Genomic DNA, 288358 nt, shown 5'->3' with positions numbered 1-288358 from the left:
ATAAATTTAAGATACAAAAGACCTTTTGTGATATTGTTGCTATTATTTTTCATTTAAGACAATGAATGAATGATTAATAATTGTATGTGTCAAATATATCTTTCGAAGCGTACGCATTACGCAAGCATTCATTCCCTGTGAAGATAAGAATAGCACACGAGGATGTAAACATGTTTTCTGAGACTGTTAAGATCTGTTACAGCGTCTCTTTCCTCTTTGCCATGGTGACTATACAGCTTTTGTATTTTGGTCTCTGTAGTAACCGAATCAAAGGCAGGCGCAGAGAACAGCAACACTTAAAACCAGTATCAAGAAATGTTGTGCTCAAAGGTACTTCATGGTCATAACAAACAACGTTACATATTAGATTTGCCTTTTTAAACATTTATTAAAGCCAAGTCATAACCCCTAATGCATAAACCAGAACTATGCCTTTGTCTGATTATTGGAAGCCACTGGGGGGCAGAGCTCCTCCTGGACAAAGAGATTATTTTCTAATTTAATAAATCTAATTTAAGTTAAAAAAATAAAGAAATCAATATATGAATTGATATACTGTATATTCATAACAGTAATAAACTGTCAGTGTGTCTGATTTCTACAGACTATGACCCAATGTTAATATTTTTTATTCATAAATATTAAGAGTTTAAAAGATTTGAGGTTTAATGTTTTTCATTTAATGTTTTACAAATCTAATTTTCCCCTTTATTACAAAATAATGCATTAGAATTAAAGGCACATAGATTTAGAATTTATATAAAAATACTTGTTTTATCAACTAAAACATATTTTAATATTTGTTCTTTTTTTCAGTTGGTTTAAGCGTGATTTATTTTCATGCACATTATTGGATATGTTGTCTTGTAAGGGGTTTTGTGTAGTGGGTAAAGAAATGTTACAAGTCCTTTAATCCTTGCTTTGAATAAATCATCTGTTAAATAAATCATACGGATAACAGAATAAAGATACGGTAAGAGAAAGAAACCAATAAATTACAAGATAAATACAAATGGCTACAAAAAATCTATTAAACACATATGGAGGAACTAAAACTCACTTAAAATATAAAAAGTTGAGGAATTCATGTAATGAATCTAGATAAAAAGGCGACTTTGTGTAGAAAATACAACTAGAAAAATGGACATATGGATTCGCAAGCTTTTCACGTTCCTCACTTGTTAAAGATCAGAGATCTCTGAGAATAAAGACATAATGGTATACACTGCAAGTGCATATACTCTCTCACAAATCAAGTTTTTTTTTCAGAACAAATTGAGACGCATCGCAACGGCCACTCAAGTGTGATGTGAAATAAATGAAAGAGGCAGGACACACACAGACGGACAAATACACACATTTTATAAATCAACTCTGACAGCAGCAATAGAGCAGAGCTGACAGTGGCCAGTTAGCCCAAACCGCATCTACCGTCGTTATTGATCCATAATCCACCTTCACATAAAACACCCAATTTCATCTAATGCCTATAATAACGCTGCATTCAGACTCAAGTAGCCGTCCGAAAATAGGGGCGTTGTGTCTGATGTCGAGAGAGAGAGACTCGCATCAGAGAAAGGAAAATGGCAAATGCATGTTTTTTATTTTGCTTTTTGAGCACCATGCAGGGCTAGAGAATGTATTTATTTGATAAATAAACGTTTTATTATTCTCGACAATTAAACAATAATCCCCTTCATGTATCTAAAAACTACATTTAAAGTAAGGACATTTAAAGTGATCATACTATTTGAAATACTCATAAGTTTTTTGCTTTAAATCTAATAACGTCAGCAGGCTTAGGTTTGGACGTTGGGTTTGGGAGTATAGTAAATATTATATTAGCAATATGCTGTGTCTTTGAGAGATCCTCACTAAATACAACTTCAAAGGTCCGCGTGTGTGTATTTAGTGGGGAACGACACGCAATTCAAATTACCTTGGAGGTATGGTTGTGTTTCCATAGCACACACACACACAGCATTGTCTCTACTAGATCGCTGCGTGTCTCTTATCATAGCCAAACAAGCGTGCTCATTAATAGAGGTCCACACTACAGGCCTCTATACATCATTGCCTCGATTGGGACGATGAATCATTCAGGTGCTGTGTAAGAAAAAGCAGCAGTTTAGTCACACAATTCAAGAATGATGTGATATCAGGGTATTGGTTTTTAATTTTTAACCAAAACTAATTTTCTTATAATTTTCTTAAAGGTCCAGTATGTCATTTTTTGCAGGATCTATTGAAAGTAATGCAGTATAATATACATAACTATGTCTTCAGAGGTGTATAAAGACCTTACATAATGATGCGTTATGGTTTTATTACCTTAGAATGAGATATTTCTATCTACATACACCGCGGGTCCCCTTACATGGAATTCAACATGTTGTTTCTACAGTAGCTACAGAGCTTGTTTCGTAAATATGTTATCTCCTTTGACAAAGAAAACGTGACAACATCTTTGTCCTGTGTCAGCCACCGTAGTGCTTCGAAAGAGAGGGGGAAGGGGTGGAGTGAGCCGTTGGTTGCAATCCGCAACCTCACCGCTAGATGCCGCTAAAATCTCCACATTGCTCCTTCAATTTCTCATTTTCAAACATTCTCTGCATGTTACTGTATGTTGTTTTAATGTTTTAGGGATAATGCATGAACTTATAATTTATCTTTTTTATTGCAAAATGTTTCAAATGACAATGAAATGGAACCGTTTCCATTTAGCGATAGGTTGGCTCTCAAATTGTCATTTGCAACATCGTACAGTATCCGCTCGAAATACCGTCTGTATTAGTAAAATTTTTGTGAACGTTTTTCCAAACGTTTTCTCGCCATATTTTAAACGATAAAACCGCTTTTCCAACCAGAAACACATCAAATGTCTCTATATTGCGTTGTTTGAAGTGGATTCAAGTGGATTTACACTGAAAAAGAAAACTTAATTTGACAGAATTTCCAACCAGAATCACATCAAATGTCTCTATATTGCCTTGTTTAAAATATAAAGGAATTCATACTACTAACTGCATGTACCGTACTGTAAAAATAACATAATTTTACAGATTTTTCTGTTATTTTTTTACAAATTTTCCATGTAAAATAAAAGATTACAGATCTTATGTAATTACAGTTTTTTATGTATTTTTAAATTACGGTAAAAAAACGTAAAATGACTGAAAAGACCGCAAATTCACAAGAAAAACAGGAAAACCATGTAATTTTACAGGGAATTTTTTTTTCAGTTTATTTCTGGTTCCCCAGCTGCCAGAAAATTTGTTTTTTTAACAAGATTTTATTTTTTACACTTTATTTTTGAAATACAGTAAAAAAAGACTAAAAATGGGGAAAACAGTTGATTAAATGTCCTTATATCCTGTAATTTTACAAGAAAAACAAAAATGTCTTATTTTTTACAGTGTACGCCTAACCCTTTGCTTTTAGGCTGTGGTCTTGTTCGAATTCAGTTCATAGGCCTACCGAGAATCATCTCACATACAGTATTGTTAACACTTTAATGGTTTGCGTATCCTGAGAGATTCATTAATGAGTGAAATTAATCCAAATAAAACAAAAAATCAGTAGAAAGTAGAAAAATTCTGAAATTCACAATGACACAACTGCGTTTCAGCCAAACAATGGCAAACTTTTACAAGCACAGGAAGAGAGAAGTTCTGTAGGTTCTTGGCTATTAAGTTGGATGCGTCAGAGTGTTGTCGTAAGGAAAGATTTTGCCTCGATCCTTTTTATAAAAACACAGAAAATGCCAGAGATGCTGTCTTCCGCACTGCTGCATGCTCAGCTAACTCTGCCTGACGCCAAGCTCCGGTCTCCACGCACAGCACTGTCAAAACTGTGTGAGGAAATGTAATTGATGGTGCAGTGTATTTTTTGCATGATAATGGGATGTTAAATCGTTTAAAAAAGATTAAAACTATTAACAAGTTAAAAATGAATGAAAAGTGCACCCGATGTCGGCAGCCTTATACAAAATCTTTATTTTATAACATGGATCATTTATAAATGAATCATGGCTTGATGGAAATAGTGCGTTTTTACTTTTTACAATGGCATTGATACATGTACATTAGACATTTTGGCATTTAGCAGATGCTTTTATATCCAAAGCAACTTACAAAAGTGAGGAAAACAACAAAGCAATAATGACAAGTGATAGGATACAAAAATGATTATAGATACTGTATATGTGTGAGAAGGAAGAGGGAAAAAGGAGATTTTACTATGAATAAATACAGAGTGTGTATTCATTATTGTAAACTGAAGGCTATTTTTGGCTTTTCACTGTTGATTTCACTTTTTCATATGACATGATCACAATTCCATTAAGATAAACATTTTATGCACCATGCATATGTTTGTTTAATCAAATTTTCATACAATCCAGCTGAATGAATACAAAATCGATAGCTTGTGAAATAGTTATGCATTCCATTTGGTCCAATTTTATTTTTATCATCCAGCACAACGAACAAAAACACCCGTGCACTTTTCAGATTTATAAACGGAGGGATTAAAACGCGGATGATCAGTATGTTTACTATACAATTTTTGCCTTTTTCTTTTGTTTTCTGACACGGTTCCATTTCTAACACAGGTGTAAACTGGCATAACACCTCAAACACAGTTTGTTCGGAAGAGCAGATAATGTAGGACATCCCTACCTCACGTAATCTCCCTCTCATAAAGAGGAAAAATCAGCACTCAGAACGAGAAATACACTACCGCCAGCCATACAATTACTGGATTAATCATGTTATTCTATTGCTGAAGCCCTAGAGAGAGAGAGAGAGAGATGAGGGGGTGATATATTTTGTTAAAGATCTGCTTTTTCAGAGCATTTTCCAAATGGCTTGTTAAAACCGAGAGGTCACGGGGTCAGGACTCTTAATTACACTCGAACGCGCTAGAAACGGCCAGAAGAGAAGCGGCGCAGAAAGACTGAAAAAGAGGACGCGTGCAAAATGATATTGCAGGAAATTACAGCTTTGGTAATATCGCAGAATCCCCCCTATTTCTCTATACAATGCAGATGAGGCCCACAATCAGGCCCGCCGAAGGTGTCGATGCAGGTCCTTATTAATAACAATACACCAGAAATGGCCTCTCATGCAAAATCACTTTGTTTTTTTTCTCTCCATGCAGAGAGAAAAAAACAAGGGACGTGTTTCATAAATGTATTCTTTTTTACCTTAAACACTAAAAGCACATCCCTTTTTCTAATAAAGGATGTAAACACTTAGAAGATGCATGCATGTACATCACATCACCATAATCCAGTACAGACATAAAAGTGGCGGCAGCTAGCCTTTTTTTTGCATCAAAGGAAAGACACGATTTAATTCTAAAATAAAACCCAGTATCACCTTAACCCTTTCACCAATTGCTGAACACGAGGAGCAAAAGAGAGAGAATCTTGTTTAATAAAAGAAAACATAAGAATAAAGTAAGTTTATGTTTGAAAAAACTGCCAATGTGGTAAGAAAACACTTGAATAAGGTACTTAAGAAAAAGGTATATTTGAGTTAATTGTAGTTTATTTTTCTTACCCCGTTCGCAGTTTTTTTTGCTTGTTTTAAGCATAAATTTACTTAATTCTTATATTTCCTTTAGACTAAATATCTTGACTTTCCTTCTCAAGCAAATGTATCTTGATTAAAGACATTTTTGGATATTTGTACTAGAAAACAAGGTAGAATTGCTATTTTTTTGCAGTGTAGTTCAGATTTTTACCTGTTGAATTATTATGGAGAGATTATAGATTTTCTGTTTATTGTAAAGAGTAAATATTTTGACATTTTTAAGGTCCTGCTTTGGTTTATGGAGTGTCCAACAACAAGTTTACGTACATACAAGGTGTAAAAACCTTCATTTTCTAATAATAGGCGGTTATTATTACCTTACTTCTTGACTGACTCTCAAATGATTCGTTCGGCGATTCATCTGTCTAATCCCCTCCTTTCTGTCAGCCTACTCTGATCTGATTGGTCAGATGGTCTAGTCTGCTGTGATTGGTTGCAGTGTCGCAAATGGAACGTAGGCGGGCATTGCACCGAGTGACGCAAATCTAACACAGAACTGAAATTAAAACGGCAGACGACTCGTTCGCATGATTCAGAGTCGACTCCTTTTTTTCCCAAGCTAATAACTTTGTTATTCGTTCACTTTATTTCACTTTATTTCATTACTTGCAATTAATCTGAATTTGTTAAAAAGGCAGAAATAAATGTATTTCTTTTATAAGCGTTGGGAACAACATGAATAATGTCAAGGGATAATTTTACTAGCCGTCATATTTCGAATCCATTTGCTTTAAATTTCTAAGCAATTTTAGGAGAAACTTTTAAGATGAAGACACTAAAATAAAACAATTGAAAAACATTATACAAATCCCTAGAGCAACGAAGGAGCAACCTCTGAGAAATAAAACTTTCCTCTGGGAAATTTTGAAGAATTTGAATTCCCTGTACAATAAAAATAAATGGTGACTGAGAGTTTTAGTCTGCCTAACATCAGGTCATGTAGATTTGGAATAACACGAGGGTGAGTAAATAATGTCAGAGCGTCTATTTTTGGGGTGACCACATTGGGATTGCCCAAACTTTCCAACCTCACCACTTCCTGCCATAGTCTCACCGTGATCCCCAAAACAGACCGTCATCTTAAAACAAGCAAACAAGTCTTTTTTAAACCTCATCCTTGAGCTTCTCCGTCCAAATCAGCACGTGAGCTCGGCCGCCTCTGTGACATTTTAACGCGAGTGTAGCCGGCCTGCGCGCACCGCCGCCCCCCTGCCCCCCCCCGACGACATGATACGTGCCGTCTGATTTCACATTCATACCGCGCATATTAATCAAGTCGCCCTGGCGTTGGCCGGTTTCGTCCCTCCATTCCGTCTGCCAATCTGCATATCCGCATATTACAGGCGGAGGGCCCCGTATTTAATTTCCTACAGGAGCTGATAATGATCGGCTTGTTCATGCAGAGGGGGGCCTTTGTCACGAGAGGTCTGATATTTCGCATGGAGTAGGAGCGCTCTGATTAATGCCGCGCCAGGCAGATTTCACCCACCCGGCGTTTCATTACAGGCGAGGTGATGAAACGACTGGCGGCGGATCGGAATCGAGGGCTATCATACAGATTTACAGATGCTGTTTTAATATGTCTGAAAACATCTGTGAAGGAGTGCTAGCGGTGGTGGGGTGCGGGGGACGTATTAGTCGGGCGATAGGACACCCGCTTTTGGACCCTGTTAGACACTTTTAGAAGTATTTAATAATTGAGCTCGGACAACTTCAGCATAACAATTTCGTTTATAAAGTCATTTCTTTATAAAATACATTGAGGAAAGCAATTAATTTCCTGTAATTCATGTTCAGATGCATATATTTCTCAGAGGCCTGACAAACAGGCACCGCGGTGGGGATCACACGAGAGCACAGAGGTACAGCTGCCGTGCCACTGTTTGACTAAATGAAATTGATTTAAAAGCATCGTAGTCCTGCTAGATTTACACAGCTTTACATCCAGAGAGCCCTCGCCTAATTAAAATGTTCTGCAAAACGAGAGAAGTGTTTGTCAGCGGATTGCACCCGCAGGAGAAAGTTTTGATGCTTCCAAAAAGCAGCCAAAATTTGGTTCGCCTGTGTTAGTTTAGTGTGCGAAATCTCTGTGTTATGTCGAATTAAGATGCTTATTTTCACGAATTCTTTGAATTCTGTTGATGTTTTCATATCAAAATTTTAAGGACATTTTTCTGGAATGGTTTCAAGTGTCAGTGAACACCGTACCGATGAATGTTTTGGAGGCACTTGCTCAATCTTGAGTAGAAGCATTGAAAAATAAATCAAAAGTATTCTTTAAAGTAGCCACCTTTTGGACTACAATGCAAAATCGTTCTCTTTGGCCTTTTATAAGCCATCTTTAAAGTTCTCATCCTGTTTTTTATTTCTTTTTAAAGAGTACTGAAAGAGTTCCCATCTATTCTGGGCTCTTATTGGCTGCTTTTTCTTCATTATTTGGTCTAAATCATCCGTCTACAAAAGGAATTTCAGACACTTAAGCATACACCTTAAGATTAAAACATTTTAAAGATCATTTCCAAACGTTTGACTGGTACTGTACTTTGTTGGTTCTACTGTTTGGTGCATGAAGTTTTTGATGGAAGCGCTTTCGAATTTTCTTCCAAAAACCGTGGCGATCTTAAAGTTTCTGTTTATCTTTGTACTAGTTTGAAATACTTGTTATGTTATGTAAGATGCTGTATAGATGGTTTCATCAGATGCACGTGCCTGGCCCAAAGTTAACTTCCGGTCTGTGTTTGATTATAATATACAATTTATTATATTTTATATTTAATTTATATTAATATTTAATTGTATTGAATTATTAAATTAAAACTACTCAATAGTTATTGATTCTTTGCGGAGGTCTACCGGAAGATAAGTTTGGGCCACATAACGTTTATTTATGTTGTTGCTGCTGAAACCGTCTATACTTATAAATATGCACTCTGCTTTCTTGAGCTAACATTTATTTATGATAGACTACGAGAAATATTGTACTAATTCATGGGTTACACAGCAAGACAAATGAACTAGTTGAAGCAAAAATTGGATTATAATACTGGCAAAATCAAATAGTGTATATCGGTAGTTGACAAACAGTAAACATGTCAGTGTGACAGCAAAAAATTAGGTTGAAGATAAAATCTATCTTATGCTATTTTATCTAAGGGGTAATGTACAGGCAGCCGGTTGTTATTGCAGAAATAAGCCCAGAATGTGTGATCCGGACCTGACACGAAGCGGAGAGTCTTGTGTCACACTGAAGGGGCTTATTTCGCAATAACAGCCGGCTGTCTGTACATTATCCCGCTTATTACACGGCTACTTGCCACATGAGAAAAAAACTGGTCATTTTTACTGAATGCAGACCTTCCGCGAGGAAAAGCCGTTTACTTTCGGTTTTAAGGTAAGAAACGACGTTCAAATGTCACGAACAGGCAATTTGGTTGAATCATTTGAAAATATAATGTCATATATGTTATTAAAAGACATATTTATATTTCATTTGTCAAAAAAAACCTGTCAAAATGATTTGCTGCGTCCGGGTTACCGTGCGTTATTAGTTTTGAGAGGTTGTTATCTGGGAATAACGAACCTGCCAATGTCGCGACTGGCCAATCAGAATCAAGCATTCCAACGAGCCGTGTAATAAATTGTAAATATTAATGATAATAATATTAAGTAATATATAATTAACAGTTAGTTATTTTTGCGGTGTCACACCACACGACACATGTACGGTATATTTGTCAAACTACCCATATCTATACAGTCACAGGATTTCAGTCACTTTATTTGAGACACAAATGCTTCTGGAATATTTATAATCTCCCCTCACGGTGACATGACCAGCAGGTCCAGTCCACCAGATTAAATCTGGCAATGTCACTCTATTCCGTTGTTGTTCAGTTTGACCTGACATGAAACAACTATAGATGTCTGGAAAAGTGAACAAACAATCGTTGAGCCAAACAACGGAATTTTCTGGAGTCACAGCTGTTGGACATTTGTGTGAATGCTAACTGGTTTATAGTATCGATCGTACTGAAGCCTCTTCTGATACAGTAGGAATAAACATTGTAAACAGACGGATAAACAAACAGGATCATCTGAATTCTGTATATTCTGCAAACGGGTTTATTCAATGTTGTGTCCGCACTGTAAAAAAAGTTTATGCTTGTGTTGTTTAGTTTAGATTTTTGAAAGCAGTACCAACATATGAACCATCATTGTGACATATGGAAAAAAACAGACTTTATTGCTTAACGTGCTGATTTTGAGCTAATGTCCAGATAACGGAGGACTAACTGAATCAGTTACAGACACAAATTGGTCCACAGAGAGCGACCACATAACTCCGTTTGCCCATCAATTCTCCATCTGTCATAGTTTAGGTCAAACTGTCATCCAGTTTGCGATGCCATTGTCACAGGCTGTCGCGTTTACGAGTGTGATGCGCCGTGCCGTATCTGCCCTCACAAAAGGAAGTCCAATTTTCCCCTCTGTGTTACTTATCTGATGGTCCCAGAAATTTCATTCGATTCTAATTTTGATATGCGGAGTGCTTTTTTTGTTGCTTTTACAGACTTCGGAGCTGGGATTAGACCGGTCGGCCTCCAGTAATGGAGGTCTTGGCGAGTCCGCTTGACAGAATCCCTTTTACATCAAATCCCTTGAATGGGTTTACACACATCTGGATGGATAATACGGGAGCTCGCAAGGCCGGGACATTATTAAAGATGAATGACTAGCATTTGCGCGCTAATTGTGAAGGTTGTAATTAGCCTTGTGTAGCAAGGTTAGCGGCCTGGAGAAGTGGCGCTCGTCTTCTCGCGCAATGTCACACGCACGTCTGGGAGAAAATGCAAATCTGATGTTTGGCTATTGTGCTAGCGGACCTTGGACTAGATGAGGGGGAACCTGAAGAGGCAAAGGGTAAGAGAGAAGCAATGATCTGTGATCTGTGCCATAGAAAATGGTGAAAGTAGGAGATTGAGGGTAGGATGGTACAATGACGAGGCATGGAAAAAAAATGGCATTTGCAATGCTGGATTGTGTTAGAGGAATCATTCACCGTCAAAATGAAAATTCCGTCATAATTTGCTCACCTTGTTATCATTTCAAACCTGTGTGATTCTTTCTTTTGCAGAAAACAAAAGAAGATATTTTGAAAAGTGTTGGGAACCGAAAACCGTTGGTCCCCATTGACTTCTATTGTATGGACACAAAACCAATGCAAGTTAATGTGGACCAACATTTTTCAAAATATCTTCTTTTGTGTTCTGCAAAAGAAAGAAAGTCAGACAGGTATGAAATGACAAGAGGGTGTGTAAATAATGACTGGAATGGAATAATCATTTTGAAGGTGAACTATTCCTTTAAACCGTTGGGTTTAAGTTAACTCTTATTAAGAAAATGTCAATATTTGACCCAATCGACCCAGCATTTTTTAATGTACGCACAAATTTTAGAAAGGGATGAGAAGCAAAGGGAACGAGAAATGCTTAAATATTTAAAGAATCTAAATAAAACCACGCAAGCCCCTTTTCTGAGCTGCGTTTCAAAGTCTGTCTTTCTTTGTTTGCACATATCTGTCCCTCACAACTTCTGAACGGTGTACATGATGAAACGCTGGCCGCTGCACAATAGACTACATCTCCTTCCAATGTCATGGAACGTGAAAGAATTCTTTGTTTCCACTTTTCTCGCTTTCCATCTACAGAATGCAGCAGCGGTAGTGATAAATTGTGTTGAAGGAGATACTGCAAGGTTTTTTTTAGTACCAAGGAGTACCATTATCTCATGGTCTCTGTGATACTGGATGAAATCAAGGACAGTAAATATGTCTGAAACTGGATTCAAGTCAAGACATTTGTGTGTAATGTTACATATTTTGTATTGGTGTTTTATAGATGCATGGTTTTTATTACATTTATACATATTTTTTTCAGTGGTTCCTGGGATTGAACCCGTAATCTTTGCATTCCTAACAGAATGCTCCACCAATTGAGCTACAGGAACATTTTTATAATTTCGCTTTTTTTAAAGTATTTTTATAGTTCTGTTTATTTCATTCACTGAGCACTCTCTCTGACTCTGTTGTTCTTGTGAAACTTCAGCAGACCTCATGTGATAGTGTGACAATAGCAGAGGTCCACGTCCACAAAAACATGTCAGACTCAATCCAATTCAAGCATCATGTGTCATTTACCCATCAACCTGTCTGATTCCCTCCAGTTTACGTTGAAATCTTCCAGAAATACCAGCAGACTGAAGATCGATGCACCTGTCTGTGATGCTCAATTCATCACTGTCTGTGTGATTTTAGACTGATGTATCAATCCATCTGTACATAACAGAAAAATCATCTGGCGTGTAGTACCCTTATAGATTTTACCACTGTATGAAATGAAAAAAAGAAATGAGATAAAATAAAATAATAAAAAGTAAAGTAAAGAAAAAGTAGTTTATTATTAATGCAATTATGTACAAGATCTTTATTCTGCGTGCCTGCACACCCAGCAAAATGAAATGAAATGAGAAAAAAATACAATAAAAATGAAATGAAATAAAAAATAGTTTGTACAACTATATACAAGATCATTACACTGCATGCCTGCACACCCACGCATACACACGTCTATTGCTGTTTTCTCTTGTGATTATGGAAGAGACCGCTCAAGGACGTCTTTTCACAATCTGCATGCCTACCTCAGACGTTTTAATGCCAATGTAAAGTTTTAAAAGCACCCACAGAACTGTCTTTGCGCATTGCTCTAAGTATCCGTGCTGCTTTCTTAGTCTGTCAATTACCAATGAAGAAAACTGAAAAGACATTAACCTAAAGAGCTAATAACTCCTGAGTGGAGCTGACTGAGTCCACATATTTGTTTTTGTCTCATTTTATATCATTTCGTAGCCAAAGCTGGTGAAAGCCAGCTAGCATCTTAAAGGGAAAATGAGAGAATTTCTTTAGTTATTTATTCAGCCTCGTGTCAAACCTGTATAACTTTCTTTCTTCTGCAGAACACTAATGATGATATTTTAGAGAACGTTGGTAACCAAACAACACTGAATCCCATTGACTTCCATTGTATGAACACAAGACATTTCTCAAAATATCTTTTGTGTTTCACAGAAGAAAGAGTCATATGCAGGATTTGAATGACATGAGAATGAATCAATTATGGTATCTTAAGTTCATTTTTTTCTGATATATAAACAAATATCTGAATGTTCTGCATCTTGTGGGTTTAACAGAAACAGGTAGATCGGACTCTTATAAATACAACGCTACACTGTGCTCATTTGATTTGATTAAACATTTACAATTTTGATTTAATTTGAATTGAATGATTTTACATTGTAACCTTTCTTCACATTTTTTTTTAAATCTTGAAATGAGATTTTTGAAATGATGCTGGATGCGGATTGGTCCATAGTCACGTTTTAATCGCAGCTGTGGTCTCTTCAGGTACAGTACATCATGCATCGGTGTACCTTTTTGTTTAATTACTACATTCTTTCGGCCTCATGCGCTCACATGAAACTGAACATCAAGTGTGTTATGCATACTGTACATTGGAGAAAAATCCAATATGCATAATGGCATTCAAACTGTATGAAACTTATGTCATAACACAAGATGTTCATAGTAATCAGTGTGTCAAGACCTTTCAAAACCATTTTAATTTTTACTTCACACCTTCGTTTCACCTTCATGTTCTATATGGCGGAGTTTCATAATTTAATTAGATGCCACGACGTGCGCTGAAGTATTAATCTATTTCTGTGAGCATGGAAGCATTTTTTGTGGAATTGAAATTCATTTTAGTAATGTAAAAGGTGGATGAATGGACGCAGTGCAAACATGTAAAAATCAAGTAGTTCGCCAGGTGTCTGTTTGCACTATAGGTCATATATCAAAGAAATATAATACGCAGGGCATCCTCGAAAAAGACTACGCCCCACACACACACACACACATTGTGGAACGACATCAGATCATTTGATTGTCAAAAATGATGAATTGAGAGCAGTTTCAGATTTATTTTGGAACTGTGATACACGAGGTGATATGCACAACTATGTTGGAATTTGAACATGTCTCTAAGCTGTCACTGAGAGATATCGTACAGCTTTGATATGTTTCTTATATCTGTTGCAAAGTCCTTCATTATCCATTTCTGTTGGTGTCATTTTAAGAAAGCATACGTCCACTTTGGTACAGTAAATGCTAGTCATGACCAGACTGGTGAAACTGGCACCTTTTAGTTGAAAAAGGAGTGAGCAGGTGACTGTATTTAAGTGTGAGTCTGGGTGAGAGCAGTCAGTAATTGTAGTGATTATAGCCTTTGCCTTCCCTTTAGCCTCTGATGCAGTAACCGAGCCATTACAACCCTATCCTCTCTACATTATGTATGTGACACATACACACTTTCAGTCTCTATACTTCTGCTTTGTAAGTCGTACATGAATTAAATAGGCACATTGTCTAATCGAACCGCTCATTACTTCGGCAGACGTAGAGATTAAGTTCAAACCAGTGTTATTTCTCATTTTTTGCAGATTGTAATTATGCTTTATTTGTTAAAGTCTCTCTTGCCAACTCTTTGCATGGCATCTACAGTAAGTAGGCTTTGCATTGGAGCGCAATTCATTAAACTGAACAAAGTTTCCTACGGCAACTCCCCAAAATCGTGTTCATGTGCATGTTAAACCATGATCTGGTTTTCATTTCCAAAATGGAGCGACTTTTGTGCATGTCATGCAACTCATACGACTATGTTTATCAGTTCTCTTAACGTATACGTTCCCTATAGGAGAATCTTTCGGCTCAGTGCATTGTGGGCTAGATAGTTTGGAATTTACACAGGAATAGTTTGTAAACCTAAGTATTATATTTCTGTTGTATATTGTTCCAGCTGCCTTAACTGTGTTAAATAAACTGTAGGATGGTGGATTTTAAGTATGTAGCATGTGATTGTTGTTGTTCATGTTTTTGAAATTGTATGTCAAGATGGATGTCAATGTCTCTATGTTTACTGCGAGACAAATTTACCTGCGGGTATAAATAAAGTAACCTAACCTAATTTACTATAGGAATTATGCATCTGTGTTTAAGAAGACCACACCAGCATTAAAGTTTTTGCTGTAATATAAATTGAAAATTATGAAAGGTGCACTTAAGGGACCGTGTAAAAATTCCACACATCGTGATCAAATGAACCCGCACTTTGATTGGTAATGACGGTCATGCATCATTTCATAAAGTAACATACAACATACGGATGAGGTTGTTATTTTAAAGTCCCAGTGAAAAAAAAATGACAATGCTTATTTCCATGAAAAATGGCAGCGTTTATAGTAAATAGCGTAACAGTGTGAGTAATTCTCTTTTTAAAATTCATGTGTCCTCATAATCTTCAGTTAAAATCTGAAAATACACTTCCATCCTGTAGTGACTATCCGTCTTAAATGACGTATGTTTGACGGCTTGGGCGGGGCATCTGTTAACTCCTCCCCTTCAACCGTCTGTCTGCAGCCAGTTCCATTTCAAAATGCAACGGCTGTTTTTATACATCCAATCAAATCGCAGCAAAAAACACAAGCCACGGCCACTATTTTTCTCATTCGGAAATTCCATTTCACTCGGAAATGAGTCAAAATACGGAAGTAAAAACGATCGCAACTTCCGGTTCACGGGGACTTTAAAAAATTTAACTATAGATCATAATAGACAGCTTGCACAAATTATCTACACAGGAAAAAAATATTTTTAGTATTTTTGTTTTGATACAATTATCAATAATTCCTAAATCGAGATATATTAGTTGAGAAGCACACTGTAAACCCGAATAAGTTGGGAAAACTCAAAAAATTTGAGGTAATCAGTTATGTTGTTCCCAATTTTAAGTAAGCAAAACTAGTAAGTTTTGAGTTTGTTGTGCTGTTGTTGACTCCTTTTAATTTTGAACAATTTTAAGTAAGCAAAACTAGTCAGTTTTGAGTTTGTTGTACTGTTGTTGACTCCTTCTAATTTTGAACATTTAGCAAAGTAACTTTTTTTATTTACAGCTAAATAAATGAAAGGTCTTAAGACAACCTAAACAGTTCAGCTGCATCAACAATTAACAAACAGCCTTCACAGAGAGTGATGCAACACACACACACACACGCACGCACGCACGCACACATACACACACGACTGCACACGACTGCTATTGCACCTCCCACAACCTAAGCATAAGCACCACTCTTCTGAACGATGGTAACCCCAAAAGTCAAAAACACAACAAACTCTTCTAAATATCCAAGATAAATGAACATTCATCATTAACAAGGCTTTTTCCTTTCTAAAAACTCATAAAATAACACTTCATTTCAAAATTTACTTTCCTAATGCAGTCTCACGCAAAGCATGCTGGGAACTGAATTTCATTCTCAACAAATCATCTTGAATTAACTCAAAAGTAAGAATTAGTTACAGGAACTCAAAACATTTAAGTTAGGAATTTTTTTATATAAAATTAAGTTTACACTACTTAAACTGTTTAATTTCTTTGAACATTCGGGTTTACAGTGCAAAATGACTTAATATTAAATGTAATTTTTAAAAACGATCAAAATTAATTGAGTTCTTGAAACAAGAAATAAATATCTGCCAATGGGGCAAGAAACTTGAAAGAAGTTTAATGAATTAACTTTTTTCATACCTCATTGGCAGATATTTTTCTTGTTTCAAGCATAAACGCAATAAATTTTGACTTTTTTCCAGGAACAAGATCTAATCTCATTTTGCTTCTGAAATAAATGTATCTCAATTTAAGATTTTTTATATAATAACATGTTTTGCAGTGCAGCTGTACAACAGCCTCGAAACGCATGTTGAAGGGGAGAAAAATTGTTTAAAATATTTTTTATGAAAAGGCTTTGCTTCTGAAGACGCTATGCAGTTTTAATAAAATACTGGCATATTTGAATATATTATGAATTCAGCTGTGTCACTCCTGTACCAGACTCAGTGTGTGCAGAACAGGAGAGAAGATCTTGTTCATCTGCCGTCTGTATGTGGATTGTCTTTCCAATTAAATCTGCCTTTGCTTCCTTAATTTCAACATGCTGTTCAGACTATTTATCTTACTGCCCTTTTGTCTTTCTGTCAAAGCTGTGATCTTTTCATCATTCTGCAGTCTTTACCTTTTCTTTATTAGTTGGGTCTGATTCTATCACTCATATGGTTAGTCCGGTGCTCTCGCGAGCTGTTTAACAGGAGGGACAGCGAGCGAATCACAAGTGTCTCCAGTTAATTACTCGCGCCTTCAAGTTAATTAACAGCGAGTGTGGAGCAGCGGGGAGGGGACAAATTAAAATAGCGCTTAAAAACAACAGGATGAAACATTTCGACCTGACTTGAGCTGAAATTGTTTTGTCACAGATGAGAATGCTATAAAAAATAACAGTGTCTCAGAAAACGTTTTGAGAAAATGAAACCCTAAAGTTTCAAGATGTTTTACATGTACCATGCTAAATGTTTTTACACTGAAAATGGACACATGGTTGGTGTTGCGATGACCACAGCGTTGACAAAGGTCTTTTTCTCTGGCTCTCTCTGTTTGTCTCTGTGTGCTTTGACAGCACTGTGACACGCATTATGTTTTGTTCAGGCTCTGGTTGTTGGTAACCTGTATAGAACTGCCTACGTAATCCATTCTGTTAGAGGAAAACATCCTGGCTATTCTCCGATGAGTGACCTCTTCCCCTTTGTTCACCGGCATTGCTTTAAAGCTTTTTCAGCAGAAAGATCAAGCTATTGTGCTAAAGCAACACACAGTAACAACACTGTAAAAAACCCGCAATTTTACTTAATTTTTCTGTTCATTTTTTTTTACAGATTTTCCAGGTATAACTGTAAAACTGTAATTTTACAGAATTTTACTGTTTTTCACAGATTTCTTTAATTTCGAATTTAAAATACGGTCAAAAAACGTAAAATTACAGAAAAAGACAGAAAATGTGCATTTATTGTGTGCAAAGCGCTGTACTTTGTACTTTACTTTCTCTGTACTTTGATGATTTGAAAATGCGTATTTTCAAGAATGTTTCTTACACATTTTCAAATCATCAATTTTGTTCTTTTCGGACAACATAAATACATAAATAAACCAGGCCTCAACTCGAAAATTTCTAGTGACTAGTTTGGCACAAAAATGATCAATTATCATTATACATTTTCAGTTTGTAAAATTATTAATTTGACACAAATTATTGACCGTTCCTTAAATTTACTCACTGCTCCTCAGACTCACCCCATTTTAAAAATGAGATGTAACCCATCACTAGAACATTTTTAATTAAATTTAAGCCTGACTAAAACTTTCTTGCCTGAATTTTAATCCAGGTTTTACTTCATTTCATTGTTTTATAATGTTAAAAAAGTTTCAAAATTGTACATGATTATACATTATTTAATAACATTAGCCTCATTGAACGGGCCTTGTCTAAAAACCACAAACCACATTAATTTCTTATTGAATCATGCAAAATAAAGCGCTTCAAAAGATGAAATACTGCACTTCCATTTATCCACACCTCGACACACCTAAAACACCCAGCCTCTTCCGTCAGGTATTTACCCTCCATAATATCAGCATTTTAAATCTTTTTCAATAAAAGCATCTCTCCATCTCAACAGAAGCTGTAATTTTTGTCTATGTAAACATCCTGCTGTTGTACACGGCGTTTTGATTGACGTTCCAGACAGACAGACTTCTGATTTTCAAGGCCCGTCTCTATTATGCGGCATTACGATATGTCTGCTCCTCTATGTGCACAGGGACTGTTTGTTCAGCGCTCGCAATGGCCGATCCGGTGTGTTTGTATATGTGTTGAGCATGGGGAATATAATCTTGTGTAAACACCCAGCGCGTCTCTCAGGTGGAGTCGTATGAATGAGACAAGAGGCCTCGGCACACGTGAATAAGAGCGTTCTATCTGCAGGAACAGGTTGAAATGGACAGCCTTTGAGGAAACACAAAACAGCTGACGTATCTGTGACATTTTTTGTTTAATGCATTTTCTGACTTCCGTTTGCCCAGAATCCTCAATGACGATCGTCTTTTTGCCCTTGACATAAGGTTTAAAAACCTCGGTTTCGGCCATTAACATTCTCTTTTACGTGATTCAGTTGGTAGAGCATTGTGCTGGCAGAGCCAAGGTCATTGGTTTGAATACCAGGAATCACACACTGATAAAACAAACTGTAGGTCACTTTGAATCGAAGTGTCGGCCAAATGCATAAATGTAAACTTAAATGGAGCTTTTTGTGTACACGTATGAATCCCTTCAGGAAAGCAAAACTACAGCTGGGATCTCTTTAATGTCTCAAGTGTTTCTCCTAAACCGCAACTAGATTACATGGAGTTTACTTAAAGGGACAGTTCACCCAAAAATGAAAATTCTGTCATCATTTACTCACCCTCGAGTTGTTCCAAATCTGTGTGAATGTCTTTGTTTTGATGAACACAGAGAAAGATATTTAGAAGAATGCTTGTAATTATTTTATTCTGTTGAACACAAAAGAAGATATTTTGAAGAATGTAGGAAAGCAAACCGTTCTGGGGCACTTTTGAATACCACTGTCATTTTTCCTACTATGGTAGTCAATGGTGGCCAACAACTGTTTGGTAACAAGCATTCTTCTAAATATCTTTCTCTGTGTTCATCAGAACAAAGAAATTCACACAGATTTGGAACAACTCGAGGGTGAGTAAATGATGACAGAATGTTTATTTTTGGGTGAACTGTCTCTTTAAGTTTGGGCCACATAACATTTGTTTATGTTGTTGTCGCTAAAACTGTATATATAAACCATCTTCTCACATACTGTATCATTTATAATCTATATCTAAATGATATTAGCATTTATAATCCAAATAAACCATTCCAATCCCACTATTTCCCCACCTGAAACATTTCTCTCCTGTAACTCGGCTCTGTTTAAATACTCGACCTGTCCCTGCAATCTGATGCTGCTGTAACAAGGGGTCTAACCCTTTACCAGACAAAGCCAACACGCTCTAACCCCACAATAATGCCGGACCTCTGGGGAATAAAGCTGCTCTCTTTTTCCCACATCCCACTGTGCTCCGGGGCGCCTTTTTGTTTACTTTGCCCTCACAATGAGCGCTATAGTACCCAGCGAACACGCTTGTATGGGAGTGTTCTGGGCCTGAATGTGCAACCAGCCACCGGCCTGCCCTGAATAAGCCCCCTTTGAATATTGCCAAGACCCCCGCTTGCATTGTCCCGCATTATTCCCCGTACAATAGATATCACACTTTGGAAGTAAGTTTTTAAAAAAAGGGTTGGGTGAATCAAAATAGTGCTAGCTTTTAGCTTTTGTTTTCTCTCTCTCTCTCTCTCTCTCTCTCGTTCGTTTCGCACCTCTCGCTCTCTTTCCCGTTTGCTTCGCGCCCGCCCCGCATTCTCTCGGCGTTTTTTGCGTCCCCAGTGCCTCATTCAGAGTTCTCCATTATAGCGGCAAATTAAATAAACCACTCCATTGCCTAAAGAGGCTGGGGCCCGGACTGAAGCATCCTAGTTCGAGTGAGGCGGGCGGGCGAGCGAGATGGGAGAGAACACACCTCGCCGGGTTACCGCACTTCCTTCAAGCAGAACGAACGAAACACTTTGAGACGGAGCGGAGGATGAGGAGCAGATGGGGTGGGGGGACGAAGAGAGGGTCCCCACCCCTCTGTCTCCAATGGAGATCGGGAGAAGCACAAAGGATCTCGCTCTCCTTCCTCTAGCCCCCCTCCTCAAAGGCCAGCAGGTACGGGGCATGGACTTTTTCTGAGGTGGGTCACGGGATGCTGGGGAAGTTGTGGGGGACAAAGGGGGTTTATCAGAAGACCTCTTCTGGGGAAAGGTTAATTGTGGAATGGCTTCACAGAAGGACGGAGGGAAAAGAAATGTCAGGGGGAAGACGGCAGCCATGACCGAGGAGAGAAACTGTCTGATATCAGTTTGATCTATGTTGGGATAGATTTCAGTCTGCAGTGTGTAGTTTTTTACTTTTTGTGAAGAGATTTGGTTAGATGTGGGCTTTAAAGGGATAGTTCACCCGGAAAAAAAAAATTAGGTGACCATTTGTTCACCCATTTTGTTCGATACTTGCATGACTCTTTCTTCTGTGAAACACAAGAGAAGATGTTTTGAGAAATGTCACCGTGGTTTTGTGTCCATACAGTGGAAGTCAATGGGGGTCAATGTTGTTTGGTAATCAACGTTCTTCAAAATATTTTCTTTTGTGTTTTGCAGAAGAAAGAGAGTCAAACACAACATTTTGGAACTACATTTTAATTAAAATGTTTTTAATTGATTTTAAATAATTAATTTTAAAACTTTAAATGTTTTGTTATATATTATTATTTGGTGAATATAACTTTAGAAGCAACAGGTGATGATCCAAACGATTCTTATGGGCAGTTATGATGTCATGATTTCAGGTTCCAGTATGCATAGCGCTAATGTTTTTATGTCCAAAATTAGATTTCAAATGACAATTTATTTCTTAAATACTTTTTCATGCTCTTGTTTTTCTAAATATAGCTTTATTTTTCTCACTCCTCGATTTCTTGTGCAAGATTAAGTCATTCCACATTTTTCCTGAGAAATCCTGAGAAACATCTCCAAGCCATTTGTGGTACCTTAGAAAATCATTTATGAAGAGAGAGCGAGAGAGAGAGGGGGGGGGGGGCGGAGAGAAACAGAGAGAGCAATAAAGAGACAAAACAAAGAGAAGGAAAGGCCAGGTAGCGGGAGGTTGACTTTGAGCGCTCCTGGGCATCGGCCTGGATGACCTCATTTAGAAACTAAAGGAGGAAAAAGAAGAGGAGGGCAGTTTGAAGAGGGGCCGTCCCGCTGAGCGGCTCACACTTAGCCCCGCTGTGATCCGATCAGGGCCCAAACTACTGTCAGACTGGGGGTCTGGTCATCTCCTCCCTGTCCTTTCTGCCAGAGGAGTAAAGAAAGAGGTCCAGTGAAAGTTCCACTCTAACTGATGGAGAAGAATAGAGAGCGGATGGGTGGGAGGGGAAGAGAGGGGGACTAATGCGGCCCGTGGGAGGATTTTGGGTTAAGTGCTTGAGATGTAGTGAGGAAGGGTGAAAATTGATGCAGGAAGGGAAATGTAAAAAAATGTTTGATAGATTTAGGGAATGTGACTGACAGAGAGAGAGAGAGAGAGAGAGAGAGAGAGAGAGAGCAGGGGTTAGGGGCTCCCCCTGAGGTCTGACATTTGAGGCTAAACATTGTTTTATGAGTGTGGTTAGCATGTCAGGTCGAATTCGTTGGCTTTACAGGGCAAGGTTAAATGAGATTAGCAGCTTTACACACGTTCACCCGATTCCATCGCACTGCGTGCTCACAGTCAGCTTTTTCTGTTTTCTCTCGGAAGGGGCACGTGAAAAAATAGTGTCGTTTTCTAAATGGTTTTATATATAGGGGGGTCCAAAGTCTGAGACCACTTGTGACAATGGTTCACTTTGAAATGTAATAAAGTAGCTACATAAAACGACACTTGAAATTGGTTTTGGAATAAGATGACATGTGCAAAACCTGATGTTATGACCGCATGACATCTTGGATGTTTCAATGAAAGTTCTTCATGAATGAACTTTCGGATGGTGTTAAAATGGATGTTGTTACCAGTTTTGTTTCATTTGGATTAGTGCAGAATCATAAAGATTTCATATTAATTTTTATACACTGTAAAATTTCCTTTTATTTTTTTTCCAGAACTTTGTTTATTGCCATGTTCAAATTAAGATTTTAAATCCCATATTCCCATAATGTGCTCTCAAGCTTTTAGATTCTCAAACTTTCTTGTGTGATATGAGTGCAAATATATTATTTTCTTTCACTACGAAGTAAAATGTAAAAAGTAAAAAAAAAAAAGGAAATGGATGACTTGGTCTGAATAATAAAGAAAAAGTCACAAAAACACTTAAAAAGGGCTACAAAATGTTCTTCACAGTGATGCCATTGGAGAAGAATTTTTGGTTCCCCAAACAACCATTTGGTCAAAGGCTCTTATGAGAACTATTTCTTTCTTACTTTTTTATTAAGACCATTTTCACACTGCTTCGGATGTTAAAGGTTCTTTATGGAACCGTTCAGGCAAAATTGTTCTTCTATGGAATTCTAAAGCATATAGTCGCTGTCCTTCCAAAACCTTGTATGTCCAAATGTGTTGTTTTTTTGGGAAATGGAAAAACACTGTACTTTTTAAATGATTAAATACTGTGTTGTCAAAGTTGACAAGCACTTTGTAGTTATTTTTTATTGCTTAGATATTTTCAAAATCCAGTGACAAACATCAAGGGTGACCAATAATAATGATTTATGGCAAAAATAACAAAATATGGAGATACAAGGTTTCAGAAGGACGGCAGCGATATTTTTAGGCTATAAGAGTGTAAGAACCCGGAATAGATGGGAATCCCTTCAATACAGGGGTGAGACCTCAAGAAGTTTGTTTTTATTTGCAAATTCTGCAGGAATTGCTATAATATAACAAGTTTTGATTTATTTTTATAATTCTCATAGTTCCACATTTGTGTTAATCCATAGTTTTGAAGAGTTGACTATTTTTCCAAAATGCGAAAAAAAGTATTAATAAGTATACGAGTAAGTGACCCTTAACCTTGTAGTGGACAATTTACATTTAGGCCACATAGTATACTGTATTTGCATAAACACTAACTAGACTACTGTAACTCTCACATCTCCAAATGTGTAAGTGTCTGTTGTAGCACATCTCCCTCCTCCCCGCTCTGCTCCAGTGCTCATTATTGCTCTGGCTCATTTCTCTCTCGCTGAGCACCGCAGTGCCAGGGCAGCATCGCATTTAATTTAATTAGCCCAGCTGCAGAGGCGCTCGCGCCATTGGCTGGTATTGTCAGCACGTTTGGTACCGTGGCGCACACAATCACTGATTGCTTTCAGATAGGGAGAAATATAATTAGGGTTTGGGAACGACGGAGAGCGAAGGAGGGGCCGCGAGGGGTATATTAGAGCCTTATTAGTTTCATTTGAAATCTGTAGATAAATAGGAAAGTTTTATTTGAGGCGTAATGAGATTGTAGCTATTTGGACAAGGACGGGTGACCCTTGTACATGGATTACGGAGGGATTATGGGTAATAACACGCTACGGCTGTCAGAAGTGGGATATCGATATTAGGGTACTTTACTGAACGTTTCTTCACACCTACGTTTTCATCTCTCTGATGACGTGCGTGCACATCCAGCCGAGACTTTTACTCGCACATCTTATATGTATTCCAGCAAAAACGTGACCTGTCTGAAAGCAACGATACATCAAAAGTACATCGACTAACAAGGCCCAGCTGCTAAGTGGTTAAGTAGAGATACCTCTTTTTCTCCTTACTGGTGCATAGCAACAGTACAGAGACCCAAAGGCCCATCTTACAGCACGCCAAATATCGCCATCATACACATGCAATGAACCAGTTAGGTAACCTGTGTGACTTTCTTTCTTCTGCAAAACACAAAAGAAGATATTTTGAAGAACGCTGGTAACCACACAACATTGGCCCCCATTGACTTCCATCGCATTGACAAGCACCCAGAGACATGTCTCAAAATATCTTCTTTTGTGTTCCACAGAAAACAGACTTGTATACTGGTTTTAAATGACGAGTGTGAGTAAATGATGGCCGAAATTTTTTGGGGAGTGAACTATTCCTTTAAGACTCTTTAAGAAAGTAATAATGCTTTACATTCCTACCAGTCAACTCCTCGTGTTTTTACATTTTTGCATCCTACACCATGCAAAGAACTATTAACTGTATTTGATGCGTTTGGATTTTACAGTATACCTTATGCCCATACAGTAGCTGACGGGCGCTGTGACGGGCAGTTTAAGCAAGCCATCTGCTGTAAAAAGAATGCCTTTGATACCAATAGTCCCTGCGGCGCGCTAACATGTTGTTTCTAGAAGCTTCAGCTGATCCTGTGAAGCCGACTGCGGTGGGAGACGACTGCGGGCTTAGAGATTCCTGTGCTAACAGCGGGGAGATGTGCACATGCAGGCAGAAAAAAAACATACAGGCGTCATAACTCCAGTGTGTGTGTGTGTGAGGAACCTTTGGTCCTCTGATGAGCTGCTAATTTGGCCTGTTTACGTTTTTTAACACATTTCGGGTATCTATCGCTTATGACATCCAAATCTCAGTTGCTTTCAGTTGCTTTTTTGCTTAATAATCTTTTTTAATATAGAAAATAAAGTCCCAGACAGGGATCTCTGCACCCTAAGATAACTGGCACAGTATAGCTGAACATGCAACTGATGATTTGTGTCTTGATAAACGGCGGGTTGGGTAAATGGCGGAAGGGGGTATTATGTGTTTGTGTGCTTTGTCACTCCACACAGTTTAGCGTGAACAGCCCTCACCCCCTTCAGCTCCCCGTGGCTTCCGCTACAGGGGCATATTTCTGTGTCAAAACAAGTGCGAACACCTTTATTTCAGAGACATCATTTCTGAAGCTCTGACGCTTCACAGCATCTGTTTAGTGATGTAAAACAACGTTTCGTGTTTGTTTCATGTCAACGCTTTCTTTAGGAAATGCAGACAATTTGCTATTTTAAAGTCTGACACGCTATAGCAAAACGAATTCATGAATTTTTCGTTTGTCGAGTCATGTTACCTTGATCCTTGTATAGGAAGTTACCGTACTAAAAACGTCACCGTTTTGTTTGCTGCTGCCCAAAACATTTTGTATCAGAACTTGGTGGTGTCTGTTGTGTTTTCAAAGCAAATTCCTTTGAGCATCTCACCGCATATTAAACCCTTCTACATCTATCCTTCATGAGTTCATGTGCTATAGTTAAAAGCACATAATTATCAATTGTGTGCTGATGTGCTCTATAGTCGTGTTAGGTGACCGTGTGGAAAGCTGATAAAGCTGGGTTCAAACCCTACCATTTTCTTGTTTTTAATTGTAGTATCAAATCTCCTGAAGTGCATGAACGCTGCTGTTTGTGGCTTGTGTTAACTTATTGGTGCTTTAAAATTGGTGCCCCGTTCCTGCCTCAGTAGCTTTGAAATGCTGAGATTACATTGTGTGTTAAATTGTCTCACGCTTTCAAGATTGTTGATGTGGTTGAGGGTCATGTATAGGTGGACAAACTCTGTTCTGAAGCACAAGCCCATCATCACCCCCTCCCCATCTCTTCACACTGCTCTTGTTGTGCATTCAGAGTGTCAGTGTCAACGTGTAAATTATACGGAAATAAGTCTGAAAATTGAAAACGGGGCCGAAAATGTATGAGAGCGCGAGAGGCCCTTCTCCCCCCCTCCCTCACCGTCCAATTATGTTGAAAAGCCGGTGGAGAGCGAGAACAGGCGCACCTGACAGATGTTGACCGTGTTTAAACCCCGCGCGCTCTCACAAGTTCAAGAGACTCTCTAATTCACTTTGCAGTCGGAACATAACGGAGTGACGCCACTCACAGATCGACGCGCGAGGATTTCAGCGCTTAAATCAGCTGTTAAACTGCACAGACTTCTTTCCTTGCACTAATTTTGTTTTGATCTAAATGGACATGCTGTTCCTATTGCGTAAGACGCGCAAAGGTCGGTTTGATTCCAGAGATATTTGAAAAAAAAAACATAAGATAAAAGAGTTGTTCAGCTTCGTATAAAAGCTTCAAATGCATAATACATGTATACTGTTGCGTATTTAAATATTAATTGTTTATGAAAATTAAATCATATTTTGGATAATAAATATTAACCTATTTACAGTAAGTGAAATTATTAAGTATAATTGCAGGTCTTTTCCAAATACATAATTTATTGATTGATTTTATTAACAGTATCTATATCTATGTAGGCTATAATAATCTTATAATCGACACCCCCTTTTTATAAATGTTTTGTGTGTTATTTTACCCATAAAATGGACTGAATTAAGGCATTCTCCATCCCAGCCCTCAGCCAGAAAAAAACGTATTTTTTCTTCACCCTCAAAGGATTGACTTAAATTATCCGGAGACTATTGTTAAACCAGTTGTGCAATCCAACAATAACGCATAATTGCATAATGGCAGCGCCTTTTCCACTTCCACGGATGGGTATGATGATTAAGACATTAACCGCGCGATATTTATTATTCGCCTCAGTTAACAATTAATGGAGATATTCTGAGCAAGTCTTCTGTGAAATCTGAGCGATGTGTCTGCAACTCCCTCACAACGCCTCCGTTTCACTGGCATGCGCAAAAACGTTTGGGAAGCATACTTCGTACTGTGCAGACGTTCATTTCATTCTGCTTTATCCCATTTCAGCCTGTGGACCTTAATTCTTTCTGTGTAAATAGTAAATATTTTTCTCTCGGGTTGCTCGTTTGCGTATACATCTGAGTTTTGTTTAACGAGTTAGTAAAGTAGTCAAGAAAATGTAGGAGATGTATTTAAGATGTGAGCCAAACAAGTTATATGTGTGTGGGTTTGCTTTCAAAATCGGCTTTGAAAACGGCCTCTTATATGTTTTGTGTGATCTTGTTGCTTTGTATTTTTCTAGGAACTTTTGTATATAGGGGTGTTTTAATTCGTGTATTGCGCAGCTATTTTTTTTTCAATTTTTAGAAACAATTTTTGCAGTATTTTAGTTTATGTCCACGTCCCAGATGTTATCTGGAAAAAAAGCTTTTTTTGATATTGCAACGTTGGGTAATAACAACATTTTACACCAATTATTCGCATTTACGCACATTTATTTGTTGCCTATCTACTTGATGACAAAGGGACTCATGCGCACGTGGCACGTGCACTGGGCGTGAGTCACCTGTTTCTTAGCAACCACCACAACAGGAAAACACCTAGGTGGCATATCGATTTATTGGAAGGGACTTTTAAGAAAGAAAAAAGAAAACGCCAGAAACGTTTATGAGTGCACAAAAATATTTATAGGACTGTTTACACAGGTTTTTTGTATTGAGATTTACAGATTGTGTTTTTTAAGGACTTTTAAAGGACCGTCGTCGTCTTATACATTTACATTTACATTTAGTCATTTAGCAGACGCTTTTATCCAAAGCGACTTACAGTTGAGGGAAACAATGGAAGCAATTGGAACAACATAAGGACAACAAAAAGCATAAGTGCAATAAAATTAAAAGTAGTTAAAATACTTATCAGACTATAATTATTGTGATTTTACAAAACGAGATTTTCGACGAGATGATTATCCATATACTTAAATATTAAAAACTCGTTGCTTTACCTTGTGTTGAAGCTTATGCTTTCTAAAAGGGAAATGTTAAGTCAATTTTAAGAGCAATGATGTAAGTAGTGGATTACTTTAGCTGTTATTCCAGTGAAAACATCATTTGGAGATCATTTTCCCCAAATAACATTTGTCAACTGCGGTTTGTAGCCAACTGTTTACCTTCCGCGCTCTGGAGAAAAACCTTCAGCTGAGCCCGCAGCGCGCTCGCGCTCGCCCGTGCACGTGCACGTCACCTGACCGTGAGCCATATGCAAATCAGTCTCATCCTCCAACGCCATTGGCTCCCTCTCACTCATTTATTCCCTGTCAAAGCGCATCATATGGCCGCTCTCCCACTAACTTTTCTACTCCGCCGCCGAAAGTAGCTCAAAGACTGGATGTGAAAATCAACGCAAGAGGAAGTGTGAAGAAAACTTAAGGGAGACGAGCATCTTGAAATTGATCATCCTTAATCTGTTTGGATTGTACCTCAGTTGCTTTTTAGGAGGTTTTACGCACGAGGGAACGGGGACGCCGAAGCTGTACTGAGTGAATGTTTCTGTGTCTGAGCTGAGTGTAAGTGAAAGCCAAGTGAATGTATAGCATGATGATGGAAACGGACTTACATTCTCCTGTGCCCCAGACCAACACGAACACGGGATACACGGGACCCAACAGCGGGAGCAAAGTTAACCAAGACCGCGTAAAGAGACCCATGAACGCGTTTATGGTCTGGTCCCGGGGTCAGCGCAGAAAGATGGCTCAGGAGAACCCCAAAATGCACAACTCGGAGATCAGCAAGCGCCTCGGAGCCGAGTGGAAAGTAATGACCGAGGCGGAAAAGCGACCCTTCATTGACGAGGCGAAAAGATTGCGCGCCATGCACATGAAGGAGCACCCGGATTACAAGTACCGACCCCGAAGAAAGACCAAGACGCTGCTCAAAAAAGACAAATACTCGTTGGCCGGTGGCCTGCTCGCTGGATCCGGTGGCGGAGGCGGCATGGGTATGGGAATGGGTGCAGTAGGGGTCGGGCAGAGGTTAGAGAGTCCAGTGGGTCATGTTGGTAGCGCCGCGGCGAGCTACGCGCACATGAACGGATGGACCAACGGTGCGTACTCGGGCCAGGTGGCCGCAGCCGCGGCTGCCGCGGCGATGATGCAAGAGGCTCAGCTCGCCTACGGTCAGCACCCGGGCAGCGGTGCGCATCACCACCACGGGCACCACCACCACCCCCACAACCCGCAGCATATGCACCGCTACGAAATGACTGCTCTCCAGTACAGCCCCATCTCAAACTCTCAGAGTTACATGAGCGCATCGCCGTCGGGATATGGGGGAATATCCTACACGCAACACCAAAACTCCAGCGTGGCTTCGTCGGGGGCCATCGGCACACTGGGATCTCTGGTGAAATCGGAACCGAGCGTGAGCCCTCCCGTTACAACTCACTCTAGAGCGCCGTGTTCCGGAGATTTGCGAGAGATGATAAGCATGTACTTACCGACGGCGGAGACAGGTGACCCGTCCGTTCAGAGCAGACTTCACGCTGTGCCACAGCACTATCAAAGTTCCACGACAGGCGTGAACGGAACCGTTCCTCTGACGCACATGTGAAACGATACAAAACTCAGACTTAAATAACCAAATATGTACCTCTTTTAGAGCATCACTACCTTTTTTGTACAAAATGTTTGCTCTTGTAAATTTGAAGGTGATATTATTTAAATATAAAACTAAAAACTGAAGGGTGTCGTTGGGATGTCGTCTGAAAAACGCATTTCAACAAAATGACATGGGTGAGATTTCAACGTTTGCTAAACGCGAGGGTTTGATTCAGATTTATTTGGTGTGCAAGTTTAAAACAGGAAAGTGGGTGTTTTTAAAGTTTTCTAAAGGGTTTTCTCTATCCCACTTTGATTCGTCAATACGTGAGTTGCTGTATTTGATTCCATATTTGTTTGTTGTATTTTTTCTTGTACATTGTGAAAATATTCCATAGAAAATGTAAATATAATTTGGTTTCGCAAGCAAACAAGGAAACGTTTTGCATTGATGTGAGAAGAATAAATTTCACAGCTTTGGCTCCGATTGTGGAAAAAATCGTTTCTCTGTTGTTTTGCTTGCTCTGTTGTTTGCCAGAAATCAGAAAAGCGATGACTCGTTATAAGCCATCAAACAGTTATTTAGTCAAATGTGATCTTATCTCCGTTGACCTTTCAAAGAAACTCCTGAACGAAACATCATACGAACAAAAACTGATATTAAATGTGAAATATTCTGAGCACAGATTTTTCAAAACATCGTACGAACAAAAAAAGATATTAAACGTGAAATATTCTGAGCACAGATTTTGTATTATATGTACAAATTTTTGCGTATTCATATTGTGACAAATAAAAGTTTAGGTCTCAGTACAGAATAATAAGACAAAAAATAAATATAGGGCAAATATCAGATATGTGTTTACTCCAAAATCGTGTTAAATATTCGCCATAATTGTTTAAATTTTTAGTGCCATTTATATGCTTTGAAATGTACAAAGAATTAGTATAATTGTTAATATTTATTTAAATTAGAACACATTTTTCTTGTTCATATGAAATTAACTGCATTGCCGTAATTGGAAAAAAAACTTGAAAAGCTATTTACACCTGTTAAATATATTGGGCTTGCTGTTATCAGAGGATTTAATGTGTTTCAGACAGCTCTGTCCAACAAAAGATCGTCCTCTTCAAATATATCAAGCTGTGTACAAATGAAACCACTTGGATTGCTGAATAATTATTATTTGTTTGTTGATCAGAAAGGATAAAGGAAAGGTTCTGTATAGAAAGGATTGTATAACCTGACATCACAATGAATAATTATTATCAGCAGAATGCCTCATGCCTTTAAAGCATTATTAACTATATTTCTGAGACTCCATCTAGTGAGAACTGACAGTTTTTAAATCTATTAAAAAGGTTTGTGTATAGGAGTGTACTCTTAAAGTAATTCTTGTGTACTGTCATGCATATGAAAATGATTTAAATTATTTGACAATAGTTGAGCCCTGTGATTGTTGCCAGTTAGGTAAAATGGTAAATTGCAGCCAGCTGACAAATCTATTGGGGAAACCTTCTGTAATTTGCTTCCTATATAAGCCTTGATGCTACTGTGTCTGGTTGTGTGGGACGGGAGGTCAAAGTTCAAGACCTCTTAAAATAAAGAGTGTCCAATGAAAAACGAAGAATGGTAAATAGAGAGCAAACTACATTATTCATTGTTGAATGGATCAACCCCTGTTTTTACCCCGTGAGCCCCGAATTGTTCAGACATATGCTTTAAATCCGTTCCACTTCAATTAAAGCCGTCTGGGTAGCCCGCGAGCCCCTCATGAACAATATTTACCGGATGCGGAATAATTACGTCTTAAACCTCTCAATGGAATACATTTTCTACTATATTTCCACTTTTGATACGCACTTTAAACACAATTCTAATTCGTTTGCCTCCTGGCTTACTTTCTGTCACGAAAATTGACAACCTTATTTTATTATAATTGAATCACCGATGGGCCGTCAAGCAAGCGTTGCTCGTACCCTCCGTGGGGTGTCGGTGGGATTAAGATGAATGCGGAGTGCGTGCGAGTGTTTTGTGTCAGGGAGAGGGAGGATTAGACAGCCCTAAAAGATGAACCCCCGGGTCAGCAACGAGTCACATTCTTATTACAATGACACCCACCGGAAGAATGACGTTACGCGGGAGCTTTCCGGCAACAAGTGGCAGGATTCAGGGAGGTCTTTCAACCTGTTTTTTTCGTGGACGACCGTGAGAATATATGTTGGAATAATTCATCTTTTAACTGCGTTTTTTTTCTCAAATAATTTATCTTGGACGAATTAATTCATATTCATTTATATTTGAGCGCAGAGGCTCACTTTAGCCTAAAATATTTATTTACAAACAACAACAACAACGTCACAATTATTTTAAATGGTCACTGTGCCGACAAAAAGACCTTTATTGTAGATCTATTTTAGATGGATAGCACCAAAACAAAGTGCTGTCAAATATAAAATCTGCACGTTTCATCGCCTTGACTTAGTTTACAAGTTATTTAAAATAGCCATACATTTTTTTCTACACATGTTCTTCTATTTAAAGATCACTGAAATATGATGGTGTGTCGCTACACAGGGCAACACAAACAACACAGCTGCTGTTAGCAACAAGGATTTGCATCCAGACACACAAAGCGCGCGCCCAGCATGGGCACCAGTCCAGCAGACTGAGAAACCTTTTCACCATCACCATTTCCTTCACTGTTAGAACGAAAACAACTGCAACATTTCACCGGTAAATGTAGAGACACCTTTTAAAAGACACCACGAGTTTCAGCCCAGTGAAATTGTGGAAACGCGCTTGTTAAAACGCCGATCCCTTGCACCCGCTGTCCTAAATGTTCCTAATTAGCATGGGGTTTATCGTACCCCTGCATATTTTCTTGCCTCCTCACAAAAAGCTGGTTACCGTTCTGCCACAGAACATTACGGAGACAGATTGCAGAGAACGAATGTGCGGCGGCAGATTAGGGTCGAATAGAAACGGCAAACCGGGCCAATAAATTCCTAGCGCGCGCCTTATCGTGCAATTACACGTTGACGCGTTTAACAATCTAGCGGTCTTTCCCCTTAATCCACGAACCCTCCAAGAGGCGAGAAACGTTTTGTGGTGTAGTCGTTTCAGCATCAAGACGCGTGGTTAATTATTTGCAGGATAAAGCTTTAAAACGGTGCTAACATGTAATATTAGGTGACAACTGTTCGCGTTACCAAAAAACTTTTCCTCCACCGTGCACCTTCAACTAAAAAAAGTGCATTTTATGCTTTCTCAGCTTGTTCTGTCAAAATAAATGTATTTATTTTAGGAACCTTAGAGGTTCTTTGTAGAACCACCAAGGATTCTTATATGGTATCACTGCTAAGAACGCTTTTAGCACCTTACTTTTTAAGAGTGTACAGTTTTGCTCTAAATCACAAACAAGTTAGGGAGTTCTCTCCCTCTCTCTTTCCCCTGTTACCAGTGTCCGCCTGTGCAGGGTCCTGCTGCGAAGCGATTGTGAGAGACTCTGTTGGAATTTGGCAGCGTGGCGGCTTTGGAACGGCGCCCCACGCTGACTGTCATTCAGCGGGCCTGCGCGACTCACTGTGCCGTTGGGAAGTGTCGCTCATCCGTGCACTCATTGGCCTTACAAAGCTGATTACAAGCATCAGCGAATTCCTGAAGGCAATGAGAGGCGATGCAGGTGCACGAGAGAGAAGTTCCTGGTTGGAACTTGCAGGGATGTAGCTTAAGTTGTGAACATTACCCAATCAAACTATGAAATGTCCCCGAATTCGTAAAGTAATAACTCTTATGCAAAGAAACATTGTAATAAAGATGATAAAGCTTACGATCTCTTTAAGAAAAAAAATCTGGTGGAGTGCACATTTGTACAAGGTCACTGCTAAATGCCAAGAAGTCTCAACGAAACAGTAAAGGCAGAGCATTGCATCACTCACAGAATTCTCTATGCTCAAAAATGTTCTTGGCATCACTCTGTCAAATATTTTTAAAGCCATATGCGTTTCAAACCATTAGAATAATTAAGAATGAGCTTTATCGTCAAGTATGCCTGCACGAAAATGTGGGTGTTTTGAGAGAAATATATTTAAAAGAAATTTAAGTAAATACCGATGATAAAATAATAATTAAAAATAATAGTAGGCCTGTACATTTTTATAATTTATTAATGTATAGGTTTAAAAATACAGATATAGGCTACAAATATACAGTAGACTACATGTATGGGGAAAGGAATGCTGTCTGCAGAAGAGTCTAAGTATATAACATTTGAGCAAATAATTATAAATTATAGTTTAAATCGAATTAAAAAATCGTTTTAAAGATCGATTAACTCCCAGTGCCCCACAGGAGTATAGACTTCTACCAGAAACCAAACCCAAACCTGAAAAGTTAAAATTACAATATTATTTTAAACGGCCACCAACGCGTTATGTAAAGCAACCTCTATCAAAGTGACATAACAGTTTGATTTTTTATGTGATTTTAAAATCATAACGATCTCACACATCTAAGATATAGCTATAGCCTCTCTACCCTGTTTTGTATCTGACCCACTTCAAGGCTAACAGCAAAATTGTTTCAATAATTTCAATTATATGATTATTTACATACTAGAACATTTCGAAACGTTCCAGAATCGAATTAAACAGTGTCACGCAAGTGTTCATTAAAACCAAGAGCAGAGCGATCACTACATCATCGGAATCTCTAGCATCTCTCTCTCCATCACGATCCTCAAAGGGAGATCCGTCACCTGAAGGCTGTCACCCCGCTGTCACTTGGTGATTATCGGACAAAAGAGCTCTCCCGGACGGTCCATGGCACTCAGTCAGCCACAACGGACTATGCAAATGCCCGGAGAAGGCGAGAAGATGGCGAACAGTGCGCTCAATTGTTCGCTGGATTTCACAGTTTTCCTGCGCAGCTGCGCCTCTGCAGTTACCCGGGACACTAGTTTGCATTCGCCAGCACAATCTTAAAAAGTCAAAGCTAAATATCTAAACTTGTTTTTACCGCAGAGAAAGGGGAAATATGTTTTTTATATATTTTATTTAGTCTTACATGCCTTTTTGTATTAAATTACTGTAGAGTAAAATCTAACCTGCTGTCATGAACTGCGCACATGGAGCTGTCCAGGTGCTGAAACCCAGTAGTGACTTTCCCATATATTCCACTTTAAAAGTGATATCCAGAGTATTGTATGTTACCGTTTATGTTTCTGTACTATGAAAAAATAGAATTCTCAATAATCAGAACAAATGATGTTTTGCTTTTTCAGGATGGACTGTACGTGTCCAAAAAGTTGAACAGTTCGGTATACAGTACTATGATAATTTATAGTGCAATTTGTTGTGCGCTATAGTGCGTAAAACCTCACCTCTCCTCTGGCTCTTGGCTTTGGTTGGTCAAAACTGCCAAAAAATAAATTAGTCCCATTCGTGATGCCTACCGTGTTATTGTGTCCAATGAGGTGCCAGTGGGTGAGGCCACAGAGAAACAACTGGAACATTTTGTTGCCCCGTGGGGCAGTTCATTAGCACATAATGACCTCTTGATCAGGGAGTGAAGTCAAAGTCTTCCTCTTACGAGTGAGCACCATTTGGTCCAATCTTGGTTCGAATGGAGTGGCACATACCCTACTGATACCAACGGGCATGCCGCCCATTTACCAGTGTGCTGGTATGTCCTCAGCATGGAATTCAGATTTGTCTTTTAAGACAAACTAAACATACGTTTTCTAAACTTACATGCTGTGGCCTTACAATTAAGCGTAGCTTTAGTTCTGGCAGGTCACGTGAGAGTCTAGCTTGCATCAGCTGATCACATCAGGTGCAGCTAATCAACGTTAACCAATAGTCATACAACACACACTAGACTGCGTCCTAATTAAGTTGCATTTCTTTGCTCCTTATCAGCTGCTTAATCGTGTTGCACTTAAAACCCACCTCCATCCCCATCTCCTCCATATCTGCCTGTATCTGTCGGATCATTTAATTTAATCCTGTTACGCACAAACTGGTTCCCCAGGTGAGGGGACATGTATTGCTGCTCTCCCGCTATGTCCATGCAAGGCTGGACGGGCGGAGAGTTTGCCCAGAACAGTTTCATTCCGCCAACCTTAATTATATGCTATTGTTAAATATTTGACGACAGAATGTCCTGACAGAATATAGGTTTTGCTAATATGGACTACTTAGGTTTATGAACTGCTTGTTATTTAGTATAAAAGCATGTACTACAAATCAAAGAAAGTAAAATAAATAATTAAACAGAATAACTGATGTAGTATTAGAGGAGACGCACACAATGTTTAGGTCTCAGTGTGGTTCTACCTTTTATCGTTTTTTTGTTACAGTTCGAGTGTGTATTGTAAACATGCTAAATGGTTCGGATGGGATTAAGCCAGGCTGGAGCAGATGAGGAAAGCATGAAGAATGAGTATAAATAGCTGTTATCTCTGATGACAAGGTTCATCCTCAATGCGTCAAACCTTGAGAGATCCGACAGAACTCATCTCTACACAAACACACTCTGTAAACTCTTCCTTTGTTGTTTCCTTTTTCCATTTTATTTTTACGTGCATCCCTTCTTTCACGCTTTTACAATGACAGCCAACGTTTAAAGCCTATTTTTTATTTCAACTGATCAAGTAACAATGAGCCAACGAATCGGTATTGTTAGCATCATAAAACGCAGAGGCTTTGTGATTGTTCTATGTTATATTATATGGGACGGATTTCTATGGATGTTCTGTGATTATTACACACAGATCACACGCACAAAACACAGTTTATCCCTGATTTGGGGTCAAGTCTCAATCTGGAACCTCTTTGAGGCTTTAAACTCCAAACCAGGGGTCTTGTTTCAGAGCCATATCTTTGCTGCTTGACACAATGAACTTGACAGACAACCAGATTTTCCTGCCGAGGGTCTGGTTAGGGTTACCCTGATCTCATTATGCCATCTGAAAGAGAACATGTAATGGAGTCCGAGGTGAGGTGGAGGGCCGCAGACTGCGCCCTTTATTCTGGATTACTACCTGAAACTCGGGTAATTGCCACGGCTCTATTTCAGACGGCGTTTACCTCTTCAGAAATAATCGTGCGATCGGTCTGCCCTCACCTGGGGCAAAAAGTGCACAGAGCTATCTGACAGTTTTTCGTTGACTTGCATGGCTTAGTTCTCTGCGAAAACCATTTCGACAAAGTTGCGGTCACTAACCTCTGTATAATGACAAGCTTTAGTCACCAGAACAACGGATTACTGTACAATTTAGTGTACAATCAGTAGTTTGCCCTGAGACTACGTGTTGTTACAGTACGCTTTATCTGATCAGAGAGTTAAAAAGCAGGAAAAGAGGGAGGCGTGGAGCACGAAAAAGAAAAACCGTTTTCTAGCCCATGGCGATAGCAGACCTCTTGTATTCCTGATCGGTACGCCTCTATTTGACTGTAGCTATTTCCAGAGCTCCTGCCTGCTTGCTTTGCCTATAGTGCGAGCCGAGCCACAATAGCGTCCCGCCGCGCTGCTCCGGCTGCCTCCGTTCTTTCAGGCAGAGCAGAGCCTTGCTGCCGTGGTGATTCATTATTCCGTTGCCCCCGGTGACCGGGAGCAGGCCAAGCCCCCTCCTGGCAAATAGACCACTAAGTGGCAAGAGACGAAATGAGTGACATTTCCTAAAAGTTCTGACCTTTGTTTTCCCATTGAGTCCGAGCTGGAGGAAAAGTAGAGCGCACTGCAAGTATTGCACACACACTTTAAAAGCACATAATTTTGCTTTGAACTGCCTTTGTAAGTAGGCATACGATTCGTCTTTGTAGATGTGAAGGAAACTCACCTGGAGGTTTGAGGGCCACACTCTTCATTATTTAGAAATCTGAGGCGTGGTGAATCTCTTGAGGTCATGATTGGATAATCCTAAAAGAAAACTATTAGAAAACAACCCTTATTAAGCTGTTCATTGTCTTTACTGAGTGAAAACAAATCTATTTTTAACCATTATTGAGTGTACTGACAATTTATGGCTATTAAAACTACATAATAATTGAAATGAAACATGAAAAAAACACTTTGTAGCTCAATTGGTAAAAGATTGTGGTTTCGAGTCCCACATATTAAAAAGAAAAAATGTATAAGCTGCCAAAAGCGTAAATGTAAATTACTGTAATAAAACCTGTTTAGGGTTGCGTGTGCTTAATGTGTAAAAGAAAAAAACATACGATATAACGATATGATCTCGATATGTTTTCGTAAGGGCCCACGTAAAGATTTCATTATCTTAAAAACCATGCTGATTTTATAAAAGGGTCTGTGCTAATCGGCTTTAAAAAGAAGCGCATGACGGGAATCTGAAATGCACTTTTGACACGTGCTTTTGTGCGCAGAGCTCGCGCTGCAGTGGTCCCACACCTGCGTTTAAGAGAGTCCGGAATTGCGGCACGTTATAAATGGCGCTGATCTCGCTCTCTCCGTAGCCGTACGCTGCGTGCGTCTCGAGTGTGAACCGCGGTCGCCACTTTAAGCCGCTGACTCCAGACCTCGATAATTAACGTCCTGACTGCCCACCGAAGCCCCAGAAATCAACCTGGCCATGGACGCTTCGGCTGTAAGGGCGAGTGTCACACGGAGGCGCGCACCCGCCGCGCTCGGACCGGCGCTAATTGGTCGACTAATTGAACTCTGCGTGAGGCTGCGCTACGCTCGCGCGCAATCAACATGTGTTTCAGATGGTGGAGGATGGCGAAACGTTATGTATTCTTTTTAAATGCATATTTCCTGTTTGCCCCTCCCACTTCAACCTTTAAAACTCAGAATATTCGGATTGAATTAAAATTTTACAGCTTGTACCTTGATAACATACATGCATCTGTCTTTTACATCTGCAAGACATATTTTGTTGATGTTTGCTCATCTACAATAAGTTTCCGAGATGTCTGCAGTCAGATAGACATCTAGAAGATGCCTGTAAGAGGTTTATGATTTAGAATGGATGTAAAACACAGCAGATGTTTTCCAGATCTGCAGATCTTAAGCAGACATCTTACAGACGTACCTGTGCTATCTGGGTTTTGTGCTTTCCCTTGACTTCACAGAAAATCACACATTTCTGGTATCCTACTGATCTACAATTTAAAACCGAACATCAAGAATGACTCTTGTTTAGTCAACATCTTTGAAACAAAACAACCCTTTAAGGTAAGGAGGTGATGTTAAGAGAAGAACACTACTTTTCAGAAAGTTTAGGTTGACTTTTTCATTCATATATTTTTCACATTTGAGAATAGTAGTACATCAAAACTATGGAATAACACAAATACTACTGGAATGCGATTAAAAAAATAAAATAATAGCATTAAGGTTTCACCCTCTGATGCTATTTTAACAGCAGAAGTTCATTAGAGGCTCTTCATTGTTCAATCCAAGTCGTGCATGTCAAAAAGTTTTAAATAAAGTTTTGTTTTGTAATAAAAAAAATATACCTGTTTGTACAAATTCGAACATTCAGACATGTGCCTTCAGATCAAAAGGTTTTCAAGATCATAAAAAACATTTCAGTCACGTGACGTGAGCCTAAACTTTTGAGTACATTTACATTTACATTTAGTCATTTAGCAGACGCTTTCATCCAAAGCGACTTACAAAGAGTTTAAGGAGCAATAAGCGATATGTCACAGGGGCAATAATGCAATATAGAGTAGTTGTCTATATCTGTAATGCTGAAATGAGGAAATTGCGCTTCCTTGCTGATGGAGCTCTATCACCACATTAATCTCCATCTTAAAAAAAAGACCTGTTGACCCATGAGAAAATGAAAGAGATGGTCACATAAATAATAATCCCCACTATACATTAGATACAAGGTTTTCTCATTTGTGATACACGTTTCGTCAAAGACCTGTCAGTTTAAATGTTCGATTTAAAAAAAAAAGTAAACGTCCATTAGTCTAATGAGAAAGCTGGACTTTTCATAAGACATTTCATAAGAAAAATCCAGAATTTAGACACCGATGGACTTTTGTTATATTCAAGTACCTGGTAGGAAGCCAATTACCTTTACAGCAATAGAAACTAACTAATGGACTCACTCAAGTTCAAAGCAAAGACAATGACCTGACCCTCCTAGTCTATAGCAACATCCGGCCGTATACATTCGCCGAGATGTGTGAGATACTCCAACCACACAGCCAATCAGATGAGAGCAATCAGCTTCCGAAACCTCCTGCTCTATTGGGCTCATTTCGTACCTTTTAACCTCTCCTCGCTCCCCAGGCTTGGCTTTTAGTATGACAGACAAAGTGTGTAGGCAGTATGTAATGGAGTGTACCCAGCGGGGTGCTGGCTGCTTTTGGGAGTCTGGGTCTAATGTCAGATGAAGGGGAATATGCAGGGAGCTGATGTGCAGCGGCCCCGGGGGACTGCCTCAAAAATGAAGGTGTCCTCTTTTTAAACGAACATTTGCGCTACTTCTGCCACTCTCCTTTCTTTTCTTTCCTTACTCTGTTTTACTATGGTTTTCATGCGTATATTTAACAGCCCATTGTAAAAGTGTAGAACAATGCCTTATTTTTTTATTTGTTTGTTTCATACAGGTGCGTTATGTCAGACGCATTACAAGCTCTGAAAAGCCGAACTGCAAAACACAAAAAGAAGCTTCTGGGGTATCAAGCATCCTGGAACAGGTTGTATTATTGTTGACTAATTGATATACAGAAATTGTTATGTCTCACTTTTAATCCAGTATGTATTTCTCAGGGTGGGTTTAAAAGTCAGTTTTATACTCTCTAAAAATGCTGGGTTATTTTGTCAAAAGAGGATGAACCCGCAGCTGTTGGGTTAAACTAACTCTGTATTAATATTTGTCACAACAATGGGTTAAAACAATCAAGCAAATAAGCCCACGGCTGGGTTTGTCCCTTTTTGACCCAATGCTGATTTGAAATAACCCATCATTTTATAGAGTGGGAACATACCTTACTTTTTTGTTGCAAAGTATACAGCGGGGCATGTTGTCACAGCCAAAGCTGTTTAATTGCATTTAAAGGGATAGCTCACCCAAAAATGAAAATCACCCTATGTTGTTCCAAGCCTGTATAAACACAAAGGAAGGTATTTGGAAGAATGTCAGTAACCAAACGGATTTCATCCCCATTTACTGCCAAGGGAAAATAAATACTATGGGAGTCAATGGGGGATGAGACATTCTTCCAAATATCTTCCTTTGTGTTTAGCAGAACAAAGATGTTTGAACAATCTGAGGGTGATTGAACGATGACAGAATTTTCAAATTTAGGTAAACTATCCCTTTAAGTTATATTTAAACAGTAGAACAATTTGTGAAAGGTAAAATGCAAAAATAGCCTACCTGGAAAGCGGAAAAAAAGCTGAAAAGTGAAACGTTTCCAGGTTTCCACCAGACAACAACGATGATATGTTATGTTAGTTAGACTATACAACAACAACGTTCCCCAATAAAACGTATAATTTCACTTGCACACTTCACAACGTATAAAACTTGTTTTTGTCATTATGCATTTCTTACAGAACTCGCTGACTGCTTTTGTTGACTCTTCTCACAGATCAGCGGTCTGTCAGGAAGTCCTTCACATATGTGGACACATCTACCTGCACAAGTGCCACATGAAATATTCTCATCATTTCAGCATAATTCAAATGACAGCAAAACCAGGAGGATGAGACCAGCAGTCCTCATTTACTTACCAAAATGTACCACATGGCTCTGGAATCATTTTTTAACTGCTGAAGTGATTGACCTGCTATTAGAAATCATGTTGATGCATGAATGTGAATAGAAGTGAGGTTAATTTGTAATTCAGTTCATCTGTAATGCAGTAACAGTGCCCCCTTTTGAGTGGATACACCCTTGATCTATAATCCTAAATATGTTATATCCACGGCTCTGTGTGTGTTCTCATGTTGTCTGTAAGTGAATATGTTAAAAATATACAGTGTATTTGTATTTTATACATAATATAGCCTACATTTATACGACACTCTTATAAATCCAAACAAGGTTTGCTGTTCAAACCGCACGTAACATTTAAAGGGATAGTTCAACCCAAGATAAAATTGTCATCATTTATTCACACTTATTTCGTTCAAAACCTGTATATGATTATTTCTTCTGTGGAACACAAAAGAAGATATTTTGAGAAATGTCTCAGTGGTTTTGTGTCCATACAATAGAAGTCATTGGGGGTTAGTGTTGTTTGGTTACCAACATTCTTTAAAATACCGTCTTTTGTGTTCTGCAGAGTAAAAAAGTCATACGAGTTTGAAATGACACAAGGGTGAGTAAAAATAGATGAACTATCCCTTGAGGGTGAACTATCCCTTTAAGATATGGGGTACCAACGAAAGCCTTTATCATAATCCTCAGCAAGAGAGAGCAACAGCAACATTTAACGTCTTCATCTACGGATTACGATTTTATAATGCATCGTAACACTGTACTTTAAAGCTTTTTGTAAAGCTTGCTTATCTTTTCCTGTTAGCCAATCGGCTGAGAGGACAGAAACCGACAGGTGCTACTATAGCAGGCTGGTTATAATTAGAAAGTTACTTCACAATAGAACATTAAACCCAGTTATTACTAACTTCTTATATTTCAGATAAGCACCAAGCATTCCTAAAAAACAGACACTAAAATTCAGGAATCCAAAATACCTTGTGGATACAGGTCATTCATTTGGGATGCTGTAGCCCAAGCATCCCACAGCTCCTTAGATCTTGGGAGGCAGCCAGGAGATGTCAATCATCTGTAAACCAATCCAACATGAGAGTGGGAGGGTTGCAGGGATCACGTTCCGGTTGGTTTGGGATCTATGGATCTGCGCGGCACCAGGCGTCCTTCAGCGTTAACTGAAGTCAAACATCAACCGTCTCACGTTAACCTGCCTCTGATGGAAACGATAAAACCTCTCAGGGGGCAATAATGAAAAAGTCAAAGCGTTTGCGTTTTACAATCCTGCCTGCGTTGACGGCTCTGACGTATTTCAAATGCTCAGCTGCTTTTTTTTATTGATGCACATCTTTATTAAGTCGCTAATCGTGAAGCGTGCACGGTTGAGTACTGTACATCGTTCCAAATCATCAGTCAAAACCTAATGATTTCAAATGTTGACATCATGTATTATTAATACCCAATTACAGCAGCAATGGAAATGATCTGTCCGCAGGTTGCCGAGCATCTGATTGAAGTCTTCTCAGTCTTTTGAGTGTATATCTGATGTGATATGATGTAGCTCAGGGACGGTACTTGAAGAGAGAGTCTTCGGAAGATCAGAGATACAACTGATCCCATAATAATCCCATGATAATCCTACTGTGAGACAGCACTTCATCATCCAGTTTGTAATGTGATATGGATTAGGCCATTAGCAAGCAGCATGGGCACAACACTGATACGCCATAGGTGCTAATACAACGGGTCGCAGTCAGACTCCCATTCACTCCCAACACTCAACAAGGTCACATCTGTAGCAAAACATGCAAATTACAAAATGTTTCATAGTAAATAATTAATAAAATGATATACATAAACTTTGGTAAAGTTACTAGTTACACTAAAAACCAATGGTTCTCAATATCCGATATCTAAAAAAGAAGAGTGGCCACTTTAAAGAGATTTTTTAACATTATTTATTCATCCTCATGTCATTCCAAACCCGTATGACTTTTTTGTCCAGCAAAAAAAAGATACTTTGAACAATACTGGTTACCAAACAACACTGACCCCATTGACTTCGATTGTATAGTTTTTAAAACGACTACCATAAAAAAACATTAAAATACCTTATTTTGCATTCCACAGTCATAAACAGGTTTTAAACAACATGAGGGTAAAAAATTACGACAACTATCGCTTTAAATGCTGATATTCACATAATACAATTTATCAAATGAGATTGATTTACACAATATTAGTATAACCTTAAAACACACTTTAAACATATTAAAATGTTTTGTCTATTAGCACGGCTGTTTTTAGATTTAGAAACTGTTGGAACAAACAACAACATGGACAATAATCTCAATAATCTGGCCTGGTTGGTGTACAGACACTATATATGCTGTAAATCAAAGCACTCTCTATAAATCCTCCTTTCACATGTTTAGGATACCCAATAACCAGATTTTTGTGTTTGTGTGTGTGTGACTCCCACCGTAAAAGCATTTCATTTTTTGGTGTATTTTTCTGTTTATTCACAATACCCATCACTCCTGAGTGTCCCTTTCTGTCATGCAGCCAAAGAGCAACTTTCATCTCATATCAGGTGACCGAGCGAAGCTTGATCAAGTCTATGTTGTCTACTACAACCAGAAAGATTCGCCACACGCACACATACTGTACAAACACATCAACATTAAGAATCCATGTTTGTTCAACAGAACTAAAAGATGAAATATCCGATATAAACCTCTCCGTGATGCTGAAATGCATGCTTTTTACAAGTCGTGCTGGACCGCCATACAGACCACCTCAGGTCCTTCAAAAAAAGTTCTGTCTTTATTATGTGGTACAGGATCGCATCAATGAAGTCCTCCATGAAAAAAAGTGTTTGTGTCCTAATGACTTTGGCCTATGGGTGACCTCCGTCAGCAAAGCTCAAATACATCAGTTCTGAATGTCGTGTTGATGAATTGAGTTCGCCTCTGAACAGCAAACTCGGTGGATAGCGCACGGCCTGAATGCCGCTCAAGGCCGTGTGCCCCCGCTCCGAATGTTACGACGTTGATTGGGTCAATGCGCGCATACGAAGCACATCTTTATGTATGTTGCACTGTAAAACTTTGCTGTAGTTTTTGCAGCAGGTTTGCCAGTAACTTACTGTGGATTTAACTACTACTTAATATACTTTCCAATTAGTACTGTTTTCCATTACTTTAATCAAAATTAAAACACTTGTGAGCAAGAAGAGACTGGCATTAGCACAGCAACACGGCAAAAAATGACATTCTTCCTTAGCATTTTCTCTTGTTTTCTGTAAAAATATTTAAAACTTCTTAAATTATGATATTTACATAACAAGAAAAGTGACCCAAGATATTTAGTCTTGTTTTATGAAAGAAAAATATATAAACTAGGTAGGCTAAGTTTATGCATAAAACAAAATTGTACATTAAATCTACAGTAAATTACTGGCAATCCTGCTGCGAAATTACAGTAAAGATTTACAGTGTGTGTTAGAAATGTGTGTGTGAGATGGTACCTTTCATATAAAAAGCCAACTCAGCCTTGGACGGCGCTTCGCCCGTCACCTATTTTGTGCGCTCGCGGTAAAAAACCCGGCGTTGAGTTTGCCTGGATTGCGTTCACCGCCGTCTTTTTTGAGAAAGATGCGCGTTTTGACAAGCTGTCAATAAGCTCGGGGAGAGTAGGCTAAATATAAAAATCTCACCAATAAATGCTTCTTTACAGTGACGTCATATAGTAAAAACAAACGGGTCTGTAGAGAAAGGTTTCTTGGACGTTAAAGGTTCTTCATGAAACCCCAGTCTGACATGAAACCTATATTTTAATGGGCGATTTTTAGAGATTTTCTGGGAGAGTTGACACACTTTCAGACGGGACCCAGGGCACCTGGTCATTCAAATGTCTAATCCTCCCCAATTAGCCATCCGCGCTCTCAGAGGCCTCTCGCCCACTCTAGAAGTGTGCTAGTCATCTTTTCATTAGCGTTCTGTAGAACGAGCGACTCCCGTGGCAGTTCTGTCCCGACAAAAGAGGCACGAACATCTGCTGGAGGTCGTCCGACGTTGCCAAGACCACCACGCCAGGTGCAGATTTTACTGAGAGAGCGCGTTCCAGTCACCATCACCTGTTTCTTTGTGCGGCACTGCAGCTGAGCGTCCAGGAACCACAGCTGCCTCGATCTTGTGTTTGTTTTTCCTCCAAAACCAACAAGTCACCTGTTTTAGTCTGTTTGCCTCGGGCTTGATTGTAATCGAAACCTTTATTCGACGCCTTGGGCACATGCATACTTCATATTTTAGTTGAGCGAATTGGTTGGTTTTAATGACTGAAAGCAAGGAGGTTAGCAAAGGTGGGGGTGTGGAAAACAATCGACCCCGCTGTTTTGCTCAGGTTCGAGCCCGTTGAACGCACTTAATTGGCCGTGTAATAACGTCGACCTGAGGAGGGCTTACGTCAAAGGGCTCTGCCGTTTCCCACAAACCCTGGGGCCAGCGCCAATCTCGCCCCGTGTTGAAAGACCGGCGGGAAGAAAAGCGACACCGTACAATGTCTCGCTCGAGCGCCCGATGGGTGAAGGATTTCACCGTCTAATTAGGCGCGCCCTCGTTTCCACGGCCGCGCACGGCCCAGCGGGCCTGGTGAGAGCGCGCATTGCGCAGCACCGCGTGTAGCTGCTCCCTGATTACCACATTGTTCTAGTGTTTATTATCGGTGATGGTAATTACTTGTACGAATAATCTCTATTAATGTATTACAATTGGAAGTTGTTTAACTCGTATTGTGTTTACATGCGTGAAAACGAAGGTGCGACATTTCGAAAGGATTTTGTTTTTAGAAGTATGGGCTAATTAGAGGACAGGTTCACACTCACAACAAACACGAGGAGAAATACACATATTTATGAATTAAAAATGGTTATTTGGTTAAAAAACAACATGCCACTTTTTAATTTAATTTTAACTGATTAATAAATAACATTTGAATATTTTAAGTGATAATCCATTTTTAAAAAGGAGGAAATGCCCTTACAAAACAACTGCCAAGGCTTTATTACAAACATAATGTTTTAAATTATATATTAGGGTAGCTAGTAAAACCATAATAACCAGAATTTTACTGTAGTCTCACCGCAAAAAAAAGAATAAATAAATCGTAAGGGCATGTCTACTGTCATCAGCATGGACAATTATGTATAGGCCTAATTATGAAACATTTTGTTTTAGGTCTATTTTCAGGCATGGTTGTTGGATAGTTATCTTAAAGATAAAACCCAGATTGTTATTGTGCATTTTTAAACTTTATTTATAAACTTTTTTCAATCTTTAACAAAACATTTTATACATTTAACCCATTACCGCCAAAATAATGAAACAGACAAAACAAATCTTCAACAAATGTTATACACATTTACATATACAATATTGGAAAAGGCGAAACGTTCAGTCTGTCAATAGAACAGCGCCCTCCTCTGGCAATGCAAGAGCCTGTTTGTCCAGCAGCAGAGAAACCCGTTCACTTGAATTTGTAAAATCCTCAGTACTGGATTTAATTTTCTATATTGGCCTTTAAAGCCACTTACGTGTTTTGACTCCGTCCTTAATATGATCAAAATAATATATAACGCATATTCTTCTTTTGATTTTCAATCTTCTAATGTCTCTTCATGCAAATCATGGCTTTCAAATCAAAACGCCTTTCGACCCTATCCATCCTCTCTTTTGAAGGTCTGTATAATCTCCTGATATCGTTTGTTATAAAACATGCATGTCTTTCCCTGTTCTCTTCATCAGAGGATTACACTCAGGCATTAGATCAATGCACACATGACCAGATGACAAAATTAGTTGTTACTGTAGATCATACAGTTGTTTTATTTCATAAACATATAGCGACTCATCTCCATCAGTGCACTTCTGAACCAAAACACCATCAAAAGAAATTTCAGTGCAATTTGTTTTCTTTTAACACATGGTTAAAAGGGGACGGTATGTCAACTCACTCGCTCGCTTTTCTCTTTCTCTTTCTCTCTCTTTTGCTTTGCTCAAATCTGCATTCATTGCTAAGGGTCAGTGTTTGAGGCACTGGCGAGGTTACGACTGTGAAGGCAAGGTCAGAATCTTCTCTGTCGTTTGACACGTGTTCTGCCAAGTAGATGTAGAGGTGAATAGGGGTCTGTAGAATGTGCCGGCTGTATATAACCTGACAATTTTAAATAGATAAGAAGCCTTTGAATTTAATGACTCTTAATGGAGAACTTTACCAAGGCCCCCTTATTCTGCATTTGTGTGTGAATTCACGATTGGATGTTTATGGAGTAGTAATACTTTCACTGTTATTTGGTACTTGATGTGAGTGTTTGTGGGATATTTTCTGCAAAAAAACCTTGCCATTTATATCACCAACAAGGATGAATGCCATTGCATTTAGAAAATTCCTACAGACTGCAATTTCGAGGGGGCACTATGGTCAATAAAAAGTAACTCTTGTGCCCTGCCATAGAGAGAGAGAGACCAAAAAGTTAAATGACTCATAAAATATCTCTGCAAATAACAGCAATTTCAGATCTAATAGAGATTTCACAAGTCAACGAGCACACACACACACGCACACAACAACACAAACGTACCCACCATTAAACATTTTAAATAATGATATGGTGAGATAATCTTAAAATCTGGCTGTGCCACTGGACTTATTAATGCTTATACATTTTAATTAAATTTAATTGTCAGTGATTATATTATATTTTGAGACTTACCTGTATCATATGTTGTATGACAAGAGAACTGAAAAAAACCTCACAGCAGTATGATGTAATGACCAACAACAATCATAAACAATAGCCAATAACACCTATTCCTTCCGATCAATCATTTCTAATATATTGCAAATATTTCAAAATTATGACAACATCATGAACATTCAGTCATTATGACCTTATTAAAGGTTTAAATTAAAATATCATTGTGAACCTAATTGGGTTTAGTAACTGTGACTTCATGAGGGAATCTTATTAAAACCTTATGACCTCACATTCCACTAACTAGTGTACTTAAAACAAACTGTGTCAAGATAGTTGTAAGATATAAATAACCATCAAAACGTGTCCGTCTTTTAAAAATGTTCAAAAATCTTTTTTTTATTATGTTTTACTGTGCTAAATAAGTTATTATTACTTAATCAAAACAACCCAACTGCAGTTTGATTGATATTACTTGGAATGCACAATAAAAACATGTTTTTGCAAATTAACTCTTCATATGTTATAATTATTACAACTGTTTCTATGGTAACAGCAACCTCAGTTCAATACCTCTTTAGACACTAAATATAAATCAGTTACTACTTTCCAATATAATATATGTGCTTTAAAATACAATAAACTCTTGTTAAAATGATTATTTTTTATTTATAGTAGTTTTATTTGAATTTTATTTTTATTTGGTTGAACACAGAGAAAGAAATGTGGAAGAATGCTTGTAACCAAACAGTTATTGGACCCCATTGACCACCATAGTAATAAAAATACAATGGTAGTTAAAAGTGCCTCAGAACTGTTTGCTGTCCTACATTCTTCAAAATATCTTCTTTTGTGTTCAACAGAACAAAAAAAGTATAAAGTAATTCTTCCTGTGGTAGTCAATGGTGTCCAATAACTCTTTGGTTTTCATCAGAACAAATACATTTATATAGATTTGGAAGTCGAATGCGAGTAAATGATGACATTGTTTTTATTTTGGGGTGAACTATCCCTTTAACACACACAAGCCTAAGTTGATGGCAAACAAACTTGGTCAATTTTCTTCTTTGAAAGTAAGTGAAATGTTTGGAGGTGGAAAAGTAGAAACTGTATTTACATTTTAATTACATATGCATTTACATATATGCATTAAACACAAACATACAAAAAGTTGTTGTTGTACCATAACAAACATTTGGTCTGTGCCAATTTCCAAAATGGATCTACTTTTTAATTACTAACTATTGTTTAATCAGAAAATGGTTAAATAGGCCTACATAAGGTGGTGGTTGAGTTTAATTGTTGCTGAAATGTTAAAGTTTGCTGCCACCTTCTGGTCATAAAATAGAATTACACGGAAAGTGGGAATACATTTCCACAATTATTTAACAGTAAATCAGAATCAATGACTTTTACTAATGTTTCACATGATTAGCAAAATGAAGTTCCTCTAGTGTGTTGGTCATATCTACGTCACAAGGAAAGTGGCAAAAGGCGCTAGGCTTTCTAAAACATGTTCATGTCTTTCTTTATTACAAGCAAATGTACTGTTTGTTGCTGTTAATAGCTACCAAAAAACAGGCGAAAATCCACATATCTACAGATATCAACCTTTTAAAAACTTTATACAAAAGAAGCCCAAACTGTACATGAATATTACATATAGTATACATATATTTATATATATATAATAAGTTTATGAGCAATTTCACGCTTTGTGCAGATGAAACAACGAAAAGCAACAGACAATGTGTTAATCTAAACAGGCTGGCACAGATTAAAGCTCCGCTAGTGGTCATAAAGCCTTCAGTTATAGCATCTAGTTAATTTAAAACAAAGACTATTTCATGTCTTTCCAGTGTCCGTATGAGCAATGACCATGCACGTCGTCTCAAAAACATATTTCATATCAGCCAGACAAATAACAAACACTTAAAGCTATTGTCTTGAACCTTCACCTTTACTCAAGTCAATTTCTCCCATTTGGTTGTTCAAAAACTCAACAGTAACATTCGGATTCTGTAACAGTACATAGTTCTCTTCATCGTCTAGATACAAAAGTAGCAAAAAAGACATTTTTCACAAGATATACAAAATACCTATTTCATACAGCCTTTTCTTTAAAGATACAGATTAGAATAGTGTTTCTGAAAGCACACATGAGGCAGCCAGCGTTCAGTGTTCAAATGACTCCTGCGTTACAAAAACAAATAGTTCAGAAATAAAAGGAAACATTTGTGAAGGGGACATTTGTTCTTGAACCACCCGCGATGGTAGTTTTTAAATGGTCGCTTCCCGAATTAACTGCGTACGGTGCACAAAAGAGGCCTTTTTCACTTTGTGTTACATTCAGAAAGCCACAGAACTACAGTGATAGCGAACAAATATGGAGAATACAGTAGAACGCGAAACAAACATATAAATACAGTAGAGCAATCTCTTTTATATCACAGTCTACCTAAACAACATAACATGAATCAATCTAAATATAAGCACATTCTATTTTTGTTTTAGATTTGCCAGCATTGGTTAGCATTTTTATCTTATTTGTGCGTCATATGACTTGGACAAAAATGATAAGGGGCAGTAAAACAGTGCTTTAAAAATGACAATACGCCCTTTTCACATGACGTCACGCATCCTCCGTTCCGCCGCGAAGCAGTGTATCGTTACTTCCGCTAGCGCTCCAGTTCATAAGGTGGAGGTAATGCACCTATAAGCTGGTTTGCCAACCGCCAGTAAAAGTCAAGAAGAAGAAGTTACTTCCGCTAGCGCCTCAGAATGGAGTTTACCAAGTCCCTTGCACATCTGCCACAAATACGGCTAGATGATGTACAACGTTGTGACAAGCAGAGCGGGACGAGAGAGATGCGAGACCGGTGCAACGCGCAGCTGCCTCACGGCCCTCGTCCCGCTCTGCTTGTCACAAACGTCTTGCAGACAAATTTTCGCTAACGACAAAATCAAAGCTAGAGAAAGGATACAAATTCTTCGTTCAACAGTACCTGTTTGATTATGAAGGAAAGTGTTTTGTTTTCTTTTTGTGTTAGCGAAGGTGCTAGGGTAAGTAGTTGAATACGTATTGTTAAATTCCAGCGCGACGGCAAAACGGAAGTTCTTATTGTTTGTTGCAAGACGGATGTTATGATACACTGCTTTGCAAAAAGGCAGAAGTTAAGTGACGTCATTGTGAAAAGGGCCTATAGCTGTGCGTCTCAATTCGAAGGATGCGACCTCTGAAGGTCGCATTTGTCGGGCACATTTACATCATCGAGTTAACAAAGCAACCGTTGCATTTCAAGGTAAGAATGGAACTTGCTAACGTCTTAATATAAATCAATTTTAATTTGATAATGTTTTTTAACTGAAATGAGACAACCCCGGTGATATACACGGTCCATGCGACCTCCGGAGGGCGCAGCCTTCGAATTACGACACAGCTAATATGACGTAAGTCAAGGCTTGATAAAGCTCAGTGGTTGGTCCATTACTACAACATCACAGGACATGCACATTTCAGACCAGAGTAACTAATCAAACAGTGATCTTTGTACATTCAATGAGTAATACACGTTTGGACCAGAAATGAAGTTGTTTAGTCGAAATGTTCATCTTGTTGTTCGTTCGTCCACTCTGCCTTTGTAAACCTTAACATCAATATACTCATCGATACAATTTCGATAAAACGAGTAGTAAAAGGACATTCTGTATTGTTCTGACTACATACAGTATATGAACATGACATCGTAAATTACACTTCCACCCCTGATCAAAGTACAGTAACTACACCCATTACGTCATCCTTTAACACATATGCGTATGCTGGAGCGTCCCAGAATTCTGAACGCATACGCTGAGGTTACGAAGCACCGGAAGGCACCTGCTCACGCTTGGAGTACCTATCAAAACAGCGGTTCTGATAGTCTTTGACATCACAAGCCTCCTCTCTCTCTTTTTCATTGCGACTCTGCCATGGATGATGATTAAAACATTGAAAAGGACGACTGGCCACGTGAGAACCGAATGATGGATTGAGTGGAGGAGATGAAGATGAAATGAACGGCTCCGGGAAAGCAAAAAAAGAGAGACGGAGAGAAAAAACATGCATGGAATGTGAAGGACAGCAGCGATAGAGTCAAGCAGACAAACTCCTGAGTGTTTTTTTTGTTTTGTTTGATTTAGGTCCATGTCAGTATTACAACGCAACAGCGAACAGTTTTGGATTTGAATTCAATTCGAATCGAATGCGAACGTGAATTTACAGGACAAATGGAACTGAATCAAAGATTCTGTGTATGAAATGAAAATCATATTCAAGTCATCGGGTCGTGAGGCACTAAGATCAAATCCTGCATCCCGCACGCTAGAAATGAGACATTTCTCCAAAACAACGTGCTGGGGATAGTACAGACAGGCCATCTGTGATGCTGACCTTGCCGAGGCTGTTAGTTTAATGAGTTGTAGCACGGGGCTAATCGGGCTAATCGCATCGGACTTCATCAGATGATGATGAATTAATAATGCGCTGAAAGATACCATACTAACAACTCAGCGCAGGGCTCCAACGAGAATACAGGCAACATGCTTTGACAACAGTCAAATAGGACGGTACAATCATGAAAATACACACATACAGATTTTATTGGGCACACAAAGGCAATGAATTTAAAAACATCATCGTCCGACAACTTTGTCAGCGAATTCGTCCGGAGCCCTGGGCTGCGCTGCGCTGCTGGCACTGGAAGATGTTGAACGCTGTTGAACGCTGTTGAACATTTAACCCTTTTCATTCTCCGCTGGTGCGACGTCAACTTAAGGCAGTGTGGTGGGATTCGTCTACTAATGCCAGACACGTTTTCTACATTTCTCGAAGCGTAAGGCAACAAGCGCACATTATTATACTCCGTATTTCACCTTTGGTTCCAAATTGTGACGTACAGGATGGGAGGCATCAAGCAGCATTAAGGCAGAACAGTCACGCTTTGCTATCTTGCATCGCGTTTCTCGTTCTATACTAAAAACTAAAGCGATATTCGATTGGGGGGGGAGAGTACAATTGTAAAGCAGAACATCAAGCAGCAAACACGTACTGTATAGTAACTGGTTGTCATGACAACGTTGGAACAGGTGAGTGATGTCACATAATTCGTAAAGTTAAAGGGCAAACCGTAACGACAGTCCAGTTACGCAATGGTTCCAACAAAGGCTCACGTCTACGTCTAGGACAGCGTAGCGAAGGAAAGGGCCGGGTTTGGCCACTTACGAAGTGATAACCGTAGCCTACGGTGCGTTCCTCAACAACAGGTTTGCGCAAAACCAGTTTGTTCTATAAAAAAAGTTGGACGAGAAAAAAGAAGCAGAGAAAGGGGAGGGGAGACAACAAAGACAAGAAACAAACAGGACGGTCAGTTTTGAGAGCATCCAAGGCCATTTTAACTGTCATCCACACATTTATATTTTATGATGGAGTGTTGGAGAGGGGAAGCGTTATGCTACTGGGCCCCGTACTGTAATCTCTCACATGAAGGATTAAGTGGGACGGGCAAACACACACAAGCCACAGTGCAAAGGGTACACACTCAAACGTTTCAACACACATCAAGAAAACAAGGTAAAGAGGTCACGAGGCTGCTTAGCACAGTACGCCGCACGCTTCTGGTTGGCCTTCCTCTAGTCCGCGAATTAACACGCGGCATTGCTAGCTCTCAAGTGAGCGTTTCCATGCTTTAGACAAAGCATTGGTAACAGGTCCAGATGGTTGTAAAAATAGTCTACATGGCTTGCGAATCATGTAAATAGTTGTGTTATACTTCTTGACTATACCAAATGTTTTTTTTTTTATTGAAGTCACACGGAGGTCTCAGGCCCCGGTGCACTGTAGGCGTAAGCTGCCCCGGAAAATCTCGGGTTTTCTCCTATTTGCAGGAAAGAGCTGAAGGTGCAGTAGTCGCGTCTGCCCCCCCAGTAGGTGCACATCAGTTTTTTGGGAAGGGATGAGTCAGACCTGCGGTGGGCGGAGTTCTGGCTCTCTTCGTGTTTCCGCGCGGGTGGGGCGTGGAGGGAGGAGAGGGGGGTGAACTCCGACAGGTGGCCCTTGTACAGCTTGTCAGCGTTCTGGAGAAAATCAAACGTTAAAGAGATGAATTATCTGGTCATACACTACAGGTGATAAAGATGCAGCCGAGACGACACGGTTCCAATAGCCCCAGCAAGAAGCAGCGCAAACAAAACGTAACAATGCACAATGACATCAATCACACGATCATCACATGCGTTTGCAAAAGAATGTATAAAAAGCCAGAAATCACGAAAAAAAATCCTAGAAGACAGATTTGACACCTTGAGCAGAACTCAAGCTTTTAGTGAGCAAGACCTCCAAAAATGAACTTCCCAAACTGCGAGCTGCCACCCCCCAGTGGGCTGTAGTGGTATTGCAAGGGGCCAAGACTACCTAATTAAATTTGATAAATTAAATAAAATAATTAATAATTAAATCAAACATGATACATTAAAACCATAAATAAATAAATATAATAATAATAATACGAAAAAATCTATTTAAATTTTTTTATGAATTCTTACTGCAAAAAGATTTGCGAACTGATTATGTAGCTTCACTTACACATGTCATTTGTAAATTGTATGCATGGTCATGGATTACAAGTACAATTATTTATTACCCTCTCAATTCACCAGAATGACTCTTCTGTAGTATACTATATTCTGTAGTATTAACTATAATAAATGGAAAAATATATATAATAAATGGATAAACTGTAGTATATTCTTGTTTACTATAGTAATGCTCAAAACCACTGTAGTATCTAGTAATTTTACTACAGTTTACTAAAGTAAATATTATAGTACACTACAGTATTTTTTCGTGTGGAAAAACATTATTAAAGAGAAATTGCATTATTAGAGACAATATTAATAACTGTCAATAAAAAAAGAATATGGGTTTCTTGAAGCTTTTCGTATGTTTTTGGAGGGTCGTACCCTTCTAAAGTTTGGGAAGCTCTGTCTTAAAGAAATGTGATAACTGTATTTCAGGTTTGTTGAATGTTGTAACAGGTAAATCTCATGTAAACATGTCCATGTCACAGCCCAGGTCAAGTACAAAATCACGTTTTAAAATGAAAGACAAGAAATGATATCTATCAAAAAACAGTGAAAACTATACTATAGGACCTTTAAGAATTTTTGGCATATAATTGATCATTTCTTTCTTTGGATTTTGGGGCAAAATATAACCCGCACATGTTGCTGGATGGCTTTCATGAGATTCACCCAAAAACACCTAAAAAAAAGGTCAAAAGCATCTTCTAGGACATACTGTACTTCTAGACATATGGAAATATTACAAAATATTTACAAATAATACAAAATTGTCACTTCTCTGAACATAATCTGAAACTCATGCACGAGTGTTAGATGCAAAAACTGTTTGAATGCGTCTCCGTGTCCTGATAGCTGCACACCCCAAACCACAACCCAAACACATCCTGAAACACTCAAACCAAACCAAACAAGTCACGGCAAACAACAGACCCACACATGTGCATGAAGATGCTTAATCCAGCGGGTTTCGACTGGAAGGAGCCCATCCAGATTATAAAAAGGATTCTGGATTTCTCAGATCATATTAATCCAAAACGGTTGATCTGAGAACTCCAGAGCTCCGGTTAACTTGAGATTGGATTAGTTTTTCGCTGGCTTTAGTCTTGCTCTTTACCATCGAGCCGCTAGGCCTCGGTTGTGTTCTGAACCCCATCAAGCAGCGAGTCATGACTGTGCGCTTCAACCCTGTCAAAGATCCTGTCAGCCCTCATTCTCTGTGAAACATCACATGTGTACACACACACACAAACACACATACACATACAGACTGAAACATGGAGCAATAGACCCGTGTGCATTTCTTAGGACTTCTGCAACATAAAATACATAAACAGACATAACCATGCACGTTTCATGCATGCAAACATGAAAAATAACAAGGCGTATAAAACCTAAACAGAGACACCACAGGGTAAGCGTATGACTCCGATTAATGCTTTGCCGATAATACATCTCACACGTAAATAAACATTCATTACCCTGCTGTGTCTGATACTCACACACATGCACACAGAGAGAGAGAGAGAGAGAGAGAGAGAGAGAGAGAGAGAGAGAGGAAGAGAGGAAGAGAGGAAGAGACGTTCACCTCCTGCTCAGTTCAGAAACTGACACTGCTGGAGGTCTGAGACAGCATAAAGATGGTGGACTGCTCAGCAGTGAGACACCGACGCTTTGTCTGCTGTTACCACGGGTCACGGGTTAAACACGCACGGGAGAGGAAAGGTCAAGGGTCAAGGCCAAGCGTCAGAGGAGAGAAACAGAGAGGTGGAGGGAGAAACAGAAAGAGGAACAGCTCGGAGGTTAATGTAGTTGTAAGATGCTTTCTCTGGAATTTTAAGTGTTAAAAAGTTTTCAAATGTTGTTTTTACAGTATTGTCGTATTGTATATTAAAAGTATACAGTTAGAGCTTAACGTTAACATGAAAGCGCAATTGACCCCTTTACCGAATTATTACGCATTTTTGGTCTTGCTGTGAAAAATTAAGTAGGGTTGTATTCAACTTACGATTCGATAAAATAAACAATATTGTGTCCACGATAGGATAGTTTCGCAAAGTTTTAACAGATTTAAAAAATGAAACTGAAATTCAAATAACTGATTTGCTTGCAATGCAAAACATGAACAATTAAAAAAAATTTTTTACATATAACTTGTTATATAATTGACAACATTCAATATTTTACTAAACCTTCTGTATGTAAATTAATTAAAATAATTCATAGGTCTGTCACTAAAAAAATAGAAATGAACAGAAATAAAACAAATTCAAACCAATGTTAACATTAAGTTAAAATTAAGAACGCAATAAAGAAAACGAAACTCTAAGAAACTTTTCGAAACAGTAAACTAAACATTAAAACACAGTCACGTGTCATAGTCAAATGATTGAAAGTGTGTTTCCAGCTCAACTAATAGAATTGTTGTAAATAAATACAGCAAAAATGCAAATATATCGTTATACTCCTACGACACAGCAGTGGAAACTGTTCTTTGCAATCGAAACATTTTGTTTTTGCTAGTACTTTACTCTTTGGATGACAACACCAAGCACTTTTATTTTTTAACGTTCTTGTCTGCAACGCCAACTTTTCACAATCCAATCACTTCCTGATGAAAAATGAAGCCACTCCCCACATTTTCCTTGTTAAATATCCTTTTTGACTTTAAAATACTTCACGTTACGTATGCAAATGGGTTATGAATGCTAGTTTCGTGTTAACATTACAGCCCTGAAACATTATTTCCACATCAAGGAAAACAGGTGAGGGAAAAGATCACACAGGTTAGGGCGGTGGTAAAGCAGTTCATCGCACACTTGCACAAACAAAATTTCTTTCTTTTCTAACATAGTATGTTGACATACCATGTATGTTGACAGCAAAATACACAGAGTATGCATTGCATCACAGAGTTGACAATTGAATGCCTCAAACTCTGAGTCATCCAATGTAGAGAAGAATCTACAGATGAAGTGAACCATGAATCAGAATCCACTTACATCAAGCACACTGGGAACCAGTCCGACGCAAGTGTAAATCTAAAGAGCAGTTAGTAATGTTATTTCAAATATTAACAACTTTCGACCTGATTCAGACAATTTTTTTAAAACAGATTTTTCTTTTGAGAAGTCACACATCATGATCAAGATAGACTCCAATTGGTCAGTGCTTTGGATTGTCTATCGGTTTTATTTTCGTCAAATTACTTTGGCGTCTACTCCCAAGGTTCATTGCATATAACATTTCTCTGTTACTGAATTGAAATGTAACACGTTCATATAAGTTTAACATGTTGTGTTATCTAAATGCATATGTGTGTGTAGAAATTGTACCTGTATTTTCTCTGTGGTGGTGGGCCACAGGGCTCTGCACAACACTTTCTTCAGCACATCTGGCAACAGACTGACTATGATCAGCAGAATTATACTGAGCCACGCGGGACCGCTCGACAACATCTGCATGAACACGTAGTACATCCTCTGATAGTTAAGGAAAGGCCTAGAGAATAAACAGGAGACAGATACATTATGGGTATGAACTATGGGTACTTTTTGTGTAAAGCTAACTTTGCTTTTGTTATACAGTAGGTCACATAAAAACTTTATTTTAACTCTTATTTCTTGTCACGCCTTTACCATTTATTATTGCTACATTTAAATGTACCAGACTCAGATTTAAAGTTTTAAAATATTGAAATCAAAATGAATTAAACTTAAAGTGGAAATGAACCATCCAGTCAAGTTAACATTATTTATTAAATAGGTTTCCACTCCAATCAAAAATGAAATAGGAAACCAGATTAGTGTGACCCTTTAAAAGAAAAAAGGATGCCTTTTATAGGTTTTGTAGCAAGGGCGCCGCCATCTTGCAGTACCGCTTAACGGTAACGGTGTAATTTAATGCTTTTATTCAAATATGTCTAGGTTGGTAAACTTCTATAAAAGACAATAACATTTTCCAATTTTTATTAATTTATCGTTTTCTAACTGTAAATATTTCCTCTGATAATCCCGTGGCTTTACAGTTTCCATGTTTCACGGTCTCAAGTGTTATCTTTCCCTATATGTCCTCCACTGTCTTGTATTTAACAGTGTCTCTCCCATTGTGTCTGATGAACTCGGGAAAGCCAACCAACCCGGTGACGTCACCGTCAGCGGTACTGCAAGATGGCGGCACCCTTGCTACAAAACCTATACAAAGGCATCCTTTTTCTTTTAAATGGTCACACTAATCTGGTTTACTATATCATTTTTGATTGAAGTGGAAACCTATTTAATGAATAATGTTAACTTGACTGGATGGTTCATTTCCACTTTAAGTCTGCATTCGGACGATAAAAATGGGATAAAAAACCTCTTTGTAAAAAAGTAATGTTGCCAAACTAAGTAAAAACTGGGAAGTTGACTTTTATTTCTGTGCATTTAGGATACCGTCATCTTTTAAGTTCAGGTTTCACGAAGACTTTTATTTTGACATTCAGACTTTTAATTATTTTTCGTTTTATTGTTTCTGTGTTTGTGTTGTTCTAAGAATGCTTGAAATATCATTGCCATAACACTCCTTTATGAATGTTACAAAATAAAACTAAACAAAATATAACATTTGTATCAAAATATGTCAAGATTTATGGTCTTTCAGAATCTTTCTGCAATGCATATATAGACATCACTGTTGGGCAATGTATATACATGTTAAACATGTATAAGTGTGTTTATATAAAGTGCACAGTGGTGTGGACCGTACCAAATGATGCCTCCCCACAGGAGTGAGAAGATGACATAGAAAAGCAGTGAGCCCCATATGACAAAATGGTTGATCCACGTCCAGTAATGTGTGTCCAAGGCGAGCTACAGCACATAGTAAGAGATGAAGACGACGTCCATTTACATTCACCAAAACCATAACGCATCTGTAAGATGGTCTTCGCAACAGTGAACGTACCTTTAACGTAACCGTGAACACGAGGACCGTGAACACGAGCGTTCCGAACGTCCAGTTTCCAAACATCTGGAACAGAGAAATATTGAAAAGGCAGAAAGAGATTGACACAGAAGCACAAACAGACATCTTCCTGGGTTTTGCATATTAATGCATTAAACGTATAAAAGTGTGCTCACAAATGAACCTCTCAGACTGCTATAAGTTGCTGTTAACCTAAGCCGTAGTGTTGTGTAATATATGCCTTGTGTAATACATTATATGCGTAAGGAAATCATTAAATGTTTCTTTACTGTGAAAGATTCTGAAGAAAATGCTTGAACCGTAGCATTGTATCAATATTTTATCGGTGCTGTAAAAGAAGCTCTTCTGCATATTGTTTTATCAAGATTAGTAACGAGGTCTGAAAGACTCGGTGACGTCACGTCCGTTTTATACTACGCCCATAAAAGCCTCATAAATAAATACTGAGGCGAGATAGTCTTTTAAAACGCTATAATGGCTTCGGCATTGCCGTCCGGGCCCAATAAAGCTCTGTTTGGGTGCGGTAAGCCTCTATGTGTCTCTTTTAAGAGATTTGTCGGCTCATTGTTTACAGCGCTGGCAAGCGACTGAATTTAGACACAATGGATATCTCTTCTTCTGTCTGCGGGGACACTAGGAGCTTTTTATAAATCAATGAATCTGTAAAGCATGAATCAAAATCAAAGTGCCACAGCAAAGCACAAGTAGGACCGTATGATGCTGAATGGTTTTAGTCAACGATATGTTGATGAATTGGCAGTTTCAAAAACAAAACAAGTACAGGGACACACAACAGATGTTAACTTACCTTGGTGAGCCAACGGAATGAAATTTAGTGTTTGTAACCGTGTCAAGGGCAAATGACATTGAAGGATATGCTAAATGTTTCAAATGATAAACCGGATTAACTATTTGGGTTTAAAACAAGAGGAAAAGTGCACTGTTTTGTGTTCAGTCTTGTCATTCTTAAAGGGACAGTTCAGCAAAAAATGCTTATTCTGTTATCATTACTCGCCCTCGTGCTGTTTCAGATGAGTGAAAACACTAATGCATCATAACAAAATATAAACCTTACTGTACATCATAAAACATGCACACTATGCTACAAAATATGTTCTTCCTCTGATTTAGTCATAAATCTTCAAACAAGGCATTGGACAAGTTACTAAACAAACAATAGCCAGGTACAACATTGAATATATGCAACGTTTTTTCTTAATGTCTTGAGAAATGTCTCTTTTTTAATGACTTAAATTTCCACATGTCCTTCACATAAATATGTCATATGGTCTACAAAATACTTGGGGAGAGGTTTGGACTAGTTTTAGGGTGTTTTGACATATTTGAAGGTTGACAGCTTCTAGTCTCCATTCACTTTCATTGTACAGACAAAAACGGCATCACCATTCTGGTAAAGATCCCCACGTTATTCCTAATCTATTAAATGAATGGTTCAAATTTCTGTCTATCCCCGAAATAAAAGCTGTCACATAGTGCCTAAAATACAAGGTAGTATTATGGACTACTTTTATTCTGTTTTGACATATTTGAAGTTTGACAGCCTGTAGTCTCGATTCACTTTCATTGTATAGACAAAAACAAAAAAGTGTCACTATTCTGCTAAACATTTTTCTTAATTTATTAAATGCATGCTTTAAATGTCCATCCATCCCAAACGGTCATATGGCCTTTAAAATACTTAGGAGTACAGTATAAACTAGTTTTATGCTGTTTTGACAAAATAAAAGTCTGACAGGCCCTAGTCTACATTCACTTTCATTTTATAGACAAAAACAGTGTCACCATTCTGCTAAACATCCCCACGTTTTTTTACATAATTTATTAAATGAATGCTTTAAATTTCCATCCATCCGCAAATAAAGCTATGATATGGTGTTTAAAATACACGGGAATAGTATTGACTAGTTTTGATTTATCTGAAGTTAGACAGCCTCCAGTCTCCATTCACTTTCATTGCGTAGACAGAAACTGTATCACCATTCTAGTAAAGATTCCCACATTCTTCTAAATTAATTAAATTAATTATTTATATTCCTGTCTACCCTACCCCAAAAAAGCTGTCATGGTGTTTAAAATACTTGTGAGTATGGACTACGAGTATTATGGACTCGTTTCATACCGTTTTGAAAAACAGCCCCTAGTCTCCATTCACTTTCACTGTATTGATAAAACATCGTCAACATTCCGTTAAACATCCCATTTTCTTCCACAGAAAAAGAAAACGATACCGTCTTGGATTACCATGAGTGCGGGTGAATGATGACAGCATTTTTGTTTTACTAGAAAATCTCAACTTTAGGTGAACTGTCCCTTTAAACAGTTATTCTTAGGAGTCTGAATGACCTTCCTTATTACAGCTGCAGGAAATGAAATGGTGCTTGTTCGCTCATTGGCCCTTGCATTGAGTCATGTGATGATGGATGTGAATCCTACAGGCCGATGGAGATGGGCATGGCAACATCTCTCTGCGATGTGACACACACAAACTCCTAATCGAACACAAGATGATAGACAGACGATGATGAACAGGGGGTCACTACTCTATACCTACACCGGCCGGCCCGTGCCACGGTAGGCGTAGGCTCTGTTTGAAAACTATGATGGCGATTGAACGGTTAGTAGACACTATGTGAGTGGGGGCGGGGTTTAGGGCGAGGGGCTGAGGAGGGTAACAGTGAAACTGAAACTAAAAACAGGATGAAACAGATAGGGGCAGGCTTACCATCTGTGTGTTGGTGGCCATTAGCTGAGGAAAGGAAGAGAAGCAGAAAAAAAGACAAGCCAAAGGGCAAGGTAAGAAAAGTGGAGGCGGAGGAGAAAGAGAGATATAGAAAGAGACAGAGAGAGAGAGAGAGAGAGAGAGAGAGAGAGAGAAATCAAAGATAAACAAGGAGACGTAGGGAGGGGGAAAGGAGCAAGAAAGTAAAGAAAAAATTAGGGTGTTATAACTTAAAAAAGTAAATCAAACAGGCAAAAAAGCAATCCAAAAAGGTTACTATGATTTAACTTAATGGCACAGAGAAAGATGTCTGGTCTGACTGATTACCCAGCATGCTTTGTGTCGCATAAATGAATGGAGAGCACCTGCAATGACTTCAAACAAAAGCTCAACCTCAGTTAACCACAAATACCGTGCTTTATGCGTTAACACAAAAAGTCACACAACAAACATCAGCCACCCATTCAATCTACTTCGTGTCACTGAGAAAAAACTAACTACAGGCAAAAAACAGCACAGCTGCTGTTAAGTCTCTCAAAAAACACACACAGACAAACTATGGGTAAGGTGGTCTGACCTGTCCGTTGCTGGTGAAGGTTGCGTTGTCAAATAAGAAGAAAGCACCGAAGAAGAAGACCATGGCGTCAAAGAGTCCCAGAAATGTCCAGTAGATGAAGGTGGGCCACCTAAGGTGTGAGTTCTTCGCAATATCTCTACAAGATACAAACGCATCATCCCATTACGAATTCTTTCTTACTTTTTAGAAATATACAACAACTTCAAGGGATAGTCTTTCGACCATACTCGTACATTTTACACCTGTCCTAAATTGTATTCATTCTAGTCTTCCTTTTTTGCTTCTCCGTCAAAGGTTTTTAATGTTTCCATGATGTTTTCCGCCAATTTTTGGAGTATCCCCTATTCAGGGTTTGTATAATCAGCAACACTCCATGATTATTGCTTTTGCTTCACTGGTAGCAAGAAGGTGTATTTTGTTACACTGCAAATCTTCATGTTCCCCTTCGAACTTTTCTTGGCTAAAGGACTTGATGTTGTTTTTGCATTTGGAGAAAATTAAATACTCCATAAGAGACTCTGTTAATTTGTTCTGTGAATTAGGGTATCCTGTGCTTTCCTTTATTGAGACTGTACCTTCACTGGAGGATTGAACTTTTTTTATTTTATTTTAAAAACATTCCTCATTATTCTATTTTACTATTTATATTATTGCTCTCATTGGGGGTAATCTGGGGTGGGTTATATTAAGCGTTTTCTTTTTTTTTGGTCGTTAAAACAGCGGTTCGAGATGTTTTTCATGTATGCTATGCATGTGCTTGTCAACTGCTCAATAAAAAAATAGTCTTTCATCTGTGGAACACAAAAGAAGATATTTTGAGAAATGTCTTCGTGGTTTTTGAGTCCATACAATGGAAGTCAACGGGGACCGACATTGCTTGGTTAACAAAATATCTTCTTTTGTGTCATACAGGTTTGGAATGACATGATGAATGACAGAACGTTTTGGGTGAACTATCCCTTTAAAACAGTGGTTCTCAAACGTTTTTGTTGTAAGGCCCCCTTTGTGTAGAGTGCATTGCTTTGCGGCCCCCCAAAAAAAGAATTTTAATTAAACCAAGAAAATATTCAGTTAAACAATGCTAAAACATCAATTCTTTTGGATGGTGGTGTTGTTTTTCTGATGTTTGATTACACAAAATGTATGATAAATATCTATATTTCTAAAATGCCACAAAATCTGTGGCCCCCTGGAACCATCTTGGGGCCCCCAGGAGGCCACGGCCCCCAGTTTGAGAACCACTGCTTTAAAAGGATAGTTCACCCAAAAATGAAGATTCTGTCACCATTTACTCACCCTCAGGTTGTTCCAAACCTGTTTACATTTTTTGGTTTACAAGATATTAGGAAGAATGCTTGTAACCAAACAGATCTCATTCCCTATTTACTGCCATAGTAGAGAAAATAAAGACTATGGGAGTCAATGGGGGATGCGATCTGTTTGTTACTGACATTCTTACAAATATTTTCCTTTGTGTTTAGCAGAACAAAGAAATGTATACAGGTTTGGAACAATCTGAGAGTGAGTAAATGATGACAGAATTTTCTTTTTTGGGTGAACTATCCCTTTAACTGCAGACATTTGTATTAAGAGTCTAAATACAACAGGTGACTCGCACAAAATCTGTCGAGTCACGTCACCTTAAAATGAAACAGTAGACACAAGAAATGTTATTTCTCAACGGTAAAAAATTCTAATGTGAATCACATAAATGATGGAAATGAACCGAAACGTACAAGTACCATATTTATATTAATTGTGGATTTGCTGGGAAATTACACCCCTAATAACAAAAGTATGAAGTGTTTTTTCCTGCAGTGATGCCAAAGAATACATTTTCTTTCTTATGTTTTTATAGTCTGTAAAATGTGTTGTGAATATGGCTATGAAATTATTACCATTAAAAAATCTCATTGATTTCCTCTGAATTTTTTTTTAAACAATGAGACCTGTAAAGACAGTTTCATCATTGACAAATGTATTTTATATTTAATTTATATTAATATTCATTTATATTATTGTATATTAATTGTAGTAATTGCGGAAGTCTACCGGAAGTTAAGTATGGGCCACATAACGTCTATGTTGTTGCCCCTGAAACCGTCTATGTTGCTGCTGTCCTTCTGAAACCTTCTATCTCCATATTTTGTGATTTTTATTTTTGGCATTACTCATTATTATTAATCACCCTTTATGCAAGCACTGGGATTTGCCAATATCTAACCAATAAAAAGTATTAAAAAGTGCTTGTCAACTTTGGCAACACAGTATTTAATCATTTAAAAAGTACAGTGTTTTTTTCCATTTCCTGGAAAACAGCGAATTTGGACATACAAGGTTTTGGAAGGACAGCAACGATATGTTTTGATGAGGTTCACCTAATCACATAGAAAGTAAGATTATGAATGTGTTTGTGAGCACTCTCTCTCTCTCTCTCTCTCTCTCTCTCTCTCTCTCTCTCTCTCTCTCTCTCTCTCTCTCTCTCTCTCTCTCTCTCTCTCTCTCTCTCTCTCCCTCTCTCTCTCTCTCTCTCTCTCTCTCCCTCTCTCTCTCTCTCTCTCTCTCTCTCTCTCAAAAACAACAAAAGTAAAATGAACGATCAGGATGTAGTTAAAAGTGTGAAGAACACCACTCGCGGTCCTTATGACACACAAAATTAAGAAAGATACACCAAACGAAACATACATCAGTCTCTTATCACCACTGAGAATGTTCCCTTTGCATTGCAACAGTGCGTTTGTTCTGTTCTGTGTCAGGATGACATTGGTGTGTTTGTATATGAACAGCAATGGGAGGAACTAGGAAGGAAAACAGCTGCGTCAGGACATTTTCTGAGAGAAATATGGAAAATGTGTGTGGCACTAAGCTTCCTGTGAGTGAAAATTGCGAGTTGTTGTAAGTGGGTTCGTGTGTGAATAGTTTTCCAAAGGCTTAGTGAAAAATAACGCAATTATTGCACGCGGAGTTGTATTTGGGACGGTGTGTTGTGAGAGTGAGAAAACTGGAGGCTTTGATTTCACAAAAAAATGATTAAAGCAGCAATACAGAGAGAGAGAGAGAGCAGAGAGAGGAGAGCGAAAGAGCGAGCAAGGAGAGAGAGAGAGGAGAGAGAGCAGAGAGGGAGAGAGAGGAGAGAGGAAAGAGAGAGAGAGAGAGAGAGAGAGAGAGAGAGACGAGAGAGAGAGAGAGAGGAGAGAGAGAGACGAGCGGAGCAAAGAGAGAGAGATGGGACACTAGACTTCTTTTGTCCGAAAGAAACAAACTTTACAGCACACTCACGCCAGTAAAGTGACTTGTGAAATTAATTTTGACATTAAATCTCATGACGTCAAACATTAAACGTTTGTGTGTCAGAGCGAGACACCATTCATATGAAAACCAGGACGAGGTCGGTATAAATAGCCAAGCGTGTGGACAGGAAATTGTCAACCAGTCTCAGTGAGGAACCCAAAAATAGTGTGAACGTGCCTTCCAGAAATACTTCCCTCGAACATGAGACGGAGTGCAATGCACGTCATTCACGTTCCCTAAATAACGAACTCTAACCCTATTCTAAACTCCTACTTATAGCAGTAGTTCACCCAAAAAGCAAAATGTCCCCCGTCGTTCCGCACAACAAATATTTGGATAATTTATTGAAATATTCTGTTCCCGTACGGCCACCTGAGCCGTACTCACCTGTACAGAGACGGGTCCCGTTTGAGGATGTCCATGTTGATGTGCTGCTCCATCAGGCTGTAGAGGAGGATGGGTAATGACGTAAAGCTGATATTGTACAGGGTCAGATATGCAGTGTCGTAGAGCGGCTGTGGGCGGACAAAACCAATTATACAAATAAACAAAAAGGGTCGAGCAATTCAACGACAGAATGTACCAAATGTACTGTAATAGGGATTAGGATGCGCTGTGTGGTTACCTGCTGAGAGAAGCCACAGAAGAACTGATAGAGAAACTGAGGAAAAATAAAGCACACATTCTGTGGAGAAGAAACAAACAAACCTTCAGTACCTGATGATCTAAACACTACGGCAAACGTGTGTGTGCGCGTGTGTGTGTGTGTGTGTGTGTGTGTGTGCGTGAATTTGGTGGCTAAAAATAAACTCCGAGTTGCATTTTCAACAAGATTGTAACTCCTGGGAAAACAATAACGTGTATACAAATTAGGCGTTTTTTCTGTTTACAGCCGCAGGAAATGTGATTTGAGTTGGAACAGGCCTATTAAGCTTGTGACAGGCTATTTTGACAGGTTTTCCTAAAGGGTTGGTTCAATCAGTTTTCTTTTGTTCACCCCCGTGTTGTTCTGAACCTGTGTGACTTTCTTTAAGTGTAACTTCGGAGAAGATATTCTAAAGAATGCTGACACTGATCATTTCCTATTCAATGAAACTAAATGGTGACTGACTGAGCGTTCCCACCAAACGCGACTTGCACGAATGAATCGCGCGTAGTTGGACGCTTGAACATTTTGAGTTTACTCACATCATTCGCGCGTGAAATTCACTTCAGCACAGACGCAAATTCGCGTCATGGGAGGGGCTTCTGCCAGGCGGCTCCAGTCTCGTATATAAAGTATATAGCTCAATTGAGTAAAGATTGTCTTTTACAACTTACCAGATTGTCCGACCTCCTCACTCACTTTCTTCCAAGCAAGAAAGTTTCGACTTTTATTTCGATAAAAGTAAGCTGTATCGTACAGCTCCGGGTATCCACATACAGCAACGATGATTTTGTCCCCTGTTGTTGTTTCGGATTTCTGCCTCCGCTCGCTACGTCATAACCATGTCACTACTAGAGCAATCTACTGATTGGTTAACGCAGCGCGAATTTCACCAAAGTTCAAAGATTTTTCAACTCGCGCGAATCATGCGTTATGCGCGTCAAACGCCCGAAACGGTCAATTCGCGCCACCTCATTCGCGCGAATTGCGCCGCAGAATGTCCTATCGCGTCTTTGCATTGACTTAACATGTAAATCACTCGCGCTTAACGCTTCATTCGCGTTTGGTGGGAACGCAGCTTGAGGCTGTCAGTCGCAAACTTTCTTTCTCTTTTTGTGTTCAATGGAAGATAGATGAGGGTGCGTGAACGAACTAAAAAACAGACATCATTTTTAGGGGAACTATTACTTTTCCTGACAGCGTATTTGAAAAAGTTGCCAGCCAGTTCCAGAATCTTTGACCATTTTCACAAAACTTTGATGGCTCCCCTTATTCTTCTGTGTAAAGAACGGAGCCTCGGTAAAAAAGTCCATCGCTGCGTCCGAAATCGCATACTATGACAGTATGTACTGATTTAAAGGAAGTACCTACACAGTAAAATCGCCAGTGTTAAAAAAGGTCAAATTAACACTCTCAAAGTGTGGATTATATAAACACTGTGAGAGTTAATTTGACCCTTTTTAACACTGGAGATTTTGCTGTGTACCTATTGACTGTAAAAACAGTACTTTCTATATAGAATGTGTGGGGGTAGTATCAATAGATTTCAGACGTACAGCATCCGCCATTTTTTATTGTCATGTGATCCATATTCTCTTTGACCTATGGCATATTAACCTCAACGTGTACCTAGGCGTCGGTACAAACATCATTTATTCATGAGGAATTAATTTAATCTGTACTTACATTTAAAAAACGGACACCCACTTTGAAGTTTTCCGCTATTTTTATTTGATTCACTTTTGAAATTTGACTGTTGCTCAGCTCCCGTGGCATCATGGGATAGATAAGTATCTGATGCACGCTCACAAAACTCGGCGGAAGCAGTAGACAATCCGGGTATTTCTTGCCTACTGTTTTGTGCATACTGAGGTTTCGAACATACTAGTCATGACTCATTTTCTCCTACTATATAGTATGGAAGTAGGCAATTTTGGACGCACGGCATCTGTTTTTTCCCCTCTTCAATGCGAGTAGGTTTCTTCAAAAATACAACTTTTAAAGCAAAAGGAGAAAACTGTGTTTTAGTCAAACTCCTTAAAGACGATGATCAAAACAATATTTGTTTTTGTGCAGTTCTAGTAATTGTTTTTGGATCTGTAGATGTTGTACTCTTTCAGAAGTGAGTAACGGCGCCCCCTAGTGTATAGCAGTGAAAACATTTAAAGCAAAAAAAAACATTTTATGCAAACTATTGTGTTAAAGACACTTTTAAAAAATATATATTTTTAAGAATCTATGACATATTTTACCTTATAGAAGAAGTACTGGACCAGCTCAGCGATTCTGACGTAATAGTAGTGCCCGTGAACCAGCAGCATCTTCTTCAGATGTTTGAACTTGGTAATTGCATAGTCACTGTTACGGGCTGCCTGACGGCCCTCTTTACCCATAATTCCTAGAGGCAGAAAACCAGTCAATACACAACCAAACATGGTTTCATTTGACATATTCAGTTTGGACAAGCTTTACAATCTGATGTAAAGTGAGTGAAGTAAATTTGATTCTGAATGCAAGCGTGAATTCACCTATGCCGACGTGGGCCTCCAGGATCATGCTGACATCATTAGCTCCGTCTCCGATGGCTAGCGTGATGGGATGTTCTTTTGATGCTTTTATCATCTTCACAATCTGACAAAACAGTTTCATTACCACAGGTCAGATCATAACAGAGATATTGGAGTGTTTTACTTTGATTAATGTCTGATTTCCCGCATCATTCATGATATTTGGCTTTTAGCACATATGGATTACGCAGGATTTTACTGCGCTCGCTTTGGTTACAGAGAACTCAATAATTGTCTTGTAACACTATCAGTTCTGTCACTTCTCCACTTTACGGTCTCTGGTTTTCTCAGCGGCCTGAGAATGTGATTGACAGCTTTAGTGTGCTATAAAGGAGAAAGAGATCAGCGTTGTTTAAATCAAATTCAACCAAAACGGTGGTTGCACTTCACTGCTATTAAATGAATAAACTTGCGAGATTATTTTTTCATAAACTGTCTAAAGAATACCACTTTAGAACAGGAACATTCGTGGGGCTGAAGTGCTGCATTACCTGTGCTTTTTGTAAGGGTGCCATACGGCAACACAGTACGGCGCTGCAGTTCCTGCAGATTTCCAGGAAAATCTCCTTATAGTTTCCTCCATTCCTGGTGCCTTCCTGAGTCGGCTTCAGGATAGCTGACAGCGTCGCCCCGTCGATTATCAGACCGTAGTCCTGGAAATCGCCCGAGAATCTGTGAGGACAAGCGCATGTGTGAAGATGTGTGTGCTGTGTGCCAATGTATACGTTTCGCTACACTCACCCTGAGAACGTGTCTCTGGTCATACTGCCATGCTGTCGTAAGACGGTTCTGCTCAGGTCGAACAGAACGTCATGAAGGCTCTGCTCTTCTGTCCTCTTGGTTGTCAGTTCCAGGATCTGTGTACTGCGGTGGAATAGCTTGCTAGCGTAGCATGTTGCTGCTGCAGTTTCCATTTTGTCCCCTGTGAGGACCCATACCTTCATACCGGCCTTGTGCAGGGACTCGATTGTGTCGGCCGCTTTGTCCTGCAGCCTTATATAGAAAATGACACAAGAAACTGTTAAAACTAGGGTTACGGTTTGAATGAAAAAGAGTCAAAATGACGGCGTTCGTGTGCCAGAATTTTATACTGGATTTGAGGTCAGTGGCAATTGTGGCAAGCTTTTGGCTGAATTGAACATTTGAATCTATAAAATGCACAATGATTTATTTAAGTACCATTTTTGCCGTTTTTATTCTTTTATATATAAAAGAATGCTTGATTGAATGCTTGACTCTGATTGGCCAGTCGAGACATTTGCAGGTTTGTTATTCCCAGATAACAACCTCTCAAAACTAATAACACACGGTAACCCGAACGCAGCGAATCATTTTGAAAGATTTTTTTGACAAATAAAACAAATGGTGCGACTGGCCAATCAGTATCAAGCATTCCAACGAGCAGTGGAATAATAAAAATATGAAATAGTATAATATACATAATGCTTTTAATGTAGTTTATGGTATATTGTAGACTACAATATATTGCAGTGAGAAGAGCATGATATTTAAGTAAAATAAATTTGGGTGCAACCTATATTTCACTTTAAATGCACCTTACTTCTGCAAGCTAAAAATGTGTACAATTTAAATATTTACATAGAAAATGTATTCACTTATCATTTATGTATTCTTTTATTAAAAGTATTTTACAAAAGAGGTAGCAAAAGGTCAATAATAATAGCAACTAATAAAAAAAAAGTAAATAATAATTATTATTACTATTATTTTCCTATAATTTAATAATAAAGGTAAAATAATAATGCAAATATTAATAATAGAAAATTATTTACCTTTATTATTCACCTATAATTCAACAATTATTTACCTTGAATTAATCAAGGTAAATAATAATAGTAAATTATTATTATTATTTATTAATTAATTAAACTATTCTATTTATAATAATTATTATTATTTGTAGCGGTAGTAGTAGTAGTAGTAGTAGTGGTAGTGGTTGAATATTAAAGGGTGATTTAAGACACAATGGTTCAATTTGTCATACTATTATACTTGCATTGTATTATTTTCTTACATATTCTCCCAGTATTCTTGTATTAAATTCATATTATAAGTCTTATTTTAAGTTATTATAAGTCTAATGTCACGGTTACTAAAGCCACATCTGACTGTGTATAAATATTATATTAAAAAATACCATATCATTTTTTTGTAGACAGTGCCTTATGATAGATAATTTAGGAAAGTACAATGTGAACAGGTCTCTACTATAAGAGCTCAGCGCAGTACAGAAGAGGCAATCTTTTATTCAGTACGCAGTGCTGGAATGAAAGTTAATGGCCGATGCTCTGCACGGCTGGATGGTGGAGAGGTCTTATACCGCAGTGTAATGTCTCAGCCCACTTCACTCAGTAATTAAGCAGCCTGGCGGTCAGGAATCACAGTGCCATACTGCTGCCAGATAATTAAGACTCCACCCCCCACTGCACCTCGCTCACAGCCCAGCCACGCAGGAAGTGACATTCTCTCAAAGACTACCGGGAACAAGCCGCAAGATGCTCTATTACACTCCCTATTAATCATTCTAGTAACATGAAGAGGATTTTACCCTAAAACGGTTTATTTGAGTTAAATTATAACATTCTCTTAAAGTTGCAATCTGTAACATTTTTGGTGAAAAATAAATCCCAAACTCCTTAGCTTATAACGATTTCCACCACTAAACTTATAATAATAGTTGTTGTGCTGTTCACACCAAACGAGAAGCATCGCATTCCTTGCTCTTTATTGCTCGCAGGATTAGTAGGTGTCATTGAGCTCTTCATGCCAATTTCTCGCTCGGGTTGAAATTTTTCAGCTTGCGCGGAAGACGCGATTGACAGCCAATGCGCCTCATTTGTGTTGCATCTCTGCGTTGACTTTTTATGTCATTTACAAATAGTTAAATTCACGTTAGGTGTTAACACAGCATTAGCGTAAAGTTAAGCTTTCAGGTACGTTTTTGCAGGGAATTTGACGTCTTTTGACTTCAACACACGTAGAGAAAGTATGTAAAGTAACCTTATGTGTTATGTTTCAAACAGATGACGACAGAGATAAAAATCAACCTTGTTTATACATTTGATACATTTCTCTTATTGAGCGGGATTATATAAAAAAAACGCTTTATAATCTTGACTCGATATGTATTTTTCTCATCTTTGAAAACAACTTCTCTTTTAGATAATGATGTCATCAGGGTCGCACAGGTGAAAATTTTTACGCTAGCGCTCTTGAAGATAAACCTGATCTTTTGCCTCAAATAAATATGGCCTGATACCTCGGCCAATAATTTCTATAGACCAATTTGGAGTCGACGTCACGGTTACGTCACTGTTAGCTGTGCGCGCATACTGGTGGCAGAAAAACAAAGCAGTAATGAATGAAACGTAGGAGACAATTCCTTCAAAAATGTGTTTTTTGTGTTATTGAATGTCAGGATAGGAATGGCAAAAATTATGGTGTTATTTCCTATGGAATACCGTCATTGAATATGACATTTTAAGCTAAACAAGCCATTAAACGAACAGGCCGGACTGAAGAAATCATCCGGAATACTCGTTTCTCTGTGATTATTTTATTTCAGGTAAGGTTTTCGATACTGTTTATCGCGCACAGATGCAAAATAAATTATGTAACGTTAGTTAAGAACGATAATTTAGATGCTTTCTGCCACCAGTTCGGCTCCACCCACAGAATCGCGTCACACTGTTTGCAAACAAAAAATTGGTCTATACACCCTCAAGTTTGTCCTCATTCTGTTAGAAAACACTCAGTTTTCACGAGCCAATCAGTTGCCAACAAATAAAATGAAACCCCACCCTAAAATTTTGTTCTAAACAAATATACTTTTTTATTCATTTGTTTTATTTATTCTAGTTTTCACAATCAATTCCTGTTTTATAATAATAAAATAATAAAAATGACTGTTTCATTATTTTCACGAGCCAATCAGTTGCCAATAAATAAAATCAAACTCCGCCCTACATTTTTTCTAAACAAATATAAGGTTTAATTTATTCCTTATTTATTTATTCAGTCGGTCAATGATCCCACTTAACAAATTAGCTTTTTAGTCAATTTAATAAAAGCGTGTGATTCAGAGTGACCCTACGAATTTAACAACAGACTTCTTCATACAGGCTACTGATTACAAATCAACAACGCTTGACAAAATAAGTTCCCCTCCAGTAATTCCTTTACCCCGTCATATTCATTAAAGCGGCCGACACAGATTGATGTGTTTATTTGTAAAGTCGTTAAGTGCACGAGGCACAACAGTACTTCATCAGTGCGGCGTGTGCCGGCCCATTGATTGATTCAAGAGGGCTCTAATTGCGTTAGCTGCTTGTTATCAGACGACACCGATGCCTGACGGATGGACTCTATTGATTGGCCGCGCGATTACCGATTACCCAGAATGCTTCCATCAGAGCTCACGTGTGTTTGTATGAGATGCCGGGCCCGTAACGCTTCAATACGGTCATTGGGATGTAACCTGCTGTTGTCGACCGCTCTCTGGATGCACTTTATCAGTGAGATTGGTTGATGGGTCTTCTGCATCTACTGCAGATTTTACTGTTACTATTAGCAAGCAACAGTACAGAAACTCGGTGACCTTCAGCCATGAAATCACTTTTGGATTCTAGCCAGTACATTCTGCTTAGAAGAGTAACAATCCCATTCATTTCTCCACAGAGTCACTGATACGGTACACTACACATAACCAAACGTACAATAGTTTTACAGTACATTGTTGTGCCGTTTTTCATTAAATTCTGTAATTCACAAAGCCTCATGGGATGCATAGTTCTTTGCTTCATAAAAAACACTTTAGCACACTAGCTTGTACTGGTCACTGAGCTTTGCTAAGGTTTGGTTCATCATTTAAAAATATTAATGAAAGTGTTTTTAAAGATCTGATGCAGAAACAGAACGAACAAAAATGCGCTCTAATACTGAACACTGAAAACGAATGTTCGTGATGAATCAGATACAGTAGAGGCCATAAGTCATGTCCAGGGGGGCATATTTGTACAATATTTGCTTTTAATGCCCCCTTAAGCCCAAAGTATACTCCGACTGGCTGCGTCCGCGCACTGCCCGCATGATGTCATTTCCGTCATCAGGAGTCGTCCGCTCATCCCATCCGCACGCAGCCCAATATTTGAGAACGTGCGGCCCGACGGAACGCGTACAACAGCACATGCGCGAGAAAATGTTAAATTGGCCGACTCCACTAGATGACGTACTGCGCATGTGTCGAACTCGTCCATTCGCACTCGAGGATGCTCAAGAAGCTGTGCGGGTGAGTTTGTGCGTGAGACGGAGACAGGCGTGGAACGTTAACTATACCCGGGTCTTTAGGTTCAGATAAACCATCAAAATATGAGGTGCATGGTATAAAAAGTATAAAAAGGACTAAACACTAAACTTAGAAGGTTTTTTGTTTTTTTAACAAAATTATTTTGAAAGGTAAAACTAGAGCAATTCAGGGAATATGGGTTTGATTCAAATATACAAAAAATACAATTGTATCTGTTATTTATATTTGTTGATCAACTCGTGTATTCATATTTTGTGAGCCTTGACTTTGTAACTTTGCGAAAGTGTTTTGCATAGCCTTCTTATATTCTTCTTAAAGTTGAGCTTCAGTTTACACTCCATATGCAACATGAATACAAAGTTTTTATACCTTTTATAATAAAATAGAAAAAAATCCAAGACGTCACTTTTGGCCACGACTGTGTGTCAGTGACTAAATGTGAAGTAAACATGTTTCAGATTGTCTAGAAATGATCATTCACCGGTCCTCAACAGCTGTGGCTCCCAGCAGGATGAAATCTTTCTCGATGACATCATAAGCTTCAGCCAGTTTCTTGTCGCGATCCTGCAGAGCCAGTTTAGCACAGTTGAGGAGACGGCACACGTCTTCATACTCTACGTGACTCAGCTTCTTATACGCCACACAGAGAGTCCGCAAACCCTCCTAAAGGAGAAATATGTGTAACACTGCTATAAGTGTACCAGGTACATTCATTTACGAAACAAAGCTTTCCATTACCAGAATTCATTATTTATCCGAACACTAGCTTTCGAACACTTATTCTGACCCATATGAGATCACCTATATGAGAATGGTCGATCCGGTCTCCTTTTCCAAAGTGATGTCATCCCTGACCCAGATCCACAAGAGATCTCATTCCTCATGCCCCACATTATATTATTTCCAGCGTACACTGTCTGATATATGACCGGTTTCATATTCATTCGATTACACACAGAAAAACAGGAGACCAAACGTCTTTGGTAGAAGCTAAACTAATGACGGTTGTTTTTTAACGATCGCTCCTCTAATGAAACCTAATGAGATCAGGGATGGGCGCCACTTTAAAAACACATCAATAAAACGACATTGTCCTTTTCTTTCACTTTCTTTCCCTCGCTCTCTCAACAACCTTCAGGTACTTTCTTGAAAGAGCTTCACACCTAACTTCATGCCGTAAACTAAAGGAAAGTTGCTCAAACAAAAGCATGCTAGATCTTTTTTCTTCGCCAAGGTGCTTTTGTCGACTATAAATAGCACCGCTAAAATAGGAAAGAAGATGAAGATGTTTCCTGTTTCTGCTCACCACAGCGTTGTGCTCTACCCGCGCTCTGACCTGCTCCACCTTCCCAGAAACCACTCGTGGGAAAATAGAGGAATCTGCACCTTTACAGAACATGTAGTGCTCTCCTAAAACAAACAAACAAACAATTATAAAATTATAAACAATTATAAACATTCAAATTATAATTTGAGTATCCAAATGATAGGATTTGGATACTCAACTCATGATAATAATGATTAGAAACAATAACTATAAAAACATCTGTAACAATAACCCTTATAACGTTATCGTAACGTTTTTATAACGTTATTTTACGTTACGTTTAGTCTTGAAAGCTTAAATGCTGCAGTTTCACATTTTAGGCGAGTGAGCCCTTTAAATTTGAATGGATTTTGATTGTCTGTTAATGTCTCTTGTCTCTATAAACATTTATCAACATATTGCAAGTTAGTTTTCAACTAATTGTACTTTTTTAACCCCTTCCTTCCCATCACATGGCTCTTTTCCCTTCTGGTAAGTAACGTCCACTTTTCACAAGCCAATCAGTTCTCAGCAAACAAGATCACGTTCCACTCCACATTTTCGGGTCAAAACGGGTCACGAACGCCGCTTCACATTAACTTTAAATTAGCATATTAGTTACGCTTGAAAATGAGGCTTTCAAATGAAAAGATGAATATCCGTTCAGTCATTTGGTACATGAACATACGTATTCTAGAATCGCACAGATGTCTAAATCCATCTCTCATTTGTATGCTAGTAACACAATGACCCACTTGCATTAACCGGACCCTCCATTCGGACACACGCGGTGACTCGGGAACATTCAACTGGAATGTGAAATAGTCAGTGTTTGTGCGCGTTTTTAAAATACTTTGGGGTCGAAACTATTCCCAGAAGCTAAATGTGACAAAATCTCCATTTCTCGTCCTCAAAGGCAAAGATGATTCGCTGCTTGAGGTAAAGTAAATGTGTTTCTTTTTATTTACAAAATGAATGCATTGCGTTTTTAATGAGTGGGATAGGCTAACATGAACCGGGTCAAGGGGATTATTCATCTTACCTGTGCTTGATCTCACGATTACGCTCATTCTCCTCCTCACAGAATCAAAGTTTAACACCTCCAGCAGTTCGAATCTAAACGCATAAACACAGTTGTGCACATAAAAATGACAACGAATCAAAAGGTTAATTGATCTACAAGCTCATCTTCACATAACCAAACATATAAAAGAGTTCCTTTGGGATTTCTTTATTACAGACAGAACCTTGTGTTCTCATTTGTAGGACAGTGTGTAACTGCACTAATTATGGCAAAGTCCTTGTCCTCTGAGGGCACACACACACACACACACACACACACACACACACACAAACCCTTTCTATTCTACACTACACACAAACACCTGTCCTTTCGTAATTCAGCTGATCATAAGACAAACAGGGGGTCTAAACTTTACTATTATTTTGATAACACGCTGAGTAAATACATCAAACTGCATAGACCTGGTTCACTGCTGAGCTTCCCCTTTTTCACGCCAGACGAGACGAGAAAAATCCAGTATCACAGTAATATAACAGCTTTGGTATTCAGTTTAGGAAAGCGGGATTGTGGGTAAAGCTCTTTTCTCAGGTTGACCGAGCGGCCAACTAAAAAAGAGACTTCCTAACACCAGCAGCTTCCTGTTGGTCATTGGCGTCACGCTGTTTTCCAGATGGCTCACCTTTCCATCTCATCCTCTCTGTTAAGGATCTCCATGTGACTGTCCTTCAGTCGAAGATAAGTAAAGCCCAACCTAAGCAGGCGAGAGAGCTCTTTGAGTTATTTTCGAGCTTAAAATACGTTTTTTTGTAGATGTTCGTGAGCGTGTATGCATGTGTCTCACCTCTGCATGCCCTCCACCAGCGCCACCTCGTCCGGAGAAGAAGAGATGTAGGAGGAGGTGCATTTGCCTTGATGGATCCCTCTTTTGATGCCGTCCACCGTCTCCTCTTCTTTCACCTGAACTGTGTGACACAGACATAGAGCCCGGAAGAACAGCTCCTCGCGCTCCTGATGACACACACGCCAAAAAATTGAGCGTACATGTGTACAATTCAAGTTGACAAATTCTTTTGTGGACTTTTATAGCTAATCTATTGAATTCATTTGTCACGTTAGTCTGAGCTCAAAGATGAAGTGAGAATCCATCCATCACCTCACCGATCCCCAGCTAAAATACTACAGTAGTCTGAATGTTAATGTGATGGATGTGTGTAATGAAACTCATTCATCCTCACATTGTCTGCAAAGTGCTGTCCTGTCGTCTCACAACTGTAGAGTCAACATGCACGGCATTTCCAAAACTACATGGACACTTACGTACAATGTCTACAGGTTATTGCATTATATAACAAAATATCAAAACAAGTTTTAAGAACGATATGGAAACCACACTTTACAAGCATAGCATTTCACATTTCATGTATCAAATTATAGACGTCTTCAAAGCAACGACACAAACAAACGTTACTGCGCATGCGCACACGTTCGTGGACTCCCCTAATGCTGTGTTCTCACCAAACGCGAATTAAGCGTTTGGTGCGAGTAAATTACATACAAAGTCAATGCAAAGACGTGCATAGACGCGAACTTGCGGCAGGCGGTGCGAATGACGCGAATCAGGCGGCGCAATTGCTGCGAATCGGGTGGCGCGTTTGAGGCGTTCTTCCGCGCAAGTTGAAAATTTTCAACTCGAGCTATGAATTCGCGCGAAGAGTTTTCCCGTCACTTACTCGAAAATAACGAACTTTTCCCGCGAGTAATAAAGAGCGTGGAACGCGATTGCTCGCGTTTGGTGTGAACACAGTATTAGGTCCGATTCACATTTCGCGTCTAAAACCGCGCAGATAACTTGAGCCGCATCGAATAACCGCGGTGCGCACGTGGCACTCTGAAAAGTTGAACTATTTCCATCTCGATGCGACGTGCCTACAAAAATGTGCGCGATCGTGTTGCCCCCTATTTGCGCGCACATGCCGCGCGTCTACATTTAAAATAACGATGCGCGCAGAAAAGATGCGAAATGTGAATCAGGCCACATTCGCGATTAATAGAGCGCCTGTAGATTATTTCTGATAACAAGCAAAAGAAACCAAAAGAACCTTTACTTGGCTAAACTTGTCTCTCCAATATTTTGAATTAAGACTGCGATACCAAGCTCAACCGCTAGATGTCAATGTCCCATACGGTTTGTTTAAATGCGACACAACTATAGGACGCATTCAACAAATTGTTTATTTAATAAAATTAACATACAACAAAATTAAACAAATCATTTATTTAAAACAATTATTATACAAAAAATAATAATATAAAAATATTATTAGACACTAGCCAGACGATAAACAAACACAGACCGGAAGTTAACTGCAGTCCAGGTCCGCGCGTCCGATTAAACGGTCTATAATGGTCGGTTTAAGTAGTTGGTTAAATTCATTGCAAAAATGGCATTCTCATTTCATTTGTCTGCTAATTGAGTTCATGCATTTACATATAAGTATGGTCTAAGTATACAACTATTTATGCAGCCCTAAAACAAATATTGTGGGAAACAACATTTAGTAGCTCACCTTTCCATCTACACCTGGAGAGGAGTCGATCATGTCCATGTCCATGCCCACTGCCCCGGGTAAGACCTGCCCATTACAGATGGCATGCGGCACGTAAACATGTCCATCCACACAACATTCCTTCAACTCCATGTTATTTTCAGTCAAAGTTCCAGTTTTGTCTGTGAAGACGTATTCCACCTGTTACAGACAACGAAGAGATTTAATCGCATATCACATCTAATCATAAACCCGTATGGACACACATCCCATTTGATCACATATTGATATTACACAACTAATGGACACATATTACATTAAAACACACACAGACACTCATCAAATACGTTCACACGTTGACATATTTTGATGTGTTCTTTATTTTTATTTTGCTATATAAGTTTAATTTCTTTTCATTGCATCATTTTTAGGTTAGTTTTTTCAGGTAATATTTTGGTGCCTTCGCTTAACTTATTTGAGTCTGAGGTAGCACTTTTTTTCCATTTAAAGTTGTTCCAATAAAATGTAGGCTAATATTTGATTTGATTTCAATTAACAGAAATGTTTTATAGCTTCAGTAAACTATAACAATATTGCATCTAATCACATGATGAATATCACATCCAATTAAGGTCTCGTCTCAATAGTTTTGGGCTGAAGAGGTTTCCTACCTGTCCGAGTTCTTCATTCAGGTCTGATGTATTGACCAGCGGCCTCTCTCCGATCTCCTCATCAAACATGTCATCATCCCACTGGATGAAATAAGAGCCCAGAAACTTCTGCATCTCCACGGTCACGTACATGGACACGGGAATGATGTAGTTGAACAGAACCATATAGGCCAGGAAATCTGTGAACGCCCGAATTAACTGAAGGGAAATGAGAATATGACTTACATTTGCATTGTGAGAAAAACATTTTCATAGTTCACGAATGTTCTACTAATAAATAAAATCATCGATAGAAAATATAAACAGGCTTAGGCCGTGTTCACATTTGACTTCTTTTTTGACAAGAAAAAGTTGTACTTTTTTAGTAAAAAAAAAACACTCGTATCGTTGTGGTTACAAATAGCAGCAAGCAATGTTCAAAGATAGCATTTGTGCACGGAGGCAGACAAGCTTCATAGGCAGCGTAACAGAATTCTATTTGAATTATAAACAGAGAGCGTCTTTTCTATAACTAATCACATATTTCAAAACTACAATACTAATTTCTCGCTAGAAATGCAATCAGAAGTTATTGAAAGTGAAAATTAAACTTACATTTAAACAAAATGGCGTTTCGCCCGCCATTTTATTTTTTCAAGCTTGAGCCTTCTCAACCAATCACATTCCTTGCATGTTGTTATGGAAACGACAGGTCTCTGTCATTGGTTAGCTGTGAAAAAGGTGCTTGACGCAGGGCGTTTTTTTTCATAGAAGTTTAGCTTTTTTCAACCTCAAAAGACGCCAGCGCTGGCGTTTAAAAAAGCGCTCAGGACTTTTTTTGAAAACCCGGTTTACTCCACAGGATTATAATGTAAAACAGACGCAAACAGCTTCAAAAAAGAAGTCAAGCGTGAACATGGCCTTATGGGCTAAAAAAGAAAACCAATGCAGGTGTTCATCTAAATAATTCAAAGAAAACATAATTTCATAAACAAACCTGCCAAGAATGCCTCAAATGCATAAACAAAATAAAAATATATGAGTTTAATACAATAACACTATTTACCAAGCAGTACATGTCTGACACTGTTCGCGCAATAAACTGTTTTGCTAATTTGTCATCGCAGTATCGTTTTACATTGTACGTACCACGTGTCGTTGCCTCTCGTTCTCAGTCTTCTGGTTGTACCAGGGCTCATCTCTGTTCGTGTCGGCCTGCCAAACGTACTTCAGGACAGTATTGATCAGAGCTTTACTGATCAGAATGCAGAGGTACACGATCAGGTAGGCGTTCATAGACCTGCAGGACAAACAAGATGATCCGAAACCCGGTTATACATAATACACTTAATAAGTGATATAAGTGATAGTTCTTTAAAAAAATGTGAATTCTCATTCCTTTACTCACTCTTTTATCATTTCATACCTTTAAGACTTTCTTTGTTCCTCAGAACACGAAAGAAGATATTTTGAAGAAAGTCGGTAACCGAACAGCACTGGCCCCCATTCACTTCTATTGTAAGGACACAAAACCAATGCAAGTGAACGGGGGCCAGTTAACCACATTCTTCAAAATATCTTCTTTTGTGTTCTGCGGAAAAAAGAAAGTCATACAGGTTTGAAATGACAAGAGGGTGAGTAAATGATGACAGAATTTTCTTTTTTGGGTGAGGCTTGGTGCAATGACACATATCCTAGATCAGACAAAATCCATCTGCCGTAACCGGCCTTAAGGGTGACTTTAATAATGCTTATAATCTGTTAAAAAAAAAAAACTACAAGATTGAATGAACGTCCGAAAAAATCGACGCTTATTTGATTCGACTCAATTATAGTTCTCTCTGAAAGAGCAGAACTCTGAAGTTGGTCTTGATTAAGACCAAACAAATCTGTGTGTATTGAATTATCGTATCTATCAGTCTGACAGAGTTGCCGAGCAGACACAGCCAGTGTAATCTGACACAAAACACAGCGAGTAAACAATTTGCTTTACAAACAGACATCACGCCATATATTCTGACAGGAGCAGCGGGTCTTACTTTTCAACAGCCGAGCGTTTCTGAGACTTGGACTGGTAGTTGAGGGCCATCTTGGATTCCATGCCCGTGTAGATAGCTACAGCTGGATGAAAGAACAAAAAAACAGCATTGTGAGATTATAACTCCCCTCAGTACAGCCTTTATGATGTTAGGACAATGTAAAAGCCAGCGTTACATAAACCAGCGTTACATAACCCAGCTTTTTTTGTCCTGCCGTACGGACCCATTATGCCATAATGACTCCATTGTAACCAAAGTTAAACATTTTTAGAGTCCGTCCTGTACTGTGAATCCTCACGTGTATAGTGTGACATTCATCTCGCTCGCCCGTCCTCTCTCTCTCACACTCTCCGGCGTTTATGAACTTTTTTCTCATCACTCAGCGATTTTCATTACGGTGTGACAGAACGACTCGTGACTTCTGTACCTAAAAAGTTATCTCTTGAAAGTTTGTATCTGGTCTCTCATCATTGAAAGCAGACAGTGTAGATTCAGAGCAAACAGTGTTAAATTAGCACAATGATGAATGCATTTCCCCATGTGATGTGAATAAAAAACATGTATGTGCGCATTGTTTACCGTATATAAATTCAGTGTTTTTTAGTGTCGCCCCACGTAGCAGCAGGTTCTCAGAACCCAGAGGTCTAAAACAAACAAAATTCAATACATAATTTCAATCAAGTACAAATTAACATCACGAAAAGTTCACACAGACAATGTCACAAATTGACCAGCATTCGATTACTGATCTAGAAAGCAATCGATTGATTTTAAGTCACGTTTCTTTGTTTTAAATGTTTAAATAATCCTAAAACTTTCTGCTGTTTTTATTAAAAATTTACTTTTGAATAAAGTAAGACTCCTGTATACTTTAAGACTCCTGTATACCATATTTATATACTTCACATTCTTTTTTAAGAAATATAATTTTTTCACATTTTACAATGCGAATTGTTGAAACAAAAAACCTAAATAAATCAAAATTATGTATAAATGTTGTATATGTATTTCATGTATTTTATCTCAAGGAATCACCTCCGGGTGCTTTTTTTTAGCAATATTAAAGAAGTTCCCATCTATTCCCATCTATTCTTATTGGCTGTTTTTTTTCAATATTCAGTCAGTCATCCATTTCAAAAACAATTTATTGTAATGAAAGAAAATAATATGTTCACACATTTATGTTTTTGCCTTCAAACAATCTCAGACATTTAAACACACATTCAAAACAAAAAATGTGTAACCTCAAGAAAAACCTTTCACTCAAGTGACCCTAAACTTTGAACAGCAGTGTACTGTATATTACATATGACATAAATAATAATTAATAAAAAATATATGTAAATATATATATTTTTCTTTTTTTCTTTACACAGCAAGTCCGTTTTTGGCAGAGTCAAGACTGGTAGAGAGACGTGTTGTATGAAAGTGATAAATCGTCTCTCCTGAGTTCAATCTTTCACACACTGCTCCCTTGATTAAGAGTCAATTTCCTGAGTATAGATTTACCTCGCGATGGGCTCATCTCGATCCAAATAAATATTGATGCGTCCCACATATCTACAGCGGGGGAGGAAGAAAAGACAGAAATTAATGTCCGGCCCAGGCTCCGTGTCATTGTTGGGCTTGTCAAACAGCACTTTACCCTGCGATACGCTCTGCTTAAACTCGCTTTTAACCCGGAGTTAGAACAACTTTTAATCCTGGGTCATGATGTCGTGCCCAGACAAGGATTAGCAGCACTATGATGATGTGGAGTTTGGATGTAATGGTATGTCGCTTAGCAACAGAAAACATCATAAATTGCCTCAGCGTTTCCCACATTAAATATTCACGTGGTTTGTACAGTTTTAGTAACTTGAGCCTTGGAAAGAAGTCCATTTAGACCAGATTTACGGTGGGTCACAGTTTTTTTTCAAACAAGACAACCGAGGATTACGCGTGAGGAATGTTGCCATGTTTCTATGGATGGTTGATACTTGTGTGTGTGTTTACTGCTGATGTGTGTGTAACTCACTTGTACAGGTCCGGCTGGGGTTGTTCACATTCTATCGTAGAGTGCAGCGTGTCAAACTCCTCTGCTGTGTTGAATGCATTTGTGTCCTGAACCGCATAATAGGTCTTTGTGTGGAGGAGATGAGAAAAAGGCATTGGGCATTCCAAGGTCAGAAACTCTCTCTCGCAAACACAAACTTTCGTTTCACAATGCATAAGAATTATACATTTTTTGTATCAAATTTATCCCTCATTTAAATAGGAAATAAACATACTAAGCACTCAATCCGCAAAAGGTAAAAAAGCAAAACGTGTCTTAAAGGAATCCCAAAAAGGAAAGAATTGTCATCATCCTCCGGTCGTTATAAACCTGTATACATTTCTTTGTTGTGCTTAACACAAATGAAGATATTTTAATAAAAGTTTGCAACTAAGCTGTTTTGGGTCACCATTGACTCCCATAGAAGGACAGAAGACTACTATGGGAGTCAATGGTGACCCAAAACGGCTTAAGGCTAAATACAAGACTTTTGCTCAGATTTTCTTTCACTAGAAAGTGAGTAATCACCTTATGGCTGGACTCTCCGTCTAAGCTGGCTGTCGTGACGAAACATGTACCGTCTTCTCTACTGGAGGACAGCAGTATGAGGTCACACGGAAACGTCTCGTTCTCTTTCACCTGGACGATGTCACCCACCTGAAAGGTCAAAGCCCAAAAAAGCTGATACACATCACTCATAGAAACAAGTATAATCTGAAAACCCTGTTCTTTTACTTATTTTAAGCTTCTTTGCGCATTACCCACACCAGACGGAACACTCACACCACTGGCTGAGCTAGTGTTGAAACAGATGCAATTTCATTGGCTACAGCAGAAAATAGTCGCTGCACCTTTAAAAACAGCCCACCTGGCATTTTATCTCGCCTTGCTTAGATATTCATCTTATCTTACACTAAACCATCTAAACACACTTCCGCACCTTCATTTCAGCATATTCCCTAATCGAAAATACCAACTGAGATGTACAGTACTGTACAGTAATGCTTAAGACATCAAATCAACTAGATAGATAGATAATGAGTTGCGTCTTACAGCAAAATAAATCAAACAGTCATGATTCTACATAAATCCTGATCTGCCGGCCGTAAGTGTTTTGGCGTAACGGATTACAGATGCTGACCGGTTTATAAGCAGGGAAAGCTGTAATGTCACGTATTCAGGCGCATTCTCTACCGTCCAGTGTCTGTCTATCGAACGGATCCTGTTGCATCAATCCCTCTCTTTCTCTTTCTTTAACTTAATAATAACAGATTTTTGTGCAAGACGACATCATGCAGAATGAATCGGAACGCGGGAATCAAATCACACTGATAATCAAATCGAAGAACAACCAAATACATTTATGCTTTTGAAATGTGTTTAACCCTTTAATGCAAAAAGGGCGCTACAGCTATCAAAATGTCATTTCTTGCGTACGCATGGGTTTTGATGGAAAAGTTGCGCATCGACCACGACGGGAACACCAGTGCATCATCCTATAAATTAAAAAATAAAATAAAAATGTGTAAAAAAAAAGATTAATATAAAAAAGACTTCCTAACTAAAGTTGTCATAATTCATCCGGGAAAGGGTTCAAATGTCTTTCTGAAGTGAAATCTTGCTTCTCATTTAAAATGAGTCAATATTGAAAGGCTGTGAGCGAGCAATTGTTCCCAATTAAAAACAACAAGAGATTCCTGAGGCATTGTGGGTAATGTGGGTGCACTCTTTCATTCTGCTTGTTGACATGCCAACATGCTGCTTCCAAACAGAAACCAGGCTGTGTAAGCAGAAAGAGGGTTCGTGGCCTTAAAGTTTTGCAAGATGGACTGTGTGGTAAAATAATATGGTTTCAGTCGTCTCGTCGTTTTGAAATTCCAACAGAAATTAGTGCAAAACTATAACCTCTTTTAGACATTTAAAGACCACAAACAGGAATGGACAGGTGTGATTTGCTGGTTGCGCACCCGTAGCTTTTGGCTCTGTTTGCGTATGACTTTGCCGTGCTGGATGGCGTGGACTGGACATTGATTTATAGCGTTGTCCGCTTTGTGACTGATCCAGTCCTCATAGCCCTGTGGGTATAAAGAAAGGAGAACAGAATAAAACCTTTGTGTAGCTCAACTGGTAGAGTACTGCGTTAGCAGCGCAAAAGTCACAGGTTCGATTCCCAGGGAACACAGTGCTTAAATGCACTAAAAGCGTCCGCAAAATGTAAAACAGTGACATTAAAGAACAACGAGTCTTTTCGCACCTGTTTGATGGCTGTGACCGTGATGACAAAGAAAAGAGGAAGACCGCTGGTCATAGGACTGGTGGGCGTGTCGATGATCAGCTACAGAGAGATGGAGGGAGGGGAAACATCACACATCAGGTTGTCATTGAAAGGTCAGCTAACGCTAAGAGAAGTTACATAAACCACATCAAGTACCTGCACTAGAAAGATGATCAGGAAGTAGAAATTGGCGATTCGTCTGAACTGCTCGAACAGATTCTTCGGTATGAAATTCCAAAACGTATACTGTGGACACAGAGACGGACGTTAAAAACAAATTCATGTGACAAGATCCTGATCAGATTAGACTGTTTTGCAAATAACATTAAGTGGATTTCTTTATATGGTTAAGAGTATTGGATTATCATCTGGAATTCGTGATTGGTCAACCGGGTCTTTGTGCGGTCAAATATTTTAATGAGCGTCACCTGTATACGCGGCAAAAAACCTACAAATAAATTAACATAGAATATAAAAAATACAAAAAATATCATAAAAATTAAAATAAAGCAAGATAAAATTATATAAAGACAAAATAAGATAAAACTTAAATACAGTAAGGTAAAATACAGTAAAATAAAATACGGCAAAATCAAATCAAAATAAAACAATGAAATGAAAAAAATCTACTCAATATGAAATAACGTAACATAAAAATGAAATAAAGTAAAATAATGTTAAATAAAGTAAAATAAAAATAAAATGTATAAGTAAATTAAAATACAGTAAAATAAAAAAATCAGTGAAATAAATGTAATCAAAATAAAAGATAACATAAAAAATTAAATATTGTAAAAACAAAATAAAAAGTAAACTAAAATACAGTCAAATAAAATAAAAAAAAGTAAAATCACTTTGGTTAAAAGTGATTTAAAAATTATTTTTGGCAGTGTAGTTGACCGTTGTCCCAGCCAACTAATATTCAGTAACAGTGTTTGTATCTCATATGTATTTTTCTATATATTCTGTTTATATATCTTTTACTCAATATGTCCAGATGTGTATGTTTTTGTTATGAGATTTGTGTAATAAGCACAATGAGTTTGACAGTCATTAGAGTCGCATGACCTCTAACAGACCAAATCGAGTCACATAAACAATCACATTTCAGCTTTGATACAAAATCAACCAAATTATCATTTTGCAATCTGACAGCTACTCATGAAGCACGTCTGACCTTTGAGGAGACGATTCTGTTGTCAGGAAACCTCTGTGGAATGTACGCTTCTGTTCCCGGTGGAGGTTCTTTATGGCCAATATAAACCGTCCTGCTGTCCACCCAGCTCTCTTCTCCTGTACACTGAAACACAGAGACAGATAGTGTGGATTATTCATTTATTCATGAATGTCCATCCATGCACGATTATTTTCTGTACTCGTATGGTCAGCCGGCCTGACTTGAGTTCACAGGTCATGTCGGTACGCAAGCGAAAACAGGGGGCTTGAGCTAAAACTATTAGGTATGGTCTGCTGATACAGACACAGAGAGAAAAAAGGGAACAGGTACAAAACGTATGGTTCTCGTCATGCTCGGTTTGGCACTCAAAGGCAGAGGGAACATCATTTAGTAACAGCGAGCGAGAGAGGGAGGGTGTACTGTGAGAAAAGAGAGCGAGGCAGAGGATAATAAAGAGACAGAAAACTAATCATCTGATATTAGATTTCTGAGGACTTTATCTGAGGAAAATAAATGGCGCTTTCCAGCGCAAAACTTGCCAACGCAATGCTGGGTGACGTTAAGTGCCGTCACGATTATTACATTTAGCTGACGATTAATTGTCTATTAAATAATTGCGATTATGGCGAATAATTGTATGTTTTAAGGCTGTGAAACTATAACTATTAATTTATTCAATGAAGAAAATATGTGAAAACTTTGGAAATAACTAATATTATTTACTACAGAGTGACCTTAACAGAGAAGACTTGAGTCTTGAGTACTAAAATAGATGTGGATGTGTAGATGCAGCAAGCTTGGAAACAAAAATTAACAAAACAATACAAAGCTAACACAACTCAAATGATGTAGAAATGTTTTTGGAATGTAACAGTGAGTGCAGATCAAGGACAGTGGATGTAAAATGCAGCAGATACTACAGATCACCCTTGTTTTCTAAGGATTCACAATAATTGCGGTTATCTGAAATAAATGCGATGACGTCAAATAATTGCGATGAGACGATTATTTATCAATTGTGGCAGCCCTAGTGATGTTGGTGGTTGCTAGGGTGTTTGGGGTGGTTGCTAGGTGCCTGCTTATCGATCTATAACAAAAAAACAGAATCCAAGTCTCTGTCTTTGACTTGCTCCATCGTTGAATGTTTCCTAAAATCCAAAGTCTGATCGCTTAGAAAATAATCTCATCCCTGAGTCTAAACTAAAGCCTTTATTTATTTGTTGCAATTTTTATTTTCACTACATTAATGAAAGGCAAAGAGCCTCAAAACGATGTGTCCATAAACCCAATCATGTGAAATATTAATGAGAAGGAATATTCAAACACATTTGCTCAACAGTTCGTACTTTATTCTGAACCATCTGCTCTCCGTGTCGCTGCTGCTTTCACATCGGCTTTATAATAGTCAATGTTTTTGGATTATGCAAAGAAATCTGATCCTGAATCAGCGTGAATGGAGTGACTTAACCTGGTATGTCTTTATATTCCAACAGTATGTGCATATTATTCATATGTTATATGTGCAGCAGCAGCATTCCTTAGATGCACACAGCAATATGTTGTGGACATATTGGCAGTAGCAAGTCTCCTTACTTGCTCCGCCGCAGCAGCAGCGTAGCAGATCTATTCCGCCAAGACCAAATACATTATATGTCATGCACACTGCCATGCTAAACACTCCGAGAGTTGTCATGACAGAACTAACTTTGGTCATAATGGAAATAGCAAAAAATGTAAAACTTAAAAGTAAAGCAATTTGGAGGGGAAAATATATATAAAAAGAAGAGGAAAAAAATATAATAATTCTCAATGTGCTGTAATATTTTAATAACGGTCGTAAAAATATACTTTTTTAATTTATTGAATAAAACGGGTTACATTCCTGTGGGCAGAATCTTTACTGAAGGCCTATTCACACCAATGAAGTCAAGTAATAATAATTATTCTAAATAAAAAAGTAGGAGTCATTGCACTTTGTTCATAATGGAAATAGCAAAAATAAAAAACAAATTAAAAGTAAAGCTTATTGCGTTATGGTAATGACAATTTGGAGGGAAAATGTGTGTAAAATAAAATGAAATAATATAATATAATGTTAAATAATATAATATATTAATATTACATAATTCCCAATGTAATATTTCATCAGTGTCATAAAAATTGACTATTTAATTGATTAAAAATATTTTGCGTAGGTGCTTTACTAAACCACACTTTCAGATCGCTATTTTTTAAGATGATAAAAAGAAAGAAATCACATTGTACAAACAGGTCACGATGCACAAATCGCTCGAAGCACAAAGCGGCCAGCATACGTCTTCGGATTCTCACTTCTGGATTCTCTCTGTTTGTGTTTTTAGTGTTTGTGAGGTGGCGTTAAGCAGACGCCGCTGAGCAGCTGGTGAGTGGTTCGATGAACCCTGATCCACCATAATCGTACCTAATCCATCTTAAAATCACACTCAACAACAAACCAACCCAAGTATCCCACTACACCCACGACGGTAGCTTAACGTAATACTGATTCAGTCACCAATCTGTCCCAAACACTTTATAAAGCAACAACAATAACAACTGCATCAAATCATGGAAACGCAAACTCTCATTTGCACACAGGAATGGGGTGGCGACAGTCTAGTCTCCAGTCAAATTGATTATATTACAGCCGTCTCGTGCCTCGGTTCCTCAGGCAAAACTCAGGTTACCCAACCGCAACCATTTGCAGTTGACTGACTGAGCAAACAACATACATTCTTCTACCCTCCAGTGAATCCTGCTGATCCGGGATCAGCTGTATTTGTTTATTTGATCACAAACTTTAGAACAAGACAGACAAAACCGATCATACTGAATATCAGCACTTTAACTTTAGCACTTTAAAAGATGTCACACGACATCACAGGATCACATTTTCTAGTCGTCAATTGTTGTTTAAAATGTTGCTTTAATAGCAAATATATCACGTATGAGATCAATTTCAGCTTGATGTCAATCGTTGTAATTTGATGCCAGGTGTGACAGCAATGACAGGTGCGGTGTGACATCATCACATGCCGATAACTGTACTAGTAGAATGCCTAAATGACCTCAAGCAACATCAAACTGTAATCCCAGGTTTATGTTTAACTTTTAAACCGAATTGACCTCGATTTAACCAGTGACTATAGTGCATCTGTAATAAAACCATAGCAACCACAATTTTACCATGGTCTCACTATAGTAACATTAGTTTAACCATGATATTTGTAGTAAAACTGTGGTAGTACAAATGATATTTAATCCACCAAAAAGCGAATACACTTTTACGATCATAAAATCAGGATTAATTTTCACCATTTTGGGGTCGACGTTTTTAAATAGCTAATGTCGACACCGAGTGCCTGAATCCTGATGAATACCGATATATTCAACATATTGTGATAGCAAATAAGACGTACACAAAACTACTGAATTTAAATGTTAACAGTACACGGTATTAAAAACAAAAAATCTATTAACAATGTTGTTCTTGAATCTAAAATTAACCTGGGCACGGTTATAGTGATTGTTTTTGTCATCCCCGCCCTTACTAGCATGACAAAGTGAACCAGGTAGCACTTTACAATAAGACTATTGTTGCGTCCCAATTCGCATACTATCCGTCCTAAATAGTATTAGAAAATAGAATTAGTATGTCCTAAATCGTAGTATGTTGAAAAGAGTATTCCAAAGATTCCCGGATGGTATACTACTTCCGGTAAAAGTGAAGAATGATGCTCACTCTAACAGCTAACATTACCCACAACTCAGGTGGAGTTTGGTGACGCTCCACAGCATTATTTCTATTAATAAATAAAATTAATAAATATAACTATAGAGTAAACATTACATATGAAACAATGAATGAATAAATACTTAAATGGAAAGAAGAGCTGTATTTTGATGTTCGTGACAGTTAATGGCCACAATGTTGTCTAGGCAACAACGGCCATTTTCGTTTCCTGTATGTCCCACTGCGTGCATATTGTTTTGCTACACACTAAAATGTATATGCTTTTTCATAACAAAAACAGTTAATACTTTTAATGCATAGTATAAGTAGGCAAATTGGGACGCAGCATATATTTGTTAACATTAAAAAATGCATTAGCTAACATGACGTAACAATGGGCAACATCGTTTTCAGCATTTATTAACCTTAATTCATGTTAACTACTGCATTAACTAAAATGAACTAATACAACCTCATTGTAAAGTGTTACCGTGAACTATTATTTTTAACACGCACACATATTTCACTGATGTCAACACACATACGCTAAATGCTTCAGCTCATCACTGAAGTGGCACGGGCTAAAAATACCTCCTCATGATTCCTGTAACTTTACGCGGCGATGCTTAACAGACTGTCGTATTTGAAACGTGATACAAACGATTAAATATCTAATGGAAAGCCATTTTAGATTAAAACAGTGACGGTGGTCACTTATGAACAGACATATGAAGTGTTAAATGTGTCCGGAAATGGGTTTAGCGTTTATAATAGAATAGATCGCATAGTGAATATTGTAATCACTCTGTCATTGGCTCACATGTAGGTCATCGTTTAATGACTCTTGGTTAAGAGTGTCAGATGGGTCACACGCCTGAGAGAAGACCTTGTGTGATTGTGTGCATGTAGGGGGTATGTGTAGCATGACATGCCATAAGTTGAATGATTTTTATCCCAAATGTAATTTGTCTGCTAAAGATCTGGAAAACATCTGCGGTGTAAAAACATTTGATAAACGTCTTTCTAAATCATAAACATTTTACAGACATCTTCTATATGTCTATATGTCGTCTGACAGTGAACATCTCAGAGACGTATTGAAAAAAAACATTTTGCAGATGTAAATGCAGACATCAAATAGATGTCTCCGAGATGTATGCGTGCTATCGGGAATGGTGGTGTGGTATATTTTACTGTTGATTTAAATGTATAGTATCAAGTTTAATAAAATATTCTTACTCCATTAATCGTCAAATTGATCTGCATTTACATCTGCAAGACGTATTTTTTATTGTTTGATCATCAGCAACACATCTCTGAGACGTCTGCTGTCAGATGTCATATAGACATCTAGATCTAAAAGATGTCTGCAAGATGTTTATGATTTAGAATGTATGTAAACCTGCTCTAAGATGTTTTTACGCTGGAGATGTTTCCAGACCTCCAGATCTTTAGCAGACATCTTACAGACGTACCTGAGCTGTCTTGGAAAATTACCTTTGTTTCAATTATGTAAACTAGAGACAACATTTCTCCAAAACAAGTTCATATTCACATGTATTTTAGTATCAGTTTTAAAATGTATATATGCTGTAATAAGCCTGATTTTTTACAACTCTCATGCATCTTTGCATTTACTCCGTCTTTTACATTGCTGTTGGGTGACTTTATGTCATTCCTGAGGTTAGTTTCTGTTGAAATTCAACACACACTTTAATAGAAATGCCACAATACATGCAGAAATCCTGAATAAAGGCAAAACTGGAGCTTAATTATTTCCCCCAGCTGTGGATCATGTAGATTCTTTATCCTTATTTTCCTTCTCTTCTTCTCCATCTCTTTCAGTACCAGCGTTTACCTGACCCTTTCGCAACCTGGGAAACTAGTGAAACCAGTCAACCCTGGCCTCCTTCCCAAGCATCTCTGTCTGTGCTATTGTTTGGATGGGTGTCGTCTTCCCATCAAATTATTCTGTTGTTTTAGCGTCACTCTAAAAAAACAGAAGAGAACGCAGGAACGACAAGAAGCGACTCGCTCTCCTGGGCAGAAAAATAAACAATATCCGTTTACAATAAGATGCACGATTACCAACGGGAGAAAAAAAGTGTTTGCGGACGTCTCCTATTTTTAGGAGATAATTGGAGCCTTGAGGGTTTTAAGAGACGAACGTCGCCAACGTTCGGGATGGGTGAGAGAACATTTGTTTTGCAGTTTAAATAATCTGTGGGTGGACTTTAATTTCTCTCCCCTCCCCTCAATTTTCCTTCCTTGGTCATTTTGTTAGAAGGCAAAGTGCAACCTGTTGTCTTAAGCGAATGCCAGGAATAAACACCCGCACACACATTGTGCCTGGTAGCTGTTTCCGTCCACCTCCTACTAGGGTTAAAAATCGTTTCAATTTTATCGATTCCGATTCCAATTCTGATTCTGCTTATCGATTTCGATTCTTATCGATTCCCAGTTTCGATTCCACAGTTGAAGTAAAACATTTACATATCAACCTGTATGGTCATTTAGCCTGCTTATTGACTTGTTTGCAAAATATATATATATATATATATTTATGAGCACCGTTTTGTGTATATTTACACATAGAAACACACCTTTTCTGATTTATTACAATTTGTATTATCATAGTTGAACTACATCATGGTTAAACTGCAGTTACTATAATGCAACTATGGTTAATTTGTGATTCCTGTGCTTTAATGCAAATTCTATAGCTAAACTATGCTTACTATAGTAAAAAATATCGATAATTTTCATAAGGGCTTTTATTGAGATATCAGCAGATCATGCAACGCATGTACTTTTCTGAAAATATGCACACAGGAGTTGATAAGAGGAATTTTAATTTTAATTTCAAAATTTCAATAATTTTTAATTTTAATTTTAATCTCAAGTATCCGATTCCTATTCCTTTCGATTCCGATCCGATTCCTAGCCTTTCGATTCCGATTCCAAATTGGAATTGATTTTCGATTCCCAACCCTACCTCCTACACACACACTCAGCAGCTTTCTCTCTCTCTCGCACGCACGCACGCACGCACGCACGCACGCACACACACACACACATATCCGCTCCTCAGAGGAAAACATGCCCTTTCAGGAAAATAACAGTGTAAAGACCTTTTGATGCTTGTAACTGGCCAGCGAGGAGGAGGAAAACAGGTTTAAGTGCTAAATGAACATAATTACACCCTTAATACGCTGTTGACATATGAAATCAAAACCTTTTAAATATAAATCTCAACCTTCATTCTGCGGAAACGACAAACACTGCTACAGGCACACTTTTGAAGTTCAGCAAGCCGTGCTCCACATTGCCATTTATTTTGCACAAGAATTGTCCGCTTACAATCGACATCTTATGTGCATATAAACTGCTTTTTAAATGTGACATTAAATGGATAGTTCAGCCAAATAGGAAAATTCTTTCGCCATTTATTCACCCTCTTGTCATTTCAAACCTGAATGACTTTCTTTCTTCTGGAGAACACAAAAGAAGATATTTTGAAGAATGTTGGTAACCATACAACACCGGACCCCATTGACATCCACTGTATGGACATTTCTCAAAATATCTCCTTTTGTGTTTCACAGAAAAAAAGAGTCATACAGGTTTAAAATGATATGAGGGTAAAAAATGATGACCGAATTGTTATTTTTGGGGTGAACTGTCCCTTTAAATGCTGTGTAAATCTGTAATCAGTATGTATATTATTTGTATCTCATTCAGTCTTTATTCAGGCAACATCAAAACACTTTTGCATAGCATTTGTGTGCATACAAAAGGGGAATTACCGATCACAAAAATAACCTTTCAAACCAAAACACAGTTGGCTTGCAGAACATCCTGTTTATTTTTTACTCAAGGGCCCTAGATAGCAGGCTTGAAAGCAAACGTGGGACACCCCCTAACCCAAGTCCACACAAAATAACTCGAGTACGACAATAGATCCTAACATCTGTACCATCTCTTCATCAAATTCATTTTTAATGACAGCAGGTGGTCCGGGTTGATGTCTTAGGAGTAGCAGACAGCTGGTGAATCATCTTATCTTTAAAGGATTAACTTTAAGATGCATGCCGATGCTAAGAGGTGAGCCGCTTTTCGAAACTACAGTAGTTGTCCAATGACAACTTCAAGAGGGTGCAAGTGAAAAATAGAGAGTGAGGAAGTGAATCAGAAACAGAGATAACCAAAGAGAGATGAAAATAATAGACCTACAGACTGACTGACCGCTCTGTGAACACTGAGAGCTGTCAATCAAGCATCTGTTCTGTGTCCTGTACCGAAGAGGCTATTTAAAAACAAGATGCATTATAGGAGATTAAACTACCACAGCGCATCATACCAAACCTCGACCTTTTCTATGAGTTCAGACACTTTTGAAGCCCATAAACATTGGACAACAAACACTAAATCGGTTTTGCTATTGGCTGATCATGCGGATCTAAACAGATTTATATAAACTCAATACAACAAACCAGAGATACAAACTATTTGATGAAAACAGTATTCTTTTTTGACCTCATAATAACAATGTACTTCAAATTATTCTTTTTTTACAATCCTATCATAAACAATGTAATAAAAGCATTGAGCTGTGTTAATACATTATCAGTTAGTTTCAAGCGACCGTTTTAGTTTTTACGGCAAGAATAGTTTACGACTGTAACATCAGACAGCAGGTGTTCAGAGTGCAAGATTTTTTAATAATAACACAATAGTGTGTGTATGAACAAACGCTCTTTAATATACAAGCCACTCTTACCTAATAACCTATAAAATCAGTTAAATTACATTTCAACAAACTTTTCTATTATACCGAAATCCACCTTCTGTGTTTTATCGACGTCTTAAACATCAAGGGAAAAACGTATGTCTAGTCTACATGTTTGAATAACGTGCATTAAAGGATGTTGCTTAGACACTTTCAAGCAAATGCAATATATATACAATAAATGCATTACGGAACTTATACGGAATCTATAAAGAAAGCGAGTCAGCAAAAACAACAACGCAGCTAACAATCTGTCTGATGTTTTAAACAATCCATACCATTTAAAACCAGCAAGGTAAGCATTAGGTGGGACTAAAAGCTTATTCTCTCTGCATTGAAGCACAAATCAAAACCATAGTCATTGTTTAATCGCTGCAGAGAAGTACTAAAGAGGAAGATCGCTGAATGTGGTTTCGCCTTTATGTCATTTTAAACATCTCTGAATTGACTGACGCATTAAGAACTGTCTCTATTAAACAATTTCTCTATTAACACAAGTAAGCAAACAACCGAAGAGATTTATGTGTCTGAGGTGGGCATTTTATCAATTCACACGCTAAGTGGGAATCGAACCCGGGACTGGGGCGTTGCTGATGTTGCAAGTATGTGATGTGTGTTTAAAAAGCTTAAAGGGATAGTTCACCCAAAAATAAACATTTAGGCCAGTAGTTCTCAAACTTTTTCGTTGTAAGGCCCCCTTTGAGTACGGTGCATCGCTTTGCGGCCCCCCACAAATAAAGATTTATAATCCTAAATTTATCATTTTAATTAAACCAAAAACATATTCAGTTATACAATGCTGGAACTTCAATTCTTTTGGTTGGTGGGCTTATTTTTCTGTTTGATTGCATACAATTTATGATACATTTCTATATTTCATAAAATGCCACAAAATCTGTGGCCACCCTAGATCCATCTTGGGCCCCCCCAGGGGGCCACGGCCCCTAGTTTGAGAACCACTGATTTAGGCCAATTATCCTCAGGTCATGGGGAAAAAATTAATAGTTATTAAACAAAAAATTAGGCATGCACCGATATGTACAATTTGGGCGATAACAATAACTGATAATTATTTAATACAAATTTGTCTAAAAAATATACATACTTTCTACATCAACAATGTTTTGCGGTAACACTTTACAATGAGGTACTATTTGTTAACAATTAGTTAATGCATTAGCTAACACGAACTAACAATGTACAATACTTCTACACCATTTATTAATATTAATTCATGTTAATTCAGCATTTACTAATACATTATTAAAATCAAACGTTGTCACTGTTAACATTAGTTAATGCACCATGAACTAACATGAATAGCTGTATTGACATGAACTAACATAAACAAAAATTAATAAATGCTGAAAAACTCAATTGTTCATTGTCAGCTAATGCATTTACTAATGTTAACTAACAGCACCTTATTGTAAAGTGTTACCTGTTTTGCTAATAGCAGTAAGTGAATGATCGTGACAGAAAAACAGTACTGTACTGTTTTTTTAACTGTGAGCAGCATGCACCTCAAGTGGTTCAACCAGAGGAAATAATTTATCAGCTTTAATATATCGACATAACTTTATTATCAGACAGAAATGACCATTTATCGGCCGATACTGATATAGTCGATAATATATTTTTCGTCCCTACTAAAAATACTTTTAAAAAACTTACAATTAAATAAAAAATTAATTAAATCAAGAAATTAAAATAAAAAAAATCAAATTTAAAAACTGCATTTATTACATACTCATTGTATCTCACAGCACAATTTTACTATTAAGAAGATGTGTGACTAATGCTCATTGGGAGGTAAAAAATCAGAGCGTTTCTCATCGCTGCGTTTCAGCATGTGAATAAAATGAAACGGAAATAAAGTGTTTGCCTGCTTCCGCGTGTGTGTGTGAAAAAAACAATGTGTGAGAAACTAACGTTGTTGCGCCCTGGGTGATGCTAAAGGATTCAGGGAGGAGGTTGTTCTTGAGTCAGCTTCTGTTCAGGCCACAAGACAACAGACCTGCATGTGTTTTATCTCACCCACCGATAAGCAAAGCGAGGATGACTGAAATCTATCTCTTCTAACACAACCCACACACATCCTGGCCATTGATTCAGCAGTAGCTTTGTTAGCGCTTGTTTACACACGTGTGTATAATTCATAGATTGTTCACAAAAGTAGCTGGCGATAAGTGCTATCATGCTTGTCCAGTCAGCTCGTCTATAAAATTAACAACATTTTGCATCACAAAAGGCGTTTTAACTATGAGTGGACAGGCCAGTACAAGACTGAGATTAATAGGGTTGTCAACAGGCCAAACAATCAGCCCTTAGCCAAAAAACAAGCAGAAAGTCTGGGGTAAACAACTCCAAGGCGCTAGTAAAATGCTAGCAAAGAATGCTAACAGAAGTTATATAGTTTTTCAGGTTTTTTCTCATGTAGAAAGTAGCTTTCTGCGATTTACTAGCAATAGGGTAGCAATAAAAAAAAAGTGTTACATTTGTCATGTTTACCCCTGAAGTAATCTGTATCCTACGACAGTCCAACCTCTCCCTGACCCTAGGGGTTATAAAACATTTTTTTAGCAGCATCCACCATTTTTTTTCTATTTGATGAACAATGAAATGTTGACAGCCAATCAAAGTCCATTTAAATTGAAAGGGTAATAATAAACTTCTAAAAAAATCTTCTAAATGTCTGACATGTGACAAAAAACATCTCAAACACGTATTGCAGGCCCAGAAAGCACAGGTCTTAAAACGGGCAGGTTTACATGCATTCTAAATCATAAACGCCTCACAGACATCTTTTAGAAGTCTATATGACATCTGACAGGAGATGTATTTCGGATGAGCAAACCATAAAAAAATGTTTCGCAGATGTAAATGCAGACATCAAATAGACGTCTCCCAGTGTGGTTGTTGATGATTGAGGAAATGTATATAATTTTGTGATGTTTATAAAAATGAGACGCATGAATTAATTCCACAAGGCAACCCTGGAGAACAGAACTGACCATCTGTGGAGATCATGCTAAGCTCACTCGCTAACTCATGCTGTTGCTAAAAAGGTGCATCTATGGTAAACGCTATGCTCGTTCTCAAACGCTCTCCATCTGTTAGATGCTTCCGCACCGGAATAGAGCGGAAAGGTTTGGAAGCTACGAACCATGAGTGTCACCATGTCCCTCTTTTACAAAGCTTTATCAGGACGGTGTTTACTGGAGCCCAATGTCATTAACATGCCAGCACTCACTCCGAGGGGAACGCTATCTCAATGCGCAACATGTGCACATAAAATATTTAAGTGCTTGGAGTTAGTATCTATTAGCATAGAGTATATCAGTCGTTTTGTGTTACCATATCTAGCGGCATTGGTAAATGGAAAGCACAAAAAATGGCCCTCATTGACTTCCAGCGGTGGAACACATTGTCTATTATTTTTATTATTATTTGATGAATTTTCAAATGCATTAAAACACCACACTCAAGATAATTGTACTGAACCACATCCCTAAGGCTATCCAGGTGACATGTATTATTCACCACCCATAATCCTTCAGTGGCTGAGCGTGGGAATGCACAGAGAGCATGTGTAAGTCTGTGCACACAACTAACAGACGTTTACGTTTAGACAACGGCCAACTGCTTGCTCTAGATGTGCGAGTCTCATGGAATCTAAAATACCAAAGGCAGTGAAACTGTAAGCTGGAACGATACGAGACTAATCACTTAACCTCTCCAACCGTCTCTCTCTCGACCCCACATAATATTTAATCTGTGCTAGCATGTGATAAGCCTCGAGACCTGAGCCACGCGGACAGCAATCCATCACGTTTTGAAAATGTGACTACGAGAGGAGGAGCTTAAACACACACAAACACATTCATCACGTGTGCTGGTGGATCAATAGACTGATAAATGTCACGGTATCTGACACAGATCAAAACAAAAACAAAATCAATATTAAATTATTATTTTCAAAAACCTGTTCGTTTAAGGTACATTATTGCAAGACACAAGCTTGCTTTAAAACTCACTAAATGCACTAAAGATGTCAACAGAGTAAATCCTGATACAGAAAATCTGGTTTCCAAAATTATTGTATTTTATAATGTATATTGAGATCATTTAAAGGGACAGTCCACCCCAAAATAAAAACATTCCGTCATCGTTTACTCACCCTCGAGTTGTTCCAAATCTGTATACATTTCTTTGTTCTGATGAACACGGAGAAAGATATTCGGAAGAATGCTTGTAACCAGTTCTTCACCACCATGGACTACCATAGTAGGAAAAAATACAATGGAAGTCAAAAGTGCCTCAGAACTGTTTGTTGTCCTACATTCTTCAGAATATCATCTTTTGTGTTCAACAGAACAAAGAAAAAGTGTCCTACTATGGTAGTCAGTGGTGGCCAAGAACTGTTTGGTTTCAAGCATTCTTCCAAATATCTTTCTCTGTGTTCATCAGAACAAAGAAATTGATACAGATTTGGAACAACTCGAAGGTGAGTAAATGAAGACATCATTTTGGGGTAAACTGTCCCTTTAAGCATTTGCCTTTAATACAAAGCAAATTACAAAAAAGAGAATTGTCATGAACCACTCCCTGTCAAACAAGCAAAATTAAGAGAGAAAAAGAGAGAAAAATCACTTCTCAAGAATTTCTGTAAAATGTGTCTTTTTTCCTCTTTATCAGCAAAATATAGATTTTCCCATTTCCACCTGTTTTTAGTTTTCGCTGAGTTGGCCATTCAGATATCCAGATTAGATCCATGGGTACAGTTAAATAAAACTGTATATTCACAAGCATGAGATTAAAAGTGCTGATCCAGGATTGGTTATATTTTCCATACTGAACTGAATGTAATGATACGGATGAGAGGGACTCAAGCAGGGCTGGACTAGGAAGAAAAATCAATGGTGCATGCATACGTGTCTTTTGCATTCGCATTGCGTGCATTCGCATTTATAATACGTCCGTCTAAGCGGCCAACGCCTCCTTTACGGCCCCATACGTTAGCGGCAAACGCGTCCGTTACGGCCCCATACATTAGCGGCCCACAGGGAAAACACCCGGTACGCCAGATGGCCAGTCCGCCCCTGGACTCAAGTCCAGTTTGGGAGACATTTTAATGTATTTGACACACACAAAAGATCGGTAGTATATGCATCCCTCAGCATGGCCACGAGCCCTCTGTGGTCCAAATCTGCAGCAAGCACTTTATCATTAACCTCACATTAAAACACATGTTTGCTCCCTTTTAGTGGGTCACTCAACTTAACCCATTCACCAAATGAGACATACAGAAGCTCGGCTAAGCTTCACTTCTCTGCAGCGTAATGAAGGTTTTACACGTAGCAAGCTACACAGCCATGAAGTCAAAAATTCTGTTATCATTTAGTCACCTTCAAGTTGTTCAAAACCTGTGTATGACTATCCTCTGTGGAACACAAAATATATTTTGAGAAATGTCTCAAACCCTACAATGGAAGTCAATGGGGGCCAGTGTTGTTTGGTTACCAATGTTCTTCAAAATATCTTCTTTCGTGTTCTGCAGAAGGAAAGAAGTCATACAGGCTTGTAATGACATGAGGTTGAATAAATGATCAAATCATTTGTAATTTTGGGTGAACTGTCCCTTTGAAAGCAACATCTGGGTGTTCTTATTCTAGTATGAACTACAATGATGGAACAAAAGCACTTAGCGGTTGAAATGTTCAAATATTTTATATTATCTTTTAATATTATTATAATTTATGTAAGATCATTTAATACTATCTTTCATAACCCGATGTCCAGAGAAAACTGTAAGAAAGCCATTTACTGTATAGGTTGATCTCTGTTAATACAAGCTTTCAAAATCGCTCTGTGATTGGTTGAAGCTGTTTTTATTTTGTCGCTCAAATACAAATTTTTAGTTCAGGTTCTAACTTTTGGGACCTAAGAACACACGGTTTTAAAATCACACTAACACACTGAAATCATGAAAGTGATAAAAATTCTGTGTGCCGAAGCACAAATGGTCAGTAACTACAGAAACAGAGAACATCGATGATCATGTTTCATAAGCTACACAGCAGCCAGACAAGGGTCAATGCTCCACCCATCACAGCCAGACAGAGTTCCTGCCTTCCTGCTAATTGAAAAATGGAGCCATAGGTTTGTAATTGACAGCCCACTGCAGTAGAATAATTCACTCTTGCCCCCACTGTGAACCCAGAGGAAGAACAAGACAGAAAAAACCAGTGAGAAAGGAAACCGGATTTGCAGATTAACCACAGAAAAAAAAATCGCAATTAGTCATAGTGTTACAAAAAATATTTTAGACAATTAAAATACAAATACAGTCTTCAACAATATAGTATCGAAACATTTTGCTTTAACTTTTTTTTACTTTAATGCAGTTTTCAAAGGTGGACCTCAATTTCAAACAATAATGCTTTGAATCATACTGAGAAATGCTGAAGTGATGTGCAAATATGTCTTGGTATTCAACAGTAAAGCCCATTGCAATGCACATTGAGTCCGAAATTTGCGTCCGAAATTTCCCCACGTTAAAAAATAAACACGACCTCACGTTGTGTCAATCACATTTACACACTGCCTCCGATATTTTCGCCAGTCTAAAGAAATTCGGACCGGGTTCGATTTTCTGCGTTTTCGCATCCGTAGCAAGCATTTTGAGTGACCTTTTATAACAATTCAGAGACACCGTACAAACGAGAGCCAAATAAGAAAAAACGCATACGAAAAGTTCGGACTGTATGTGCAAAGACCTTTACAGTATTATACAGATTTACAGGGAAAAACGTAATTTAACGTCCATATAACATCCATTCTTTTTTGCTCAAATTCAGCCGAAACGGTTAATCCATTCCGTTTATTTACATGAAGTGCACTTTAAAAATGAATTTCAAATATTTCCATCCTAATGCTTGATCTCTTCCATTACAAGTGCTTGCATAATGTATCACCTTCACATTACTAGTGGTGTTGAACCCAGTACAACTCTTGTATGACTCATTCATGCTCATTTCTCATATTCTAAACTTAATTCAGTCTGTATTTTCTATCCCCTCATTCCACTAATTCCCATGCAATCAATCAGTGATATAGCTTCAGTTTGTCATGCATCAAAAATGAGCGCTACATAATCCGTCCGGTCTGTTAGCCTGCGAGTGATATAGAGCAAAGCCGCGAGTACGGCAGTGTTAACAGACTGCCGCAGAACCTTCATATATGCTGAGATAACACACACGTGACTTACAGTACGCATCCATGCATCTGCACCAGAATGATGAATAAAACATGAGATCTTCAGTTTAAGACTGAAAAATGAACAAAAGAGAGTTATCAGTTAAACACCCTCAAGCCATACGATTCCAAAAGTCACAGCTCCACAATAAATGGATAAAAATTTCAAAACGAGTAAATTTATTAAGAGAGCTAGGGAAAGGTTGTACGAACAACATCCTGAATAAAGGGGAATTCATATACGATGACAAGTATAACGCTAACTGTAACTATAACTATATTTGCGCCTACACCAGTGGACAATGTGCACGTTGCAGTATTATACAGTCACAAAAATGATGACCTGCTGATGTTGCTTTACGCTTTCATTCCCAAATATCCAAGCTCTAAAATAGTACTGCAAGTTATCGTCCAAAGTGTGAAAGGGCCTTAAGTAATTTGGGTTTAAAAAATTATAATCAAAAAAGCAAAATCACTCTGATCTCATGGAAATTCCTAACTATTTTACGAAGTGGCTAATTGTAATTTATTAATTAATGTGCATTTATAAATCTTTGCTAATGGTATGGTATTTGCACCACATCTTATGTGCCCAAGGGCCAGATTTACTAAACAGGGCAAAATAGTGTAAAGGTCTTTGCACATACATTCCGAAATGTTCGTATGCGTTTTTTCGTATTTGGCGCTCATTTGTACGGTGTCTCTGAATTGTCAAAACGCCTCTCAAAATGCTTGCACAGATGCGAAAAATGCATAAAATTGAACCCAGTCCAAATTTTTTTATGTCGGACGAAAATATCGAAGGCAGTGTGTAATTATGATTGACACAACGTGAGGTCGCATTTAATTTTTAACGTGTGGAAATTTCGGACGCAAATTTCGGACTCAATGTGCAATGGCCTTAAGAGCGCAATTTCAAAAAAGCTCAGATGGGAGTGGAAATTTCTGCGGGTGATTAACTAAAAAACACTGGAGCAATATCTCATTCCCATAATGACCAATGCAGTCTTTGAAGAGCAACCCAAATTAGCGCAGGTTGAAGACATGCTTTTGGGCGTTAAATAAAGCCAATGATGAGCGCAAACCTTAGTAAATCGCATAGCGTGATTCATTTAAATCCTCTCCACCCATAAAGTTTGCGTCTGAAGAGGAAACTCCTACAAATGCATATGCAATAAGGTCAGTCGCAAAAACAGCTGTGTCCAAAGCTGTTAGTAAATCTGTCCGCTAGTGTTTAACAACCTGATACTCTGTGGGGTTATTATACTGTCTTAGTAGTATAATGGCTATAAAAGTATACTGTGCCCTTTATAAAATACACCATGAGCACTTTTTAGATTCACATTTATAAATTGTTTTAATCCTTCATGATGAAACCAGTATGAACTTTTCGTTGTTGTTCAGCCATTCAAAGAAATTTGGTACTTTATCGCTAGGGACTCAAAGGATTGTGAGGTCTTTTGAGGTCCGGGCCTCTGCGTTGTGTCCATTTACGGCTTTTCCCAGCGTCCTTTTAATGTTACACAACGCTTGATCCGGCTGCAGCTTCAATTAACCTCTATGCTCATCTTTAGACAGAGCGAGAACGTTTCTGTAAGACAGTAGATTTCCTTCCAGATTCAAATTGCGTATTTATTCAAAAGGTGGTGAATAAACAAACATCCACTAATGTTTACGCCTCTTTCTATCTTTGGACCCTCCGTTTCCTCTAGGGAAGTTCAAGTGGGTCAATAGAACAAAAGTCTTAAGGCACGATCTGACCGAAATGGTGTGGGTTGCATACTAGATTGCATTTTTTTCTAAAACCAACAGCATTTGTATGCAGTACAGCAGTGGTTCTCAAACTTTTTTGTTGTGTTACGTGCATCGCTTTGCGGCCCCCCATATAAAGACGTATAATCTTAAACTTAGAATTTTAATTAAACCAAAAACATTCAGTTATACAATGCTGGAACCTCAATTCGTTTGGTTGGTGGTGTCATTTTTCGGATGTTTGATTGCATAAAATCTATGATAAATTTCTATATTTCATAAAATTCCACAAAATCTGTGGCCCCCCTGGATCCATCTTGGGGCCCCCCAGTTTGAGAACCACTGCAGTACAGGATAGATGCTTCTTATTTAAACTGGCTACAGGCTATCTTTGGATATGACAGCCTCCTAATATTGTCATCCTATACCTTTTGATTGTCAAAGCAATAAACAGCCACTAAGAATTCTAAAACGGCATCATGGCTAAAAATGTCTATTTCAAGTATCCCATGGAGGAAGATGACAAATGTTATCATTAAACGCAACAGCACCGGCTAATCACGAATAATTCTGAAAGCGCAGATACTCTCGGCGTCACTGTGAGACCGGCGGCCGTGACTATCATCCCTCAATTCATTAATGTCCCACGCTGGCAAATGGAGTTGCCAAAAAAAGCCCAGTGCTCACTTGAGGTTCGCTTTCATTTGCCAGCTTCTCATAAATCAATGCGGCCGCTTCCTGTGCTCATGTGATGTCCTGGGCTGCGAGGGCCCACAGCACATGCTCAAATGAGAAGCATCCAAATCTGTATGAGAAGAAGATATTTTGAAGAACTTTGGTAACCAAACAACACTGACCCCATTGCCTTTTATTGTATGGACAGGCATTTCGAAAATTTCTGCTTTAGTGTTCCACAGAAGAAAGAAAATCATACAGGTTTATATGGCAAAATACAGTAACATCAACATCGTACAAAGAACCGTTAGTAAGGGGCGTCAACTCATCCTTCATCAACCAACTTTGTAATCAAATAATATGAAGCATCACACAAAAGTGCAAATGGCTCTGCGATCACTAAATCAACTTTTGCTGTCTGTAGAGACCTCTGATAGGCAGCATGGCACCGGCTAATTCGACTGTGCTCATTCAGCACCCTCCGCTTAGGGAGTGCTAATCTTGTAATCCTCATGGGCATGTTAATAACACGACTTCAAGCGTGACTTTGATCTTATACATAATGAAAGGGATAGTTCACTGTAATATATGTAATATATATTTCAAATCAAAAGTAAATAAATAAAAATCTTTTTATGTTACACCTGGAAATTTGTCTCAGTGAAAAATGCACTGTTAGTCCATTCCGTACAAAGACATCTGCTAAAATTACTCTTTTATTTCTAAATTGAGCTATATTATCCATTTGGATAGTGACCTCCCGTGTATCAAATTGGTTTAAAATCGGTTTAAATTGGCTGAATCTTCCGTTTTTATTCTATTAAAGGGGTCATATGACACAGCTAAAACGAATATTATCGTTTGTTTTAGATGTAATGTAATGTGTATACACCATTTAAGGTTCAAAAACGCTGTATTTTCCACATACCGTGCATGTTTGTACCGCCTCTCTGAAACAAGCGGATTTTTTACAAAGCTCATGGCTCTGAAAAGCGAGGTGTGCTATGATTGGCCAGTTAACGTGTGCGTAGTGATTGGTCAAAAATTGCAAGCGTGTGATGGAAATGTAACACATCTTACCATATTTGGAACATCAGGTTCCAATGCAATTGTGCTGACAGGTACACCCACCTTACTTGCGTATACATTTGGGCGGTCTTAGTCAAATCATACCACGAACTGACGTAGATTTGTGGGGGTGTGGTTACACGAGGGGTTTCAGGCAGGTCTGGGTGAGCATTCGCTTTTAGATAGAATGCATCTTTTCTTCCGACACTTTAATTTTTGCAATTTTACGTGTCTAATACATGCATGGGCAACACACCAAAGAAACACGTGTTTGCGCCATATGACCCCTTTAAACCCTATTGGGCGTGCTTTCCTTCTTTTTGAAACTTAATTCAAATGGTGTGCGACACTTTAAATGTCACTCTAGCTTGAACAGAGAACATCCTATTATATATTATATCTTCACACAGACACGCTCTGTGTGTGTGTGTGTGTGTGTGTTTGTGGATATGTGATATGACTGTGTGTGTATATCTGAGCAAGTGCACACGGTTTGCCTGTTTGGTGGCAGTGCAACTGTTATCTAGTTTCCAATTTTTCCTCGCACCTGAATAAAGCAGGCGCTACATCACCAGAACACGTGCGAAAGCCTTGGGACGGTCTCTTGAGCATACTGCGTTACACACTGCGACGTTTTGTTTCCTTTCTCATTATCAGGAGATACGGCACAGGTCTACAGGGAACCGAGTGTCACAGTGCCACGCTGTTCATGCACTGTAAAAAATGATTTGTTGTTTTTTGTTGTTTGACTAAAAATATTAGTCAACACAACGAGTTTGCAACAAATTCATTAAGTGAACTAATATTTTTAAGTTGAATTAACTTAAAATTTTAAGGCAGCCAGGTAACTTATTTTTTTAAGTTGAAACAACAAAAAACAACAAATCATTTTTTACAGTGTGGGCATCCATTTTGTGTCTTTAAATTCCATCCCCTATGTTTGGTTCGAGAAAGAGTTGTGTAGATCTCCAGCGCTGTGTGTCACATGCTCGGTTTGTGAGTCAGACAACGACCGCTTGTGTCTGTGACACAAACACAAACTGAAGAACAGCGAGATGATAAAAGCTTTCCTGATTGGCAGTCTTATCAGTTGGTGTCTTCATTTAATCAAAATATTTCAGCTGCATTAAAAACATACATTGGTATAATTTTACAAAACGGTATTTTCAATTAATTTAAGTGACGGCCTTTACTATCAACAGTTTCTAATCTGGCGAAAAAATGACTTGCAAACAAAATTACCGCTTTGGACTAAAATGTGCTGTTCTGTTTGTCTAATATTTGCATGAAATCTCTCGCTGTCTTCCTGACCTGATTCTGACCACCTGTGCCTTATGGGATCAGACGGGGTGAGGTCACATGACTAGAACCTCGGCAGCTTTATCCGTTGAGCCCTCCTGTAGGGTCAATCCAGTTTAGAGTGTTCTAGATGCCAAATAATGTTTTTGGATTGTGTATGGAGAGGTGAACGGTAGAAGATGTAAGAAGGTATAGACGTTTTATAAGTATTCCCTTTATTACAGTAGTTTGAATTAGAAAACTTGAAGATTAAAAAAAACAATTCTACGAAAATGTAAAATAATTAAATGCAGGCTGGGGCCGCTGGGATTGTGGAAAGATGTAAAAGTGAAGCTTCCTGGGGAAACTTAGAAAAACAGAGACATTCAGTTCTGTATTTCTTTGCTTAGTCATCATCAAGAGTATTTTAAAGGTCCAGTGTGTAATGTTTAGGAGGATGTATTGTCAAAAATGCAATATAATATACATAACCATATCTTCAGATGGTGTATAAAGACCTTACATTATGAAGCGTTATGTTTTATTACCTTAGAATGAGCTATTTCTATCTACATACACCGCAGGTCCCCTTGCATGGAATTCTCCATGTTGTTTCTACAGTAGCCCCAAACGGACAAACTGCTCTACAGAGCGCATTTCATAAATACGTTTTCTCCTTCGGCAAAGAGGTGAAAACCTGACAACATCTTAGTCCTGTGTCAGCCACCGTAGTGCTTCGAATGGGAGGGGTGGAGTGAGCCGTTGGTTGCAATTGCAACCTCACCACTAAATGCCACTAAATTTCATACACTGGACCTTTAAGTATTTCCAGATACTGGAACATACATAACAGACATAAACTAGAGCTGTTCAATGATTAATCTCATCCAGAATAAAGGTTTGTGTTTACATAATGTATGTCTGTGCACTGTGCATTTTATTTTGTATTTATAAACACATACATAAATGTATATTATTAAAAGAAAAATATAAAAATGAAAAAATGTGTATATATATATAACTTATTTATAAATATATTCATGCAAATATGTTCTTAATATATACATGTATGTGTACTCGTATGATTATCAATGCAAAATAAATATGCACACTACACATTGTGTTTATTATTATAATCACAAAATTTGATTCTGGATGCGATAAATCGTGATTAATCATTGAGCAGCCCTGCGTTAAACTGGTCTCAGGTCAGCTGAAGAACCAGCAAGATGTAAATTTCCATAACCAGCAAGCGAGGACACCTGGCTTTGTGCAGTTGAGCCTCTGTAAAAGCCTCCATCGATCTGTGGGTACACACTCAACGCCCCTCTGATATAAAGACAGTCTGACTCAGCAAAGACGGTCTCTCAAACAACTCGAACTAAACCTGGATTTTTTTCTACGCTTCTTTGTGTGCATTAAAATGCAGAGGACTCTTGGAACAGACAAGCACACTTAAAATCTTCACATTTTGTCTTTGATGTATATTTGATGCCATTGTAGGCAGCGTCTACAAAACGCATACATGTAAATAAAACAGCAAATGCATTACCAAATTCCTCTTGGGCAAATAGCTGCACACTCAAAGGCTTTCTGACATCTCCATTGCTAGTGAATGTGAGTCATGCGTTCCTCTAACCAGCACAATTCAATTTCACAGCCATCAATAGGCCATTATTTCAGTGATCCTTTCGTCTGACTGTTGCATTACCGTAAAGCCCTCAAGATCTACAGTATTTGTGGAGTGTTGACTCTATAAAACGGTTTTCATCAGTCTGAGGTATAGTTTTTACCTTCCATATATCTAGTTATAAAAAGGTAGTAGGCTTATTTTATTTTGGACATGACATAATACTACCATGGTTGTTCGGACCTGAAAATGACCTAAAATCCTTCATAAAAGAAAAATCCCTGCTTTGTAAATGAATGTTCTATGCCTGTCCCAGCATGCAATTCTTTCGAAAGACAGCAGAGGTGTGTCTGGTGGGGTTACACCCATAAACTCAAGGTCTAACACTTGAGAGACACATATTCTAGAATAGCATCATACTTAAATTAAGGATGCACGATAAATTATCGGCCGGTCTTCTTTAAGTTATCGGTATCGGCCCTATAATAAAATTTAGGCCGATATATTATGAATAATTTCCTCTAGCTGAACCACTTCAGGTGCACGCCGCTCACAGTTAAAATCCAGTACAGCTTTGTCTTTCTTTCATGACCATTCACTCACTGTTATTAGCAAAAAATTGTTGAAGTAGTATGTAGATATTTATGAATGTGAAAACTACAGTAACAAAAGCATATTGTTTGAAGTCGACTGCTGTCTGAATGCTTTCTGTCTTGAGACCTGTTAGACTTGTGGCTATTGAGAACACCTTTCTGGGTTGCTCTGGGAGAACATCTATAATTTGTTTATTAAATAAACATTATACCAGAAACGTTTCAAAGTTAAAGAATCTTGAATTAGTGTAAAGTAGGCTTGGTACATGATTTTCAGGGGAAAAAATTATGTTCAGTCTCAGAAAATGTTATATTAATATTTAGGTACTGTATATCGCCAATATATCGGTTATCGGCTTGCGATGTTTAAGAATTATCGGTTATTGCCAAAATTTACATATCGGTGCATCCCTAATCTAAGTCACCCTAATTTTTAGCGTCGGATTATGTTTTAGACTTTTTTGCTGAGCTGGAACTACTAAAATCATTCAAATAAAATATATTCAACTGCTCTCGTCTTATAAAGTCGCTATCATACTATAGGATGCCTTTCTTTCAGTAAACAATCAATGGGTGGATCTTTCATATTTTAAACTCTAAAATCCTAAAGGTTTTCTATTTACATTCTCTTTACTGCAATGTGGTAAAAAAAATCTGTAATACAGTAATGATAATTATCCTGTCCAGACATATTTATTTAAATATAAGTTGGTACAAAACCAATTACAACACGAATAAAGTATTGTACCGAATTACTTTTAAAATATACATTTTTATTATGTATGTAATACACTATGAGTTCAGAATGATTTATTTATTGTTTGTTTGCATTACTGTCTAATTGTCATTAAAAGAATTACAATGTTAAATGTTTAAGTGGTGTTAGAAATAGGCTTAATTTCCTTAACACAAGTTTGTGTTTTAACTTTTTAGAATTGCCTTTGCCCTCCGTTTGAGGTGAAAAATGGCCTGGACTTCCTTTACAGTTTTCATGAGATTCGCCTCGACAGTAAGGGCCCAAAAAGAAACCGAGAGAGCGACAGGGAGATAGAGACTATCACTATTGTCAGGACTGTACATTTTCTGTTCGAGAGAGGGGAGTTTGATGTTTTCATCGTGAAGGGAAGATGACAAGTCTGTCAAAACATTACAGTTCCTTGAATAGTTCCACAAAAAATAAAAATTCTCTCATAATTTTGTTCCATCCAACATTTATATGACATCCTCTCATTAGCTGAAAACTGTCACTTTATATACTTTTCACTGTATTTCGAGTGTTCTATAAGATCAAAATGAAGAAACATTTTCTCTCTCTCTCTCATTGTGTGTACACCCAAAACCTAGCCTTATGCTTTTATGTACTTTTTCACTTTGAATCCAGCCTATCATACGCTGGAGACACACACCTCAGCATTATTACATCATCATTCAGCACAGCTGCTGTCACCAGATCATTCCACTCAGAAAAAGAGTCACGTGATGATGCTGCTGTTCGACAGACCCCGAGGGCCTCGCCGCCACTAACAATTTCCAATCACTTATCAGATGCTCAAAATGGAATGCAGCAGATCAGAATAAATACGAGTTTAAGAAAACAGATTTAGCCAGTTTGTGACAATGACTTGTTGTCTTTTCTGAACATAGCGCGACCCAAAAAATATTTAGACAATAGAAATAAATAACTGCAGAACTGCATAACAAAATATAACTAAATATTTTGTAGACCTTTTGTTGGAACTAATATTTAAATATTTCGCTTTTTTTACGAATAGTTTAATCAACTAGTCTCAAGAATAATATCAGTGGGTGGACTTCTGGTGTATTTCATTGTTTTATAATTTAAAACTTACAGTATAAAAGTCCTCTGTAAATGTTTTGCTTGGAAATGTTAATCTTCCTTTAACAAATGCTTTGGTTTGCTGTTTTATTTTATTTAAGTACATTTACATTGTCTAAGCATGGCTCATTTCTCTAAATATTTTTTGTCAAGAGTGTCAAATAAAGATGATCATTTTATCACGCATATTGATCACAAACTAAATTACTGATCATTCAATGACAAGGTTCGTTGCGTCCGTGATCTATGAGCAAGCATGTGCTCGTACATGTGCATGTGCATATTATATTATTATTTATATAGGTGCACTAATTAATACATTTATATATTTTGACTAATAAGGACAAGACTATAATATTAAACTAAATGCAAGAAGTGGTGGGGGCGATTGTAACAGTGTTTGGGGGCAATTGTAACACTGAAATATAAGTCAAATTAAACCAACGAATGTCAAATAAAAGTCTACCTCGAAGTAATCACTTTACTGCTGTAGTATTAAATGACATTAGTTACGTTTTTTTGTATATGATACAAATGACAGAGAAAGTTCTGCCATGAAACTCTAGATGGCGCAGTCCTATAGTCAATCTGACATATTAACTTTACCACACAGCGCAGCTAATTGGTTCATTCTGTATCAGCAGCCAATGAGCTTGCTGCTCAAAGTTTAAATCTTAGCTAGTGATTTTCGTAGCAGTGCTACCCTCCTCCTTCCCCAGCTCCACCGGTGCTACAAGGTGATCATGTATGCTATACAGGGGTTCCGCCAAGACCAAATACATTTATATGCCATGTACTACACTACCATGCTAAACTCTCCGAGAGTTGTCACTACAGAACTTCTTTTAGATGTCTGGCATTTTATTCATTCAAAAAGCAAAAGTGGGTCAATTACATTGGACCATGTGGCTCGGGGGCAATTGTAACATTGGCCCCAATGTTGCAGCCATGATAAAATTTTGTATGCTAGCTAGCCACACTGTATTACCATAAATTGTTCATGTTAATTTTTTATCAATAACCTAGCGATAAAATATTTATTATTTTCATCTTAACTTTAGACATCAGAAGAAAAATACTTTACAATCTAAAATGAATTTTCAGTGTTTTGGTGAAAACATCTGCTAAGGTATAAAGATCTCGCTCCTTTTCCAAAGGCAGAGAGAGAATCCTACTGCGCATGTGCAGATTAAGCGTCATCACTGTAGCTCGTTTCTGATTAGAGGAATTGAATGTTACAATTGCCCCCCGTTACAATTGCCCCCGGTCCCCCCCCATGTTATACATTTTAGCAAATCCAGGTGTTCAATAGATACAGACATTTTGCATATCACCCACAAATCACACAGTAGTAGTACGTGGTAGTATAAATATACTCTCACTAAAACGATTATGTTAAAAACTCAAACTGTAGGAAAGAGAATTGTTCAAACTAAAGCGAGAATTTCTTGGCATGACTTACTACTATACGCTTGTTTCACTCTTTAACCAGCGTGTGCGTATGCTCATGCAGGTATGATTTCCAATGAACTCTTTGCTGATGCCAACCACAGACGATGAGATTACCTCTGCGCACGGAGCTCAAATTACCTCAGCGCCTCATGGGACAGGATATGGACAGTCATGTTACTTCCTGTCCGATGATGGGAATTATTCAAAAGCCTGTGATGGCTGGAAGTTGCTTACTGAATGGCAATTCAGTCCATGAACCATGTTCTGGAAATCACTTGAGTGATACATGTGCATTTAACAAAAGCACCGCCTAAGAAGATAAATGTAATGGCTACTTGTAGCCTTGTAGGTGGGTAATATTACAAAACTGGACAGGAAATCCTGTTAAGTGTCATCCTGTTTTTAATTCTCCTCTTTCTCCTGACCTGTTCTTACTTTCACTCGTTTCCCCGGTGAATCATCATTGAATATTAATTTGTTCTGGTAGTCTCCTCTGGGAATCTGAAGACTGCAGGGATTTCCCACAACATCCACTCCACCGGTCACATGATGAAGAACACAGACATTTTCTGTCTTGTGGCATAATTTCCTCACTAATTTACATTCTACACTGTTCTGGTGGACCAGACATTCAGATCTATCACACAGAGTGAACCGTTCTTAATTCAATTTATTATGAAAACATGAGAGACCAGGCTGGGAAGTAAAAGGGAATGCTGGAACAGAAATAATACAAACAGAGACAAAGACGAAGCTAAAAGCAAACCGTCGTCTTTCAAACAGAAGACCGAAATGACAGCGCGTTAATAAAAATGACATCTTCATAAAGACAACTTAATGAGTGACGGTTCTTATATCTAACACATATTTTCGAAATATTTGTACTTATTTGAGCCATGAACCCTCTTAAAAAAGGTTCCCTGTCCTGTTTGGTTCTCCAAAGAGACTTAAACATTCCCAAAACGTTTTGATTTCACAAAAGATTATTTTTAGTGGAAACTAAACCTATGTAAAACAGACTATTTTTTTCTACAGGCTATAAAAAGGTAAAAGATAACTGTTATTTTAAGAGTATCCCAGGAAAACATGCTCCAAGAACGTTTTGCTAACATTCCAGTTACGTTATGAAAACGTTACGCTATTGTTGAACGTTTTAAATATTCTTCTAACAATGTGAGTAAAACGTTTTATCACCATTTTGTATAACATTTAGCAATGGCACGCTGCTTATAAAACACTCTTTTAATGTTGCTGCAGGAAGATTTTGAGAAAAACGTTTAGAGAACGTTAGCTGAAGTTCCGAGAACTTGGATTTCTTTTGGTTCTTTTCTGCCATTGTTGCAAAGAAACCTTCAAAGTACTAAAACTGTATCTAATGTTTTATCACATATTTTCGCTAAGCTTATACGAAATACAGTTGACAGCTCTGACATGCTTGAATGCTAATCTGTCCAGACATAAAAGACTTCAATCTATTCTGTCGATGGAAAACAAAAGATGAACTTAACATTTCCATTTCACATGCATTTATCTACATTTTAAATAGCTCGTCTCGGCTAGTGTAAAAGAGCAGGCTACTACATATGATGATTCACTTGTCACATCCTCTGTTGTCCAGGCCGGTCAAAACCACACAGGGACCCATTTCTCATCTCATTCTCCATGCTTTTCTCTTCTTATCGCCTCTCGCTCCATCTCTCCTCTCATCTGCCAACCTGCATTACCGCACATTACATCAAAGAGCAGTGGGGGGCAGGGGGTGGACTGCGCTTTTCACAGGCAATCACACGCACACATTCATTCATGTGACAAACACGTCGAGTCCGATCTCATGACACAGCTCTCAAGAAATGATCGGTTAGGGAAGTATAAACAAAGCCCTAGCTTCAGAAATGGACTTCTACATTAACTTTTGTGAAACGCTTCAACTTTACCTCGTTAAACTTTCAATGTCTAAAAACAATGCCTTGCATTTATTGCTTTGCATGTCAAATTAAGTCTTGACCTTAAACCTCACTGATGCAAAGTTGAGCTTGACGCAAGGTTCAATGCAAAGAATACACGAACAACGAATGTAAGACTTGGTGACACTGAACCGGACCAATATCACAGTAACCGGACTGAAAATCTCTCACACTGTCTCTCTCTACGCTGCCGGTCAATCCTCATCTATGTGCCCTTCACATGTTTTTTGGATTACACTCAAACTTGAACAAACAAAACACATATGCACACGCACTGACAGGTGTGAAGTGTGTGTGACATGAGATGTCCATTATTGCTCTCATCACGTTTATCACATATTCATCTTTTCATCAGTTATTCTACAGACTGTCTAGACGTAGCGAGAGATTTTGCTCATCTGTTGGCGTGTCTGCTCGGTTATGGCGATAGACAACAGGATAACAGATTAATTTGGCCTTCGGTGATAGGGAAAGAATTCACCGGCTTTTCTTACCAACCCGGTGACAACTTTATCAGCAAAACTGTTCTTTATACAAAAATATCAACATTAAAGGAATACTGTACTGTACTGTACATCCATCATAAAGGGCAACAGTACAGTTATTTAGTGGGTTAATAAATATTTTCTAAAGCAAAGCGATAGATGCGTGTGAGAAAACAATTCAAAGTTCTATCTTATTCAGCAAAACCAAAACCAGGCACATCTGAGCACTAAATTTAAGTATGGCAACATGTCTTGTGACATCTAATACTTCGTTATTTTGGTGTCAATTTTGCTAAGTAAACTCAAATTATAAATCATTTTCCCCCACACACATATTGTTTCACTTTTGAGGATTTTTTTGTATTACTTTTATGATGGATGGATGTGCTTTTTGGAGGTTTAACAAGTTGGGTTAGGGTTACACATATGAACAGTAAAGTGACATTTAAAAAAAAACTAAAAAACATTGTGTTCGACTGAATAAAGGAAGTCGTGTAGGCTACAGCTGGGATGGTATGGTTTACTTCTGTACTCTTGTCTGACTGAGCGCTAAATCGTTTGAAAGCAGATTTCTGTTGGAATGAATGACAGCAACCAATCGACTGAGCGCGTCTAAGAACTGGATTACGTAATAAAACAACGCAGCGTCACAATTCCAAACAATGGTACTTTGTTTCTGATGGAATGTGGCATTTTTCACGCAACGTTAATTTCTCTACCAACACACAGGATTACATGTATTTCGGACATTCCTTGCCGAGTAACATTAGCAAACTACATCAAAGCACGGACTGAATTAGCCTACCTGTGATCCACCGCACTAAACTATTTTGAACGACCCACACCTGTCGGCGCATGCGCGACATGACCTTTTGATTCATTCACACCAGTTGCAGTTTCGATCAATTTTTATCTGTCGTAAAATACACGTGATTCTCAACCGTGAGGGTAAAGTAAACTCACACCGTGGCGTCATTAAGCATTTAAATATATATAGCGTTCAAATCCCTTAACTTCAGAATACAGGTCCCTGGGGTCAATACGAAGCGAACGTCAGTGATAACTTTGAATTTAATCTGTTACAGTAAATGCCGCTTACACACATCGTAGTGTGTGTTTCGCTCGCATTTGCTACGGCAGGGCGAAACGTAATGCGCCCACGTCCTGTAAATGGTCAAATAAAACGTGTCATTTGTATACACGGAGTCTGCTTTAAAGTAAATGACGCAAAACCAGCAACAGATTCACACAAAACACCGCAACCCCTCCGAATGGAGCAAACCAGACCAACAAGTTGGTAAGACCGACCGCGGTCGCTGTAGCGCTTGTACTCACGTATCTCGTGATGAGGCTCCGAATGGTGCTGAAATCCATCCTGTCTTCGGATTCTCCTCGTATCTCGTAGTATGTGACAGAAAACGCTAGCTGATCGTTCTGTCAACTCTCTGATCCATGACTGTCGGTCTCTCACGAGCTTGACAACTGACTGTCCTGTGCGACTATTGCGATGATTGCATTTAATGAACCCCTACTGAAATTAAAAAGGTTACTGTATAAAGTCCAAACGCTGTCATAATGCCACGATTCGGTGTCACCTACAGACACGCCGCGATGAATAAACAAGCTCTCGTTTTTCTTAATAATTAAGGGAGCGGGCACTTCTTCGTTGTCAAGTGCCCCTTCGGGCTGTTCTATGGTGTAGTGATGATGTACTCGCTCTGCAACTCGGTGTAGTAAAGCCCTCCCGACGACTGCTAGCGCCGGCGACGTCACGGGCGCATGCGCACCGTGGAGCGTCACACCCACCCGCCCACGGTAAAGGTTCTGCCTCCCTTCTCCAGTCCAGTTACTGCCAATCAATCTCAAGCACAAACCGGTACAGGGGGATGACATGGTCAACCACTTAACCAAGTCAAATGGGAGCATTTTAATAAGTGCCTGTTTTTATTCGTGCAATTTCAACAGTGCCTTCTGATAAACGTTTCAGGATCGTCCATTAGAAAAAGATGTGACTGGTGATGGTTTGTACCTTTCAAAATATATTGTATGGAAAATACCAAAGACTCCTGTGTTTTGTTTTTGTTTATAACCTTGTAATACTGGCAAAACTTGTATACACAACTAGATTCAATCGCTTTGTTATAGACGATTTTTTTTTAAAAAAAATTCTGCCCAGTTCTCTTTCTGAAAACTTCATTTTGCATTTGTTTTTATGTGTACTTTATTTTTTATTATTATTTGTATTTGTATTTTTTCTTCCTTTTTTGACGTTAATTTGAGTTGTTCTTGTGTTGAGCATTTGTTGTCAGTTTATTGTATATTGACTATTTATGCCATTTGTTGTATTCGTATTTGCATTCCTATTTAAAAACATTTATTAAAAATGTGTGCATTTTCATACATTATATCACACTATATACAAGAATACATCACGTGACACCCACTCATGTGGAGATTAGGGAATATTTAGGAACATAACTCACTAATAAACTAATTCAAAAGATCAATAAATGATATTATGGTTAATAATAATAATATTAAGGAACATATAATGAAAATGAAATCAATAGTTTATTTATTATATTACAACAGTAAACAATTAGCCTACTTTTTCACATTGGTCCAATAAACATGCATTCCATATGAAGCAATTTCAAAGCCTTGCAGTAACGGGACACCATTTAAGAATTTGAAATTGATTTTACGCCTCACATCTTTGTCATGGACGATTGTTGTGTTATCAATAAAGTCAAACAAATGCATAGGCTACATAATCAATACACTTTAATTATCTATTAACTGTACATAGGAACACATTGTGGCGACTCGTTTCCAGTCGGACGTTTTTCCGCTTCGCGCCACTTCTGTGTTTTCCGTTCTCTGTCCGACTGCGGGCGGTTTTCGGCGGGTTCCGTTAAAATGGCGCTTCGGTTGCCAGGAGCTGAAACCCATCGGAGAAAAAGCGACAGCGGATAAAAGCGCGTCTCCAACAAGGGAGGGGATAAGGGCGCAATGGCGGCTCTTGATCAGAAATCACCCAACGTGCTTCTGCAGAGTCTGTGTTGTAAGATCACGGGCAAGAGTGAAGGTAATGAGACACATTACACATTACATCGCTGATCACTGACAGACAGCGGGTGAAACGTGGTTGTTTTGTGTAGTGATGGACTGGTCGTGTGATGTTTCATTGATGTGATGCTGCGTAATGGAGAATCATATCTCCACTTGATGAATGAACTATCAGAGGGCCCCCTGTTTCAGCCGGGCCATTCATGTCAACAAGAGACTGGGATGTTAGTGATGTTATCGGCTCTCTGCAGCTATCTTTTTTCAGGTTTATGCATGTGTGAATTATAAAATGAGACAAATACAGAAAGACATTTCTCTTTTTACTTGCACGATACTATGCAATGATTCACTTGACTGTAGAGGTGGCATACTTGGAAGAATATGATCTCTACGTTCAATTTACAGAAGCAGTATTGTCTCTTATATAAAGAGATTTGACATTTAGTTCTACATATAGGTCTTGATTTAGAAATACGACTTGGTACCAGAATGTTTCTAATGCTTTGAATGTACAACTACCTCTCAAAAGTTTGGACACGGCTTGTTTCTTCTTGTCTTAAAAATGTTAAAAAGCCTTGTGCTTAAAAAAGTGAGCTTTTGGTCCAATAGTAAACCTGCCCATGCATTCGTTTATTTACAAAGCAATTTTGCATCTAAAAACAACACATCATACATTAGTATTAGGGCTGTGTATTGGCAAGTGCCTCCCGATACGATACATATCACGATAGATGGGTCACGATACAATATATTGCTATGTATTTCGATACGATACACATTTGCAATATATTGCAATACTTTAAATAGAAGATGTAAAAAGTAGAGCTAGAAATACAACATGCTGTGCACCACCGGGGGTTTTCTCTAAGGATAAGTGTAAAAACATCCCTTACCTCTGCAGAGTGGCCATGATGTGCGATGCATGGACCTTTAGATCAGAGGTTTGGGTTCTCAAACTGTGGATTGAGCCCCTCAAGTGGGTAACACAGGGGAATAAGGTGGATCACACAAGTCACTTAGCTGTTGTGGTGCATTACAGTTAAAACACTGAACATGGGCAGTATAAAACCTCTGGTTCATCCGTGCTGTAAATGCGCTGGTGTCACATCCGTGAAAGCACAATAAATGTCATTGTTACTTTTCTTAATAAACTTTTTGTCTAATGCACTGCAGTAGCCAAGTGACTTAGTGGGTCATGACTTGCGACGCATACAAACAGCATTATTTTTTATCACTCATTACTCCATTACTTATTTTGAAAAGCAAAGCACACCCACACATCAGCTCTGAGAGCTCGAAGCGTTCTTATATTTTTCGCCATGCTCGCTTCCACTTACTTTTGGCCGTATGTATATGACATGATTTAAAAAAAATATCGATAGTAGTGGCATCACTATCAATACACTATCTAAAAAAAATTATTGCGATAGTTACATGTATCGATTTTTTGCACAGCCCTAGTATTCATTCACTCCAAAGCATCATGAAGAATGCCCAGTGTCTGTGCAGAACTGCAGGCAAAAGGTAGCTTCTTTTGAAAAAGCTGAAATACGATTATTTGATCTGATTTTCTAGGTCGCTACATAATCCCTTCGCTTGCATTTGTGTTTTTTATGACAATTCTTGAATGGTTCTGTTCATGCTTGTGAATGCATCTGTTATTTGTAAATCCTTCTGCTTATGATTTTTGTGCTATTGTTCTCAGCTGACGTGGCCCATCAGTTCCAGTACGCTGTGCGAGTCATTGGGAGTAATTACGCACCCACCATTGAACGGGATGAGTTTCTAGTGTCCGAGAAAATTAAAAAAGAATGTGAGTCATCCGAATCCCTTGTGTTATTCAAGAGCTATTATGCATTCAGAGAGCTGATTTAGAACATGCTGTATAACACTTTGAAAACTCGATTTAACAGTGCATAGTATTGATTCCTAGTAGGAAGCCATTTTTTTGTTAACATTAATGCAATTAAATAACAAAGGACGCTTTTTAAAAGCATTTATTATTGTTAAATATTAATTTCACATTTATGCATTTGACAGACACCATCTGTTTTTCGAAAGGGATATTTTCGTGACCTTTGAGCTCCAGGAACTTTATATTCTAATATTGTAATATATGTATTATGTATATTAATATTGTATTGTAATAGTGTAAAGTATTATTAAAGTAAACTATCCCTTTAAGTGATATTAAAAGTGGTACTAAGAAACAAGTGCATGATTCATTCTTTTGTGTTTTTAAACTGTATTTGTGTTTGTTTGTCTTTCGTTCTAGTGTTGAAACAACGAAGAGAGGCCGATGCTGCTCTTTTCTCTGAGTTGCACAGAAAGCTTCAGACTCAGGTCAGTGTCACGAATCATCCAGTTAACCAATGCATAACTAGTCGAGATAATATAAAAAGCATGTTGAAGCACAAAGCATACATGTTCATTTCTCTTTTGTTGTTGTTGAACAGGGCGTGTTGAAACACAGATGGTCCATCTTGTATCTCCTGCTCAGCCTCTGTGAGGACCCGAAGAAACCGTCCAGCCGGGTGCCTGTATGGAGTTTTCTGTAGCCAGATTAAATAAGAACCAATGATATAATGCAAATCATTTTTTATGACGTCAGTAGATTATTTTGTTTAGTTTTGGAATTAAAGGAATAGAATAGATCGGAGGTCAAATCCTTGTTTATCCCTACAGGTGTGTTGTTATGGATCTCTGTTCGCTCAGGCTTTGCCGCGCGATGTCCACTCCACCCCGTTCTACTACGCCCGTCCTCAGAGTCTCCCTCTCAGTTACCCGGAGCGCTCGGCGGCGGCCCATAATTCCAGCATGGCCACCAGTGGGATCAGCAGTATGGGGGTGTTCTCCATCAACGGGCCGGGCCCGACACCTCCATCTCTGCTTACAGGGTGAGTGTCAGTGGCTGGGCAGTTAAAGGTAATACAGAGAAATATTTTATTTGATTATATACACAATATGCATATTTCTTTTATGATATGCCGCTGTATTTGTAGTTTATTTAATTGGACTGCTGCACACCCATCTATTATTAATGCAGTTATCTAGCGCCTGCAGCACTTAAGATATGTTAAACACGGCCATGTACTCAAAGCCTTGAATTAATTGATTGCTGGATCCATTTCACAGTAAATCTGTCGGGCCAACAACGCCATTAAAGTGTCTCAACCTCAATGTCATTATTTTCCCAAAGCTCACCATCACAAGGTCATTAGTGAACTCCCACAGGTATTGATAATGGGCTTTCGTCTCAAGAACATAGCTTTTAACCTGGAAATATATAAGTAGTAAAATACATAACAAAAGCAAACAAACTCCAAACTTTAACAAAGTTTGAAGTTTCATACCTCATACATTTAAAAATCAGTCATATTGATTTGATTTTAACAAATGTGTTTGTGTTTTAGACCTGGTACACAGGCAGTCGGTGAGTCCATGAGAGGGTCTCGTCTAGCCTGGACTGTCCCAGTCTCAGGTTCCCCCTCCGGTGCAGCTGCCGCCCCTCGGCCCCCCGGCGGACCCTCCGCCAGCCCGGCTCCCAAAGCCCCAAATAGGCCGAGACGGGATGGAGACGGCAGCGGTGAGTTTCCATAGCAACAGTGATGGACATACTGAGCTGTATCGATGACAGCCGGCGGCCTGTCTGGTTTTTAATTTCCCTGATTTACAGAACAAGGTTTCGGTTAAAACTGTATTTAAACTAAGCACTAAGTTTTTACAATATATTTTATAACGTCGTTTTTTAGATTCTATTTTTTTTTTGTAGTTTTTGTCCTGATGAGAATGATGTTGAATTAACGGACATTTCACAGCCTGAAAAGGGGTTTAGATGCAGTCGGCGGACTCGGCGCCTTATCCTTCACTCTCGCGACAGATATACGAGTCTGACCTTTACGGCGCATTCATTTTAATTCTCGTTTTCCACACACTTTTTTGTCTCCAGGGCAGCTGAGATCGGAGAAGCCGCTCTGGTGCGAGACCTTCTTTATGTTTTCCAGGGGATTGATGGAAAGTTCATCAAGATGTCCAGCCCAGAGAACAGCTACAAAATTGATCCAAAGGTGAAGTTTTATGACCTCTGTCTGTCATTCTTTCTTTCATCATTTTTGATCTGGTCTTTTTTAATGTTTCTTCCTGTCTTGTCTTTTTAATGTAGTGCTTATTATTAGGGTTGAACCAGGTCTTTGATTTAGTGGAGGAACTCGATTAAATGTTGTTTAAATGTTGTTTAAATGTGATCAAATGTTCTTATCTCAAGGTCAATGCTCGATTGTACTATGAAAGGGAAGATGGGCTAATGATAAGAATTTAACATGAATTTATTTTTGCTATTTTTTCTGAATCTGAATCAAATTTGCAAAATGAGAAGAGAAGACAGTTACTCTGCAATAACCTTTGAATAAAGCAGAATAGGAATCAGAAAGACTAATTTTCAGATTTTTTGCAATAATCAAATTTATATATTACAACCAATATCATAGATATCATTAGACAAAATTTAAGAAATATTTGCATGTCATTCATTATAAATAAAGCAAGATTTTATTTTTCTTCTGTTTCATAATTTTACCTTTTTGTTTTTCTTAAACTGGTCACATGCTTTAGTTTTATTTTTAGATATTTTTTAGATAAGTTTCTACCATGCTTTCACTTATAAAGGCCTCCTAAGTTTTCTTTTGGTCATAATGAATGCCAAATCTCTCCATCAATAATGACTTCATAATGCTTTCTCTTTGCGACATATAAAATCAGAGTTATTGCCATATAAAGCTTTTATATGGCTTCCCACTTCAGTTACACAGACACATCAAAAAATAAAGAAAGAAATTAAAACTCTCGGAAGTCCCACAGAGATACTTGGAAGTTATTAAGAACAGAATATTCTAGTACAGCATTTCTCATAAAACTGCTCGTAATGTTTATAAGTCAGTAACAGTGAGTTCTCATTAAACAAGGGCATGTTAAGTAAAGACCACCTGTAGTCACTGCACAAAGTGCATTATGGGAAACGTAAAAGCATTGAGTTCACCAGCTCGCAAAGCCTCGTGAATCCATTTGATCTTCACGGCTCTCAGGCCTTTATTTCCCATTTTCTGTATTCCCGGAAGATGTTGACCGTGAATCAGATCATCGATCAGGTCCGTTTAAGTGACACCGTTCAAGCGCTGGATCCATTTGTTTGGGAGAGGACGACATGCCTCTTGTGGAGTGAGATGTGCTGGGTAAATAGACAGACACAGTAACATTAACATTTAGTTTCCTGGGTACCTGTTAAGACCAGACCATTTTGGTTCTGGATGTCATACAACAGACGGCGCAATATTGATGAATAAAAGATAAGTTGTAAAGCACCTTCGAAGAGTGCAATAGTACATCATAGTCTTTTTTTCTTAAAGGGATAATTCACCCAAAAAGTGAAATTTGCTAAGAATTTATTCACTAAGGTCATCAAAGACAATTTTATTTTTCTACTAAAACACTAACTTTTTTTACTTCAAACTGTAGATCTTAGTGATTTATAAAGTATACAGACATTTTTTCGTGTAAACTAGCCCTTTTTATTGATTTATTGCTGGTTTTCATAAAAAAATATTTTCACATTGCTGTGAAATAGGTTTCTTTTTCATAAAATGTATAGTTTATATATTTCACTTTGAGGTGAAATATATTTCTATTGAGATTTATCCAGACCACGAATTAACTAACAGTTGTTTTATTAACCTTATATTTTGCTTCGGGAATAAAAAAAAACTAAACTGAAGTCAGACTGGGATTCGCAGGTTAGCTGTCTGACTTTCTTTGAGGATGAAATGTGAAAGAACTGGTTGTCTGTTTTGTAATGGTTTGCTTTGAAGGAATCTTATGACATTTACCAGTGAGCACTTCATTATATCGCTTCAATAGCCATTTGTTCAACATTATGAAAGCGTTTTAGTGTTAAAGGGGGCAAATGCAGCCAGTGAAGAGCCAAAATAAGTAACACTTCAAGGTTATCTCCAAGATCTTTCACAGGGTTACATGGACAGATATGTCCACTTTACAGTTACTATAATTTCACGTCTGTGCATTCTTAAAGCATTTTATTTAAGCATATTATTATATACAGCCACAGAAAAAATAAAAATTATTTTCTGTTTTTCTGAATTTACTATTTATAGGTATGTGTTTAGGTAACAAAAATGATAATTTTTGTTTTATTCTGTGAACTACTAACAATATTTCTACCAAATTTCAAATAAAAATATTTTTGTGTTTACATTTATTTGCAGAAAATGAAAACTGGCGAAACAGGTCAAAATAACAGTAAAGATGCTTTGTGTTTTTTTTTCAGGCCTCAGTTACTGCAAAGAAAACAAGTTCATTCACTTTTAAACAATACAACTTGAATATTTCTAAATGTATTTAGGAAAAGTTAAAAATTATATTTTTGAATGTGTTTTGTCTGTCAGTCTTTCACGTTGCTGTTGGATGACTTTGTAATCGCTATGGTTTGATTTGGTTGAAATTCAGCAGACACTGGACTGGAATGGCCACAATACATCTAAAAATGCTTCACCCAAATTTCACCCAAAAATGAAAATCCTTTTGTTTCATACCTTTATAAATGTATTTGTTCTGGTGAACTAGAAATGACTAACATTCTTCCAAATATCTGTCTCATGAGGATGAGTCATTTTCATTTTTGGGTGAACGATCCGCAGCTGTATATTTTTTAGGACTTTTTATTGTTCCGACATTAAATGTATACCTGTAGTTCCCTGGTTCTGTTTCGGTGAAAACAAATGCTGATAAAAATGTATAGATTGAAATGCACGGCAAGTCACTTTGGATAAATGCAAAACTGTTGATTTTGACATTGTCGTGACTCGTGTATTATAAAACAAGGCTCTGAATTTGTTGTACATTATTCAACATGTGAATAAGCAATGTGTGTTTTGTTTTGTAGGTTCCCCTGTGTAAGTCTCTGAGAGATACCAGCAGCAGACTGGCCGAGCTCGGCTGGCTTCATAATAAAATCAGAAAATACACAGATTCTCACAGTCTGGACCGAGCCTTTGGACTAGTGGGACAGGTGAGGAATGACCATAAACGCCTCGCATGCAACCAGTAGGCCACATATTTGAATCTGATGCATTTCAGAATAAGTTTTGATTCTCTCCATCCTTTCTTTGTTCTTAAGAGTTTTTGTGCCGCCTTGCATCAAGAGCTCAAGGAATATTACAGACTGCTGTCTGTACTTCATGCACAGGTGAGCGTGCCTCAGGTGAGGATGTACGTGTTTGATCCACAGCGATTATTCACTGTCATTGGTGTGCACTGTGTATGTATGTTTAGATTCAGGTGGAGGATGATCAGGGTGTAAATGACGGCATGGAGAGCAGTCTGACTCTGAGGAGGCTGCTGGTGTGGACCTACGACCCCAAGGTTCGTCTGAAAACGCTGGCGGCCCTCGTGGACTACTGCCAAGGTTAGAGCTAATGCAATCTGAAACCAAATGTTAAAAAAATCACAATTGAAAAGTCATCCTAAAAGCTTCATTTTACGTGCTTTTTGTCCTAAAGCCTAAATCCCGATCAGAATTCACAGGCAAAATGCTGCATTTGGCTTGAAGACTTAACTGTCTCTCTCAGGTCGTAAAGGAGGGGAGTTGGCCTCAGCCGTACACGCGTACGGCAAGACGGGTGACCCCCACATGAGGGCGTTGATCCAGCACATCCTCGGTCTGGTGTCCCACCCCATTCTCAACTTCCTGTATCGCTGGATATACGACGGAGAGCTGGAGGATACGTACCATGAGGTCAGCGCTCGCACACACGCTGCTGTCTTTGCAAAGTCATTCTAGGACGCCCTGTTGTCAAGGACTTGTGTTGTCAAGACTGATTTAAACATCCCTACTGAAGCGGTTACTCAAGAGTCTGCACTTCAAAACCAAATACTGCAGTCTTTATATTTATTTCTGTGTCGTTTATAAAGGGCGGTGTGATGTATTGATTATTCCTGATAGATTTACAATGAATTTACATTTATGCATTTGGCAGACACTTTTATACTAAGCGACTTACATTGCATTATACTATACATTTGTTTCTAATTATGGGATCTGACCTTGCCATTGTTAGCGCCATGCTCTAACCACTGAGCTACAGGAAAGCAGGAATTTGCCTGAAATAGGTCGAGGAATAGTCAAGGAACTAAAATAATTAACTGGAAATAAATAATAAATGAAAGTAAATCTACAACTGAAGCAAATTGAACTAAATTGCAATTAAAAAAACAAATAAAATGACTAAAGCACATAACAAAATTGCTGCAAAAAAACTCAACTGAAATGAAAACACTCAAAATATTGATAAAAACCCATTTATATTAAAATAAAAACAAAAATAATTCTGGTGACTAACAAGTTTTAGAGTGTTAAGAAAAAATATAATTGAAAAATTGGTTGGATGTTTAGATACTTAAAGGCGGGGTGTCCGATTTCTCTTAGCCATTGTTGATGTTCAAATCACCAAAACAAACACACCCCTACCCCCATCTTTCGTCAGCGCTCGGCTCGGCTAATGTCCGTCCTGTAACTGTGCATCTTACTGCTGATTGGCTACAAGGTTGTTTTGGTACTCAGCCCGACTCGGTTGTCTAAAGCGTAATTCGGAAATAGGTAACCCCGCCTTTAAGGCCATTGCACATTGAGTCTGAAATTTGCGTCAGAAATTTCCGCACGTTAAAAAATAAATGCGACCTCACGTTGTGTCAATCACATTTACACACTGCCTCCGATATTTTCGCCCGTCATAAAAATATTCGGACTGGTTTCGATTTTCTGCGTTTTCGCACGTAGCAAGCATTTTGAGAGACATTTGGACCCCATCCAAACGAGCGCCAAATACGAAAAAAACGCATATGAAAATTTCGGACTGCATGTGCAAAGACCTTTAAGGTTTGAAATTTTCGTTTACTATCGACCATGCATGTGAATTTCTGCAACCAATTTTTTTAAATAGTATTATTCAGAAATAAAAAGTATGCTAAGTAAATATTCTTGTTTCTTTACTGAAAACGGTGTAGAAAAGCATAGTGAGGATTTTTTTATTCCTTAATCCATTTTTTTTATGTCTGTATAAAAATTAGGGCTGTTCAACCCAGAATAAATCAGAATATGAAAAAATCTGAAACCAGAATATGCATCCAGAATAAAAGTTTGTCCCTGTGCATATATTGTCTGCATATCAACCACAGCTGTTTGGTACAAATATCGGTTCATCTAAAGAAAAAAATAGCTTTGAAACCATTTCAGGACAAACCTTATAAATCTCGAGAGATGTATTGAATATCATCAAAAGACAACAAATATTGAGGTATAATTTCATTAGCTAAAAATGCACCACCACACTTTCATATAATGGAGGCAGATCTCGGGTCAGTGTTCTCATATCGACTCGTGTTGACTAAGCGCTGTTGTGTGTCTGAGAAATACAGCTACACTTGAGTGTAATTTAGTCTTCCAGACGCACAATGAACCACAGTCTCCTGCACACAGACACCCAGATGAGGACAAATGAGGATGTGCTAATGGACCCTTCCCCTTTCTTCCACTTTTTCTTTGTCTTTCTCTTCCACCACCACTCCATCCACTTCTCCTTGTCCTTCTCCAGCATTACCAAATAGAGTCAATGAATCTTTCTTTAGTTAGTCTGAAGTCGTTGGGCGTGCAAGAGTTATCGTCCAATCGACGCCCGACCGCATGGGCACCGAGCGAACGCTCCTTCTAATCGCAGGTTTTAATCTTTCGGTTGTTGAAGTGTAACAGGCTTTTTCACAGCGTAAGCACAGTTGAGGGTGGAGGTGACGGAGAGATGCCGTTTTCAGGGCCAGAGGTTCACGAGCTTCTCGTTTAGCTCGGTGCCGTTATTCTCGCCAGTTGTCGTTTTAATAGATGCCGGGTACTGATGTACCGTTCTGCTTTATCACGCCGCATGATTTCTTCTCCATCTGTGTAAACACAGCGGAAAGGTCATTTGGTGTTTTAGAGTGAAGGTTGACTAGTTAGACGAGAGGTCGTTTGTTTGTCTTCGAGTTTCTAAAATGTTTGTCCCGATTTACTGGTGTCGTCAATAACTGATATTAATAACCGTGAATATACATGTTGTGTTAATGCTGCACATATGAAAATAGCAGCAGCAGTATCTTCAGTATTCTTCTGCAGAACACAAAAGAAGATATTTTGAAGAATGTTGTTAGCCGAACAACATTGCACTCCATTGACTTTCATTGTATGAACACAAACGTTTACATTTACTAATTTAGCAGACGCTTTTATCCAAAGCGACTTACAAATGAGGTAAACAATAGAAGCAAAAAGATGTTGTTCGCTTGCAGAGCGCAGGGATCTGGCCGGTAAGACATTTCTCAAAATATCTTCTTTTGTGTTCCACAGGTGAAAGTCATATACAGGTTTTGACAGTGAATCAATGATAAAATAAAGACTTTTTATTTTAGTGTGAACTATCCCGTTAGGAACCAAAATGGCCTCTCTCTCTCATCTCCCTGCACTTATATTTTAAGCAATATTTCATTAGCCCAAATAAAACACAAAATAAACCAAATAGAAGATAAGTTTACTGATAGCATATTAATATACCTGTATACATTTCTTTGTTCAGCTAAATACAAAGGAAGATATTTGTAAGAATGTCAGTAACCAAACAGATCACATCACCCATTGACTCCCATAGTCTTTATTCTCCCTTCTATGGCAGTCAATGGGGAACATGAATGCGATTGGAATTCACCCGAAGATGCGATAATAGCGTTCCGTTTCTCAACTGATTCACTTTATAAGACGCCAGTTTAACCTCAAGGGGCAGGGATTACTTTTGTGCTTCATGTATTAGCTTTTTTGACTTTATTAATTTGACATTCATTAATTCAACCAAATATCTTCTTGAAAAAACAATGCCACCCACATCTTGGAAATACTGTGATTAAGTAAATTAACAGCAATTTAATTTTGGGGTAAAGTAATGCATTAAAGAATATAAAATTCAATTAAAAAGACAATATCCCTTTTAATTAAATATCATGAAAAGGCAAAAATACTGGATGCAATATTTGTGTGCATGTTTTAATATATGACCTATAAGTAACGGCAACAAAAACAGTATAAACGGAACAGAAATACAAAAAGCAGAAGAAATTAAGATATGGTAAAAAAAACTGGCCCGCATCCTATACTTTGGGAATCTGGCCCTCAAAGAAAAGTAGTTGAAGACCCCTGTTTTACAATGTTAAATACACTTATCTATTAAAATTGCAGATACGACAAAGACATTATAGGTTTATTAACTAAAAAAGTTTGAACAATGATCGAAAAATGCTCGACCTTGTTTGTTTGAACCACCCAATCAGCCAGACGCCGCAACGTTGGCTAAACCAATAGCGTAAGTTTGGGGGGAGGGGCTATCTGTTTATCTAGCGAATCGCATTAGGAGCATTCGTTATTATTCCTAATAGTACAGAAATGACAGAAATTAGTTATTTATTACACTCTCTCTGACTAACAAAATGTGTGATTTCAGTTCTTTGTAGCGTCAGATCCAACAGTGAAGACGGACAGATTGTGGCATGATAAATACTCTCTGAGGAAGAGTATGATCCCGTCCTTCATCACCATGGATAAGGCCAGGAAGGTACGGCTTTCAGGTCATTACAATAGATCAAACATTTCACAATGACCAGACAGACCAACTGATCTCCAGAAACACTTTTTGGTTAATTATTCATATGAATTATAAGTATACATGTCAGCTTTTGTGTTAATCTTTTTTTTTTTCATTTATGTTTTCTCATTGTTTCAGGTGCTGCTCATCGGCAAATCCATCAACTTCCTGCATCAGGTGTGCCACGACAGGACGCCGCCGGGAAAGATCATGCCCTCCTCTAAATCCAGCGACTCGCCCAAAGACGGTAAGCTAACGCTAATGCAGGTGCTTAAAATAGGCACGTTGATGCAGTCTAATGCGATATTTGCGGCCGTAATGGCAGCTAATAGTTAAATAAACTGCTGAAAGTAGAGAGCGGGATTGATTTGTTGTGGGGTAAAGTGCTGTTTTTGAGCGCCCGTCTCTGGTGTAGTTGTCCGTATCGACGCTGGCTGTATTTAGCGTCTTTCTAAGCGGAGCTGATCAATGCTCTTAGCCTCCAACATACATCTCTGTCCTTCAGTGTCTTTCTAGATGGCCCTTTAGTTTGCTTTTCACTTTGACGGTTTTTTATTAACTTTTTTGCTTTTCCATTTGTCGTATTGCTTAAACTTACAATAATTGTTTTCTTGCTACATATTTGAAGTAAATGTGCAGCAAACATCAGAGTCGCTCTGTTTAATTTTCAAATAGTTTATATTTTTGCAGACTTTATATATATTATTTTATAGAAAATATTATTTATTATATATATTTATAAGATTTTTTGTGGGTTAAGCACCCACTGTAACTGATGTGTGTGCTTTTGTTCTGTTGTTGTACATATACATAAATCAAGAAACATACAGTAGCACAAAAAAAAACAATAAGGTTGAATTTAAAATAAGGTGCTAAATAAAATAAGTAACTTAAAATAAGTTCAAATATTAAAATAGTAAAAATATGTTAATATAAATGAAAATATAAACAAAATCTCTCTCTCTCTCTCTGGTGTTTTCTTTATAATTGTAATATACAGTTTGATTATACATTATTCCCTTTTTTTCCTCTTTCCACTTATTGTTTGTAGTGTCATATAATTCATTGTTAATAAAGTTTTTTTCTCTCTCTGTTTCCTCACTCTTTATTTTTATTTTTATCCATGCTTTCTTTCTTTCATTTATTTTCTTTCCGACATTTCTTTCTTTCTTTCTTTTTTTCATTTATTTTCTTTCCGACATTTCTTTCTTTCTTTCTTTCTTTCTTTCTTTCTTTCTTTCTTTCTTTCTTTCTTTCTTTCTTTCTTTCTTTCTTTCTTTCTTTCTTTCTTTCTTTCTTTCTTTCTTTCTTTCTTTCTTTCTTTCTTTCTTTCTTTCTTTCTTTCTTTCTTTCTTTCTTACTTACTTACTTACTTACTTACTTACTTACTTACTTACTTTCAATCTCTGTCTCTCTCTCTATTATTGCTGCCAAAGCATTATACATAAAACAAGTAATGACACGAAATATACAACATCACAATGGACCTTTTTCACGTTTCCGGGTTTCTCAGCAGCGGAAGTCATCATAGTGGTAAACGGGAGACTACCACAAATATACTTTTTGCATTCTCATTTGCTCAAATAGCAAAAGAAAAACTCAACGATAGCGTTTTCACTACTTTCAGCAAAATTAAAAAAATAGAGTCTGATAACGGCAGTCAAAATAGAGAATGATGTCCAATTTTTAGTGACTTCCATAGCATCTGTATAAGAAACACCCTCGCATTAGCGTTAACTATTTTTTTGTAATTTGCTGCAAAGGTAATATAATACAATTGATAGTGTTACAAACGTACATAAAACATTTTCTTAATGAAAATATAAAAAACTTTGGATGATTTACTCTTTGTTTCTCTCTCTCTCTCAGCGACAGAGTTGTTCACTGATCTTGAAGGGGCTTTTCAGAGTAAGATAGACGCCGCTTATTTCGAGACCAGTAAGTATCTGTTGGACGTGTTGAATAAGAACTATCAGCTGCTGGAGCATCTTCAGGCCATGAGAAGATACCTCCTGCTGGGTCAGGGAGATTTCATCCGACACCTTATGGACCTCCTCAAGTGAGTCTGTGCCTTTTAAATGAGAGACCTTGTGTTTTTGAGTTGTCATACTGTATATCCTCAATGTTTTCTAACCATCAATCTCTTTTCTTCAATTTCTCAGGCCAGAGTTGGTGAGGGCCGCCACTACCCTTTACCAACACAATCTAACAGGTATCCTGGAGACGGCTGTCAGGGCGACCAATGCCCAGTTTGACAGTCCAGAGATCTTGAAAAGACTCGATGTCCGGCTGCTGGAGGTACTTTGGAAGCCTTTAAAACAAACAATGATTGTTTTTCAACCAATATTTTTATTCGGTGTGTTAATTGAGTCTTACTGAATGTGTTGTTTTGTCCAGGTGTCTCCTGGGGACACCGGTTGGGACGTCTTCAGTCTGGACTATCATGTGGATGGACCCATTGCCACGGTAACAGAACACAATCTTCCATCCTATAGAACCGACAGAGAAACACATACAGCAGCTGTCGCATCCGTCTGTCCTTTTCTGTGCCTGTTGTGAAAAGGCATAAATGAGCAACATTGTGCTTTTCATGCCTGCGTCAGGTGTTCACCCGCGAGTGTATGAGTCATTACCTGCGCGTGTTTAACTTCCTGTGGAGGGCGAAAAGAATGGAGTACATACTAACGGACATCTGGAAGGGTCAGATGTGCAACGCCAAGCTGCTGAAGAGCATGCCGGGTAAGTGCAGTACCGTACAACACCAGCAGGGAGAAACGGCAACATGAAAAAAAATCGCCTGTACCACAAAATCTAAAGAACGCAGTCCTAAATATTATGTTGTGTATACTTGTATATAATTTACAATATATATCAAATTAAATATATTTATGTATTTGTCGGAGGCTGTAATCCAATGTGACATTCAAGGCATTGTGTTTTCTCTGGGTATTGAATCCATCTTTCTTTGTACAAATCTTTGTAAACAATCGTATGTAATGTGTGTTCATCTAGAGCTCTCCGGCGTGCTGCACCAGTGTCACGTTCTCGCCTCCGAGATGGTTCACTTCATCCATCAAATGCAGTATTACATCACGTTTGAGGTGCGCGTTTCCATCTCTCCTGAGGATATAGAGTGTGGAATAAGCTGTGTCGCCTAATGAATTTGTGTTTGTACAGGTTTAGCCAAATGTCCTCACTAACATGAAATATCATGACGACCAGCTTGGGCTATTTTTCTGTCTAATGCTGTACATGTTTCTGTGAGGGTTAAGTTTAGAAAATCATAAGCCTGATATAAAATCAGTGAAATGAGCTTACTAAGATTATCAAACAAACAAACATGTTTGGGTGCGTGTAGGTGTTGGAATGCTCGTGGGATGAGTTGTGGAATAAGGTTCAACAGGCTCGGGATCTGGATCACATCATAGCGGCTCATGACGTTTTCCTGGACACCATCATCTCTCGCTGCCTGCTGGACATTAACAACAGGGTATGATTTAATTGTACCATTTTCATTAGGTTTTTTTCATTAGCCCCTCCCCAAAAAAATCTGAAATTGACGACTTGGACCAAATGATACAGAAAAAGCAGCCAATAAGAGTCCAGCACTGTTTAAACAGCATCTTAGGGTGAAACCTCAAGAATCTGGTTCATATTCCTACACATATTGTATGTAAGTATACTCCGTCATACATCTCTTTTGTCCCGTCTGTGTCTGCAGTCTCTGTTGAATCAGTTGCGTGCGGTGTTCGATCAGATCATTGAGTTCCAGAGTGCTCAGGACGCACTGTACCGCTCCGCTCTAGAAGAACTGCAGCTGCGCGTCCAGTACGAGGACAAGAAGCGACAAAGAGAGGAGATGGTGCGTACACGGGGGATAAAATGAAGCCACTACGTTTAAACTGATATTTGTGCCTTCCTTTCGCTCACTGCACGTGTAAGAGTGTTATACGCAAATTATTAGATGGATTAATGTGCCTGATGCTTTTGAATTTATCTTGGTTTCCTATTTTCATGCACACGCAGTCACAGGAGAAGCACACAGTGAATGTTTATCCCCATAAAGCTGTCTAAATATCTCCATGCTGTAAGAATTACAATCCACTCCTTTATTTGGCTTCCATTAGCGACTGTATGGGCGTATGATAGTGCATTCTGCTTTAACCAGCGTGGTGTTGCTTTGCTGTTCCCTTTGATTGTTTGTCTCGGGTAAAGTGCTGTAAGATACTTTCACAGTTCGTGTTTGTGTGTGTTTGTGTTTCAGGGAGAGTGGGGCGTAACGGCAGAGCAGGAGGCGGCGGAGAACAAGCGTGTGCAGGAGTATAAGGACACTATACCAAAAATGTGCTCCCAGCTCAGATTGCTTACACACTTCTACCAGGTACACGACACGCCCGCGTACACACCCTTCACACCCATTTCGTCAACCGATATAATTTAACGCACGTGTGTGAACATGCTGATCTTGCATATAGCGAGTTTAGTAGAGGGTTTTAATGCGAATTATTGGTGCGTGTCAGCTGCTTAATGCCAAATGCATGCAACCGTTTAGATTTATTGTTTTCATTTAATGCATTTGGAATTTTATCCTTGCAGTGCATTTAAGATATACAATTTATCACGCATGTTCACTGGGAATCGAACCCATGATCTTTGCATGAAAAAAACATATTTTGTTTATATGTTTATTTTTCACTTTTGTAGTAAAGCTTCTCTTCGACTTAAGTATTTAATAGCTATTAGATCTTTTTTTTGTTTGTAATGTACAGTAATTACCGAACCATTCTGTTTTATGACTGCAAATAGCAAAATTATATATTTTTTGTCTCTTGCGTCTTGAAGTTTTTCTTCTATTCATTTCCTTATTATAAAATGTTTCTTTGTGTCCTAACCTTCTCAGAAATTGTGCCACAACGCACAAACCTGAATTTGTTTAATAAATCATTTCAGTCAAACGTCCTTAAATATTATGGAAAGTAATATTGCGAAAAAAGTCATATATATTCATAAAACAATACTGTAAAGCAACAAAGTTTGGCAAAGGAAAAACAAGGTACTGTGTAAAAAGTTTTAAGCAAAACTTAATTTTCGTCTTAATACCTTATTTTTCTTTTTTCTTTTATTTTACAGTATTTGCAACAATATAGCATTGTTTTAATTCCATATACTTTTAGTTGTACTGGAATTTTTTGTTATCATTTATTTATTTATTGCTAAATGCATGTTTAATTTTATCGCTAAATTAACACTTTACAATAAGGTGCTATTTGTTAACAATTAGTTAGCTAACATGAACTAACAATGAACAATACTTCTACAGCATTTATTCATATTAATTCATGTTCATTTCAGCATTTACTAATACATTATTAAAATCAAACGTTGTCACAGTTAACTTTAGTTAATGCACTACGAACTAACATGAATAACTGTATTGACATGAACTAACATTAACAAGGATCAATAAATGCTGGCAAACTAAATTGTTCATTGTTAGCTAATGCATTTACTAATGTTAACTAATAACACCTGATTGTAAAGTGTTACCATTAAAGGCTAAATGTACGTTTTATCTCTGAAGACTACAATGTGGCCTCCACCCGAACTGCAGAATCCGTCACAACTTTCAAAAAACAGCTCAAAACATACCTGTTCCGCATTTACTTGACTAACCAATAACTGTCTGTCTTGTGTCTAAAAAACAAATCTTGCCGTCCATTCTCTCCTTTGCTTTAATCCTCCTAGTAGCATGGCCTTGTAAACTAATGTTGTGTTCACACCAAATGCGAATTAAGCGATTTGCGCGAGTAAATTACATACAAAGTCAATGCAAAGACGCGAATAACGTGAATCGGGCGGCGCGTTTGAGGCGTTCTTCCGCGCAAGTCGAAAATTTTCAACTCGAGCCATGAATTCGTGCGAAGAATTTTAGCATCACTCACACGAAAATAACGAACTTTCCCCGCAAGTAATAAAGAGCGTGAAACGCGATTGCTTGCGTTTGGTGTGAACACAGTATTACGGTACTGTCTAGCGTGTTGACAAAATGTTTATATGCTCTCCTACTTGTAAGTCGCTTTGGATAAAAGCGTCTGCCAAATGAATAAATGTAATAAGCTTGCTACTTTACGCACACAAGCGTCTCGGTTGACAGCTCTGGATGTCATGCAGAGATGAACGTTTCTCATGTTTCTCTCTCCGGTCCTCCAGGGCATCGTGCGGGAGTTTCTACGGCTGCTAATGACCTGCTCTGATGAGAGTCTTCAGTTTCTCAGTTTCCGCCTGGACTTCAACGAACATTACAAAACCCGTGATCCACGTCTGCGACCCTCGCTTGGAGCCTCCAGAGGGCGACGAAGCTCCAACATCTGATTCTTGACTCTTGCAGAGAACGTTAATATTGTGTGGTGGTTGTGTCAAGAGACTTCATTGATAGGGCTAATCGGAACTCTGCTGCCGCTCGCATAACAGGGAAATTAAAAATGTGTTCATCGTATATTTGATTTCCTTGTCATGGCCAAATGATTTCAGTCATGCAATCAACAATCTGCTGGTTTTATAGAAAATTACAACAAGGATGAGGTCACAGGTCTATTTTCAGTTTCGTCATTAATGTGTGAATGTACTTCTTTCTGTGTGTTTACGTTTGTTGATATTTAATTGAACACTTTCACTTTTGTTACCTTCATCTTTTTTCCTATTGCATAAGAGTTTGTCATATTTAAAAAGCTCCAGGCACTTACAATATGCTTTTTCTTCTGTACTTTTTTATATTAGTTTTATTGTTCAGATTTCATGACATCTTTTTTGCTCTGTGTGTCAATTTTGTTTTTATACAGGCGGTGACTTCTGTATTACGTGTGTTTAAAAAATGAGAATCCTTAAGTCAACCAGTTCTTTGTTAATATAAATGGGATGTAATGTACAAATTACAGTACATGCACTTAAATGAACCACGTGACCTCTGCAAGATCCTATAAACTCACCTCATTTCTCTTGTCATGTAAAATCAATTACCCACAATGCCGTGTGACCTGATCAGGCATCTGGTTGATACTGTGAGGACAACGTTGCTGAAATATTGCAACATTATGTGCAAGATTACAGATTGCAAAAGTAGTGTTTATACCTCATCTCACGTATTCATGAAGCGTCTGGATAAATGGTGGCTTAGTACCATCTTGCCTCCTCCTTGGTACACACTTTATAGGAGACGAAGAGGTAAATAGACTTAAGAATGAACTGATTGTCCTTTGATTCAATGAAAAGGTGTTGTGTTTGTATTTTAATGTCAAATGTGTAGAGGATGAAGCAGAATATGACTTTAAAATGGTTGAAGTGTTTAAAAGTCTGTGCTGTAAAGCAAACATGTACAAATGCAGAATTCAACGAACAAACATCCTGTCATTCTTTTCTGGAATAAATAAACATTTTTATATATGATAATGATGTCTGCACACTTTTGATTTTAAAAGCAAAGTACAGAAGAGTTTCTAAATGCTTTATATAAACGATGTCTTTCTCGGTTTGCTTGTACAGAAGGAACTTTTTTAACACTACACAAACATTTGCACAAAATGCAACCTACACATCATTTGTGTGTAAATCAAAATGTTTTACGAATTACATTAACTTATAAGTTATAATTAAATATAACTAAATTAATTATATTATAAGGTTTTTTTTAATGAAACCGAAAGTCCTGCTGGACCCGTGTTTACGTCATGCGAAGTGGTCTATTGCTGCGTTCCAGACAACTCGGATTTAGGATATTTCCCACCTCAAATCCGGAAATGACCTCTGGATTTAGTAAGATTAGAATATTTAGTAACAAGTTAAACATTAAGGTTACTAATGATTTAGTAATATTAAAACAACAATAAAACAACGCTGTATTTTCGGGTTGAGGTGGGAAATATCCTAAATCCGAGTTGTTTGGAACACAGCACATAAAGTAACTGTAACGTTAGCCTAATATCGCGCATAAAATCGGATGCCAACTAAAGAAAATACTATCAGCAATTCTAATAGATTCAATGCAATTAATGATTTGTATTGATTTTAAGGGAAACTATAATGGTCATTGTGGGTCAGAAGAAACGAGAAAACTGGAGAACTTTGTTTTGTGCAATCTAAAAGACGCCCATTAAACGGAGTGCAGTTTGAATGCGTGATGACGTTAAAACAGCAACGTCGCGTGCGTGCCACTTGTGCCACAACGCTACTCGAAGTCGTTTAAAAATATGATTCTGCTGTGAAATTATCGACACTTGTCACTTTTCTACCGGTTTTGGTCAAATAACACTGGAAAAGACTTGCAAGTTTTACAAATATCGAATATTTTATTGAATAATTGACGATAGCTAATTGTCAACCAACTTCGCATACTGTACATTGTGATTTATTTTGTGCTGTTGAGCTTTTGCGATCATTTTCTTTTTAACTTGCACACATTAGAAACTCTGCTGAAAGAAAACAATAGACACCATCACAGAATATCTAATGGGTTTAATGGTTATGACGGGAATTTTATTGGTTTTAATCGAAACTATAATGTGCTACCTCATAAACAGTGTTGGGGAAGTTACTCTGAAAAAGTAATGAATTACTAGTTACTAATTACATATTCAGTAGTGTAATTAGATTACTGTACAAATTACTCTCTCCAAAAAGTATTTAATTACTTATTACTCATTACTTTCTATATCCTATATCAACCTTGATTAGTTAAGAAGTGATTCAAGGATAGACATGAAACGCCGCTTTTAATTCACTCAAATAAATGATGTAAAACTACATAAAGTAGTACAAGTATTACAAATGTGAGAATTGTACATTAAAGCACGGATTTTAAAGATTGACTTTGAATTTTGATATCAATTTCACTATTGCACACACATATATTACACAAAGTATTTAGTTTAATTACATCAGAAGTAACTGTAATTAAATTACAGGAAAAATTGAGTAATCCATTACTTTACTTTTTCAAGGGGAAAGTAATTAAATTACAGTAACTAATTACTTAGTAACTAGTTACACCCAACACCGCTCATAAAGAGATTGGGTAATGGTTTTACTGGTAAACAGCTGATGGTTCATAATGGTATTTGTAGGGGAAACTATATATTTTTCAGCAGACATGGTTTTATGATATTTACCTCATGCACGATGTTCAGTTTTAAACTGTGTCCCTGTCTGTTTTACAGTGTCATGTGATCCTCACCAAAACGTCAACGCCATGACCTCTTGTAATTCTGCTTCTTGTCCACAAGGTGTCCCTCGTGTTTCATAAAGGTAGAGGATATCTAGACGTCTGTCCAGTTGGGACTATACAGGTGATGATGCATCATTTAACAAATCCGCAAATCTTTCCGCTGTCCCTTTCACTTGCTTTAATATTGCCGTGATGCTATAGAAAATTAAAGAACCATTTAAAGTTCAAACCCAAACGTCCTTTCCTGACCTTGATACTGAATATTAAAGGAAACCTTTCGTCTGACCTCAGATGTAGTTATTTGCACAGACTCTGTCCTAGTTTTTAGACACAAGATCTGAATGGTTATGACATATCACACACACACACACACACACACACACACACACACACACACACACACGCACACGCACATAATTGCTCTGACGCACTGCTGCAGGCTCACGTGTGTGTGTGTGTGTGTGCGTGCGTGCGTGCGTGCGTGTGCGTGTGTGCGTGTGCGTGCGTGCGTGCGTGTTTGCGCGTGTATGCACTGACTGCAGAGCATGCGTGTGTGTATGTGTGTCAGTGGGTTGCTGTATCATCTCTGCTCCTTTGCCTCCCTCCCTCTCTTTCTCCTGCATCACCTCTCTTCCAGCACAGCAGCATTGGTTTGAGCAGCGAGACGGCTTCTTCTCCTCCCCCAGAGTCTTCCTCTCCTGGGCAGCAGTGCGGCGGTTCTCTGCCGCTGCTGGTTCTCTGCGTCCTGCTCATCATGATCCTGTGGGTGAAGATGGGAGAAGACTCCCTGGAGCAGCTTATCAGACGACTCGACGTTATCATACGGAAAATCGGTAGGAGGAGCTGTGAGCGCATGTGTGTGAGAGAATCGAGAGAAATATAAGGCGACAGTAGCTCGAGGTTCGTTGTAAATATTTGCTGGGAATGGTTTTGGTTTAATTCTGCGTCTTAACGATTGATTCTTTTCTAAATACAGCTTACGCTAAATATATTTAGTCGTTTTTTTGGTTTCAATTGAATTTGAGTTTTATTTAGAAAGTTATATGGACAATGTATTATGACATTTTTGTTTTATTTTGTAGTGTGAATATGCCATCCCTTTACCTGTCTCTTTATCCTCAGTATTTCATTCATCTTCATGTCTTCAGCGAGGTAACCTTAGTCTTGTTATTGTGATGTCTTCATCCTCTTCTACTTTACAGCGGTTCTGAGATGTTGCCAGTGGCATTGAGCTAAACCCATACACACTAGCACAATGAAACGGCAAACACGCACAGCGTAACAGCATCTTCTCACAGATTTGTGGTCTTTAAAAGTATTATGTGTCTCTTTTAGTGGAGATGTTTGGGCCCTCCGCGTTCTGGAGTATAAAGATACACGTTACTGTTTACGCTGTGGTGAAGTTAGTGTTTAACTTGCTTGACTGCTCATTTTCCCACACACACACACACTTTATAATTGACTTTTTTTTGTTTTGTTGTTTCTGTCTTAATGCTATAACCAATTTTACTCAGGGTGACAGAAAACTGTCTGTGATATACTCATGACTGGCCTGCAGTGATTTGATTGGAGCATGTCAAACACCTCAGCCAATCACAAAGCATGAATAAATTCAAAATTTGCCACACAGTGTACACCATGTGTATATCAGACTGACTCTTTCACATCACCGATAAAACTGTTTTAGCTATATTTTTACACACAGTTTATTTCGAATTCATGCAGTCGCTGTGGGTTGCTGTGGTAACAACAGAGGAAAACAGTGAGCTCTCTCAAAACTCTCTTGCTGCGTCCCAATTCGCCTACTTATACTGTGCACTAAAAGTATGTACTGTTTTTGTTATGGAAAAGTATATACTTAGCGCATAGCAAGACCGTATGCACGCACTGGGACAACCTAACGCAAAACAGAAGTGGCCGCTGTTGCCTAGACGACACTGTGATCATTAACAGTCACAAACATCAAAATACAGCTCTTCTTTGCATTTAAATATTTATTCACCCATTGTTTCTTATGTAATGTTTACTGTGTACTTACATTTGTTCATTCAGTGAAGCATCTGCCATTTAATTTTATTAATGCAGTGGAGCGTCACTAAGCTCCGCCCTCTCGCCGTGTGTTGTGGGTAATATTAGCCGTTAGAGTGTCCATCGTTCTGCACTTCGAATTAACATACTATGGTTTTTACGATTTTCGAATACTAGTAGGACGGATAGTATGCGGATTGGGACGCAGCATCTCTCTCTCTCTCTCTTCAGTGAGAAGAGAGGACCACAAAACATCCACCGTGGTAATAGGAGATTACATGGTGTGGAGGCTTTTGGCGAGCAGTTTCTCGTTCTTTCTCTTTTCTCTGTGTTCTCTTCAGAGAGTGCCAGGAGAGAAATAATAAAAGAAAAGTGCCTGTGTGATCTCTTTCTCTCTCTCTCTCTGTCTCTCTCCGTGTTAATATATTTTAATACACGGCTCGTTGGAATGCTTGATTCTGATTGGCCAGATGCGACATTTGCAACCTCTCAAAACTAATAACATGGTAACCCGGATGCAGCAAATCATTTTGACTGGTTTTTTTGACAAATATGTTATTAAAAGACATATTTACTGTATATTTAATATGACATTATATTTACAAATGATTAAACCAAATTGCCTGTTCGTGACATTTGAATGTCGTTTCTTGCCTTAAAACCGAAAGTAAACGGCTTTTCCTCACGGAAGGTCTGCATTCGGTAAAAGTGAGCTAATAAATATTTCAAATTCACAGTTCATGTCCAGTTTTTTTCTCATGTGGCAAGTAGCCGTGTAATAAGCAGGATAATGTACAAGCAGCCGGCTGTTATCGTGAAATAAGCCCCTTCAATGTGATACAAGACTGTGTGTTATTTCTGCGATAACAACCGGCTGCCTGTATATTATCCCTTACACAGACACGTGTGTGATGTGTGTGGTACTGTATCTGTGATGTTGTTCTTGCAAAACTTACCATTGTGGTGCTAATAGGATGGTTGCCAAGGTGTTGCTAGGGTGTTCTGAGTAGTAATCCATCACAAACACACATGCATTTGTTTTGCTATCATGGTGGAGACTTCTTGGTTTTATAGTGTGCCTTTTCCACATAGATTTTCTGAACATTTTTTTTTTTACATTTTTACACGTTTTATAGTTAATTTTACTACAGATGGACTAGGGCTGTCACAAAATCCGGGTTTCACTTCACGGTAATCGTGACCAAATGAATTTGCTGTGTCGATATAATCATGGTATCTACTCTTGGTGAACTGAGGCTGTCGTGGGGGTTATTTGCTTGAGGTTTATCGCGGCATTAACCATTCGCATTGATGTTATCGCGGTATCTGTTCCCGCTTACCCTGGCCTGCCACGGTATCCGTTCTTTACCTACCTGTTATCGCGACCATACGTATTTGTAGGTGCATTGTTATCGTGATATTTCACGGTTATCATTCTATATCTATTTTCCTATCAGTCAACGTCATCTTTAATTTGGTTTATTTGATGTTTTCTCCTTTTGTGTCCAACAAATCATATTTAAAATTCGAGTGTACGGATTAGAGAGAGAGTTTATAACCATTGCGACTCATAAGGCAAAACTTTAAACGAGTGCAGAATTATTTGCGATATTATCACATGTGTAGAATTAACACGGTATTGTTCATCGATGCTTTTAATATCACGGCTTATGGCTGTGGTATATTGTGACACTTATAAGATGAACCAAACTCAAAAATCATTTTGTGGAATTCTCAGCAGGACAAGTCGAAATGAATGTTAATGTTAAAGAAACATGCACATACAGTAATTATTGAACGACCTCTTTCGGTCACTAACGAGTCAGTTTGACCTGTAAGTGGCGCACAAGTATTCCAAAGATTAGTGTCTCAGTATGTGTGCGCGTGTGTAATTAGCAGAGCAGAAGGGGATTTGGGCTAAAACTCACCCTCCCATCTCCTCCACTCTTCCCCTCTCCTCTGCAAGAATATGCATGCATTTGTTGCATCGGCATGCGTGAACGCCGGGACTATTCCTCTACAAACAGAAGACATGACATGGCTCTGCATGTTGCGTTGTGTCTGCTGTGTCTCTGACACTGGAAGCCCTCTGAGACCAGAGCCGGACTGCTGTTAGCCTTCTCAGCGTTTGCTTAGATCAGATCATCCTGGCTTTGGATTTTATGGGTCTCGCTTAGTTCAGCTCAGAATCGATTCAGAATTGGCTTGGAACGAATGCAGGTCAATCCGGACCGGTTCAGAGAGGTCGGCCCAAGCTGCGACTGGTTGGGACTGGTTTGGATGAATAAAGGGTCGGTCTTAAATGTCCCTGCACGAGTTTCTTCGGGAGGGCCAGGATGCCCCGCAGAGGATCCTGTCTCGACTGACCCAGCTTCTCTACAACCTATCAGCTACTGTCTTACAGGGGGTCCCATTCTCTCCTTTCACAAGCTTCAGCCGCAAGAGCTCGTGGAAGGACTGGAACGGTGAGAGAATGAAGATCAGGTTGTGTATTTGATATGGAGAGTTAGAGAAGAGGGGGCTAGTTGGTTTTCAAGTGAAGTTTTGCTGAAGAATAGATGTTGTGCATCATTATTGTGTTGGAGTCATTTGTTTTTAGTGTCATTTATTGGCAGCAAAAAGCCATAAAAATGTATGAATGTGTCTTGTATTCGACAATCTAATATCAAAACAAATGGGATTTATTTCATTTAAAACAACAGATATACAGTTCAGAAATCAGACAGATCGTGGGGCGAATTGAGGTACATTTTATAACAAAAACTATTTACCTGAATTCACCTACTGTATATTTTTGGAGACTTTATTTGTTTAGGTTTAATAAAATAATATAAAAAAGTTACTTTGATATTTAAAATATGTATTGCAACCAAAAAATCTATAATTTTCGTGTCCAGATATTTTTTAGGCCACTGTATTTGAAGCCTTTAGGTTTGTTTTTACGCTTCTTACATTTACATTTATGCATTTGGCAGGCGCTTTTATCCAAAGCGATCTACATTGCATTATACTATACGTTTCTTTCTGACTATGTGCAATCCCCTGGGATCGAACCCATGACCTTGGCGTTGCTAGCGCCATGCTCTAACCACTGAGCCACAGGAAAGCTTAACCCACGTTTTAGAATTTTAGTTGTAGAATACCGTTTATGCTTTCAAAAATAAATACATTTTAATATGTACAAAATCACAGTTGAAAATGTTTGAAAAGCAAAAATACTGATCTGACGAAACGAGTGTGCGAGTGTGTTTGTGAGGTTCAGAGGTGGTTTCCTCATGGGATCTCTCCCATCATTAAGATGCATGTGGATGGCCCAATGCCCAGATCACAGCGACACACATCCTCCCTCTCTCTCTCTCTCACACACACACACACACACACACTTTGTGCTTAAATTTTTGCTTTCGTTGGTTCACTAAACCATCGCGTTTCAGACTTCGACTGGTGTATTTACAGAACACACATGGCATAATCATGTCACACACACACACACTGGTAACAAGCTGAACAAGTGCATCCGCACACAGTGAAGAGAAAAGAGAATAGAAACACAGAGGATACGCACAACTTGCGACAGTATCTCCGGTGGAGAGCAGATGTCTGAAGTAGGAAAATGTGAGTAATCTCTGATGTTAAGCCTCTCTGTCTCTCTTTCTTGCTGTGAACGGATCGGTGCTTAAGGCTCAGCGTGTTTGTGTGTGTATTTGGACTTTGATGTTTGACTTGCTGTGTTTAATATGATGTCAAGCTCAGCATCACTGTCGTGTTACTCTCTCATTTCACATTCAACATTAAGTTTATTGGACTTGTTATTTGGACTTATTATCTGGCATCTTCAGATTTGTGATATTACATATTTTAAGATTTTAACTTTTTGTCTGTGGTATTTTATTTGTGAGGACATTTATGGTCTTTTTTACACTGAATTTCAATTGTTTTCATATAAAGAACATTATATTGCAAAATGTCAACATTTTAATGCCCCATCTTGTGCTGGCCATTGGAAAGATGGTAAAATAAACAAAGAATCCAAGATCTATACAGAATAGCAAAATTTTATGATATAAGTCATGCCTATATTTTTTAGAAATATATTTTACAATGTTGACAAATGTAGTATAATTTAACTAAATTTATGTCTGTGGCACAGTTCACATTTTTGCATAGTTGCAAAGCAGCTTGAATGATAATTTACTGATATTTTGGGTTTAATCAAAAATTCTATATTTCAATCAGACAAATTATTCTGTATGGTAGATTGATACATGTTGATTTTGTGATAAATGTAGCTTTACATTGCATTATAAATCATGGCCATCTGGATGTCTCCAGTCGGTTGTGTGGCTTTATTTATTATCGTCTGGTAATGGTTAACTTCACCTGTAGAGTCGAATGGTTCACGTGAGGTCAAAGTATAAAAGACTGCGGCTGGGAGCCTGTGAAGCTCTGCTGGATCCGTTTTTGTGTGTATGTTTGCCGTGTGAAGAAAATCCTGATAGCTAGAAATGGAAATGTGCTGTTTCCTCTCCAGACCTGATGGGAGGAACCAAATCAGATACGTGCAGACCCCACGATCAGGTAAATGACCTATGAGACCTCAAAATGACCTTGAAATATCATGACCTTCTGCGATTGGATTGAATCACTTTGGTTGTCAATACTAATAATGATATGAGATTGAGCGAGATGATTTATTCTCCTCTGTATTTGTTTTTTCTAAACAACGAGATTAAATGGAGCGAAACCAGTAATCTCACCGTTGAATTCAAACCATTCCTGAGATTTATTCTCACTGTGGACCAGCTGAATGTTTTCTTATCTTCTCGACATGTAAATAAAACACGATTTAGCGAACTGAGTTGTGAAAGAGCCACCTGTGAGCTCTACCTTTTCTTTTTGAATAAATGCTGGTCGTTATAAATCGAAATACATCTGTAAATCTTCTGATAAGTCTGGCGGTCCTGATATTGCCTTGTGCCGACAGATCAAAGGTGTGATGGAAGACAGATGAGCTTTTGTGAGTGAACTGCGAATGTGTGTGTGCCGAGCGGATTTGTTGTGGGGCGTCACCTGCGTTAGAAATGGGCGTGACTGAAAACAACGTCATGACAGCAACACTCACACCTGAGAGGGAGAGGAAGAGATTGTTAGTGATAAAGTCAGAGTGTAAAAAGGACGAGGGAGTGAACAAGGCGAGGATGTAACCGTAAACGAGAGAATGAATAAAGAAGGTGAAAACATCTGGGCATTTTGAGACGCACTGGTGCAGGGGAAGCTGCGAGTCAGGGAAGATGCTGATGGAGGAACGCGGGGAGAACATCTGGCCCCTGGAGGACCTCGGGAGCTTGGTGAAGATCCCTTTAGAGGAAGTGGAGAGTTTCTACAGGTTCACTGTGTCCTGCGATGAGCTGAACTGTAAGTTCCTCAATGCAAACAAGTCAGTGCTTTGTCTGGTTTGCCAGTAAAATTATTTTCCTTAAGGGCTAGTTCACCCAGAAACAAAATTCTGACTTTGTTTATTCACCCTCGTGTGGTTTAAAACCTGTATATGACTCTCATCTGTGGAACACAAAAGAAGATATTTTGAGAAATGGCTCTGTGGTTTTGTGTCCATTCAATGGAAGGTCAGTGTTGTTTAACCAACGTTCATCAAAATATCTTCTTTTGTGTTCTGAACAACACAGAAAGTCATACAGGTTTGACACGAGGATGAGTGAATGATTAAAGAAGTTTAGTTTTTGGTTGAACTGTCACTTTAAGATGTATTCTCTGAAAATAGGTTGTAAGATATTTTTTTGTTCTTTTGTTTGTTTTGCCACATGGTAAGATGGTTCACCCTTTGAAACAAATTTGTGTTTGAAGACACACCAGCACTTTTTTAACCTGAATTATGTTATCAAAGTAACGCTGCAGTTCAAATTGAGGCATTTGTTTATTTGTAAGATGTCTTGCACCCTTCAGAGTGCCCACTTTCAAGTGAAGCATCAGCCCAACTTTCCCAACCTAATTAGACACACCTGTCTCCCTGTTCCTCGTGGGTGTGGTCGTCCCAGCATGTGCTCCTCACCGTCTCTGTGTTGCTGGAGTGTTTTGCATACCTTTTGCAGTGTCACATCGCACGGAAAATCTAACAAGGAACGACTCTTCCGTACCAGCCATGTGTCAGTGAAACGGTAGGAGGATACGAGAACATGTCTTTATTTGCCTATGGAGGTGGTGAGGTTTGTTTGGATGTTAGGAGGATACGGTGCACAAGGGAGGGTTGATCTTAAACTGATCTAAACTGTATGCTTAGTTTATGATTTATTTATTTAGGATCAACTCTTCTGGTTTTATGAAGACTGACCTTCGGTCTTTTAAACAGAATCAGCCATTTTGGCTCTATAGCGTGTGGCTGTGGAGGGCCTTGTTTCTGGCACACGGGGTTGGATGTGCTGGATGCACGTGTGTTTATTCACACGGGTGGTGTTAAGAGACCGAACCTATGGTTTCATCCCTCATGGGGGCAAAAAGATGTAAACTGACTGCCAATAAACATCCTTTGTAAAAAAAAAATATTCGGATTGCATTCTATTCTTTTACCGTATAGGAGCTTGATGCTGGACTTCAGTTTACAGGCAGACATTTTATTTATCTGCAACATTGAAAGATTAGTTTATCCGAAAATTAAAGTTCTGAAATCATTGTTCACTTGAATCCACTTGACGGTCTGTGGTGGACAAAAGCAGAAATGTAAGATTTCAAATATTGTGCTGGTCACGTTTTTCCAGCCAAAATTTTTAAAGGGATACTTCACCCAAATAATGAAAATTCTGTCATCATTTACTCGCCTTCGAGTTGTTCCAAATCTGTATAAATTTCTTTGTTCTGATGAACATGACTTTTATTTTATTCTGTGGTGGGTAAAAGCAGAAATGTAAGATATAGTTCTGGTCGTTTTTTTATACATTTTACACTTTTTAAAGCAGTTACACTTTTAAAGAAAGAATCTGAAGTCATGCATTCAAATACGTAAAAATAAAAAAACAATTCGGTCTAGGGCTGTCACGATGTAGATTTTGACAGCATGGTTATTGAGGCAAAACAACTTTTCGGTGATGATATTATCGTGGTATTTATTGGATTTTTTTAAAATAAATGATGCCATCAGTGAAATTCATCTCTGTGTTTCGTCTGTTATTTGATCAACAAATCACATAATACAAGTGTATGGAGGCAGAGAGAGAGAGCTTGTAACCGCTGTAAGAATTAAAGCAACATTTAGAATGGATGCTGAATAGTTTACGATATTACGATATGTGTACAATTAACATAATATCTATAATCTTGGTTTTTAATATCTTTGTTATTGTCAATACTAGGATTCACAAGTATTGTGAACTCGGTCACAAATCAGGTACTCACAACTCTTGTGAACTTGAAGAGATTTGGATACATTTTGTAAATAACTTAAAGATAAAGATATGTCAGAATATAATTGATATGGATGCATTTTATGATACCAATGGCTTTACTCTGTCAAAATATATCAAGATTGTATTTTCACAGAGCGTTCTTAATATTATGTAGGATGATTTTATGTGGAAAACAGTAAATCACAAAAATTACTTTAACTGGGGTTTTACAGACTGCATCACAATTTTGTAATTGCATGCAAAAGAGCGACCAGAACAATTCAGTTAAAAGGAAAGAAAAAGATGCAGAATGAGTTTAAAGTGGCCGTAACTCAGACAATTTCTGCATATCTCATGTTAATCTTGAGTACTTGCACTATTGCATCGTACCCTTCAAATATCTGTAGAGTCTTTAGTTTGTTCACATTTATATGAGACAGATACAGCTGTACGATTATTTCCGAAAACATACGACGCATACAGGGGGGATGTTGTTGTGGTGTTGGGATGGGGGAGACGGAACTAAAGCATGTGCGCACCCATTGCCAACAAAACAAAGACATCAGTTTCACTTACCGCGTATGGTACCGCTCCATCTATCAGTTTCAAACGATCTCCAAATCCAGCGTTTTATCCACCGTTTATATCACCCAAATGCAGTGAACAAACAAACACAGCTGAACTTCGCGAGTAGTGCACTCTCTATCTCCTGCACACAAGTGAAAGTGACATGTGCGCATGCTCCTTCTCCCGCTCTCCTTGGTTGACGTGTGGGCGTGCTTTTCCGGTAGCGTTGTCCAATAAGGGACTAAGAAAAGTTGTTACGAAACGGATTTTCATGTTCGAAAAAACCTTTCCGAAACCTATACGAACGCCGGGGGAGTGTATCGAGCACAGAAATGCTACGTCATACGTCCAACTAGTTTTTTGACAAGTTGACCATGTTAAGGATGAGAAGCCAGCACGTTTAACATTGTAAATAAGTCAGAATGTATGAAACATGAAAATGCAGACATTTTTTTTATTAACTTTCTGATATTGTTTATTAAGCATCTCATACTGGATACTACTGTTAGTATAGAACATTATCCCTGTCAGCATAAGAGTCCCATCTCATCCCTGTCTGAACCCACTCTCTCCTAATATAAACTTCCACCGTTTTCTCTGTTGTATTCACTGTCATTAAAATCGCCAGTGTTAAAAAAGGTCAAATTAACACTCACAGTGTATATATAATCCACACTCTCAAAGTGTGGATTATATAAACACTGTGAGAGTTTATTTGACCCTTTTTAACACTGGTGATTTTGCTGTGTATGTACTTAAGCCATCAGCTTGTAGTTTCTCATCCAGGTTGTTTGCTATGAGTAAATATCTGCCCTTCAAACACACAGCATACTTAGGTCTGTAGAAACAGTCCATGCTGTAATAGTATATAGTAATAGTATAAGCAAATCTCTTGCTATAGAACTTAGGTTCACATCCATTTCTAACTTTCATTTTTATTTTTGCATACAGACTTAAATAGATGGATATTTTTAGAGGATTTAATTTAAACGGTTGCATTATGCATTATGTGTGTTTGATTGGTCATCACTTTGTCACAATGATCACTTCTGCATTTGTGTCTCTTCCTCTTGTGTTGTGTGTGTGAGATGTTGACAATGACCTTCTTCCGGTTTTACAGTTCCTTTTACCATGGGCTGTGTTTGGTTTGGAGGAATAATGTTGAACTGTATTGCAATGCTTGATGGCCATTTTGTTTTACTTTGTGGATTTGTGTTTGCGCCTAATATTGTGAAAGCAATATTAAACCTGCGACAGTTAAGGGATAGTTCACCAAAAAAACGAAAATTCGGTCATCATTAACTCATCCCCAGATTGTCCCAAACTTGTATACATTTCTTTGTTTTGCTAAACACAAAGGAAGATGTTCGGAAGAATGTAACCAAACAAATCTCATCCCCCATTGACTCCCTAGAATGTATTTTCCCGACTATGGCAGTAAATGGTGGATGAGTTCTGTCTGGTTACTGACATTGCTCCAAATATCTTCCTTTGTGTTCAGCAGAACTTGAGGCTGAGCAAATGATGACAAAAAAAATACTTTTGTGAGAACTATTCCTTTAATATTTGACATTTGATATGCATCTTTGCTTATTGGCACTATAAAATTAAAGTTCCGGATACGATGTTGCAGACAACTTTTGACTTTTTATAGTTAGCATCAACACTAGGCCTGTTAAAAGATTAATCGCATTCAGAATAAAAGTTTGTGTTTACGTAATATACTGTATATCTGTGCACTGTGCATATTAATTTTGTATTTATAAACACATACACATGCATGTATTAAGAAAAATATAAAATCAATAAATGTTAATATATAATTTAAATAATATATAAATATAAAATTAGGGCTGGGGCGATATATTGTGTGATTCTTATGCTCAGTTTCTCAATGAATTACGGTAAAATGCTGCCACATCCGAACGTCAGAGGGCGCCCTTGCGCAGAAACTCGGAATATGGGACACAGAAGAAGAACGATTTACACACACATACGCTGCATCCGAAATCGCATACTGTGACGGTACATACTGAATTTGAATATGTACCAACCTATCGGCAGTTAAAACGGTACGTTCTATATATTATGAGTGGGAGTAGTACAAATACATTTCGGACATACTGTGTCCGCCTTTTATGGTCATGTGACCCCTATGCTCTTTGACCTATGATGTATTAACAACAACCTATACGTGAGAGTTGATAAAAACATAATTTAGTCACGAGAAATTTATTTATTGGCACTTACATTAAAAACGGATGTCCGCCTTAAAGTTTTCCGCTATATTTATTTTATTTACTTTTGAAATTTGACCGTTGCTCCATCCGATCCACACTCACGAATCTCGGCGGAAGTAGTAGACCATCCGGGTATTTCTCGCCTACTGTTTTTTTGCATACTGAGGTTTCGGACATACTGTACTATTCATGACTCATACTCATTTTCGCCTACTCTATATGGTATGGAAGTAAGCGATTTCGGATGCAGCGATAGTTCCAGGAAATGCCAATAGACTTTCACTCCGCTGCCATGTTGAAATCGAAAACGAGGCAGAGATGGGAAGAAAACCGGAAGGACAGATAGACTATAATGGTTTGGACTACCATCGGGTGTCTGACATGAATAAACAAATGATGCCTTTAGAAACAACGTTAGATTGGCTGTGTGTGCGTGAATGAAACCTGTTTATGGCAGTTTAAACAGTCACTAATATGTGACGGTACGGCTTAAGTGGTCAAGTAAAACAGCTCGCGTGACATGCATCCTATGCTTATATTGTCACATTTAAGATCATAAATTGTCCAGGTTGGTTGTACAAACCATTGCAGTCTATATGTCCTTCCGGTTTCTTCCCACCACTGCCTCGCTTTTGATTTCAACATGGCGGCGGCGTGAAATCGGTCTATGGTCATATTTTATCGCAGTTCTTCAAACCTTTTCAAGTATTTTCATGATAATAAAGTATATTTATAATGATGATGTTTGATGAGTGTTGCTTTTTCAAATGCACGTTATAAACGAGTCGACTCAATCTCGTAGTGATTTTAGATCGAGCGGTACTTTCTACTGATCAAAGAGCCGTAGTTCATGAAAGAGCTGTGCATAAAACACAGAATCGAAGCCTTTGCGATTTCAGAATTGCCCTAGACGGGTATCATTTGTGTTAATCACGATATATCGTCCCAGCCCTAAAGAAATATATACATGCAAATAGTTCCTAAATATAGATGTGTATGTGTTTATAAATACATATATTATTTTATTCTGGGTGCGATTAATCACGATTAATCGTTTAACAGCCCGACACGATAAAAGACAATAAAACGCATTAGAACCCAATATAATTGTACATTTTGTCCACGCTGGATGCGGCGCGACATGACAATCCCATTAAGAACAAGCCACCGCCAGGTTTTATGATCACTGAGGTCTTCATGTTTGTTAACATAGCAATATTATTGCTTTTTTTAAGCTGTCGGCATGTGTGGATAAGCGAGTGATGGAACAGGAGGATGAACTTGCTGCCCAGACGCTGTAGTTTAGTGTTTGGCTGTGTTGATTAAATCTGGGTGATAAAGGGGGTGTGGTGAGTAAAATGTCTCCAGAGCACAGCTGACCGCTTCGGCTAACTGCCGTCCAGACATCCCCCCCACAAACACACAGATCAGAGACGTGACAGTTTGGACCCAATGTAGGTTAATGATGGAAGATTGTCCGACTGGCATGACAGAAGTTTAGTGTTTTATTCAAAGGAAATCCCTCATCTTGTGACTGTCGGTTTTACTTCTCTTCTCATCTTCGGGATTTTAAATACAAACTTCACCCCTTGTTTTAGCTACATAGACTGCAGGGGATGTCCATGTACCGTTGTTGTTGTAATAAACCAGACGTGTTGTCATGATAATATCCTGTGGGGCTGCACATGGGGTGCTATTCATGTCTATCTGTGTTCCTGGGACTTCAGCCACTGTTGTTTTTATTTAGATGCCTGTCGGAAAACTACCTTTTGTCTTTCAGTCCTTATTCAACCCCGTATCCTGTACACACATAATATGATAAACACCACAACATGCTGTTTGTGCATGAAAAATCAAACATGGTGTCTATGAATGTTATCTTTTGTTTTGTTTGCTTTCCACCTTTTATGGATAACCCCTTTAAGTTTTAAAAAGACATGCAAGCATGTCAAAAGGTTGTTTGTGATTTGAGGCCGCTGTTGCGTTTATCATCTGAAACAGATCATTGTTGTATTCTCGGTGGACTGAGGGTTTGATTGGTTGGTGAATATCTTTAGATGTGCTTCTCTGACCAAACCCATGCACATACCCACCACAGAGTTAATGATGCTGATCACATGACCAGCGCTGTGTGTGTGTTTATGTTTGTATATCCCGGTGGGGACCTAAACCTGAATACACACCAACACATGGGGACTCGTGTCACCGTGGGGACCAAAATTGAGGTCCCCAGGGGCAAAAAAGCTAATAAATTGTACAGAACAATATTTTTTACAAATCTAAAAATGCAAAAAGTGTTCTATGATCTTTAGGTTTAGGGTTAGGGATAGGGGATAGAATATACAGTTTGTACAGTATAAAAACATTACGCCTATGGACTGTCCCCACGGGGATAGTCAACCAAAGCGTGTGTGTGTGTGTGTGTGTGTGTGTGTGTGTGTGTGTGTGTGTGTTCATGTTTGTATATCCCGGGGGGGACCTAAACCTGAATGCACACCAACTCAATGGGGACTCATGTCACCGTGGGGACCAAAATTGAGGTCCCCATGAGCAAAAAACATTGAAGAAGACTGTCCCCACAGAGATAATAAACCAGACCGTGTGTGTGTTTGTATGGTACAGAATGTGACATTCTCTGCCAGAATCACCCGACTGAACATGCTGATGGGTCAGATGACTAATAGGATGATAAATGTTTCAAAAATCACATGAATTCTCAAGTGGTTGATATTTCATCCTTGTGCAATCACATCAGCTGTTTCGTTCTTTTGTATTATTCAAAACGTCTGTTTTACTGTATATCTCTTATGTGCAGGAGTAAAGGCAGAAACCTATTTTGCATACTGATCTCAGGCCAGACCAGCCCTTTTCCTTGTATTGCTTTTGGTTCCGAATGAGTTGTGGAAGCTGATCTTAGATCAGTGAAAACCGTGTTTACAGCATTTGAAGAGTTACAGGAAAATGACTACTATGAAAGACAATTTCCTTATAAGATACAAAGAATCATGTGCTCTGCTAAAAGGAATTCCATGTGACTCGGATACGATTTTACTTAAAAAAAAAAAAAAAAATAAAATAAAATCAAGACACAAGTGAACAAATTGTTAAAAATGAACAAATCAGTTACTGAGCAAGTACCAGAGTTATTATAGTTTAGTTTCAATGTAATTTTATTCATTTTGAGAATTCTATTATTTTTGTTTTCAGTGTTCATGTTAATTTTTGTTTTGTGCTTTTGTCCCTTAATTATTTATTTGTTTATTATATTGCAATATATGTTTTTTTCTGTGAATAATGTTACAGCCCTTAGCTTAACTTGTTTCAGTTTATTGCTGAGGCAACATTTCTCATTTTTGTTAAGTTTGCGTTTTTTAAATAATATTTGGGCCCATTTCATTTCAATAATGTTAAGCTTATAATAATAATTGATCATTTAAGCTGTCATGTACGATTTGCAGGAAATGTCAGTCTGACGCCATCTGACTTCAACCCATGTAAAAAATGTAAAGAACGTGCAATTGTATGTACTGTATTAAACAGAAATGTCGAAATTGAGACAAAATGAAACATAACCAAAGTCGGTTTCTGGAAGTCGTGCCGTGTTTACTACAACTCCGGGCAGCTATTTACGTCATAGCAAAACCACAGTCCTATCTACTTAAATGGCGGAAGGCAGATATTTCCAAAATCGCTGGCAAAAATCACATTAAATGGCACGTTTCCGATCAATAACTAAACATGACATGAACTGTGCCATAACTTTTGTTTATATAACTTAAACTGCGCTAAAAATCACCTTTTTCGAGATACACTCTTAAAAATAAAGGTGCTTCACGATTCCATAGAAGAACCTTTCTTGTCTAAATGGTTCCATAAAGAACCTTTAACATCCGAAGAATCTTTCTGCCTTACAAAAGGTTCTTTGTGGCGAAAAAAGGTTCTTTAGATTATAAGAATGTAGGAAAGGGGTGGTTCTTTAAAGAACCTTTGACTAAATGGTTCTTTGTGGAACCAAAACTGGTTCTTCTATGGCATCGCTGTGAACAACCTTCTAAGCACCTTTATTTTCAAGAGTGTAGCTTCAGTTACTGCGCATGCGCACAAGCTGGCAAGTGCCTCACAAGAGCCCCGCCCCAAAGAATCGTCTGTCTGGACAATTGGCTCTTTTTACTGGAAGGCGGGACTTCCTTTGCTAGAGTGGCCATATTGAGGGTTGTATTCCCCCTCATTCTTTGTAATGGCAGTGGCGTTTCTTGTTAATATCTATTATTTTCTTTTTATATAACTAACTAAACTCAATTTATAATCAAGCAATAACTTTAGTACAAAAATTTACTTCAAACTCAGAGGTCGCTCAAAAATTCGTCGTGGTAATTAGCATGTTTGTGACGTCATTACGCGTACTTGCGTTTACTCTCGGAACTTAATGTATTTTAATACAACTCAATAAAGCAGTTGTTGTTTATATTCATTTATATATTTAATGTTTATGTTGTCGGACATAAAATAATAATTACAGACAAATGTTCATATGTCCAGTCCAGTCAGTAACAATGACAAGTGCTGGTAAATAGTGTTTTGTAACGTTACTCACTCACTAGCAAGCTGCGGTTTGGTCATGAATGTGCTGCTTCTGCCGCTCACTGAACAGAGAAGACGCCGAGAGAGACATTTTTCCACTCACTGAAAGCTAATGTTTGTCCAAAAAGACGCTAGTCGCTTTTCTGAAGGAAAAAACTTAGTAAACACCGCACCACTGCGCGCCTTTGTGTGTTTGCGTACGCGCGGGGTCTGTGACGGATGCATCTGCACCGCTGACCGCGCGCGCGTTTTCCAAAACGGACCAGGCATTGTAAGTAAGCTAATGAATGGAAAACACACATCCCTTCGCCATCGTGTTCGGGACAGGGGTAGTAGCCTACGATCACGCTCTAATGAAGGGAAATGACAAACGGGGAGTTACAAATTGCCCTTATTGTACTCCGTCAAAATGACGGAAGGCGTTCAGATTTTTCCGTCACTGGTAAAAAAATGACGACGGAGAATTTTAGGTTAACGTGACCTCTGATCAAACTGAATGAGCGAATTAGTGGAAAATTTAATGATGTGTATAATTTCCAACATCACATTGCCAAAGGAATGATAATGATTTTCAAACGGGTCTCCAAAACATGTCTTATCTGTCATTGGTCAAAAAATGGATAGCTCCGCCACCACACTCATGTTATTGGTTGAGCCAGTGACGATGTGTGAGTCTAGTTAGGATGCTCGAATAAATAGAGCTGGGTTGTTTCTGCTTTTTAATGATATAGGATTTATGTTTATTTAATGGGTTTGTCATCATTACAAGGTCAAATAGAGTTTATTACCGCATCCTGTGTTGCTCATCAGATCTCCTTGTATGTTACATCATTTATGCACAGTCCTGTTGCGTTAGTGCATGAATCATGGGTTTCATGTTTTGCAGAAAGAGGAAGTTTGACCCAAGTTACAGAAACGGATTGCTGTTAAATTGCTGTATGTGAGACGACCTTATGCATCCTGTCCAACAGGACACCACATTTATCCGAATGAATAGACCATGAGTCTATTTTTACACTCGTCCAGCTGAGCAGACGGTACTGATGTGTGATACTGATGTGATTTCATTTATTGTCGTTGTGTGGACCAGTTTGGTATTATTTCTTAAGAGAAAGAAAACCTGCTGATGTATAAATACAATATCGCTGGAGTAGGAGTGTGATATTTGTGACATGACTATTCGAGCAATTATTGCATTTAAACAACAGTTCGATGGCAGAAGTTTGTAGACAAATCAAAAACAACAATGGTGTGTCTTTAAAGCCCTCCGGTTTTTAAAGGAACTGGGGAACTACTTTGTTCTGCCACAAATTATAATTGCATTATTATTGCATATTGCATTGTAACGTGAAACTAAACCTGAATAAAAACTATTTTGTCCGTCACTAGACTTTGAAACAATTGAGAAGTTTATGGTATTATACAGAATGAAACTAAAATAAAAATTAATTAATCTTGCATGCATAGCAACATAAAAAATAAACAAATAAATTATACAATGACAGAAGCATATACCAAAATTGCTAAAACTTTAAGTAAAATTAACATGAAAACTACAAATAAAAGCTAATTAAAAATATTTATAAAACGAAGTAAAACTAAAATCAAAACTATAACAGCTCAGATTAGAATTAATCCTATTATTTTATCCTCGCTCTCAAATTTCAAATTTGCCTATATAGTATTATTCTAGTTCATCTATCTGTACTCTCTCTGTCTAGCCCAGAGGAACATCCTCACTGGCTTAATGTTACTTATGGGCACAGAAAGGGTTCATTGTGCATGTCTTTTCTAAAAGTGAAGCCCAGCCTCTCTTAAATAATCTCTAGTGTGTGAATGTCTTGGAGAGGGTATATATAGACAGACACAAGATCTTAGATGAGAGGGCCAGGGGATTTCCAGCAATGCGTGTCTCTAGAACTTGACCTGCATTTTAAAGTCCTCCTGTTGTGTAGTGACCTTCAGGCTGTGAGAGAGCCTCGAGGTGATGATTGCATATCACACACACGTCACAGTAAAAGTATAGCTTCCCAGACGGACCGTAAACCTATCTGTGATATTATTTTAAAATCGCGTAAAGCACTTCAAATGACATGCGATGCGTCACATCAGAAAGTAAATACAGTTCTTAAAATAGCAAAGATATATTTAGGAAAAGCTTTTCACTTTAAAGTCTTTGTGATTTCTTTTTTGATATTATTATCAACATCTAATATTGATGTTTGTCTCTCTCTCTCTTTCTCTCTCTCTCTCTCTCGCGCTCTCGCGCTCTCTCTCTCTCTCTCTCTCTCTCTCTCTCTCTCTCTCTCTCTCTCTCTCTCTCGCTCTCGCTCTCACTCTTCCACTCTCTCACTTCCTCTCTTCTCTCTCTCTCTCTTCTTTCTCTCTTCTCTCTCTCGTACTCGCTCTCTCCTCTCGTCTTCTTCGCTCTTTCTCTCTTCTCGCTTCTCTCCTCTCTCGTCTCTTCTCTCTCTCTCTCTCTCTCGATCTCTCGTCGTCTCGGTCTCTCGCGCCTCGTTCTTCTCTCTTTCTCTTCTCCTCTTTCCCTCTTCTCTCTCGCTCGTTTCGCTCTTCCCTGCTATCGTTCTCTCTTTCCGTCTGTTCTCTCCTCTCTTCCTTCTCCATCGTCTCCTCTCTCTCTCTCTCTCTCGCTCTCTCTCTCTCTCTCTCTCTCTCTCGCTCTCTCTCTCGCTCTTTCTCTCTCTCTCTCTCGCTCTCTCTCTCTCTCGATGGCTTTTAAGTTCCATCAAAGGCCTTAAAGAACTAAAGAGCTGCACAAACTGGTGGTCCTGTGTGCGTGTGTGTGTGTGCGCGTGCGCGTGTGTGTGTGTGTGCGCGTGCATGCATGCGTGTGTTCTTTTCCCAGACTCTTTGTGAATGCAGAATACAGGCGTATAGCTCCATTCACAGTGTTCCTATGGAATGCCTGCAGAAAGAGAGAGCAAAATGAAGTGAGTTTATTCTCAAAGCCAGATAAAATCTTGAAATCTTAAATAAAGATATCATAGCTTCATTTTTCTTTACTCTTTGGATAGTTTTCTCGCGTTTAAAACTGACTTTAATCTTTAAAACTGACCAAAACCGACTTAACAATTAATTAATAGAAAAACGAATTACAATTACGGGTAAAACAATTACATAATCTGCAAAAGCCTCATGTCCTCACTGTGTTTACTATACTGTAGCTGCTTTGTTACAATGCAAAGTACAGGCAAAAAATAAAAATGTGAGAATTATATATGATATATGGTGGTGTTAAACAAAACAAGTGCACTGGATGCAAAAAATATTTTTTTTATAAAATCATATAAATGATATCAAATGATTGACATGACAAAAATACTAAGAGGTTTTTGCCAAAGCAGTGTCAAATTTTCATCCTAGATGCTCATGGAATAATGTGGACCACTGTGTTTTCTATGCTCCGCCTCTCAGTCCAGCCTTGTATTTGCATTGGCTGTCTATTATTAATCCTGGAAGAGAGAATTGGTCCCATGTCACACACTCTCTCTCTCCTCAAACCTGTTAGAGGCAGGACGATTAGAGAGTGTGTGTGTGTGTGTATGTAAGAGCTTATCCTCTACATACCACCCCCCCACCCCCACCACAACAAAATTGCATTCTGGTGTGAGCAGCTGCCTCAGGGCTTTACCTCTCTCCAACTCTTCCGTCTGTTACCTGCGCACCTGTATGTGTGTGTGTATATGTGTGTGTTAGCGCAGCGAGGGGTGTAACCTGATGCCGGGAGACTTTGTGTGTCCGCCTGCCCGTGTGTCGCGAGATGTGGATATGTGAAGCACGCTGACGGACGGTTTAGGCTGTGTAATGCACGGCGGCTTGCGCGAGTCCTGCCGGAGGATGAAGAGACCTCCGAGATAAGGGCACCTGAGACGGGAGAGTGCCAATGCTGAGCGGGATGGAGCTCAACAGAATGTCGCTGCTCTGCCACAAGATCACCAGACTGTGGCTACAGCTTAAAGTGATGACAGGTAGGGGACACGTCTGGGTGTAGAGAGGTACATCTGTTGAATTGGTTCAAAAGCGTCGTGTTTAAAGTGCTGTTTTGTTTCTATGCACTTGGTGGACGGAGTTTTTGTCCACGTATAATTTATTTAACACGTCTGTGTACAAGAAGTGTACTTGTGAAGAACCATTGGTAGTGTCTTTATAATTCCTGATGGGATCGATGTTTATGATACCGTGCACAACATATCTTGCTGTTTTGTACTGTATGATGATATTGGGTTACTTGGGTGGAACTTTTGCCCACAATTCCTTACCCAGCTTAAAGCAAAGTCCAGGCTAAGTTTGAATGAAAACACGCTCATTTTGTTTCTGTGAGATCGTGAGAGGCATATCAGTTGCTGGGTCAACGGCTGGTAACTCTTTCGTCTGTGTTCATTGGTTGCCTTGGTTTGGATCCAAGCCAAATTCCAAAACCCACTTGGACTGGTCCCAAATGTCTGTGTAGTTTTCCATTCAAAGCTTGGCTTCGGAAAACTTGTCAGTCAACTCAATGGGGTTCAATTCGGTCTAAAGTCCAGATCCGAAAGTTGACTTCACTGTTCTTGCAAGCAGCCGCACATCAGAAATTATTTGCTTATTGAGTTTCGATTGTGGTGTTCTGAACGCGAGGGTGACCTCGGGCTGTATTTGATACGCTGTCAAGTTTTCAGTTTAGACTAGTGTAAATGGAGATGTTTTGACACGCAGTTATGTTGGGTGCAGATGAGCGCCAGGTTTGATGTTTGTTTTAGATCACTTTTGGCTAAGCGAGCTGAGATCAGCGCTAATGAAGGCAATGTCAAACCGGCACAGACAGATACCTGATCTCCGTAGGGTATACTTTTCACCGTTTGTAGGGTGGCGTCCAGGAACACGCTGTCCTTCGATATGTGTATGTGAGGTGTGACTGATTGAAAAGTGTGAGTCTGCGATTGTGTTTTGGTTTCTGTTTTCTGTTTGCCAGCAAGTTTAGAGAAAGTTCTTATGATGTAGCCATATTTTGTATTTTCTGTATTTTGGTTGTGTATGCATGGCATAGTAATGTGGTAGCTCAGTTGGCAAAGCATTGTGTTAGCAATGCAAAGTTGTGGGTTCGATTCCAAAGCACATACACATGATGAAAAAAGTATACCTTAAATGGACTGTAACTGTATGCTTTTTCCAATAAAAGCGTCTGCAAGATGCAAAAATGTAAATGTTTTGGAACAAAATGTGAGCCTGTGTGTGCAAAACTTGCTGTTGTGATGCACGGGGTGTTGTAGGTGGTTGCTAGGGTGTTGCTATGTAGTTACAAGTGTGTTCTGGAGGATTGTTTGGGGTTTGCTGTTTGCTGTTGTAAATGGTTTTTAGGTGATTTCTTAGTGCCTCCAGTCAGAAATGCTAACCGCTGATTCTCTATGATGATTTTCTGACTCCTAGACATGGTTTGAAACATCAAGACTTTTTTGGAATGTCAAAAAAGGAATCGCTTATATTTTGTGTGGTAATCGGGTCTGTGCAACGTGCTTTCAATGTTAAAACTAAAAAATTAATTAGTTGATTGTATTTATCCAAGGTAAACGTGTTTTTATTTCACTTTTCTTTTTTTATTATTTTGAGAAGAAAACAAAACATACATCAAACTCAACAACGATAATTTGGTTGTAGTAAATAAAGTAAACGTCAGTTTTTTACATACATTTTCATTAGAGATGCACTGATGAATCGGCCAATAATCGGTATTGATAGTTAAAAAACAGACGATGATGAAGGCCGATATGTCCTGTCAATCAAAAGAGGACAAGAAAATGCAATGAATTTGTGCTCTGTATATAGAAAATATTAAGAAACATTACCAGAGTTTGATGTTCAATATTTATAGTCATTATATGAATTAATAACATTCTGAAAGTTACAAAATATAAATTTAATCTTTAGGATTGGTATCGGTATCTGCAGATATCACTTTGAACAATCAGCTATCAGTTAAACCCGTGCTATTTATGCTATCATTGATGTTTTAGCACAAATGTTGCAGGATGAGTTCCATGCCCATCTTTATTATACTGTATAAAATAAGTTTCTGTTTGACTTCACAATTTCACTTGCTGTGATTCTTTAGCAACTACAGTAGCTATGTCTTAAAGCACTTTCCAGTGATCTCGCTTCACTTTTGATCGAGTAGTTGTGTAGTGTGGTCATCGTCTCATGTGGCCCACAGCTGTGGTTTAACTGGGCATCATGTCCAGAAACCTTTTACACACAAATATCACCAGGGAGAGAGAAAATAGAAAATGTAAAATTATACCCGGTAATCATACTCCATCTGTAACCCGCTGCATTGAAGACTGTCATTCACAACTGAATGTTCTGGGAGTATTTAAAGACCTCTGTGGTCTCCAGCGTTTCTGCGAGATCACTTTGAAGCACACAGTGATCTGATATACAACAATGACATTGTTAAAAGGACGGACACTGGAATGTCAAGAATCTGACCCATTTGTTACTGGTATGGGGGGGCTGTGAGGGTACAGTCCTGTATGTTTTTGGGGTATTTTTACAGCTTAGCAGATGGAGATTCTGTAAAGTACATATATAAAAGCAAATGTTATTCTCTGGTAATGCACACACAGCTGCCCATTTTGTCAGCAGTTGGTGTGATTGTATAATTTATATTGTGCTATACACACACACACACAGAAAGAGAGCATCCTCATGACACTCAACCATGTGCACACTGTTAATGAACCATTTGGGACAAAACCTGTTAAGTTGTTTGTGCGTTATGAATGTGGAAATAATGAGTGGTTTGCTGTTTTGTGTAATGCGTGTGCATGCGCGTGCATGAGTGTGTGTAATGGTACTGTATTTGCCCAATAATTGAAGTCTAGTGCTGCTGTTTGATCTTAATGATGCTTTACAACTATCGCTACCTTGTTGTCCAGAGCAACCGTGCCCTGTAGTTAAAGTCAGCATGAAACGGAAGTCGCGATTGTCTTTTTTTCCGTATCGTGACGTACACCCAAGTGAAACGACATCTGAAATGAGAAAAAAATGTAGGGCGGGACTTGTTTTCATCCACCGACAACTGATTGGACCGTTAAAAGGAGAAAATTTTGAACACCAGTTTGCAGTCTGTCACTCATTGCAGCCCCGCCCTCGCGCCATTCCTCATGACCAGAAGTGAAGAGAGGTCGTTCGCGAAGGAGATGAGGTTAACGTTTTTGATTAGAGGTTACAAGTGCAAATTAATTTTAAAAATATAATGATGTGCACAGATAAATCAAATTAAACAATTAGAATCATCATTTTTAATTTCATGCCGACTTTAATAATCTGACTCAAAAAGTCATTAAAAGAATAAAGACCGTTTACTCACCGTTGTGTTGTTTTAAACCGGTGTGACTTTATTCTAACACAAAAGATTTTTAGCAGAATGTTCGCATTGTTTTGTCTATATAAGGAAAGCACACAAAAAACATTATCTTTTGTTTTACAGACGTTTCCATAAATCCTAAAACAAAAGTCTTCAGAGGTGTATAAAGACCTTACATACTGAAGCATAATGTTTTATTACCTTAGAATGAGCTATTTCTATCTACATACACCGCGGGTCCCCTTACATGGAGTTCACCATGTTGTTTCTACAGTAGCCCTAAATGGACAAACTGCTCTACAGAGCGCGTTTCATAAATACGTTATCTCCATTCAGCAATGAAGCGAAAACGTGAAGACATCTTAGTTCTGTGTCGGCCACCATAGTGCTTCAAAAAGGAGGGGTGGAGTGAGCCGTTGGTTGCAATTCGCAACCTCGCTGCTAGATGCCGCTAAAGTTCATAACATTTTATTCTTCCTTTGAAGCATCTCAGACAGTGTTGATTGTCAAACTATGACAAACTATATGGGACGAAATGATCGAATCTTGCATCCCAACCCCCCACATAGTTTACGAATTACTACTACACGCAAATGGAGCCAAACTCGGGCTAAATTCAAGTAATCTGAAAAACATTTTACACTATTGTTCTTCGATATTCATAGGATGTTAATAAAACCATTACACTGCATTCTATGAACAGTAAAGCATTTAGTCATCATGACGATCACAATGAGATGTGCCTTTGATTCTCATGACCAAGATGTCATGCCAGTTCCGTGTGTTTAAGTGACTCGCACAATTTACCATGTTGCTGTAATGGCCTGTACCACGCTGGCATGTGTTTAACCCGGGCTGGTCTCTTTGTAGTTCAGACAGGCCTGGACAAGACACAACCAAAGAGGTCTTTAACAAAAACTCCACCGTGTGTTTAACATGAGCTGCCTGCACGGACATGAAAATTAAAGAGCATGTTTTCCTTTCGTGTTAATATTGTGTGTGTGTTCTTGTTGCTGTGTAATACTGATGTTTTTAAGCACCGTAGCCAACACTCTCCCGTAAATATTGCATTGACACACGCTCAGAGACAAAGAAAACATGCTGTCCTTGTTCTCCTGCACCAGGAAACAGACATCCAGGAGAGGTGAGATCTCATGTAAGCTCACAATTGTTTAGACGTATGCATTTCAGTCTAAAACTGTGATTTATGTCAGATTTTTTTAAAGATGTATTTTAGGGGCTAGGAAGAGACGGGAAAGCATTGGATAGAGACAGGGGAATGGGACCGGCAAAGAACTCGGGTCGGGCAACATGTGCACCGGCACTGTATGTCGGCGCACTAACCACATGGCTATTGGCGCCGACACTTCAGATATTTTCAAGTTTATTTATTTATTTTGTTTGGAATAAGCATCAAAAAGAAATGGAAAAAAATGTTTTGCAATAAAGACAAATAAATCTTTGTCGGATTTTGTGAGTTCTTGTAAATGTATTCTAATTTCATCTATAGGCCGATTCGGTCTTACTACTGAAGTTATTGATAAACTTATATTTAATGAAATATGTTTTATCCATTTAAAAAAAAAATTGTATCTGTTGAGATTGACAATAACATATTTTGTTGTGTTACTTTTACGAAAATTGAATGGGATCGTTTGTGTTGCAGAAAGTCTCAAACCGTTGCTTCTTGGTTGTCACAAAAATACATTCAACTTGTGCCCTTAATGCTTTTTAAAAAGTGACGACAAGCTACATTGTAGCATCTAAACAAAAATAGTGTTGTTAGCGAGACGTTTCTATTGCAGTTTGTCTTCTGCAAGAGAGCATTTGCCAGCCAACAGTTACAAAGAAGTTTCCCCAAAGGAAGATGAATCTTGCTTTGCTGGCATCTTTTAGGCCGCAGTCCAAACCGCGAGAGCTTGAATCACATTGAGGAAACCGGTCACGGCTCAACCCATCCGAGTGCCATTAAAAATGAAAAGCCCTGTAAAGAATACTCGTCTATCCGTTGAGCGGCACTTAAATGAGAGCGTTCGTCCCTCCCCCGTTCTTTCTGAATACCACCACCCTGTTTCTCCGACGCTGGGCCGCTTTGTGAACGCGCGCTTGGCGTTCTTGGCGACGGCGTGGGGCCCGGGGCACTTTCTATAGCTTTGCTATTGGTGCTTTGGTTTTGCGGATGTGTGCGAGAGTGTTTTGTGTTGAACGGAGGCTCTGTGCTGTAGCTTTGTTGATTAAACATCAAGAGATGCGGTGGTGAATGAAACAGTGGAAAGCTGGAGGGTTTTGTTTCTCACGAATCCTAGCAGAGGTGGGAGTGACGGGACTCAACGTGTCTCCCGTCAACACTCTGTTATTTTGTGGCATAAAGCCTTAGGGTAAATAAATGAGGAACCACATCCGGTGATGTGATGGGATACAATAAAATCGCTCCTTTATTATGATTGTTTTGACTTATTTGATTGATGTACTAAATGCTTAGTGTATGCATGTTATATGACTGCTATACAGGGTTTCAAAGTCCTGAATTCTGATTGGTTGATGACGTGGTATTCGGGCTCTGCTATACACAATAAAGACACAAGGTGTAAATAGATGTTTCACACCATATCTGTGTATATAATTGCAAAGCAACCATAGAATAACATTGGTTCAGGGATGGTTAAAAAAGCTTCAGAGCAGAGCCACATCTGTGACACTCGGACACCGTTTTGGAGATATTGTATCTTACTCATTTAGTAAAAGAATGCGAAGATTATTACGTTCCTTCCAGGACATTTGTAACTATTCTCCATTACGATTGCATAACAACAGTGACAACAAAGGATACTGTGATCACCAAACAGTGGTGGGAAAAAATTAACACCAAAATAAAAGTCCTATTTATTCACGTCAAAAATACGTTTTTTGGGGCCCCCTCCGCAGTGCGTGCCCTGTGTGCCTGTCCGTTACGCCACTGGGTAGTCAATGATAGAAGTGTTAATTGCTAACATTTTTCCAAATATCTTTGGAAACAACGAAATGTATACAGGTTTTAACAACTTGGGGGGCAGTAATTCATGAATTTTCAGAATTTTCATTTTTGGATGGAGTATCCCTTTAAAGTATTTACGAACTTTGTTTGTGAATATAACTTTTTTTGTTGTTAAAATTAGCTCTGTCAAATCGATTAATTGCGATTAACCAAAATATGTTTATTTATATAATATATGCATTTATGGGTACATGTGCATATAAAACAAATATGTACATACTTAAATATAAATGTATATTTATTTTTATAATATGCATTAATCATGATTAATTTGATAGCACTAGTTATAATATATAATGCTAAACTTATAGTAATGATTTATAATTTAAACTGTCGGGTGCTATTTTAGGAAATGTTCATTTGACCTTAAAGCGATACTTCACCTAAAAATGAAAATTCTGTCATCATTTCTTCACCTTCGAGTTGTTCCAAATCTGTATACATTTCTTTGTTCTAATGAACAGAGAGAAAGATATTTGGAATAATGCTTATAACCAGACAGATTTTGCCCCCCATTGACTACTTCTGACTACAATGGTAGCATTATTCCAAATATCTTTCTCTCTGTTCATCAGAACAAAGACATTTTTACTCTCGAAGGTGAGTAAATGATGACAGAATTTTCTTTTTTGGGCCAACAAAAATCCCAATACCAAGCAATAATTTCACAACTGTCCAATCAATAAAACAAATGATAAACGTCAGAAGTGAGAATTATAAGAACAACACAATGTGTCTGTTTGTTGACTCAACCTCACAGGCTCAGTGTTAACCAGCGACCCGGCATCTGTCTCTGAGGTCACGTGTTAGCCGCTGATCTGGGACCAATGATCCTGACCTCACCTTAATCTTAAACCTGATAAAGTTGACAGTAGGTTTGCTCTGGAATCAGTCCAACTGGACCTTTACCACCAGAACGCACAACAGCTGTCTGTGTTAGGGTAGATTAGGATTAACCGATTTCTCTACACCTGCGCTGAGGTGTTGGAAACCGTGTTAAAACAGGTGCTGCCTTCTGATCACTGATGTCAGGGTATGCCAGTGGGAATGTGTGATTTCACATCGAAAGTCTCTCTCGTTTTTGTTCCTCTTGTTGAACTGTATTTAATAGTCTAAATCTAAAGATTTTGAGGAATGTTGGAGCTTTATTTACAGAGCACAGACAATGTCATTGAACTCCACATAAATTAAAATTAATAACAGGGTGATAGGCCAGAGTGTTCTTTCTGTAAGGCTGTCGCACGTATTGCGTCACCGTCCGGCAGGCATCAAAAAGACCTTATCTGTTTTGATGCCTTTCAAACAAGAGCCTCCTGTGTGATGTTTCCTGGGTGAGGAGATTAAATTAAAATGCCAATTTTAGCAGATGTTGTAAAAGTCATGCCGGTTTTTGATGGAAATGTTAGTTTTGACATCAAGACCTGCAATGTTGCATATTTTAGGTCAGTCATCCTCAATTGGCACCTAATAAACCATTTAAAACATTTGACTATTTTGGTTGTTTAAGTTGAGCCGCGCGTCTACACAACGGATAATCACATCACACGCGCTCTCAAGAACATTTATGTAATTGATCTTTTGCCGCTATATCCAATTTCTTTATCTAGCGCCAAACGTGCTTCGTTTTAACCCTTTCCGCTCCGCTCCGCGCGCGCTGCTTCTCTCCCGCCAAAGACGCTCCGCACGAAGAGCAGCAAACACGTGCTTATTTTAACAACAGTAGTGCAGACACGCAGAGCAGGTAAATGAACACGCAACAGTAAACCAAATGCAGCAATATTAAAGCATTTGTATCCGTCAGTCTGTTTACTGTTTGCTATATGTCTTCAACCATTCAACCAGATTTGTGATATTTTATGAACCATAACGTTTTTATCTACATTTAGCATTAGCATTATTGATCAGCATGTAAACATTTGTGACCCTGTGAAAACCCAGGCTAAATTCTCATAATCTAATTAATTATTAGATAACAACCATCAAAGATTAATTTCAAGCATTAATTTCACAAAGATTTTGGCATTATTCAGTCAATATTGAAGATGTTATTTTTTCACTGAATATTCTGTATGATTTTATGTAGAAAACGGTTAAAAAATTTTGCTGGGTTTTCACAAGCAGGGTCACATTTTGTAATGAACAACTTTCTAATTGGGAAATTATTTAAAGATAGAAGTAGTTCTGGTATGAATGGCATGGAAAGGCTAATTTAGTAAGTAACTTCGCTTTCTGTTTATGATGAGCATTGTAATTGTTACTTTAAATTTGCTGTTTGCATGATGTCAGTAGTTTTTTTTATTTACAAATATTAACTATCAGACTTCTATTAAGAGGTCATTCCCCTAAAGCCACAGAGCCTACAAAACATACTATGGATATCAAAATATAAAATAAATGACCTGATAACATGTCATAGGCCTATCTTTTATACAGTATATCCAACTGGGCTAAATTGATTAAATATTAATTTATATTCAAAAAACATATTGTCAGGACCTGTTTGGAAGAAAAAATAAATACCGGACCTCTTGGAACTTTAATTGAATAACCCTGTTTTAGGTAAACTGTAGGAAGGTCAGTCTTACCCTCATGAGAAAATCAAATCAGACAAATAAGGACCCTAAGTAAAAACATCTGTCGTAACATTTACACTGAATAAATATTATGTCAAACTTTTCATAAGTGTTGACACAATCTTCTGTGGACCACAAAATGAAGATATTTAGAGAAATGTCTCTGTGGTTTTGTATCCATACAATGGAAGTCAATTTGGGTTCTTCGAAATATCTTCTTTCGTGTTCTCCAGAGGAAACCTTTCATTTTCAAATATTCATTTTGGGGTGAACTGTCCCTTTAAGAGATTTCCAAAGGTTTCCGTAACGGCAGGAAAGGCGTCTGGATAAAGTGTGTGGGTGTGTTTTTAACTTCTGTCCCGTGAGTTCTGTCTTTGCTGATAGGCACCTAGCCAGTTGGAAGTCAGGATAATAACGTTAACAGATTTGTGCAGCCGGGTGCCTATTTTTGACTTTATTCATACTAGCTACGTGTTTAGAATCTGAGCCACTCCATCACAAAATATCAGATAAAAACGTAACATCTACAGATCTGTAGTCCCAATCCTGAGAAAGATGGATCTCATCACACCAGCGGTGATGTAGAGCCTCTAAACGCTGCTTATATTAATCCATCATCTCCTGATGCACAGAGAAAATCATATTGTTTACTGCTCTCTAAAGCTTTTTTTAATTTTATAGAATTTTTATTGAAAATATGTGGAATTTAAAGTAACACATTATTTGTCATTTTAACTGGGTGTGATCTCGTGTTGATTGTGTGTTAGATATATAAAAGGGACAAAACAAGGTTAAAAGTAACACAAAATGACACGTCCTTAACTAGAGACAGAAGTGTGTTACTTGGCAACAGAATGTGTTGTTTTTAACACAACCGTTGTTGTGTTGTTTTATCTTCCAGAGCACAGAGACAGTAAGACAGAAAACGAAAGAAAATAAAATCTGTATAAAAATATACAATTCTCAAAAAACAAATCCGGACAATAGATAAAAAAAGATGTATTTACAAGCATAGCAATATCACTGTTCACCACCAACAGACAAAATAATACGGAATACATTTTTTATGTAACAAAACAGATTTTTTGAAAGAAAATGTTTATGAAGTACTCGAAGTAAGGTTAGACTATATCATAAATAGTCACAGCTAACGGGGTAGCATGCTCTCGCTGCACCTACTGTAGCAACACTGGACAAAACCATCTGTACTGTAACCGGATGAAGAACGTGATGTGGGATTCTGGCATCTGACTGCGTGTATGAAACTGTGATTGTCGAGATGTATATCAGTACACATTTTTCATCCATGTTCATAGTAAATATATTGTGCTCAATACTGACTCGGTCTCTCTTTTGTGTGTGTGTTCAGATGAGATTATGCTGCAGGAGAATAGTCCTCTGTGCGCTGCAGACATCAACCCTGATCTCAGGAAACAGTTTGCCTTCCTGTCAGGTGAGTCTGCTTTACTGTCAATCCCACAATCCTTTGCCACTAAAGACCCTCATGAACCCACTTCATAAATATTGCCACTCTTTACACAGTCTATCGTCTAGATGTCTGTTTCACATTAACTCATTTAGTCTGACTTTTTCTGCAAGCGCAAAAAATGATAACCTACATTTAGGATAGTGTATAACAATATAATGAGTTTAACGTGTTTGGGGTGCTGTGTGACATGTGAGACGATGGTCAAACACCCAGCAGCGATTATTATTTATGAATGTCTGCTTTCACTACGTCAATGACCGATGGAACAATAGTCATTCACATCCACAGATACGCACGCTTGCATAGACGCCTACTACACAAACTCTCTCCGCTCCCCGTAAATAACCCAGATAAGACCCGGCTCAGGTTGCCCGGGATGATGCCTGACTGGAGGAAGCCTGTTAATAATTCAGTGTTGCCATGACGCTGCGCTTGACAGCAGTCGCCGGATGATGTGCTTTACGCGGATGTTTGATTGACAGGCCGAATATGGGTTTAATAGAGCTTAAGAGGCTTAGATGGAGGCTCAGATTTTCGACGAGGCTCTCACGCTTTCTTGTATATTCAGAGAGAATCTCTGAATATTTGACAAACCTGATTCTAAACTCGTGCATTATTCATGCAATGAAGCGTTCACAACAACATTGGAGGAAGAGCACGCAATTGCAACTTTTTGTTTGTGCTTTTGGATGTCTCAGAAAATTTTCAGTCTCAGAAATGTTATATTAAAATTTAGATACTGTATATCGGCCAATATATCGGTTATCTGCTTCCAAAGTTAAGAATGATCGGTTATCGTTATCGGCAAAAATGATGTATCGGTGCATCCCTAGATTTTTTTTATAATGCTAAACAAAGTTTTGTGTACTGTTTTACTGTACATAGTCATTTCAGAGAGAGAGAGAGGTTTCGTCTGTTTTCGGTCTCTGTGGTCGAGGGTTCGGCTGTGCCTTTTCATTTTTAATGTGCTGTTAATAACAGTACTGTATTTAAAGGCTGCGGTTACTATGGTCACTGCGGTTACTATAGTTACCCGTACATTTTCCATGCACTTCACTTTCTTTTAACTGGTGCCGTTCTTAAAACATCTGTGCACAAGTTCCCATGGTAAAAATATTCATCTGGTGTCCTGCGTCAGTTTAATGACAGACCTCCAGAACTTGACGCGTCCGTCTGTTTGTTTCCTCTTTGCCTCTTTTATCTTTGTTCCCCTTCCAGACGGCTGCAGAAGGCTGTGTCTGATATTATCATCATCATATACTGTAGGGTGTGTTTGTGTATCTGATGTAATCGCACAAAACCGAAGTGTGCAAAGTTCTTCGGAAACTCATTTTCAGGTCATGTCTGTTCAGGTCTCTTTTTATATTTAGGAGTTTTGGTACACTTAAGTTACTCTTAAAATTGTATGAATGACATTGCATTAGATAACAACTGATATTTAAAGGGATAGTTCACCCGAAAATGAAAATTCTGTCAAGGTTTACTGTCGTTTATATCTGGAAGATTGTCAAATCTCACCCCCCAATGACTCCCGTAGTATTTATTTTCCCTACTATGGCAGTAAATGGTGGGTGAGATCTGACATTCTTCCAAATTTCTTCCTGTGTGTTCAGCAAAACAAAGAAATTTAAACGGGTTTGGTACAATCTATAAGGGTGAGTAAATGATGACAGAATTTTCATTTTTGGATGAAGTATCCCTTTAACCAAGTGTCATGTGTGTTAAAAAGATGGAATAAATTCTCCTTTCCCAAGTTAATTCATAGTAGGTTGATTTCTCCTAAAAAGTATGCATACTTTAGGCTTTGTGCCGCTTTAAAAACATTCCTCTGTTTGATAAAGGATCCTAGCACAATGACGTTGCCTCGACCAATGGAGTGAGTTTGAGGCGGGACTATCTGTTTGGTCGACCAATGGCAGATGATAAGAGTGTTTTTAGAAAACCTGTTTAGATGAAGGCAAAGGAGATGTACAGTAGTCACACAAATAAAACAAAACTTTTGCACAGCTTGCTCTATTCTGTTGCTCTATTCTATTTTATTTTATTCTGTTCTTTTAATTGTTGTGTTTGTGTTTTTTAGTTTGTATGTCTCAATATGTGCCGGGTCTCATTCCCATGGGCAAATAAGCACTTTGGTTTTGCTCTACTTATCAAAAAATGCGACATCTGTGTCTTTTTCACCTTGTGTGTGTATTTGTGTGCACATGTATGTGTGTGTCGGTTATACTGTAGGTGTTGATATAATTGTCCTCCTCCCTTGATCCATTCTGCTCTATTAATCACAAAGTGTAACGGCTGAAAGCACACCGATGATCACATGCTCACATGACCTCTGGCCAAAACACACACTGCACCAAACACACTTACACTACCAATGAAGCTTTCATTTGTCATTCTAATGCGATGGTATGATGTCTATTTGTTTGACAAAGCTTGGTGATGAGAAAAGAGGTTTGGAGGTTTTGTGGTTGAATTCACATTGCATCTTTGATGTTTGATCTGTCCTTGTGTAATTCAGCAAATCAGACATTCTCTGTGTGCCATGAACGCGTTGAAGTGCCCTCTTGTGGGTATCAGACACTTTTTAAATGCAGAAATAAATTCATATTTTTGTGATATATATCAATATAAATATATGAAAGCTGACATGGTGGATGCTGCTTATGTCACTGGTTATGGAAAATTTGCCCTCTTATTTCTGAGGGGTTTAATACATATATATACATTTCATATTATACTGTATATTGTGCATTGCATTGTAAATAATTTAGCATGATTGTTTGAAGATCTGCTGGAATGAAGCACCGTATGCGTAACAGGATTGCTAACAGCTGCTTGTTAAAAAACATGCATGTGTCCAGGTGGTCGAGGACAGAATGGCAGTCCCATCATCACCTTCCCAGAGTACCCGGCGTTTGGCGAGCTGGAGGAGGAAGAGTTCCACAACGTGCTGACGTACCTTACCAGCGTTCCCAGGTGAGGAAATTGGGTGCATGGAGTGTTACATATTTCGGAAATGCCAGAAAATGTAACGTTAACGTTAGAGTAAAAAATGTGAGAACCCTGAATAACCCATCAAATGCTGGCACTGTTTGACCAGGACTTAGCATTTTATTATATTTTTCAATATAAAAAATGACCTTCATTTAAAAAATGCTTTCATTCTGTGTATCATGCTATGAATATATAGACCAAAGTTACATATATTTTTTAACTATATTATAATGTTCAATCATAAAAAATCTAGTAGAAGGTTAGTATTTATTATTTTAAAGTGTAATTCTCTAACTGACCCGTAGAGGCCGCTCTAACATAATCCTGTTGTCATGCAGCATGCAGTTTGCAATTCTATGAGATGACTGCACTGCTACCTCATGAATATTCATTATGCAAATTCAATTAAAATGCCTAATTATTACTTGTACACGGTTAACAAGGTGATCTGGTGATATTAATACCCCTTGCTTTACATATGCAAGTTTGTGGTTCATTCGAGTTCACAATATTCTGTGGAAAATAGTGTTGACCTCATATCAGCGTTTAACACACATGCCGAAAACATTTGCATATAGGCCTATATCACTTCTGGAATAATAATACCCCAAAAATTCACTGGTGCGTTTTCCCATTTCCTTATCCGGTGAAATCTCATGTAATTTAAAATGCAGTGTTAATATTTGAATGAAAGAGGGATTCTGATTCTCTCTCCCCCTCTTTTCCATTATTCCAATGAGAGACAAAGAGAGAGATGGAGATTGAGTAATTGGATGGATGGATGTGTGTATGCTGAAATGGATGATGAGGTTTTAATTTGGTTCTGGTTTAACGAGTCCTCGAGTGTAAACCAGACAGGTTTAGAGGTCAATCCTCCGAGTGTAAAGTGCTGAATGTTATGAAACCTTTCAATTTCTCTCCTACTATAAAGATTTTTTTTTTAATTTGTAATATCATTTTGTTATACATAACGATATATAATAATGTTTTATATTAAAGTAAAATACATGGTCTTACATTTTTTTTAAAAGGTTCAGAAAAAAACTGCAAGGTCGTTTTTTATTTGAGAAATATTTAGTCATGTCTCAATATAAATCCAAGTATCCTGGGGTCAGTTTTATCATGAAAGTGCAAGTGCTCTGTGAGAATAATACACATCATTGTTCGCACAAAGCCAATACCACTCAGCTATCTAAAAAAAAGGCACACAACACTGTTGTCACAAAACCAGACAACACAGAGAATTTATTAAAAAGAGTAATAGCCGATGTGAAAATAAATCATTGAGCCAACAGTCTTTGAATGGAGAGTTGTAATTACAGCCATGATTTTAATCGGGTTTATGATCTTTATTACTGGCGCACGCTCAAGGTCATCAGTCATTGTGTCGGTACAGAACTGCACTGGGGCTCCACCGGCAGACAAGACCCCCGACATCTCTCCATCTCTCCCCTTCCTTTTCACCACCTTTTTATTGTGAGAAAGTCAAAAACGCTCCAGAAAAAACAGCTTGAGGCAGAGAGGGGACACGGGGGGGGGGAGAAGAGAGAGATGTGTGAATATTTTAGTGGAGAAAACCAGCAAGGGTGGGTGAAAAGAAGAGAAAGAAACGCACAATCTGTGTGTCACTGTAATGGCGCCACATTTGCTTCGCCGCTATCTGCAGTGCCAGTTTTTGGCAGGCGGAGCTTTCACGATCAATCAGCACCTATCTCCCGCCCACATTCCACAGTCTGTGAGGGTTCTCTGCTCTGATTGGCTGAGGGGGAGCACCTGATGATACTTGATTGGAGGCTTTTAAAGGGGAGGGGGATTGAAGCTGCTTTCACGGTCTGTGCTCACGGTGTGGCACTCATTCAAATGGAACCATAAACAGAGAGATTGGAAGTGAAGGTACGCTGAAGGGGATATAAAATCGGGGAAACTATCTGTGGGTGCGCCGAAAAAAAGGAGTCTGGGTTACTATCCAGTGGATTTCCAGCTGCCGTGGTAACCAGAAAGGAGCCTTTGGATACTGGTGCTGTGGAAAGCAGTCCTTCTCCACGGTGATGGACGTAGCAACCAGCTCAGCATCTCTGCGCTACGTTGCCACGGTTGCATCCTGGACTTGTGCTCTCCAACGTATGTGTTTCCGTTTGAAGATGCATTTTAAGCTGTTGGAATGCAGATGCCTTTCTAAGGATTGCATGTTATTCTGTGACATCTCTGAATGATGCAGATGGTTGATGGAGAACCGATGATGCGGGGGAGCTTTTGAGAGCTCGCAGTGATTCCATCTCAGTGTTTATCATTTTTGGAGATATGCGTGTGATACCATGATGTCTCTCTGATTTTCAGTCTCAGCTCGACGGGGGTCGGCTTCATTCTGGTCATTGACCGCCGGCAAGACAGATGGGCGTCAGTGAAGGGGACGCTGCTGCGGATTGCGGTGAGTCTGTGTGTGTGTGTTGGAGGGAGGGAGGAAAAAAACATGCTGGTTGTGCATGCGCCGTAAATGTGTGTGGATTGTGATGCATAACATTGTGTTTATTACCTACAAGCAATGCAACGTTAAATCTAAATGTTTCTGCGAATATTCACTGACAACGTGCGTGCGTGTGCGTGCGAGCTGACCGGCATGTGCCTTAGGCTACAATGCAAAAAAAAATTTTTCTTGGTCAGTATTTTTGGGATAAACGCATCTTTTTAACATTATACAGTAAAGCACTTGACAAGCAAAGTTGCATATGATATTTATGTTTTTCTGAATATACCTTCAATAGTTTATTTACCTGTTATGGTTGGAACATGAGCTTAATTTCTATATTAGCTTAAGTCTATATAGCACAATTATGCATTGCAGAAATTTGACTTAACATTTTTTGTATCATTCATTTTGAAAATGTTTTTAGAGATTATTTAAAGACAAAATTGAAACTGGAATTCCAAGTTAGACGGCATCTAAACAAGTCTCTTGCTTCTTTTCATAGAAACTCTAAATATTTAAAGGGAAAATTCACCCAAAAATGAAAATTCTGTCATCATTTATTCACCCTTAGGTTGTTCCAGATCTGTATACATTTCTTTGTTCTGCTGAACAAGTGTCATTATTACAAACTAAAATCAACATAACGCAGCAAGCCCTTTCGTAATAATAAAATAAAATATATAACCTACTTTTTCTTACAGTATAATATATAAATATGGTCTTGACATGCAGATTTTCTGTTGGTTCAAATGAATTCAGAGGAATTTGGTCTGGTGTATTCAGAATTGAATCAGTCTTAGCAATAATCAATAACACTTTTCTGCCTCTTTTAAATAAGCAGAACCCAATCTGCTGTCATCTCCCTTTAAATGCATAGACAGGCAGCATTTGAAGACTATTTGAACACATTTACACATTACATTTCAAACTATTCTGTGGAATTCTGCAGATTTTTCCCAAATTTTAGGGTGTCCTGTATGTACCGTATGACCCTGCTTTTGAGGGAAAACAACTTGAAAGAAAAACTTCATGAGCAAAACCTATGAGAGGGAAGATTTACACACAACAGGATAATAAAGTATTTTTTATTAAAAAATGTAAGTTCATGTTATATGGCTCTTAAAAAAATAATTTGGCGCCTGCTTTTTTCCCCTATGGCTCCTTAACAGCCAATGGCTCCTTAACAGATTTTTTTGTCTGGAGCCCTGCATCATTGCTTCTGTAATGTAGTCATTGCTATTATGATGTCATCAGTACTACTATAATGTAAGCAATGTCATAATATGAAGATATCAATGGAAATAAAGTTATCAGAGCTTCTATGATGTCAGTGCTAATGTCGATGTCATCAATGTTATTATGTCATCATCACCCAGTAAACAAAATAAGCTTGTTCGACTTGATGCGGGCGCCGTAAGATCAGTCAGGCGGATGACATCAAAGAACCACAAGATCGATTCGAAAGCAAACTTTTTAGGGTTTTTCCGAATCGGTACTTTGATGTCATCTGCCTGTCGGATCTTACGGCGCAGCATCAAGTCGAAAGAGCCTAATGTCAGCAGGTGTGATGAGCACAGGTGGTATGTCGAGGCTGTGCGTGTGTTGTGTATGATGGTCAGTAGGGGAGAGGTTACTAGGCTAATCAGATTAACAATCTGTAATTGGGTTCAGATCTCACAAACACTATGACAGACAGTGAGGTCATTTCATTGTCCTGGTAGGTGGCAGGAATAATTTATATAGTTTTATATATTGTTTTTAGATTTGTACCTGTATCTAGTGCGGATGTCGTATAGCAGGGAAACATATAGAATTGTGAGATTGTTCAGTGTGTGAGTTGAATAATCAGAAGTGTGTCAGTCATTATTTAGGTGCTTTTTGTCTATTCAGCAGATGATGATTGGTGGCAATTGCAGTATCATTTAATGATAAAAAGTTATTGGTTTCATCTGAAGAAATGTCTTAGGTGAGAAACTTGAAGTTTACACTGGGAAAATGGTTATGTTTGTGCTATTTTATTAGTTTTAGTAGCCTTTTGATAGCCTATTATGTAGATGATGAGTGTGATCATGTCCAATGTTTGTTTACTTTGCTTTTTGCTTAATCACTCCAACCAGCCCGAAATGGCATCAGTGCAACCAATAGTATATTTTATTTTAATTATATTATTTATTTGAACTTATTTTGTTTTATTATTTTAATTTATTATTTTTTATTTAAATGTAATTTTATTTATTTTTTATTTGATCTTTTGCTATCCCATCTGTAATAGAATCGCTGCAATGATCTGTACAGTGATTGGGAGCTGCTTTGATCTCAAATGCTAATCTTATCTATAAGGCATAGACAATAAATTTGAGAGGTTACACTTCGCATTAGTCTCTATGTTAACAGTGTATTTGCAGTACGAGTTATTATAATGAGCAACATGCATTTAATATTTAATAGTGTTGTTGAACAGTCTTTAGTGTAGACAGTCACTGTGACATGGACTGTGTTAATATTAATATGTTGCCACAAAGAGTAACCATTAAAAACTTATTTCAGCTCTTCAGAACCATTAGCATTATCTGTACAGTGCTTCTCTTTACATTCTCTGTTTGTGTTTTGATGAGTGAGTGTTTTTCAGCATAGCCCACAAACCTACTTCAGCTTGGAAAAAAAGAAAAGAGGTTCACACTGATTCTGTCTATCTCACACACACACACACACACGCACACACACGCGCACACACACACACACACACACACACACACAAGCATGTAAATCTTTTTTTCCCCTTCTCCGTCACAGTACATATGGCTGATTGGTAATGCTTATCAGCGATGCAGCTGGTGTGCGTCGGCCTGAGGAGATTTTCCAACACGTGCCTGAAATCTAAAAAAACAAACACAAAGCACATACTTATGAATTAATTACATTTTGTTATTATAGATGACCGTATTAAAGGGACAGTTCACCCAAAAATGAAAGTTCTGTCATCATTTACTCCCGCTCATGTAATTTCATACCTGTATAAATTACTTTGTTCCGATGAACACAGAGAAAGATATTTGGAAGAATGTTAGCAGTTTTCAGTTCCGGGAAATCATTGACCACCATAGTCGGAAGAATGAAATGGTAGTCAAAGGTGCCCGAGAACTCTTTGTTTTCCTAAATTCTTCAACATATCTCATTATGTGTTCAACAGAACAAAAAAATACAATATTTTCTTCCTACTATGGTCGTGGATGATGTCCCAGAACTGAAAATTGCTAACATTCTTCCAAATATCTTTCTCTAATTGGAACAAAGAAATGTATACAGGTTTGAAACAACCTGAGGGTGAGTAAATGATGACAGAATTTTCATTTTAGGATCAACTGTCCCTTTAATTGCATATAGATCGTACCGACTTTGTGCTTTCGCCAATGAACAAAGAAACCCTTAGAAGAAAGTCTGGTGGAACAGGTTCCTGAACGGCTCAATCTAATTCAATTTAGGAAACTGTAATGTATGCTAATGTATGCTAAGTAGACACGGCTAAACATCTCCGGTGTTGCTGAATTGCACTGTCACTGTCATGGGTGACCAATGATCTCTCTCATGCCACACAAACAAACATAATTTCTGTTTATTTTTATGCATATTAATATCACATGATTGTTTGCCACATTTTTATCGAGCATGAATATTGCATTAGATGGTCTGGTTAAGTGCTTGACGTGCAGCATAAATTGGCAAATTGTTCCTCAATGACACATAAATAAATTCTGAAGAGACTGTCTGCAGGCCTGCCAGCTGTGGTTGAAGCTTCTGTCTGCTTTAACGGGCACTAAACATTTTATTTCTTTGTCACTTGAAAGAGGGGACGGCCGTCTTTCGTCAAGGCTCTTCTGTGTCTCAGGGGAGGTTGTTAAGAGACTTGTGTGTTGAAAAGCAGGAGAGTGTCCGCTCAATGACATTAACATACATTTTTAGCCTGTGGTTAAAGTCTGTGATGTGGTATATTCATATGCTTTATATAAAAAAGTTATTTTGAATCAGGCCGTGTTTTATGGTATGTTGGAACCTGACACAATAGGTGTGGTTGCGTTTTAGTGTAATGTTTGGACTTGCAATGCTATTATCCACTTTCTGAAATAAGAGTGGGTTAGGGTTTTTGGCTATAAAAATGCATTGTATTATAGAACCTATAACCTAACACATTTCACGAGTTCAATTTAATTCATTTCAACCCATCTCAGTTCAGTTCGGTTTTCTCCACCAATACGATCATACGATGATTGTTCAGAGTGATATCTGCCGATACCGATTCTGAAGATAAAATTCATATTTCTTAACTTTCTGAATGTTATTAATTCACGTAATGACTATTAATATTGAACATCAAACTGGTGATGTTTCTTGACATTTTCAATATAGAGAGCACAAATTTATTGGCTGATAGCCGAGAGAAAGAAACGCGTTTAACAACCGATACCGATTATTGGCCGATATATCGGTACATCTCTAATAATTAGCACTGTTGCACAGCTTTACAGAATACAAAAACAGTAGAGACAGAGAGGAAAATTGACATATAAAACCATACAATGGTAAAATGCCTGAAATATGTGCAATAAAATGTTATGGGATGTTGACTTGCGCATTGTAAAATCTGTTAAATGTCTGTAGACCAGATATACTAATGTAGGTTCATTTATGTCTACAAAACCAATTTCAGGCGTTTAAACAGAAATCTTTGGATCTGTTCAATTCATTTCAACTTCAATGACCACGTTTACATGGACGTCATTATCAAATTATTTGCCTTATTCTGAGTAAGCTAATATTACGATTAAGGTGTTTACTTGAGTTGCTTTAAGAATATACCTTTCATGTTCCCGTTTTACATGTTACACTACATAGTTCGATTAATGGCATACGTCATTACGTCCCTAAGCGACGCCGTTCGACGTTCCCTCCATAATTTCATGTATAAACAAACAGTTCGTCTTCGTCATGGTACCACATACAGTTTTTGGTGTTTCATTTATTTTCTAGAATTGTTGACATCTTTCTTGTTTCCCGTTCGGGCCAAAAATGTGCTTTCTTGCTTGAAGCCATGTTGTTTGCCGTAAAACGAAACGGGTGTCCACTGCCGTGCGTGTGTGTAACCTGTCGCAAAGTGCCGCGAAAGTTCCTACACGCCGGTAATAGTGCGATTAAGCTGTGTACATGTCTATACCGCACTTCCATAATGCGACTAAAATAGGAGTACTCCACCCGTCTTAATTCGATTTGTTTACTACGATTATGAGTTTAGACGATTAAGCTAATCAAAAAGTTCTGTTTACATGGTCCATTCTTAATCAGAGTATTGTCTTAATCGTGTTAATATCGAATTATTGTTGTCCATGTAAACGTGGTCATTGTCAATTTGTTTATTTCAATTGTGTTATTAAATAATACAATTGGAATAGAAGTTGGAATAGAAATGGAATAATTTCACCCGTGATGCTGAGCTGCACATTACTGCGATGTTTGTGAAGGCCTCGAGGGCTGTCTGAAGTGAGAGGTCACACAGATGACGTTTCGCTTACTCCTCGAGACGTTTATGGCAGTACGTCTGGTCTTGTTAAATGATTAAATTTATCATCCAATTTAACAAAAAATATAAAGGTATTCCATTTAAATTGTGTTTATTGAATAAGGAAATTGTGTGCGTTTGTGTGTTAATTGAAATCCATGTGGCGTATGTGTATGTGTGATTAGTGTGGCGTTTATCTGTGTGGTGGCAGGTAATCCTGCGAGATGCCGTTTATCCGCCACACGAGCACACACATGTATGGTTTCCCAGGAGAGTTCTACATCTAGATATAACCCCCATAAACACACACAGTAACTCCATCTCACACCTTTTCTTTGCTCTCTCATGTAAATTCAGTGATTTATCTCTGTGTATTGTGTATTAGCGACAGTCAAATGTATCTGATTACAAAAAAAGTTGTGTTTTGCTTTAATTTTTAATTAAAATTTCCTAATGAAGTTTAACATGCTGAATTCAAAAATTACATTATTTTTTTTACCATCGAACTAACTAGAAAAAAACTAACAAATATTTTCACACATTTATAAATTTCAGTATTATTACTCGTATCATGCAGAAATTACAAGCTACTGGCATAAAACTGAGCTCAAAACAACAGTTTAACATAAGTTACCAAAAATTAGTCGTCCAAAACTTCAGAAGTGTACGTCGTTTTGGTCTTTCTATGACTAATACTGTCCTCACGAATGTTTATTTGCAATATACCGATATATCGTAATTAATGATATAAGCTCAAAATTGACTAAATATACACTAAAACATTGATGCTACATGAAAATATTACCACAATAATTAGCACCACAGAATTGTACAAGAGCTATAAAAAGGTCGGGCGAAACAAACATTTGTTACACTGTGTTAGCGTATATTTAGCTCAAAATTTGAGCTTATATCATTAAAGCATTGATGCTACATGAAAAGAAATATTACCATAGTAATTACTACCACAGAATTGTACAAGAACTATAAAAAGTTCAGGCGAAACAACAATTTGATACACTGTGTAATGAATATGTTCATTTTCAGCCATTTTATAAGATGATGTGGTGTAAGAGGATAGCATTGCTTATTAAATATATATATATTCATAGTGAGTGAGCGAGCGAGAGAGAGCGAGAAAAAGAGAGAGAGCGAGGGAGAGAAGGGGGAAGGATAAATGAGACCATTTTTTACCCCAACATGGAGAAACCTTTATCATATTAATCAATAATAGACAGACTGTGTTTGTGTCTGTGTGTTTTGAAATGCGTGTCGACCGTCTACATCACAGTGATATGTGTTGTTTCTGTTATTTCTTGAATGAAACAACACTGGTGGTATTTGATGGTTTGATTGCGGTGTCTGGGAGAGGCCCGAGGCCTCTTTTACTAACGCTTTCTAAAACAGGAGTTGTGTTGTTCAGATTTGCTTGAATGAGCTTTAATAGAGGAGTCAATATTGGGGCGGGTTTCTCTGGATTCCTACTGTGCTCACAGCCGACCCCTGTGACTCTACGCTTATTGCTGGCTTGTTGAGGACAACATGGCCAATCCGCACAGAGGAATAGAGGATATTGTCATGGTAATATAAAGGCGGGGTTCAATTTGAGGCACCTCCTTTGTCAGTAATCAAACTTGAGTGTCTCTATGACCGTCATGAATGTTCAATTATTTATGTCCAAATTCTCATTCAGCATTTATATGAATTGTTTTTAAAGGAAGATCATTTTTATTCACATTTATGAAGAAAATGTGGGTGGTTCCTGTCCATGCAAAACACGCCACCGGGCATGTTGTGGGTGGATTCCATCGTGTTCTGGGTGGTTGCTTTACTGGGCCAAGTCAAAAGAGTCTGGTCTCTCTCCCCCTCAATGTAAGGGATTCTGGCACACGTTTTATTGTCCTCTAGGTAAAAAGTTTAAAAGCTTGAGAAGGTAATGGCAAACCTCTCTCAACAAGCCGTACAATTTTATCAAATGTACATAATATTAAGAAATATTAAATATTAAAAATAGGTTATCCTCAATATAGATGCTTTAATTTTTTCATCCTTATGTCATTCAGGTAGGTTATATGACTTGATGTCTTCAGTTGAACAAAAGCAAATAATTTTTATATAAAATGCAATCATGTTATCTTAAAGGGGTCATATGGCGTGAATACGTGTTTTTCTGTGTCTTTGGTGTGTTGCCCATGCAAGTATTAGACACGAAAAATTGCAAAAATGAAACTGTCGGAACAAAAGATGCATTCTATCTAAAAGCGAATGCTCACCCAGACCTGACTGAAACACCTCGTGTAACCACACCCCCACAAATCTACGTAAGTTCGTGGTATGATTTGACTAAGACCGCCCAAATGTATACGCAAGTAAGGTGGGCGTACCTGTCAGCACAATTGCTTTGGAACCTGATGTTCCAAATATGGTAAGAGGCGTTACATTTCCCTCACATGCTTGCAGTATTCGACCAATCACTACGCACTGGTTAACTGGCCAATCAAAGCACACCTCGCTTTTCAGAGCGATGAGCTTTGTTAAAAATCCGCTCGTTTCAGAGAGGCGGGTACAAACATGCACGGTATGTGGAAAATACAGCGTTTTTGAACCTTAAATCGTGTATACATTGCATTACATCTAAAACAAACGATATTATTCATTTAAGCCGTGTCATACGACCCCTTTAAAGTATGGGACTCAAAATGTTGAAGCTCCACAAGCATATGTTTATCTTTCATTAAAGTAATTCAAATGTGTTAGTAAATGTCTTCAGAAGCGAAACGATACAGTTGTGAGAGAAAACAGATTATATTTCAAGCTTATTTAACAATAGTGAAACTAAAACAAGCACATTCAAGCGCTAAATTCAAATATCTTTCATCATTGGTTCTTTCATTTAAAATCTATAAAATTTAATTTAAATTTAGCTTTTTTCAAATTTTCTAAATATTGTGCCAGGTTAAGTGTTCTGTCTGTAGATTGTAGCGGCATCTAGAGGTGAGGTTGCGAATTGCAACCAACGGCTCACTCCACCTCTCCCTTTCGAAGCACTAGTACGGTGGCTGATGCAGGACGCGACCGGCGCGAGGCGACACGACAAAAGACATTAGAACCCATTATAATTTAAATGTTGTCCACACTGGATGCGGCGCGGCACAACAAACCCATTAAGAACAAGCAGGTTGACATGTCGCGTCCGGTATAGACACTGTGTTGGATGTCGTCACGTTTCTGTAGAGCAGTTTGTCCATTTAGGGCTACTGTAGAAACAACATGGAGAATTCCATGCAAGGGGACCCGCGGTGTATGTAGATAGAAATAGCTCATTCTAAGGTAATAAAAACATAACGCTTCATTATGCAAGGTCTTTATACACCTCTGAAGACATAGTTATGTAGATTATATTGCATTTCTGCCACTTTGAAACCAATCCATCCAATTGCCACACCAATTGGTCTCGTCGACCCTTGAATCACACATCTTTCTATTTGTCAAAAAAGAGAAAACAAACAACGACACTGTCCAAGGATAAAGGGGGGCGGGGTAAATAAATTACCCTCGAAACGCAGAGCTGGAGGCATTTCAGCATGACAGACTGTGGGATTATCTCATGTTGGCAGACTCGGAGCACACGACTGGGAATCTTGGGACGGCACAAGTGTTTGTAACAAATTCACATTGTGATAATGTGCCATGTTTAAATCTGGTCTGTGGTCAAATTGACTGGGCATTTGGATCAATAAAAAAAATAATACAATTTTAAATGCAAAAAAGGCTAAATTGTGTTTGTTTGTTTGTTTAAGTGTCAGATCTAAAAAATGTGTGTTTGAGTGTCAAAACCAAATCCACTTTCCGTTGTGCTTCACTGCTCACCGGCCGACACACAGCCAGTTACTACGAGAGACCCACGCCGACATCACTCACCCGTATCGATCTGATGTCAAATATTTTTGATATGACACGTTGCCCAGTGGGAGGGATTTTAATGAAGAGGCTATAAACACTCGACGAGGGGCACGTGTGTGTTCATACATACATTCATACAGAGAGAGAGGGAGACCTGGGGGAGAGAGACATATGCGAGACCATTGTTACCCTTTCTCTTAAGGAGTTGTCATGGCAACAGGATGTAGATGTGTGTGTGTGTGGCTGGAGACGAGAAGGGGTGGGGGTGGTACCATGCAATGGCCCACTAACATGAATATGATTTATTTTTATTTTGCTGTGGTTGCTTTATCTCATGATGTGTCATGATGCGTGTGTGTGTGTTTGTGTGTCCACAGGGCTCTTTCCCAGGCAACCTGCAGCTGGTGCTGGTACTGAGACCCACAACACTTTTCCAGCGGACGATATCAGACATTTTGTTTAAATTAAACAAGGATGAGTTTAAAATGAAGGTGCCGGTAAGTGTGAGCACTCGTGTGGTTAATGAAGAGTATAATGAAATGAATAGAGATCATAATGAAGCGTGTGTGTGTGTGTGTGTAGGTGATTATGCTCAGCTCTGTGACTGAGCTCCACAGCTACATCGACCGCACACAGCTCACTCAGGAACTGGGCGGCACGCAGGAGTACTGCCACGAGAAATGGATTTCACATCGCACCGTGAGTACCGACACTTTCTGACACAGACGGACCGATTGCCGAAACAATGAAACGGACACAGGATTGGTTTGATGTCTAAATGACATGAATATTAATAATGAGGAATGTAAACAAATGCCTTTGTATTTAAAGAGACAGTCAACAGCAACACAACAGTATGTACCACAAATTGCAGTATCTCATACCGTTGCCGTTGGTTGCGATTTGCAACATCACCACTAGATGCCGCCAAAATGTCCACATTGCTTCTTTAAGTGGATTTTTAAAAGTAAAATGATTTAGTTCTGGTTTATTCGTCCCATTCAAAGTAAAATCAAGCAGATTGCATTGTGGGATAGTGTTGTACACAATAGGGAATCGTGCAAAAGACAGTTTAAACTTCATTCTTGCGTTAATATGGTAGTACGCTATTTCAAACATAAACTGAAGACCTGATCCTTAAACAATAAAACTGCGATAATACATCACTCCTCCATCTTCAAAACAAGCGGGAGAATGTTTGTTAAATCGCTTCCCTTCCTCTTTAATTTGTGCACTTGCTTTTAAGTAATCACCAATTGATTTTCTACATGTCTGTATTGATCCGTGGTCACGGTGTTTTAAGTACCAAGCGCTTGTTTGCAGTAGATGTACAGTACGCATTTGTTAAGTGAACCCATTAGTGTGATTGAGTTCTGTTGGTTTGACTTAATCTAATCTGTGACTTTTGTACCCACAGGCCATCGAAGGTTTTGCTCTGATGGTGAAGAAAACGGCACAGATTCTGCAGTCTTTCGGGACAGAGCTGGCCGAGACAGAACTGCCCAATGATGTAGAGGCCACGTCTAACCTTCTGACCATCCACACCGAGAAGAAAGACAAGATGAAGGTCAGATAAGAATACTGACCAAAACAAAAAAAAATGCTTCATCTCTGTAGCACTGTGGGGGTTTTAGCATGACTGGATGAGTGTACTGTACATTTTTTATACACATACATTTTTATGTACTAATATGAATGGTTTTATTAAAATATAATATCAATATTGTACAAATTATTTTAATAAAATAGTTGATGCACAATATTTTATTATTAAAACCACCTAAAAATTTGCTGGTTTAAACCGTTTTAAAATTTGTGTACATTTCATGATTGGTGTATAAATAAATGGAATTTTCCTAAAAAGAAATGATCCCTTAGGAAAATTAAGGTTTTATTATAGAAAAGGTATAGTAACCTTTCTCTTGGAAGATGATTTACCATTTGTAATAACATCGTTTTGACATATAACATAGAAAAAACGTAAATAATTTTTAAGTATAGTATATACTTAAAAATATAACGAAGTATAATTAGGGCTGTCAACGATTAATCGCATCCAGAATAAAAGTTTGTGTTTACATAATGTGTCTGTGTATTGTGCATATTTATTTTGTTTTAAATAAATATACAGGCATATATTTAAGAAAGATAAACATTTATAAACATTCATATATCATTTGAATTATTGTTAAATATAAATAAATGAATACATAAATATTTTCTAAATATGTATACAAGTACGTGTATGTGTTTATAAAAACAAAATGAATATGCACAGTACACAGACATATACTATGTAAACAAAAACTTTTATTTTGGATGTGATTAATTGTGATTTATCGTTTGACAGCCCTAGTTATTTTACACCCAACTTGTACATTTGCGGTTTATTTCTGTAATTTATCATTTTAACCACATTTAAAAAATATGTGAAAATTTGTAAAAATTTCATTTTTGTAAGGGATAACACAATGCATTATAAAACATTATTACACGGCTCGTTGGAATGCTTGATTCTGATTGGCCATTCGCGACATTTGAAGGTTCGTTATTCCCAGAAAAACGAATTCCGCTCAAAACTAATAACACACAGTAACCCGGATGCTGCAAATCATTTTGACAGGTACAGTTTAATATTACACTGAAAATAATTATATGTTTTAATAACACGTGTGAGATGATATATACAAATTATTCAACCAAATTGCCTGTTCGTGACATTTTTATGTCGTTTCTTCCCTTAAAACCGAAAGTAAACTGCTTTTCCTCGCGGAAGATCTGCATTCGGTAAAAATGAGCTAATAAAATATTTCAAATTCACATTTCATGTGTTTTTTTATTCTCATTTGGGAAGTAGCCGTGTAATAAGCGGGATAATGTACAAGCAGCCGGCTGCTGTCGGGGATTATTTCTGCGTTAACAACCAGCTGCCTGTACATTAACCCTTAAAATACACACCTTGATCAACAGTCTTTTCTATGGAATGGTTGATTTTTCCATGGTATTGTCGTTATTCCAGAGAGCCGTCCTATTACAATCTTAGATAAGATAAGATACTACAGAATTAACTGTGATGAATAAATCATTGAACGTTGATGAATTACATGGCCGTAAACTATAAAGAAACGTTAAATAGGCTTGGATAAATAATTCATGCTCATCATTCAGTGATGTCGGCCTGAGTAGCATGTTTATTTCATGTCCGTGTGTGTGTGTGTGTGTGTGTGTGTGTGTGTGTGTGTGTGTGTTCGCAGGAAGACTTGAGGATTGCTCTCTGTCAAGGCGGACGCTTGTTGGAGAGCATCAATGAGCCGGTGGTGAAAGATCCAGATTACACAATGAACCAGGATGAACAGGAGAACTTGTCTACTGTTCAGAGGTGTGTGTGGACGGTTGTGACATCGGTTACTGCGGGAGAATGCGAATAATGAGAAACCAGATGGTTCTGATATAACTGAACCTCTGCGTGTCCTTGTATAACTGAGGTGGATTTCTGTCCCGGTTAAGATCTGGTCAGGTGTGTTTTTACACGCCCAAACAGCTGGTGTGTATTACACAGCAAAACGACAGACATATGTGCGAAGCGGTGTGAGGTGACGGTAATATACTGAGGTCGTGACCTCTGAGTAATGGAGCATTCTGGGGTGTGTGTGCTGGTCTGTGTTTAATATCCACATGCTTTTCCTGTCAGCTTTCATTATTACGTGGATATGTTACAGTGTGCATTTAAGGATGAAAGTGTTTTATTTGACCGTGCGTATTTTATCGCCTCAAATAATGTGCTATTGTTTACACTCATGTCATTTTAAACACGTATAGTTTTTTACAATAAAACAAAAAGGAGTAATTCGTTAGAATAAGCAAATAATGTTAAAAAAAAGCAGCCGCCTGTATTGGAGGACGTTTACACGATGAATAACTGAACAGTTGTTCCTTTGCATTTTTGAAAAGTTTCTCGTACACACGACAGCGTTTTCAAAACTTTTTGCATTTACATGGATACGGGAAAACGAGTAAAAATGCTTTATTACGCATTTGAGGCCAATGGATGGCGATGTTGCGCTGTAAAGAAACACTACGGGCCTGCGCACATACGCCTAACCTGTTTTAAGCTAAAAGCGCATTTAATATGCTTTGTGCGTTTATAGTTTGTGTATATAAATACTATGTCTACTAGGAGCAGTCAAGTTGGACACCTGCTGCTTGCTGTAGTGTTTTGTTTTCAAAGCGGATTACATAGTGGATTTGTCCAATAAACAAACGTTTAAATAAAAAAGTAGCAACCATAAACACTTCATATTGCGTATGTTATGTGCTGCTTAACACCGTGTGCCTAAAAATCATGGTAAACATAAGCATATATTATTAAATTACCTACGGAGTTGAATCGGTTTTCAGTTTTATTTGATTAAATGCCACAAAATAACATATTATGATTATACGAACAGAGTTTTAGCTGTTTTAAAACCAAGAATGAATAAGTATTAGTTGAACTTGATCACACATGATGTGATGGTGTATCTAGCCTGGTGCAGCCGCTCCTGACGCCCCGTTCAGACCGCCGGCGACAAAGCGAGGCGATGACATTCAATTCAACGGAGAGCCGGTGACTCGAGCGACAGTGACCGTTGGCAACAGGAAGTGGGCGTGTCTAGCGATGCGACAAAGATTTGCTCAACTTCATGCAAATGATGAGCGACTTTCAGGAGCGACTACCAATAGGAGTTTGTTTATAAATGTTACTAGAACAACCAAAGCTAGGAACGCCTTCTAACGACCTCGTAGCAAGAGACTAGCGACACAGTCGACACAGGCATTCTGAACGCACAGTCAGAGTTTACATGGAGACGATAGCGCTATCGTTTTCAAAAACTTGCCGTTTGAGACCCATTTTCAAAAATTTGCCTTTTTTTTTTAACTAGACATCATACACTTGCAGACTTCTTGAAAGTTTCAGATAGAAACACAATGCAACAAGTCCAGACTAAAAATCTGGGCAAAATCTGAGCAAAAGTCTTGTAGTGTATGTTAGCCTTAAGGCGCACTTTTCTGGAAACACTTCAGCACGTTCGAAGTCGTCATCTGATTGGTTGAATTTCACAGGATTTCCGGGAGACGTGAGTGTCACGTTCTTTAATGGTCCGCTTGGAAACAACACAAAGCCGCCTGATCCAAGTAAGCTGTCGTGTTTACAACGGTTGCTATAAGAATTCAACACGATCAACTAAACGCTTCATTCTAAAAAGTATGCGAGGTTCACGGCATAAACTTCTAAACGTTGTTGTTGTTAACTTTTGAGATGTTCCAGAATGTACACCGGTCTGTTACTGCGGGGACATTTCCACGCCTCTAAACATGACGCGGCACAAAACGAAACGTGATTGGTTGCTTTACCTGTCAGTCATATGGCCTCTTGTGCGGGCCTTGGCCAAAGAAAGCGGCGATAAGTTCCAGACCTTCAGTATGAAAATATCGATGTGAATTTTCGTCAAAAAAGTATTCTGTGTTTTCTTGAAGAAAATTGTATGTGTTTGGAACAAAGTGAAGTTAAATGAATGTCTCTTTCTATAGGCTGCTCGGTCAGTTGGATGAGACGGAAATGGCGTTTGATGATTTCTGGGACAAACATCAAACCAAGCTGGAGCAATGTTTGCAATTGCGGCACTTTGAGCAGAACTTTAGAGAGGTTCGTCTGTGTGTTTGGCTAGTTGTATCTCAGATCAAGGTCTGTGTGTGTTTATGTATGTGTGAACAGTCATTGTAATGCAAGTGTTTTTGTGTTGCAGGTCAGAGCTCAATTAGATCTGGTGTACGACAGACTAACGGGTTTCTCAGAAGTGGGAATAAGCCCCGCCCACGCTGAACATATCCTGAAAGAGCTGACCACTCATGAAGAGAGAACATGTGTGAGTACTAAACTGTTGTCATGCGAAAGGCATACAGCATAATATATTATAATATTTTAATATTTACTATAATACACTTAAAGTCCCCCTGTGGTGAAATATGGTGTTTTTAATATGCTTTAAGATAAACCATCTGCAAATTCATCACTTTAAACCATTGCAGAGGATTTTCTCCATAAAACTGCAGTTTACCAAAGACAGTTCTGCCTCCGTTTACGACATCATAACCCTGTAACCAATCACGTTAACCGATTTGAGCCATAGATATGTAAGAATGGCGCATAGACTCGGCACTGAACGATCGCTGCTGTTTCAGCTCTGCTTCTGCAACACGAGCATGCGCGCTGCTCACACGTCGAGCGAGGCATCTATGTACCTATAATCAATGGTCTGAGCTGGTGCAATTGAGTGGAGGCGGGGACTCATTTGCATATTCATGAATCCGCATATTCATGAAGCAAGGGTATAGAGTTACATTCAAGTCATTTTAAGGCATAAAGAAATGATTATCACTGGAAAAAACTGTAACATATGCAATTTTAATGCTTAAAGATGACTTAAGTTTTAGTGAGTTTTATAGATATAGTTAGATATAGATATTAGTAATCTATAACTAATAATATAATTAGGGCTGTCAAACGATTAATCGCGATTAATCGCATCCAGAATAAAAGTTTGTGTTTACCTAATATATGTCTGTGTACTGTGCATATTAATTTTGTATTTATAAACACAAAAACATACACATACTTGTGTATATATATTTAGGAAATATTTAAATATATTTATTTATATTTACTAATCATTGAAATTTTCTATCAACGTTTATTAATTGTTATATTTTTCTTAAATATATGCATTTATGTGTGTGTGTTCATAAATACAAAATAAATATGCACAGTACACCATCATATATTACGTAAACATAAACTTTTATTCTGGATGTGATTAATCACGATTAATCTTTTGACAGACCTAAATATAATATAATATAATATAATATAATGCATATTTGACATAATATTATGTCACTTTAGTTGTATACTTGCATATTGTGGAACGGTTTGTAACAATTCTTTCTATTGAATACGGGTTCTCTTATGTTGTAAATTGTTTTATACTAATGAGAATTACCATTTTTATTGTACTTCTTGGTATTGCAAACGTTCCTCATTTAAATTATTAGTAATTGCAATCTAAATTATATTGATACTTTTACTTTTTGTTGTAATTTAAAGTCTGTTGTTTTTCTACCCGAATCGAATCGAATTGAATCGAATAGAAAAACGTTATATAAAAGATATAAGTATATACACATAATATATTTTCTCAAGAGTATACCCAACGATATTGTTCCTCTGTTTTTGTTATAGTAATGATGTGCTTTTTTATTACATTTATTTTATTATTTATTATACACAATTATTTTTATACCTTTTTAGTTATCGTCCTTTGTGTGTGTGGCTCTTAACTGTTTTATGCTTGCACATGCGCGCACACATTCCTTTTACATGTAAAATCACACTGCGCATTTTTAAGTTGCTGAGTACAGCATTTCATGAAATGACACACATCCTCACTTTAAATCACCTGATAAAGCAGAGATTGCTGAGCGTGTTAAGGATACGCACAAACATATATATGAAAATGTTTGTGTGTAGGCGGTGTTGGACCGGGCGCTGTCCCTGGCGTGTGATGCGGACCGGCTCATTGAAGCATCTCATTACGCTGTGGACTCCATCCTGCCCAAATGTTATGACCTGCGAGCTCTGTGTGAGGAGATCAGTGTTGTCCTGAAGGCCAAGAAAGCACATCTGCTCAAAGCCATGGAGCTACATCAGTGCCTGGATAAGGTAGACACATGCACACTTTACTTTACAGATGGGGTCTTACTATTTTCCTTTGAAACAGGAAGTTGGGGGCGGGAACATGTGTAAAGCTAATACACTCTCTCTCTCTCTCTCTGTCATGACAGGCCTCCAAATGGTGTGAAGATGGCATCTACCTGCTGGCATCCCAGCCTGTGGATAAGTGTCAATCACAGGATGGGGCGGAGTCAGCGCTGCAGGAGATTGAGCGTTACTTGGATACAGCCAATCAGAACAAGCTGACCGATTTGAGTGGAATTTGGAGGGAATACGAATCAGTGCTCACACAAGATTTCAGGGTAAATATTTAATAAAGCTTCTTTGTTAAAAAGAACAGAGAGATTGAAAAATCTGATCGAACGTGTACAATTTAAAGGGATAGTTCACCCAAAAATAACAATTCTGTCATCATGTATTATATACTGTATCTCTGAATGTGACTCATTCTTCTGTGAAACACAAAAGAAGATATTTTAAGAAATGTTTTTGTGTTCATATAATGGAAGTCAAAGGCGGTCAATGTGGTTTGGATACCAACGTTCTTCAAAATATCTTCTTTTGTGTTCTGCAGAAGAAAGAAAGTCATACATGTTGGAAATGACATGAGTGAGTAAAAGATGAAAGAATTTTCGTTTTAGGGTGAACTGGCCCTTTAAGACATTAGTGTTCACAGGGAATATACACAGACATGGAGTGGCAGTGTTTTTCATGGTATTATAGAGTCGATTGAATGTTTTCTCTGCGATTCAAACAGGATCAGGTGGACCTAGTGTTTCAGAAGCAGACGTCCATGCAGGAGATGTTTGAGAAGAGGAGAGTCAGCTTGAAAAAGTTAGCAGCCAAACAAACGCGTCCCGTGCAGCCGGTCGCCCCGCGTCCAGAGGCCATCATCAAATCGCCCCTGTCCTCTCCAGGTAAACTAGTAACTTAGTATTTACAACCACGGTTATTGAACACCGCGGTTGTTAATATCACGATTATCGACAATATTTGTTATCTTGTTATACCGCTGATTTACTTTTTTTTTCAGTGTAGATTTGAGAACCAAGTACTACATTGCAGTACATAAATATATTAGCAGTACATTACAGAGCAATTCTTTTCTGCAGTGCGGTTGTCTCTGTGTCCTCCCAATGTCCCCTAACCCCCTCCAAACAGACACACACACACACACACACACACATACACAGTCATGGGTAGCTGCTTATGGACACGCATGCGCAGAAGTCACGGCAGCTGCGTGTAGTTTTATGGTTCTGCTGCCATCTAGTGTTCCTAATGTAGAGAACCACACAAACACACGTATATTTTTTTATCCAGTTCACAGGGAGAAGACAATCGAGGGTGACATCATCAATGGAAACTGCAGAAAGGTAGGCATGTCTTCTGTGGAAAATATAATATAAACACACACACACGCATGCGTTAAAGTGCAGGGATTGATGTTTTGTGTTGCATTTACAGGGAGACACAAACTTGCAGAAAGACGGCAGTAGACACCCGTCTGTCTCTGATGCGGAGGAGAACTTCGCTGTGCTCAGACGGTCAGTGAGGGGATTAATACAAATAGTCAAGTCAATTTGATTTATGTAGTGCTTTTTTTACATTGTTTCAAAGCTCTTCATCAACCAGTTTCATTTCAAACTTAACGAATCATTTTATGCTATTAATGTGACTGTGTGATATCTGTAGGCACGTGATGAATGAGCTGTTGGAGACGGAGAGGGCTTATGTAGAGGAACTGCTCTGTGTGCTGGAGGTGAGCTGCACTAACATAGCTCCACCACCAGAGGGCAGATTTGCTTTCGGTTTTATAATAACATGATGGTATTTTTATTAGGGCTGTCCAACCATTAATCGCATCCAGAGTAAAAGTTGTTGTTCACATAATATATGTCTGTGTGTACTGTGCATATTTATTTCGTATTTATAATCACACACATGCATGTATACATATTTAGGAATATTTACATGTATTTAGGCTATTTTTTATGTTTACCAATCATTGAAATGATATATAAACGTTTATTCATTTTTATATTTTTCTTAAATATATGCATGTATGTTTTTATACATACAAAATTAATATACATCATATATGTCTGTGTGTACTGTGCATATTTATTTCGTATTTATAATCACACACACATACATGTATACATATTTAGGAATATTTACATGTATTTAGGCTAATTTTTACGTTTACCAATAATTGAAATGATATATAGAAGTTTATTTTTATATTTTTATTAAATATATGCATGTATGTATGTTTTTATACATGCAAAATGAATATACATAATATATGTCTGTGTGTACTGTGCATATTTATTTCGTATTTATAAACACACACACATACATGTGTACATATTTAAGAATATTTACATGTATTTAGGCTAATTTTTATGTTTACCAATAATTGAAATGATAAATAAAAGTTTATTCATTTTTATATTTTTCTTAAATATATACATGTATATGCTTTTATACATACGAAATGAATATGCACAGTACACACAGACATATATTATGTAAAGACAAACTTTTAATTAATCGTGATTAATCGATTGACAGCCCTAATTTTTATAATTAAAGGAATACTTCATGCAAAAATGAAATTTACTTACACTTGAGTCATCCGAGATGTAGAACTGTAAAGAGATTATTTGCTTTCGACTCTCAAAGACATGGTGCCTGTGGATGTGTATTTTACGAATCAACAAAAACTCTTCTTTACTGTTGTACTCACCTACATCTTCGACAGCCTGAGGGTAAACTACATCAGATTTTCATTTTTAACTTGATCAATAAATTGTGTGTCAGGGCTATGCAGCAGAGATGGATAACCCATCCATGGCTCATCTCATCCCCAACACATTACTTCATAAGAAGGACGTCCTCTTCGGCAACATGACCGAGATATACCAGTTTCACAAAAAGTGAGTTAGGCTCTTTGCACGGTCTGCTTAGCTTTCTACTTGTGTAGTAGGCTACAGTTACATGCATGCAGAAGATGCTTTTGTCAGATGGCTCAAACGGTCTTTCTCATGTTGTAGAACGTTTCTTCGTGAGCTGGAGGCATACACGGACTACCCTGAGCTGGTGGGCCGGTGTTTCCTGGAGAGGGTGAGTGTGATGTCACTTCCTGTGCTGATCTGGTTCAATAGATCATTGAGATGACTGGGTACTCACGTTGTTTTCCATGTTTCTCAGATGACAGATCTGCAGATCTATGAGAAGTACTGTCAGAACAAGCCTCGCTCTGAGTCTTTATGGAGACAGTGCTCGGACTGCGCTTTCTTTCAGGTCCTCTTACTTACAAGATGCTATAAAACATTGTTAAAAGATTAAGGACACGTATAATGTAATTTAACATACGGCATCAAAAACTGATATTTTTGTATGAGATTTTTATTGTTTGATAAGGGAAATGCATAAAGGATGATAAATAACTTCAATTAGAAATGAAGCACTAGGGGTATATATAATTATTTTAAACCTCTGAAACTTTTTATTTTTTAACATATATTAATATTTCTACTTTTAAAAATGAATTCATCACACCGCAAGAAACATAAATGGTGAAAAACATAAAGGGTATGAAAATTATAAAACCTAAAATACACTCTTTAACTTGTGTAGTCGTATACATTTCAACATAAAATGAAAATGTATATGACTGAAAAAATGTGTGTTGTCATCTTCCTAAATTTACAATTTAATACAAAAGTTTCATTGTATATAAATGATTATTATACGTTTAATCATCGTTTTGCTCCGGTCTTCATAAAGAATGTGTAATGATGCTTGCAGGAGTGTCAAAAGAAACTGGAACATAAGCTTGGTTTGGACTCGTACCTGCTCAAACCCGTTCAGAGAATAACCAAATATCAGCTTTTACTGAAGGTAAACTATTCCTAGAGTGCAAATTTAAATGTAATATTTGCTGGTAGAGTTGCTGTAACCTCTGCTTTGACTTGTATCAGGAACTACTGAAGTACAGTAAAGGCTGCGAGGGTGAAGACGACCTGCAGGAGGCGCTCTCCTCTATAATAGGAATCCTAAAGGCTGTCAATGACTCCATGCATCTTATCGCCATCACTGGATATGAAGTAAGCAAACTCTGGTGATTTGTTGCTAATTGACAAATTGATTATGAAGAAAATGTTTCGTGAAGTGTGTGCATCAAGGAACCGGGTTTTGACCTCCGACCTGTGTTTCCAGGGTAACCTGAGTGATCTGGGCCGTTTGATGATGCAGGGGTCGTTCAGCGTGTGGACGGAGCATAAGAAGGGTCACGCAAAGGTCAAAGACCTGGCACGGTTCAAGCCCATGCAGAGACACCTGTTCCTCCACCAGAAAGCTCTGCTGTTCTGTAAGAAGAGAGATGAGAACGGGGAGGGTTATGAGAAAGCCCCTTCATACAGCTTCAAACACTCACTCAACGTAAGAATATGACTTTTTTTCATTTTCATCACTTGCTCCATGTCACTTACATATATCAGTCATTTCATAGTTCAAGACACGTGTTTAATCTTTGTGGTAAAGCTGGAGTTTGCAGATGATGTAATCACAGTGCAACCATACGTGACCTGTTATGGCACATTTTGATGTACATCTACAGATTTGTTCTTTAAATATTTTTGTTTATTTATTATTTTGTTTGCCTATTTTTCTTATGGAATTTTACTTAAGTTTTAGTGTACCTTCATTAATATTTTGAATTAGCTTTGATTTTTATAGTTTTATAATGTTTTTTTGCTAATTTGATTGTTATTATTTTCAATCTTTTTATTTGGGAGAAATTCATTTTTATTTATTTATTTTCAGATACTAATTGCGCCTCAAACTTTTACAAAGGCAAAATTTCTCATTTTTGTTTAGTTCAAGTTATTCAAATAATATTTGTGTCTATATTTTGCTTCATTTTAATTTACAGAAATGTTTTAATAGTGTTAGTTGAAAGTAATCCTGAGGCTGATTCACGTGCTATAACCCGATTGTTCTTAATGTGCTGCAGATCTCTTTAGATAAAAATGTGTGATAAATAAATTAGTGATAAATTAGAAGAAAATGACCAATTCTAACGTAATCTATGATTCATCTATTGTCTTCACAATCTTAAATCACATTCGGTGTTATGAAAACTTAAAACTATATGGATGATTTAATGGTACAGCTCAGGATATAAACAGGCTGATTATGTTTGTTATTGTTCTCTGATAGATGAGTGCCGTTGGTATTACGGAAAATGCAAAAGGAGACAACAAAAAGTTTGAGATCTGGTGTAACTCCCGAGAGGAGGTGTATATTGTACAGGTAAACCGGGCCTTCCCCTCTGTATATATGATCGACTATACATAATCTCCTGTAAACCTTTTAAGTCATTTTTTGATATTTATTTACAGGCACCGACAACAGAGATCAAAACAACATGGGTGAATGAGATCCGGAAGGTTCTGACTGGCCAGCTGAAAGCCTGCCGGGGTGAGAATATAAGTATATGTTTATTTAGAATAAATATTAACAGCTGAACCGAATAGAAACAAAACTTTGTAAGGCATTTTAATGGCACTTTCCGCACTTAAAGATTAGTGTTCAAGTTGTTTATGGGATATCTGAACCTGAATACTATTAAACATTGCTGGTGTAAATCATTTGTCAGCATGATCAAGAATGCTTTAGATCTTTGTGCAAATTCAAGATGTTCTCTAATGATTTTTGGTGTTTGGCAGAAGCAAGCCAGCAGAAGAGTTCAGAGCCGTTAACTCCCACCAGCACCACCCTGATCATGAGCCCCTTTAAGACCACCCAAAAGACCCTCAAGAAGGGAGACGAGAAGAAAACTGAACCAACAGTAGCGGATCCCAGCACAACGTCGTTACCCAAAAACAGTGACAAGGTCAAAGGTCAGTCAGCTCTCCTTAATTTACGGGACAAATTACTCTTGAATGGAACTTTTACAAAAAACAGTACGATTTGTGCGAATACAGATTTGTAACCGATCAGACGTAGTCTTTCTAAAGTTACACGAATCGCTGTTTGGAATCAGTTTAGTCTGATCTCACAAACCTATTAATAAAAACAATCCCACACTAATGTTTCGCTAAACCTATCCCACGATTCAGAATTCAGCTGCTGTCTTTGCTTTTTCCCCACTTGAGACCATGAATTTCTGTGATGTTCTCTGCAACCCTCTGTTATTTTTCTCTGTTACTGTTTTCCTTGTTCTGGCTAATCCTGTAATCTTTCTTTCTTTTTTTGTGGAGAATAGAAGAGACTGTCACCAGTCCCAACACTGAGAGAGCTGCAGTGGCTAAAAAGCGTTTTACACTGCAGGGCTTCAGTAACCTCAAGAGCCAAAAAGGTACCGCAGTGGGAAAGACTAGAAATTAACTGTTAGCCGGATCATACGCTGTTACGTTAAAGGGGTCATATGGCGCGAATACGTGTTTTGCCCATGCATGTATTAGACACGTAAAATTGCAAAAATTAAAGTGTCGGAAGAAAAGATGCATTCTATCTAAAAGCGAATGCTCACCCAGACCTGCCTGAAACGCCTCGTGTAACCACACCCCCACAAATCTACGTCAGTTCATGGTATGATTTGACTAAGACCGCCCAAATGTATACGCAAGTAAGGTGGGCGTACCTGTCAGAACAATTGAAGAGGAACCTGATGTTCCAAATATGGTAAGAGGCGTTACATTTCCCTCACACGCTTGCAGTATTCGACCAATCACTACGCACTGGTTAACTGGCCAATCACAGCACACCTCGCTTTTCAGAGCCATGAGCTTTGTAAAAAATCTGCGCGTTTCAGAGAGGCGGGTACAAACATGCACGGTATGTGGAACATACAGCGTTTTTGAACCTTAAATCGTGTATATACATTACATTACATCTAAAAGAAACTATAATATTCGTTTTAGCCGTGTCATATGACCCCTTTAAATAAATGTTTAGAAGACTCTTTTAAAGATGAAAAATTTACAGTTAGTTGAAGGATATTTCTATAGGTAGTGCATTGCATTAACAGTATAAAGGTCATGGGTTCAGTTACCAGGGAAGAAACTTAGATCTACCAAATGCCTAAATGTTTATGATAATTTGAGATTTGGTTTAAATTCACTGCAGATCACGTATCGCCCTTTGGTGGTAAAAGTATAACACTACCCATGGTCACTCTCTGCCCTCCAGGTATACTACACTAGACTAGACAAGTTTGTAGATTAGCATCAGTGTAGCATAGTCATAATGGTAGAATTGTATATTCGTCCATCCACGTTAAAAGCAAAAATGCTGTGCGTTCAGAGACGATCAAAGCATATTTGGTGTTAAAATGATATTTTAATACAATAAGATGAGATTTGTATACAATGAGATTTGGACAGAGTTACGCTGAACCAAGTAACAGTATTGATGCATGACATATTCGAAATTGGTTGGGACAAAATCTTTGTTTTGTTCTGTTACTGATACTTAAATAGCCTCAAATTGCGAAATGTTGTTGAAAACTACTTCCGATTATCGAAACCATTTTACGATTTAACAGATGTGCTATTGTAGATCCTTTTAGAAGAACCAACAATTTCCATGTAACACTTGGGGATGTGTCCCCTGTCAACCCTGTTACAGTCTGCTTTTCCTTATACTTTCCTGATTTTGTCTTTTCTTATACTTTTCTTCCTGCTTTCTCTCTTTCTCCTCGCTTCGGCTGCCAGGATGCCCCCCTAGTCCCGACCACAAAACTAAAAGACACGAGATTAAGAGCGACCCCACGCCATTTGGCTTCAGAGGTACACTGTCCCTCGGCATCCCCTTTCGCAAAATCAACCCCGAAACATTTTACCACATTACATGGACTTCCATTTTATTTGACCTCCGTATGTTGTTTCACCCGTCCTGCATTTTATCCATGTTTTACATCAGTACTTTAAATTAAAATCCCTACTGTATGGGCTCACAAGGAGGAAAGCCATCTAAATTTAGTCTATCATGCTAAAAGTGATCTATGGGGGTGGTTGCTAAGTCAGTGGAAGGTTTGAAATCTTATTGGCTGCCTCTCTCGCAGACGCAGGTCCTCACATCACTCTTACCCGAGTGAGGTGGCTGAGCACATCTAGTCTGTTACAGGCTAAACGGAGAGGTAACTGGATGACTGGTGTGCGAATGAACTTTAACTTTCAACTACTAAAACGTCTTTATCGCTCTATCAAGTCAAACTTCCAAACACAGACTGGCCCACGCTAACGTTGTGTTATTTCAGCGTCAGTGGTAGTTTACAGGATAAATGCTCAATTTAGTACAATTACGTCTTTAAGTATGAGTGTATGTGAAACCGATCCCGAGTGCTTATATAATTGTTTATAAGAGTGATGTATGACATCAACTCTCCTCATTTAAGAGCTATAAATTTACTATAATTTGCGCTAATTGTGTTATAATCAATCAAAACATATGTCAGTCTGTGCAAGAAAGTCCACTAGGGAAAATACAACCCTTTGGGTGGAAACACTTTAATGGTGCATGAATATCTGGTTTGGGTTCTGTCAGCTGGTTTGTGGTGCTAAATTCACTTTTACTGTCCTGTAACCACAGATTGATTTCTCACGAGCTTGGTTGCGTTGATCTGAAATGACTCACCTGAATGCACTGATTCAGATCTAAGGATGTTTATGTGTCTCTCATAAACATGTTTTGTGTGTGGGGGTTTTTTTGTGAATGTGTACCTTCTTCACAATCATCTTCAAATCATGGTCGTCTTAATGTAAACCGAAATGGCTCGCTCTTCAAGCGCAATTCCTGGAGCTGTTGTTCATTTCTCATTCCAAAGGAATTAAAAAGAGAGACTTGGTTCCAAAAACTAGTAAGCTGCCTTTATAGACAACATGACTATGCTGCCTTCTAAAATACCTTCTTTTATTATCTATTTATCCTAAAGTCTAAAAAAAGTGTATACTAATTTTGCTTGGAAATATAGTTGCCTATATACACATTTGTAATTGTTAACCCATCAAATTTAATTTAATTAATTAATTTAGTTAATCATCACTAAACTACTTTCTCTCGCAGTGAATTGCGAAAGCGTGTGTGGATCTACACTTCGTATACCTTCACTGGAAACAGTAAACCATTCCGGTATTTAAACATGCTTATTTCAACATACAACGATTTGGGACGTACTACAGGAATTCTAATTCTAAATACTATTTAGGACGGATTATACGTACATTGGGATGCAGGGATATATTCTCTTTAAAAAGGCGTTGGTAATGCATTGCAAAAAATCTATCCAAGAATGTTGATTAAAAAATAATTTATAAAATATGTATGTGGAAAAAGTTGAAACTTAAAAATCTGGTTGTTACATTTTATAATTTACACAAAACACAACTAGATTTTTAAGATAGTTTAATAAAAATTCAAATGACTTGTAAATCCAATTTGATTCAAGTTTTTAAGTTGATTTTTTAACAATGGAAAATATTGTTAGTGTAGCAACACGCTAAGCTCCGCTGTGCATTTCATTTGAAGAACACCACCACCGAGTTCGTGCAGCACGGAGTTGCCGCCTTTGTAGTGTCAGTCGTGCTTAGGGTGCATGATGTTTAGGTTGCTATGTAGCATAGACCAGTGGTTCTCAAACATTTTCGTTGTAAGGCCCCCTTTGTGTAGAGTGCATTGCTTTGAGGCCCCCCAAATAAAGACTTATAATCTTAAATTTAACATTTTTATTTAAACAAAAACATATTCGGTTATACAATGCTGAAACATCAATTCTTTTTTCTGGTGGTCATATTTTTCTGATGTTTGATTACATAAAATCTATGATCAATTTCTATATTTCATCAAATGCCACAAAATCTGTGGCCCCCCTGGATCCATCTCGGGCCACCCCAGGGGCCAAGGCCCCCAGTTTGAGAACTACTGGCATAGACAGCAAGGCAGCTTACTAGGTTTTAAACAAAGCCAGTGTTTCGTCTTCACCCTTCTTCAATCATCTTTCTCATCATTTTCTTGTAGCGATCTTCACCTTACAACAAACGTCACGTTTGTTCACCTGTGCTTTTCTCCTCAAGGGTTCACCAAGGCGTCGCTGTCTATGGAAGCGTCTGAGGAGAACGACGGCTACTCGAGCACGGAGGAACCCATGAACTCTGATCCCGAGGAGGAGGGAGGGAAGAAACTGGTGAGTCATCGTGGCCGAAAGACTGCAGTTACACAGAATTCTTTGTCCTGATCTTGTTCCAATTACGATGTACTTGTGTAGTCTCCAGGCAGGTATGTGGTAGTTGCTGACTATGACAAAAGCGGAGCGCAGGAGCTGACGGTAAAGAGTGGAGACACAGTGCAGCTGGTGAGGGAGGGAGATGATGGACGCTGGTAAGACTCGGTGTTACGTAAAATGTGTACGATTGTAATATTCCATTAAAAAATGTGCAAATTGAGTTTTTCTGTCAGCTGATTCTCCGCTGGTCATTCAGGTTTGTTCGTAATATGAGGACTAATAAAGAGGGCTGGGTTTCTGCTGCAAACCTGCTAACGCTTATCGGAGAATCCAGATCGTCTCAATCTCTCTCCAGCTCAGGTAACGCGTCGCCTCTCTCACCCTCCAGATAAACACCATACACCACAGGGCCGTGCACAGGACCTTTGAGGGGCATGTGCTGAAACTGAAAAAATTGACAAATTGAATCAAACAAAATAATAGTCTCAAAAGCTTTAGATTTACTCACTGTTAATAACAGAGAGTCTAACAGGTAAAGAAAAAGAAAACGCTGTACTTGTTCAAACAACAAGACCTTTATTTAATGACAACGTTACCCTTGCAAGACGTTCAGCTGCTGTGGACAGAACTGCAGTTCAAGACAGAGGGGGGTGGAGCCATGAGGTTTTATGATGCAGGCATGCACCATGAATCTGTGCTTCTACATGACAACCTCTAAGAAGGGTTTTAGCTAATGTAATGTGTACGTGATTTTCCGCAGAAGGCAGTGGATCTGGAAACCTCAGCACGTCTTCCAGCTGCAGTGAGACCTACACGAGCTTCTCGGACATTAAGGCCTGAAGCCGGTGTCTCGACGCCGCCGCCGCTCCCTTGTGGCAGCTCATCACAGTGCACTTTCTACTGAAGCTACACGAGTCTTTGTACTGTATTTAACCTCCTTAGCTGAGGGGAAAAAACAGACATTGAGGATGTTTAAGCGTCAATCCTTCTCAGCATTTACCTCTTTATAAGGGAAGATATACAGTTTTGCTATCCTTCTTTTTTTTCAAAATGATACTGTTACCTTCTTTCACGTTTGCTGGATTATAAAAAAGGATTCTTCAAAAAGAGTGATTGGGCGGAGTCATCAGTTACATCAGAGTAGCCTGCAGTTTTTCCATGGAAACATAATAGGGTCTCTCCAAGCCCCCATCAGTTTGATCGTATCCGTGTATTTTTGAAATGTCTAAATTTCTTACTGTCATAAGCTCCTGTGTGATTTGCTGTAGCAGCAAGAAGATGATATATTGCGTTTTTTACGATAAAGATTCCTGAGGGTTATGCCTGGTTGAAATGACTGTGAAAAGTCCTGTCATTCACTGTATGTATTAATCAAAATCTGTATAGTTTAAATTATTTCCTGTAAAAGAAGATTTGTACAGATATTAACTTTTATCTCATGTTTTTCATTAAAACAGTATATATATATATATATATATATAAATATACATATTGTATATGATGACCACTATTGTCGTGTGTCAATGAATTGTATTTTGTTGAATGTGTCACGTTACTGATCTACACCCTTCATGTACACATGGTATTACATTTGTTCTGTAACAGCATACCAATTTGTATTCACATTTTGTTCATGTGTCGTCATTCTCTGTCATTTAAGTGGTTAAAAAACAAAACTTACAATTTGTGTTTAAATCAGGATTTCACTTGCAAGGACTTCATTTAAAAAAGATTTAAGTGTTTATTAATGTTCAAATGAAACACTCGGTTTAGGCAAAGAACTATTATACTTTTTTGATGACATTTCTGTCAAACATTTCTGTGTTTTAATTCAAGGTCACAACTGCAAATGTGTCTTTTATACGGTTCTGCAATACAAAGTCACCGTCATCTTTTACATTTTATGTGGCACATTGCTGCTTGTTAGTTTTATTCGTCCACGTTTTCGTTTTGGCATTAAAACTGTATTAGACTTGTGTACCTGTATATGTGTAAATATGTATTTAAGAGGTTGTATGAGATGAATAAATTTAAAATGCTTAGGCTTGAATAAACTTCACGGAAACATTCGCAACATCTCTGCTGCTATTTTGTAGATGTATCCATTCATTTCTGTTTTAAAGATGTAAAATTCTGTATATATTCAAAACGAGCTTGCATAAGAATTAAATAATTTTCATAAAAATTAAGCATAATATTGGACAGTACTGAGGAAGATGCGCTCACTGGCTGTTTGCAATTGATTTACAGTGACCCGGTTGTCTCTGTGGTTCAATGTCACCGCGCGCACGCAGACTTCAGCTGTGACGATATTATAGGTCAGAAAAGTATATGACGCGACACTTTGAAGCGTCGTGATTCAGAATCGTGAGTCATGCGCCTTTTCAGTCCTCGTTTCTTCATAAAAAAGGGCAGGATCGACTTCACGCAACGCAGCGCAGACCGATCAGCCTATGACATCAAAGTCCCGCGAGAGCGATTCAACAGATATGCTACCCTATCACTCTCGCGATATCTTGATGTCATGAGCCAATCAGCCTGCGCAGTACCGCGTGAGATCAGACGCATCCACATCCGGGTGCCGCGAAGCCTCGCCTCGACGACGTAGGAAGCGACAATCGACGCGGGGCATCTGACCCGAGATCAGTCAAAGCATATTCACCGTCTCAGACAAACGCGCTACGTACGTGCGGAGCGGCGATCCCGGATCGTTTTCACACCGCGGAAAGGGAACCGAGAGGGAGTTTGTTACACAAACCCATCATCATGTCTTTTGCAGATATACGCCTTTAAGTCGGCCACTGTTTAATTCGCTCATACGCACGTTCTGCTGACGTTTACCGCGCACACACACTGCTGGCGTGAGCAGAAAAGCTGCTCACTAACACACGACCAAAGCAGCAGCAGCAGCAGCAGAAGACACATTTACATTGCAGCACAGTAAGTATTCAACCTTCGCTTAACATTTATGGCACAAAGAGAACTGATAAAGAAACGTTTTCTGTTTTTGAATTGATATAAAACATCGAACTGGCGTAAACCCTCCGTGACGCTCACAAACCAGTGCTGTGTCTTTTATTTTGGTGTCGCAAGAGAATAAGCGTAAACGTACGCCCAGTTTCCGCATGTCGGGCTTGTTTGGAAATAGGGTTTAGTTAAATGTCTAGATTGTGTCTTTGTTGCATCGATCGTTGTGTTCGCACGTTACATTGTAACCGCACGCGCTGATCGGCGATCAGTGTCACGCTGTTATCCCGCTGATGTTTATGTTGAATTGAGTGAACAGGCCTCACAGATCACACTACTACAAGGCCTGTGCGCTCAATTCAACATTTACAAGACTGCATTACACCAAAATGAAGTCGATGTGTTGCTACGATTCTGTCACACTGTTGCCATGTCTGAAGTTGACTTGACATGTTTAGTTTTTTGTAAAGGCGTTAGTCTTCCTAAAAACGTCGTGCCACAAATATAGAAAAACACGTGCTGTTTGCATTAGACCCGCAATTGCTTTATTTATTTTTGCAGTGAGAATTAATACGTGAAAAGCATGTACTTTTAGACAAATGCCCCAAACAAAGAATGTTGTTTGTCTTGAGCTTCTCTGCCGACATGACATGTTAATAATTCAATAATGTGCATATAACATGAGCATCAAGGGATTGTTTATCAAAGCCTAAACATTTTTTGTTTTAATTATGTTTTGCTGTGTATCGCACTTAATGTTCAACCCTGTTACCCCATGCTATTTTTACCCAATCACAAAAACATTCAACATAATCTTAAACGGTGATTTAAGATTTAAGACAATCTGTTCAAACCCGTTACCACCGTTATTATAAGGTTATTACTAATGATTTATTATCTTTAACTTGTGGGAATAAGTGTTAATCAATAACCACAAACCAGCAAAAGTTTGTTGTTCCAAACCAGCAAACGCGATCATGTAGATTCATTTAGGCTAAATCTGCAACTCATGTTTGTTACATTTTCATGTTTCAAAGTTTTCATCAGTTTATTTGTAAAATATGTAACTTAGTTGATCAGTTTCATTTGATATAATTTAGTATGTTTGGAAAACAACATTCACTGGATTGAGTAACAGGGTTGAAAAATATTTCAAATTGTATATGAAATAATGTACATTTAACAGCTTGATTTATTGGATAATCTTAAATTGACAGCCCACATTTTCTGAAGGTTGCGGGGCAGCCTTATGTTATAACATAACTTATGTCTTGAAAGTAGTGTAATGACTCTGTAACATTCATTTTAGTTAGCAGGTAGAAATTTGTGTTGTGTAGTAGTCATCATGAAAGAGCATGTTTAAATTAATAGTGTTCTTTGGTGTAACTCTGGTGTACCTGTTTCTCAAGTAGAAATTGTTTGTGTGTCCAGTGCTGTTGAACAAGTCCTTCCATTTCATTGCTATTATTTTATCATCTGGTTTCACTGCACTGTGTGTGTTAAATATAGTATTTCAGAAACAAGTAGAGTTTTTATTTTTTGGCACACTGCATGAAATGCCTTACCCTGGAATACAGTGATGCAGACGTGTTCTAACGCTGGTAAATAAATGTAGTCATGTGACATTCCTAAACGTTGGATGCTCTGATAGTTTAAGCTGAAGTGTGTAATTCTAGTACAACTGGTGTCACTGGATGGACGTGCAAAATAACGACAGTTTTTTTTTTAAAGGTTTCCAGAACACTGCCTTATCTTCCGTTGGTCAGCCCGAGATATAGTACTGCCCAAAACTCATGCCATTGGTTGAGATGATGTCATTGTGTTGGAATGCTTAAATATACCGAGGAATGTGTTGATACTGCCACACTTTCTATGCTTTTGGGGGAAACCATGTTACAAATGGCTTACAAATAGGCTAGTTGTTGTAGACCGTTATGATTTTTATATTCGTATTTAATTCAGTAATATCAGAAGTGATATTTCTGTTGAATGTTGTAATGTAAACATTTAAAGATAACATGAGGCATACTTGGTCTGATATTATCATCATTGCGTTGAGGCGGTAATGGTGATGTCCTCACTGCTGATACAAATGCAGCATGATGAAAGAGACCAGCTGCTGTCAGGTGGAAGGAAATTTCCTACAGGAACAGTGTACACACACACACTTACTCATTCATAGGGTTTTTAGTTCACAGGATTATCAGTCACAAGTTACACTTGGTCCTCTTATAGAAGTAAAGAATATTTCCCTCATTACAGTTTGGCTTGTTTTTGGTTGCTGTTAAAAAGTGATTCTGACATCCCATTCAGTGAGATTTGTTTTTACAGGGCTGTTCAATGATTAATCGTAATTAATAGCTTCCAGAACAAAAGTGTGTGTTTATATAATTAGGGCTGTCACGATTATTAAATAATCGTCTCATCGCGATTGTTTGACCTCATCGCGATGGTTTCACATCATCGCAATTATTGCACATCTCTATAGAAGACACTAGGGGGAGCTGTAGTGCATCTGCATATTGCATATTTTAGTGTATATATTGTAACTAAAGCATGGTAATACTTGTAAAATGTACCACCCACAACACAATCACTTAAAAAAAAACTAAAGCATGTACCATAAAAATAACCTGCAGTACAATTTAATATTATTTCAGTGTGAAAACCAGTCTACCAAAATCTCATTAACATAGAAGTAAACTTTTATTGTAGTCTTGCAAGTGAGAAAAAAACAGACTAGAAGCTTTTCTATGACTGATAGCATTTTAATGGTGGCTTCACTCCTGATCAATTTACTTCATTTACAAGTATTTGGTGGTTGTATTATTGACAGGTAAAAGCCTAAACCTTCAGTATGAAGACCCAATTTTTTCCGATGTATTTCCAAGAAAAAGAAAATAGTCTTTATATTCAGAACAATATGGTCGTTTCAAAACTGAATCAAACATGTATGAGAATTAAAAGTCAAAGCTCTAAAACAGACAATTAATCGTCATAATCGCAATGATTTATTAGACGATTAATCGTCAGCCAAATTTCATAATCGTGACAGCCCTATATATAATATATATCTATGCACTGTACCTATTCATTTTGTTTGAATGAACACATACACGTACGCATACATTTATACGTGTCATAAGTAGCACTAGCACGAGTATATTTGTAGCAATAACCAACGATACCTTGTATACATATTTCTTTTATGCCAAAAATCATTAGGATATTAAGTCGAGATCTTGTTCCATGAAGATATTTAGCAAATTTCCTACCGTAAATATATCGAGACTTTAGTGGATGCAGCAAAACTGCGAACAAAAATGGATGGAAACACGCCTCAATGTTGGTATCTACGTAAAGCTTGGAATTTTTGCATTCAGGTTCATCTTCTCTCCACAACGTCATTATAGCAGTAAGCCAGCACTGTAAAAAAAATAGTTGAGTCAGCTTAAAATAATAAAGCAACCTATCACAAGCACGTTTTTGAGTTAACTCAACAGACAGAGACTGGAGTTCACCCAATTTAGTGCAAGTCCCGTCAACAAAATCATTTTATTAGAAACATGTTTAGGCTAATTTTGTTCAGTATATGCAAAACATTAATTTGACTCCTTTAACTAAAAATTATATGTTCAAGTTACTTATCTTATTTTATTCATCTTTTCTCAGTATTTGGATTTTTTGCACCCTCAGATTCCAGATTTCAAATAGTGGTACCTCGGCCAAATATCGTCCTATCCTAACAAACCATACATCAATGGAAAGCTTATTTCAGATGTCCTACCCTTAGGACTGGTGTTGTGGTCCAGGGTCACATATATTATGTAAACTCCAACTTTCGATTCAATTGTTCAACGATTAATCGCATCCAGAATTAGAGTAATTATTTGGTTTCATTGGTTTAGTTTGGAACACTAAATGCTGAGATGTTTCAAGATAAACATTACAAAAACAGGTTGGAATTAGTGACCCCGTAATGACTTGAGATATTTCTGGAGCACGTCTTTAATCCACAGTTTACAAAAGAATTACTGTCAGTTATTTAAGATCAAAAGGTTTTTAAGATCATGAGAGACATCAATTCAGTGGTGTCCTCCTAACTTTTAACATGTCCTAAAGCGTTTGATCTCTTTGTCCTGATGAAAATTAGACCAACTTCATGTCTCCTGCAGCACAGCTGATCGGGGAAACATTTAGTTCCCTTTTGAATGAAAAAATACATCGTACATAGTTATATCATACATGTTATAAACGGGAGTTTGAAAGTGGTATGTGTGTTTGAGATAAAGTATGAGGGACTGTCGCTCTCAAAAGTTAGACTTTGTTTTCTGTGTTAGGCTTGTGTTGTCATGACAACCGTGTGAAATGCCATTAGCCTTGGTTGTCTGACAGGGCAGGTTTATACCACGGGTTGACTCGTGTCTTTGTGCTCTTCTCTCTTCAGGTTCTGAGGTGAGAATCTACAGCCTCCATCATGCCACTCTTTGGTAAATCTCACAAGAACCCCACAGATATCGTGAAAACCTTGAAGGACAATCTGTCTATTTTGGTCAAGCAAGACAAGAAGACAGAAAAGGTCAGAAACGTTGCCTTTATTTTATTTATTAATTTCACGGTTTTACACTCTACACTTTTTCAAAGCTTCTTGTTAGTTTTGTAAATGAGTCGTTTATAGATGTAATAAAAACACATGCAGTCTGTTTAAAGGGATTTCTGGTCCGGCTCTTGATTAACAAAACTTTCAAGGATCACCAAGACATTGACCTTTGAGCGTTTTTCAATGGGATTTTGGTTTGCGTGAATGCCTGAAAGAATCTCACCATATATTTTACAACATCAAACGCAGCAGTAATACTTTACTCTTTGGTTTTTACGGTTTTGTAAGTTATCTTAACAAATGCGCTTGCTACGTGGACTACAGATGTTGTCTGGGACATTAAACATCATCACTCATAAAAAACCCTACACTTAATCAGTTTCTGCAAAATACCTTAATATTTTTGGTAATTCAAAAATCCATAAACATTGGGCCTCATTCATGAAACACGAGCAGAACGATTGTATGTGTAAATCGTTCGTAAAGCCGTAAAGAAGGTCTGTTTTACGCGCAAATTACTCGGAATTAACTCATATATTTACGAATGTTTCATGAATGAGGGCCATTGTGCTTATTTGCAAAGATTATACTGATGGACAAAACACGAATATCATAAACCTTTGTTAGTGACACAGATATTTTTTTTTTTGGATAATCCGAAACCCAATGAAAAATTCCTGTAGACTTTTTGTCAAGGTAACGACAAAAAAACGACAAACTTCAACTAAGTACAATACATCATCACTGCAGCACTCTAATGACAGAATAGTCTAAGACCACCATTAAAAAAATAACAATTCCTTTGTTCATGTCATTTATTTTTTTATGAAGATAGCAGAACAACCGCATTTTATTTGATTAAATAAAGCTATTTTATTCCATTTTTTAATAATTGTTTTTTTTATATAAAATTTAAAAAAAGTCTAGTGTTGCTACTTAAGGTATCTTGATGTCTTCTGAATCAGAGGTGTTTCCACTGCTTTTTCTTTCCATTATGCGTCTTTTTTGGGTTTTTTTGCATCTTGCATTTGCTTCCTCTGAGCGTCATGGGCCGGCCCAGGCAAATCAGGAAAGGAATCGCCCGCTTTTGAGTTGATGCTTTAGCCCAGTGTTTGCATGGCACCCAATGCCCAGATGATGATCTCGCTCTTACGTTCTCAGCATTTACCCAAACATGCGTTTTGAGCCGGACACTATCTAAACGTTTGTGATTGCCAAAGCCATTTTATTTCATCAGAACCCAACCGAGGAATGATGGCTGATGAAACCTTTGTATAAGTGATCCAAAATGCTTTCAATTTCTAAGAGATTTGCTTGTTGAATGGCTCTTCTTCATTAAGTACGTAACTAGAATTTGAAGAGTCGCTTTCTGAAACGTATTCATATTTGTACTGAGAGCAGAAAGATCTCTCAGAGAGGTGGGAATATCGCTCTTCTGCCCGATCTCGGTCTCATTTTCACCAGCCTGCTAAGGCTCTTTTCAGCAGGTCGGTGCTAACGTCGGAAGCGTTTGAAGTGCTGGGAACCTGCCGGTATGTTATTCTGAGAGCTGGAGGAAAATCTACGCGCTTCACGATTCTTCCACACGGTCGAACCAAACTGTTTCAGCAACTGATAAATGGCTAATTATCTTGTTTTTATATTGAGCGTACGTGGGAAGGTGTCCAGAACCTGCCATATGCTGCATACACACACACACACACACATATAGATTTGTTTCCTGTACACATGGTTAGTAATGCCGAGGTGTATTGAATCACCATCGTATTTTCTGGCTGCTTACATGCTGTTTTCGCGGGTCTGTGTTTGTCAGGCTTCAGAAGAGGTGTCCAAATGTCTGGTGGCGATGAAAGAGATCCTGTATGGCACGAACGATAAGGAGCCGCACACAGAAACTGTGGCCCAGTTGGCCCAGGAGCTCTACAACAGCGGTCTGCTCATCTCGCTGGTGGAAAACCTGCAGGTCATCGACTTTGAGGTGAATCCAAACAGACTTGTTTAAAAACGACTCGATTCAAAAATGTAATAACTGTACTACGACTTTCACGATTCGCAAAGTCTTTGAGTAAATGAAAGAATTGGAATGCTAACTCTTGCTCTGTGTGTGTGCATTCAGGGTAAGAAGGACGTGTGTCAGATCTTCAACAACATCCTTCGCCGGCAGATCGGGACCCGCAGCCCAACGGTGGAATATTTCTGTTCTCATCAGGAAGTCCTCTTCATCTTGCTGAAAGGGTGAGAGACCGCCCCTGACTTTACCATTTAACATCATTCGCATAATACATTTTATTTTTTACATTTATTGTAAAGTTTAAGCGAGCTCAAAAGTATCAAGCATTTACTTAAAAATCTAACCGTGAAGATTCAGTATGTGCATCGTCAAGAACTGACGTTTCTTCTTTGGTGCCGCGGCAGGTACGAGACGCCTCAGGTGGCATTGAATTGCGGGATCATGCTGCGCGAGTGCATCCGGCACGAGCCTCTCGCCAAAATCGTCCTCCACTCCGAGCACTTCAAAGATTTCTTCGGCTATGTGGAGATGTCCACGTTTGACATCGCTTCTGACGCCTTCGCCACTTTTAAAGTGAGTTTTTCCTACACATTTTTCGTTTTTTTGAAAGAGAGCACATTTTGTAAGCTATTTGACAACTAAACAATCAAATTGCACTCGATTTCTTTCTCAGGACCTGCTCACAAGACACAAAGTTCTGGTGGCGGAGTTTTTAGAACAGAACTATGATGCGGTAAATGCATTTTATTTGTGGAATTCTGAAAACTGATTTTAACGGTAGAATGCCGCAAAAGTTGATATTGTTCAATTTTCCCGATCTTACAGGTTTTCGATAACTACGAGAAACTGCTTCACTCGGAGAACTATGTGACCAAGAGACAGTCATTGAAGGTGTGTTTTCTTGACCGGCTCTGTGAAAAATCGAACGATCTCGGCATCGTCCTGTCGTTCACATCGTAATTGTGTTTGTTGTTGTGACAGCTGCTGGGTGAACTGCTTCTGGACAGACACAACTTCACAGTCATGACCCGGTACATCAGTAAACCAGAGAACCTGAAGCTCATGATGAACCTTCTGAGAGATAAGAGTCCAAACATTCAGTTTGAGGCTTTTCATGTCTTTAAGGTAACCCAACATTACGAGAAACTTGCAAGGGAAAGTACTTTGTGAAATAACAAGAGTGACGTTACATTTACGCAATATGTATTTTTTCACCGAACGTTAATAAAAATCGTGTTCCTTTTGAAACATTTGCACAAGAAAGGTTGTTTTGTTTGTCGTTTTCTCAGGTGTTTGTGGCCAACCCCAACAAAACGCAGCCCATTGTAGACATTCTTTTGAAGAACCAGACGAAACTCATCGACTTCCTTAGCAACTTTCAGAAGGATCGCACAGACGACGAGCAGTTCAACGACGAGAAGACGTATCTCGTCAAACAGATACGAGACCTAAAGAAGCCAGCCTCCTAAACCTTAGCTATTGCAGTATTAGGGAAAAAAACGACAAAACCACAAAAAATATATTAACAATAATAACGCTATTTAAAATCTTGAAAAATCGTCACTTCTTAGTTTCGAGGCTTACAAAAGATGGTTCCCGATCATCACTGATGTTGTCTGTTCCTATTTACTCTCCTTTTTTTTAAACGCAATTTTTTGTGCCAGAATAGGATGTTTTAAAGTAGGAATCAGCCAGTTTCTATTACAGGAAGAACCGCAGAATCACAGCAAGACACGCTGCGGATTAGGAAGTACAGATAAACGTTCATTTCATTCTGGATGATTTCGTCGACCCCGGACGCACAACGGCTCCACATTTTCGCTACGCTGATGGAAGATTGCTGAAAGAGAGGGATATTTCCGAAATATTTATGAGCTGTCGATTTTTCTCCCCGAGGACTTTTAACTGCACTAACCTTCACACTTTCATTCCTTCTGTCATCTTTCATCGCTTTCCTCGGGCACCAATAGCGATCGCCTTTGTTTCGAAACACTACTCGCCTGATCGTTTCTATTCTGTTTGGTTTTGTGTTATTATTTAGAAGGAAGATTTCATTTATCAGTATTTTAATTATTGTTTATCAGAGCTCAAACAGGTTTGTGCGGAGGAACGGGTTTGTGCTTTAAAAAAAGTCTTTATGTACATTTTGAGTCGCCAGGCCATTGTTTGATCAGCTAGCATCACTATTTTGTTTTATCTATATTAGTTTACTTGTGTTTAAAACAAGACAGAATACTGATTATACTCTGTTAAGGTGGTTGACATTTTCTAAAGAAGCTAGAAACATTGTCACTGTTTATAACCGGTGTGTATTCCAACTCCATGTAGATTTATAAAAATATCTACACTAGTTCTCTGGTGTTACCTTAGTGCTATAGTATGTTTTACTTTAGTACCTTTGTAATGCTAAAGTATTTTAATACTGTAGTACAGTACTCCTTTCTATACTATAGTAGTCATTTACTGCAGTTACTGTAGTGTTTTTTTTCCAATAACCCATAATGATGATGTTGACAGAAGTAGCTTGTTGCATATAGCTGAAACACGAAATGAAATAAGGACACAAATGTACAAAACAGGTGCCTTTTGTTTTGGAGTTATTTTACTCTTGCTCTTTTTTTTATTTCAGAAGAAATGTTGGAATGGGGAGCTTAATTTGTGTTAGTTCTAATATGTTCTGACGGAGCATATTCTGCACTGTTAAGCAATGAACCTCTTTAACTCGCTATATTTGAGTTATGCTGTTGAAGAAAATTCATTAAATCTCATTGTTTCGCCTGTTCGATTGATTGATTGAGTTTGTCTTCATTTTATGGAATGAAATACACTTTGGTGGTCTAGATTCATCACTTTTGTTTCTTTGCAAAGATCATTCTCATTGGCCATTTAACTTTATTTCATTCCATTTGGAATTCCTGTGACCTGAAATAACTTTGTAAGAGTCTCGTGGTTGGCGTTAGTTGCCAAAAAAAAGTCCGATCTTTTATAGATCGCTTGGAATTGCAGTGAGGCAAGTGTTTTATTTTAAGGCAACGATTTGAAATATATGCATCTGAGCCAAACTTACGGAAATTTGTTAGCAGGTACAAAAAAAAAACAACACGTTTATTAATTTGAGCATTGGATTTTAATTTTTCATACTACATGTATAGTTGCTGTTTTCTTCTGAAACGCTAATAGTACCATGTCATCAATAAAGAAAAACTGAAGCATTTGTGGTATCGTCTCTTTATGAAAAAAAAACTATTTTGCAGTTTGTATGCCGTATTACACTGTATTTCTGTACTTTCACTAACAAGTTCTTACACACCAATAATTAAATGAACACAAAAGCGCATCCTTGGCTTATGACCCTTAAATATTTTAATATTTCACAAAAGCCATTTAATATTGACAAATAAAACCATACGTGCTATTGCAATAAAAAATGCATAAAATTAAACACCATACGATTAAAATGTAAAACAAAAGATTTAACTGAAAAATTATATTAGACTTTACAATTTGTATAAACCCAAATAAAACATCTGCACCATTCAGCATTATAAATTGGAGCACATGATGTATTCTCTAATGTATATTGCAAGGTCAAAGGTCATGGGTTCAATCCTACGTGCAAAAATAACATGCTTTGGATAAAGGCGTCAGTCAAATGTGTGTGGTTTTCTTTAAAAGCGATGTTCCTTTCAGATACTGATAGCGATCTCACGTTTGTAGATTTTCGTAGTAGTAAAGCAGCTTCGTAAATAAACACTACGATCGCAGTCGTTTATTGCACTGAAATGCTGTGTCTTCATCTCTTCGTTTCAAGCAGCCATCTGTAATTTAAGACATTCATTTGACATCATGAGGGCGGACAGACGCAACACAAACCCACTGCATCACTCAAATGATCCGTTTCTAGAAACGTGTCTAAACAGACTGACATGAGTTCTGGAAAAAATTGTTGCCATATTTAGCTCAACCACAGTTTAGTGAGATGCTTTGATAATTGTAAGCAATTCGGTGTTGCCAGATCTTGCTCAAGCAGTCCTCAGTAAGTGACTGCGATTTGATGCTTTTATGGCTTTTTATGGAAGGCTAAACTACATCTTGCTCCAAAGCAAATAATGACTTTTTTATTGTATACTGCTAATTACAACGTATCACACACAACTGGCCATCTAAATCAATAAACAACAATAAGGAACAAACACACCTAAGTGGAAACATAAAGGCATGCATTTACATTAACTGGGGTAAAATGTGGTAGAAAATGAGAAGTTAGAAACTAATAATATAAGAGATTCTGTACAGTGTTGCTATGGATATTAGACAACTATTACTGGTTAGTCAAATTGGTTAATTTAATGTGTGCTATGGGGACCAAGCACCAGCACTGCCAACACATGACTATATTCAGAAAAATGTGTCCAAAAAATATATATATACTATATACTCTGGCGAGTATACTGTATACTGTATAGACGGTTTCATTGGATGCAAGCGCCTGGCCCGAAGTTAACTTCCGGTCTGTGTTTGGTTATAATATAACAATTTATTTAACATTTTATTTATCTCAATATTCATTTATAATATTCTATTGTATCAAATTGAATTAAAAACTACTCGGCAGTTATTGATTCTTTGCGGAGGTCTACCGGAAGTTAAGTTTGGACCACATAACGTTTATGCGGTCTATACTGGTGAGTATGTTGTTCAGAATTAATGACATAATCTGTGATGTAATAACAGAGAAGTCTCTTACTTGACATGGGCGGAGCAGCCGGTTCTTCAGAATCAGAACATCTCTGTTGCCACTGAGGAAGAAAAACATTACTGCTACAAGAGACCGTATATATCTGTTGTATCAATTGTATCTGCAATGACAAATCTTGAAAAATGTCATTCAATTCTATTTCTCCTCGACGAGAAAACTGCAGATATATACATTGTTATACATCATCGCTGTTCGTGTGTTTACGCAGCACTTACAATAAACTTCTGGACGCCAGAGAGTTCGTTGAACCTGAGGTAGGAGATATCGTGCTTCACTTTTCCGCTGTCCAGATCTGTGGTGTAGATCTGCTTTATTCCAGCACAGCCGATCAGAGGAATGCACTCGTCGCACGGACATTTGGTCACGAACATCATCGTGTTGTCTTCATCTTTGATCTCTGCGCTCCTGCGGGACACAGAAACGATCAAAACTAAAAACATCACCACTCCGTCATATGTTTCATTCGTGGGCAAAACTTTCACGTTTGTAATGGTGTTAATCCTCGGAAGAGATTTTTACATTGAATCAAATTTTGCAATTCTATTTGGAGACCTACAATTGTATTGCTCCATAACGTTTGCCTCTCTATCGCCATCTCTGTTTGAGATGTAATATCGCAGGATATTTTACGTCCCTATCTTTACACGTGTTGAAGTCAAATGACGTAAAGCTTACTGTTGTGATTGTGAATCAGGGTGAGGTGACAGTTTTCAGCACTGATTTTTATTGATGTGTTTAGCAACTCATTTAGTTATAACTAAATTACAGCTTTAAAGAAGTCGGTCTGGGTCAGGTATCCTCAGTGACAGGTTTGTGCTTTGGTCTCACGCTTCTCACCTAAATGTAAGTGCGTTCTGTTCGGCGTGAAGGATGTATCTGTACTTTCGGTTCTGTCGCTCCTCCTGTCTGTGATCCATCTGAGGGTACTCCGCGTACCCTGAGCCCACTGGATAGGCGTTGTAGCCACAGCCCACTAAGTAGAGACGACCCGTGCCATCACATTGCGACTGGAAAAAATGTAAAATTGCAAAAATACATCAAATCAGAATTTGAAGGTTTCCATTCCAAACTTTTTGCTCACCTGTTTCCCCTCGGCCCAAATCACAGCACCGACTCCTACTTTAGGATCCTCTAAAACAGCACCAAAAAAAAGAACGTCATAAAATACTTCCAAGTACTGGCGAACACTACTTTGTCCGATTTGTCTTATTTTTAAGGAACAGATCAACATCTGACACATGCATGTGCTTACTAACTAAGTGTCAAAATAAACATGACTCACCTGTTCTGCAGGCCAATAAACGGGCTTGTATGATACAGTGTCGTACGACATCCTGGGGCAGCGCTGAAGAACCCAACACTTGGAGATCCCTCGTGAAGAACCCATATCCCCTTTGTAGAACCGGAACGCCGGCGGCCACTGAGGCTAAAATCTTGATCAGATCCTTCATGTGTTGCCTCAAGTTGCTAAAATTAGGTTCCACACAAAAGTTCTCAAGTCCCATCTTGTTCAGAACATACCTGTGCTGCTCCTCATCGTCTACGAAGAACCTTCCCACCAAATCGCTCAAATTGCTCCACCGCTCCCGCCTGAAGACCTCAGCGACATCTAGATCATCCGCAGCGATCTTTTCAAGGAAGTCACAGTTCTGAGATGTTTCGTCTACGAACTGCAGCATGTTGCTGCCCAGAGATTGTAGGAGGACGCAGATGTGAATCCTGCTGTTGGACTTTAGTCTCTCTGCAGCTGTTGCGTCCAAGATGGCTTCTTGGTGGCTGGGATCCGCATCGTCAGTCGATAGCAAGCTGATCTCAGCATCGCTGGGCCAGTAGGATATCCTGTTCACACCAGCTGAATGTGAGGAGAAGCGATTTTCAGAGAAAAACACCATTAATCTATGTTAAAGTAATGTCAAAGCTTTTGCAGTTTTCTTGGAAACAAAAAAAAGGATAGACAGAGAAGAAACAATAATAATATAATAATACAAAAAGAAAATTAATATTTAGAGTAATACGTGTAGTTGTAAAAACATGAAGTCAACCATAACCACTCTGAGTAACAGCGTGCATTGTTTTTCGAGACTTTATAATGACTAATCTTACCATTGATAAGCATCTTGAGGCAGGTTGAACACGGTTTTCTGGAGAAGTAAAGATCACATCCTTTCAGTCTGGGGCCATGTTTGACCACAGCCACCTGCCCTGCATGTAACTGCACACTGGAGCAATGTAGACCCAGAACTCTGCACTCCTGGACCACCACAAGACCACTGTCTGCAGTCTGGATGCAAAAAAAAAAAATATATATATATATAAAGTACATTTGAGATAGACAAGGCTTAGCTTAAGCCAGGACCATGACTTAGTTAAATTAGGATATTTAAGTCGCTTTTATTGAAATGCCTTTGATAAAAACTAGGGCTGTCAAACGATTAATCACGATTAATCGCGCATCCAGAATAAAAGTTTGGGTTAACATAATGTATGTCTGTGTACGGTGCATTTTAATTTTGCATTTATAAAAACGTAAGCATTTATTTAAGAAAAATATATCATTTTAATATTCATAAACATTTACATATAATTTAAATTATTGGCAAATATAAATAAATACATGGAAGCATTTTCTAAATATATACATGTTGTGTACATGTATGTGTTTATAAGTACTAAATTAATATGCATAGTACACAGACATACATTATGTAACCACAGACTTTTATTCTGGATGCGATTAATCGCGATTAATCGTTTGACAGCCCTAATAAAAACATTACTGGTGTGCATCTTGAGACAAAACAATGGCAATTACATATTTAAAGAGATGTCAGGGCAATTTATTTTCAGGTAAGACAGCTCAAACTTTCATTTTAGTCTGGGACTAGTCTTAAGACTTGTCTGTGAAACCGGGCAATAGAGACATAAAGGTGCTTGCATTGATTGTTTAAAATAAACAAAATTATCCATTTAAAAAGTATGCTGTATTAATATGTTTCTTCTAACAAGTTCCCATTCCCCTTTCAGAATCTGCACAATGTTAGCATTTAATAATCATTAAAGGGAAATAGCTTTCGCAGTTTGTTTTCATTTAGTACTTAACTGAACAAGTTATTATATTACATAAATATATTTAGATAAATGTATGTCAACTTTTGAACGCGGTTATTTTTGTAAATGCAGTTTTTATTCTGTATAGTGGACTATAATGTGAACATCAGTTATGTGAAATATTTTAGGCAGCGGCTATTTGCACTAAGTGTAAATAGCAATAGATGCTATTTACGCTAAGTTTAAATAGTAGTAGGTTCTGTTTACACTAAGTGAAAATAGCATCATTTCCTAGCGATATGCTATTTACACTAACCAAAAATAGCTGTATTTTCTTTGGATTAAGTATAAATAGTAGTTAGATGCTATTTACTTATAAATAGTGGCAAATAACGTTACTATTTGCACCTCAGTCTTGTTGCGCATTAAACATTATGCAATAATAACAGTGTAAATCATTATATTTGTAAAAATTATTAAAATGATGGCAGCTTATTGAGATATTAAAGCCCAACACCTACACCTACCCCTTACCCTAAAGCTAAACTTTATGAATAGAAATGAATTTTAAGTCAATTTTAATTTTATTGAATTTATTTGGATTTGAACCCGGGTCCCCATAATAAGCTATACAGACTTTACACCTTACGCCACTGGAGTCGCTGGAGCATACCAGTACGAAATTGAAAACTGCAATTCAGTTTATTCTTTAATGCTAACATTTTACAGAATAATCGAATCTGGTGTTCTTCACAGAAACCACGTTGATCCTAAGGGAGGATATAAGTGCTGCTATCTTCTTAAAGTGACAGTTCACCCAAAAACATTTTCTCACCCTGTTGTCATTTCAAAACTGTAAGACTTTCTTTCTCCCGCAGAACACAAAAGAAGATATTTTGAAGAATGTTGTTAACTAGCACCCATTCACTTGCATTGGTTTTGTGTCCATACAATAGAATTGAAAGGGTGCCGACGCTGTTCGGTTACCAACTTACAAGTCATACGGGTTTGAAATGACAAGAGGGTGAGTAAATGATGGCAGTATTTTTGTTTTTGCGTGAACTATCCCTTTAAAGCGGTTCATTAAAATCTTCAATGGCGATTATATTCATGAGCGAAACAGCTTTCTAATAATAAGGTATTTTTTAATATAGGTAATTGCTGAGGGAATTGCTGAGGGAAAAAAATCATTCTTCTTAAAACCATTATTCGCATTTGTTTAGCATAATTTTAGAATAATAAAAAACACAGAAGATGTCAGGTTTAATTGTGGGTGGGAAATATGTTGTTTTATTGTGAATTTAGCCAGAGTTTTAAGAGATTTGTCTATTTAAGTTAGATGGGACTTAAATAACTGCCTGGAGGTGTTGAAAACATGACCGCAGAGTGTGATGATATACATACAGCATCAATTCCTCTGTGCTCTTGTTCTTTTTTAGGGAAAAGTTCCATCCATAAACTTAACAATGTGAAGAGGTTGACTTTGGATAGTCTAGGAGCCAGACCTAAAACATAAAGACGATTGTAAATAGATGGACAATACTTGATAATTTAGAAGAGAGAGAGAGAGAGAGAGAGAGAGAGAGAGAGAGAGAGAGAGAGAGAGAGAGATCAAGGACAAAAGGTCAATGTCTTAATAACAAAAACTTTTCAACATCTCAACAGACGATAGCTTTGGCAACACCAACGCACTGTAGTTAAAAGTTCAGACCACAGGGCGTCTGACGACCATTAGAAGACATTGAAAGTATCCAGACCAGACTGACCCCGGATCAGACTCTAACCTTGTACTCTGGCGTCCGTCTGTACGCCAACATCCGTCACATCGCGCGATTCGTCGCAGTTTGGGACAGATCCGTTTCCATCGAAAGACCGACGACTGCCCGATGCTGCCATTCATTAATACTGAGCTGTCATTTGCACAACGGTCCAAAACAACAGAGCGTCCGTTTCTTCGCCGTCCGCTTCCTACTTGCGCTGACGTCACCACTGGGCGGGGAAAGGACTTTTAAAGGCACCGCAGCATTATTTTTTTATTGAGAACAAAATCTTAATACAACAAAATGGCATCCATAATTATACAAATAAAAATAATCTGGTATGGAAGGCTCAACACAGTAGAACCATATTATTTCCAGACAAAACTAATATTCCAGCAAACCATAAAGCAAAACATAAAATATAAATACACATAATAAGAAAGTAAATAATATAAAAAGAATATAATTACAACAGATTATACAATACAAACAAATTAAAGATTTGTAATGCCTTTTCAATGCCCTTTTAATTTTACTAAGGGCATCTGAGAAGTATTTTAAATCCTTTCTAAATACAATAAACAAAGGAGGAGATTTAAAATATCTGCATTTATGTATAAAGTGTTTTGCTAATAATATAATAAGATTAATCAAATCGTTCAAAACAGAGCACTCTTTGGTAATTCCATACAATACAACTTGTGAAGTGAGAGTGAAATCATCAGCAACTAGACCCCTCTCTACCATCCAGTCCTTCAAAGCTTTCCAGAAAGACTGAGACAAATAACAAGTAAAAAATATATGTTCTGTATCTTCAAATAAATGTTTGCATAAATGACAAGGCACATTTTCAAAATTAAATTTCAAATGTAAAAATGTATTGGAAGGATATATATATAATTTCATATTTTAAATTGTATTTCTTTTACCTTGAGGAGAATAGGAAATTTTAGATAAGATGTTCTGAAATATTTCACAGTTTTTTTTTTATCAAATGTATGATCAATTTTATTTCTTAATATTTGACACGGGTAATATGACTGGGTGATCATTTGCGTTATATATCTGTTATTGCAGAGTTTGTTATTTCAAAATCCCCAATATATACAGTAATAAAGGAAGAATTGGAGTAATTTTGGAATAGGAAAGGGAACATCTCAATAACATTTTATACCTGAGGGTATTGCATTAACAACAGTACAGAATTGTTTTGGATGACAGGCAAATCCGTGTTTTAAATTGAAGGAATTATAATCTAAGGCACCGCAGCATTACTGCTGAAGAGACAGAGTGCAACGCGTCATAATCTGAAAACCACGCCCATCGGGTTGTCTTTCTATTGCGGGGAGCTGCCTCCTCGTCATTTCTGATTTATTTAAAAAAATAGAACGATGTTTAAAAACTGCTGTGACAAGGTGAACAGTAATCAAGCTAAAAAAAAACAGAACTACATTTTAATCATTTTTAAATCATGCCAAAATGTAATCAAATGTAGATGGTTGGTTGGAATTATAAACGCCTTAAAGTATATTATTTGTAAAGTGTGTTCTTGATCCTGAAGGAACATTAATTATAATAAGACTTGTGAAAACGGGACGCAGAATATCTACAGCAGATTTTAGACAAACGCAGACATCTAGAATTAATGTACGAATCTCAACAATGGTGACAATCAACAAACTAATTCTGATAAACAGATCTACTGCAATGCATGCTGGGAATCATTAATACGTTTTGTAATAAGATGTTACCCAGCATGCATTGCAGCATGAAGTTTTTCTTTTGTTGATTGTCATCATTGTTGAGATTCATACCCTGATTCTTGATGTTTGCGTTTGTCCAAGTCCTGCTGTACATTAAATTTATATAAAAACTATTTTTAGATATAATGCAAATCAAACTCCAAGATGTAACAATTTACTTTCAAGACCAACAACACAGTACTCAAACCAGATGAGATCAACGATTCTAATCACAAGATGATGGTGATTTTAATGATCCATTGGATTAGATTCTCATTGCATTGCCATAACAACAGTACTTCACATGCACACATTTACAACACGCCTAAATATCTAACACTTATAATCAAGGTGGAGCCCAACTCAAGGAAACATTGATCACCATGATGGTGACTTTTTGTTAGCTGGGAACGTTCTTATAACAAACTTTTGTTAGCTGGAAGAGCTGAGATGATAGAGCTGGATAAAGAAGGACGCGGCGACTTGACACGTCTTCACTACAAAATTTCAAATGCTATTAGATTATTAATGATAATCTTAAATCTATAATTTACTTTATTAGTAAGTTTATTTATTTTTATTTAGCCTTGTTGTGCAAGCACTGTCGAGCTTGTGCAGAGGCAGCAGCTTTTGCCAGAGGGGAACTGGAATCCCCTGGTTGGGCCTGGGTTCTCCTGAGGGTTTTTTCTCGATTAGAGTTTTGGGTTCCTCGCCACCGTTTGCATACTGTTTTGCACTATTTGCCTGGCAGGGGGGGCTGCTTTAGAATTAGAATTTTAAAGTTCTACTTAATTAATATTGCATATAGGAATTTATAGTCTGTTTAATATTTGACCTGTGTTTCTTTCTCCTTTATCTTAAACGTGTGCTTTCACTGTGCGTGCGTGTCTGTATGTGTGCGTGCTTGGCTGTGTGTGTGTATGTGCGTGCGCATCCGTGTGTGTGTGTCTATGTCTATGTGTTAGCACGTGTGCATATTGTGTGTGTGGAGTGTTTTGTATGTGGGTATGTCTGTCTTCTGTGTTTTCACCTTTTTCTTGTTTTTACAGGTATAACTTTAATTGTTTTGCTTATAGTCAACATGTCTCATGTACAGCTGCTTTGTAACAATGAAAATTGTAAAAAGCGCTATATAAATAAAGTTGAGTTAAGCATTGAGTTTGAATTAAGTCATTATAAAACCCTAAAATATGATATAAAAGTGATTTTATAAACCGCTACATTTATGCCCTCATTTTGAAAAACACACCCAAAAATACACTAACTGTACAATTTAAAGATTATAATATCACAAATAGATCAATTGTTCACTATAGCATACATCTAAACCAAATGCTAAAAAAGTACTGAAGCAACATATGAGAAAAGTTTTATTTACCTTTAAGCAAACATGCTTATTGTAACATACAAGAGAAACTGTGGCACACGCTGTGTGCGGGTTGTCTTACAAAACTAATGCAAAAACTGTACAATATGTACATGACAAAAAAATATAGCTGGTTAATATGTAACAGAAAAGCAAACTACAGGCATTTATATGATGGGATCTAACATTTCACACCTATCAAAATGTTGCCATGGTGATCCTATATGAACAACCCCTTGAAAACGATTACAGCTTTATTAGTGCAACGAAAAATAATACTCTTTTATGTTAGAAAACTTTAAACATTAGACTGCTCGTGTGCAATAATTTGTAAATATCTGTTCTACACGCTGTTTTAATACTCCAAAGCTAAGTCAGCTGTGTTCCTAAACCAAGCAATAGCAAACAGTCCAAAGGTTAAAACCTAAAATGCCCAGAACAACGTTAAGCAAGTAAACTTATTTATCTATTATTCATTAACATAACATCAGCATATTAAATATAAAGAAAACACTATATTCGATGCACTGCACCATATCAAGAAAAATAAACATTTAATGACTTACAACACCCCTGAATTAATATAAAAGACAAAATAAATTGTATGGGTTTCAGTAGTGCATGTCTTAGTAATACAAGTTATAATCTCCCTCCATCCTTGTAGTGTATTACACAAACACTACAACCATCAGCAGCACTTGAAAGTTTTCAGGCAACGTCGCCTTTAGCGAACCATTTGAACTTTAACAGGAACATTCTGTTTCTATCTCTACTAAGAGAAAATCTTTTTCAGAAAATGGTAGCATATTAGAATGGAACCCCACTGCAGGAAGGTGCCCTGTATTGTGCCTGACAGAAAGACGTGGTCTTAACCCTAACTCTACTAAACCTTGTAAGGCCAATCGGTCTGCGGGTCACAAAGCTGTGCACTTTCCTCCACTGTACTGAGATTAACACAAACATTGACCCGTCTGTCTTTAAAGCCTATGGTGAGAACTTAACAGTAAATATTTTGTAACAGCGCCCTCTGTCTGTCAAGATGGGTAACGGAAGGATTCATGGTGGGTGTCAGTTTTTGAAGGCTCCACAGCGGCTGGCTCGGCAGATAAACTCCTTCAGCATGTTGCCATCGACTTGCCAGAAGGCAGCTGTCTGCGTGACCTCGGTCAAGTGGTTGACACAGAATTTAAAACAGAACTCCTCTAGATCCTTCGGATGACAGAGAGCAGGAACGTGAATGAGCAAGAAAGGAAAAGCGATATCAACAATAATCAATCAATATCATCCATAAACCTTATTACAATGAATGAATATGTGATCCGAGGCAAAGAATCGAAACATTTTTTAGAAGGATTGGTGAAGAGCCCGTAAAACAGGTCTTTGCTATAGGTTCTAGTAAGCCACGTCCCCAGGGTGGAGTCGCGTTACCTCAGCGTCATATCTGATGGCGGCAGACAGCAGGGAGAAAGCGTTCTCCACCGTGATGCCTCTCTTGATGATATGCTGACATAACTTTTTCAAACGGTTTTCACAATACGAGGTTGCCAGGTCCAGCAATCCTGTGAAAGACAGACAGATCCAATTATTTTTAAGGCAAATATCCAATGTCACATCCCTGTAACAGCATCGGTGTTTGGTGGACTAAAAGTGCTGAACCCACCGATGGCATCCTCCGGAGGAAGATCCACACTGTCTGTGTAAAGAAACTCCAGAAAAGAACGGTACACCGGGTAAGAGAACTGGTCGATTTCAATCACTTCTTTCACATCTTCATTCCAATGAGACTGGAACATTGATCTGAAGTGCTCACACCTGAGATGAGGGAATAAAGTGTTAAATAAACATAAAAACTTTAACTTAGCAAGAAGAAGAGAGCCTTGAGACGTCTAATCATGTAAGGGAAGTCTTAAAACCAGACCGAACTAAACTGTGTCGGACATCACCTGATTTTCAGGACAGCTTTATGGACGTGGATGTACTTCCCGTCGATGCTGAATTTGAGGTCAGCCGTCTCTGGATTGTCAAATTCTTTTTTAAGGGACTGGGCCACAGTAAGGAAGTCATCATGCTCTTATAGAAACAAACATGGTACAGTTATATAACACCGGTTAGAACACATTCTTTTCTGCAGAATTCATTTCTGTTCACATGCACATTTATAAATGATCTGTCAATTTGAACTTAATCATCTAACAATGACACAGATGACAACACAAACTCACCCATGGTGAGCAGCCGCCACATCACAGAGGGTGTGGCGAAGCAGGCGAACACGTCATCCGTGCTGGTGAAGTGCGTGAGGTGTGGCAGTACGATTGGCTGTCCGCGGCACTGGCCCCACATGTACACCTGACCGCTCTGGGTCTTCGCCGCAGAGGTGTGCGTTGAATGGCAGGCGGCTATCTCTACGATCCTGGTAAAGCAAGACCGAGGTGGAGCGGTAACATTAGAAAGCAAGAAATATGGTCAAGAATGGAGGACATGAGGAAGGATGTAAGCAAGCGGCACTAAATGGGAATAAGGGGTGGTAAATGTCCAAAGAATGGGGTGGGGTACAAGTCAACAAAACAACAACCAAGATCTTATAATTGGCTCAATTCAACTATAAACCCAAACTAAAAAAAGGCAAAATAACTGGACTGTTCCTACAGAGGAGCGATCAAACAACTGCTTGCTTAGAAACTCAAAACAGGATAACTTACAGGAAACTCCCACTATACCAACCGGAAATCTCTCTAGGATGCAACAATTCCAGATCAACAATGGCACTGACAAAATCTGGAATGTTGTGCATCTTTTGCTAAAATAAACCTTTCTAGCTATGCCAAGATCTGCAATATTTTATTGGGTAGAAACTGTTGGGAGCCTTCAAAATTTTTTGTGGAAAATAGGAAGAGTTGTGCAAAAAATCAAAGAGTTTGAGATTCACATTCATATGCCATAGAAAAATACTTTATTAGCTCATTCCCTCACCTTTCTTTCTCAGTCATGACTTGGACGGGGCTGAGCTGATTGCTCTTGTTGCCAGTGCCCAGTTGACCGTACGTGTTGGCCCCCCATGCGAACAACAGGCCTTCATCTGTCAGTGCTAAAGAATGAGCGTAACCTGAGGCAATCTAAAACAGAGACAACATTACACACCTAACGTGAAGGACACAACGTGAGACAGTCTGGATTTCTCAGATCCACGATGTTTGTGTCATTACTAATAAAGAGATAATTAATTCATCATTTATTCACCCTCATGTCATTCCAATCTGTATGACTTTCTTTAAAGGGGTCATATGGCGCGGATACGTGTTTTTCTGTGTCTTTGGTGTTTTGCCCATGCATGTATTAGACACGTAAAATTGCAAAAATTAAAGTGTTGGAACAAAAGATGCGTTCTATCTAAAAGCGAATGCTCACCCAGACCTGCCTGAAACGCCTCGTGTAACCACACCCCCACAAATCTACGTCAGTTCGTGGTATGATTTGACTAAGACCGCCCAAATGTATACGCAAGTAAGGTGGGCGTACCTGTCAGTACAATTGCTTTGGAACCTGATGTTACGAATATGTTAAAGAAGCGTTACATTTCCGTCACACACTTGCAGTATTCGACCAATCACAACGCACTGGTTAACTGACCAATCATAGCACACCTCACTTTTCAGAGCGATGAGCTTTGTAAAAAATCTGCACGTTTCAGAGAGGCGGGGCAAAGAGGAGATGCACGGTATGTGGAAAATACAGCGTTTTTGAATCTTAATTGCATTACATCTAAAACAAAATAACAAATAATATTTGTTTTAGCCGTGTCATATGACCCCTTTAAAAAACAAACAAAAAAGATATTTTGAAGAACGTTGGTAACCAAACATTGGTTGACTTCCAATGAATGGACACAAAACCACAGAGACATTTCTCAAAATATCTTCTTTTGCTCAAACGCTTTCCTGCTCTTACCTGCAGTACACAGTGGCCTTGCAGTGCAGCTAAGCGACATGGTGTCAGCTGGTTCCCATTGTTGCCCAACCCCAGCTGGCCGTTTCCATTGTAACCCCACCCGTAAACCTGTGACAGGCACACATTTCACCAACATGCAACCGAGCATCAGTGAGAAATACAGAACGATGCCAAAAAAACCCCACACACGTTAGACCATTATATCCATTAGAATCAACAATTACACAAGAATTGAGCAGCAGATTTGACATTTCTAATTCAGGAAGATATTGATGGTTGATTCCATCTCTTACCTCACCATTATCCGCCACAGCCATAGAGGAGGTCTGTCCGCAGGCTATACTGACCATCACTTTGTTCTGGAGACAGTTGGTCACCTTGCGGGGCGTTGGCTGGTTGGCGGTGGACCCTGAACCCACCTGACCGCAATTGTTGTAGCCCCATGCAAACACCTAGAATGACTCACAATTAGTAACTGGTAACATTTAAATAATCTTACAGAATACTCTAACAATTCTTTAGGGCTGTTTTACCCAAGCTATTTTGTATAATAAACATTAATGATGCTGAATTTGCATCATTAGCTAACACATGGAGTGACATGCAGTGTTAGGCCCGAGCTGATCTTGGCCGCAGTGAGAACAAAAGCCCTCACAGCTTAGCAAACAAGGTCACATGTCCCTCACCACAGCTAACACAGCAAGGCTAAGCGGGTAACTAAACTTGCTAAAGAGAACGAGGGGCTTTCAAACTTAAATCCACCTTTAAGCACTTTAATATCTAACCTACATATTTAACCCACTGCTGGAGTGATGTTTTAGTACATTAATAATGGAGAACTTGTTATATGCAAAGAAACAGGAAGGATTTGGGTTGGATTAAAGGATCGGCACGTGACAAAAAGCACATTAAAAATTCTATCTTGAAACTGAATCGCCATGAGCTGCCATCGGTTTAACTATAAGTAATTCTGAAGAAAATGCCTGTATTCGAAAACAGCTTGATGCATGTATTTGGCAGATTCCAGTAGATCACATTGTTCAGCATTGCGCTAGCAACGTGATGGGTTTGAATTCTAGGAATGGCTTGTTTGCCATCTGCTAAATGCAGAAATACAAAGGTTTATCTACATTGTAGAACCAAAATAGTTTTCATGTCTCACCTCACCCTCATGGGTCAGAACTAAAGAGTGATGAGATCCACAGGCAATCTCAGTCACCCTCTTGTTCTGCAGGTTAGTAGACACCAGGGCAGGGGAAACACCTTGATTGGTCGTTCCATTGCCCAGTTGACTGTATCCATTATGCCCCCATGCATACAGCTCGCCCTCTGGAAGGACAGGGAATAAAAATAAAAAAAAACAGTATAAAACATTACAATCTCCAAATAATCCTTAACTGGGTCAGACGTCTCAGTTCAGGGTTCTGCAGAACACAAAAGAAAATATTTTGAAGAACGTTGGCAACCAAAAAAAAATGGACCCCATTGACTTCTATTGTACCAATGAGACATTTCTCAAAATTTCTTCTTTTGTGTTTCAAAGAAGAAAGAGTCATATACAGGTTTTGAACAACAAGAGGGTGAACAAATTATGCTAACAGATTTTTTTTGAGGGGGGTTAATATCCCATTAAGCATGAGCTCACCTTCGGTCACTAGCAGAACGTGTGGTCCGCTGCCATAGCTCAGACTGACCACCTTTTTCCCGTTCAGACCGTCTAGCTTTTTAGGGACAATAGTGCTTTGACTGTCTCCAGTGCCAAGACAATTACTGCAGTTCATACCCAAAACATACACCTGTGCGGGAGGATGACGCTTAGTACATGTAAACTTCTACTGACAAAACACACATAAGATGTTATAGGTTGCTTACTTCATCATCATGGGTGATGAAAATGGCCTCATTTGCAGATGTTCCAAAGATGCATGCCTTACGTATGGAGGTGATCTCCTGCGTGTTTAACAGGGTGAAGAGAGGCCACTTACTAACATCCACCATGGCAACACTCCTCGTTATGAAGCGATGGGCGGGGTTAAAGCCAGGGACCCAAAATGTGTTTCCAGTGCGTTTGTCTGTGCCTATGAAACACAAAGATGTCAGAAATGTTCATCTATGGAAAGATATTAAACATGTTAAATAAGAGTCCATCTGGCAGTCTTCTGGTGACTTAGAATAATTGAATTCATATGGAATTGAAGTAATAGTTTATCCAAAAATGAACATTCTCTCATCATTTTGAAAAGAGCATTCATCATACAAGTAATTCATATAAATTATTTTAGCTTTAAAAATATGACAACCATTCAACGTCATTACAAAGACAAGGAAAGCAATGAAGGCAGATCATTTTTTTTTATAACTTTGTGTACAGCAGAGGAAAGAAAGTCACACGAGGGTGAGTAAAAGATGACAGAATGTTCATCTTAAGGCTAAGATACACTACAAGACTTTTGCTCAGATTTTGCACAGATTTTCAGTCTGGACTTGTTGCAGAAAGTCTGTGCCAGTCTGCAGATTGATCAGTTAGTGTGTTTCTATCTGAAACTTTCAAAAGGTCTGCAAGTGTATGATGTCTAGTTTAAAAAAATCTGTTCCGATTTTAAAAGTCTTGTAGTGTATTCCAGCCTTTAGGGTGAACTGCTCCTTAAAATTTTAAGTTTCAATTTTTATATTGTGCTGGTGTAGCCTGGGCTTCACATTAAGCATTTCAAAGTACAGTTCGTCATTAACATCTTGTGCGTATGACAAATAACTTCGATAAGATAAAAATAAGTTCAAACACATTTGATTGTATACCACTACATCACCCAATTTCACACAGCAAACAGCTTTAGCACAACAAGGCTCTTGTGTTTGAAAGAGTAAAGAACTGGTGAATGCTAAGCAGAAAACACACTAAGCAGGCAGCATTCGCCAACAGCTGTCAAAACCCACATTTCTGCCTTTCACTTTCATTGTACCTCATGTTTGCAGAATATCGCTTTCAGTTTAATAAGCTAATAGGGCTTCAGTCATAACTGCGCAGCAAAATAATTAGTAAAACCTAATAGTAAAGCAAAGCAAACGACTGAATGCAGTCAGGAAAGCTCGGTTAGCTTAACAGCTACAGCATCACTGCATTAGGACACAAGATGAAGTTACGCAACAAAATACCAGAACGGGTTTTCATCAAGACAACACCTACCTGATGACTACGGGAGTTTAATATGACGCATTTAGCATTTATATTTGTTATACAGTTTTCTCACGGAAGCGCTTTCACGTCTGTGTGAGGAAACGTATAGGCACTTGTTTCCTGATCCCTGCGGTTGCTACGGCTACTTGAACGACTTGCCATGTGTCCAATCACAGAGCGCTTGCGCGTCCCAGATTGGCCAGTAGAAGGAGGTGGAAAAGGACAGGGGCGGGGCTTAGGAATTCGAGCGACATTAACGCTGTTGCGTAAACTTGAAACCGAGTGATGCGAATTCAATAAATCAACTGTTAAATGATTACATTAAACATATAAGTACCTTTTTTTAACTTATTTTGACATTTTATTATCAGTAGGTAAATTGCCAAACCATTGAGGCGTCCACGTTTAGAAACGTTAGTAACACATAAAACAATGAATAAATAAAAAACCGCGACATCTAATGACGACGCCAATGTCATTGTCATACTAATTAAAGGTGGTTAACGTAGCCATTTAGAAGTCAATAAGTCGATACACCTGTCCAAGAATGCGGACAAACTCGTTCACGGTCATAGTTTCAGTTGCACCCTGCTAGGTAACCGTGGTACTCCTGCGTACGATTCCTCACGAAAACCGAAGACGATATACAAACCAACAGCGTTGACCTAACGTTTATCAAACCAGGATGGGTATCATTAAATCAAAACAGTTCCGTAAACTTCCTCAGGTTCTCCTAATAGGTTTGGATTCGGCCGGAAAATCCACTTTGCTCTTCCGACAGCAACGAGGTGTAGTGATGGAGACGTCGCCTACTGTGGGCTTTAATGTCGCAACAGTGGAACTGGACAAGAAAACGTCCCTCACCGTATGGGACGTGGGTGGACAAGAGACCATGAGGTCCAATTGGAAATACTACCTGGAGGAATGTAAGGTTCTCGTTTTCGTGGTGGACAGCAGTGACCGTGCCAGGATGGGGGACGCTCAGAAAGCCCTTAAGAAGGTCCTGAACGATGAGCACTTGAAAGGAGTTCCTCTGATGGTGCTGGCCAACAAAAAGGACCTGACAAACTCCATGACTATCAGAGAAGTGTCCACATTGTTGGATCTGGACAGTTACATGGATCGGGTGTGGGAGATCCAAGCTTGTAGCGCCCTGAATGGACTGGGACTCCAGCAAGCCTTTATTTCTATAGCTAAACTATTAAAAAAGTCATGAGCTGTCAGATGAAAGAAACATGACTTAAACATTTTTTTATTTGGACAGTTTTTTCTATGTGATTGTAAACTAAGGGCAAGAGGTTTGATCGTAGTCATATTAAAACTTGGGAGAACATATATAGGCAATATGTTTAACTGCAAACTTGTGATAAGTTTGAACTACTGGAATGGCAGTTTTGTATTTGCTTTACATATTGTATCTATTTATAGCCCTTGATGTTCTTGACTGTAAACATGTACCGTGACCATCTCTTTTATAAGTTAAAGGAATTAAATGTGTTGCTTTGTGTTCCCAATAGAGCAGACTTCAATGTAGCAATGCAAACTGATGACAAATGAAAACAAGGCACTTCTTTTTTGGACCTTTTATTCTTGTTTAAATATGATACAGTAGTTGAATTAAAATGATAAATCTTACATTAAAGAGCAGCAAAACATTGACGATGGTTTTATTTCGATCATACTCAACCGATAAAGAAACTGATTCTAGAGCAGTTTAAAAAGCTACTCTTACAGACAGCATTCACATGTTTAGTGTGATATGGCAGAAATGTACACTGTACAAAAAACTAAGAGGCTATGAATCAAAAGTTCAGTGTGTGCTTCCATTGTTTCCAATTTGTCTTCACCACCAGTTATGCAAACCCGCGCCTAACTGCCTTCTGCGAACGCAATAAATGCGTAATGCATTAACTGCAGTCTAATCCGTTTCCCTCTGAATAGCTTAATATTACTGCAACAATGATTTGGTGTATTTTATATTGGAGTCTATCTATTCTTGTTTGGATACTGATGGAGTCCTTTTTAAATCCGCTAAAGCCCTCCATGATTGCCAGAGAAGGAGTGCAGGCACCACCACCCAGATCCCGTTGAAGAACACCAGGTAGACCCACAAGTACAGCCAGTTGTTGGTGTTCAGGTTGGGGCTTCCGATTAGCCAGTCTGGACAGAAGGTCATCCATCCCCCATACAACTCGCACACACACAGAGTGATCTGAATGAAGTGCCTGGTTCAGAAACGAAGTGTAGTAAGTTTACACAAGTGCATAAGTCAGTGTTCAAGGTTGTGAAACTGTCCTAATGGTTTTAATGGGTGGTCAATAGATTTTATTGAAAAATAATACTTTTTTAGTTTTTTCAAATATTCTAAATCTGTTTTCATCTTTACCTGTAGTGTTTGTCTTTGATGATGGCGTAGATCAGAAGCAGGGCCAAAACGCCAACCAAAACCACCGTCAGAAGCTCTAGAGATACTATCGTTGGGTCCGAGTATAACCAGCGTTCATCCGCCTTTCCATATTCTTTCCCTGTTTAGTATTTCAACCCCAACATTACATACTGTACATATAAGACATTTTAGGCTCACCGTGTCTAGGATTAGTCGCTCAACAACTTCACCATAACTTCCATCATAAAACTGCTAATGGTATGGCCCGAGATATGACACCTGACTATAACAATAACAAACCTGGTGCAATGTGCCCTCATGCTCTAAGAATGAATAAGCATACGCACAAATAAGGTTTTAGAGTTACTGAGTAAAACTACTATGACTAATAACGTATTAACGTATTTTTGAAAATGTGAAGCTTGTAAATTAGGGATTAAAAGCAGTGACTGATGGTACAGTTTTAAACATTTTTTCAAGATATTTAAAATGAATGAAAAATAATAAAACATTGTAAAAGGACGATAACAATATAAAAATTTTAAAAATACACTTCATTTCGATCATTTTTAAAAATATATAAAAATATTGACATACCGTTGCGGGACGCCATACCAACAAACGCCACATGGTGTCGTCCTGATACAGTGTAATAGTGGCCCATTCATACCAAAAATAATAAATATAAAGCCAACTATAACGTTAACTATATTAGTAATTACGCCAACATACGATAAAGTTATGTTTATTCAAAGCGCGCGCGCTGAAGTTTTACATTTTTAATGCGCGAGTGCTTCAAAAGGATTTTGATTGGCAGTCAACGTTCTATCATCTTCTAGCAGGGGTAAAGTCGCCCTAAAAGTGATTATTACAATGATATATCGTTCCTATGCATCGTTAGAGTTGTATACTGAAAATACAAATCAAATTTCTTACTCACACAGCTCTGCAAATAGGTTGTCGGAAGTTGCCACATTTCCAACCAGTGACATGTACACGAAGGGTCCCTCCTACACGGTATAAAGCGAGCATGCTGTTGTTAGCGAGATAGAATAACACGAACATGTCACCAGAATATCTTTTTAAGGATATTTGCACTTACCAGAGTAAAATGAACTATTGCGTCGTAAAACAGCCACACGAGGACCCATCTATCAGCAGTCGAACGTTTGTTCCCCCACTTTTGCGCAAAAACGTATCCGACGGCAAACTGCCCCACACACGCGAGGAGAGAATAAACAGTGACTTTACTGAAAAGTGCAGGTTCACCGGATTCTGCCATTATATACTTTTATAATTTGCAATGCGATGTTTGTAACTGTGGTGAATGAGTGACAGCTGCAGGCTCCGCCCATAGTTCTAACGGCAGAACTTTGCACCCGTAGGCTCGCGCTGCACTCTCTCCACTTTCGCCAGTCCACGTCTTAGAACTGTGTGAACATTTTGGCGCCAAGCCGCCAACCCTTGCGAAATTCTGTTTAAAAGAATTTAGAGAACTTAAAACCACAAATTTACGATATTCACACTATTCCATAGTTTAGCCATGATATTTGTAGTAAAACTTTGGTAATAAATATGAATATAAATTAAACAAAAAATATGTTGCCATTTTATAACCAAACACAGACCGGAAGTTAACTTCGGGCCAGATGCACGCGTCCGATGAAACAGTCTATAAAAAGCGTTTTAAATCTTGAAGTTTCATTTTTGTAATGGTTTAGCCTTTTATGAATGTCAATTCAAAAACATTGAATTAACAAATGTTGACAAAATGTTTATATGCTCCAATACTTGTAAGTCGCTTTGGATCAAAGCATCTGCCAAATGAATAAATGTAATTTATAGCCACAACACGTGGTTAGTGGTTACCTACTAAAATGTACAAAAGTATGCCAAGTATTCCAAATCTGATCAACCTGCATAAGCTAAGGTTAAAAGCTTGACGCTAGAAAAAACCCTTGTACTTTCATCTTGAGGCAAGAATAAATATAAATGAACATCACATATGTAAACACTGACATTACATCCCCATGGACACTCGTGTGGATGGATGCCCCGATGTGACTAGCATTACATTTATTTTAGCTCCATCTTTACACATTTCAAGGCACCACAAAAAAACGTTTGAGACAGAGAAGGACCTCAGAATAGAAAGAGACAAGATAGATGGCCAGACGAAGGAAGAGGAAGAAAGGGTAACAGACAAAAGAGAACAGACACAAACGTATCAGAAGGTCAATCATAAAAGAGCAATAAAAGGATGGCTAACAGCAAGTTTATTTTGGTTAGGTTCATCAATACATAAAGCACGACCTGAGGGAGTGATGAGTGAGAGATGTGTTGCCATAGAAAGGTGAGGAGGAGGAGGGAGGTTGTATAGGTTGAGAATCGTGGGTAATTACGATCCATATGAAAAGAATGTAAGGGATCAATTACAAGTCAGCCAGCAGACTAGAGGAGAATTTAAGTGCGTCTCATCGCAACGTCCAGAGATAGGCAGACGTAACACCCAAGAGACCCCGTATTGTAAGCAGCTCCAATGCAACGTGGTAGGTATTATGAACCTTTTTTAAGTTGCTTTGAAATGAAAAACAAAAGGCACAATGACTTTCAACTCATTCTTTATCTTTAATATGCACAAGAGTTGAAAAAAATACTGATGAGCCACCTTAAAGAGAAATTCAGTTCTAAAATTTATAAAAACATACAAACAATTGGAGGCCAAAATGCGATCTGTTGCTGTCTTTTTTTTTTAGATTAATTGTTTTTCTTCGGCAAGTAAAAATCTTGCAACAAGCGATAAGCTTGTATCAATTTACGATACAAGACAAAACATCTTTAAAGTGGCTCGTTTTCTAGTTGTCTAGATAAGTTCAAACCTGTTTTTTTTCTCTTTTTGTTCAACAATAAACGGCTAATTTATAAGGGCTGCCTTTAGCTTCCTTACTGTCTTTTCAGCAGTCTGCGGCCCTAGCACAACTACTTTAGTCCAAATGCGATTTTTTTCCCGTACATCCCTTTACAAGTTAATGCACAGGAAAAAAGAACCAAAAAAAAATTGTCCAGTCACAACAGTAAGAAAGCCCATTTTCCAAATAATGGCAATCATATGCCATCACAAAACTAAGGTTAAAACAAAAAAACAACAAAAAATTACCCCTATTGGCTGCAAATCACAATGTTATTATTGTTCTGTAGCGTCCCAACAATGTCTAGCGGACCTAAGTGTGGTAGCTTTTCATTATATACCTACACAAGAAATATACTTTTATTTTTAGTTGGTACAATTAAGTTTTGTAGCAAATGAAATAAGATTAAAATCCAACAAAAAAGGAACCGCAATGTCGTGGTTCTCCTTTTCCCATTGCTTGTATAGTCAAAATGAAGCGAACGTCGCTCTCCACATACATTAAGCAATAAAACGGGAAAACCCCAAAATGTGCGAATAAGACTGAAAAGAACTGCAAAAGCGGAAGCTCCACCGATCAAAATGAAAAAAAGAATTCACAATCCAATCACTGTTGCAGTTTCCCACTGTTTTAACTACCGAGTGCTGAAATGTACTGATTTAGTGAAAATATCTTCCAACCGGTTACAATTGTGGGTTATCCCGATCAACTTATTACTACAGTTACAGACAGGAAGTCGAGAAGATGAATCCAGAATATGGAGCGCTGCCAGAGCACCCTTCATGAGAAGAAATGTTTGATTATCTCTAAGAACTTCCAAAGGTTGGGGAGGCCCTTTAAAAGTCCCGGCCTAATTGACAAATTCTTCAACTGAATGGCGAACATACATGTTCCTCCCGAAATGTCTGATATTCCAAATCGCAAACCGAAAAGATCAGCGCAACGAATGTCCACTACACTTTTGCTGCAGAACTCTGTAAATAAAGGTGCTCGACTGTCTCGGATGAGATTCAAAGTTTGTGATGCGACGTCTTTGTTATCTTCAGTGTTTCGTAAATAGTCATCCACAACTTCAGGATTTCGTGAGGAAAAGCAAGAATCGGTGGCTGTAATTGAAGTCCTTTATGCACGCCACATACTTGGAGAGACATCCCCTTCCCCCATTTCAATAGTTTTCCATGGAATAACCCACTATGGGCTAGTTCATAGACCTCGGATAAATAGCGGAGGGGGACCGAATGGCTTAACACAGTAGAGGCTGGACATATCGAGCTGGGTGTCTGTCTGAAACTACGAACACCAGAACGCAACGTGTCGAGAGGAAGGAATTTCCTGGAAAACAAAAGAAAAATCCCTGCCTTTAAATTTCAAGATGATCTCGTTCTTTCATCTTCCTTGGCTGATATGATGGCTGGTACGACGACAGAAGTTCCTATTACTTTTCATGCTCACCTATGCGTGCGAGTGAGTGAAAGAAACAGCAAAATATTTGTATTCATTTTTTTGGCAACTGCAGTTCAATGAACAAGTCTTGTTCTTTGTTTCGAGGTGGCTGAGATCCATTCGTTGTCAAGTGGCATTTCAGACGGGAACTCAGATCCTTCAGTGCTTTTTATCTACTGTGCAGATGTATTTCGGAGCGTGGTGATTGGTTGGTTTTTCTGGTTAGTGAGTGGTTGGTTGATGACGGGTCAGTAAGTGACGGGGTTTGAGGAGCAGCAGGGAAACCCACCACGTTCTGGAGGACTAGAACTTGAACTCCTTGGTTTGCAGGTTAGAGGCTGGATCGAAGTTAAACGTGCCTCCCTGGGTGGGTTCTGGAATCAGGCTGGGGTCCTCATCGATCTAGAGGCAGACAAAATGACGTTGACAAACCAATCTCCCCATTCATGTAAAAGCAATTTCAAAGGTTTCAAACTCACATCATCTCCTGAAAAGTACTGATCGATGATTTCAAATGCGAGTTTATAGATGTCCTCATTTTCATGCTGCTGTAGGTTCTCGATTTTTTCCAATCCTAAAAAACAAAACAAAAGCAAGATTATTGTAGTAACGCAACCTAAGAGATGCTCTGAATTTTGGACAGGACTACTAACGTGCCTCCACACTCTTCGATGATCTCGGCAATCGTACTGGCTTCCTCCCCAGCCATAATGAGGATGTTTTTCAGTCCATCGAGAACCACCTGGACCACCTGAGAGTCTTTCACCGACAGCAGGTTGCAGAAGGGTGGGATCACGTTTTGTTGCACCAAGTACTCCACCTTTTAATCGCAGCATGGTAACCAATGAGGGAGAAGGAAAAGACCCAAAACAGGACGTTTATTTCTAACGGTGCATACCTGATCCTTCCTTCCACTTATTGTCAAGTTACTGATGGCCCATGCAGCCTCCTTCTGTGTTCCAAAATCACCCTGTTTGAAAAACCAAAGCATATCCGACTTATTCAGAGATCGAAACAATAAAATTCATTCACAAGCTTTAAATATACCTGCACTACAGCTTGTAAAGACGAGCATGTGTATCGCATTTACCTTGGCAAGCTGGTGAATGATCATGGGTATGAGACCAGCGTCTATTACTGCCTGCACCTGCTGCTGGTTTCCCGCGGTTATGTTGGACAGGAACCACACGGCTTCCTACAGGGAAGAACAGACACATCACGGATGTACCCTTCACATGATTAATTTGGGGCCGGGGAGCTTGTTAACGTTCATTCTCGCACAAGGTATTTACAGGGATGCGCATCTATGTCTCACCTTGTTGATCTTCTCTTTGGGGTGCGTGAGCAGGTTGGGAAAGTGAGAGAGGACGTCACAGTTGAGCACCACCTGAGTCTGCTCATCCGTCCCTGTGACGATGTTGCCCACCGCTCTCAGCGCAGCAGTCTGAACAGATGACATGCAAATTGTCGTCTTGACAAAACTGACTTAAAAACCGATTCATATAATTGTGTCCTGTATGCATCTCAAACCACCCGGCATGTATTTCTGCATGCCATTTACCTGAACTTTGACCTCTTGGTGGCTGAGCAGCGGGACGAGGAAGGGGACGACGCCAGAGTCTATAACCATCTGAATCTGCTCGTTTCCTCCGTCCGTCAGATATGACAGAGCCCACACTGTGTCTACCAGAATCTAGAAAGACAACACGAATTAAAGACGGAGAAGGGAATGACGGTTTGATTCAATACTCAGCGCTTTCCCATTTTAAGAAGCACATTTTATCAAGGGTGTGCTTGAGATGTAAATGCTGTTACAAAGGCAATTTTTTCAAACAAAAAAGCTACGGATTGCAAAATGTGTAGCTATAGTTCAAGTTGCCTTTATCTAGCACTAAACTGCTGGTTCGAAGATTTAGATGTACTATGCAATGTACTTACATTTATATCTGTATGATATATGAGTACACAAAGGGCAGGAAGAATCTACGAGAGAAAGAGACATACACACAGACTTTAGCAAAACATTTGATTCGGTTGAACGGGAACATTAACCACGTACACATCAAATTTGCTCTAAAACAACAGAATATTCATTAGATCCGCCATGTAATAATTTCTTTTCAGCAGGAGGTGCAATATGTTCTTTTCAGCTCAAATCTACACCAGATCACAGACAGAAACAGAGACAAAAACAAGCAAAACAGAAAATATTGGCATTCGTATTCCACAGCATCATATCAGAACCTGACAAGGCAGATGCCAAATAAAGATATTTAATGAATAGTTCACCCAAAAATGAATATTCTGTCATTTACTCACCCTCAGATTGTTCCAAACCTATAAAAATCTTGTTATTCTGTTGAACACAACAAAAGATATTTGGAAAAATGTCAGTAACCAAATAGATCCCACCCCTAGGGCTGGGATGATATATCTGTCATTTTATGCTCAGTTTCTCAACGATTTACGGTTAAATGATGCCACATCCAAAAGCCAGAGGGCGCTCTCGAGCAGAAACTCCAAATATGGGACACAGAAGAAGATTTACACACATAGGCTGCGTCCAAAATCACCTACTTCCATACTATATAGTAGGCGAAAATGAGTATGAATCATGAATAGTACGTCCGAAACCTCCGTATGCAAAAAAAAGTAGGCGAGAAATACCCAGAGAACTACTTCCGCCAAGATTCGTGAGTGTGGATCGGATGGACACTTATCTATCCCATGATGCCACGGGAGCTGAGCAACGGTCAAATTTCAAAAGTAAATCAAATAAATATAACGGATTTTTAATGTAAGTGCCGATAAATTAATTTCTTGTGACTAAATTATGTTTTTATCGACGCTCACGTGTAGGATGTTGTTAATACGTCATAGGTCAAAGAGCATACGGGTCACATGACCATAAAACATGGCGGACATAGTATGTCCGAAATGCATTCATACTACTCCCACTCATTTACTCACTCGTTTTCACCTGCTCCGCTTAATGAACTAAATGTAGGGAATAGTGAATGAGGGTATAGTCGCTACTCTTCAAACCTTTTCAGGTATTTTCATGATAATAAAGTATATTTATAATGATGATGTTTGATGAGTGTTGCTTTTTCAAATGCAGGTTATAAACGACTCAATCTCATAGTGATTTTAGATCGAGCAGTACTTCCTACTGATCAAAGAGCCGTAGTTCACAAAAGAGCTGTGCATAAAACAGAATCGACCTAGACAGGTGTAATTAGTGTGAACCGCGATATGTATTGTCACAGCCCTACTCACCCCCCATTGACTCCCATAGTATTTATTTTCCCTACTATGGCAGTAAATGAGGGATGAGATCTGTTTGGTTACCGACATTTTCAAATTTCTGTCTTTGTGTTCAACAGAACAACAACATTTATACAGCTTTGGAACAACCTGAGGGTGAGTAATTGATGACAGAATTGTCATTTTTGGGCGAACTATCCCTTTAATAACACTTCAGCTCACTGAGGAAAAACAAGCTGGTATGCAATTTTTGAACTTTTTTGATATTTCCCCAGAAAGGGGTTATTATCCTGTTATTAATTTTTAACACGACTATAAATTTAATTTCAACAGGCACAAAATTAGCTTAACATCAAAATTTCAACAAAATATTTACCAAGTTTTTCATCCATCTATTTAAGGCAACGATAGATATAGGCCATCATTCGTGACTAAATACATACACATTTGGAATCAACTGCACCTACAAACTCGCTCACTGCCTCTCACCTCTTGTACAGTTTCCATGGGTGGAGGCGAATCTTTGTTTCGGCACAGGTTGACGATGACCCAGGTAACGTTTCTCAAGAAGGTTATGGGGATGGAGGGATTAATAAACGACAAAAGGGGTTTGACCACGCCAAGAGAGATGACGTAATCTCGACACTGAGGCCCATCACCTGCACGTGACCCATGAAACACAAACATGCGTGTTTAGGTCTGAAAAACAGTAACCGTCTCATAGAAAATTTTAACATTTCAATTTTACTTTAGTTGGGAAATTAGATGATGTAACTTTTAGAAGTGATAAAAGAAAACGTTACCGATGATGTTGCCCAGCGCCCACACGGCCTGCTCGCACACATTCTGATGGGGAGAGTGAAGGAGTCTCAAAAACAACGGGACAGCATCTACGCCGTTAAAAGGAGAAACGAAACAATTTTAGTACGCACAGAACTGCCAAATTTACAACCGACAGACACCGCTGACATCTAAAACAGATGACTTACTAGATTTGACCACTGCTTGTGTCTGCGCAGACGTCCCTGATGCAATGTTGGTCAGAGCCCAGGCAGCTTCGAACTGCAATGAAGGACTGACAGCGACAGAAAGAGACAAACGTGAGATCAAATGATATGAGAGCGATGTAAACAACAGTCCGTTCAGAGCCTTTGTAGATACAAAATTAACTTCTGAAGTCTAAACAGGCCTAAGCACCACATCTTACAAGACTCTTGTAGACAAAACAAATATGCATTTTTTACATTTTGTTTACGATAACGGTTCTCGACTCATTTCAAGTCAAACGTGACCAAAATAATTACTTGTGGTTGAGTAAGTGACTCATATTTTACGCACAAGGGCCCACACCTTTAAAGCATTGAATTTTCATGACTAATTCAGTCATGTGAGATTTTACCAGATAAAGATATTGCTCAGGCGGATTTCTATTTGTTTATTAGGTACCAACTTGTTAGATGTTACAAGCGATTTTAGCCGTTTTGCTAGCTTTCACCATTTTGCTAGCTTTAGCCACACACTCACACCCAGCCAAATGAAAGTCTCTGTTAACCTGAAGTTCTGATCGACTTTGGCTTAGAACTGTGATGCATTTACAAGTAAAATGAAATATGGAATGAGAAAAGAGGGTGTGGCTTGGTTTCCACTGCAAGATTATTGGATCTTGAAAAGACTGACAGATGAAGGGGAGGGGTTAACCGATGTCACAAAAGAAGAAATTGTGAAGAAAGTTGGTTACCAAACAACACTTTCTCAAAATGTCGTCATTTGTATTCCACAGAAGAGTCATATACAGGTTTTGAATGACATAATAAATGGTGACGATTTCTATTTTTGGGTGAACAGACCCTTTAGAATGAAGGTAAAATAGGAAAATGTTAATTTAGTGATGACTAACGGCATTGGAAACATTTGCGATCCAAGCAAGCCAATATGCGATTCAAAATAAACCGTCGCGAACAATACTTGGGTGGTCCTGAAGTATCACAGCCGGACCAGCCCTATATCATTACTGTGCTTCCTCCAGTCTAAACAGTTCCCAGCTGACAGGACGGATCGATTGCTTTGGTGGCATCCTGCCAGGCGCGTGCCATCCTGTCAGCTCCAAACAGCTGGAGATATATACAGATATATATATATATATATGTATATGTCGAGAGGAAGAGAGTGAAGGTTATACTCTTCCTCCACCAACCCTTTCTGCCTCCATCTCCTGATTCACTTCAATTTAAGATGACTTCATTATGGGCGATGCCAGCACATACACGCAAACTCACTGTTAAAGATAATTAACTGAGCTCCATTTAATCCAGCTATAAACACTTCACTTTCTCTCTCAGTGTAGTATGCAAGAACTCACTTGTCATCCCTCTCCAGGCATTTGACTAAGATCGGAAGGATTCCACATTTTATCAAGTCGTCTATAGGGGGATTTCTATCACTGGAGAGCAATTTTCTGCAAGAAAAGCAAAACGATACATCATTCCAGGAATTTGTTAGCGGAGAACCAACCATCCGCTCATCTCCAAGATAAAAATGTCACACTTTACCTGGCTGCCTGCACAGCACTGAGCTGCACCACTGCGTTGTCACTGGTGGCGTTCTGCAGAGAAAGAGGAAAGAGTGAGAATGATGGAGGAAGGGACCGATCACGCTCACGTGCACATTGTGAAAAAGAGCGCTGCAAGTTAACATCTCTAAACACAACCATCTAACATAAATGCACATTGACACCTTACCTGAAGGATGGCATCTAGCGTTATATTTTGCTAAAGAGAAATGGAGAGACAAGAAAGGTTTAGAAAGCAATCAAAGGAAACATGAAAGCATATGGAGATAGAAATTAACAATTAATCAGATGAAAGCCACTTACTCCTTTGAAGTCCGAATCAACATCCGAGTCTTCCAGACTCTCTTCCTGTGGAACGTTTCGTTTCTTCAGGAGATGTTCGTCTCTTTTGTTCTATAAAAAAAATCACAATAATCATGAGATTACATTTTATATATATATATATATTTATAGGCTATGTGTGTGTGTTTGCACAGTTATAAGCCAAAAGTGATTTTTAATACCGTTGGTCGACGTATATGTGTGTTTAAAGTCTGACGAATGTAAATAGTGCGTCTCCGCTGGTCTTATTGGTGCAGCAAATCCATATTTTGCTGGGGAAACGTTAATACAAAGTCAAGCAGCGAGAGCTCACAGTACGGGAAGCCGCCATATTGTTTTGGCTATACACGCAACACTGAGCGCGTAATACGCATGCACGTGACATCATCGGTTTCAGAAAGTTCCGTCTTGCAGTTTACATGGAAACGAAAACGGCGGCGTTTTCAAAAACTTGCAATTTGAGACCCGTTTTCAAAAGTTTGCATTTGCATCATGCAAATGAACAGCCAAAATGCATAAAAAGTTTTGTACTCGCTCATGTACTCGTAATGACACACCGATACCAAAGACCGATACCTAACGTGACATACATAGAGCCCTATGATTTCTGCAATGCGGAAAACGCGGACGGAATTGAGGAATCCAGGCATTTCCTAACAAGAAATTAGCGCTGAACAGCTAACGTAACACAAAATATACAGATACTGTATTCTGCTTGTTTTGCGTTACCGTGTGCGAAAGAGTGTTGCGGTTGCGTGTACCGAACGCATTGTGCTTGTGGAGCTTTCAGCGCCAGCGTTTCACTGCAAGAGGAAACGAACACATAAACAAACACCATTTGCGGAGATCCGTCAAAATAAAAGTTCGGTTAACTTAAACAAACGCTCTTTGCGGCGTCCCGTCAAAATAAAAGTCCGGTTGACTTGAACAAGTTATAATACACTCACATTTTACCACACCACCCCCCCTTAAGTTTATTGTTTACTTTAGTAAACTGAAGTAAATGTGCTAGTAAAATTGTGCTACTTATCATAAAAAATAGAACTTAAATTTAAGTAGACCTAAAAACAAAAGAAAAAAGAAAATGTACCAGTAAGATACTGGTTTATAAACACTATTGTACATTATACAGGCATCGGTTATAGGTATCGGCGAGTACCTGAAAAAAATATCGGTACTTGTACTCGGTCTTTAAAATATGGTATCGGTGCATCCCTAGTTTTTACCTAAATATCTTCAACATTTATCTTTCAAAATATCTTCTTATGTGTTCTGCAGAAGAAAGTCAATCATACAGGTTGGAAATGACATAAAGGTGAGTAAATGATGACCTTTTTTTGGGGTGAACTATCCCTTTAACCAGAATACTGCTGAAGACCCTTTAAAAACCACACGTAGCAGTCTTGATCTTGAACATTTGCAGAATAGCATACATAAACATGCTCAGTTAGTTAACCAAAGAAAAGCCCTTTCCTGTTCAAGCGTAAGAATGAAGTGAGGGTAAGCAGTATGTGACCCAAATGTTAGTACGATCAGGAATGCAAAGTGTCTCACATACCCACACACACTCAGAAACACTGTGTCCGATTCCACAGGCCTGACAGCGTAACCGCCTAATATGGACAGGACATGCTGTGTCACCCAATCCAGCACAGGACGAACGAACAACATCCGGGCTCCTGCTCCACATCAAATCTGGCCCGGCAGATTAAACAACAGAAGCAGACTTCATCCCACTCAGGCTGCGAAACAAAGCACCCTGCTTTCCATTTGTCCTGATTGTCTGGGATTCTGTAGTAGCTGCGGGCAGCTCTGCTTCTGGTGAGGACGTGCTGCTTCATCAAGCAGCCATTTGTTACGGGCTTTCTAACAGATACTGAGAGGCAAATATTTTAAGATTTGTGGTGAGGGAAGCCCCTCATGACAAACCTTCTGTTGGGGTACAGCCAGTCAGGGGCCCCTTGACTGCTGATGCCGTGACCCAAATACTGCGAGCACCAACCAGATCTCCAACAGAAACGGCTCACAATCTTTTTTTTACAACGCACAGGACCATATACACATGTATACACATCTTATAATATAAAATCCTGAGAAGAAAATCCTTAGGCAAAAAAGCATCCATACAAGTTTGCGTGCCATCTTTCACCACCTGCTTAAATCGACAGTAATGCTGGGAGAGACTCCAGAGAGCTCTGCGCTTAGGCCATATTTAAGCTACAGATGCTCCTCTATTTCCTGCAGCGATGTGCCCACACAATCTCATCATCTCTCTCTCTCACAACATTTCACTGCACATGCTTCTATAGACATTCAAAAGGTGGATCAGAATGGAGATGAGAAAAGTATTGACTTCGACATTTTAATTGATACAGTACATTTGAAGAAATGGAAATGTTGTAGTCAAGATATGAACCAGAGATGGTGTAAATGCAATAATGAATTGGTCCATTTAAAGGGATAGTTTACCCAAAAACGAACCCACCCTGTTGTAGTTTCAAAAACACAAAAGAAGATATTTTCAAGAATGTTGGTAACCGAACAACAGCAGTACCCATTGACTTGTGTTGGTTTTGTGTCCATACAATAGAAGTGATAGGGTACCGCTATTGTTTGGTTACCAAAATTCCACAAAATATATATTTTTGTGTGTTCCGCATAAGAAAGGCATACAGACTTTTACAAATAAATAAATTGTTATACCACTTACTATAATACCCGTAACATGTATTTTTAAAGAGGTCATGAATTGAGAAATGAAACTTTCCTTGACCTTACTATAGGAGAACTATTAGAGTTTCAGAACTCAAAACTTTCTTATTAGTCAAAAATTTACTTTTTTTGAAACCAAGCTTCCAAAATGGTTTATGTTAGATTTTGTCTCCATATGACATTTAAGTGTGACAACAAATGACCGCCTGTGCAAACATACACTGATTTAAGTCTCAAGAATAACGCATTAAACTGATTCGCAACACAGCGTCTACACCAGACTAGGGCTGGGCCATATATATCGCGATTCACGCCAATTATACATGTCTAAATTTATTCTGACATTGATTCTGTGTTTTATGCACAGCTCTTCCGTGAACTACAGCTCTTTGATCAGTAGGAAGTACTGCTCGATCTTAAATCACTACGAGATTGAGTCATTTATAACATGCATTTGAAAAAGCAACACTCATCAAAAGTCATAACTATAAATATACTTTATTATCATGAAAATTCCTGAAAAGGTTTGAAGAACAGCGATAGAATATCACCATTGGCAATTCCTGGAACTAATCACTCTTCTTCTGTTTCCCATATTCTGAGTTTCTGCGCAAGAGCGCCCTCTGGCTTTCAGATGTGGTTGCATTTAACCGTAATTCAGTGAGAAACTGAGAGCATAAGAATCGCACGCTATATCGCACAGCCCTACACCAGACGAGACGTCGCAACACATTGGAAAATGTATCTTGTCCATGTTATTTAGAGCAATACGCAACGAGCTACAATGGATTCTATATTAGAAACTGTTATTTTTAAATGAAACGCATAGCGTCGCGTCTGGTATGGACACGGTGTAAGTTTCTGAATCACTAGTCAAAAAACAAAATTCAGAATCATGAATTATCTGGGAATCAATTTAGAAGCCACACACAGGGTTTGTGCAGGAAACATCGCAAAAATTTCAGTACAGTGATCTGTCTGTTAAGGTAGATGAAATCAGTTCTACAGAAAGTAAAGTCTTGATTGAAAATTAGGTACCAGGTTATTACTTTTAAAAAAAACCCAGTGGTCTGTAAAGCAGTAGTAAATACAATCATATCTATCCCATCAACAGCTTGCAACACCCAGAAATGTTTCACTTCAGATATGCAATGTAGTTACTAAAGACAGCACATGGTCTTTTAGGAGTGTAAAACATGAAATGTGAAAAAGTGAATCCTCAAGCATGCTCCATTTCCGGTCTTTGCCGAATCACATGCATTGCATCACAATGGAATGTCCTGAAGTTCACTTTAGCTTTAAAACCAAAAACTAATTTATCAAAAAAAGACTACACATGAAGGGAATTCACTGACACTTACCTTTCTCAGTTCTACAGTCACTTCATTACGATGTCTTCGCATCGTCTGAAAAAAACAAGAGAAATTGTTTTGTTAGCCTTATCCTGAATAGTATATTATAACTGAGAGCACAACTCAAAGCCAAGACAGGGCAAAATAATTCCTTATGTATTTCTTAAGAGCTACTCACAATTTTACAATGTGGAAAACAGAAGTAAAGAGAACTTGCATAATTGTGAAAAATAGATATGCACAGATTATTCAGAATGTTATCTACAGATAGAGATGATAAAGATTAAATTAATATTTCTGAACTTTCTGAATGTTATTAATTTATATAATTACGAATAATATTGAACATCAAACTGGTGATGTTTCTTAACATCTTTTATATACAGAGCACAAATTCATTGCATTTTCCCTCTTTTGATTGACAGGATATATCGGCCCTGATCATTGGCTGTTTTTAAAAAGGCTTTTATCGACCAAGACAATAAATAACATTTTAAAGTGAGTGCTATGCGGTATTTATTTATACTGTGGTATCACTGATGTCCATTTGAGCAGGATGAGTTGGGTGTTCAAGTTTAATAGCTTACGCCAATGGCGACACTTAACAACGAACGGGCTGTAACAGTGCAACCAAAAATGTGACACTGATAGCAAATAAGGCCTGGTCACTCCAACAGAACAAAGAGGCAACCAAGCATGGTAACCATGGTGACATTACATCCCAGCTGCCACTCATTCCTGCAAGGATTTCATTCAGACAACCACATTTTCCAGTTATTCTAGCAGAAGTCTTCCTCAACAACAAACAAAACATACATCGTTCAACAAAACACATGACATGGTCCAACTATCTGCTACATAATTTAAAGGTGGGAACTTAAAGAAAATTACGACTTCAATGGTACTCAAGAGCAAAAGGGGAACGGTGGCCTATAAAAAACATCAGCAGCCAGCGATGTGGTGGGTAAGGTGGGACAGATCAGATTTGATCTTGTGACTGGGCATCCCAGTTCATGTTACAGCAAACCCAAACTGTGCCTTATGCAATGCAGAGGCCATGGAGGGGGGCAAAAGAGAGGATGATCAAGTAAAGCAAACAGATAAAATTAGACAAACATTTATTTATGAACAAGTGACTTTAGACACCTGACTGCACTACATGTCTCGTGTTCATTTAGGCCAAATTGTTTCAACATGATGCTATGAAGCACATGCATTAATCATGTTATATCAATAGTAAACGTAAAAACGTAAACCAAATCTGTATGAATTCCTGTATTCACAAACAAATGATCTGTGCTTATTAGCAAGACATGTGAACTAAATACTTAAAATAACGTATGAGTCACAGCAGACTCATACAGGACTTCGGGAGTCAGCGCACCAGTGACATGACAGCTTGGCACTCTTAAGACCAACATAATGACACAGTGTGTGTGCATGTGCTTGTCTTGTTGCCAGCATGGTCTTACTCCTGTCAGGTCTTTGACACGCTAATAAATAGGCTGACCACAAAACTGCAGACATCCAATAGCACCAATCTTGATGGCTTATTTCGAGACCAATCTCTATATCAAGCATCCGCTTTATTTTAAAGACAAACTATATGAAAAGAGTTCCTGTTGCTTAACTAGTAGAGCATTGTGTAAGCATCGTAAAGTCAAAGGTTTTAATCCGGTGAAACGGCACCTACTAAGAAAATTTCGATCCAAGCATCGGCAAAATATGTAAACATTAAACTAAGAAGATACTCGGCCGAAAACATCTGGTATGCGCCACAGCAGGATGTCGACTGAGGGAACTTGATGCAATCGGATCGCAAATCTTTTGAAATCCACATGCACATATTTGAATATCTTGACCCAATCGGTGATGACAGTGTGAAAGAATCAAGAGTATGCCATGTTGCTCGAAGCCACTAAGCTATTCCGCATACTAAAACATCTGTCACTACCTCTATGGAAGCTAAAATAGGAACAAAATCCAACAGCTACGAGCAGAAGTATCCCAGAGTTCCACAGTGCATGGCATCAAATACAACCACGCCACACGGGTCAGCCGAGCTACCACGCACCAGCCCTTGGGAAATCCGAATCTGCTTTGCAAATTCTCAGAATAGCTGCAGAATGGCGACGGCTTTGCTGGCTGCATCCAGAGCCATGTGTGTCTGAAGGCTGAGTCACACCAGCACCCTGCAGTCTCACTCACTTCACATCATTAATCTTGAAGTAGGCCTTGGGGGTTACGCCGACGAGCCCATGGCAGATGATGATAATGATGTCTGGTAGCAACGGGGTTCATTAGAAATGTGATTTCAGCACCTTGAGTGTCTACTACTCTATAAACATCACTAAGGATTGAAAGTCACTTTGAAGCTCATTACGCCTGTCCGGTGTTTTGGATATACAGACAGCTACCATGTTTCAGGCTGATGTCTGCTTGTATTTGGTTACACATGTTCAACCTTGTGGTGTTATTATATAATCCATACTCTTACTCCACAACCTGGCTTAATATTTATAGGTCGCCTTGACGCAGCGGGACTTGTATAACATTAAGAGGGTTTCATTCGGGTTTAACAGAATTGATAGTCACAGAAGGCATTGTAAACTGTGGTATGTATTTTAGATATTAACTAACAAACCAAGCGGTGGGGGGCGTGTTAAAGCAGCCGAGGTTTTAAAACGACATCTTATCAACTTTATTACAACACTAAAATCCTCTATGATCTCTAAACGGGTTCACTGAAATCAGATATACTAGGCTGTGTTATAGTGGAGCAACTAGTAAAGCGATAAACAGGTCAGATGTTTTGGTATCTATGACTGGTCACCAGTTCAGTTTTAGGCAGCTTGCTAACGCCTGTTAATACATCTGTCTCTGTCGCATATGTTTAACTTCACACGTTATTTTTTTATACTACTTACTGATTTACAGCTAGTTCATCTTCCATGCATAAAATTTACAACTGTACTTGGAAAGAAATGCATAAAAACTAACTTGTTAAACGGGAGACGATGAATTTGTCGCCTGCTAACCTGTTAGCATACATGCTAGCACGATGCATATACATGTTCCTGGCGTAAATAAAACTGAAAAGAAACCTTTGATCAACTTTACAGAGCTTACCCACAAACCAGCATTAACATTAAGTGATTAAACAACGTGTTATACTAGCACATGGCCGTGTAAACGCCTAGACGAGCTGATGAAAATTGAAGGGAAAAGGTGTTGAAGAGGCCTGTGTAGGCCGCGCCCGCTCCGCATGATGCTGTTCACAAGCACCCGCTCCGATCCGACCCAACAAACCGCACAGACACGGGAGCGAACCCGTCTGAGTAAAAACATAAAGTCCAAAGTCTTCGACGGACTCACCTCCACATCTCGACCCTTGTTTTTGAAGCTCTTAATGCGATGGTTTTCCAAGCCGGCGTTTTCGGCCATGGCTGTGTATGTGTGTGCGTCTGTAGTCCCGACCGACGTACGGAGCTCCGCTCAGGGAGGAGGAGGGTGTGGGGGGACTAGACGGTCTGTGTACCATAGAACCGGGGCGGAACGGAGCAGACGAGACGGGATAAGGAAGGGAGGAGCTACACAATTCGAATGCTGTACGGTTTCTGTAATAATACGTTTTAAAATTAAACTTATTTTTGATAACTGAGCTCATGTTTAAGTTGATAAACACACGGTACTTTTTACGATATTACGGCGGCGGTTTCTGCGTTTTTGATTAAAGGTGCTTCCACTCTGGAATATTTTAAAGTTGGCTGTGTTTTTCATTGGAGCTGTGCAGTAAATTTTGTCCGTAAAGATTGCGCAAATTTGCTCGGCTTAGGCGCATGCGTACGCCAAGAACGTACGGAAATACGTCACCACGCTGTATTCCACGGACAAACACATAAGAACTTACCTAGCAGACATGTTGCATTTGTAATTAAAAACAATACGCATGCAGCATATATATATACACACACATTTGTTAAATTAAAGCAAATTCAATAGATAAAACACGGACACATTTATACACACGAAAAAGCAAAATATTTATTACCTAAAGAAAAAACACAAAATACCTGTCAGATTGGGACTCACAAAATATCAATGAATGCTATTAGAACCGTTTCGTTCTAGTTTTGGTTTATGTATTAAAAACTACTTTGTAATTCAATTCAACAATCATAATTCTTCGTAACATACAATTTAAAATCATATCTTTTCGCTCATTTAAAAATATTAAATAACATTTACAGTTCTTATCCTGCCGTTGGTCTCATATTCATTAAATATGTTAAGTCACACTAAGTTCTGTGCACACTGTTGTCACGACCTAAAATAAAACGTATATCAAAAGTGAATACATTAAAAAAACACAAATGTAGATGTTGTGTAGAGTTTACATTAGACACTCACTATGATGAATATGATGGTGGTCAGCATGGCAGTTAAACTTTGTTACACTGAGCGTATCAACATCATCAGACAGACTAATAAAATGAAGAGCTTTGACAATTCACTTTGTTCATTTGAAATGCATTAAGTATACAGCCCTGATTGTCAGCTGTTATTCATTACTCTGATATAACACATTCTTGTTTAAATTCAAACCAGCCACAAACCTATATGCCCACAACAACAGGATGCAAATACATCAGTAAATGTACAGTGTAAGATGTAGTGCAAATAGCTGATGAATATGTATGTTCTGAACAGACATTTTAAAATTGAAGTGCACTGCCGATATCACGCATTGAGTTCTCCAAGAAAACAAAAGATGACATATTTATTAACCGAGCAGTGGTCAGCATCAGTTGTATAACAATCCTACTTCAACGTGCTGCCCTTTTCAGTATTCTGAACTAAAGAACCGTTAGATGTCAGTGAAAAACATAGCACTTCAAGTCCCGGCCATATCTTGAGTGTATATACAGCACAGCATGAACTTTAGAAAATCTGTTGCTCGAAAAGAATCTTCTGAAAGCCTTGTGGAGGTGTATGGTAGAAGTCACTGAACTGACAATCCAATATCGCACTATCATCCACTGTAAGGGAGAAGACAAACAGCCATAATTTCAAATGTCCAATTTAACAAATCCTGTAAAAATATTGCATTGCCAAAAAAAAGATGCAACATTTCTAAACATGTCTATAAACGGAATATAAAAAAAGCTCAGTGGTAAGAGCATGGCACTAGCAATGCCAAGGTCATGGGTTGGATCCCAGGGATTGCACATACTCAGAAAAAATGTATAGTATAATGCAATGCAAGTCGCTTTGGATAAAAGCATCTGCCAAATGCGTAAATGTAATTTTTGTAATTTCTCATTCTTTGTTTCCATGGCAACAAAGCTGGTGATATTATTATTTAATTATTGTTCCAATGTGTAAATGTTGTTACCACTTACCACAAACAACAGGATAAACAGTTCCTCTAATGCCAGATGCTGGACAGTTCATATTCTTCCCATTTAGGTACAAATTCATCTCCACGTGGTCATAGGTAACACCCTATGCATACACAAGCATAGCAGAAATTTAGATTACACACAGAAATTGATTAGAAAAAAGAAATCTTGCCATTATTAAGTACCCTAAATAGTAACTGTATGTTAATTATCATAAAAATAATAAATAGACAATGTTAAAGGGGTGGTGCAATGGTGTGTCATACATTCGGACTTCTTTACAATGTTAAACGTGCTGTCTTCTCATGCTTAACATGGTCAACTTGTCAAAAAACGAGTTGGGTGTATTACGTAGTATTTCTGTGCTTGATACACTCCCCCAGCGATCATACAAGTTGTGGAAAGTTTTTTTCGAACATATAAAACTGTTTCGTAACAATTTTTCTTAGTCCCTTATTGGACAATTCTCCCGGAAAAGCACGCGGCAGCAAGGAGAGCAGGAGAAGGAGCATGCGCAGACGTCACTTTCATTTGTGTACAGGAGAGAGAGAGAGCATGCTTTCATGAAGTTCAGGTGTTTGTTTGTTCACTGCATTTGGGTGATGGATGTTATATAAACGGTGGATATAACGCTGGATTTGGAGATCGTTTGAAACTGATAGATGGAGCCCCAGTCCCAGCGCTAAAAGATGCCGGACATGAACCGCATGCGGTGAGTGAAACTGATATCTGTTTTGTTGGCAATGCAACGTGCTTTAGTTCAGCCTTTTCCTCCCCCCCCACACGCCGTATGCTTTCGGAAATAATCGTACAGCTGTATGTGTCTTTTATAAATGTGATCAAACTAAATACTCTTCGAAGATACGAAGTATGCAATACTACTCAAGATTAATATGAGATTGGCAGAAACCGCGTGTGTTAGGGCCGCTTTAATTTGACTTGATTGATCGAAATGTTGCCTTAGGACTTACCACAATGTCTCCTTCCTGTGGTAAGCTGTTGGCAGGTAATCGGTTCTTTTCCTCATTGTTGTAGTACACAGTGCCATCTTGCCTAAGCACAATGCTGTGTGCGTCTCTCCCCATGGGGACCTGGTTCAGGTTTGCTTTCTGAGTAGCCACTCCAACGCCCCAGACACCTGCGAAGGGCAAAGTTCACAAGTCACACCTAATCATATTGACTAATAAATGGTAAAGTACTGTAAGAGCTTGCATACATCCGCCTCTTACCTGTGGACTGGATCTTGAACTCAAAGTAGCTCTTGTTTTGATGGAGAGGTGCATTTGCAATGCAGCCACCAGTTCCACATATGCGTTTACCACTCTTTACAATCACAACATCAGTACCTGAAATATATTAGGCAGAAATCAAGGAATGATTCCTAGTCTCAAAGCTGTAACTTATACTTACTGACGTTATCCCACAGGCTTACGCAAACATTATTCTTCAATACAGTGTTGGGTATAATGGAGTATTAAGTAAATAATTACTTTGACAAAGTGACAAGGCAGACAACCTTATTACTAAATATATCAGATATGTCAAATCTCAAAGCTTACCCATGCAATGAGTGTCCAGGTGAACCGTGGGCATTTCCTTTAGTGTTACGTGGCCACTGTCGCCGTCACCGCAACAGCCAAAACACCACGAAAACAAAGACGCCATAATGGTCTTCCACGGACAACGATGGTCTTAAACTTCAATTTTGTTTAAAATTTAGTTATAAGAGGTTATTTGGACTGGAAATCAACGGAGGTCATGTTTATTCCTCTAAGGCGTTAGGGAAGCGGATATGACGTAAACAGCAGAATTCCGTGAGTGGGTTTTTTCTACAATTTTCAGGAAAGCACAACAGTGACCTCTAGTGTGCAACTGTCAGGACAAACTTATAGCACTGGAACAAGTAACCACAATAATTACAATAATGCCAGTTAATAATCAAGTAATGTTGGCTATGTTGTTGGTGTAAGACGGCGTGTTTGCACTATTTGTCAACGGACAGATCATAAAGGTAAGTAGAATAAGGTTCGGTGATGGTTAGACGTTATGATGTAAAATGATAAATGTCTCTGTGAAAGCATGCATTGTGTGCAAGTGTGGACGCAAATCTGAGATGAGATCAGAATTGATCTGACATTAAAAGCTTTAACCTGCCCAGTGTCACTGTAAAGTTTTGCATAGCAACAACCTCAGCGCTAGAAAGTAAGGGAGCCTCTGCAAAGGACGATCTGCTTACAAAAACGAAAATATAACGCCACTTGTATTATCATGTTTTCAATGCCTTCGCAGTAACACCAGAATAATGTAAACATTTGAACAGTTCGTGTGTGTCACTCTCAGTAATACTTGACGTCTTTATTAACTTCTGCTTGTTGTTTTTCTGAAGTTCGACGGTGATGAAATCTGCACAGCAACAAGCGCCATGATTGCCTTTGCGGAGCGCCCTAGTAACTGGCGCGCGCGGTTTCTGTCCAATAAAAGAGCGCGTGATGCGTTCGCGGTTATGCGGTGGAACTGCTTCACCAAACATCCCTACTTTTATGGGATTATTGCTGAAAATATTTATTTTGACTAGCATCACGTCTGTGTCCATTGGGATGACTAGTAAGCCGATGTCAAGCTAAAGGGAGCAAAAGAAGGTAAAGTGGGCGGACTGTTTCATCATGATCATCCTTTTCTGCTTTAGATTTACACTAGTTTGAAAACTTGTAATAATCAGAAACGTTGAAATGCAGTAGTAGCGGGAGTTGACTGTCAAATAATTTCGAATAACGGATTTCCCACAAAGTAATTTTAAGGTGCAGGGGATGGCATAGATAAGGTGGTCGTGTTATGTCTGTTCAAAGGACGTTTGACAAATTTATGAGCTCTGAACGTTGGCACGCTGCAGTGCGTGCGTTTAATGTTTTGAAAGATAACAAAACCGTTATTTTCAGAACTGTCCAATCACATGTCTCTATAAACCTGCGCGTGGCTCAGCTGTCACACTCCACTCCACTCAGGGAAGGATCTCGCTTTACCTGCCAAGAATAGCTCATTCACAAGGAAAAAAGTTATTCAGCCGTTATTCACAGTGTGCACTATGAATTTTCGCTCTAGGAAGCCCACGGCGTACCCCGCTGTACAGTACTGTTCAGCTACAGGAAAAAGTAGCCTGCTGCTGAGAAACAGTGACACGAGAGGAGGGTAGTGACGTAGGAGCATATGAAAGTGACGTAGATTCTGCCATATTTTCTCTCATTTTGATTGCGTCGTAGTTTGGACAACAGATATAATGTGTCTGCTATGTATCGTTTTCGACAGTTCCATGATTTCACCTGCTTTAAAAATAAACTACTATAGATGTGAAGGTGATGTCAACGGACTTATCTGTTAAAACAGTGTATCTAGTTTTCAGCTTTAATTAATACATTTAATCAAGCAGATGTTAAAAAAACATATTCAATAATCCCAAACTTTTTTGAAGACTTTTTTTCGCCGTTACAAAAAATAAACCGCGTACATAAACAGAACCAAATGACACGAAATAAAAGGATGCTAAAGATATTTAAGTAAGTTATAAGGAAGATAAGTTATAATGTAAGTGGTAACTACGATATTTGAGCTACACTTTAGTTCATCCGTGCACAGCTCCACCCCAATAACTGTTTTACCACCTTGTACAGATTTTCGTTGAATCAATTCAAATTGCACCTGTTTACTTTTACAAACAAAATGAGCTGTTTGGTTCCTGCCGTTGAGGAACACTTAAAATAACGTTCGTGCCCGCCCATCTAACAACAACAAAAAATGTGCAATTGTTGTAAAGCCGTTTTTATGTGCAATTAATATTAACATAAACATATATCTGCGTATCAACTGATGTTTACAGTAAGAACAAATATAATGATAACATTTGGTCTATATTTAAACTATGTTGGAGGGTAACATTTACAACCAATTTGTCAAAATAAAGATAAACAAATCAACGGTGCCATGACTTTTGGAAGGTTCACGCGCAGCAACTCATTGACAGTGACGTTTTTTAATTGTTGGGTACCTGATAAAGAGACAAATTATATTGTTACTGTTGCAGAGACTTTGCGTAAGGCGGATTTCAGCCACGGCCATGTTCATTTTGAAGCAGGAACGACAACAATCAGCAGTCTGAGGTCCCGGAATTGCGCTTCTTCTTCCAAGATAATCAGGATTTCTTTATTATATTATCATACACCTTGTCAACTAAAGGAGAATTGGGGACACGAATGTTTTTTCATCTGAACGACACAAAATAATAAATACCACCAAGTGTGGCGACACTCGCCATATGAGAGCTTTAATTGCCAGGACGTTTTTCAGGTGCATTCAAAGTCCAGGGTCCAAACCAGAAAAGTTCTTATTTTGGACCAAAGATTTATTTTTTGCAATTTTATGCTATGCACGTGCAGCGAGGCAAAAAGGTCAGTTTCGTGTCACAAATTGAAGTGCTGTGCCATCAAAAACTCAACACATTTTTTCTGTCCATCTACAGATATTTGTACAATCGTCAGATGAACGAAAAACGTCTGAAAATGTTATTGGCCTGATGGTGAGCACGATTTTTAAGGATGCTTTGCGTAGTTCAGCCTGGGGAGAAAATGAAGTGTGGCTGTTTTAACGAAAACGGCGTGTAAATATACACTACTTAATGTTAACGACCCTTACCGAGGAGTAGAAAGACAAAATTAAAACAACCCTTTATAACTTGATACTTTTCGAAGTGCTTCTGTCAGCAGAACCTTCGCCTACATGTGAACTTGAAAAGCAGAGGAAGGGGAGAAGTGAAAACCTCGAACCATGTAAGCTTTCCCAGAAGATGGCGATGCTGCGTTATTCAACATGCAACGTATGAACGAAGTTATTATTGTCATGTCATTGGTGTCAAAATAATGATACCCAACATTGGAAAGTAAAATATTCTTCATGAAGGGCAGTTGGTGTTAACGGCTGTTTATAAAATATCATTAATTTGCTACAGATTGTCTATTTTTGTATTTCTTGATAAACGTAGGATACAAACTGTATTTAACATGAATTACAGAATGCGCGCGTAACGCGCCTCTGTACAATGAATCACGCTCGATAAAATTTCTCAGATTGTAATGTTTTTATTTATGTTTTCTTATAACAAATTTCATGCACATTAAATGATCAACAATTTCACAAGTACTACTAACATATTTTACAGAGGGACCAGGATTAAAGCAGATTAGAATTGTAAAGCTCATTTGATTGTTTTGTATCAAATGATTTATAATCGGTTTTAACAAAGCATGAACAAAACACACACACATATTCGTTAGTCTTGCGCTTTCGTGGAGAGATAAGGGACCCCTGTGGACGGTAAACGGCCCGCCTAACTCCAGCAGCACGGTCAATACTGGAGGATTCGCTAGTGCTTTGACTCCAATATTTACGTGCTGCTACAGCCAGGCAGCCACACGGCCAAGTTCAGGAGACTTGTAGTCACACGTAGTCTCGTTGCTGTTGTTTTTGTCTACTTTCCCCTTCCTCCAAGTCTCTCTCACCCGTTTGATCTGAAGTGCGAGTCCGTCCTGTCGTTCTTGCCGCAGCACAGTACGGCCTGCACCCCCGTTATAACTCACAAACCATTCTGTGCTGCTACAGTACCGGCAGGCCCCGCGCCGAACGCGCGCACAAGCACACACGGCCGCACATAAACCTGACAACACACAAGATAAAGAAAGAACGTCAGTAAGCTTTAATGGTGGAGTTCAACGATGCCACAATGACACTGAGAATGAAAACAAAGGTATTAGTGCTTGCTTAGTATATTAGACAGATAGAAAAATGTAAGAAAATGATTGTGTTATTCAGATTTAAACGTGGTCTATTCTCTATGTATGTTGTTTCTTCTGCATATTGCAAGTGGAATAGGGCAGTACACTAATGGCTTTTAAAATCTGAACAGATTTTTTAAAAACTAGACATACACTTGCAGACTTTTTGAAAGTTTCAGATAGAAACAAACTAACTGATCAAATCTGCAGACTGGCAACAAGTCCAGACTGAAAATCTGAGCAAAAGTCTTGTAGTGTATTTTAGCCTTTAGTTTGTATGAAATAGATTATTTGGCACGAATTTTAGGATTTATAGAGATGTTTGCTTTTTAAGACCTGAAAAGCTGACCCGCTCTAAAAAGATGTAATTTGCCATGATGTTTGATGTGTTCCTTGTTTGTAATGGTCAAATTATTTAGCCTTTAATGATATCACACAATAACGTTTTTTTTTTAAATGCTAAATGTTATATTTCTGTTTCACACACTTATTATCTAATCATTAGTTTAAATGATTTAAACTATTTTTTAACAGCACTTCTCTTTTATACAGTGATGTGAGGCTTTTTGTTATAATGTCTACATGCATACTGAGCCATAGTGATAACAAGTTACCTGTTCTAAGTTATAGGTGAGAAACAAATTATATTCACACCATTCTTGCAAACCCGCCTGCTTCGCTCCGATTAATTCCTCCTTGCTAGGTAAGTGCACATTTTCATTAAAAAGTTATTTGGCAGCATTTTACAAATCATGATTTGATGACAACTTTAGAAAACCCTTGACTGTTATAAAACGGTGTGAATTTAAACAGTTGTTGTACAGATACAAATTATTTCAGATGTCAAACAACTTTGTTGTTTTCAATACTATTCAATATATGACCTGCAAGTTCATTTGGATAATTATAATTAGTCATGACATCCATTTTCGAAAAAAGTCTCGAGTAAGTTTAACAAGAGTTTCATTTTGTGTTCAAAACTTCTCAAAATGACTTGTGCAGAGCGTGTAAGCAATAATTTGCATAACCCAAAGTGCAAAACGAGTAGGATAACAATAACAACTCTATAATTTGAGGCATGACTAACTCGCAATATTTATCATGTACTACCCTCCCCCACACACGCAGGTTTCTGTTATATTCACCATACACTCCTATGCTTTTGTTACAGGTGAGCCAATAAACTTTTGGTGTAACACAAGCAAGAGGACAGGGGAGCATCTGCTGTCTAAAAGGGTAAAATTACAGGTTATGAAAAGAGCCCCATGGACTTCTGGGAAAAAAGTGTTCTCTGACAAAGGCCGGAAACCACCCAGATTATAATATTTACTTATGCCATTTGCTGTCTGTGTCTTTCATGTTCTTGTTTTTCTCTTTATTGGACTTTTAACAAGGATATGTTGTGTTAGTTTTTTTTAAACGTTAATATTTTCTTTTATGGATTTCAGAAAAGCAAGTTGAATTGATGTACTTACAGTAGCTTGACTTTGTCTCTAATGTCGTGGGCACAACAAGGTCTTTCTCCTGAGATAAAAGAAAATACATTTATAAAGCAAATTTTAGCTCTTAGGTTGTTCAATGATTACAGGTATACTTACAGAAGTCTGTATTTCTTACTAGACAGGTGTGATTATATTGTGGTTGTATTATTTGATTTTTTTTAAGTAATTGTAGTATATTATGGTTTGAAGGTAAATTCTTGTTCTTATTTTAAAGTTTGTGGCTAAATGTGTGTTTGTGAGTGTGTAAAAAAGGATACATGCAACCATCAAGTTACATCTGAAGTGTGTGTAAGTTATGAGGGGATAAAAAATTTTTTTGTGGCAATTAAATAAATATATTCTTAGAAGTAAAAAACACATTTGACCAAAGCATACAAGTAGCATAATTTAAAATACTGCAGACATGAATAAAAACTTTAAGAGTCCATTTTTAATCAACTCTAAGCTAACTTTATTGGATAGGCTCAAAGTACACAAAAGTTAAAGACATTATTTCGGCCCGACTACTGAGCATCATCAAACCATTGAAATTAATTTTTATATCAACAAATAATTTTGACCCAGTTAAACCCTTGTTTGTTTTTAACATGGTTGCTTAATATGTGGTAATAATACTAATAGGCTTTCATATATACACAGCTCAAAAATAATTTTAATAAATACTTTATGTACTTACTTACACTAACATTTCAAAAGAAATATGTGCAATATAATTAATACCTAGATAAACCAGAACAACACATACTTGAACCATAAACAAAATAGTTGACTAAAATGACACACCCTGATGGGTTTACTCTGATCGATGGCTTTTTACGAGACTGCAACGAGATGTGTTGTTCCCTGTAACTTTTTCTGCCAGAAGTTAACAGAGAAACATTCACTTCCTACCACAGAAAGGGGAAGCTGCTCCCATAATTTCACTTAGTTTTACAAGAGTTGCAAGTAAAGGGAACACAGCAGCACACGGGTGTATGTGAATCTACCAAATGTGACAAAATAAAACAATAATTTATCTAAAAACAACAAATTTGGTGTTTTGTAATGTAAATCCTTACACCACTGAAAGGTTTACCTCATTTTAGACAAGCAGTGTACTCCAGAAAATATTTTTTGCTTACTGCAGTGTAAAATTCAAAAAGTCAAACTTGAATATAAATAGATTAATCAATTTCTTTTGCCAATATTTTTAATGTACGGAACCCGAACCTTGAAGATGTAACCATAACAATAAAAAACTATAATATTAAAAAATTAAAAATGAGGAATGTCACTATTATGGACCTAATTATTTAGATTACAATTTATAGTCATAAAGTATATATATATAAAATAAAATTCTTCCAAATTATTATTACACATGGCAACTTGGTACATATACACATGCGTGTGTATATATATATATATATATGTGTGTGTGTGTGTGTATGTATATATTATGTATTTGTGTATATATACACAACTAAGTTCATAGCACACACTAAGTAGGCCTACATTATGTTGCATTTGTACGTGTCGCAAACACACACACTAGGTACTTTAAAATGTAGAAAAAAGATTAATTGGCCTAATACCTCGACAACAGCGCCCGTCCCAATAACAAGTGCTTTTGCCTTGGTAACGTCAGATAGGGGCAGCCCCTGGCAGCACACGTAGTACTAAGAGAAGCTCACAATGAAGAGCTCTGCTGTTTGCCATCTGAGAGCTTGGCCGATGCTGTGTTCCTCTTAGCAGAAAGCTTTGTAGCTGACACTCAGATCCACACTTTCATTTCTGCGTTTCGCATCTAAATTGTCATTTACAAAGGACACATGCGGACAAACACCCGCGAAGAATCGAGACTCCGTCACATCTAGCTGGGCAAACAAACAGGCGCAGCAAACAGAGGCCCGAGTTAGGCCCGAAACACCATGTTTCACAATGATTGGTTTACTAACAAGTTGTGAAATCTCAAGCCCACACCTCTGAAATGTCATTGACCTTCAAGTATCGTGATAATAAAACGGGCAAGTAGATCTTTTTAATTTTCCTTCAAGCTACTATAAACCTCTGTCAACTCGTGTGAATCTTGGAGGCCCCTGTGAAGAGGCACGTTGAAATGAGCTAACACAAAGAGGAAAGAAACAGCGTGACAGAAACCTCAAACTCATTTTGCGACCAGTTTTGCTATTGCACGTACTTCAAAGAGTCGTTCTACAATGTTTACCAGCGTGTTTGGAGCAAAGAAAACAACAATATAACAGTCAGCTCGAGCAGTGTGGCCCTGTTACATTATCTGCAAGAGCTGCTACCAAAAGGATGAAATATAATCTCCCTTTGAAGTCAATATGGCACTTAAAAACAAGCACAGCCAAACGTTGCAAACCAAGGCATTACACAATGTGAAACTCCATAAATACTTATCAAAAACAACGCGGACAATATCACCAGTTGAGACGAGAAACAGAGATGAATTTATGTGCCACGCAAAAACCACAGATTTTTTTGTAGCGCTTGTTGTTGTCAGAACAAGTTGTGTCTTATTATTATATTATGGCTAAACTCAATTCATACAACATTTAGCTATTGACAACAAAATAAACACAATGTAGCTCGTAAAAAGCTGTTCCTCGCCTTCTCACGTATTAGGGAGATCCAAATTAAGAGACATGGTCAGACCACTCACAGGATCTGCACCTACAGAGTTTTTCATAAAGTGTGGGATGGGTCTGAGTCAAATGCAATATTACATAACCATTAACATGAGGCAGAAACAGGCATTAAAAGCTTATATCACAGGGACCAAAAGGATCAGTGGACTTTACTGTATGTGACATGCACTGCTGCCATCAAATACATCAGGGTTTCCATTTGGTCCAGAGCCAAGAGGTTATGAATTTCCAAGTGCGCTATATTACAGAGAACATGCAGTTTATTTTTGATTCATAACCATCATAACGAACCAGTTTGAGTCATAATGAACTATCATGATTGTGAGTAATATGTCATGGTCACAGGGACACGACAAGACGGAACAAGCCAACACTGGCCAGGATCAAAGGTTATCAGAGCAAGATTGGGCGAATTTGTTGTTTGTAACAAATTGGTTGCAACTGGGTTAAAACGTGGACCTTGAGACGGCAGATGATTTTTGTGTGTGTGTAAAAAAAATACACTGTTAATAATACATAACAACCTTCCTCCTCATCAAAATTACTTTCAGGCCTGAGTGATAATATCAAATATTATCTTTGGCCTTGAGGAAATGTGAACAGAGTGCAGTACTCAAAAAATAAAAACAAAAGATGAAAAAGTTACTGTTGAAATTTTGTGGAGTATCATTTTCTGAGCACTTCTAATTTTGACATATTCTATTATGGATACCCGCTGTATCTTAATGTATATGACAAATTTTGTTTTATTGTTTCTTATTATAAAAAACACTAATTTCTCAGAATGCACATGCCTTGTCTGTATGTCTTACATACATCAGTAAACGTCTTCGATGCATAGCAGGCTGGATGATATCAAACAATGCCCTCTAACCTTTAGCCCACCCCGAGGACAAACACATATAAAATGGTCAATGCTCATTTATAATAAAGACTACTCGTGGATCACCTAATGAACACAATTACACATTGACACGTTGTTACAGACACACACACACAAACATTTTGCTCACACCAACTACAATTACCAGTGTGACCTTAAAATATCTGTGGGAACCTGACAAATCTTTGGTTTGTCTTTATTAATTAAAAGATTAATTTTGTTTCGTTCATTTATTTGTGATGTGAATGAGGAGACTGAGTGAATTCACAGGCTCAGCATTCAGTTGTGAAAGAATACTTGTAGTTCTTGTTGTGACTGGAAAACTGTAACTGAGGCAGTTTAGGTTTTATTCCTAAAATATTATTATTCTAGGCAATGACACTTTATCACAGGATTATTGTATTTAAATTATATTTAACCATAAGACCCTATTTCATGTGTGTATTTTTCTAAATTAATGTTGAGTGAATGTGTGTGTAGACAACTTTTATATTAAGCTATTATCAATTTTACAATAAATAATTTTAACATTTAATAACTCATGCAAGTAATTATATAATTAAGTGTAGATACTGACAGATATAAGAATTCCCATAAAATGAGAGCTAAGTCTCTGGCCACATTTTTTTTTTTTTTTTGCAAAAATATCCTTCACAATTGTCAATGGTGACTTAGCTCTTACAGTTGTGTGACTTAGCCAGACCTAAACTAAAACAATATATATGACTGACATATGCTGAAATGAAAATCTGTCATCATTTACTCACCCTCAAGTTGTTCCACACCTATATACATTTCTTTGTTCTGTTGAACACAAAGAAAGATATTTGGAAAAATATTAGCAACTGACATTTCTGGGACATCATTGACTACCACAGTACGAAAAATTATTGTATCAGTTTTTTTTTGTTCTATTGAACACAAAATGACATATTTTGAAAAATTAAGGAAAGCAAAAAGTTCTAGGGCACCTTTGACTACCATTTTAATTTTTCCTATATGGTTGTCAATGAAGTCCCAGAAATGTCAGTTGCTAACATTTTTCCAAATATCTTTCTGTGTTCAACAGAACAAAGACATTTATACAGGTTTGGAACAACTTGGGGTGTTGACAATATTACACTTTCCATAAACTTTTTAGCTGTTTGGTGAATATAGAGTGGTTTCGAAAAGATATAAAAAGAACTCAATTGAAAATTGCCTAGCAACTTTTACTACACGAGCAGGAGAATAACAACATGTCTGTGTTAGAGTAAATTATTTTAGGATCATTTTATTTTCTACCCTAGGCTATATTTGCGTGTTTACATATGGCGTGGTTATATCCAGAGTCACCCATACTATAAACCACGCGGCAAAATCTGAAGCATAATTCAGGTTCATTGGAATCTCCAGGTGAGACACACCCTCGATTAAGACGAGACATCCAATACAGAGACTAAACGTGAGTACAGGAACACACACCTCAGCAATTCTGCAACTGACATGAGCTTTATTCCAACAGGCCTACATTTACCCTAAGGTAGTTTGGTTTACTTTATCCCCTCAGTCCTGCAGAGAAATTACATTAAAAGTTGCTTCTTGTTTCAAAAACGGACACATCGCATCTGAGATGTCGAAAATTTGAGCTATCCTGCTGAAAACGGACGAATGTGGAAAGGAAAAAATACAAATATTGTAGGTCACCGGATTAAACGAGTTACTTATTTTGCGCCTGTGTAGTGCAACCGATATACACCACGAGGAGAAACAGCCTCGCAACCATAACCGCTGAACTCACTCACATTTTCAAGAAAAGCAGGAATCTCTCTTTCTCTCGCAGACAAACCGCGTCCTCTGCGCTCTCAACTACCCAAGCTATGCAAGTAAACACAGAATAACCTAATTTTCACTAAAACCCATTTCGAAAACAACGACACTGGAAGTTTTATGATATCCACGTAGCATGCGATATAGTAAGCAGACGTCTCCGTCTGATAGATGAACACATCAGTCATGCAACGTTATTCGTTTTCGTAAGTTACATAAACAGATGCACATTCACTCCGCGTGTAAACAAATTAACGTTACATTGTGACGTCTCAGTCGAGCGTGTTATATTGTGTCACCGACGGGTCACAATGTAACGATTAAGTCACTTTGGGCGAATAACTTTTTATTTACAACGTCAGTCTTTCGTATAAAATGTACGTATAAAATGGCGCAAAGTCTTCTCCTCGTAAACAATCTGCCTCAAGACAGTGACACAACAATGTGGTTTTCTTTGGAAAATATATACACAATTGCCTTTAAAGTCATCTTTATGTGAATAAAATTGAGTTTCAGATATCTTACCGGTTCTTATGGTTTACTTGATAATCTGAGGTAAGAGGCATCAGATTCTCAGTATGAACTGCGTGTATCTGCGCCAGCAGCCTGTCCGTTACTCCCGCTCAAAAAGATACACGAAAAACACCAAAACGACACATTCTTCACCACCACCGAGCTGAAACCCCATCCCAAGACCCTGTGGCATTTTTCAGAATTTTTCCACGCATAGAGCGCTATTTTTACGTATTATTTTTTAAAAATCAGCCGTTTTCCATATACGCAGCTGAAAACGATAGCCCCCTTTTCTCCTCCGGCTCCGTAATCGCTTCAGATTGGTCACTTCTCTGGTCGTCGGTACCAGACCTCGGCCGATATAGTCCTCAGAGGTGCTCTGCTCGTGTGGGTTTTCCACGTTTAGATAAAAGTCTTTATTTTAGAGCCGGAGCGTCGCGCGCTGTCTCTGTGCGCGCGCTCAGTGTTGATGTTATCGCGCCTCTCAGTCGAAAATGGCGCCGAAACTGACTCCTCTCATTCAAATCGGTAAGAGCCGCCCCCAGCTCGCATGTGCATGCCGGGAACATGGACTTGAAGTACGGTTTTGAATGTGGAAGACAGACATTTTACTGAAGGAAACATTTTTCCACCGCTGTCAAAACAACACGAAACGATCTTATATTCTGTCAGCGCGCGTGAAGGTATTTATAGGAGAAGAAACCCGCGCGCATCTGCCAAGTGCAGGAAAGCACTCAGAACGGGACAGAGATAAGCAACACAAGCTGGAACCTCGAAAAATGAAAAAGTAGCCCTTGGCTATCTCATGACGGCCATTTAGTCTATTTCATCTACTTCCTCACTGTCCGCTCCCTATAGAGAAACTTATGCAAGGTGTTCTTCTCTGTATACGCCCTATGCAAACTGATAGTTCAGTCTCAGCGGCGCTATAAACGATTCCATTCTTGATCAGAACGAGAGAGATATGACCTGTTTTTTTTACCCTCAGCATCTGCTTTTGACATATTTGAATGCCCAAATCTTGACGCTGTCCACAAATTATTTGTGTATGTAAGTTACGACACCAACACAAAGGCCATGAGTGATGCAGTAGTCATTGTCAGTGATAAGCAGCGACATCGGGGTTATTCTAAATTGATTGAATATAAATTATCTACCTGGCATCTTGACCCCAACAGATTTGTCACCTACTTTTGCAGCATTAGCAATTTTTTTTTAAAATAATGCACGTGTTTTGCCACAACAGATGGCAAAACAATACCATGGACCAAGGAATGTTAGGCATTAAAACTACAGAACTGTGAATTACACTACAATGTGATAGTGGTATACGTATTATAGAGGTGTGAATTATATTATGAGCTATTTTGTTAATACAGCATGAACTGCATTTATATGCATCTTATGGCCAACAAAGAAGCACAGAGCTCTTGGACACATATCTAAATGTGTCAACAAATGCACGCTTTCCGAGTCCCATTTAAAAATAAACTATATTCACAGTGCAACTATATTCACAGTAGGATTGGATTTTACAGTGCACTACTGTTCACATGAGAATCGTACCAACAACAAATATAAGTCCATGGTTCAGGACCATCTCAGAATTCATAGACATCCAGCTACATCACCCTTCACTTAAGTTTTAAATTAAAGACACTGTAAGATGTCATGGGTCATGTCATGCCTTTTTTCATGACGCAAATAGAGTTTGAAAGTGAAAGGTTATAACGTAAAGAATATGTCCAAGCACACTCTTCATTCATAACATGAGACACATTTCTTTCCAAACAACCTTAAACACACATACACAGTTAGTATGCAATTAGTCATCAGCGTCTTTTTTCAATTAAAAATGAAAAAGAGCCCTTGTTAAAAATGTGTCGAGTCAGCAAATTACTACATTTCTTGGTTAATTGAAGGTAGATATTTTCCTCAGTCTATCTGTATGCCAGTGCAAGCTTTAACTGTAAAATCATTACAAAAGCAATGTATTGCAAAGACAATGGCACTCAAAACCTGCTAGGTGACACATTCATACATAATAGGCCTATATGTGATAACCTTAAAGAAAAAGTCAAATAATAATGCAGAATACACAAATAAAGTATCATACTTTCATTTGTCCTCGGGTTGCTAATCCTAAAATCAGAGTTATTAGCTGCATACAAGAAAGGCCAAGTGCGTCTGCTGTGCGCCCGACACACTCGTGCACCCTCCACTTGTCAAACATGTTTTTTGTGAGGGTGTGAAAATAGGGGCAGTTGTAAGGGGTGAACTTGAGTGTGTGTGTTTATGAAAGGGTTTTGTTCTCTCATTCAAGGGTCTCGGACCCCCCCAAACCCGCCCCAAAGCCGTCTGAAGCAGCTGCACCCCTGTGATCTCTTTAGTGTGAGGGAGGGGGCCTTAGCATGTGAGGGGACAGCCCCCCCTTTACAGAGGCCAGAGCCTACACACTTAAGTAACAACATCCATCAAAAGCCAATAGATGCCTGCAAGTCAAGTCTGAGAACACGACAGCAACCTTCGACCCATGTTAAGTGGGCCGGCCTAACAAGACCCAGCCACTGACTCGTGCAATCCTAAAGTGAATGGTCTCTGATTGCATTTCATTATAGAAGGATTTGTAAAAAAAAGCAATTAAAACAGATAATACACTATTCCTTATTAGTACCTGTCACAAATGTCTGAAGGGACTTTGAAAATGTGCATTTGGTTACACTTCCAACACAAACTATAAACTTGCATTTTCTTTGTGTCATTATTATTCAGTTGTCCATATTCTGTATTTTCGTTATACAGGCCCAGAGAACACACGCTTTCCATGTGCCTGTTGTTCATGCATACGAAAATAAGATTGGTTTTAAGAAGTCACTTATTAACAGTTTAGTAAAAACGAATGTAATAATCTTTACAAGCCTTCATATGGTTCTCGTCAACCCTGTCCCGTACGTGGCACACCACAATCTATCACAACGAGCTTTAATGAAAAGTCACAAAACTACACATTTACACCCTCCCTTGAATGAAGGAGTCACGCGTGTGTTCATTGCATCATTATAAGTCGTTTGGCCTGCACGGACGTTTTCAGACATTTGAACAGTTTGATCCACTTAGTATTTCTAGCCTTTCACGAACTATTTATACATCCGTCAGCAAACGAACTGGCAACATTACACCGCTTGCGATCGATCTTGCAGCGATTGTTTGATACAAAGACACAGCAGAACGAGCGGCGGCACGAACTCAAATCCAACCGGAAGTCCCGCCCCCCAGCAGCTTTAACTTCGATGATGTAACCCCTGTCCAAATTTAGAATGTTGTTGATGCCTCAGAAGTTTCTCCTCTGGCTGAGAGCGCTGTCCGTCACTCGACGTCACGACCATCCTGTTATTATTGTAAACAGTCTACCCGTTCTTTTACTGTCGTCCTCCACCTCACGAAATTCTCCCCCGGTCCTTTGTTCGCAAAGTAAACGGATCGGCACTAAAAGCAATGACACGGGCATCGTTAGCTCGCCGAAATCAAACGCGCCCGTTAATACTCAGTCGCGAGAACGAGCAACATGTGAGAATTTATTGAATTTGAGACGCGTATAATTTCGGAGCGGCGGAATGGAAGCGGAACGCATCTTTGCTTCGGTGTAGTTGAATTTCGCAAAAACCGGCTTGTCTTGCACTAACGCTTTTTTGTTGTGTGGTTAACGATGAATATAAGCGAACGAACCGCCCTTTTAAACGCTGTCCCGCATTTGAAATTCCAAGCAATCAATCTAGGAAAAGTATAACTGACATTAGGTGACTACTACTTCAGTTTGCCCCGATAGGGCGAATCCATCGCCTTTTGTTGAAAGCCATCACGAAACAAACAAACGTTCATTCAAAAAACTAGCGCCCTTCTTTTCGGACACAATAACTGTGCGCTTCTTGTTTACCGCCGCCGCTCGCACGCATACGGGAATTTTAGATAACGAATCGTAAACAACACGGCAACTTTCGCCCTCAAATGTTTAAATCGCACAGCCGATACGAGAGAGAGAGAAAAACACAGCGTACGGCAACTCAACAACAAAGCTCTCGGTACGTCGTATTTCCTCCTGTGAATCAGGAGAGCGGAGCCGGAGAGATTTGAATAGGCAAAAGAAACGGCGCAAATACTACGGGGGTTATTGATACTCACTTCGGTGCTGGAATAACCGGGGAAAGTGCAAATCCGTTCGAACGTGTAAGTCGAGCCAGAGAAGCCGCGGGAAAGATATTCCGGTAGAATGCCGGACTTCCATCAGCGCGTGTCACCGAAGCCCTTCTCTCTCTGTCTCTATTATTGCAATTACGCCAAGCTTCAAGGAAGTTGTCCTTTTGTTCCAGCATTTATACATTGCGTCAATGTTGCGAAAAGAGGAGGCGGAGCGGTAGCACTTGGAGTAAGAGAGAGAGAGAGAGAGAGAGAGAGAGAGAGAGGCGAGCGGCACACGACCTCATGTACACAAAACCCATACCCTCCACCCTATAACAAAATCGACGGGATAAGATGAGATCACGTGTTCCCCCCTCACTGTACTGCCCGACTCGTCCGGGGCGAGATTCGCGCTCGCTGGGGTGCGAACTGCGAAGTGCCGGGCAAGTCTTCGTCAAAGCGCTACGTCGAGATCCTCAGAGCGGCGTATAGAGCGACAGCAAAACCGGCTACCTTCATTATGTGTGTATATGTGTATTTATATATAATGTTTAATAATGTTTTGGTAACGCGAAGCAATTTTGACCAACGTTATTCGTGCTTTGGCAACGTAAATATTGAACGAAAATGTTGATCCAGCTCTCTAAAGTTCAGGTGGAACGCTTTCATCTCGTCACGGTCTGTTTACAAAGACATTAAAACGTAGTTTTGACCTGTGTTATCAGATTAGCGCTATAGATAACATGAATACAGAAGCTATCAGTGGATTGAATTACTTTATAGAATGATGCATGCGTCTCGTATTGAATCAACCGGACCATTGCCCCAGTTACAGCAGAGTTGCATCACAGCTTGTCGCTTCTTTGCTTCACTCCGAGGGCAATAAAGAGTCTGATGTGCACACTAGATGACCAGGTGTTGTATGTGATTTAACTTGATAAAGGCCTGTTTATGAATTAACTAGATTGTTTGAAATGCGTATTTAAATGTTGTTGGGTCCTTTGCGCATAGACAGTGCCTTTATAAAACCATTTGAAAATGCTGTAACAAAACAAATTTGGATATGAGAAATAAATTCTGAACTCTTCAGTCATCAGTATTTTTATTTTTTTCTATATAAACAAAATACAGAGGAGTCGTGTAGTGACTGCGTATCCAGGCCTGTTGAGTTGACCTTGTCACTAAAGTTACTGTAATGCCTCACCAATGTAATGTCTTTTTTTAGAGTAATAAAACTAATTGTTACAATTAAAGAGGTAAGCATGTAAATGTTTGTTTACAATGGTACCCACACATATCAGATCACGCACTTACAAATGCGCTGTTTTGTAACCCAAAGGTCAACCTTTTACACGACCATCATGAGATTAACATGTTACAAATGTTTGTAAAGTTTGTGTAACATTTTAGATCACAATGCCAAAGTGTGACATTTAACGTATAATTAATTTGAATAATAACAATGCGTAATTCAATGGAGCGTCACAAAGTGCGAATACTTCTAAAGAACTACATATTAAGTCAGTTGTAGATTTTTATTGCTTATTCATTTATTTAGTACAAGTACCAAGTCAATTAAATACAAAGTGTGAAAGCTCGAATTATGCAATGGGTAATATATATATTTTTTTAAAGTGCTTTTTAATAGATAACCTGAACGCAGTCTGTTCCTATTAAATAGGCCCATGAGCAAAAGTTAGTCCGAGGAACAAAAAAGTTCTTAAATGCATATTTGCATGATTTTGAGAATGAAGTGAAGACATGCGGACACTGGATCGAATTGATCTCGACTTGCCTATTAGAAAAGGTAATTGACTAACACAAAGCATATTTGCACAGAATACACTGATGTATCAGCCTGACGACACACTTAAGACTGTGAATAATATAGTAGATTGTAATTTAAATTTAAACTCAACAACATAAAATAAAAAATCTTAATATCTAAAAAACTGTATAAGAACATTACATAAGAATACATTGATATTTATAGGAACATGTATATTTAAAAGTTTACTAGTTTTACACTCACGGTATATTTGTAAATATGTATTCTTTTTCTCCACCTTTTAAAATAAGTCAATTGTTTCTCTTATTTTAAATAAGTGAATAGGTGGGGGTAACCTGATGAAAACTGACACACGCAGCCCACCACAGAAAAGCGCATTGACGTAAAGGATTACATCTTTTAAAATGGAAAACTTTATACAAGAGATTAAAACGATTAATAAAAACTTAAGGAAAACGACTGGGCATGTTTCCGGCTGTTTTGATAGGAAATCTGTGCGAAAAAAATACCCTCTGCTAATAAAATACTTTATCTCGTCATAATAGAACCCCTGATGAATTCGTTTTTGCGCAATGCCAAATGACGTTAAAATGGGTTGTGTGTGTTTTGTTTTTCAGTTCTTTGAAAAATTCTAACTTTTACTAAAAAAAGAACCACTTTATAACCATTTAAAATTAATACGATCATACATTATAGCTGTGATCGGACTTCAACGATTAATAAGGATTGAGATGCGTCCGCTAAAATAAGGTAAGATTATTATTATTGCAGGTACAAGAAATGAAGAGTTTGGTTCCAAAATGAGATAACTCCGTTTTTAATTTTTTTCATAAATCATGTTTTTTTATTGTGCATTCAAATTAATATCAATCAAACTGCAGTTGGTTTGATTTGATTTAAGCCACAATAACTAAAAAAATACAGCTATCTAACACAATAGAACACAATAAAAACATGACAAAATAATAAAAAACAAGATTTTTGAATTTTTTTAAAACGGAGTTATCTCATTTTGGAACCAAACTCTTCAAATTATATTAATGGGGATGCCATGAATACGACGTCTCTCTGCGCCATTGCATAGATTAATAAAAAAGTTTTACGTTTGAACGTACGATAGACATTAAACGGCACGTCAAGTTTTGGACGTTTGATCTGAGCGGAATCTAAATCATATTTTATAATCGTTTACACGGGACGCCTACTTTATTCCTTCAACGACTTTTTAACACTCCATAACAGTAATTTATAAAAGAAAATAGGCTACATATAGGACATTAGTTTTATTTTACCTATTACTTTTTGCGTTGTAAGTCTGATGATTGGTGAAGTTTTGCGTTATATTCGTTATAAATATGATGATTGCTTTTATTTTTAAGCCAAGCTTAAAACTGCATTTAATATTTGATTCATTAAATAACTTCTGTCGTTTAAGCCTTATCAGCCTTATATGTTTTTATGCTCGAAAGATCATCAGATCGAATTACCAGATCTGAAATGAAAAGTTACAGTAAATGAATAAAATTGTGTCCAATGTACGACATTTGCATGTTATGCAATAAACGAAACGATTTTAAATCACGAAAAATAATTCAAACGTCAGGTTGCCCATTTGGCATCGTGTGGAAACATTTGTGGGTCGTTGGTCCAAAGTTGAAATTATTACAAACTATTCTTGCATCACGAGGAACCTCTAAATCCAAACTATTGTCATTAAAGTGCAGGACTGAAAGTGATGATCTAATCGCAAATTTTTGCCACCCCCCCCTTAAAGTATGGCACACCTGTCACAGCAGAACATTTCAAAGACTGGGGTTGTACTGTACCTCACCCACAGATTGTCTATCTATATCCTCATACCCATCAGTCATCCTGACTGTCTCCCCCTTACCATCCAGCAAAATGGTTGTCTGCACCTCTCTGAATTTACCCTGGGTGTGCCCATTTTTATGAAAGTCCGGGGAAACCATCTGATCCAGGATCAGATTCCTCCCAACTTTATAATGATAGCACCCAAGACTATTTATAAAGAGTTGCTGCCCTCTTCGATTACATACCCCTCTGCCTCCGCTCCCAGATCCCCTGCTGTATCCAGGCTCTCTGGACTGCTTCGAACCAAACAAGAAAATGGCCACAGAGGGGAATTCAGAAGGGTGTGTGAGTCCACTGAATACTACACCCCGAAATATGTTCTGACTCAAATGCGCATCACTTTTATTTTAACACGCTAATGCAAAGTTCAAGAACAAAGTGAAAAATGTTCAATAACTTCAGGTCCACCTGTCTAGTTTTCTGGCTTGTGTGTTTTGAAAATGCTATTGTGTGAATCCTCTGAATCTGAGATACACAGGTAGCAAGATGGACAACAGCGAACGGGGCACAACATCTAGAAACATAGAATAAAAGTAAAGAGCAGAAGAAAAATGAAAAAACCAATCTTTTAGCATATTTATACTCTCATCTCTGGAGTTAGATGTGTTCTGGTTACTTTTTCGTTTGAATAAAAGTCAGATTAATCATTCACTTTCTTTAATTTTGTGCACAAAAATAAGTTTGTCTGCTGTAAAATGCATTTACAAGCCAAGCTGCGGAGTTACATCAAAAGAAACGTGTCGGTGGCAACCTGGTGGGTTGCGTGCCAACGTATTGTGCATTAGTGCTTTTAGGTGACTCAAGGTCCTCTCTCATCTCATGATGCTTCTTGTCCTCTCCTTTCTTATCAAATAAAGCTGTGCGCCAAAACATGACTTAAAAAAAAGAGAAAGTTATGAAGAAAGTTGCCGAAGGTGTCAACAAGTCCAAACGCAACCACAAGAAATCTTACAATGATGTGATTTAATTCACCACCTGTGATGATTTCCTACATCAGCATCCTTGTTGGTCCTAAATCAAAACACATAGCGACCAATCAGATTTCAGCACTTTGGTTTAGTGCTGGGTTTAGAGTTGATCCCGGCTGGTTGTAGTTGATTCAGTCACATATCCTAAATAACATGCCCTGCGTTTTGATTAACGAGCTATGCTATAACCGGGTCACAGTGGGAACACTTGGAATTTTGTGTACTGGTCAAACTTACAACGGTTCATTTTAAAACACGCATACGCATACACAGTCTGTAACCTCCCCGCTCAGCTGCTGTCTGACTGCATGACACAGCTTCCAAGCCAATGAGAGCGAATACCAGAGACCTAGACACATATTCGCTCTCTCACCTCCACCCACAGACTCTCACACACCTGTTCTGCCAGAGCATGTGTTTGTTTGTCTGTCTCGATCGACGGATGGTCTGCGCAGGTATGTTAGCGTCAGAAGGAGTACAAGGGGCGAACGGAGGTTCGGGTTTGTGTGTGTGTCCGGTGCGGGTTGGGGCATGCTATCCTGGCATCCGAATCATTTGCACTTGCTGGGGACGCTTGCCAGCCACACCACGCCACGCTTTACCCCGTGGACATTTTTTAACCTCGTCATGATGACACGCTCGGCTGGCAGAGCTCAAGTCGAGCTCATAGGTGGCTGTAGAAAATGAAACATGAATTATAAATGAAGTCAGAGACTCTGTACATGCAGGGTCTAACTTAGAATAGCACATGTGTACATTGTTAATATATGATCATATGAATTATGAAGAAAAAGGGGTTTTAACTTAGACACAGTAACTGGCCTAAAATGCTTTTTTAAATCCGCTCTTTAGATGCTCAGCAAATCGTGAGCTTTGTTTGAAACGGAAAACAGCTTGATGCTCCGTCTGAGACTTCACATATCATTTGTTGATGTAGAACCAAACGCACGTCTCGTGACGAATATACAATCATTTTTTCATTTTTGAAAGGAAAAAAGAATGTCGTGTACATCTGGGATGAGTAAATTACGAGAATTTTCATGTTTCAGTGAACTTCTAAGTTTTTGTCCTTGCACATGCATACTGTAAGAGCTCCCACGTTTATGACTGGGTGTGTTTGTGTAAAAGTGTGTGCTTTCAATAGAGAGGTGTGTGTGTGTTGGAGAGAGGGAGGATCACACTAGCAGATGGCCGCAGGGTGAGATGATGATCCTTCCATAAGGTCACCGGTGCTGTTCTGTTAGCGCAGTCATTCAGTTTAGACTGAATCACCCTCCATCAGCCTACAGCCCACACATGGGAGAGAGAACGAGAGCTTATTATAGTGGGTTTGATTATATTCAATGTTACGTTCATAGTATACGAGTAAGGTCGAAAGGTCAAAGATTAGGTATATATTCTATAACCTGTTTCTCTATGTCACTTGAAGTGCCTCTATAGAATATTTCAGTGTTCTCTATGTGTACATATATAGTACAAATGGATTTAAAACACAATGGATCCTAACAAAACAGACCGCTTTATTGTCATAGTACGATACAAAGTGTTATGGTGGGTGAACATTTTTGGTGCTTTCTGACCAGCAACGCAGGGAAAAATACACAAATGATAAAAAACGAAATATAAAACAATAAACAAAACACGCACTGTTCATAAAATGTAGCTCAAGCTATACAAAAATGTACCTGAAAAAAATATTAAACGTAAAATAAAACATGAAATATAATATATTCATTAATATATTATAATTAAACATAATATATAAACGTCCACACTGTGATACGGTATTTCTGCAAAGAAAAAATTGTCGGACCTGAACGTTTGTTTGCAGTTTGTCTTGCCTAGCTTGTTTTTCTTTTTTATGTAATAGTCGTAGGATATATTTATGTTCTCTAATTTTATCATCTTGGTTCAACTGCTTTTATTCTTACATTTAATACAGATATATTGCTAATATATTATTTTGAAATAAAATTATTACTATTATCATTTTAAGGTTAAATACCTTTACAATAGGATGTTATTACTGGTATGATTCCCAACCTGGTGCCGGTTGCATAAACTGCTTAGACTAGTCTTAGTCATCAATTTTTTTTCTACATGACTGGTCATAACTTCAAGTCAGTTACATACAAAGGATTGGTCAAATTGAAATATGAAACGTAAGACAAATTAGTCCTAACTATTTGCTAGTCTGTGAGAATAGTTGTTAAGACACAGTCTTAATTTAGCGACCATGTTTATGCAACTGGCCCCTGATCTCACAGGAATTCGTAAGTATTTTATGAGATTGTACAAAAACGTATGATTATTAGAAAAAAGCAATACTGAAGCCCCACCCTCAATCCGACCCCTAAACCTACATCACTGGCGCAAAAGCAAATCATACTAAAATATAATAAGATCGTACAAATTTATATGAATTAGCCACCTCGTAAAATAGATACGAAGTCCTGTAAGACTGGGTTGGTTTTAGTAGCAGAATTGTGCCGTTCTTACACTGTCAATAAAAATGAGCCCCAAGACCCTTCAAAAGGTCCCATTTATGTACCAATGTGTACGTTTGAGGTACTCTGTACCTCTGAGATACTATTATGTACTCTTAAGGTGCAAAGGTGTACTCTTTGAAAGTGTGCTGCCCCAGTGACCATTTGGGACCATTTTTTGACCATTTATTCTGACAGTGGACTGATCTGACACAGTTTCCTCTTTTTCAGGCAGATCCAGGGTCATTGAGTGCAACTCCAAAATCACTATACTGATGCGAACAGCAGCCCACAGCACAGCCAAGTGGAGGACAGAGGGTACAATCAGTGAGACCATCGCAGACAAACGCAGACTCAGGGTATCTATCTATCTATCTATCTATCTATCTATCTATCTATCTATCTATCTATCTATCTATCTATCTATCTATCTATCTATCTATCTATCTATCTATCTATCTGTCTGTCTGTCTGTCTGTCTGTCTGTCCGTCCGTCCGTCCGTCCTTCCATCCATCCATCCATCCATCCATCCATCCATCCATCCATCCATCCATCTATGTCAGTCTGTGACTCGTACATGTCAACATGTACACAGATTTTAGAGAGAGTGCATGAGAGAGAACATGCATGCATACGTGAGATTCAAACCCGTGCGATAAGACAAGCCAAACATGGACCAGAACCAACATTAGAGATTCAGAAAAGAGTGTGTAAGAGGCAAACAGAAAGAGAGAGAAAGGGTGGCCATGAGAGGTGTGGATGATGCTCTGTGTCTGAAAGTGGGAGGGGGCGATCGAGGACTCTCTCTCTCTCTCTCTGGCCTGAAAGGCTCTGCTTTGTGTTGGGTGGACACAGGCGTAAATGTGCCTTTGTACTCGCCCGGCACTTCACATACACACTCTTCTGCTGGTCCGGATCGCACAGTTCCAGCACATCAAAACATGAGAGGACAGACAGCGTAAACCAGTAGATATGCTAATTCACAAGACTGGTGCTTGTTGAAATGTTGTGAAGCAAAAAGAGAGATGAGCCTTGACTGTGGAAATGAATCAGACATTCACTTGTGTGTACTGTATATCAAACTTCACGATGTAGACTAACGACTCTTGTGACTTTAATGATGTTCGGGTGAAACAAGTATACATGCACTGACATGCAGAAGCTGTGGACATGGGATCTGTGACATGGATCCGTTTCTCCGTACGTGCATTTTTGAAGGCTCTTCATCCAAAAGCATGACACCCGTGAGTCACGATCAATAATGAGTCATGCCTAACCATGAATTTCTCTTTTCTTTTCTGCTTCCAAGAACATAACAGAAACAAAACAAAGTGCTTTTATGCTACATTACATGAAAATACACAAATTTATTAGCAGTAGATTTTAAATGCACGTTCACATATAAAAACAATAGCACACAATGTTTATAACACTTTATATTTGTTTATTTACTTATCTGTTTTACTATTTGATTTTACTGTAAATATATTCTCACCTTCATAGTAATATTTGACCTTTTTTCTACACACACAGGGTTTATTCTATTCTATTCATGTCTGTGTAGATTGTAAATGTTTTTTATAGATTGTTTGTGCACATGCACATCTCCCTATTTCTTCTCATTCTCTATCATTATATGTGCAGAACAGACCGGGACATTTTGAATCTAAATGATAGGGTTTGCCAGTCGGGTCAGGTCCCCTTTACGAGGAACATAGAACATTTCAAGGCGAAAAGCCCAAAATGTCATGCCAGATCGTTCCTCATCCAATCAAAGTGCACATCTTTACAATTATGATGGAAACAAAGAATGCATCCCACCTCAATGCCCTTTTTTATTTTATTGATTTGGTCAATTCTGTTAGATGCCTTCGCGAAATTTGGGCTGCATGTTTTTGTGGCATTGAAGTTAGGTGGCACAATCCCATAAAATATAGCAGAAAGAGTTCTTGGTGACACTATTGCTATAGAGACCATTGTCATGGCAGGTTGCTGTGGACGTGCCCTTGATGATCTGGTTCTGCAGGTGCATGTCTGACGAACAGGTTTGACAACATGATCCCTTTGCTCATATCGTAAAAACATGTTACTATTCAGGAGCGGGGAATTAGAGAGAAAGAGACATAAATAATCTGTTTTTAAAGCTGTAGCGTGTCATTTTTTCGATGTTGAAACACTGTCTACTATACCAGCTTAATACACAATAAGCCATTTGTAGGATGATGTCATTGAAGATCACAAAGACGATTTCTCGATGGCAGTTTTTTTAGCATCCTGACCAATGGGGTGAGTTTGGGGCGGGACAATCTGTCTGTACTACTTATGTGAGACGCTGGAGGAGAATATTTATTTTTGCAAAACAGTTTGATGATGGCCTTTGAAATATTTTGACTATCGCGTCCGGTAATGAGACAGAGGAAAATCGACTGATGGTTGTTCAGACCTCAGGTCCGGTGGCAGAAGGGCAGCTCTTCTCTTTGTCCAGAGAGATCTAAGTAAGATGAAGGGTTGAGGTTTACCAGGGGGTCGGGCCGGTTTTCGCACACAGACCATACACGTTGACTCATGTTGTTGACTGAACAAACATTGCTTGTTGATAAAGCTCTGCGCAGAATGAGACTCAATGACCTCATGAGAACCAACACAAATCTATATGCTACGTGTAGAGGTGGTTTGAAAGAGAATTGTGTCAGATGTGTTCATTTTTCTGCTATTAGGTGCTTCTCTGTTGCTATAGTTCGAACTTTTGAACAAAAAGATGATTGAGAGCAAAGAGAATTTTACATTAAATGCTCAGGCATATCAGAGTTTTTCATAAATATGGAGTGCAGCCACTCAGAACACCCTTAGCAACCATTCAGAGCACCCTAGCAACCACTCAGAGCACCCTCTCAGCCAAACAGCAACACCCTGGTAACATATTCCTCAGAAAGTAAAATCTAGGCGTTGATATTGTTTTTAAAGCGCAGCGTGAAATTGTAATTGATGATCATCACCACGAAAAAACATTATTTTCATTGACAAAGAAAGGCTTTGTACAAGAACTTCTGTGCTTCACAAACCGCTGAGTGCTAAACCACATGTTGCATAAAAGGGAGTAGTAAATGGAGTGTGTGTATATGTGTGTGCGGACTGACGGAGGGGAATCAGGGACGCACAATTCACCATGTGTGTATCGATCGTGCTGCAGCCAGAACTCATCTACAAGCACTAGCCTTGGGGCTTACATGATACAGACAGACAGACAGACAGACAGACAGACATACAGAGAGACAGACAGACAGGGAGACAAAGACAGTGTTCTGTGGGGGGGGGCTGTTTGTGGTGGGGGATTGTGGGAACAAAAGACTCCTAGAGTTTTTACTCCTGCTCCTGAAAGAGAGCGTAAAGAGAGAGAGAGAGCTGAGCGAGCGAAAGAGAGAGACTGCCGGCTTTCCTGGCTCTGCTCCAGAGGATGATGTCATGGAGTATGACTTCACCATGCAGTGTCATCACTGCCCCCCCCACTCCCTCCTTCACTGCATCCCTCTCTCTCTACACACCCTAAGAGAGAAGATGCTGCTTTACTCATCCACGCTAGAATGAGAGTAAGAGAGAGAGAGAGAGAGAGAGAGAGAGAGAGAGAAAGTGAACAGAAAACAATAGAAGACAACAGTAAGGTAATGAGACACATGAGAAGAAAGAAGGAGCAGACACTGAGCTGAAGTGAGAGATGGAGAACTACTGGAGAAAAAGAGGATGAGACAGAGAGATAAATAGATGGAGAGATAGTGATGAAGTGGGGGTGGGTTACTTTAATTACATTTCTCAGTGCCACTCTTCTGCCATACGGAACAAGAATCAACACACACACGAACACACGAACACACACAAAATACACAGCAAGATACTGGGAGGGGTGGGACAAACCATTTCCTCAGTTTTGTACAAACAGATAACAATAAAGACACACACATACAGACAGACGGACACACAGACAGATACATGCCATGGGATAAAAACTTAAGTGAAATAGATATAAAGATTCTCAAATAAAAACGTTAAATATTTTAAACAATTTAAAATTTTGTTTGAAAAATAAAAAAAAATTAGTGCAGATTATTTGCTAAAATAATTTAAGGATAGTTTATTAACTCATGCCTAAACAAAGACAACAAGCACCTTCTGAACCTTTCGCACCTTCTAAAACATTTCTCTAAAATAATAGGAAATACATTTTTCTAATAATAATAATTTTAGAGTTAAAATTTAGTATCTATTTTAAATGCTTAAAGTAAATAAGAATTCTGTTGATGTGTAAAACTCGTTTTACTTGTTCGCTTACTAAATATACACCGGCTTAGTGTAAAAGCTGTGTGTTTTTTACAGTACATATTTTGTCACTTTCTTTGGCTTGACAGCTCCAGTCCCCATTTACTTTGATGAAAAATAAAAATAACAGCCAGATAAATCTGATAAACTTCCCTGTTGGTTTTCCACACAAGAAAGTCATACGGGTGTGAATCCTCATGAGCGTGAGTAAATCATGACAGAATTTGGGGTTTTTTTTAAATGGGTGAACTATCCCTTTAAGTAACTAAGTAAAACAACACGTCTTCTCTGTCCTCCTCTGTGTGACACAGAGACACTGTGGACAATGACTGATCCCGTGACAGAAACCACAGGGCTGGCTTAAAATCATTCTGCGATCAGTCTTGTGTTCTCTTTTCACGTGCATAAGGTGAGGATTCGAATAAACAGAGCTGATCCCAGATCAGAGCAAAAGGCCCGCTTGACCCAGTCCATTGAGATGGCACTAACTCTCTCCAGATTGGGCCGAGCAGGGGAGCTTGAGGTTTTAGACAGACGGGGGGAAAGGGAATAAAGAGAGAGAGAGGTACAGTGAGCGGAGGATAGCGAGATGTATCGCTGCCAGGACTCCTGATTCTACAGCATCTGTCACCCTGACTCACAAGAACTCATAGAAAATCTGTTATCAAACATGAATGTAGATGAAAGCGAAGATGCAGTTGTACAAGAAGTCTATTCTGGTTTGGATTGAGTGTGCATAGCATATACTGACTTTTTGTCTGTTACATAGTTTAATAATTTGCATGTATTCACATGCAAACAACGTATTTTATTTAAAATTTGGGAGAAATATTGTTCACAGAATAAAACAAAAATTATAATTTTACCTTAACACATACCTATTAATAGAAAATTCTGAAAAACTGAGAATAATTTTGAAATGGGCTGTTATTTTTTTCCGCGGCTGTATGTTTGTTTACGTCATAACAGTTGGGGTTTCGGTTATTGCACAGCATAAAAATACTTTATTGAACACTGTTTTGCGTTTGTGGTCGTACTAAGGGGTAAGTTGTCACAATGGAACCTACCATTAAACAGACTAATTAGGTCTTTTAAGCTATTTAAACACCAGTTCATGAAATAAAAAATACAAACAGTTAATCCACAAGTATTTAAATCTACAAAATCTACAATTAGTTAATACATTGCATACATTTATAAAATCGGCACGTGACAACTTTCCTCAAGAAAAATGAGTCCCGTTGTTTGTGAAAAACACCTTTACCTGAAAAGTTTTTCTTATAGTAGAATCTTGCTTAAACGCTAATGTGATTTTATTATATTCACCTGTACCAAACAGCTATTACAAAAACATAATATTACAACAGGACAAGATTTACAAAATATCATAATTTAAGAATGTTTTAAATGAGGTGTTTGAAGCCAACATACTTTAGACTTTATGAGATTCAGTCCATGTTGTTTTAAACTTGACGAAAAACTAATATCAGAATGCTAATGTGACTTATGTGTCAAATTATGTTAATTATATGTTAATAAATGAGTGTTTGTGGTGTTACGTTAACAGTGCAAAGATTGTGAGTTTGACTCAAAGAGAACACACATACTGACACAATGTACACTTTAAATGCACTGTAAGACGCTTTAAAAGTGATAAAAGTGTCTGCCAAATGTGTAAATGTAATGAATAAATTCACATGTTATATTTAACAGTTTATAGTACTGTTTCTAAATTTGAATAAATCCCTCTCGACACAACAACTTCACAATAGTCAAAACAACCTGAAGCCAAAATTAATCAATTTTACACAATATGTTCCATTTGTTGAAAACACTAAATTTATACCTATTGCATACTTTCATCAGATCATTTTAACTCAGTCAGAATTATTTCTGGGCTCTATGACTTTTGTATTTTTTACACACTGTTATTTGAAACTAAATCATTCTCTCTCTCTCTCTCTCACTCTCACGAGGTTCAAGATTCATATACCTTTATTGGCATAAAATAAGTTTTTACACTGCAAAAGCATAGAAACATTAAAAATACACTTTAAAAAACACAAAGCCTATAAGAATAATATAAAAAGTAATATAAGAATCTCTCTCTTTCTCTCTCTCGCCACACTCTCTACTGCACATGGTTGGAATGAACCACTCCGCAGGCCTGTTAGTGATTAGACCGGGCAATGTGTAAAACCTCACTATCTAAAAGGCTCCAATCGCACGGACCATTAACAACATGCTAATTACACTGAATTCCTGCAGGGAGAAGAGGAGAGACAGAGGAAGAGAAGTCAAGAGGAGGAGAAGCCAGAGAGGAGGAGAACGCGATCCGGGCGGCTTTGAAGTTTAGCAACACATGCAGCCAGTAAACTCAAGCGTCTATCATTAATATGTGCTGCTCCAAAAACATTTAGACTCTTCAGGGTAGAAATGGTTGACCGCAAATACGGTCGAGGCTTTGAAGAGTGCCGGGGAAATTCCGGCGTGAGACATTTGTGGAAATAACCTACAATAATAGATGGACTCTAAGTTTACTTGTGGAACACAAAAGAAGATATTTTGAGAAATGTCTCAGTGTTTTCGTGCCCGTACAATGGAAGTCAATGGAGGCTAGTGTTGTTTGGTTACCAACAATTCAAAATATCTTTTTTGGTGTTCTGCAGAAAAGAGAAAGTCATAAAGGTTTGAAACGACATGATGAAACAGATTTCTCATTTTTGAGTGAACTATCCCTTTAAGTGTTTTGACATTTAAAATTCTGAAAAACTAGGGACCGTCTGCAAATCCCGAAAACATCACCTAAAGTGGTTCACACATGAAGCTAACTAAATGCCCTGGTGTAAGTGTTTCTTCTTGTTAACAAGTTGTGATAAGCGAAGATAAGATAAGCGAAGAGCAAAACGCTTGATAAAAAGCGCTAGTGTTTGGACCGAGGGCCTCAAAAAACCGATGCTGCGTGCTCTCTCTCTCCGTGAAGGAACAAAGGCGCTCATTCTTGGCTATGCTAAATCTCGGTGACAGCGTTCCCCAACAGAGCTCATCTAGTTCGCGAGTGCCTATAGACGGAGGCCCGAGTTTGACCTTTGACCTCTCCATTCACTGTCAGGCCAGCGAACCTTGTGTCAACCAAACACAAAGCATTTTCTTGTCACTTAGCGGCACAATAGCGCTTAAAGGGAGGCCCGTGTCCATCAGATGAACTGGATTGATTAATTTGTCCGCCGAACAGAGCTCAACTTCAACAGCTTTCAGCCTCATTGATGCAGTTAATGCATATCGTGTACGTCCGATGAAAGCCTGACACTGGCCAGCTTGAACCCGAGTCTAACTTGGGTCAGGGGAGTTGCTGAAAAGCCCAGCAGGCATGACCTCACTGAAGAG

General features: G+C 38.3%; 11 protein-coding genes across 30 annotated transcripts; 5 read left to right on the top strand and 6 right to left on the bottom strand.

Annotated features, from left to right (window-relative positions):
- The first annotated feature begins 28223 nt into the window (after window positions 1–28223).
- Window positions 28224–30341, top strand: sox1b (SRY-box transcription factor 1b). Its single transcript, XM_057332842.1, has one exon. The coding sequence runs from the start codon at window positions 28475–28477 to the stop codon at window positions 29495–29497; it is 1023 nt and encodes a 340-aa protein (XP_057188825.1). The 5' UTR covers window positions 28224–28474; the 3' UTR covers window positions 29498–30341.
- A 19213-nt stretch (window positions 30342–49554) lies between these two features.
- Window positions 49555–117997, bottom strand: atp11a (ATPase phospholipid transporting 11A). Of its 7 annotated transcripts, none has more exons than XM_057331014.1 (31): window positions 117595–117996; window positions 87729–87851; window positions 86708–86797; window positions 86531–86611; window positions 86244–86351; window positions 84805–84933; window positions 84259–84362; window positions 83751–83801; window positions 82821–82885; window positions 82242–82323; window positions 81352–81502; window positions 80224–80421; window positions 79574–79753; window positions 77848–78014; window positions 77686–77757; window positions 77025–77098; window positions 75983–76086; window positions 75158–75339; window positions 70092–70343; window positions 69842–70022; window positions 69312–69414; window positions 69036–69181; window positions 66763–66822; window positions 66525–66652; window positions 62847–62982; window positions 62273–62296; window positions 59509–59574; window positions 59311–59414; window positions 57900–58065; window positions 55682–55781; window positions 53945–54060 (listed from the first exon to the last, which is right to left on the bottom strand). In XM_057331014.1, exons 1-30 carry the CDS (start codon window positions 117631–117633, stop codon window positions 55692–55694), a joined length of 3456 nt encoding a protein of 1151 aa, XP_057186997.1. In that variant the 5' UTR covers window positions 117634–117996; the 3' UTR covers window positions 53945–54060; window positions 55682–55691. The 7 variants fall into 7 exon arrangements, with proteins under 7 accessions (XP_057186995.1, XP_057186996.1, XP_057186997.1 ...); XM_057331015.1 differs by lacking the exon at window positions 55682–55781 and adding an exon at window positions 56153–56245 and having other exon boundaries at window positions 53949–54060; window positions 117595–117997; XM_057331017.1 differs by lacking the exon at window positions 55682–55781 and adding an exon at window positions 56153–56242 and having other exon boundaries at window positions 53949–54060; window positions 117595–117997.
- Window positions 117998–119122: 1125 nt separating this feature from the next.
- tubgcp3 (tubulin, gamma complex associated protein 3) lies at window positions 119123–138483 on the top strand. Its single transcript, XM_057332629.1, has 22 exons — window positions 119123–119347; window positions 121034–121141; window positions 121604–121671; window positions 121785–121868; window positions 122014–122225; window positions 122742–122914; window positions 123283–123395; window positions 126281–126406; window positions 126515–126583; window positions 126670–126802; window positions 126966–127132; window positions 130911–131021; window positions 131190–131298; window positions 132921–133110; window positions 133214–133349; window positions 133449–133517; window positions 133655–133790; window positions 134064–134152; window positions 134410–134541; window positions 134773–134913; window positions 135316–135432; window positions 137262–138483. Exons 1-22 carry the CDS (start codon window positions 119272–119274, stop codon window positions 137421–137423), a joined length of 2721 nt encoding a protein of 906 aa, XP_057188612.1. The 5' UTR covers window positions 119123–119271; the 3' UTR covers window positions 137424–138483.
- A 2297-nt stretch (window positions 138484–140780) lies between these two features.
- mcf2la (mcf.2 cell line derived transforming sequence-like a) lies at window positions 140781–206523 on the top strand. Of its 12 annotated transcripts, none has more exons than XM_057331325.1 (32): window positions 140781–141101; window positions 171415–171498; window positions 174396–174510; window positions 176866–176956; window positions 186827–186946; window positions 187032–187148; window positions 187867–188016; window positions 189704–189828; window positions 192021–192135; window positions 192236–192355; window positions 194017–194208; window positions 194331–194522; window positions 194978–195137; window positions 195544–195596; window positions 195688–195767; window positions 195916–195982; window positions 197047–197162; window positions 197280–197349; window positions 197437–197529; window positions 198037–198129; window positions 198210–198335; window positions 198448–198669; window positions 199450–199542; window positions 199632–199710; window positions 199959–200132; window positions 200498–200590; window positions 201948–202022; window positions 202298–202372; window positions 204306–204415; window positions 204497–204609; window positions 204711–204814; window positions 205215–206523. In XM_057331325.1, exons 1-32 carry the CDS (start codon window positions 141023–141025, stop codon window positions 205292–205294), a joined length of 3576 nt encoding a protein of 1191 aa, XP_057187308.1. In that variant the 5' UTR covers window positions 140781–141022; the 3' UTR covers window positions 205295–206523. The 12 variants fall into 12 exon arrangements, with proteins under 12 accessions (XP_057187308.1, XP_057187304.1, XP_057187303.1 ...); XM_057331321.1 differs by lacking the exon at window positions 140781–141101 and adding an exon at window positions 144300–144761 and having other exon boundaries at window positions 205218–206523; XM_057331320.1 differs by lacking the exon at window positions 140781–141101 and adding an exon at window positions 144302–144761 and having other exon boundaries at window positions 199962–200132.
- A 551-nt stretch (window positions 206524–207074) lies between these two features.
- Window positions 207075–217167, top strand: cab39l (calcium binding protein 39-like). Its single transcript, XM_057331891.1, has 9 exons — window positions 207075–207394; window positions 211869–212000; window positions 213835–213999; window positions 214138–214256; window positions 214437–214605; window positions 214706–214765; window positions 214858–214923; window positions 215014–215157; window positions 215322–217167. The coding sequence occupies exons 2-9, from the start codon at window positions 211899–211901 to the stop codon at window positions 215499–215501; spliced, it is 1005 nt and encodes a 334-aa protein (XP_057187874.1). The 5' UTR covers window positions 207075–207394; window positions 211869–211898; the 3' UTR covers window positions 215502–217167.
- On the bottom strand, window positions 217145–223821 carry cdadc1 (cytidine and dCMP deaminase domain containing 1). The gene is made up of 9 exons (XM_057331890.1): window positions 223624–223821; window positions 223244–223344; window positions 220895–221072; window positions 220074–220643; window positions 219873–219922; window positions 219629–219798; window positions 219007–219196; window positions 218780–218831; window positions 217145–217850 (listed from the first exon to the last, which is right to left on the bottom strand). The coding sequence occupies exons 1-9, from the start codon at window positions 223733–223735 to the stop codon at window positions 217786–217788; spliced, it is 1488 nt and encodes a 495-aa protein (XP_057187873.1). The 5' UTR covers window positions 223736–223821; the 3' UTR covers window positions 217145–217785.
- A 2877-nt stretch (window positions 223822–226698) lies between these two features.
- On the bottom strand, window positions 226699–233966 carry rcbtb1 (regulator of chromosome condensation (RCC1) and BTB (POZ) domain containing protein 1). The gene is made up of 12 exons (XM_057332612.1): window positions 233840–233966; window positions 232528–232733; window positions 232301–232451; window positions 231818–231984; window positions 230949–231107; window positions 230656–230763; window positions 229681–229823; window positions 228930–229120; window positions 228651–228777; window positions 228368–228519; window positions 228136–228266; window positions 226699–227916 (listed from the first exon to the last, which is right to left on the bottom strand). Exons 2-12 carry the CDS (start codon window positions 232651–232653, stop codon window positions 227776–227778), a joined length of 1596 nt encoding a protein of 531 aa, XP_057188595.1. The 5' UTR covers window positions 232654–232733; window positions 233840–233966; the 3' UTR covers window positions 226699–227775.
- A 324-nt stretch (window positions 233967–234290) lies between these two features.
- On the top strand, window positions 234291–235487 carry arl11 (ADP-ribosylation factor-like 11). The gene has a single exon (XM_057332619.1). It carries the CDS (start codon window positions 234516–234518, stop codon window positions 235044–235046), a length of 531 nt encoding a protein of 176 aa, XP_057188602.1. The 5' UTR covers window positions 234291–234515; the 3' UTR covers window positions 235047–235487.
- Window positions 235488–235616: 129 nt separating this feature from the next.
- On the bottom strand, window positions 235617–238237 carry ebpl (EBP like). The gene is made up of 4 exons (XM_057332616.1): window positions 237319–238237; window positions 237157–237226; window positions 236217–236355; window positions 235617–236055 (listed from the first exon to the last, which is right to left on the bottom strand). The coding sequence occupies exons 1-4, from the start codon at window positions 237496–237498 to the stop codon at window positions 235821–235823; spliced, it is 624 nt and encodes a 207-aa protein (XP_057188599.1). The 5' UTR covers window positions 237499–238237; the 3' UTR covers window positions 235617–235820.
- Window positions 238238–238501: 264 nt separating this feature from the next.
- Window positions 238502–254522, bottom strand: kpna3 (karyopherin alpha 3 (importin alpha 4)). 2 transcript variants are annotated; one of them, XM_057332613.1, is made up of 17 exons: window positions 254165–254522; window positions 250799–250843; window positions 246708–246797; window positions 246574–246603; window positions 246385–246437; window positions 246195–246290; window positions 244825–244910; window positions 244639–244731; window positions 244325–244494; window positions 242507–242551; window positions 242130–242261; window positions 241884–242012; window positions 241659–241763; window positions 241467–241538; window positions 241226–241388; window positions 241048–241142; window positions 238502–240970 (listed from the first exon to the last, which is right to left on the bottom strand). In XM_057332613.1, the coding sequence occupies exons 1-17, from the start codon at window positions 254231–254233 to the stop codon at window positions 240872–240874; spliced, it is 1572 nt and encodes a 523-aa protein (XP_057188596.1). In that variant the 5' UTR covers window positions 254234–254522; the 3' UTR covers window positions 238502–240871. The 2 variants fall into 2 exon arrangements, with proteins under 2 accessions (XP_057188596.1, XP_057188598.1); XM_057332615.1 differs by having other exon boundaries at window positions 244639–244725; window positions 254165–254521.
- Window positions 254523–254791: 269 nt separating this feature from the next.
- Window positions 254792–273675, bottom strand: spryd7a (SPRY domain containing 7a). Of its 2 annotated transcripts, none has more exons than XM_057332618.1 (5): window positions 273548–273675; window positions 257421–257537; window positions 257163–257329; window positions 256192–256294; window positions 254792–255828 (listed from the first exon to the last, which is right to left on the bottom strand). In XM_057332618.1, exons 1-5 carry the CDS (start codon window positions 273648–273650, stop codon window positions 255731–255733), a joined length of 588 nt encoding a protein of 195 aa, XP_057188601.1. In that variant the 5' UTR covers window positions 273651–273675; the 3' UTR covers window positions 254792–255730. The 2 variants fall into 2 exon arrangements, with proteins under 2 accessions (XP_057188601.1, XP_057188600.1); XM_057332617.1 differs by lacking the exon at window positions 273548–273675 and adding an exon at window positions 257751–261571.
- Between the last annotated feature and the right edge of the window lie 14683 nt (window positions 273676–288358).

This window comes from Triplophysa rosa, linkage group LG4 (assembly GCF_024868665.1).
Source record: "Triplophysa rosa linkage group LG4, Trosa_1v2, whole genome shotgun sequence".
NCBI lineage: Eukaryota > Metazoa > Chordata > Actinopteri > Cypriniformes > Nemacheilidae > Triplophysa > Triplophysa rosa.
Note: the sequence above shows the minus strand (reverse complement) of the source record. Positions and strands in the feature narration are given on the sequence as shown.

What these genes read in the sequence shown, in the direction of transcription:
- arl11 (XM_057332619.1), top strand. Translation starts at nt 234,516, where the DNA reads ATGGGTATCATTAAATCAAAACAGTTCCGTAAACTTCCTCAGGTTCTC.
- cab39l (XM_057331891.1), top strand. Translation starts at nt 211,899, where the DNA reads ATGCCACTCTTTGGTAAATCTCACAAGAACCCCACAGATATCGTGAAA. An exon ending in AAGACAAGAAGACAGAAAAG is followed by an intron (nt 212,001 to 213,834) that starts GTCAGAAACGTT and finishes TGTGTTTGTCAG; the next exon opens with GCTTCAGAAGAGGTGTCCAA. An exon ending in TGCAGGTCATCGACTTTGAG is followed by an intron (nt 214,000 to 214,137) that starts GTGAATCCAAAC and finishes GTGTGCATTCAG; the next exon opens with GGTAAGAAGGACGTGTGTCA.
- spryd7a (XM_057332617.1), bottom strand. Translation starts at nt 257,856, where the DNA reads ATGGCGTCTTTGTTTTCGTGGTGTTTTGGCTGTTGCGGTGACGGCGAC. An exon ending in CCTGGACACTCATTGCATGG is followed by an intron (nt 257,538 to 257,750) that starts GTAAGCTTTGAG and finishes AATATATTTCAG; the next exon opens with GTACTGATGTTGTGATTGTA. An exon ending in GTTCAAGATCCAGTCCACAG is followed by an intron (nt 257,330 to 257,420) that starts GTAAGAGGCGGA and finishes TGCCCTTCGCAG; the next exon opens with GTGTCTGGGGCGTTGGAGTG.
- rcbtb1 (XM_057332612.1), bottom strand. Translation starts at nt 232,653, where the DNA reads ATGGTGGATGTTAGTAAGTGGCCTCTCTTCACCCTGTTAAACACGCAG. An exon ending in CTGTGGCGGATAATGGTGAG is followed by an intron (nt 230,764 to 230,948) that starts GTAAGAGATGGA and finishes TGCCTGTCACAG; the next exon opens with GTTTACGGGTGGGGTTACAA. An exon ending in AAGGCCACTGTGTACTGCAG is followed by an intron (nt 229,824 to 230,655) that starts GTAAGAGCAGGA and finishes TCTCTGTTTTAG; the next exon opens with ATTGCCTCAGGTTACGCTCA.
- kpna3 (XM_057332613.1), bottom strand. Translation starts at nt 254,233, where the DNA reads ATGGCCGAAAACGCCGGCTTGGAAAACCATCGCATTAAGAGCTTCAAA. An exon ending in CGCTAGATGCCATCCTTCAG is followed by an intron (nt 246,438 to 246,573) that starts GTAAGGTGTCAA and finishes CTTTCTCTGCAG; the next exon opens with AACGCCACCAGTGACAACGC. An exon ending in TGCCTGGAGAGGGATGACAA is followed by an intron (nt 244,911 to 246,194) that starts GTGAGTTCTTGC and finishes TGTCGCTGTCAG; the next exon opens with TCCTTCATTGCAGTTCGAAG.
- atp11a (XM_057331012.1), bottom strand. Translation starts at nt 117,633, where the DNA reads ATGGATTTCAGCACCATTCGGAGCCTCATCACGAGATAC. An exon ending in TGATCATCTTTCTAGTGCAG is followed by an intron (nt 86,612 to 86,707) that starts GTACTTGATGTG and finishes ATCTCTCTGTAG; the next exon opens with CTGATCATCGACACGCCCAC. An exon ending in CTGTGGGGAGGCATCATTTG is followed by an intron (nt 58,066 to 59,310) that starts GTACGGTCCACA and finishes TTTATTCTCTAG; the next exon opens with GCCTTTCCTTAACTATCAGA.
- cdadc1 (XM_057331890.1), bottom strand. Translation starts at nt 223,735, where the DNA reads ATGGCAGCATCGGGCAGTCGTCGGTCTTTCGATGGAAACGGATCTGTC. An exon ending in TTTATTGGCCTGCAGAACAG is followed by an intron (nt 219,923 to 220,073) that starts GTGAGTCATGTT and finishes GTGCTGTTTTAG; the next exon opens with AGGATCCTAAAGTAGGAGTC. An exon ending in CTGGCGTCCAGAAGTTTATT is followed by an intron (nt 218,832 to 219,006) that starts GTAAGTGCTGCG and finishes TTTCTTCCTCAG; the next exon opens with TGGCAACAGAGATGTTCTGA.
- sox1b (XM_057332842.1), top strand. Translation starts at nt 28,475, where the DNA reads ATGTATAGCATGATGATGGAAACGGACTTACATTCTCCTGTGCCCCAG.
- tubgcp3 (XM_057332629.1), top strand. Translation starts at nt 119,272, where the DNA reads ATGGCGGCTCTTGATCAGAAATCACCCAACGTGCTTCTGCAGAGTCTG. An exon ending in AACCGTCCAGCCGGGTGCCT is followed by an intron (nt 121,869 to 122,013) that starts GTATGGAGTTTT and finishes TTATCCCTACAG; the next exon opens with GTGTGTTGTTATGGATCTCT. An exon ending in ACGGGATGGAGACGGCAGCG is followed by an intron (nt 122,915 to 123,282) that starts GTGAGTTTCCAT and finishes TCTCCAGGGCAG; the next exon opens with CTGAGATCGGAGAAGCCGCT.
- mcf2la (XM_057331319.1), top strand. Translation starts at nt 144,599, where the DNA reads ATGTCCCTGCACGAGTTTCTTCGGGAGGGCCAGGATGCCCCGCAGAGG. An exon ending in TACCTTACCAGCGTTCCCAG is followed by an intron (nt 174,511 to 176,865) that starts GTGAGGAAATTG and finishes TCTGATTTTCAG; the next exon opens with TCTCAGCTCGACGGGGGTCG. An exon ending in TAACCTCAAGAGCCAAAAAG is followed by an intron (nt 200,591 to 201,947) that starts GTACCGCAGTGG and finishes TTCGGCTGCCAG; the next exon opens with GATGCCCCCCTAGTCCCGAC.
- ebpl (XM_057332616.1), bottom strand. Translation starts at nt 237,498, where the DNA reads ATGGCAGAATCCGGTGAACCTGCACTTTTCAGTAAAGTCACTGTTTAT. An exon ending in CAATAGTTCATTTTACTCTG is followed by an intron (nt 237,227 to 237,318) that starts GTAAGTGCAAAT and finishes TATACCGTGTAG; the next exon opens with GAGGGACCCTTCGTGTACAT. An exon ending in ATCAAAGACAAACACTACAG is followed by an intron (nt 236,056 to 236,216) that starts GTAAAGATGAAA and finishes TTTCTGAACCAG; the next exon opens with GCACTTCATTCAGATCACTC.